Source organism: Vitis riparia, chromosome 13 (assembly GCF_004353265.1).
Source record: "Vitis riparia cultivar Riparia Gloire de Montpellier isolate 1030 chromosome 13, EGFV_Vit.rip_1.0, whole genome shotgun sequence".
Classification (NCBI taxonomy): Eukaryota; Viridiplantae; Streptophyta; class Magnoliopsida; order Vitales; family Vitaceae; genus Vitis; species Vitis riparia.
The window spans coordinates 2,612,383-2,899,666 of NC_048443.1; the positions used below are offsets into that span (position 1 = coordinate 2,612,383).

A 287,284-nucleotide genomic window follows, 5' to 3' on the forward strand; every position below is an offset into this window, starting at 1 on the left:
ACACTCATCTACTATAGATGGACCCTTATTTTTCTTATGTGAGTTTCTCAGCATAATTTTACTCTTATAAATTATTTGAAATTTTTTTAAAGAATTATTCTCAATATCTATTTTAAACAAACCCTTACTTTCAATTTTTCTTTCTTCAACCACTCGATTATCATCTTAATAATGGGGTTGGGCCAGACTGACATTTTGGAGCCTCGGTTGGGCCTGATTATCAGATGAGCCCATAAAATCAAGTCCAGCTCAATCCTATAGATTCGGCCCAATGCCTACCATTCCAACAAAAAATGCCAATTCTTTTAACTTCCATTTCTCCTTGAAATAATTTTCTCGTATCATCTCTTATAGTGGTTAAGGTAGTGTTTGATAAAACTTAGTACTTATTATTTAATGACTTAAGTTAACTTTAAATTAAATTATATTTAGGTAACGTTTGTTTTTTGGGCTTAATTCTAAATAGAACTTATATTTAACTTAATACTAAATAATGCTTAACAGTATTAAGTATTAAATTGTTTATTTTTTTAATATTTTATTTCTATTAAGTATTAAGGTGTTTGTTTTTTTTTATATACTAAAAACCAATATCTTAATATTTTATTATTTTCTTGTAAAAATAACATTTTCTTTTAAAACAAATTATAAATACTTGAAATATATTAAGGACATTTATATAAAAAATAGGTTACTTTTCCAACAAAAACATGGCAAGGGCTAAATCCACAATTGAGTATGATGAATGAAAGTGGAGTGTCTTTCTAACTATGTAATCTCAGATGGAGAGTGATGGAGGAGGAGAATGAAGAAATTACCGCTTTGGGGATGAGGTGAGGGTTGAGGATCGCCAGTTGTAGAGAGCTATAAGGGATGGGTAAGGTAGGGTTGGGCGTCGGGTTGCAATTGTATTTGGGAAAGGTTTAAAAAAACTAGCTTTTTCTATTTAGAAAAAGCCATATATTTTGGTTTTTTCTATTTAGCAAAAAAATTTAAAAATTCGATAATAAGTCATCAAAAATTAAAAAAACAAACAACCTTAATTCTGAAAACAAACTTCTTTCAGCAAAAAGCCAAAAAAACAAACGTCACCTTAATTTGTTAACTTAAAACTTATTACTTAATTCTTACTTTAAGTATTAAGATTGTTTAAATTTTTTTTTTAAATTTATCATCAAATTGACATATTTATTCTCATAAATTATACTTAAGATAAAGAAGGTTGAGTAACAAAGGAAGTCATGGAATAACAAAAAACTCGTTAAGGTAATTAAGACAAATATGGATAAAAAAGTAAAATGAATATGTGAACTTAAAAATAAATTAATTATTTTTATTTATTACTTAAAGATATTTTTTTACTTTAAATCATATTATTAAATTATTTTATAAGTTAAATTATTAAGTCATTTTAAGTTATTAAGTTAGTTTATCAAACACCTGCTAATTTTAATTCTTAATAAAATAGTTTTAATTAGTAATTATTTTAATAAATATAGTTATTATGATGGTTTTTTCAAGGGAAGGAATGAAGTTGCAACTACTTTGACTTTGTAAAGACTTGGAGTTGTAATATATTTATATTTTAAGAAAGATTTTTATAATTAATTAATTAATTAAATTATTTTCTAATTAAATAAAGTAAATTAAGGATAGTATTGACCTTTTCATAAGTTGAATGAAGGATAATCTAGTCATTTTAGTTATTATAAAACTATTCCTCATTAATAGTTTTTAGTAAATCCACATCCCACCGAATTTAACTTTATTTTTGTAATTAAAATTTTGGCAACAATTTTGAAAATTTTGATAGTTTAGTCATCCACTTTTCATTTTTAAAAAAAAAAATCATGATAAAAATAATAAGTATCAAAATAATTTTGATTTTCAATATTTTTAAATAAATTTTTAAGGGGAAATCAAGAGTTTGATTGATTATGTGATTAAAAAATAGTTTTTTATTTTTAAAAACAAAAAAAAAATGTTTTTAAAATTTTAAAATGTTAGTTATTATTTTTTTGTTTCCATTTTTTTTTAAAAAAATGAAACAAAGAATAGAGTTTGTCTTCGATTTAAAAATAGTTTTCAATTTTTAAAAATAAAAAATTGTTTTCAAAAATTTATGACAATTTAACTACTATTTTTTTGAAATAATTTTTAAAAATAAAGTGAAATAGAAAACAATTTTTAAAAAATAAGTAAGAATTATTTTAAAAATCTGTTTTTAAAAATTATTTATCATTCTTTAGTTTAAAAACAATTTTAAAAAAATAAACATAAGAAAATATGATCAAATATCCCTAATACTCACCCTCACCCTACGTTCCATTCTCAATATATTTTTTTTAAATATTATAATTTATTTTATTAAAAAGTAAATTTCTTATTTTATAAGTGTTAAAAAGGAACATAAAAAATTAAATTAAATTATTTTTTAAAATTAATTATATATGGATGGGAGAAAACAATTCTTGAAGTTATTCTCAACGGGTTTTTAAAAAAACAAATTTCAAAACAGCTTCTAACCCATTTATTTTAATTCCAAATCGACACTTTATTTGATTCATTGAAAGTTTGAAACTCACAAAAAAAAAAAGAAAAAAATAAAAGAAGAAGGGGGCAATTAAAAGTATTTTAATCAAAATCACTTTTGCGTCTGCCAAACAGGCCTTAAGCTTGAAGGACAAAAGACAGCTCCAAGACCAACTAATGGCGGTTACATTCAACGTCACTAAATGAGCCAATAAGAAATAACTACATTCTGTCGGCAGCCCAACCACCTCAGAACTCTCCACATCATCATCTGACCCCACTTAGCTAGGTCCCGCATGACATGGCATAATCCACAAATTACCCATGCACCTCACTCACACCCAATCCCGGCCGCCTCACTCTCATCATCTTCACTCTGTAGGGAGCAAGAGAAAAAGTACTGCTTTTTTTGCGGTTTTTGAGAACAGCGTTTTTGATTTGATTCAATGTTGGTCCAGGACCGTAAAATCATTAAACCCTCAAAAACCCAGTCCACTAAACCCCAAGAACACTTCAATTTCTCCACATGGGTCTCCTCCAATTTCCCCAAAATCATCGTCATTTCCCTCCTAATCGTCACCGTGGCCGTCGTGTTCTTCGTGCGCAACGATGCCGTTGCGATCCTCTACAGCGGCAAATCGAGGTCCAAAAGCCTCAAACCCATCCAATTCCCTAAAATCAGCTTCAGTTCGATCCCACCCAACTCCGATAAGTCCTCACCCTTTGCTACGTTTCGCTCCGAGCGGTGGATCGTCGTTTCAGTGTCGAATTATCCGTCCGATTCGCTTCGGAGTCTGGTCAAAATCAAGGGATGGCAGGTGCTGGCCGTTGGGAATTCGAGGACGCCGGCGAATTGGGAGCTCAAGGGTGCGATTTTCTTGTCATTGGAGCAGCAAGCAAAATTGGAGTTTAGGATTTTGGAGTACCTTCCGTATGATTCTTACGTTAGGAAGAGCGTTGGGTATCTTTTTGCAATCCAACATGGGGCGAAAATGATATTTGATGCTGAAGATAGAGGGGAAGTGATTGATTGGGAAGTGGGAAAACGTTTTGATTTGGATTTATTCGGGGTTGATGCAATGCAGGAGAGAATTTTACAGTATAATCGCGAGAACCCGAATAGAACGGTTGTGAATCCGTATATTCATTTTGGGCAGAGGTCAGTTTGGCCTAGAGGGTTGCCATTAGAGAAGGTGGGTGAGATTGTGCATGAAGAGTACTATAATGAGGTATTTGGTGGGATGCAATTCATTCAACAGGGCATATCTAATGGCCTTCCTGATGTGGATTCGGTCTTTTATTTAACTCGGAAGTTGGATTCGGAAGCGTTTGATATGAGTTTTGATGAGCATGCCTTGAAGGTGGCTTTACCACAGGGTGTAATGGTGCCATTGAATTCCTTTAATACATTGTTTCATTCCAATGCATTTTGGGGTTTGATGCTTCCGGTTTCTGTTAGTTCAATGGCTTCTGATGTCTTGAGGGGTTACTGGGCACAGAGGCTGTTGTGGGAGGTTGGTGGTTTTGTTGTGGTTTACCCTCCCACAATTTATCGGAAGGATGAGATTGAAGCATATCCATTTTCAGAGGAGAAGGATCTTCATGTAAACGTTGGTCGTCTTATTAAGTACTTAGTTTCTTGGAGATCGGGAAAGCATAGGTTGTTTGAGAAAATTATGGAATTAAGTTATTCATTGGCAAAAGAAGGCTTCTGGACTGAGAGGGATGTGAAATTCACTGGTGCTTGGCTTCAGGATTTGCTTGCAGTTGGGTACCAGCAGCCGAGGCTGATGGCACTAGAGTTGGATCGACCAAGGGCAAGCAGTGGTGATGCTGATAGGAAGGAATTTATTCCTCGTAAACTGCCTTCTGTTCATCTTGCAGTTGAGGAATCAGGGGCTGTGAATTATGAGATTGGGAATCTGATTAGGTGGAGGAAGAGTTTTAGCAATGTTGTGATGATCCTGTTTGTTAGTGGGCCAGTGGAACGCACTGCTCTGGAATGGAGATTGCTTTATGGCCGGATATTCAAAACTGTGGTTATTCTTTCAGCAAAGTCTGATGTAGATCTAGCGGTTGAGGAGGCCCATCCGGATCAAGTATACAAGTAAGTTGCTAAGATCATAATATATCTTTATCACCTATCTTATCCTGCCTAACACATACAATGCTATTCAAATTGGTTCTCCATCAAGCATAGAAATAATGAAAATATGGATTAATGAACTTTATTTTAGTAAATGCTAGTTTAAAAGATGAATTTATCTGCTACTATATGTCAACAAGCAAGATGATGACATTTCTTTTGTACACGATCCTTTATATGTCTGAGTTTTTTAATTTATTTAAGCTTTTTGTCCTATGAGGTAGCAGATGTGGGACTGAAGCTCTAATATCATATCTCTTGTTGTACAAACAGTTAATTGAGATAAAGATGTTCTAAATTTCTAATATAAAATATTTAGGGAAGAATCACCACAAGTATTTCTCTTAGTAATTGAACCTGATGCTTTGAAATAAAATTGTTTCTTGGGGCAACAAGCTACATGGAGTTCTTGGAAAATTCTTTTTCATGGAAAGTGGGTCCAAGGGCATGGGGTTACATTGCAATTCAAACAAAAAAGAGAGGAGCCGGAGTAGTGGATGGGAGATGGTTTGCAAGTGACGTTGTAGGCTGTTTTTGGGGCTGCTGTTGGCTGGCTTAGAGGGGTTGTTGTTGGTTGCTGCTGTAGGTTGTGTTTGTTATGCTGGGGGTTTCTTGTTTTTCTAGGCTTTGGAGTGACGTTATTTGATTCGAGTGTTGGTTTGTTTTTTCTCTTCCCTATTGCTTGTTTTCAGTTGCATCTTGCATACTCCGTGTGTACTTTGTGCGCTTTTTCCAAGCACTTTTAATTTACTTTGCATTGTTTACCTATCAAAAAAAAAAAACAAAAAACAAAAGGCATGGGGCTACATGAATGCTATCAAAACGCGAGGATTTTTTAGGATAAAGCAAGGAATTCAGAATATCTTTGGGACTCTATTGTTTTCCTTGCTTCTCTTTGGGCTTTCTGTTCCAAGGTTTTTAAGGAGACTCCCCTTAATGTGCTACAACTTGATTGATTAGCGGTGTGTACTCCATAAGGAATGGTCCTTTATAGAGTGTTTGCTTGTTTTACAGTGTAATTTCCTATAGTTTAGTTTTCTTTGGCGGGAGGATTTCTCATCTTTCTATTTGTACTTCTTTTTATCTATCAATATATATTTGTGTTGTTTCCAATCAAAAATAAAATAAAATTTTATCAATGGAAAGTGGGTATGTGAATGCTGTTATTGGAGTTGATGCTCACTATAATACGGCTAACCATGTTTCATGAAGCCAAATATGCCTTTAAGCAATGATATATTATTGCATCCAAAACAAGGATGTTGAGGTAGATGGGTGGCAACACAAGAAAGGATACAATTAGAGAACCATGCATTTGTAAGACGGTAAAAGTAGAATCACATGGAGACAAGATGAAGGCGTTTGAGATATGTGTGCCAAAGATCAATGACTTGATTCAGACTCAAAACTCTTTTAAGGAAGATGATTGTGTAGTTGACACTAAATGGTTTTTGTTAGGCTATGGTAACCCTAGTTTTAAATCAGGTCTAGCTAATATATTGATATTGATTTTAATGTGGGAAAGGAATATCAAGGAAAAGATAAATGTGTTGTATCTGTTGTATCACACACAAGAAGAAATTCCATTAGGATATACACATGGTTCTTGCAATAGTCTGAATTTGTCCAACAATGATATATGATTAAGACCATGCAAAGTGATACCAATCTATTGTTGAGTGTTTTCTCATGTAGACAACAGCTTCACAAATAGAGTGCATGTAATCTTGATATTTATCACCATTGACAGTACAGAATATTTAGATGGGACTCAGAATAACTACCTAGGCTGCATGGTGTATCGACCAGTTGATCCATGGGCCCTTGACCGTGTATCACAATTAGGATATTTTAGTTTGGCATGGGGAGTGAATATTTTGTTTTGTTGCTAATGATGTAGAGGCTTTAGATAGTCAGTTTCAGATGGCAGTCAGAGGTGAGTGATTTTTGGAACTTGAGTTTGTGAGAGAGTTTCAGGAATGGGACTTCTAGGGAACAATCCTTGAGGTGCAAATTAGCTAGTTGGCAGAGTGTGGACTGAGACAGAAGGATTGTTAGTTTTCAGTTAGATATCATTTCCAGATTTTATAGCCTAGTCGTTTCTCTGGTATCAGAGTTGTGGAACAATGTTGCCAATCCTGGGTGGCATTCTTTGTCTAGGCTGCAGCATGGATAAAATTCTGACCCTGGACCATCTAAAATCTAGAGGCTGGAGCATGCAAAATGGGTGGAGTAGGCCATTTTGCTCCAGATGCACTAAAATAAGCTCCTCATAGCCATCCTCCACACTTTCCTCTGGCACTTGTCCAAATCCCAAGCTGCTGGGTAGTAAGAATGTCTAAGGTGTTTAGTGCTGGCTTTTGCCTTTTTTTTTTTTTTTTTTTTGTTTCCCCACATCCAAGTATACTCACTGACATCTTTGATGTTTTCTTTTATAAATAATTTTGTATTAACTATTGAAAAAAGAATTAAGTAGTGGCAGTACTAGTAGTGATGGTTGTGGTGAAGGATGTTGACAACCCTTTCAGTTGTAAAAGGATGTTGATTCCAAAGAAGATGACAAGGATTCTTTGAGGATGACGGATAAAATGAGAATCACTTGGATTATAAAGGATTTCTCTATGAAAACTTAGGTACTTTCCTAGATTTATGTATGAACCTGCAACGGGAGACCATCTTATATTTGGAAAGTGAATAACAAGGTCTTCATGTGCTCTTTACTAGTAAAATACCAAGTAGCATGATACTCAGGATTTTCATATATGACAAAACAAAACCATAAAAATAAAAAATAAATAAAAAAATGCTTTGGGAGCTTCAAGATTCTAGATACCTGATCGCAGTGCCACATCATGTTCTCGAATAAAAAATTGAAAAGGGAAACAGGCAAGGAATTCATGTACAATCAGGGGATGATGCTTGGGAACTATGTTCTAGAAAATTCAATGGCATATTTCACTGAATTAAGATCCAGTACAGATTATTTGAAGTGACTTTCTTATATGAAATCAAGGATTTGGATGTTGTTTTCTTCAGCTAGATTTAATAATAGTTGCTAAGTATTGTTTATTCTTTTTTGTTTATAACTAGAACAATTGGTTGTTGTTTTAATTTGTAATGACAGGTAAGCTTTCTTGTGTGATAATGATGTGGATCTGCAACAATCCTTGTAAAAGATTTCATAGTTATTAACAACTTAATGAATAATGTACAGATATCTGCCCAAGATTTTTGAAAGATTTAGTAGTGCAGAAGGGTTCCTGTTCCTCCAGGACAATACCATCCTCAATTACTGGAATTTGATGCAAGGAGACAAAACGAAGCTGTGGATCACTGACAAGGTAATGTATACCTTAAACATAATATTCTCAGTACTTCCCAGCACAGTCTGATCTCTCTTGCCCTAACTTCATCTGATGCAGGTGCCTCAGTCTTGGACTACCATCTCACTCATTGGGAACAACTCAGTATGGTTTTCAAAACAAGCAAAAATGGTAAAGAAAGTTGTGAACACAATGCCTGTTCATCTTCAGGTCGGTTACAAGGAAAGTAGTACGAGCGAGCCAAGTCTCACCATCTGCAGTTCTGAGGTGTTTTACATTCCTCAGAGCTTTGTAGGTGACTTTGTGGACCTAGTAGGTCTAGTTGGAAACGCGAAAATCCATCATAAGGTTGCTTTGCCAATGTTCTTCATGGCAATGGATTCGCCTCTTAACTTTGACTCCTTGCTTAATACAATGATTTATAACACAGAAGCTTTATCAAGTAATCCTTCAGACTACTATTCTGCTAAAGTAGCTGCAGTGCACCCATGGAGCATTTCCAGTGAGCCAGACTTCATCAAACTGATAAGACTCATGGCAGCAGGTGACCCTCTCCTAATGGAGCTGTTCTAAAGGCTGTTGGAGCAGTTGAGACTCAAGAACTTGTAAGAGTAAGAATCCATGCCACTTTGTTCCATTACACAGATAAGCTATTATTTTTGGGGGCCTGAAATGAGAAGGTATCCAATTTTTTTTTTTCTTTTTTGTAAATTTATCTTGTTCTTTTTTATTTTTAGATTTATTTTGTATGATTCATTCATCAGTGTAGAACCAAGCTGTTAAATAACCTTTTGGCTGGAACTTTTGTCCACATACTGAGATTTGTCTGTAAAGTTGGTGTAATTGGGAAGCAATTAAACCATGGTGGTTCATTTTGTTCAGTATTTCGAACTGTTCAGACAAGGATGTTGGTGATTGTAACCATGATATATCACTTTTTTTTTTACCACAGTTGTAAGTCCAGCTTCCTTCCATTAAGGTGGCAAGTAGTAGGCCACACCATCTTGAGGTGAAAAACTATAAGATTCGCTCATATGTTAAAATATTCACAATCCATGTTAGACTTGTTCCCATGAATACAACCTATTTATTACATATGTAAAGTTATTACCTTAAGGCTTGTTTTAACTTGTTTTGTTAAATAAATAGGTATAAAGCCGATAATGGGTTAAATGGATTGACACAAACATGATTAAAATTTCATCATGTTTTTTCTCAAGTTTGCAAGTTGGTGTCAAAAATTGTCGACCTATCTTCTATGGCATCAAATCTACTAAATACTCAAATGTGACCACTACACTGAAAATGCTCAGGTTAGACATCCATAATTTCAGCAGAGCCTTCCTCCAACTTTCTTGGCTCTGAACAGGGCGTTTATGATTCTCCATTTTCCAATATTTTCTCATGTACCCAAACATATAGTTCAACTGAGGCCTGAATTTGCCTCTCAGAATAATTTTATTACATGAAATCTGCAACAAGTTTGACAACATTACATCTACTCAAATCATTCTCAGTTGAAGTATTTCTCATACAATGCCCTGGAAATTGCAAGGGTATCCCCTTTGGCCCTCACAGGATAGAGCTCTTTACCTGCCTGCCATTTGTTAGAATATGAAATCCATTCTCTTCTCCATTCCTCCAACTTGAAGTTCTTATTCTCTGTCAAGGCTTTTGCCAGATAACTGAAATACATTGAAGCTCGTGGCAGATAGTAGTTTTCTATTAATCCGCTCCAGAACTTGTTAGCTGATCATAGAAAAGAATGTTGCATTACACCAAAAAACGATATCAAGTAAATATTATACAGCAACTGAGTAAGAAATACCATTACCATAATCATGAAGTTTGCTTTGATTGGTTTTTGTGACATAAAACCACATTGTCAATTGAGTTCTTGCATTCCACTCATACTGAAGGAGAAGCAAAAAAAAGAAGATATTACTTCATCTGTCATAAAAAATCCCTGCTCTAAATCTTTGAAACATCACTGACTGATGATGGGAGTAAAAATTCACCATTGATTTCCCGGTTAATTCACTAGGAACCCTTTAAGTCATCTCAAATCAATCCCGTTTCTCAATGAAATTCACTGATTTTGCAGTTCTAGAGATATGATTTAAGTAGAAGGATCCACAAGGAATATGAGATAAAATCTTGGTGTTCCCAGCCAAATCGAGTTCTACATTCTCAAGCTAAGTAAAATGCAAATGGATGGAAGTTTTTGTTCTCACCTGCTCCATTTCCCTAGGATTTACTGCCAGCTTTTTTGCACTTTCTAGCCAAGTTCCAAGTAGAAAATTATCATCAGAAGCAAGAAGGGTATCAATATCCTTGACAAGTTGAACAAACTTTTGGCTGTGAAGATGAAAGTTTTTCACGTCTTTCTGTCGAAAAGCAATCACTGCATCTAAATATACTTGGTTTCCTAGCTTTGACAGTACCTGCCGAGTTAAGTCAACTAAGTCATACCTGTCAAAATTACATCCAGAAATTAGAAATGTTTTGCAGGGTCATCTTTTTGTTGTTTCTTTTCCATGTACAATCAACACATTACAAGTTGAGCCTTAAATGAATTTCTTTACAGTTATATTTGATGAATTCCATGGTTCTCCAACAAGGAAATTCAACTCAACTTCAGTGGTCAAGAGTCAAACCGAGGTCATTGGAGTCAACACTCAGAAGAGTCATACCACTTTTCTCTAGGATGGAAAACCACAAAGAAAAAATAAAAAATAAAAGAAGAAAAGAAAATCAAATAGCATAAAAACTCCAACAGATCATTTCTTGGCATATATAATATAATGGCACCATGTTCATTCTCTAGATAGAACAGCATGACTCAAATTTCCAGCGACATGGATTTCACAAATGAGAATACTAGAAGCAAATGAATCCTTAGATGAAATGCACATGATGTGTCTTGATGGAAATCCAAAAAAACCAAATACACGGAACAATAAAATGAGACGGATATTATTCACCACAAAAGGGAAGGAAGTTGATCCATATGTAGCAATTGGTTATGTGCAGATTAAAGCAGCATAGTGGAGTACCAAGTTTCTTAACTCATTTTTAATCTTGTCCAATTTATCAGATTCAATTTCTTTCCATCCAACCAAATTTTTATGGAAGTCAAGAGTCTCGTCTAACGTCAAGGCCTTTGCTTGTTTTGTGACACATAAGAAGGTAAATACCAATGACATCCTACAACTGAGAATGCTACAACTGAGAAGACCATTCAATGCCCTTAGTCCCGATCGGTGCATCTTATGTAGGGGGAGTGGAGAGACGATTGATTATCTCTTTCTACACTGTCCAATTACTTTGGGGTTATGGCATAAGCTATTCTCACAAGTTGGGATGGTGTGGGTTCAGCCAAGAAGTGTTTGTAATATGATGGTTATCTCTACTAAAGGCAAGACCCTTTCAAAGATTGTTTGTCTCACTTTGATGTAGATGGTGTGGAGAGAGAAAAATGCTAGGATTTTTTAGGATACTTCGAAGACGCCTTAGATGATATGGGAATTCCTTTGAATATCATTAGCTTACCTAGCTTTCGGTAAGTACACATTAGGGTTGGGCCTACATTGCTAGGAGCCTAGATGAGCTTTTGGAGATGTATACTTGAATAGTCTTTTTTGTTCCTTTTGTACAAATCTCCTAGTAAAGCAGAGGTTCTTTTTTGGGTCTTTTGATTGTGTTTGTATTTTATGGGGAGGATTTCTCATCCTTATCATGATTTATTTACAGTAATTAATACATCTTCAATTTTTGATAAAAAAAAAAATATATCATGCCCTTAAGTTAGCATGTTCTCTTTCAATGTCTTATAAGATAGGGAGGACTTGAGTAAATCTGATGAAGCTTCCTATTTCTATTAAATACACATAATATCGGTTTTCTTGTCTCCTTCCAATTTGTGTGTGGAATACTGATGAAACTCTAGTAACAAAAACATAATTTAGATTCAAAAGTATTTTATGAATTATTGCTTGGGGTTGGGGTGGGGGGTTGGTGGAGAAGAAGAAAAAGAAGAAAGAAAAAACCATCTCCAGTTAGGTTTATGGAAATGGTGAACTAAACAATGCTGATCAAAGACCGGTGGAAGTCATTTGCATGCCTATTGAAAAGGAAAAAAAATGGTCTCTAATTAGTTTTGTGAGAAAAATTGATCTGGTAGTGAAGTCATCAGCACAGCTAGACTACTTATCAAACTAGCTAAATTGGGCAGTGCGTTGAACATCTTGGCAAAGCCATGACTAAAACAAGTACTTCAACAAAAGAGCAACTGCAATTTGTTGAATGAAAAATGTTGTCACAGGTCACATGCTTCAAAGATTAAGTTGGAATGCATTATTGCCCAAAAAAGATGAACTAAAAGAAAGAAAAAGACGACTACAATTTTACAAATATTCAGTTAGAAATTTTACCTATATGTGGAGCTTTTGGAAAGCTCATTTCCAGCATCAAGAAATAGGCGTAAAGCATTGACCACTTCATGAGTAGAATACCATAAATGTGACTGAGGCAAATCAGAACTTGTCCCTTGGAATAAATTTTTTCTTCTTCCAGTTTGTGTAAGGATCTTCTGTATTATATGCTGTTCTTTGGATATATCAGATCTTGGGTTAAGGGATGGGTCCCAATCTGGAAAATTAACCATGAAATCTGTGTTATGATCCTGCAACAATTAACAAATCATATTTTAGTGTTTACGCAAAATGCTTACATCAACCAGGTGATGCTTTATAGTTATCAATACATAAATAGGACAAGTTGGAAAATATGCATTATTGCAGTTAAACTATATTTAGTAAAGCAAATTATAATTTTACATTCTCAGAGTCTACTTCAAACGAACATGGTAAGAAATGATCAAGGACTTTGAACTAGCTCAAAGGCTATTTCACATCTTTTTTCCAAATTAAACATTAAAAAAATTAAAAAATCATTTGGTCCTTTACGGGTTCCTTGAAAATTCATATCCATAAGTATTAGTTTAATCTAAATACACCAGATAAACAGCCATAAGGAGTATTCCCCGACTGAGGAGAAATTCTCAAACACATGAAAACTTTGGGATCCTCTCATCCTTCTTTACAAGCAAAGGACTAAAAATTTGTAGGAAGAGATGATGAAGAATCACCCACAAATTGAGTGCCTTTTTGGTGCTCAATTCATTAAACTGAACTTGTGAGAATGAGAGATTTTTTAGATCGTCTTTCCTTGCTACTGGGATATACTAATATTCTTAAGAATAGGGTGAATCTACACAGTCAAGGCATGACAACAATACCATGGATATATAAATCATTCAATAGAATATGACTATGATTTTTTGCAAGATAATCTTCCAAAAGGGAAACAAAAAAATTGTGTCTATAACATGGCCAATTGATTTATCTCAGAAACATACAGCAATTCCATCTGTACAGTTGTAAATTGTGTGGTAAAGAATTTCCCATGCTGCTTCAACATGATGAACTGCTTTACCATAGCGTCTATAGGAGTAGGTTTTCAGCCATTCCTACAAAAGAAATAAAGTTAAGATCACGATTATAAAACACCAAATGTTAGCAATTATCAACAAAAATTCAGACCACTGTTCTGCAAGGCTTGATATCAATCATGTCATGCACTTGGAAATTTAAAATTCTAATATTTAAAATCAAGCATACAACTCATAAAGGATGGGGGCAGGGGGGAAGAGACCATAATTACAAATAACAATTCTAAAACAGATTGTATAGCATGCCAAAAGATCCTTGTTGTGTTCACAGGACACATACATTCACAGAATCACAATCAAGTAAAATAAATCCACCTTGGGAGAATAAATGAAAGTGGCATTTTTTTGGCCTATGCTTATACAAAAGCAGCATTCAGTATTAATATTGCCACCAAACTTCAGTCTATCAATTCCAGAATGAAAAAATAAACATGGATCAATTATTGGAGGGCTTTCTAGTTCTCATAAGGTTAGAAAATAAAAGTATAATTAAAGAATTAGGTTATTGAAGTTATGGAAGCTCTAGAGAACATGAAAATGGAGAAAGTGGGATTTTGAATTTAGAAAAGCTCTACGGAAGATGAAGATAGGAAAGGCCATAGGAGACAGGGTGATGAAGATGGACAGAGACTTCACAAAATTCATGCAGGGCCCACTAGTGACCAAGGGGTCCACCATGAGTTTCGCATGATAGGGTATCATTTCTTGTAGAGTATGGTTGAACCTCCATGGTTCTAGCCTCAGATATTGAAAAAAATCTGAAAATTTGATCTTAGAGGGTGTTTCGGAAATTTAAGATCATGAGGCTTTTTGGTATTCGGCTGCAAGAGAAAGAGCTAGGGGAAAATTGATTTTTCCCACTAAACCAAAGGATACATGATAGTCAATCCTATAGGTCTCTGTAGGAAGCCTTTAGACACTAATCACACCTTATCTGTTTCATCTAGTTTGTACTCCTGAGCAAAAACACCCACTTGCATTCAGCAAGTTTCTTCCACTAACCCTAAGTAGATAGCTAATCCTATGGGTCTCTGTAGGAAGCCTTTAGATGCTAATCACACCTTATCTGTTTCATTTAGTTTGTACTCCTAAGCAAAAACACCCTCTTGCATCCAACAAGTTTCTTCCACTAACCCTAAGTAGATCAAAGAGCAATCTGGAATTTCAAACTGGAAAATAGAAAAATTAACTCTTATGCATTGTCTTCTAATATCCTTGGACATGATATTCTTCCACTTTGGCTCTAACAATGCATCTTTCAATTTTCAAGGCATAAACAATCACTAGATGGGGCTGCAAATGCACAATAGGAAGTCAGAGAAGCTGATTAAAAAGTAAATAAAGACAAGACTTTTGAGAACATAAGAGATCTCCTAGAAAATTATCAACCATCAATACAGTAGAAACAACATTAGATTATTGTGTTAATCACCTCAGTGATATGTGGTTTGGGCATGAACCTATCTGACTGTGACTATTTATTTATTTTTATTAGAACATGACTAAAATATGGATCCTTTTAGACACAAATACCCCTATCTTAGAGTAAAAGACTGGTGAGCAAAAGGGAAAAAAAGAAAATTTTCCAATCATTATTGACTCAAGTAACTTCTTCAAGTATAGAATAACACCTCTTTTTTTTTTTTTAGTATTCAATAGCGATTAGGGAAGTTAAATAACCATGCAATTAGGGAGTTAAATTACCACAAGTTGAACCTTTTCACTGCGAAATGCCATTTCAGACATCAGCTCATAAACAACTGGGTTTTGCTCAATTCCTTCCATGCACATGCCAACACCAACCTATGGGAAACATCAATAATTAGTGAGCCATGTCAATAACCTCCTCAAGAACATAGGAGGTCAAATGATATACTGGAATATAAACATCCAAAAGTTTAGTAAATCTCTAATTTATGAAGATGACAAATCACACAGGAAAAGGAAACCAGTGCAGGTTCAAATGGAAGCTTTCATACAGCTATGTAATAATCTCTGTTTTGTCTATACAGAATGGCTACAAAATATAGCATCTGTTATCTATTTGGTTCCTAGTCATTATCTATTCATGGTCACTGATTAATACCTTGAACTACTGGCTACCAAGTTTAACAAACAGTTTGATGAAGCCAACATGTCTCAAATCCTGTTATGTTGTCTGCTTCTACTTTGATAATTAAATCTTATAATGTGCTCACTCAAATTAAATCTTATAATTAAATCTCATCCTTGTTTTATGCTCATACACATTTTTTTATCTGCATCATGGAACCTTCTACATCTAACAAAAATGTAATTGGGCTTGAATACATTGTTGGCTCAAAACCTAATGACTTAAGTTTTTAGGTCAACTGGTAGCTTAATATGGAATCATGCATGTGTCCGTATTAGGCTATTATCCTTAATTTATTTTTATTATTTAGGAGAATCCTGGCAGACTTTTTTGGGGGAATTGTTCACCGGGGTACACCAAAGCATCCATAATGCAAGTCAAGCATGAGAAAACCACCTAGAACTTACAGATGAAAAGGTACCAGGAATATCCAATGCTAGTCAAGCATGGGAAGAACTCCCCAGAACTTATTCAAGGAAAATCTTTCCAGATTCCAAACAGAAAACCATTGGTATGAGATGTTTTCAAACTAAAAGGTATTTAGTAGCCATGAAAGGATTGTGTGCTCCTGTAGACTAATAGTTGGATGGTATGAGGAATACATGATCCAAATTTTATTTAGCTTTTACTAATAAAAAATAGAGAAATAAATTACCCTTAAAATGGATAAAAAAATTTTACAACACTTCACTAACAAGGAAACATTATGCTTGGACATCTGTTCCTTAATTAAGAAATCCATGAGCTGAAGATCACTAAACAGATTATAAATTTAATAATCAAATCTGCTAGTTTTCAGCCTGGGCAGCACATCCTTTAGAATATAATGATGATTTTAGTAAACACAGTAGAGCAAGAGAACTCATAAATGCATTGCTCTTCCAGCTCTATAGTCATGTCATAAAGTGTAAAGAAGAATTCTCTCTGCAGTTTAGGCTTACAGGTTATGTGCTTCAACCTTTGTGCTGCTTTCAAGATTATAATTACAGCCAAGATGCTAGGTTGGGACTAAAATGTAACAATTATTGCATACCATGGTTGAATTTTTACTGATGCGAGCATCAACTGGACCAGAAGAAACTGCATCCAATATGCCATACATTTCAATATTTCCACCAAAGTTATGCAACATACACCTGATTTGTAACAAAAATTGACATGGTAAGCATATTTGTTACAGATATAAACCCCAGACTAAAAAAGAAAAGAAGATAAATAATGCAAGATTAAGAGAAAATTTCTCTTGAACATGAAAACTCTATCTCAAGGTATGGAATAGTAGCTACTTCTTTGAAAGAGCTGGTTACCAGATATAGGGAGTGCCATAAAATTGAGAGGATGTTCTCCAGATTGGTTTGGCATCAGCAAATAGATCGAGAACTACCATTTTCCCAAATGGAACAGAATGTAGAAGTGCCTGTCAGATATCACCTAATTAACAATTAATCAATAGAATTGAAGAAAACAAGCTGCAGCATATATGATGATTCAAAAGTGTTAGTAACTAGAGTGATGCAAAGTTGAAGGGTGTAAGTCCTGAATTAAAGAAGTTCCAGCCAAAGACTATGGCAAAAACCAAACAAAAATATCATCATGCATCTGATATTGCAAGTATTCATATATCTAACCATCATTTCGAAAGTTAGTCTGATAAAATTTTCTTTTATTTCATGTACATGCTTACTTTCATTTGTGGTGGTTTCCAGAACCCTGAGTCAGAATAGAAGAGCCACCCCTGCACATTGACAGAACTGTCAACTAGAGATCATTTCATATATCATAGAGCAAGGAAGAAAAGGCTACAGTCTGCACAAAAACTTCTGATTAGGAAGATTTATGACATGGCAACCATGCTCATGCAGGTAATATCTTAAACAAGTGCAACCAATCATGAGAAAATGATATGATAACAATATTTAAGAATAATATACATTAGAGAAAATAATATGCAAGATAAATATCAATATGCTAATTAAGAATACATGGTCATCATGGACCATCCCTGACTGACTGTTGCTACAACCTATATTGATCTGCAACCTGAAAAGCAATAGTGAAATCACTTCATTAAGAAGGGAAACTTATGCCTGCTTTGGTTTTTAGTCAATCAAGATTCTATTTCCGCATAGGTTTCAGGAATGTTTCCTTGGGTTATGTCTTCCTTCAAACTATTCAGAGTTTTAGTGGATTAAAATGCCATATCCGGATAAAAAAAACATCTATTCTTGGGCACATGGGCATAGTTTGGCTGGAAGCCAGGATGTAAGAAAAACCATGAAGTGATGATGTAAAGATATTCCTATGAAAAAATAAGGAAATTTTTTTTTGCATATAATAAAGTTCAAAAACACATCCAAAAGTGTATCAATATGAAGACAAATCCTATTGATTCCCAGAATAAGTGTCAGCCAATAAGCAACCCTGAATACCTCGTTGAAGCTTATCATTGCAAAGCATGGTACACTATGAAATTATTGTGGTTCTTCCAAGGCCCTAATAATTTGCAGAATAATGAATGGATATGAGTACTGTTGTGTCGAATAAAAGCATGATTAAATCATTAAACTTACTTTGTGGAGATTTGAAGAGTTAAAGATTGGCTAAAAAGGACAAAATACTAGATTTCATAGAACATTTAATCAAAGTGCAAGACATGGGATGTTAACATTGAGACATCACCAGGAAAAGGGGGCCTTTTGGAGACATGAGAAACATACTTGCATTAACCACACAGAATCTTTATCGCCTTGGGACATTGCTTTATAGATGGCAGCTCCAAGAGATGAGATATATGCTGGATCATTTGTAGGTGGGGAGTTTTCATTGAAAGTATCACTGCATTAGCAAGCAGTGCAAGAACATGAGAGGAATAAATAAAAACAATTAAATAAAATGGAAAAAAAAAAAAACATCTTTTCATGAAGTTTAAAACAAAAATGCAAAAGGAAAGCAAAATTTCAAAAAGTTGATAAAGCAAAAGGAAGAATCAAGGACCATAAATCAGCACAGGAACAGTGAAAATATCAGAGGAGACCAATAGAAATGATGAAGATCTAATATAACAGTGAAAGAGGGATTAAAAAAAAATCTTGAGATGCAAAAAATATTGGACCAAAACCCAGAATATTAGTAATTTCTGACATCAATTTTATAAATCAATGAGATCTTATCACAAGTCTAACATATCATTGGAAATACAACATATTCAAATCCCATAAAAGATTATGAAATATACAAGGTTAATAATTTTATATTGGTTTAAAGGTATTCTTTCATTGGCTTCAAAAGAATATCATATTATAAAAAAGAACAGGGTGAGAATACAAATCAAAAGTCAAAGGCAAGCCTCTCTTAAGGACATGTTTAAGAATCTCTCTTGGGAGGACCATCTACTATACCTGTTCAATCCTGGCTCTCAAGAGTCAAGAAAATAAGATGGTCTAAGAAAGAACTGATAATATCTCCGCTGATGAGCTTCTTTAAGGGCCTGAAGATTTTCAGAGGCCCTAATGGATCCTCACACTCAAAATAGGAAAATGTAGCAGATACACACCAAGAGTGGACAGACAAATGAAATGGAAATGGACCACTTGCTTTCCATGATTTTGTGGTGCAGATTCAAATGTCCTAAATGTTTTACACAGGACGGGAGGAATTAAGGGACCAACAGATCACCAAAAAGCCCCATAATAGATCTAGGCTCTAATCTTTCTTTTTTTTTCTTTGCCAATTAAAGAATCTTGTCATTCCTATTCTTTAAACAGCTGAAGATTTTTAAATATTGGATGTTTAAAGGAAAATGAGATCCAGTTTGTCATTGGAAAATATTGTTTCAGTGCACATTTTAGAAGTGCCATAGTGAACATAAATGTCCAAGCTTGTAAATGACATGTGAATCATAAAAATAAATTTGTTCCATATACCATTTGGTTATATCAACAATCAGGGCATTTGCATATCATCTGACTTAAACAGACTCACTATAAAATGTTTGTTTCTTTCATCGTCCTAAGATTGGTAATAATATCTATTGCTGGGTGGGGGCTAAACGTTAGCAGCAATAAAGCTCAATAGCAAGTGAGTGAGCACAAAACATGGAAGATATGATTCAACTCAACCACACAAAGCATTCATCCCAACTCATTGGGAGAAGGATTTTTCAAGCTCAAAATACTTAACCTTGTGTTCCTTTTTTTTTTTCCTTCTCTTTTGCTGTTTTATCTTGTTCAATATAACGTGTTGGTAATTTTGAATCCAAGAAAAGTTTTAAGTAATTTGAATTGAGTCCCATGTTCCAATTTTTACACTCCAAAATAAGTTAAAAGGAAAAGTGAAAGAAATTACCAGTTGTAGATGTCCGTTACATCCCCATACTCTGTAATAAGCATACAAAAGTTAAACCAACAAAGCCTATCAACAAATAACAAGAGGCACTGAGACAAATCTTTATAGGAAAAGTTCTTGTTCAACTGATCAATCATAAACAACATTAAATATAAATTTAACTTCAGATTTTAATGCACTAGATGCATATTTGATAAGCAAGTTATAGTGTTTACAGTCTGAAACTCTTTCCACTTTCCACTTCTAAGTTTGTTGAACCTCTAAGATGTCAATATAGGACACTAAGAGCTGTGTGATTGCATGTGCTTTGTTTGTAGTGAAAAAATTGAATTGGCTTGCCAAGAAGTAATAGTCCACCTAGCTTTAGGTCCACATTGAAAACAAAAATATTGACTTAATGCCTATGTACCAAACTCATGAATGAAATGACAATTTTTTTTTTTATATAACCGAGGAACCTTCCATGGCCAAGCCCTTGGGACTCTCCATGGGGACCCAAACCTCGAGGTGTTGACTGCCCCGCAACAACTAGCACCGAGTAAATTCAGGGTATCATCAGTGGCAAGATTCGAACCCAGGACCATGTGCCACTTATTAGGACTGCACTTCCTAGTATTTGCCCTGACCAACTGGGCTACCCTAACGGTTATGAATTAAAACATAGCATATATGAAGTGAATATTAGGACCATTCTCATCAAATTCGAAAAATTCTTTCAATTTCATTGGTTTTATTCTCATGAAGTGTTAAACCTTTCAATTTTGTAAGGAATATAATTTAAGCATGGAAAGTGTCCCTCGAATGTTGTTGCCAATATTTTAGCTTTCCCACAAACAATCAGTTCAACATATTGTGGATATCAATATCCCAAATAAACCTTTGTGTTGGCAATTCATATCCCAAATTATGTGATACTAAATATATAGAGGCAACACATAGCTTTACAAATCTCTTCAAGAATAAAAAAGATAAATCAGGTGAATTTCTAATGTTTCTTCCTTATTGAGTGAGAAGAAACAAGGAGAGTTGAGGATGGCACAATTGTTAAATAAAAGTAGATGCAAATACAGGAAGAAGAGTTACCATTGAAAGGCATGTAGAGAGAGAGAGAGAGAAAGAAAGGGAAAGAGAGAGAGAGAGTTGAGTCCTTCAGAAAAATTTAGAAAACTCGCACCTAACATCTATTTTTGTATTGGATGAATTTAGAAAAGATTCAATTTCATAACTAAAGAACTTATTTCTTTACAACCAATAGGATATAGAAAGTTCCAAGAAAAATATAGAGCATGAATTTGGGCATATATTATATGTACATCTGCATTGCTCTTCAATTAGGAAGAACTAAGTTCATTTGAAGTACTTGATGCATAAGTTGTGCACCTTCAATTTGTTGCCTGATAAAAGCCTTCCCAATTTGAATAAATAAAGGATCAGAAGCATCAAGAAGGTAAGTGCAGCACCAACGAGTATTATTATCAACAGTGTTCCTGATATAAAAAGTAGAAAACTTCAACTTAAGGATAATGCATGGAAACAGAACTTTCAAGCAAGCATATTTGTGATCAACTGGGGAAACCAACAACTTTAAATATCATTTGTGATTAATGACACTACAAACCTAAAAAAAACCATAAAATAAAGAAATTTTAATAAAACCTAGAAGAATATTGATATGAGGCATTGAATGCAAAACATATGTAAATCTTTCCCAAGTATAGCAATGCTTTTTGATTAGCAAGTTGAGTATGATTGACATTAGGCCTATTAGTTGTGGTGATTTACATGGTGTGATTTCAAAGAGTTAATATCTTATTCCTGTTAGCCTGGTAATGTTGTTGACCTGCTACCTAACAAGTTAAGTTTTTTGGTTATGTAGTGGCTTGATATGGCACTAGAGGTCCTGAGCTTGAGTTTCCTTGTTTGTATATTTCCTCATATGTTTATAATTTAAGCTTTTGATTCAATTCTTCATCAATAAATATTATTATACTATTCATGGCCTGACAAAATGGTATGGCCCCATGCTAAACCCCCCACCCGGAAGGTAACTTATATCGCCACAACCCCAAATACTCCATTCTTTTCTTCTTCAAAAATGTGACTTGTATGTTTTTTATACATGTGCAAGATTTGTGAGTTAGTTTGAATACAATTTACGTAAATGACTGGTACGTTCACAGCCCACCTCATGTCATACAAGTGTATGTAATGTGAGACAAATTTGGGAGCTTGTGAAGTGACCTGGTGCTTGACTAGGAACCCATATTTTCTTTAACTGTTATCTTTCAGTTTATGATTCTTCTTTAGGCCAAGGTTAAGAATTTTTCCACATGCTTGAGGACAGAAATTATTATTAGCTTGAATATAACAGTAGTAATTTAAAAAGGAATCCTTGATCATAGTCACAACTTCAAAATTCATGATATTGATGATTAAGAACAGCAAATTACCATTCCCCAAGTCTAGTTATATTTGCTGAAGGAAATATCTTTTTGAGTGCTTCTGGAACGTTTCCAGAGAATGACGGCAGAACTGAAATAAAGAAAAGCATTACATGTGATCAGAAATTCAATCCTGTCACTTTAAACAACCTTTATATCATACTTGTGTATATAAGACATTTATAATAATATCTCATTGAATATGTGGCTCAACACCAATGGATATGGAACCCATAAAAGACAAAGGTAAAGCCCAACTATACCTGGAGTCATGCCCAGCTCTAGCATTCGACATAGTATCTGTTTTTGCAAAACCAGTTGCTCATCCAACCAATTTTGTGATAAAGGCCCACCCCACCTGTGAGAAGATGAGTATTAGATTCTAAGATACAAAAGCAAGTAATTAGGACAACAAGAAAAATTGTGTATAGCTTGTCCAGGAAAAATCATTCATTTGAACCGCATCATTGGAAAATTAGAACACCTAATGTTTTCAGTGAATATGCTTATGATCAAATTTAACTTATTACAAATTGGCAAAATATGAGTTCTTCTAAGACAAACTTGCCCTGCACAGAAGGTTATTCATGACGAACATAAACACCACTTATTCATTAATGAATTGTTCAAAAACCCTGTGACTTCTGAAGCTGGTATAGTTTGCTTTTCATGTAATTACAGTGAACCGTAAGTCTTCCATTTAAGATAGACAATGACATTCTCTTCTAAAATATAAATATCATTTTTAGGTATCAATGAGGCAGGTGTTGCTTCCACAGTCATTCAGTACAGCTCATTGGCCACTGTCATGTGAAATCCCATGAAATCAACCAGATTAGCTCTAGCATAATAGCATTGGCCCTATGCTATCAACAAATGACCTCATTTCTATTTTATATGATATATATTTGTTTTGTTCTAGGTAACGTTCCTTCTTAAATGAAAAACTTGAGATCCATAACAATAGTAGAATCAATTCATTTCCATGCAGGAGTACGCAACATATTACTAGTTAGAGTCTTTAATCAATGCACTCAAGCTGCAATTAGCTAGCTACAACAGAGAAAACCAAAAGAACAATCAGAGGTATCGAATTCAAGGTTTTTATAAAGAAAATGACTTTCTTTGCTTTCCTCTATCAATACAAAACTTTCTTTAGAACTTTGTCAATATTCCGAAGTAAGGCTAAATTTCAAAACTATAGCAACCCTTTTATTAAGCATGATCCTACAAGACAAAAAATATGCAATACAATTAGAAGAAAAGATATATATAAGAAATTAGAATATAATAAAGAATTGATAACTTTATGACCAACTTCACAATTGATGATTAAAGTGAGACAAAGATATGAATCACCTTTACCTACCCATGCAAATTTCCCATACGAGCCCAAGCAAGGAAAGCAGGTCCACCAAAGAAACCATTCAAATCTTTCTTACTAATGTTAAAATCCTATTTTGAAAAGAAAAAAAAAAAAACCAGGAAAACAAATGAAAAACAGTGAATATGTCAGACAACTACATCATAATTAAAGCTGCAATATTTGACATAATCAATAATTTAGACTTGATATGTATTAGTTATAAATGGAGTTGCAAACCCTATATCTAGAAAAAAAAAGGCTACAATGCTTTATATCAACATAGAGTATATGGAATATTTTCTATAAGCTTATATTTTTAACAGAAGTTGCTGTTGAATCTTACGAGTGTTCATGTGCCAGGATGTAAATCTTATACATTTTCATTCTCAAAAGAAACTGAGACATACAGTACAGAATCATTATAGACCCTTGCACCTAGTAGTAATTTCTGTAATAGTCACCCAAACAAGAGTGTTTGAAGGCCAATAGGATTGTTTTCACATATTGTGATGAAGCATTGAATGTAAGAACCCAAAAAGGAAAAAAATGTGATCAATTTAAGTTACCTAGTCAAGAAGAAACCACACAAAGACTTATTCCACCACATTAAGTTAAATCCCAACCCCTCTCCTAGTAACTAGCAACACAATACAACCACAGGGGGGATACTCAGGAGAATAGTGCTTAACCCCATTATAAAAGCAGTGGAGCCATTTCATACTGTGTTGACAGCAAAAACTAGTTTCTGCCAGTTATTTGACTGCTAGAATGCAACTGCAGCATATGATATAACTTATAATGTTGACATTTTATTTATCAAAACTAATCTTAAAACTCAGAGACAATTGAACAGATTAGAGAAGCTTAAGTTCTGGCCCCCAGAACCATTGAAGAGAATTTTATATTACTAAGTTCTGAATAAGGATCCATCTAAGAGTTTTACCCTGCAAGACAAGGATTATGTTTAACACAAGATGGAGATACATGCATCTATTATCTGATTGAGCTACTGCACAAAAGAGTTCAGATCTACATTATATGTACATCCAAGTGGGAACATTATGAGAACAAGTTGACAATCCTTGAGAATTGGAATACCCCATGCCCCCACAAGCAAGCTTTACTAAATATATGAACTCCATCTATAGGCTGAAACATACTGGATGATAGATAAATATCAGCCCATAACCTGGTAGATGTATCAACATATAAATGTAGCAATAAATTGTTCACCATGAAAACTTTTTGCCAAATGGCTTCTTGCCCATTAAATGCCAAAGGCAAGTTAACTCCTTGTAGAGCCATCCAGTCTATCTCTTTCTCCCATCTTTCCCAATCCCACCAAACATAAGAATCTGCAAAGAAGAATGTTAAAATTATATGAAGTTATTACAACAGTATCAGTGGCATTATCAAATGCATGTATAAAAGATCAAAAGATATTTTACATAGGTTTCATCCTTGCAATAACCTACAACCACAAGTATAAAAATAAATAAATAAACAATTAAAATAATACTAGTATCAGTATTGTATTATATTTTATCCAGTTATTTTATGAGCCATCTGTCATTATACTCTCATGCATTAACTGAAGAACAGACTTATGATAAGCTCAAATGCCTGAATGTGATTAAAATGATCATGACGCTAAGCAATTAAGGAAGACACTCTGAACAGGAAAAGGACTTGGTAAAATTATTCAAAGTAATCTTGGAAAGATATCAGTATGGGAAGCAAAATTTTAGACTGAACCAGTCCGGATGAAAACTCATTTTCAATAGTTAACCATTTTTTTGTTATATGGAATTGACCAACCTCTTTCCTACACCAATACATCTACAAGAGAAAAAACATTGGGAAGGTGGAGTTTCCAAAATATATGTGTATATATATATATATATAGAGAGAGAGAGAGAGAGAGAGAGAGAGAGAGAGAGAGAGAGATTACAGGGTTTGTACTTTGGAAATAACCAAGGATCATGGGATTTCAAAATTCTAGAGCTCTCTCCTTCTAAGTATTATGTGAAATAAGTCCCACTTTTCAGTATCACAATGATGATAGTTTTTTAATGCATTCCCTCTTTAAAACTATTGCTAATTTTATCTAAATACCAGTTTTTTGTCCTGTTCTGAAGAGAGACTGGAATTTTGTACAACTTGTGTAGTTATTAAGCTATTATGCTATTCCCTTTTGGGACTTCATTTTCAACAAAGTGGGCGCAAGCATTCCTTTTCCAAACCAGAAGGCCTCATGGTGTCCAAAACTTGGTTATGCTGTCATATCAAAAGGCAGAAAAACCCTCCAGTGAAGCATATGACCACCAATGATCAGATTGGAATTGTAAATGTAAATTAACTAATATTATTATTGCCTTTAATGTAAGGCAGGATCGAACATATGTTGAATCCACAATGACATTGATGAGATAACATCTAGCTAAGACAACAGTGGCAATTCAGAAGTGAAAATAAGGTAAAAATCCATTACTTACAACTGGATGTAACAACATTTTGGTAATAATTCCATGGGACTGGACGTTGAATCAGAACCCCTTCATCTTTGACAAGAGGCAATGATCCTGGCTTGGGGATAGAAGCTATCTGAATGCTGCCTGTCTTGTCCCAAGAAACATGAGCACCACACCAATATTTTATGTACCAATGAAGGCCAGATGCAATTTCAACTGCTGTGGTGCCTTTAATCCTGAAAGAAAAATATAACACCCAAGACATTGACAAAAGGGTGAAATAACCAAGAGAGCAGTTTCCATCACCTAGGTCTATCTCTTAAAACCTGAACCATAAAAAATTCAAACAATGTTGTTTATTATCCACAACAACTGTTTGAAGAAGAAGAATGACAACAAATGCTTAGCTCCGCTATATCAGTAAAAAATTCATAGTTTTGCTCCACTATATCAGTAAAAATTTGAAAGTACAACTTTCACTCTTTCCAAGACAATGAAAGACTCATCCTGTTACACTAGTTGTGGAGACGGATTTAAGTTTAATTAATGACCCATTTTTTATGAGGTTATATTACATCAATGGAGTCACAAAAATTTTATGGAATGTTCAAACGCTTGCTGAGAAGTCTAATATATTTTTCTATAAGAGAAGAGAAAGGAAATAGTGTCATGGGAACGGCCTACAAATTTAAGGCTCCATTGCCTTAAATCTATTGTACAAGCACAAATTTCAAAAGATGAAAATTGGCAAGAAAATGGCATTTAAAATCCTAGAATAGAAAAAGAGGAATACATTTCAAAGAGATATATTTATGTAACCTGCTCAAAAAGTTTGTGATATATTCGAACGTGGATAAAGTGCCATTTGAGGCATCAGCAAGAATCAAGTTCTACATACATTATCTCAGGCCCATTCTTGCTCGACACGTTGTAATTGCTTATCCAGAAACAACTCTTTCCTCCACAAACATCCTGATAATTGAAACTGACAACTGTCAACAAAACTAACATGGAAATAGCAAACACAAGAACATCATCAATCAAGAAGATAATAAGCAAATGAAAATTATGATAGTACTTCCAACCAAGAAACTTGTTATACATTAGAATGCACAACAGTCTAAATGATCCTGCCCCTATTGACTGCATCTAACAAAATTGCACATCTAAAATGACTTGTTTAAGCCTTCCATGGCAACCTTTCAGTTTATTATCCCGTGCAAATAAAGGTTTCGTGTCAGAAGTACATTTTACGATATTTCTTTACTTAATTTGTAAAGATATATAATTAATCCTTTACTCCTAGACTTTTTTTTGACAAGTGCAATGATTAATGGTATCAAGAGTGACAATGGTTGGATGACAAAATAAGTCTACGATTCTCCTGACTTTATAATGAAAAATTCAAGATTCAATTTTTTCTCTTCTTTCCACCTTTCTTGGCAGCCAAACAGAGTTTAAAAGACAAACCAGTAATCCAAGGACGCAGAGATAAATAAAGCAACAACTCAAATGCATAGTTAAATAATGAAATAACATGATGAAAATACTATTTAGCTTACTCAATTTAGACGAACTATTCATTTTTAAAAACTGAAAACACCATGAGATGTTGGAATTTTTATGTGTGGACTTACATAATCAATTTAATAATGTCATAAATCAGTGTTATTTATTTTTGCATTGTGGTCCATAATGGGACTGGACACATATTGTTGCTTGATTTTTTATGGGCTCACCCTAATTCACTTGACTGGCCCATTAAGTCAAGTGGTGGTCCAAATAATGTGTGTGATATATATATGAATATATTTATTTATATATATATATATATATAAAAGAAAAGGAAGGGCACTTCTTCAATTGGTAAGCTCCCTGCTCTTTCCTCCTTTGGCTCAAAGAGAGCACGCACTCTCGTTTTGGACTGAATCTGGGAGACAAGGGAAGAGCTCATTGATCGTTCATCCTCGGAGCATCACGCACCCGGAAAGCAGATTATTGGACATCAAAGGGAGCAGAAATGGCTTCTCAAAGCACGAACCAAGGTAACGGGTTGAATTTTGCTATTATATGCATGCTTAATTGTCAACATGTGATCCTATGCTGTATAAATTTTCTTCAATTGGTATCAGAGCTTGCATGGATGACATTTGAGCTGCAATTTTGGGTTAATTTTTGGGTTTCCCGTTTCCTGTTGTGGAAGCCATTTTTTTGGAATTTTATTTCTCGTTTGATGTTGATTCTCTGTTTTCAAGCCCGATTGTTGTTGGAAACTTGTAGAGAATATTGTTTGGAGCAAAACCCATCATTTTATTTGATTTTTGGAGCTTGTTTGGTGGGATTTCGAGAATTAGGGTTTGCTTTGGTTCTTCCTATTATGCGTTTTTTGTGCAAATTTTGGGATTAGATTGAAGGTTTGATGTTTGAGGATGGAAATCTAAGCGTTTTTTGTTGGAAAATGCCCAAAATTTTGGCCGAAAAAGGAAAATTTTTTTTTCTCCTGCACCAGCCCGTGTTCAGCTGGAGAAGGAGATGAATAGTGATGTGATGACGTCATCATGACGTCATAAAAAAAAAAAAAAAAAAAAAAAAAAAAAAAAAACCAAATTTTTTTTTTTTTTTTGTTTGTTGCCTTGGTATTCTTGGATTGATTGAGCATATGCTAGAATTATTATACATTTGTTAAATTTGACTTTATTGGGACAATTATTATTATTATTGTTCTTTATGGTATAATTTTTCCTTATATCAATGATGTTGTCCAAGGTCAATTTTGTTAACTATTTAAATTTATTGTGGCAATTTATAACACTTGTGTGATTGCCTATCGCAATTCCAAGTGTGTCAAATTGCGCAAATTAAATATTTTAGTTTATCATGACAATAGTGAACATATGTGTGGTTGCCTATCGTGATCCTATATGTGTCAAATTGTCTTTGTTAAGATATTTTATCTCCCTCTTTTGATTGTTTTATTATTGTGATAACCAAGGTCCATACGGGTATTGTGATTGTCCTATCGATGATTATAATATTTGGTAGGATGCTTGGATTGGTGAAGGAAATTAATTTTATATTATGAACCGTACTAATTTTCTTTGCCCTTTCGGTAATAAAATTAGTGCATCTTGGTTGTGATATTTAATTGGTTGTCCTTACCGCCGTGGAATTTTCAAAATTCCAAGCTGTTGCTAAATTGAGAAATTATGGAAACTAGCAAATGCATGATATTGTAATAACATGCATACTGTTGAATTTTGCTATTTTCCAGCTACTAGCAATCCTGGTATTACTCTGAAATTGTCTGCCATCAAACTTCTTACTGGAATAATTTTGAGGAATGTTTTGAGTCTTTCAATGTGCATATGACTATCCACATTTTGGACTGGGCTTTGAGAGTTGATAAGCCAAGTAAATTTTGAGTTCTTCCATATTGTGGCACAAACGCCTAGGTCATATTTCTAGGCAAAGATTAGAGAGATTGGTTAGAGATGGTGAGTATTATGAGAGATATGATGAGACTGGACGGAATTCTGGACCATTCGCTAAGTTTCTGTTGGAATGCGGCATTGATGCTAGATATACAATGTCTGACACTCCTCAACAGAATGGGGTTGCAGAAAGGAGGAATCGCACATTGTTGGATATGGTGAGGTGCATGCTGTCTAATTCCTCCTTACCAGAATTTTTGTGGGGTGAAGCCTTAAGGACTGCGGCATATATTTTGAATCAAGTGCCCAGTAAGTCTGTGTCTAAGACACCTTATGAGCTATGGTCAGGAAAGAAACCTAGCCTTCACCATTTCCATGTTTGGGGATGTAAGGCTGAGGTTAGGCCCTATAACCCATAGTCAAAGAAACTTGATCCTAAAACCATTAGTGGTTTCTTTGTTGGTTATTGCATTGGATCAAGGGGTTCTAGATTTTATTGTCCATCTCATACCACCAGGATCATTGAATCAGACAGGGTTGTATATTATGAAGATGTGAGCTCTGTTGATGAAAGATCTAGTGGTATCTGAAGTTTGATAGTATTATCACCCAAAATGGTTTTAAATAGAATACAGTTGACAGATGCATATATTTGAGGGTCAGTGGGAGTAGTTACATATTTCTTGTTTTATATGTTGATAATATACTACTCGCATCAAATGATTCTGACTTGTTGTTTGAGACAAAACACATGCTGTCAACCCATTTTGACATGAAGGATCTTGGTGAGGCTTCTTATGTCTTGGGCATAAAGATTCTTCGTGATAGGGATAATGGAGTGCTTAAATTGTCTCAAAGAACCTATATTGAGAAAATATTGAAGAGGTTCAATATGCACAACTGTAGTTCTACTAGAGCGCCAATTGTGAAGGGTGATAACTTTTCAAAGGCTCATTGTCCTCAAAATGATGATGAGAGAGAGGAAATGAGAACTATTCCTTATTCATCTTTGGTTGGCAGCCTTATGTATGCTCAAGTATGTACACGCCCTGATATTGCTTTTGTTGTGGGCATGTTGGGAAGGTACTTGAGCAATCCTGGGAGTCAACATTGGAAAGCAGCTAAGAAGGTCCTTAGGTATTTGCAAGGAACTAAGGACTTAATGTTGACATATCAGTGCACCAACATACTTGATGTAGTTGGATTTTGTGATGCTGATTTTGCTGGCTGCATAGATGATAAGAAGTCCACAACGGGCTATATTTTGTGATGGCAAGAGGAGCTGTATCTTGGAAAAGTGTCAAGCAGACACTTACAGCATCCTCAACTATGGAGGCAGAGTATGTGGCATGTTATGAGGCTTGTTGTCATGCTATGTGGATGCGGAATTTTATTCAGCTTTCGGAGTTGTTGACTCCATTTCTAGACCGCTGAAATTATTTTGTGATAATTCCGCAGCTGTTGCTTTCTCCAAGAACACTAGGAGTATTTCTCGCTCCAAACATATTGATGTAAAGTTCTATTTTGTTAAGGAGAAAGTGGCAGAGTCTCTTATTGATATTGAATACATGTCAACAAAAGGTATGTTGGCGGATCCACTAACAAAAGGCTTACCCATAGTTGTGTTTCATGAACATGTATCTCAAATGGGGTTGTTGGAAGCCTAGGTTGTATTAAGTTAGTGGGAGCCATTTTTTGGTATTATAATACTATGTTATTATTGGAAGGATTGCTACTATTGTATATTTCCCTGTGAATCAAGCAATGAAGCATGTATGATTGCTTTTGATTATTTATTTTGATGAGATTCTATGGGACATTGATTTGTGATTATGTGTATGTTGTAATGTTTGATTATGTAGTCCAAGTGGGAGATTGTTGGAATTTTTATGTGTGGACTTACATAATCAATTTAATAATGTCATAAATCAGTGTTATTTATTTTTGCATTGTGGTCCATAATGGGACTGGACACATATTGTTGCTTGATTTTTTATGGGCTCACCCTAATTCACTTGACTGGCCCATTAAGTCAAGTGGTGGTCCAAATAATGTGTGTGATATATATATGAATATATTTATTTATATATATATATATATATAAAGAAAAGGAAGGGCACTTCTTCAATTGGTAAGCTCCCTGCTCTTTCCTCCTTTGGCTCAAAGAGAGCACGCACTCTCGTTTGGACTGAATCTGGGAGACAAGGGAAGAGCTCATTGATCGTTCATCCTCGGAGCATCACGCACCCGGAAAGCAGGATTATTGGACATCAAAGGGAGCAGAAATGGCTTCTCAAAGCACGAACCAAGGTAACGGGTTGAATTTTGCTATTATATGCATGCTTAATTGTCAACATGTGATCCTATGCTGTATAAATTTTCTTCATGAGAACGTAAGATTTAGAGCCCCATATTCTTTTCTTTTCCACACCCTTGTCAGCGAGGAAAAGGAAAAACCCAGTAACAAACCACCAAATTGAAGTAAGCCGGTTGTGAACACAAAACAAACTCAAACCCAAATTTTGAATATGAAAACTAGTTGAAGATTAAAAGACACCCAGCGGAGCAAACCAACAGTAAAGACGGAACAATCTTACACCAGAATTGAACACAAAAATACATTTATATTGAAATGGAGAGGCCCCAGTAAAGATACCCAAATGAAGCAAACCAATGGGAAAATGCAAATATGGAAATACAATGTAGATTATCTTGAATTGAAAAAATCATAGTGATTGAAAGACACCCAAATGAATTAAACCACACAAAACCAAACCTTGACATGAAAATGTATTGGAGGCTATCTCGAATTTGAAGAAACACGATAATCAAAAGGCACCCAAATGGAGCAAACCCAGAATCGAAAATGAAAAAACACCTTGGAGACTATCTCAAATTGGAAGCTGTCCAAATGGGTAGGCAGCAATCTCTGTAGTACAGCCTTGGCAGCAGACTCTTGTACAGAAGGGGCTGCTCTTTTGGTGGCCAGGCGTGAGAGCAAAGCCTCTATTGCTTCAGAGTGTGATGAAGAAAACAGAGGCAGAAATGGCAGTAGCATGAGAACCCAAAGCAGGAACTTCGACATGGTTTGGAAGCGATTGTAGTTGAGAGAAGAGATAGTGGAGTGCCAAAGTGTAAGGTGATTGATGATGAAAATTGAAAAACAAGCCAAGAAAAAGCAATCGAATTGTGAAGAGGAGCGATGTCAACGAGCCGACGTTTTGGTCGTATGTGGGGGTCGATTGTGGCTGCATGGAGTCTATGTGGGACTTATCCAACATGGTATTTTTCTTTTTCCATTTTTCTTTTTTATTTTGATTAGGATATTTTCAAACTTTAAAGAGTGTAGAGGTAAGGGAGATAGAAATACAAAGAGTTTTGGTTTTAATATTTTTTTATAAATGGTTGAAATAATCGTTATTAACTATAATTTTAAATTTAAGTTTAAAACTTGGTAACTACGATTTTGAATTTGATTTTAAAGTCGTAAACATTAACTACGGTTTTAAACTTAAATTAAAAAATATAATTATTGATTACGATTTTGAATTTTACCTAAAATTCATATGTTTATATATATATATATATATATGAAATTATATTATTTCATTTAAAATATTTTAGTTTTAGATTATTATATATTTAAATGCAAATATGATATACTTTAAACTTAAATTTATATATATATGTCACCAGTTATGATTTTAAATTTAAATTTAAAGTTATACTTGGTAATAACGGTTTTGATCATTTAAAATTTAAAAGAAAAATCAAAATTATAGTCACCTCTTGCAATTTGATGGATTTGATGGCGTGGACGCTTATGTAGCAAAAGTGACTAAAGTATGAATTATTTTGCTATTCAATCTAGTTTTTATAATTTTTTTTTAAAATAATATTATTAGTCAAAACTCCTTCTTTTTTATGCCTTTAGTGAATAAAAGTCAATTAAATTATAAAAATAATTATAAATTGTCCAATGCTTAATTGACTATTTTGAAATAAATGTGTTGAGATTTATCGGATAAGTAATATTTTATTCATTTTAATCCAATGAAATTAATCTCTTTCTAAATAAGCCTTCACCCTTCAACCATGAAAGAGAATTCTCAAATTTGAGAAATCTCTAATATTTAACATGAGGTAGGTCCATCTATTGCCAAGGTGCATAAAGCTTAGTTAGGTTCTTAGAACCTTGTTATTATAGCTTTAAAACATCTTAGTATCATGGCATTAGACATCAAGATAAACATTAGAAATTAGGGTTTGTAACTTTATCCTAAGAAAGCATGGGCTCGATACAATAATACTTTAATTCTTTAATTAAGTATGTGTGTGTGTTTTTTTTTTTTTCAATCCTATGGAAAGAAACTACGAAGTATTTGATTAAAAGATGAATTACGATAATTTTTAAAACAAAACTTTATAACGTCTTTAGGAAAATCTAGCCTCAAAATGAAAGACTCTAAATCACAAATAATTTCAATTGCATAAATTAATTGAGTTAAAACTTTAACTTGTGACAATTGTGTAATTATGTCATGTGTTCAATTAATTTCAATTTATCTAATAGTTTGTATGACAATAAATAAATACAATGAAAAAATGTTTAAAAAAAATAATATATATATATATCTATATATATATATATATATATATATATATATTGTAATCTTTTAGAGTCCGTTTAGCAGTAATTCTAGGGAGTGCTTTTAATTTTTTTAATATTATAAAATTTTTATTTTTCAAGTATTAAAAAAGGTTGAAAAAAGTTTTCTTATAATTACTATCAAATATAGTCTTACAATATGTATGATTCTCGGAAAGTACTAAAAAAGGAAAAAATATTAATTTTTTTTTATATTTGATTTTAGGAAGATTTGAACGAAAGTAAAATATAATTAAAAGCAATAAAAAATTATATATATTTTTAATTATTTAATCTTTATATAGAAAAGTTAAATAAGTGAAATAAATTTGATATAAGATATAAAAATAATTTATTAACTTTATTTTTTTATTTTCTTTTATTCTATTTTTTCTCTTTATTTTATTTCATTTGTATTTTCACTCAAACTTTTTGGGAATCAAATAATATATAAAACTTTAAATCTATTTTATTTTGTATTCCTTCGATTTTTTTTTTCTACTTTTCTTATCTGTTCTTTTATTTTTTTTTATATTTTCCTTCAAACTTTTCGAGAATCAAACATAACCAAAAAGTTATGGAAAATAAGGGCTGTAAGTATTAAGTATAAAATTATTGACTTGTAAAGATGATGAAATTAGAGATTTATTATCTTTTTGTAAATCTGCTACAAATGAGGGGTTATGAAATTCCACATTTTTTTTTGAAAGAAATTTAAAACTTAAAAATTCTCCAACAAAATCCATGCAAATTTTTTTCTCCAATGAATTCTTTCAATCCACACACCAAACTTTGATTTCAAATCTCACTTGGTGGACTATTTTGGGCCTCCAACCCAAGCCCATCTTGTGTTGATGCAGATGTAGATGGGCTCATATTGGGCCCTAGGCCGATCCAAAATCCAATGGTCCAAACCGAGACCGACAAACTCATAGACCTGCCGATGAACCTATCCGCATCATAGCAGAACCCAAAACCCTAACAACCCTATAACCCCCACCGTTCATCTCCCAAACGGTACCGTTTTCAGTCGCAGAAGCTGCAGAAAGCAAACCCTAGGTGAACGAGCAACAATGGAGATGGAGATCGAAGAGCAAGGGGAGACAGGCAAGAACGTGATGTGCCAATTGACGGACCCAGAAGATAATCATTTGGGACCTCCCATGTATCTTCCTCAGAACGCTGCTCCCAAAGAGCTGCAGCAAATCGTAAACAAGCTTCTCAACAATGTGAGTTTTCACGAATTTGGTCTTTAGATTAGTCAACACATTCTATAATTTTCCTCAGGTGGTCACATTTGAACATACACTTCACACATGTTTGATTTCCTTTTTTTTTTTGGACTGTATTTATTTGAATTTTTAGCTGGATTGCTACAATTCTGGAATGAGACATTTTTCTTTCTGAAATTCCTGATCAAATTTGTGGTGGAGCGTTGGCTGAATTCCTGAATTTTTGAGTCGACTTATTTATTTATTTATTTTTTGGCCTGGACTTATTCTCAATTGGTTTCGTTTATGGATAATTGAAACCTAATATGGATGTCTGATTGCGACTGCTGATAGGCAAATAACTTGCAAATTTTGTATTCAATCTAGGTAGTTTTACAAAGTTTTTGAGCTGAATACAGGAAAAAATTCTTATTTTTTTTTGTATCAAAATTTACCAGATTTTATGGTTATTTTCACATGTGATTCGCAATTCAATTCATCTGGGGTTTCTTTTTTAGTGTACTGTTATCCAATAATTAAAATTATGCTTGGAAGATGTTCAAGAAGTTGTTAATTTGGAAAAATGGTTTAGGAACCATACCTGTGGAAAATATATAGTTGGTTGTGTTTGCTATTTTATGAACTAGTTGGGTGTTGAACTCTGCATTTTTTGGGGTTTTCAGGAGGAGAAGCTTCCTTATGCTTTCTACATATCAGATCAGGAACTTGTCGTGCAGCTTGGAACTTATTTGCAAAAAAACAAAGGTTTTAAGTCTTCGGCATTAATTGCTCTTACAGTAATTCTCTGTGGTGGAGCATTTTGTTTGATACAAATTTGGCTTCTTGAACTTATTTTTATTTATTTTGGGCAAACAAATTTCAGTTTCTGTGGAGAAGGTGCTGCCCATAGTTTATCAACCACAAGCAGTTTTCCGAATTCGTCCAATTAATCGTTGTTCTTCAACAATTGCTGGTATGAGATTTAGGTTTCTTCCTGTCACGACATTGATGTTTCAAAATTTTTTATTTGCTAAATTATATTATGTATGAAAATTTTATGACAAAGGAGTTGCTTCTTATTGAGAATTGCTTTTTTTGTTTTTGTTTCTTTTCCTTTGTTTAGCTTGCTGCTTCTTGTATTTTTGTACTGAGGTTGCACTCACTTCTTGTATTTTTGTACTGAGGTTGCACCCTGTCTTTTATTTGCTTATCACAAAATAACCACCCCCCCACCCAAAAAAAAAAACAAAATTGTTGCCGATATGGAGTGGTTTGACGTGGGTTCCATTTCCACCTAAGGACCGATGAAGACAATATTATATCACTTCCTCCCCTTTTTTTCTATCCTCCACTTTTTAATGAATACTTTGTTTTTTTAAAATTCCTTTTTATTTTTTTATTTTTTTTATAAGTAAAAGATTGTATTAAAAAAGCATAAAGTACACAAGAGTACATTGGGAATATACAATGAGTGAGGAAAACATAACAAAAAAGGGGTGTAAACAAGAAACAACTCTCACCCTCAAGAAGGACCCAACCAATCTACACAATCAATTAAGGACAAAGAATTCCCATGAATGTACACTCAAATCCACAAAGCAAGATTGTAAAGGAATGAACTTTTAAGACTTTGATCTAACATCTCCTCATCTTCAAACAGTTTTCATTTCTTTCCTTCCATATAGTCCAAAAAATATATAAAGGGGCAGCACTCCAAGCCTTCCTACGCCTTCTTCTCACAGAAGAACCTAGACCCATGGGATACCAAATAGAGAGAACACCAGCAGCCATGAGATCCTTGCCCTAGCACAATGAAGAAGAATGTGATAAATGGATTTTGACTCCTCTTTGCAAAGAGCACACCTATTGACTAACGACCAACCTCTTCTTTGGAGCTGGTCCAAATTCCTTTTTATGTTTTTATCGGGGATAATTTTATGATTGCTTTCGCTAGGTCTCTCCTTGAATGCAATGTCTTTACCAACATAACGCTATTATTATTATTGATTGTTTCTATAAATTTGTCATGTGTATTTGTCACTACAGGTCACACTGAAGCTGTACTCTCAGTTGCCTTTAGTCCTGATGGACGACAATTAGCAAGTGGTTCAGGTGACACGACAGTTCGGTTGTGGGATCTAAATACTCAAACACCAATGTATACTTGTACAGGTTGGAAAATCCAAGATTTGTGTCTAATTTACAATCTGTTTGCTTACAATGTTTAGGTTTTTTACAAAAATTTTGATAGTATACGGTATACCAAAATAATAAGCTATTCCTGTGTACATAGGGTGTGCCCCCTTTGTTTGTTGCTCTTAAGTGGATGTTCCGTTTGTTATCAAAAAGAAAAAAACATGCTATTCCCTGTTATTAAAGATCATGGGGCATTTGAGATGCTCATGTAGTACACCCATGCTTGTCCAGATGAGAGAAGTAACTGTCTTTTTTTTTAAGGTTGCTATAGGGGGATGAGGATTATACAAAGAGCGCGTTCAGAATGAACTTTTATTTAATGATAATGTGAAGCATGTTGGTTGGTAACTTTTGTATATTGCAATTGTGCTAATATTTTATTTTCCAACTTATTTAGGGCATAAGAATTGGGTTCTTTGTATTGCATGGTCACCTGACGGCAAGCATCTTGTTAGTGGGAGCAAGGCTGGAGAACTTCAATGCTGGGATCCACAGACGGGGAAGCCATTAGGCAATCCACTTATTGTTGAGTCTTTAAATTTGAATCCCCTATCTTATTTAGTGATATTCCTAGTTGATATGTGAATGCTACTTTGATTTTCTTTTGAACCACTTACAAAGTTTAATCCAACTTCTGGAGTCTCATTGTGGTTGTTGAGTGGGCTTCACAGCATTTTGTCTCAGAACTGAAATCCGCTTGATGGTCACCGACTCACCATCTTGTTTTTCTGTGTCTTCATGTCACCCATGTGCTTGAACGGTGCATTGGATTTGTATTCAACCTTTATGTTAGTAATTTTGCAAGTGCTTGAAATTTTTAACATTGATTTTTATTTAGAACTCCCTATAACCTGTAGTTTCCTCAAATACATTAATTGGTAATCATCCCTGCTACTTTCTTTTCTGTAAGTAACAAGGAGAAGATTATCTCATCTAGAATCAATTGTTTATAGCCAATAAATTGGAGATGTAACTGTGTACCACTACCCAAGAGTGTGTTGGACATATGAATGACCAATGATTAAATTTATTGTGTGCAGTATAAGACTCTGCATGACGCTTGTATTACGTTCATGTCGTTCGATCTTCACATGTAATGATCTTGATTTTCTTTTATGGTATTTTGGATGCAAAATCTTGATTCTTAAAAGACCCTCTGTTTTTTTAGTGATGAAACTAATGGAATGAATTTTCAAGTCTATCATGTGAACCATCCTAAGGAATTTATTGGATACTAATATTTGAATTTACTCCATGTCAGGGCCACAAGAAATGGATTACTGGAATATCTTGGGAACCAGTCCACCTCAGAGCTCCATGTCATCGGTTTGTAAGTTCTAGTAAAGATGGTGATGCACGCATATGGGATGTCTCACTTAGAAAATGTGTAATTTGTCTTAGTGGCCACACTCTTGCAGTAACATGTGTAAAGTGGGGTGGAGATGGAGTGATATACACAGGGTATATAGTCTTTTATCTGAAGTTACTAACGAAATAATTTGTCATCAAATCCTATAGTTTTGTGTAAAAATCTAGTATATTCACATATCCGTTGCTCACATCTTCTGCTCAACTATTGCAGCTCCCAGGATTGTACCATCAAAGTCTGGGAAACTTCACAAGGGAAGCTAATTCGGGAATTGAAGGTAAATGCAAATTTTTTTTGGTAGTTATGGTTTTCTGAAGTCTAGTTTCTTCTTTTCCTCTCCACATCAAGGGGAAAAGGTTGTCAGCTTATACAATAATTTGCATTTTTATTATTCTCATTAGCTTTTTCCTATTATAAATATTGTTGTCATTATTTTTGAGAAGTCTATTAACTTGTGTATCTTTAGATTCTAGTTTTGACGAATGCATTGTATAAAATTGTTGGGTATTGCATCATTATAATTATTCCTTGTTTTCCTGTTCTCTCTCTCCCACACACCCACACACACACACACAATATATATATATATATATCCAAGGTGACAAAATGATTTCTAGTGGCAGTTTAATGCTTTATTTTAATTGATGTTAGGGCCATGGGCATTGGGTTAATTCCCTTGCATTGAGCACTGAATATGTTCTTCGCACTGGAGCTTTTGATCATACTGGCAAACAATATACATCTGCAGAGGAAATGAAGGAGGTAATCTTTTGTTGGTCAAATTTAAATTTAAACCCATCCTTCTTTTTATATCCTTCTTAGGATTTTGCACTTACCATTTTTGTTTCCTTGTTTTTATTGTGTTCCTTCTTGTTCTTTCACAGAAATGCATAAACAAAATCAACAACTTTGTCCATGCATTAACGTAACCATTTTGTTTGGAAGTACGAGCCCTATTGCAGCATTTCAATATATCTAATTATGTCACCAATTAAAATCATGTGTTTGGAATCTCTGTAATTTTCTCAATTTGTATTATTTCCTTTTCAAAATCATGCCCATTTTTTCCAGACTCTTTAGCTAGTCTCCATGGAAGCATTCTGTGGTTGTTACAGACATGGTATCAGCGTATCAATCAATGCTTTTCCTTTTTTTTTTTTTAAAAAAAAAGGGAAAAACAAAAACCATCAATCAATGCTTTTTGATGAAAACTATCAATCAACGCTTTTTGATGTTTTTTCTTCGATTGCATTTTAGAGTAATCCTGGACCCTTTAATGTGAAACATGTCTGATTTTGTCTTTTCTTTCCATACACGCATCATCTTTTCAGAGCATTGGGCTTGGATGAACCCAAAAGCTCAGCTACAAAATGAAACTGGAATATGAGTCATGGTTTCTGTTCATAGTTGATAAAAAATGTTGAATAAGATCAAGAAAGTTGTTAAATTGGAAGATGACTTTCTTACTGTCACAAAAAATATTTTTGATAGGATTCAGAAAAAAATATGTTGATTCAGAAAAAATATACTAACCCACGGGGCTATGATTCTGTATATGGTTGTTTCATGTTTTTAAGATCTGTAATTTTGGAGCCTTGTTCAAAAGGCATATGCCTAAGATTGAGTTCATGGTCCAGAAATTGGGAAAAGGATTTAGGGTAGGCACATAGAGGGCTCATGCCCCACCCTAACTATCTGTATTCGGGCTTCTTGGTTGTTTTTGGCTTTGCTATTCTTTTTCTTGTGGTTGTTACTTTGCTTAAAGGACTTTTGATTCATGATTCAATGGATTGTTTACTTTCTGATATAAATAAATAAATAAACTGAAAAAGAAAAAGATGAATCTACGTCTCCCAAAGACCCCTTGACCAAGAAAAGGAAAACATTTGATGAAAAAATATTTTAACTCTAAAACAGAAAGTTCTAATCTTTGTATTGTTCTTTAGAGGATGTGTCAATCGAACCGATTCAAACTACAAGTTTTGCTGAATTTTTTGCATTAAACTACTGAGGATTTTCAATCAGTAGCATTAGCACCATTGTAACTAGTCTTGGTGTATGATATATCCTATTTTCCATGCTCAAGGTAAGCCTATAATTGTAGCATATGTACCTCAAAAAAGGTCAAGTTACTAAAATGAATATCTCCAACTCTCTCTCTCTCTCTCTCTCTCTCTCTCTCTCCCACCCGCGCACACACACATACACACATGCAAGCATGGTTTGTGCAATTTTTCCCCTCCAAAGTCTGGCCAACTCTTCCTTCATCCTTTTCTAAACAGCTGCTCATATTTCTTCCTTCTTATTACTACATCAGGTGGCTTTGGAAAGGTACAAGAAAATGAAAGGCAATGCGCCAGAAAGACTGGTTTCAGGATCTGATGATTTCACCATGTTTCTTTGGGAACCTGCTGACAGCAAACATCCCAAAACTCGTATGACAGGTCATCAGCAGGTACAAACTTATATTTCTTACAGTTACAAAGGTTGGCTAAGGCGTTTTTCATGTCATTGTTTCTGTAGGTTGTTGCTTAATGCTGATATTGTAACCTATGTTGGAAAATAATCTCAAATTTAATTGTTTCTGTTGTGATGTTGTTTATTAGGAAATAATTAGACAAATAATCCTATTAACTTATGCATATGCCTTGAATGATGACTACGTAGTTGTGGTCACAAGTGGGAAAAAAACTATCTACTCCAGGGGGCAGTTTAAGGTGTTTCAGTTGGTGTAGGTTTGGGGTGTTCTCTGGTTTTGGGAGTACCAGCCAGGGATAGTCCAGCTTTTGAGGGGGTGTAGGAGGTTGGTATTTGCTTTTTCCTTCTCTCTCTTGCTTGCCTTTTGTATACTTCGTGTGTACTTTGATGCACCATTTTCCAAGCGCTTTTTATATATTCTCTAAATTTACCTATCAGAAAAAAAAAATAAATTAAACTCAAGAACCTAGGGGGTAGAAAATCCCCTACAAAAGGAATCAACTGTTTTGCTCCCCATCTTGCTGAAATATCATCTACCTGGTTAGCTGCCCAAGGAATCCAACAGAATGAACACCCTAACTCTAGAGTAATGTCAAAAATTTGGTGTAGCCATCCATCAAACTGCCACGAGCTTCTCTCCTCATTTACCCAATATATCACTACTGTAGAATCTCCTTCTACTAGAAGACTAGATAAACCCTCGGGTTTAGCAAGCTTTAGCCCTTTCAGCAACACTGAAATCTCCACCTCAATGGCTAGACCCACTCTAGCATTCTTAGGGAATGCTTTCACTAATGACCTATTATGATCTGTAAGTGTTCCTCCAATTCTCAATTGTCCTGGGTTGCCCAAAGAGCATCCATCAAAATTTAACTTGACATTGCCTGTTGGAGTAGGCATCCATGGGCTGTTTTTTATCAGTGAAGTTCTCTATGCATGGTAAAGAGACCCTAAATTTTGAACCTATCCAATTGCATCGATTTCTTTCTTCAAACTCTAAGTTGAGCCTTCAATGTTTTGCTTGCTGTCAGCTTGTGAACCATGTTTACTTTTCCCCTGATGGACAATGGGTAGCAAGTGCTTCGTTTGACAAGTCTGTCAAGTTATGGAATGGTACAACAGGGAAATTTGTTGCCGCTTTTCGAGGTCATGTTGGCCCTGTTTATCAGATAAGGTTTGAATTGCTCTATTATTTTTGTTTAAGCCAATCCTTTCTTTTGTACAGACAATCATCTTGTTTCATGTTGCCCTACAGTTGGTCCGCTGATAGTAGGCTTCTTTTGAGTGGAAGCAAGGACTCCACACTGAAGGTAAATTGTAGAAACTATTATCTTCCTTTTATGATATTGATGGGCTTATCATATGGTTGAATCATTCTGTTTCTTTTTTATAACTTGTCAAGGCACTAAAAAATAAAAGAACCAAGGTAGAGATAGGAAAAATAATTCTTCCTGAGTTGAGTTATACCCTTTCTGTATGAAGTTTTTGGTAAACTATAGTTAGATATCGTCATGACACCTTTTTTTCCCCTCAAGTTTAAACAGTAATTTGGGTGTAATATGTAATATGAAAATCTACTAAAATAAAAAATCCTATAAAGGCCCACTTTGGATATTTCTTATGGATCCTGCCTTGCACTCTGGACCACCACAGACACTCCCATCACACTAAGCCTTGTAGTTGTGTTAAATTGTTGCAAATCTGTCAGAAACCAATTACTAATATTAATGACGGGCATGTATACAAATTTGGGGCTAGAATTTTCAGAGCTGGTGGGAAATTCTGGGCCCAGTTGGAAATGTGAGTGCTACTGTTTTGCCAGGTGGCTGTCCTTTTTCACAGCAACAGCATATCAATTAATTCAATTAATATTGTTTACCATATAGGTTTGGGATATCAGGACACACAAGTTAAAACAAGATCTTCCAGGCCATGAAGATGAGGTATGTTCTTATTCCAAATCTAGTTAATATTCTTCTTTTGACATTGACCTGTTTTAATTAATGTTTTCCTTCTTTTCCTATTCTGGAAAGGTTTTTGCTGTTGATTGGAGTCCAGATGGTGAGAAGGTAGCCTCTGGCGGTCGGGACAGGGTGCTCAAGTTATGGATGGGTTGATGGCTGAAGGAGGAGATGTATGAAATGAAGATTGACATGATTCTTCCACAACATGGACCTGGCAGGCACTCAGCTTCTGCCTACAGTTACAGTCTACCTTAGGTGTAACTTAAAGGTTGTGCACCAAGTGCTGATGTTTTGAGGGATCAAGGGTGGTTTGTGGAGCAGTCCCGTTTTCAGAGTATTTCCGGTATTCTATCAATTGGTTCAGGTGTTCTGCAACTTTGGGACACCTATAGTATCTAGATAAGCCTGGAAAAAGTGTCATGGCTTTGAATGTTTGTCTCTTTAATAGTAGCAGTGTGCATTGATCCACAGAGTTTGCAGCATGACAGTTGAATGAAATTATGAAATGTAGCACTCATGGGCATATGTATCATATGAAAATTTTTAAATAGAGCACAACTTGTTTGACTTTACATGGTTTGCTTGCTTCAGTTGTGGACCTTTAGGTAAATATCACACTAGTATCCTTCGATGGTTGGAATATCCTTGCACGTATGTTAGCAATTTCTATTCTTCAGCTCTGTTTTCTTTGTTTCTTTCTTGGTCAAGCCAAACAATTTGGTGATTCTTCTCTACTTCTTCGTCCCAGCAGGATGCAGTATATCATGCATTTTTTGTATTGGGTTGGACCCTCTCCTTCCACCCTATGGAAAAATGATATCAAGATAAGTGTTGTTTCTTCTTTTGCATTAGACAACATTCATTTAGTCTAAAACTTGAAGGTGGATTGCTAGAATCTGAGCTCTTGGAAAGACTTAAGAGAAGTACACTTAGAAATCTGGAAAAAGTCCAGAGACCTGTTGCCACTTGTGAATCACTCTAATCAGAACCAATTCCAGATAATCCTACAATTCTGGAGAAAACCCTCTGATTTGCTCTGTTCCCACTTGCCAAGAACAACTCTTCTAAAATTTTTTCTTTATTGGGTTGTAATGATTTTATTATTTAGATTTAATTGTATTCATCAGGTTTGCAGATCATGAAAACGGTCTCCTAGCTATGAATAGTTTCCTCTTTGATCATGTAAAGTTGGGAAGCAGTTATGGATGGTTGTAATAGCACAATATATTGATCCACACAGTTTGTGGCATGACAGTTTAATGAAATTACAAAAGTGTAGCACTCATGGGTATATCAAATGAACCTTTTTCAAACGAGCTGCTTGTTTGAATTTACAAGGGTGTGGTGTCACACCGGTATCCTCTGATGAATCTTGGGTTCTTTTTCTCTGTTTCTTCCTCTTTTAGTTGAGCCAAACAACTTGCCTTAATGACTTCTTCATGTTACCAAAAAGAAGCATCTTGCGTTCTCCATCTCTTCCTCCCCTTGTCAAAACACAGCAATCTGATGCACCTTTGCATTGGGTTGCATCCTTTCCTTTCCCTCACCTTCCTCCGTGAGGAAAAATCGTGTCATTGCTTAGTTTTGACTACTTTGTTTCTTTTGATCATTGTGGAAGAGCATCATTGCAAGATGTACAAGAAACGTGTTGTGGTGCATTATTCCATTCTCTACCACCCAAAATCTGTTTTCCACAATCATAAATACCAAAGTGTTTAAGCATTAGGTAACGCATCTCTTGATAATGATGTGAGAGATAGAGACAAGCAACATACCTGTATTCACAAGAAGTGATGTTCTACTTTTTCATTCGACAACATTCATTTAGTTTGAACTCCAGCTTTGGGCAACTCAGAATCTCCACCTTCATTAGGATTGCAGGAAGCTGGATTCTTGGAAAGACATGGAAATAGGGCATTTAGAAATCTGAAAGAATCCCAGAGGCCCGTTGCTACTTTTGAATCATTCCAATTAGTAATAACTCCAAAGATACATACAAATCTGTCCGTGCGAAATAGATGTTTCCTGGGCATGCAACCATCCCTCTAATAGACTCAGTGTTGTGCACCCTCTTGATGGTTTCTTATATATTGCACCATATGATTTGTAGATATCCAACTGGCCAATTTCACTACACTTGAATGAACTATAGAAGCTATGCTGAAAGTGAAGTTGGACAACCCATCATAGAAAGAATCCTGTAAGAATACACCAAAAAGAAAATCTTATTAACATAAACGAATTCATCCAGTTGAATGATGAAGTTGCCTGAAAAATTGAATTGGGAATTTGGGAGAGAGAAATACTGATGCTTACATTGGACTGTGGGAGGGACCAACAAGTGGAACAAGCATTGAATCGTAAATGTAAAGCCATAAAACTTATAACTGCTGTTAAAAGCTGCCCCCTAGTGAAGTTTTTTAACAATAAAGGTTAAGTGCAAAATTCACCAAATTCCACTTGCAGGAAATTTCAATGGTATGAAACTAGGATATGGTGAAATCTCCTCGCTTCTGCTATTGTAGTGAACCATTATAGATCAAACATGAATCACGCCATCTGTTTTCACACAGGATATGCGAGCTATCTTTGGGTCATCTCTCATAATTGGATTTAGGAGTTGTGTCTCCCATATGTAGTTTCACTTGCCAAATACAAATGGAGCTTAGTGTGGAGACTGAGCAACATACATGATTCAAGGGATGCGCAGTTGTTCTTGTGAATCACCCAATCTTCATCTAATATAGACACAGATTTTAGCAACTTGTAATCTCCACATTTTAGAGCATTGGAGGAAGCTAGCCTATTCAACAAACATGACAACACATTTAGAAAAATGCAAGAATTCCAGAGATATGTTGTGTGCTATCATGAAAATCATTCCAATCAATAAGGAATCAAAGTGCTATAATTTTAAGCTGTGCAATAACAAACCTATCTTGGGGAAGTAAATTGACTTGAGCACCAACTCAATTGTGAGTTCTTTGGGAGACTTGAGACACCAACTCAATCAAAGCTGCTAGTTGTTTCTGTGGCAGCTTGTCTTCCAACACTGATACCGGAGAAAATGCTTTTGAAAACCCTTAATCTTCAAATTACAAAGGATAATTAGATTATGTTGTTATCCGATCTCCAATCTCCTTGACACAAACAGATGATTTCCTTGCAACCAACAATGTCTAATTCTATCACTCGTACTCTAGCATGTGATTTGGGAAGAGAATTAAGCTTTGGAATATTGCCAATAAACAAGGAATTGAGAAAGGCCAAGTGGGCAACCACCACAACTAGTTCACAAACAAATGGCAACAGTGGAAGGGGAACCTCACACAAAAACAAAACATGTTTTCCACATTCATAAATACCAAGGTGTTTAAGCATCAGGTAAGGCATTTCTTGACAATAATATGAGAGATAGAGACAAGTAGCATACCAGTATTCAATAGAAGTAGTGTTCCTCTTTTGCATTTGACAACATTCATCTACTCTACACTCCAAATTTTGGCAATTAAGGATCTCCACCTTCATTAGGAATATGTAGGAAACTGGCCCCTTGGAAACACATGAGAGGAGGACATTTAGAAATCTGAAAGAATTCTAGAGAATTGCTATTGCTTGAATTGTGAATCATTCCAATCAATAACAACCGCAGAGTCCTATATACAATTTTAAACTGTCAGCCTTCTTACATTGGATGAAAAACTTGTCCCTAGACTTGGGCATGCAACCATCAATTATTGGCTCTCTAAGAAGCATGAAGCTAGTAGATTCTCATTCATTACAACATATAAATTCCAGATATCCAATTGGAATGTCACTACACCTGAGCAAAGTAGGAAACATGGTGAATAAGAAGTTAGAGAACCTGTCGCAAAAATAATCCTGCAATAATACACCAAATAGAACATCTTGTTAACATAAATGAATTCATTTAGTTAAAGTATTGTGTGAAAATTTAAATTGGGAGATAGAAAAACATTGATGCTTACATGGGACTATGGGAGGGACCAACAAGGGGAACAAACTTTGAATAGAAAATGTCAAGCCATAAAGCTTGTAACTGCTGTCAGAAGCTGCACCCTAGTCAGGTTTTCAACAAAAAGGTTCAGTGTAGGGATTCTCTAGTAGCTCAACTTGTAGAAAATTTCAATAGTATGACAATTTATAATCATAACAAGAAGATAAAATGTAAGAATTATGTGTTGGGAATAGATGAAACTTACTGAATATATGGATAGAACAGGGTGAACTCTACCTGCTTCCATTTTTGGAATCCCAACTATTATGGATCAAAGATGAATCTCTCCATCTATTTCCAAATAGGAGATGTGAGCAATCTTGAACTGATGTCTCATCATTGGATTTAGAAGTTGTGTCTCTGATGCATAGCCCCGAAACCATGGCAGGGTTCTCCTTCAGTTGCCAAACAACACTGGAGCTTAGGTGAGGTCTTGGTGATGTAGGGAAGTCATGGATTTTGGAATCTTTACATGAAAATATACATGAGATACATAGGAAGAAGGGGTAGGCCTTGGTCATCTAAGAAGAAACACATCTTAAAGCATACTATCAATCATGAGTTGTTTCAAAGTCAGGAGTCTATGAAGGCCTCACTCAGATGAGGGATGTCTTTGACATTTCTCACTCTTCAATTTCAGTAAGGTACATCATCAACTAGAACTTTAGGAATGTGAGTCATCGTGGGACAACTTGTTCACATTCTTTATTCTTTTCTCACCAAAGAGGATTAAAAGATATGCAGTTGCAAGGGCAAGAGATGTAGCCAGTAGTGAGAGCATCAAACAATTCTTCTCTAATGCAGACCACAAATTTTAGCTAACTCATGATTTCCACGATTTAGAGCACTGAAAGACACTAGTCTATTGGAAAGATGTGACATGACATTTAGAAATATGCAAGAATTCCAGAGATCACTCCAATCATTAAGGAACCCAAAGCCCTATAATTTGAACAGGGCATCTAGTTGGCAAGGACAACACACCTATCTTGGGAAAAAGACCATGTCTTGGGCACCAATTCAATTATCAACTCTCTATGAAATTTGAGATACAAGGTACCAATGTTAGTTGCTTTCATGGCAACTCTTCTTCTTTTACTGGTATTGGGGCAAAGCCTTTTGAAAACCCTCAATCTACAAATTACAAAGGACATGAGATCATGTTGTAATCTCATCTCCAATCTCCTGTAGCAAACAGATTATTTCTTTTAACTAACAATTTAATGCTTTCACTTCTATCATACCATAAGCAATTTGGGAAAACAAGTAAGCTTTATAATATTAGGAATATGTAAGGAATGGATAAAGGCCATGAATCTACTTAAAATAATAAAAATAAAATAAAATAGAAACACATATTTTTTCATCCATGTATACTGCAACTAGCATCCAAAAAACATTAGGTATTGCAATAACCAAATATTGCTCAGGTATTAAAGTTTAAGTTCAAAGTTACTAGGTGGTTACACAGATTTTTTCACCCAAGAATACTGTAACTAGCTTCCAAAAAACATTAGTATTGCAATAACCAAATGTTCCTCAGCTATTAAAGTTAAAGTTTGAAGTTACTAGGAGGTTTTTCTCACCCATGAATCTGTACAAAATCAAACGAAAATAAGAAAACACATCATATAACTCACAATTGTGTTAAGTATGAGTTCATTTCATGGCCATGCACAATTGCATTAAGTATTTGCAAGCTAAATAAGGTTGTGTGCAATTCAAAGAATACCATACATCTCACAATAGAATGTTCACTGCTCACCATAGAATGAGAAGTCAGTTGTCTTTCCTCCAGTCATAAGAGTTTGTGCTCTTTGAGCCTCTGACTGGTGCAACTCAAGATAGCAGGACATGCCAAAAAGTGTTTTTCATTTCAAACATTGTTCAAATCTGCAGTATAAATCTAGATAAGGAAATTTTCTATAAATATAACACGTTGCAAACAAATTAACAGTATGCTGGTTTAAAAATGAAGAGAATTTCAAAGGAAACAAAATAGAAAAGTTTTTAGTGTTTATCACTCACCTAAAAGCTTGTATGTTGGATAAAATTCACGCTAATGAATGCTGACAATTGTCTGCAATAAATTTTTTGTAATGATTCATAAACAATAAAAAACAAAATTATAAATTTTTTTAGCAATGTTCCATAAAAAAACACATTGCATATTGATTGAGAAATTAATATGAAATCCATATGTTGTCTTGAGTTCTCCACGCATCAAAACAGATGCAAGTTGCTATTCAAGATCATTACAATCACAACGCAAGAGACTTCTTAGCATAGAACGCATACTTGATTTTAAACAAGGTTCTTAACTTTCCAAGAGACATAAGAACATGCTGTGTTGTAGACATTGTAAAATAAATATGGAGGTTAGACATATTTTCCCTCAAAAAGAAAAAAAAAAAAAAGTATAAACAGGAATAATAAGTAAAAGAGGTGTTACTTGCATTCAGTTCAAACTTGTAATCTCCAACGTGAACTCCAAATCCCATTTTGTCAAACACAATAAGAGCATTGAACATACAACAAATTGAATAATTCCGTTTGACATTGTGAAAACCTGAATAAAATGACTCAGGATCATAAATAACTATACAGTAATTTTTTTTTTTCATTATTCATTCTAAAAGGAAAATCTGTTATTTCGTTGATTACGGAAAATAGATATTTTGACATAAAGTGCACTTATTCATGAAAACTTTGTGCATTTTATACTGAAATTAGAAAATTGTATTAAAATCCGATTAGAAGAGTACCACTAAAGATGCTTACATTGAAATCGTGACATCCATGCCAATTTGTAACTGTTGTCAAATGGGACCCTCCTTTGTCATTTTTTTCCTATGCCTGCATGTCAAATCTCCAACTAAAACTGCTCAGAGGGCACCTACAAGAAAATTACCAAGATTTCATCAAAGGTAGAACTTGAGATGCTTACATTGAACCATGAGAGAGATTGACAAAACTTGCTTCCTAGTCAAACTTTCTAACACAACTCCATGGAGACTTTCGCAAATAGCTAAGCCACTAGTAGAAAACAACATCAATATGAGAAATTGACATGGTACTGTGCAGATAAAAGGGTAAGAAATGTCTATTGAGAATAAGAGTTACCTTATTAGATGTAAGGATAGGATAAGGTTGAATTGCCTCTACACCCATTTTTGCAATTTGAACTTATTATGGTTCAAAAATGACTTCATGATCTATTCTCACATTAGGCTAAGCAAGCAATCCGGGGCCAATCTCCATTATTCTCCATCAAACATCTTTGATTTAGAAGTGGACACTCAATAAAACTCAGCAGATAGCCTTTCACTTGGCAATGGGGACTAGAACAGGGCACTCCTCAATCTCTACAAGTTGAACAGAGATGAAGTTTTGAAGACCAAGGGAGGTGGCTAAGGATTCCAGATTTGAGAGTCTTTTTATTGAAAGATCAATGAGAGTTGTAGCAAGAAATACTGTCGAAAGGAAACTGCATTTAACAATGCACAATATAAAATGAATGAATAGAGCTTTGTGAAAGGCAAATCTTTGGAGGGTCCACAAAGACAGGGTGTCTTAATACCCTTGCAATTGTATTTGTGAAATTGCTTTCTGAAAGAAGTCCAGAACCTGGACCATGTGAAGAGATGTGAAACTCTGAATCTGTTGAAAAGATGTGAGACTCTGAATCTGATGAGGTAGGGACTTGAGATCCACATTTTCTTATGTGAGGAATTCTAAGGTTGTAGAGGCACACTGGTAGTTTCCAGATTCAGATGCTTCTCAGATGGTCAAATATTCGTATAATGTACATCTTATTTGACATTGTCACTCCAACAAGATGTGCAACCCATTTGAGCATACTACATGCACAACAAAAAAATCCATAAAAAAAAAATCTGAAGTTAATGTTTAAGAAGATAAGATGTATATATGGTGAATGAACATGCTTGATTCTAGCAAAAAAAAAAAAAGACCCCAAAACTTAAGAATATCATCATCATAAGTACCTAATTTATATTATTAAAAACTTCGAAAGGATTTGATGGCTAGACAATAAAATAATTTAAAAAAAATGAGTTAAAATCAGCTGAGCTAAGAAAGATTAAATCAACATAAGTATCAATCATTAAGGGATCGCAAAATAAATGAATAACCAAAAACAAAAACATCATAATTTACAAATCAAGATTAGTATCAAACTAAAGTCAATTATGCTTACGAGTACACAATTGATATGCAATTTACGAGAGCCATGACGCACTTAGAAAAGATTCTTTTTCAAATAGAACCAACCATGAAAGGCTTCAAATGACATTTTCTCTATAATTTCTGTTCTTAATTGGCCCCATTTGCTTGTACCAAAATATTATTAATTTGCTTTAAAGTAAATGGGTGACTCATATCTCTAAAAGGATGTAAAAGATGGAAATCCCTTGATCTCTAACGATTCAAGAAGACAATTCCTATGGCTATTGTTGTCATCATGCATCATTCCACTAGCTATAGACTACAGAATTGAACAATTATGAATATGTAGATGCTTAAATATGGTATGTAGTTCATCTAGTGGAAAAACAAATGAGACTTACATTAAAATTCAATAGAACAATGGAAAAACAATGATACTTACACGTAGCTGAAGATAATTTTGCCCAGAAGCCATTTGTCATCCATCTATAAAGGGAGCTAATCCTCTCTTCTCCTTTTTACATTCTAAGCACTAAAAATGCACCTACATATAAAAGGAAAGACCAAAAGGAACTTAATAACAGAGGTAAACACATAGATGTCAAGGATAAGATTGCATCATAAATTGAATTTGCACCTGGCAAGGGAGAAGTAGTGATCCTCATTTCTGATTGCAGTGGATTAAAGAGAAAATGCCAAGTTAGGAGCCATGTGAAGAGCTGCTTTCTAGTTGAAAATTTTAATAAAAAAATAAGTCCAATTAGAACATTGCAGTAGTAGGTAAGAGAAATTGAAAGTGGTGTTGGGGAGAGAAAGAAGAAGAATGGCGTGTTGGGAATGAGATGTAATACCTTATTTATTGCTCAAAAGATGTGTTTCTATTCAATATTCACATAGGGGATGTGGGCAATCTTGGGCCAATCATCTCCTCCCTCCTTCGAGTACCTTTGTTTTAGATATGGGCACTGGAACATATACAGTTGTGAAAGGGTGTCAGGCAACAGTCCTTCCCTTGGCAAAATTGACCGGAGCTTAGGGCAATTGTTGATCGATAGCTGTTCAAGAGAGGTGAGGGTTTGGAGAGACAGGGAGGATAGGGATTCCAGATTCTGGAATTGTGAAATGGAAAGGGAGGTGAGAGTTGTAGGAAGAAGAATCAAGCGGGGGTCATTCGAAAAGGAAGTCGCATCTGGAAACATGCATCCTATCCAGAGGACTTTAAGAGAGGTGAGTCCGGAAAGGCCCCATTGGGATAGGGGGGTCTTGATATTCTCACAATTACAGATGAAAAGCTTTGTAAGACGAGTGAGGTTTTTTATTCGAGGAAGCAACAATTCCAGATTTTTAAAATCTCCAATCCTTAGATCTCTAAGGGTGTTGAGGCAATCTGGCAGGGCTTTGAGATTAGGACACCTCAAGATGCGTAAAGATTGAAGTGAATTATTGGTAGGGTGAAACATCTCCTCTGAAATTGACTCTAGTTGTTCACAATCCAGAATCCAAAGTTCCTCAAGGGTGGAAGGAAACTTCCCTCTTGGGAAGGATGTGAGAGATGAACATGAAGAGATACACAGGAATTGAAGAGCAGCAGCATTGGTGGAATCGTGATGCATTATTCCATCTGGTAGAGACTCTAGCCCTTCACACTCCATTATGTAGAGATTCTTGAGAGTGGTAGGTAACCCACCTTTCGGAAAACCAATTAGAGACGGACACCCCTTTATAAATAAGAATTCAAGGGCACACGTGTCCATGGTGTTGGTGGTGGCGATGGAATTGCAGTGCATCATTCCTTCTGGAAGAGACTTTAGATTTTCACACTCGGTTATGCTTAGGTTGTTTAGGGTGGTGGGTAATTGCCCATTTGGAAAGTTAATGAGAGATGAACACCGCGTTATGTTCAAGGATTCAAGGACACATGAGTTACTGCTGGCGTTACTATTTTGCATCATCCCATCAGGTAGACACTTGAGACCTTCACAATTTTTAAAAGTAAGACTTCTCAGCTTTGGTGGGAAACCTACATCAGGAAATGACAACAGCTTTGGACAGTCCGCGATTTCCAACTTTTCAAGGCATTTTAGACTCTGCCATCCATTTGGAAAGTTAATGAGAGATGAACACCGCCTTATGTACAAGGATTCAAGGACACATGAGTTACTGCTGGCGTTACTATTTTGCATCATCCCATCAGGTAGACACTTGAGACCTTCACAATTTTCAAAAGTAAGACTTCTCAGCTTTGGTGGGAAACCTACATCAGGAAATGACAACAGCTTTGGACAGTCCGCGATTTCCAACTTTTCAAGGCATTTTAGACTCTGCCATCCATTTGGAAGCCTCTCTAGCTTGTTACATCTATTTATTTTTAAAGACTGAAGATTGCATCCCAAGGATACAAGTTGATGGCAGTGAAGGCTTTCGGATTCAAACCCATCCTCCCACAAACATGTGAGCTCTTTGCATTCTGAAAATTCCAAAGCCTGAAGCCCTGACAATGACCGCACGAATCCTTGTTGCAATTTGATAAGCCCTAAAATCCCAGAAACTGTTAACTTGGTGAGTGAGGTCACTAAGGTGAGCTCAGTTCCATTTCTCAAGACCGCCTCATTACATTTCTTGACTTTTAATTCCTTGAGAGATGGTAGCCTTAAAAGTGTAGACTCCAGTTTTGGGCAGTTGTCAACATAGAGCTTTGTCAGCAAAGGTAGGTTAGTGGGTATTTTCTTAATCAATTTAGGGCAATTATCAATTGCAAGCTTACGGAGGCAAGGGAATAAGGATTCTGTGGAGGAAGACCAGTCCTCCCAATACTCCCATTCTGACATATCTTCGAAGCTTAGATACTCTAGTGATGGGAACAACTTATCTGCAGAAAGACATGTCCCTCCATAAAACTCTGAACCCACATTTTTTACTCCATCCATTCCTTCAATCGTCAACTGTTTAAGCGATGGTAACTGCCCCAAGCATGGTAAAGATGTGCACTTTTTGCAATCTATGAGACTTAGATCCGCCATTTTAGAGAATGAGCCATTCCTTATCCAATCTGGGAATTCTGGACCACCATATGAATAAATGTTGAGTTCATTCAGATTCGATTGAGGTTCTAAATGGTGAAGGACATTCATTTGATCCATTCCATTCCTTGAACCATCCGAGCCAAAACTCCACGCTAGTGTCAATCTTTCAAGGTTATCTTTTAATTTTAGACGGGCAACCCTTACATCTTGAACATTCACCACATTTTCCAAGTTTGAAATACGGAGTTCACCTCTAAGATTTGACATTTCTCTCAACTCTTTGATATTCAAACCATTGTTTTTGCCCACCACGAAATCAGACAATACCTGCAAATCTTTTAATTGACCAATTTGTGAAGGCATTTCTTGTAAATTTCCGTCTCCACTAACATCAAGATGTCGAAGGTTAATTAGGTGCCCAATGCTAATAGGCAACCTGGTAAGCCTATCACAGTTTGATAATATCAATGTCTGTAGATTGTAAAGACCGCCAATTGAATCAGGTAAATATTCAATATCGGTATTAGACAAATTAAGATACCTTAGAAGTTTCAAATTGCCAAATTCATTTGGTATCTCATTTATCTCATAACCACTCAAGGAGAGCACCCTTAGGTATCCTAAACTTGGTATCAATTCCTTAAGCACCTTATAACTTATGCGGTTAAAATATCTTTGTGCTGAAATAGCTATGAATGTACGCAAGCGCTCCTTCTTATAAAATCTTTCAAACTTTTTGAAGATATCATGCCTATGACGAACAAATGATGAATGACGAGTACTTTCAGGAATGAGACATTGCAAATTATTCTTAAACTCATCATCCAAATGCAAGCATGTATCTCCAGCAACATATTTAGCTAGATCGTTAAGAAGGTCATGCATCACAAACAGTGATCCATTACTACTTGACGATTGGAAAAATGACCTTGAAAATAGCTCACAAAAATACTTATCACCAAGATCTTCTTTTCTCCTAGTATCTTTTGATTGTTGAATTAGCCCCTCCGCCATCCATAAGGGGATTAGCTCTTCCTTCATAAACTCATAGTCTTGGGGAAATATCGCGCAATAAGCAAAACACCTCTTTAAATGTGAAGGGAGATGAACGTAACTCAATCTCAATGCAGGGATGATGGGGTTGTCAGGTAAATCCCATATTTTGCTATCTAATACTCTTTCCCATTCACGTTCTCTTCGTTCAGCACGCAGAAGGCCACCAAGTGCTTTTGCCGCCAAGGGCAAACCTCCACACTTCTCTACAATTTTCTTGCCAATTGATTCCAAATTCGGGTGCTCGTGGATATTTATATGTTGGAAAGCATGTATTTGAAATACCGACCAACAGTCATCATCAGATAAGGGTTTGAGGACATGTAAGTTCTTGGGTCCCCCCACCCATTCTGCAACATCTCGATTGCGAGTGGTGACCAAGATTTTGCTTCCCGATGCTGCCTCCAAGAAAGGGGAGCGTAGGTCGTCCCATTTAGCACGCATGTCTCCCCACAAATCGTCCAAAACTATCAAAAATCTTTTTCCCCTCAATGCATCCTTCAACTGGCGTTGAAGTTCATGAAAGTCCTCTGAATTACTGCGTTGAGAAGGAAGAGAGTTGAGAAGTTTCTTTGTTACTCCCACTATATCAAAATCAATTGATACAGAAACCCAGGCTTTCAGAGCAAAATGATTGGCTATGGGCTCTGCAGTATCATCGTACACCAGTTTTGCCAGAGTAGTCTTGCCCATGCCACCCATGGCCACGATGGAAACTACAGAAACATTGGTTGCAGCGGGTTCATCCTTAAGCAGCATCTCAATTATGATCTGTTTATCATCATCCCTGCCCTTAACCCAAGGTACGTATACCTCACAGGTAGTGACTGGCCGCCTTTCCCAACTGGATTGGGTTATTATTTCCACCTTGTCCAAACACTTCAAACCAAGCCCTGTCTTTTGAGCTGAAATTTCTTCTAATCGGCCAGTGATCTCCGTTATCTTGGACCCCATCTTAAAATTACGCACAGCCTTAACGGGAGTGAAAGTAGTGCAACAAGTAGGGATGAACTTGCGTACCTTGCTTGTGCTGGCTTCACCATCAGCTTCCGCCATCACCTTTCTTCGCAAAGCTTCGTACGCAAACTCGTCCAAGACATCCTCCATGTCATAAGCCAAATCCCGGAGACGTGCCAGCCATGCTTCCACGGAGGGATCGTTGATCTGCTTGTCCTCAGCTACATTGAGCAGTTGAAGCATCTCCGACAGCATTTCCTCCCATTTCTTGAGCTCCCGGTGGACTTGCTCTTGGCGGGCATACTTCAACAGATCAGAGGGGTACTTCAGTTTGCTAAGCAAGAGTTGAAAGAAAGAGGAAAGAAGAGCCTCTCCAACAGCTTCCATGGTGATCAGTTTGCAGAGAGAGTGAGAGAGAGGGGTAGAACGCAAAGCAGTGTGGAAACAAATTGATGAAGCAGAAAGAAGTGGAGAGTAGACTTTCCACAATATCATTGGTGTGAAATGGGATGCAACAATTATTGAATTTTGTCCAATTGTGTGAGTGGGCTCTCATCATCCTCAGCCTAACCCATCTTCATTACTTAAAACAAATTTTTATTCCGTTCACAACTTGTATCAGAGTAATTTTTTAGAAGTTATAGCCATCCAATACTATTTAAAATTTTCTATTATTTTTATTAAAATAAATGCAATTTATGAGTAAATAAATTACTTTTCATAAATTTTATATTCCAACTTGATAAACAGTAAATTTGTAACTTCATTTTAAATATGTTTAAAGAGGGGGGAAATGGAAAAGGAAATTAAATTATTTTTACTTAATTTTATATATAAATGAGGCGGAGTGAGACAATACTTAGAGTCAGTGTAGTAAAGATTCTAAAAAATGCTTTTAGCCTAAAAAATATTTTTTTAAAAAAAATAGATGTTTTACAAATTTAAAAAAGATTTTTAAAAATCTAAAAATCATGTATAGTGTTTTTTTTTTAAATACTGATAAATAATTCTTATAAAAACTATTTTGGAAGAAAACATTTCTACTAAAAATATTTTGAATAGAAATATTATCAATCGCACTTTTAATCTCATTTAACCAAACATTGAATTTAGAGTGCTCTCTACAGGTGGTTGGGGTTAGACAATCCCTCTTTTTTTGAATTTTTGGGTGTTTTTATTAGAAACTAGTCTCCCTTTTGTAGGTCTTGTTTCTCCTTTTTACATTGAGTTTTATTTGTATACCGCTTGTATACACAGGGTACGTCTCCTAATTTTAGGCGTTTATTAATCCAATATGCCTTTGTTTATAAAAAAAAAAAAAATGAATTATCAAATCCAACCTTAAATTCTCCTAAACCCATTCCCATTTGTAATCTCTAGTTTTGAAAAAATAAAAATAAAAACATAATATAAAGTGTTGGAGGAATATCAACTATAAAACGGGGGTTAAAATTTTTTTGTAATAGTTAGAAGTGTTTTTCCTACAAATAATTATATGTATTTTGAAAAATTTTAAAAATTTAGAGAATCACTTTAAACTCAAATTTGATATACACTTTATTTAAAACTATTTTTAATATATATATATATATATATATATATATATATATATATTTCTTATGATAAAAAATATTTTAAAAACATTTCTTTTGGTTTGTATCTAAAGGTTAACCTACATTTAAAAAGAAAAATCTCAGGATAAAAAATTTAAAAAAAAATCTTTTAATTTTTTGTACTTTATTACTACATCCTTTTTTTTTATGCTTTAAATAATTTTTACTAAATAAAATTACAATTATATTGGTGGAATTGGAGGGCTAATTAACTTTGCTTTGAGTGAGAAAGATAGAGATAAGGCAAGTATAGTTTGACCTATGACTTGAATTCAATATAATTTTTAGGGATTTGAATATGTTTAAATCAATTTTGCATCAATTTACTACATATCCCTTTTTAATAAATAGATTAGTTTTACATCAACCTACCTCAACTCACATTTAATTACTTATTTAATAATGGTTACAAATTAACCTAGTTATAACTTTAACCTATTTAATTCATATTTTACACATTAATTTTTTTTTAATAAATATATCATAATTGAATCATAAACATATCCGATTAAGACAATAACCATATTATGTCATTTAACATTTAATTCGATTTAATTACTAAATAATATTTAATTATTAAATAAGTTAAATAAATTATAATGTATTATCTGATTAATAATTATATCGTGTTTGAATTTATGTTTTTAATCTTAACCATTATTCATGTCACGCTTGGATTGAGATATTTAGTTGAGTATTTAACATTTGATACGATACAAAAACAATTCACCAATATAAATTGTCATTTTTATTTCTACTAACACGTGACATGTTGTTTATTACAATTAAGAAGATCGAGAAAAATGATAAAAAAAAAAAAAATTTAAATGCATGATTAAAGTTATTTATAACTTTTAAAATTTTTCTAAATGCAAACTAACAAGACATTAAAAATCTTCAATGGTTTTGTCCGCATTTTATCATCATTCTATCTAATATTGTACAAGTGAGTTTTTTCATGCTCATAAGACACTATTTGTTTTAATTTTCAAGTTGCAATGACACGGTCTAAAGGCTAGGTTGTCCTTTCAATCACTTTACAACAAATTTAAAGCTACTTTAGACCAAATCTAAAGATGCTTTTTGAATATCTATTTAAGAAAAAAGAAAAAAAAAAAAGAAAGAAAAAGATGGGAGAGGATGGTTGCTCTCTATTCAAAATTATTGTTGATTTTATATTATAATATTAAATTATTTTATTAAAGATACTTAAGAACTTAAATTTAGTAATTAAATTTGATTTATCAACCTCCTCTAAGGTATTACTTAATTTTTAACATTTATTTGATTCACATTTAATAAAGAAACAAGTCAAAATGTGTTAGCTCAAAGTTTCAATATAAGCAAGAGTTGAAGAAGAGCGTAAGTGAGAGAGAGAGAGAGAGAGAGAGAATGAATTATTGCTGTGAGATGGCATGCTAGCAATTATTGAATTTTGACCAATTATGTTAATGGGGTCATATCCTCATCCCAAGTTCCCAACCCGTCCTCATTACTTAAATTTTTATTCTGTCCCAAACCTATCTTATAATCATCCTATCTTATTTAATATATTCTGTTATTTTTATTATTTTTAAATTCTAATTTTATTAAAATGAATATAATTTATAAATAAATAAACTATTTTCATAAATTTTATATTCTATCTTCATAAAAAGTAAATTTGTAGCTTTATTTAAAATATGATTAAAGAAGGGAAATCCAAAGGAAAATTAAATTATTTTTACTTAACTTTATATATAAATAAGATAGAGTGAGATAATAGTTCAAGTCTATTTGATACTTAGACACTTATTCTAAGAAGGGCTTTTAGCCTACAAAATATATATTTAAAAAAATAGATATTTAGTAAAATTTAGAAAATACTTTTAAAAATATGAAAAATCAATGTAATATTAAAAAATCGATTATAATATTTTCTAGAAAAACACTTGAATGAAAATATTACCAAACTCTTAATCTCATTTAACCCAATCTTGGATTTAAAAAATGAATTATCAAATTCAATCTTAATTGATTTAAACTCTGCTAAACCCATTCATATTTGTAATATCTAGTTTTAGAAAAATAAAAATGAAAACATAATATCAAGACTTGGAGGAATATCAACTATAAAAAGGGGGTTAAATTTTTTTTCTTAATGGTTAGAAGTGTTTTTCTTCAAATAATCATGTATTTTGAAATTTTTTAAAAATTTAGATAATCACTTTCAACTCACATTTGATAGACACTTTATTTAAAACCACTTTTTTTTAAATATATTTCTTATAATCAAAAACATTTTTAAAACACTTTCTTTGGTTTGTATCTAAATGCTAACCTACATTTAAAAAAATGTCAAGATAAAAAATTAAAAGAAAAATCTTTTAATTTCTTGTACTTTATTATTACATCTTTTTTGATTGATGCTTTAAATAATTTGATTAAATAAAATTATAATTATATTGATGGAAGGCTAATTAACTTTGCTCTTTTAAGTGAGAAAGATAGAGATAAGATTGAGGTGCGTCCACATCTAATATATATATATATATATATATTAAATAAAGAGTAGGAGAGGAATTGACAAAGGCTTTTGCTTTATTCCAAAAAGTAAAAACAAAGCCCAGTGGCATAAAGTGATAGAACTAGTCCTATGCAAGGCCCTACTTGAATATTTCTATGATTTTTTTTTTTAAAACTATTCTAATGCAAGGACTTTAAGTTGGAAATTATTTAAAAAAAATATATGATTTTAAAAATTATTTTCAAATCTACATAATTGCTATATCTTTTTTACTTGATTTTAGTTCAATTTCATAAAAATGAAATCATGTACTAAAGGTTTGGTTTTTGCCTAAAAATCCAAATCCAACCTACTTAATTGAGTGTGTGCGATCAGTTTGCAGAGAGAGAGAGAATTATTGCTGTGAGCTGGCATGCAACAACTTAAAGTGTAGCAATTTTTTAATTTTGACCGAGAGAGAGAGAGAGAGAGAGAGAGAGAGAGAGAGTTATTGCTGTGAGCTGGCATGCAACAACTTAAAGTGTAGCAATTTTTTAATTTTGACCGAGAGAGAGAGAGAGAGAGAGAGAGAGAGAGAGAGAGTTATTGCTGTGAGATGGCATGCAGCAACTTTAAAGTGTAGCAATTATTCAAGAGAGAGAGAGAGAGCTCTTGCTGTGAGATGGGCCAGATGGCATGCAACCACTTTAAAGTGTAGCAATTATTCAATTTTGACAGAGAGAGAAGGAGGGAGAGAGAACAACTTTACAGTGTAGCAATTGTTCAAGAAAAGTGAGCGAAAGAAGAGAGGTAGAGAGAGAGGGAGAGAGTTATTGCTGTGAGATGACCGAGACAGAGAGAGAAAATTATTGCTGTGGGATGGCACGCAACATCTTCAAAGTGTAGCAGTTGTTCAATTTTGACCAATTATGTGAATGGGCTCATATCCTCATCCCGTGTTCCCAACCCATCTTGATTAAACAAATTTTTGTTCTGTCCCAAACCTGCATTAGAGTATAATGGGGTCATGGAATATTTTTTTAGAAGTTATAGTCATCCTATCTTATTTAATATATTCTGTTATTTTTATTATTTTTTTTATTTTTATTATAAAAATATGATTTATAAATAAATAAACTATTCTTCATAAATTTTATATTCTATCTTGATAAAAAGTAAATTTGTAGCTCTATTTAAAATATGATTAAAGGAGGGAAATGGAAAAGGAAATTAAATTATTTTTACTTAATTTTATATATAAATAAGATAGAGTGGTATAATACTTTGAGTCTATTTGACACTACTTCTAAAAGGTTTTAGCTTTTTTTTTTTTTTTAATTTTTTAAATTAGGTATTTAGCAAAATTTAGAAAGCAATTTAAAAAATATGAAAAATCACTATAGTATTAGAAAATCAGTTATAGTATTTTTTAGAAAAACACTTTAATGAAAATACTACCAAAAACGCACTCTTAATCTCATTTAACCCAATCTTGGATTTAAAAAATGAATTATCAAATTCAATCTTAATTGATTTAAACTCTGCTAAACCCATTCCCATTTGTAATCTCTAGTTTTGGAAAAATAAAAATAAAAACAAAGTATAAAGACTTGGAGGAATATCAACTATAAAAAGGGGGTTAATTTTTTTTTTTTTAATAGTTAGAAGTGTTTTTCTACAAATAATTATGTATTTTGAAATTTTTTTAAAATGTAGATTATCACTGTGAGCTCATATTTGATGCACATTTTATTTAAAACCACATTTTTTTTCAATATATTACTTATGATCAAAAACATTTTTAAAACACTTCTTTTGGTTTGTATCTAAATGCTAACCTACATTCTTTTGTTGGATGCTTTAAATAATTTTGATTAAATAATATTATAATTATATTGGTGGAGGGGCTAATTAACTTTGCTTTAAGTGAGAAAGATTGAGATAAGATTAAGGTGGTCCACCACTAAAAATAAATAAAATTAAATAAATAGTAGGAGAGGAATTGATAGAGATGAAATTAAATAAAGATAGAGCCATGTAGTGGGTCGGAAAAAAAAAAAGTGAAAATTAAGGTGGAGTTTTTGAGGTTTGAGGTGATGTTAGAACACCTTTTAAGTAATCACTTTGAGTATAAGATAGTTTTTCCAAAGTTGGAACCATGTAGTGGGTCTGAAAAGAAAAATGTGGAATTAAGGTGGAATTTTTTAGGTTTGAAGTGATGTTACAACACATTCCAAGCAATTACCTTGAATATAAGATGATTTTTCTAAAGTTGAAGTTATGCAGTGGGTCTGAAAAGAAAAATGTGAAAATTAATTAAGATGGAATTTTTGAGGTTTAAGGTGATGTTATGATAGCTTCTAAGTAATTATCTTAAATATATAAAATCGGGTTAAAAAAATAGAACCAAAAAAAAAAATGACAATTAAGTACAAATAAATAGGAATTAAGTACAAATAAATGAAATCTAGATCAAATAACAAACAAGTGAAACTATTTTTATCATATGATTGTGTCTTATTTGCCACCACTTTTTTGTATGACATTGAAAAATTACTTTTCTAATACCATAATATCCACCTAATTTATAATTTTTGAAGTGGCCAATGTCATTCCATGAGTGCAACCGATAGCCTTCTTTAATGAAAAATCCTTAATTAATCCTAATATAATTTGCTTATTTATAGTCCATTGTTATTCACTATAAAGAGTTAAAAAGCAATTTTGAGTACGATTAGTAGTGATTCTAAAATATATTTCTATTTATTTTAATAGTTGGAAGATAAAATTTTCAAATGCAAGAAAGACTAAGAACTCATTTATTAATGATTTTAGAGAGTGTTTTTAACATTTTTAATATTTAAATTTTTTTATCATTTAAGTGTTATAAAAATTAGAAATATTGTTTAAAATAACTATTAAAAATGTATTTGATGGTAATTCTAGAAAATACTTTAGTTTTTTTAACAATTAAAAAATTTTATTTTTTAAATATTAAAAATATTAAAAATACCACTCAAAATCACTATTAAATATACTTTTTTGTATATAAAAGTTTAACTAATGAATAGTGAATGGGACCTTGGATTCCCATGATGTCTTTAGCAATACAATTTAAGAGTGGTAGGTTCCACAAAATGGGAAAATATGGAAAAAGGACATAAAATTGGGTCCGGGCAAGTGGAGCCCTTGTAAACAATTATCTGTGCAACCTGAGAAACAATTATTGAGATTCTTTTACAAAATACAACAAATTTTTAAATTAATTTTTTTAAAACAATATTATTTTAAATATGTTTTCAAATCTATTCTACTTTGTAGCATATAAAAATCCAAATCCAAATTTCGTATCTATATTTTATTGGCATGGATTATACAACATCAAAAAACAATTTAGAGATAAAAAATTGATATTATAAATAGTAAATCCTAAATACCACATTAATTCCAATAATGTTTTCTACCAATGTAACGTCTCAATGGTTGTTAGGGTGAAAAGGAATATGACTTTGGATTTCAAATAATTTTTAGTCAATTTTAATGCCATAGTGGTGGGTCTAGAAGAAAATAAAAAAAAATGGAAATTAAAAAGTAATATAGACACCATTTTTGACCTTGCCTTGATTCCAAATTTTGAGTCAATTTCAAGGCCTAGTAATTTTAGATACAGGATTTATATTGTTTATAAATTCTCATCCCAACCACCAACTTTAATGTGTAACAATTATTGTATTTTGGACAATTATGTTAATTTCGTCCCAACCACCGACTTTAAAGTTTAGCAATTATTGTACTTTGGACAGCTATGTTGGTGGGACCATGTCAACCTTATCCCAATTCCCAACCACCAATTTTAAAGTGAAACAATTATTGTATTTTGGACAATTATGTTAATTTCGTCATGTTATTTTCATCCCAACCACCCACTTTAAAGTTTAGCAATTATTGTACTTTGGACAGCTATGTTGATGGGACCATGTCAACCTCATCCCAACCCATCTTAATTACTTAACTCTTAAGTTTAGCAATTAAAGTTTAGAAAATTATTTAAAATTTTCTATTGGTTTTTTATTTTATTTTATTCTAAACCTTAATTTTATTAAAATCCATATAATTTATGACTAAATAAATTGGTTTTCATAAATTTTATATTTTTATTTGATAAAAAGTAAATTTGTAATTTTATTTTAAACATATTCAAAAAAGGGAAATGAGAAAAAAAATAAAAAATAAGGGATCGTGTTACCATGATTTTTGAAACTTATTTTTAAAAATTATTTTTTAATCTTTAACTTTAAATAAATTTTAAAAAATATGATAAAACAAATTCATATTTTCTTTTTATTTTTAAAAATCGATGAAAACAACTGGTTTAAAAAAGAATTCTTAAATCCATCACTAGTTTTTTTTAAAACCTCTCCTAAACCCATCCTTAGTGGTCATCTCTAATTTTGACCATAAAAAAAATTAAATATATAATTTTACTTTGAATTAACACTTAATAGACCTTTTTTTTTTTTTTAAGAATCATCTTCTTTTTTTAATTATATGTCTTATATAAATATTTTCTAACCACTTTTTTTGTTTTCCGCTTCTTTACAAAAATGTTTTTTCTTAACTAACCATTGATGAAAGCGGTATCGGCTAAAAACATATTTATGAGAATTAATACCATAAGTTATGATATTTGTCAAGTTTTTCTTTGCTTTTTATAACACAATCTTCATAATTATGTGATTCATATTTCTAAAGCGGACTAACAATCGCATCACGTGTAATCTAATAAGAAAAAAAAGAAAAAAAAAAGAAGAAAAATTTATGTATCTTTCTAATAAAAACTGAAATAGTATGTAAAATAGTTATAATTTGACATTTTTTTTCTTTATAAATTAAAGAAAAAACACAAAATAATTGTTTTTATATGAAATAATAAAAATTACAAATTTTTATAAAAGTATAAAATTAGGTTTGAATTAAATATGGACCATCTAAACCTTGGTCTAAATCCAACTAGAATTTATAAAATTAGCTGAAGGAACTTCAATCGCTTGGATATGTGCATTGGCAGCATCTCTAACATCGACCCCTCTGTAACATCAAATAAGCCCAACTGTTTGAGTCAAAAAGATTTATGGACAAGGGTCGCAAGGATATGTAAAGAAGGAGAAGGACTACTTTGAATGGGCATTACATTCAACATTCCAAGTTCCAGGTTCTAGGCTCAAGCACAAATACATGCTAACAATCTTGTTGAAAGGAGCCCTTACGGACTGTTCTGAGAATGCAACTGATTGAAGACTTATAATGCTGTAGGGCAGTGAATGAAATTCAATCACGATATTATATGGAAAAATCTCGCCCAACAACAAATTTATTAATATATTCATGACTACCCTTTAATTGTTGTATCGAAAACAAGCTGCCACCAAAACGATCTTGAAATATTACGTGCCACTGTTGAGAAATTTGGTCTGCAATGAACACATTAGGAGAAAATGTAGTAGCAATTGGAAAGATTTGAACCAAAACACTCCCCTACACATGGAGTGCTATGCAATTGTTTACTTTGAAATTGGAAAAAATATTTAGTCCAATGAAAAGTTACCTCTATTTTGATCATGGAGGTTTAGACCACAGAAACAACCAACACAAGCTAGTTATATTACAAATAAAGTGGTCCTACAGACTAAAAGAGTATAACTTCATGGAGATTTTATATTAGAGTAACTGAACAACACAAGCTAAATCCTTGACACAAAAAAATGCATTCACAAATTATAAAAGTAAAATCTTCTGAGGATTGAGTGGCTGAAGCTCATCTTCCCCACTACTTTTGAGGCAGAAGTCCTAGAATTTGAACCTTTGAAAGATCTGAACTGACAGACTTAGAAGGTGCCAAAGGGAGCTAACTATGCTTAACAGGCTTCTGCTTCAAGTCAGCAAGAAAAAGCTCTCTGAGTGAGATAAATCATATAGCCAAGATCGTGCTTAGTGAATGGACATTCAGATTTTGCTATCTCTGCTAAGAGGAGGTCCTATCCCTTCATTTGAGGCCAAGATGCAGATTCAGTTTCCATGATAATTTACAATTTTGTAGAATGATTTTGTGTAATAGAAAAACACTGGATGATAGTCGGTTTTGGTGGATTTCTAGATGAAGACATGATTGGTTGCAACTCTGTGGTCCTATAACTCCGAAATGAATGTTCAAACAAAAGCCAATAACAAAAACTTGGATAACATATCTACATATTAAATTTACAACAAAGCAAAAGAAGTGATGTAGGATGAACCTGTGGATTAGAGAGAGTGTGACAAAATGGAGATGCTGTGTGGAAAACACCTTCACATCCATCGACCATAGAATCAAAAGATCCTTCTTCCGGGAAGTCAGCTTTAAACAAATGAACCCTTTCTTTAGCTCCATCAAGTGCAAGTAAGCGTTCTGTCTTTGTTGGATCATCTGAGGCATTGATCAATAGAACAAATAAATCGTACAGAAAATCAATGAGAAAAAAAGGCCTGTTAATCATGCAGAAAAAGGGCGTGTAAAGAACTATTTCATGAAAGAGCGCTGAAGCAAAGTTTGTGACTTGTATACATGATTCCTAAAAGCCATTGATCAAGCTGGGTAAACTAACAGGTTCAAAAACCAAAATGAACCCAAGCTCTCATTCATAGTCATTACAAACCAGTATCAAAACTACTAAAATCGTAAAATTGTCATGTTGTTGTGAGTCCCACATCAAAAAATATGCCTTCAAGGTCCTTCCCTTGAGAATTCTCCAAAAATTTAGCCAAATCACTATGTCACATGCATTTTCAATTTGGTGGCTGCAATTAAATCCTAAAAATCATAAAAACAATGAATTGTTGACAGATCAAAATCAGGACTAATCATTTAAATTTGAATCATGGGTCATTCATGATTTGGTCAAAAGACTTAAAACACAGAAACCGTCTCATTTACATCGCTTCAGCTTTACTTTCTTGGCATCAAAACATTATCCATTAAAGTTGGGATTATACAGTGAAGTTTACAATTATAAAAGTAATTAACACTTGGGTTCTGTATGTGATTAAAATTTTGAATCAAGGTTTTCATCATGTGGTAAAAAAACTCCAAGCACAAAAACCCCCTCCTTTACTTCGCCTTTTCCTTCATATTCTTAGATCAAAATAGGAATTGCACTGTGAAAAATTGAAATTCGAACTAAATTAACAATAGTTAATGCCTTTTTACTATGGTTGGGTGCTGAAATGGCGACAAAAAGAAAAGAAGCTAAATATTGAATCTTGGGTTATTCATTATTCGGGTCAGACGACTCAAAAACATGGAAACTAACCCCCTCTTTACCGCAATTTTCCAGGTTTTCTGGGCGGCCAAACAGTGGGTATTTGATATAGATAGACAAGACAGAAACATGGGAATTATAGGAGAGATTGAATACAAACCTGGGTCGCGAACTGAAGCATTGACGGTGTAGCCACGTTGGAGCCGGAGCTTGACTAGCCAAGTAACTATGTACCCAGAAGCCCCTGTAACGCACATGAAATTAATATTGGAGTCTAGTTAACATACTAATCATATTTATTCTTACACTCCTTGAGAGGGTCACATTAAGTAATATTTAACTTAAAAAAATCAACCCGTCCTGAAGCCAAAGCCCAAAGCGAGGTATGGGAAACCCAGCCCGGCCTGGCGTCGCTCAAATTCTTCTCTCTTAAGTCCAAAAGATACCTGTCTGAAGCCTGAAATTTCAGGTTGGGCCGGGCGGGCGGGTGGATGTCAAATATGATAAATTTCTCCATGAATTACAGTGGAATCTGAGAAAGGTGGTGTGTGAGTGACTACAATTTGATAGACTACAAAGAGAGTGACTGAGTGAGAGATGAGCGGGCAAGGCAAGGTGGTTTGCGTGACTGGAGCTTCTGGGTACATAGCCTCATGGCTGGTGAAGCTCCTGCTCCAACGCGGTTACATCGTCAAAGCCACAGTTCGAGACCCAAGTCAGTTCTTTTCCCAATTACAGAACTTCATACTTACAACGCTGCTCATTCTCAAACCCCACTTGCTGTTATCCCCAATTTTCTTTTTTCTTTATCGTTTCAGTGGTTTTCAAGCATAATGTTAGTTTTATGCACGTGGGTGGGCCGTTATTTAGCAGTTTGAAGCGTAGATTGAGTGGTATTTTGATGGGTCTTTGTCCTTTTTCAGAAGTTTAATCTATGATTGAGATTCAATGTTCACTACTCAGTTCTTTGTGGTGTCCTATTTTTCTTGGAATGATGCTCTCTAAATGGTTGTGCAGGACAAATTGATAAAGTTTATGCTGTTAAAAATGATTTCAGACTCTTTCAGAATCAATTCATCTCAGATTCGCCATGTGTTCCTTCTTAATTACTACTATTATTGTAAAAAATTTTGCATTTAAATTTAAGGCTTCTTTGATCAAATGATATTACAAGACATTAAGGAGGTCTCAAAAACAAAAGGAAAGAAAAGGATTTTCCTTTAGCCATACCAAATTGTTTTTGAGCCAAAAACTCTGAATATTAGGCTTTGTTCTTTTTGGAAGCCTATTCTTGAAAGTGTTTTCATACAAACGAACCAAACTAGCCATATATTCTGATTACTGTTTTGCTTCCCTAGGAAAAGATCAACAAATTTTTGTACAATTGTTCTGACTTTATCACAAGGTTTTTTTGTTCTACAGACAAGACAAGAAGACAGTTTAGGCCTTCATTATGTTTCTCTACTTTTCTTCGGTTTCCTCCTGAATAAATGGTCTAAAAGCTCATAATTGCAGTTGAGAAAATTGCTTCATCCATTTTACTTCAATCCTCGTTCTTCTAAGAAGAGCATAATTGAACTTCTTAATACTCTAGGCATGCTTCCATTTGGGCGTTTTTTCTATTCCATAATATATATTCTTATCAAGATAAAGTTTTTTGTAAGCTTTCTTCTTCATATTTCCATTTAACATGCAAATGCTGCTTATATATGCCACAAATGATCCAAAGAAGACAGAACACTTGCTTGCACTTGAAGGTGCTAAAGAAAGGCTTCATTTGTTCAAAGCAAACTTACTTCAAGAATGATCCTTTGATTCTGTGGTTGATGGATGTGATGGAGTATTTCATACAGCATCTCCAGTGGTGCTGATTGTTGATGATCCCCAGGTTTATCCTACATTGTTTCCATCCATTTGATGTAAAATATATTATCGTCTATATTCTTTTCCAATCAATTACTGATCTTGAAATTACTAACTAATCATAAATCATTACTTTGCATGATTCTTTTTTCTGTATGTGGTCTTTTAAACTGATCCAATGGTAGTGAATGCCGATTTCATTAAACCAATACAATGGAGGAAAATATTTAGGATCCATATAATGTGACTTATGTTGCTTCTGTACATAATTATTAGCTTTTTATCAGCTTAGCTTCATTGGACTACTTATGTGGAGACTTGTTTTATCTGTTTCTCCGTGTTTCAGGCACAACTAATTGACCCAGCACTGAAAGGAACAATGAATGTTCTAAGATCTTGTGCCAAAGTTCCATCTGTCAAAAGAGTGGTTGTAACATCATCTATGGCTTCAGTCCCATTCAATGGGAAACCTCTAGCTCCTGATGTGCTAGTTGATGAGAGTTGGTTTTCAGATCCAGTTTTCTGTGAGAAATCAAAGGTGCTTAAATGAGATGATTTTCCATCATATGCTATCTCTTTGCCATGTTCTTGTTTGTGGCTTTACAAAATGTTTCCTTTTTATTTCACTAATACAGTGTTGGTAGATGTCTGATCTATATGGTCCCATTCCTCAAACAAGAAATTGAATGAGAACTCTAATTTGGATATTGTATGAATGGGATGGATGTTAATCTCTGATTGTCTTACTGTCCAGTAACACGATGGGCACAGAAACAAGGGTTGACAAAACATAGGTCCATTTTTTCTAGGGATATAGGGATGGAAACTGTTGTGGCATATCTAATTAGTTTTAATGTGTGTATCTCTGCACAGCCTCCTATTGATTTTGCTCAGTGTTTATAAGTTCATTGCATGTTCTCTATGTTCCATTATCTACTGGAAATGCTTCTCACTATATGTTTTCAAACATATTGGTTTCTACTAGCTATGGTATATGCCTTCAAAGACACTAGCTGAGGAAGCTGCTTGGAAGTTTGCAAAAGAGAATGGGATTGACATGGTTACAATACATCCAGGGTGGGTGATTGGTTCTCTCTTACAGTCTACTCTTAATCTAAGTGTGGAGGAAGTTCTGAAGCTACTAAAAGGTAATCTTCAGCAATTGATGAGAATCTCCTTTTTATGTTTATCTTTCTACTTCAATATCAATACATGCTTCACTTCAATATTGAGTCAACTCTATCCAACAGCCTTCCAAATGGAAACCCAGAAAATTAAATCGAAACTGATGTTAGGGCAGTTTAATGCTTTATTTTAATTGATGTTAGGGCCATGGGCATTGGGTTAATTCCCTTGCATTGAGCACTGAATATGTTCTTCGCACTGGAGCTTTTGATCATACTGGCAAACAATATACATCTGCAGAGGAAATGAAGGAGGTAATCTTTTGTTGGTCAAATTTAAATTTAAACCCATCCTTCTTTTTATATCCTTCTTAGGATTTTGCACTTACCATTTTTGTTTCCTTGTTTTTATTGTGTTCCTTCTTGTTCTTTCACAGAAATGCATAAACAAAATCAACAACTTTGTCCATGCATTAACGTAACCATTTTGTTTGGAAGTACGAGCCCTATTGCAGCATTTCAATATATCTAATTATGTCACCAATTAAAATCATGTGTTTGGAATCTCTGTAATTTTCTCAATTTGTATTATTTCCTTTTCAAAATCATGCCCATTTTTTCCAGACTCTTTAGCTAGTCTCCATGGAAGCATTCTGTGGTTGTTACAGACATGGTATCAGCGTATCAATCAATGCTTTTCCTTTTTTTTTTTTTAAAAAAAAGGGAAAAACAAAAACCATCAATCAATGCTTTTTGATGAAAACTATCAATCAACGCTTTTTGATGTTTTTTCTTCGATTGCATTTTAGAGTAATCCTGGACCCTTTAATGTGAAACATGTCTGATTTTGTCTTTTCTTTCCATACACGCATCATCTTTTCAGAGCATTGGGCTTGGATGAACCCAAAAGCTCAGCTACAAAATGAAACTGGAATATGAGTCATGGTTTCTGTTCATAGTTGATAAAAAATGTTGAATAAGATCAAGAAAGTTGTTAAATTGGAAGATGACTTTCTTACTGTCACAAAAAATATTTTTGATAGGATTCAGAAAAAAATATGTTGATTCAGAAAAAATATACTAACCCACGGGGCTATGATTCTGTATATGGTTGTTTCATGTTTTTAAGATCTGTAATTTTGGAGCCTTGTTCAAAAGGCATATGCCTAAGATTGAGTTCATGGTCCAGAAATTGGGAAAAGGATTTAGGGTAGGCACATAGAGGGCTCATGCCCCACCCTAACTATCTGTATTCGGGCTTCTTGGTTGTTTTTGGCTTTGCTATTCTTTTTCTTGTGGTTGTTACTTTGCTTAAAGGACTTTTGATTCATGATTCAATGGATTGTTTACTTTCTGATATAAATAAATAAATAAACTGAAAAAGAAAAAGATGAATCTACGTCTCCCAAAGACCCCTTGACCAAGAAAAGGAAAACATTTGATGAAAAAATATTTTAACTCTAAAACAGAAAGTTCTAATCTTTGTATTGTTCTTTAGAGGATGTGTCAATCGAACCGATTCAAACTACAAGTTTTGCTGAATTTTTTGCATTAAACTACTGAGGATTTTCAATCAGTAGCATTAGCACCATTGTAACTAGTCTTGGTGTATGATATATCCTATTTTCCATGCTCAAGGTAAGCCTATAATTGTAGCATATGTACCTCAAAAAAGGTCAAGTTACTAAAATGAATATCTCCAACTCTCTCTCTCTCTCTCTCTCTCTCTCTCTCTCCCACCCGCGCACACACACATACACACATGCAAGCATGGTTTGTGCAATTTTTCCCCTCCAAAGTCTGGCCAACTCTTCCTTCATCCTTTTCTAAACAGCTGCTCATATTTCTTCCTTCTTATTACTACATCAGGTGGCTTTGGAAAGGTACAAGAAAATGAAAGGCAATGCGCCAGAAAGACTGGTTTCAGGATCTGATGATTTCACCATGTTTCTTTGGGAACCTGCTGACAGCAAACATCCCAAAACTCGTATGACAGGTCATCAGCAGGTACAAACTTATATTTCTTACAGTTACAAAGGTTGGCTAAGGCGTTTTTCATGTCATTGTTTCTGTAGGTTGTTGCTTAATGCTGATATTGTAACCTATGTTGGAAAATAATCTCAAATTTAATTGTTTCTGTTGTGATGTTGTTTATTAGGAAATAATTAGACAAATAATCCTATTAACTTATGCATATGCCTTGAATGATGACTACGTAGTTGTGGTCACAAGTGGGAAAAAAACTATCTACTCCAGGGGGCAGTTTAAGGTGTTTCAGTTGGTGTAGGTTTGGGGTGTTCTCTGGTTTTGGGAGTACCAGCCAGGGATAGTCCAGCTTTTGAGGGGGTGTAGGAGGTTGGTATTTGCTTTTTCCTTCTCTCTCTTGCTTGCCTTTTGTATACTTCGTGTGTACTTTGATGCACCATTTTCCAAGCGCTTTTTATATATTCTCTAAATTTACCTATCAGAAAAAAAAAATAAATTAAACTCAAGAACCTAGGGGGTAGAAAATCCCCTACAAAAGGAATCAACTGTTTTGCTCCCCATCTTGCTGAAATATCATCTACCTGGTTAGCTGCCCAAGGAATCCAACAGAATGAACACCCTAACTCTAGAGTAATGTCAAAAATTTGGTGTAGCCATCCATCAAACTGCCACGAGCTTCTCTCCTCATTTACCCAATATATCACTACTGTAGAATCTCCTTCTACTAGAAGACTAGATAAACCCTCGGGTTTAGCAAGCTTTAGCCCTTTCAGCAACACTGAAATCTCCACCTCAATGGCTAGACCCACTCTAGCATTCTTAGGGAATGCTTTCACTAATGACCTATTATGATCTGTAAGTGTTCCTCCAATTCTCAATTGTCCTGGGTTGCCCAAAGAGCATCCATCAAAATTTAACTTGACATTGCCCGTTGGAGTAGGCATCCATGGGCTGTTTTTTATCAGTGAAGTTCTCTATGCATGGTAAAGAGACCCTAAATTTTGAACCTATCCAATTGCATCGATTTCTTTCTTCAAACTCTAGGTTGAGCCTTCAATGTTTTGCTTGCTGTCAGCTTGTGAACCATGTTTACTTTTCCCCTGATGGACAATGGGTAGCAAGTGCTTCGTTTGACAAGTCTGTCAAGTTATGGAATGGTACAACAGGGAAATTTGTTGCCGCTTTTCGAGGTCATGTTGGCCCTGTTTATCAGATAAGGTTTGAATTGCTCTATTATTTTTGTTTAAGCCAATCCTTTCTTTTGTACAGACAATCATCTTGTTTCATGTTGCCCTACAGTTGGTCCGCTGATAGTAGGCTTCTTTTGAGTGGAAGCAAGGACTCCACACTGAAGGTAAATTGTAGAAACTATTATCTTCCTTTTATGATATTGATGGGCTTATCATATGGTTGAATCATTCTGTTTCTTTTTTATAACTTGTCAAGGCACTAAAAAATAAAAGAACCAAGGTAGAGATAGGAAAAATAATTCTTCCTGAGTTGAGTTATACCCTTTCTGTATGAAGTTTTTGGTAAACTATAGTTAGATATCGTCATGACACCTTTTTTTCCCCTCAAGTTTAAACAGTAATTTGGGTGTAATATGTAATATGAAAATCTACTAAAATAAAAAATCCTATAAAGGCCCACTTTGGATATTTCTTATGGATCCTGCCTTGCACTCTGGACCACCACAGACACTCCCATCACACTAAGCCTTGTAGTTGTGTTAAATTGTTGCAAATCTGTCAGAAACCAATTACTAATATTAATGACGGGCATGTATACAAATTTGGGGCTAGAATTTTCAGAGCTGGTGGGAAATTCTGGGCCCAGTTGGAAATGTGAGTGCTACTGTTTTGCCAGGTGGCTGTCCTTTTTCACAGCAACAGCATATCAATTAATTCAATTAATATTGTTTACCATATAGGTTTGGGATATCAGGACACACAAGTTAAAACAAGATCTTCCAGGCCATGAAGATGAGGTATGTTCTTATTCCAAATCTAGTTAATATTCTTCTTTTGACATTGACCTGTTTTAATTAATGTTTTCCTTCTTTTCCTATTCTGGAAAGGTTTTTGCTGTTGATTGGAGTCCAGATGGTGAGAAGGTAGCCTCTGGCGGTCGGGACAGGGTGCTCAAGTTATGGATGGGTTGATGGCTGAAGGAGGAGATGTATGAAATGAAGATTGACATGATTCTTCCACAACATGGACCTGGCAGGCACTCAGCTTCTGCCTACAGTCACAGTCTACCTTAGGTGTAACTTAAAGGTTGTGCACCAAGTGCTGATGTTTTGAGGGATCAAGGGTGGTTTGTGGAGCAGTCCCGTTTTCAGAGTATTTCCGGTATTCTATCAATTGGTTCAGGTGTTCTGCAACTTTGGGACACCTATAGTATCTAGATAAGCCTGGAAAAAGTGTCATGGCTTTGAATGTTTGTCTCTTTAATAGTAGCAGTGTGCATTGATCCACAGAGTTTGCAGCATGACAGTTGAATGAAATTATGAAATGTAGCACTCATGGGCATATGTATCATATGAAAATTTTTAAATAGAGCACAACTTGTTTGACTTTACATGGTTTGCTTGCTTCAGTTGTGGACCTTTAGGTAAATATCACACTAGTATCCTTCGATGGTTGGAATATCCTTGCACGTATGTTAGCAATTTCTATTCTTCAGCTCTGTTTTCTTTGTTTCTTTCTTGGTCAAGCCAAACAATTTGGTGATTCTTCTCTACTTCTTCGTCCCAGCAGGATGCAGTATATCATGCATTTTTTGTATTGGGTTGGACCCTCTCCTTCCACCCTATGGAAAAATGATATCAAGATAAGTGTTGTTTCTTCTTTTGCATTAGACAACATTCATTTAGTCTAAAACTTGAAGGTGGATTGCTAGAATCTGAGCTCTTGGAAAGACTTAAGAGAAGTACACTTAGAAATCTGGAAAAAGTCCAGAGACCTGTTGCCACTTGTGAATCACTCTAATCAGAACCAATTCCAGATAATCCTACAATTCTGGAGAAAACCCTCTGATTTGCTCTGTTCCCACTTGCCAAGAACAACTCTTCAAAAATTTTTTCTTTATTGGGTTGTAATGATTTTATTATTTAGATTTAATTGTATTCATCAGGTTTGCAGATCATGAAAACGGTCTCCTAGCTATGAATAGTTTCCTCTTTGATCATGTAAAGTTGGGAAGCAGTTATGGATGGTTGTAATAGCACAATATATTGATCCACACGGTTTGTGGCATGACAGTTTAATGAAATTACAAAAGTGTAGCACTCATGGGTATATCAAATGAACCTTTTTCAAACGAGCTGCTTGTTTAAATTTACAAGGGTGTGGTGTCACACCAGTATCCTCCGATGGGTCTTGGGTTCTTTTTCTCTGTTTCTTCCTCTTTTGGTTGAGCCAAACAACTTGCCTTAATGACTTCTTCATGTTACCAAAAAGAAGCATCTTGCGTTCTCCATCTCTTCCTCCCCTTGTCAAAACACAGCAATCTGATGCACCTTTGCATTGGGTTGCATCCTTTCCTTTCCCTCACCTTCCTCCGTGAGGAAAAATCGTGTCATTGCCTAGTTTTGACTACTTTGTTTCTTTTGATCATTGTGGAAGAGCATCATTGCAAGATGTACAAGAAACGTGTTGTGGTGCATTATTCCATTCTCTACCACCCAAAATCTGTTTTCCACAATCATAAATACCAAAGTGTTTAAGCATTAGGTAACGCATCTCTTGATAATGATGTGAGAGATAGAGACAAGCAACATACCTGTATTCACAAGAAGTGATGTTCTACTTTTTCATTCGACAACATTCATTTAGTTTGAACTCCAGCTTTGGGCAACTCAGAATCTCCACCTTCATTAGGATTGCAGGAAGCTGGCTTCTTGGAAAGACATGGAAATAGGGCATTTAGAAATCTGAAAGAATCCCAGAGGCCCGTTGCTACTTTTGAATCATTCCAATTAGTAATAACTCCAAAGATACATACAAATCTGTCCGTGCGAAATAGATGTTTCCTGGGCATGCAACCATCCCTCTAATAGACTCAGTGTTGTGCACCCTCTTGATGGTTTCTTATATATTGCACCATATGATTTGTAGATATCCAACTGGCCAATTTCACTACACTTGAATGAACTATAGAAGCTATGCTGAAAGTGAAGTTGGACAACCCATCATAGAAAGAATCCTGTAAGAATACACCAAAAAGAAAATCTTATTAACATAAACGAATTCATCCAGTTGAATGATGAAGTTGCCTGAAAAATTGAATTGGGAGCATAGTTTTAAAAGGCTCAAGGCGCACCAGGGCGCAAAGTAGTCCTGGAGCCTGAGGCGCAAGGCGCATCTAAGGCGCGGGCTTTAGTGAAGTGAGGCGCACCCTAATTTACATATATATTTTTATATAATATAATCAAATTTAACAATCATTTATTTGTCCTAAACACATAAATCATCAAATATCATCCAAAACTTCAATTTAATAAACAAAAAGCATAAAAATAAAGAACTCCTAGCATAAAAACAAATCCAAATCCATATTGCTAATTGCCTAATACATATCCAAATCCAAAGTTTCCAAACCTAAAGGTCCAAAACATGAAATTTGTCCACAATTTGAAAACATCATTAAAAAAACCCTATTTTTCTTCTTCTTTTTCTTCTTCTTCTTCACTTCTCCAGCACGGAAGAGGCTAGGGCACGAATGGGAGTGGTCTCGGGTTGAGAAAGACTAGAAAAGGGGGTTGATGATTGGAAATTTATTTTTTGGGAGGGGGAAGGGGGGAGGGGGGAGGGAGAAGGAGAGTTGGCGTACGTGGGGTGGGCGATCGGTTGGGGGGAGCGTTCGTGGGGTTGGCGGGGGGGGGTGGCGCGGAGCTGGCGCGCAGCATGAGGGAGAGAAATACTGATGCTTACATTGGACTGTGGGAGGGACCAACAAGTGGAACAAGCATTGAATCGTAAATGTAAAGCCATAAAGCTTATAACTGCTGTTAAAAGCTGCCCCTTAGTGAAGTTTTTTAACAATAAAGGTTAAGTGCAAAATTCACCAAATAGCTCCACTTGTAGGAAATTTCAATGGTATGAAACTAGGATATGGTGAAATCTCCTCGCTTCTGCTATTGTAGTGAACCATTATAGATCAAACATGAATCGCGCCATCTGTTTTCACACAGGATATGCGAGCTATCTTTGGGTCATCTCTCATAATTGGATTTAGGAGTTCTGTCTCCCATATGTAGTTTCACTTGCCAAATACAAATGGAGCTTAGTGCGGAGACTGAGCAACATACATGATTCAAGGGATGCACAGTTGTTCTTGTGAATCACCCAATCTTCATCTAATATAGACACAGATTTTAGCAACTTGTAATCTCCACATTTTAAAGCATTGGAGGAAGCTAGCCTATTCAACAAACATGACAACACATTTAGAAAAATGCAAGAATTCCAGAGACATGTTGTGTGCTATCATGAAAATCATTCCAATCAATAAGGAATCAAAGTGCTATAATTTTAAGCTGTGCAATAACAAACCTATCTTGGGGAAGTAAATTGACTTGAGCACCAACTCAATTGTGAGTTCTTTGGGAGACTTGAGACACCAACTCAATCAAAGCTGCTAGTTGTTTCTGTGGCAGCTTGTCTTCCAACACTGATACCGGAGAAAATGCTTTTGAAAACCCTTAATCTTCAAATTACAAAGGGAAATTAGATTATGTTGTTATCCGATCTCCAATCTCCTTGACACAAACAGATGATTTCCTTGCAACCAACAATGTCTAATTCTATCACTCGTACTCTAGCATGTGATTTGGGAAGAGAATTAAGCTTTGGAATATTGCCAATAAACAAGGAATTGAGAAAGGCCAAGTGGGCAACCACCACAACTAGTTCACAAACAAATGGCAACAGTGGAAGGGGAACATCACACAAAAACAAAACATGTTTTCCACATTCATAAATACCAAGGTGTTTAAGCATCAGGTAAGGCATTTCTTGACAATAATATGAGAGATAGAGACAAGTAGCATACCAGTATTCAATAGAAGTAGTGTTCCTCTTTTGCATTTGACAACATTCATCTACTCTACACTCCAAATTTTGGCAATTAAGGATCTCCACCTTCATTAGGAATATGTAGGAAACTGGCCCCTTGGAAACACATGAGAGGAGGACATTTAGAAATCTGAAAGAATTCTAGAGAATTGCTATTGCTTGAATTGTGAATCATTCCAATCAATAACAACCGCAGAGTCCTATATACAATTTTAAACTGTCAGCCTTCTTACATTGGATGAAAAACTTGTCCCTAGACTTGGGCATGCAACCATCAATTATTGGCTCTCTAAGAAGCACGAAGCTAGTAGATTCTCATTCATTACAACATATAAATTCCAGATATCCAATTGGAATGTCACTACACCTGAGCAAAGTAGGAAACATGGTGAATAAGAAGTTAGAGAACCTGTCGCAAAAATAATCCTGCAATATTACACCAAATAGAACATCTTGTTAACATAAATGAATTCATTTAGTTAAAGTATTGTGTGAAAATTTAAATTGGGAGATAGAAAAACATTGATGCTTACATGGGACTATGGGAGGGACCAACAAGGGGAACAAACTTTGAATAGAAAATGTCAAGCCTTAAAGCTTGTAACTGCTGTCAGAAGCTGCACCCTAGTCAGGTTTTCAACAAAAAGGTTCAGTGTAGGGATTCTCTAGTAGCTCAACTTGTAGAAAATTTCAATAGTATGACAATTTATAATCATAACAAGAAGATAAAATGTAAGAATTATGTGTTGGGAATAGATGAAACTTACTGAATATATGGATAGAACAGGGTGAACTCTACCTGCTTCCATTTTTGGAATCCCAACTATTATGGATCAAAGATGAATCTCTCCATCTATTTCCAAATAGGAGATGTGAGCAATCTTGAACTGATGTCTCATCATTGGATTTAGAAGTTGTGTCTCTGATGCATAGCCCTGAAACCATGGCAGGGTTCTCCTTCAGTTGCCAAACAACACTGGAGCTTAGGTGAGGTCTTGGTGATGTAGGGAAGTCATGGATTTTGGAATCTTTACATGAAAATATACATGAGATACATAGGAAGATGGGGTAGGCCTTGGTCATCTAAGAAGAAACACATCTTAAAGCATACTATCAATCACGAGTTGTTTCAAAGTCAGGAGTCTATGAAGGCCTCACTCAGATGAGGGATGTCTTTGACATTTCTCACTCTTCAATTTCAGTAAGGTACATCATCAACTAGAACTTTAGGAATGTGAGTCATCGTGGGACAACTTGTTCACATTCTTTATTCTTTTCTCACCAAAGAGGATTAAAAGATATGCAGTTGCAAGGGCAAGAGATGTAGCCAGTAGTGAGAGCATCAAACAATTCTTCTCTAATGCAGACCACAAATTTTAGCTAACTCATGATTTCCACGATTTAGAGCACTGAAAGACACTAGTCTATTGGAAAGATGTGACATGACATTTAGAAATATGCAAGAATTCCAGAGATCATTCCAATCATTAAGGAACCCAAAGCCCTATAATTTGAACAGGGCATCTAGTTGGCAAGGACAACACACCTATCTTGGGAAAAAGACCATGTCTTGGGCACCAATTCAATTATCAACTCTCTAAGAAATTTGAGATACAAGGTACCAATGTTAGTTGCTTTCATGGCAACTCTTCTTCTTTTACTGGTATTGGGGCAAGGCCTTTTGAAAACCCTCAATCTACAAATTACAAAGGACATGAGATCATGTTGTAATCTCATCTCCAATCTCCTGTAGCAAACAGATTATTTCTTTTAACTAACAATTTAATGCTTTCACTTCTATCATACCATAAGCAATTTGGGAAAACAAGTAAGCTTTATACTATTAGGAATATGTAAGGAATGGATAAAGGCCATGAATCTACTTAAAATAATAAAAAAATAAAATAGAAACACATATTTTTTCATCCATGTATACTGCAACTAGCATCAAAAAAACATTAGGTATTGCAATAACCAAATATTGCTCAGGTATTAAAGTTTAAGTTCAAAGTTACTAGGTGGTTACACAGATTTTTTCACCCAAGAATACTGTAACTAGCTTCCAAAAAACATTAGTATTGCAATAACCATATGTTCCTCAGCTATTAAAGTTAAAGTTTGAAGTTACTAGGAGGTTTTTCTCACCCATGAATCTGTACAAAATCAAACGAAAATAAGAAAACATATCATATAACTCACAATTGTGTTAAGTATGAGTTCATTTCATGGCCATGCACAATTGCATTAAGTATTTGCAAGCTAAATAAGGTTGAGTGCAATTCAAAGAATACCATACATCTCACAATAGAATGTTCACTGCTCACCATAGAATGAGAAGTCAGTTGTCTTTCCTCCAGTCATAAGAGTTTGTGCTCTTTGAGCCTCTGACTTGTGCAACTCAAGATAGCAGGACATGCCAAAAAGTGTTTTTCATTTCAAACATTGTTCAAATCTGCAGTATAAATCTAGATAAGGAAATTGTCTATAAACATAACACGTTGCAAACAAATTAACAGTATGCTGGTTTAAAAATGAAGAGAATTTCAAAGGAAACAAAATAGAAAATTTTTTAGTGTTTATCACTCGCCTAAAAGCTTGTATGTTGGAAAAAATTCACGCTAATGAATGCTGACAATTGTCTGCAATAAATTTTTTGTAATGATTCATAAACAATAAAAAACAAAATTATAAATTTTTTTAGCAATGTTCCATAAAAAAACACATTGCACATTGATTGAGAAATTAATATGAAATCCATATGTTGTCTTGAGTTCTCCACGCATCAAAACAGATGCAAGTTGCTATTCAAGATCATTACAATCACAACGCAAGAGACTTCTTAGCATAGAACGTATACTTGATTTTAAACAAGGTTCTTAACTTTCCAAGGGACATAAGAACATGCTGTGTTGTAGACACTGTAAAATAAATATGGAGGTTAGACATATTTTCCCTCAAAGAGAAAAAAAAAAAAGTAAAAACAGAAATAATAAGTAAAAGAGGTGTTACTTGCATTCAGTTCAAACTTGTAATCTCCAACGTGAACTCCAAATCCCATTTTGTCAACACAATAAGAGCATTGAACATACAACAAATTGAATAATTCCGTTTGACATTGTGAAAACCTGAAAAAATGACTCAGGATCATAAATAACTATACAGTAAATTTTTTTTATATTATTCATTCTAAAAGGAAAATCTGTTATTTCGTTGATTACGGAAAATAGATTTTGACATAAAGTGCACTTATTCATGAAAACTTTGTGCATTTTATACTGAAATTAGAAAATTGTATTAAAATCCGATTAGAAGAGTACCACTAAAGATGCTTACATTGAAATCGCGACATCCATGCCAATTTGTAACTGTTGTCAAATGGGACCCTCCTTTGTCATTTTTTTTCCTATGCCTGCATGTCAAATCTCCAACTAAAACTGCTCAGAGAGCACCTACAAGAAAATTACCAAGATTTCATCAAAGGTAGAACTTGAGATGCTTACATTGAACCATGAGAGAGATTGACAAAACTTGCTTCCTAGTCAAACTTTCTAACACAACTCCATGGAGACTTTCGCAAATAGCTAAGCCACTAGTAGAAAACAACATCAATATGAGAAATTGACATGGTACTGTGCAGATAAAAGGGTAAGAAATGTCGATTGAGAATAAGAGTTACCTTATTAAATGTAAGGATAGGATAAGGTTGAATTGCCTCTACACCCATTTTTGCAATTTGAACTTATTATGGTTCAAAAATGACTTCATGATCTATTCTCACATTAGGCTAAGCAAGCAATCCGGGGCCAATCTCCATTATTCTCCATCAAACATCTTTGATTTAGAAGTGGACACTCAATAAAACTCAGCAGATAGCCTTTCACTTGGCAATGGGGACTAGAACAGGGCACTCCTCAATCTCTACAAGTTGAACAGAGATGAAGTTTTGAAGACCAAGGGAGGTGGCTAAGGATTCCAGATTTGAGTCTTTTTATTGAAAGATCAATGAGATTTGTAGCAAGAAATACTGTCGAAAGGAAACTGCATTTAACAATGCACAATATAAAATGAATGAATCGAGTTTTGTGAAAGGCGAATCTTTGGAGGGTCCACAAAGACAAGGTGTCTTAATACCCTTGCAATTGTATTTGTGAAATTGCTTTCTGAAAGAAGTCCAGAACCTGGACCATGTGAAGAGATGTGAAACTCTGAATCTGTTGAAAAGATGTGAGACTCTGAATCTGATGAGGTAGGGACTTGAGATCCACATTTTCTTATGTGAGGAATTCTAAGGTTGTAGAGGCACACTGGTAGTTTCCAGATTCAGATGCTTCTCAGATGGTCAAATATTCGTATAATGTACATCTTATTTGACATTGTCACTCCAACAAGATGTGCAACCCATTTGAGCATACTACATGCACAACAAAAAAATCCACAAAAAAAAAAATCTGAAGTTAATGTTTAAGAAGATAAGATTTATATATGGTGAATGAACATGCTTGATTCTAGCAAAAAAAAAAAAAAGACCCCAAAACTTAAGAATATCATCATCATAAGTACCTAATTTATATTATTAAAAACTTCGAAAGGATTTGATGGCTAGACAATAAAATAATTTAAAAAAGAGTTAAAGTCAGCTGAGCTAAGAAAGATTAAATCAACATAAGTATCAATCATTAAGGAATCGCAAAATAAATGAATAACCAAAACAAAAACATCATAATTTACAAATCAAGATTAGTATCAAACTAAAGTCAATTATGCTTACGAGTTCACAATTGATATGCAATTTACGAGAGCCATGACGCACCTAGAAAAGATTTTTTTTTCAAATAGAACCAACCATGAAAGGCTTCAAATGACATTTTCTCTATAATTTTGGTTCTTAATTGGCCCCATTTGCTTGTACCAAAATATTATTAATATGCTTTAAAGGAAGTGGGTGACTCATATCTCTGAAAGGATGTGAAAGATGGAAATCCCTTGATCTCTAACGATTCAAGAAGACAATTCCTATGGCTATTGTTGTCATCATGCATCATTCCACTAGCTATAGACAACAGAATCGAACAATTATGAATATGCAGATGCTTAAATATGGTATGTAGTTCATCTAGTGGAAAAACAATGATACTTACACGTAGCTGAAGATAATTTTGCCAAGAAGCCGTTTGTCATTCATCTATTAAGGGAGCTAATCCTCTCTTCTCCTTTTTACATTTTAAGCGCTAAAAATGCACCTACATATAAAAGGAAAGACCAAAAGAAACTTAATAACAGAGGTAAACACATAGATCTCAAGGATAAGATTGCATCATAAATTGAATTTGCACCTGGCAAGGGAGAAGTAGTGATGCTCATTTCTGATTGCGACGGATTAAAGAGAAAATGCCAAGTTAGGAGCCATGTGAAAAGCTGCTTTCTATTTGAAAATTTTAACAAAAAATCAAGTTCCAATTAGAAAATTCCAGTAGTAGGTGAGAGAAATTGAAAGTGATGTTGAGGAGAGAAAGAGGAAGAATGATGTTTTCGGAATGAGAAGTAATACCTTATTTATTGCTCAGAGATGAATTAGTCTTATATCTGCACATAAGGGATGTGGGCAATCTTGGACCAATCAACTCCTTTCTCCTTCGAGTACCTTTGTTGTAGATGTGGGCACCCCGACATATACAGTTGTGAAAGGGTGTCAGGCATCAGTCCTTCCCTTGGCAAAATTGACCGGAGCTTCGGGCAATTGTCGATCTCTAACCGTTCAAGAGAGGTGAGGGTTTGGAGAGACAGGGAGGTTAGTGATTCCAGATTCTGGAATTGTGAAATGGAAAGGGAGGTGAGAGTTGTAGGAAGAAGAATCAAGCGGGGGTCATTCGAAAAGGAAGTTGCATCTGGAAACATGCCTCCTATGGCAAGGTCTTTAAGAGAGGTGAGTCCGGAAAGGCCCCATTGGGATAGGGGGGTCTTGATATTCTCACAATAACAGATGGAAAGCTCTGTAAGACGAGTGAGGTTTTTTATTCGAGGAAGCAACAATTCCAGATTTTTAAAATCTTCAATCCTTAGATCTGTAAGGGTGTTGAGGCAATCTGGCAGGGCTTTGAGATTAGGATACCCCCGGATGTGTAAAGATTGAAGTGAATTATTGGTAGGGTGAAACATCTCCTCTGAAAGTGACTCTAGTTGTTCACAATCCTTAATCCGAAGTTGCTCAAGGGTGGAAGGAAACTTCCCTCTTGGAAGGATGTGAGAGATGAACATGAAGAGATTTTCAGGATTTGAAGAGCAGCAGCATTGGTGGAATCGTGGTGCATTAGTCCCTCTGGTAGAGACTCTAGCCTTTCACACTTCATTATTTTGAGTTCCTTGAGAGTGGTAGGTAACCCACCTTTCGGAAAACCAATCAGAGACGGACACCCCTTTATAAATAAGAATTCAAGGGCACACGTGTCCATGGTGTTGGTGGTGGCGATGGAATTGCAGTGCATCATTCCTTCTGGAAGAGACTTTAGATTTTCACACTCCCGTATGCTTAGTTTCTTTAGGGTGGTGGGTAATTGCCCTTTTGGAAAGCTAATGAGAGATGAACACTGCATTATCTCTAAGGATTCAAGGACACATGAGTTACTGCTGGCGTTACTATTTCGCATCATCCCATCAGGTAGACACTTGAGACCTTCACAATTTTCAAAAGTAAGACTTCTCAGCTTTGGTGGGAAACCTACATCGGGAAATGACACCAGCTTTGGACAGTCCATGATTTCCAACGCTTCAAGGCATGTTAGACTCTGCCATCCATTTGGAAGCCTCTCTAGTTTATCACATTATTTATTTTAAAGACCGAAGATTGCATCCCAAGGATACAAGTTGATGGCAGTGAAGGCTTTCCGATTCAAACCCATCCTCCCACAAACATGTAAGCTCTTCGCATTTTGAAAATTCCAAAGCCTGAAGCCCTGACAATGACCGCACGAATCCTTGTTGCAATTTGATAAGCCCTAAAATCCCAGAAACTGTTAACTCGGTGAGTGAGGTCACTGAGGTGAGCTCAGTTCCGTTTCTCAAGACCGCCTCATTACATTCCTTGACTTTCAATTCCTTGAGAGATGGTAGCCTTAAAAGTGTAGACTCCAGTTTTGGACAGTTGTCAACATAGAGCTCTGTCAGCAAAGGTAGGTTAGTGGGTATTTTCTTAATCAATTTAGGGCAATTATCAATTGTAAGCTCACGGAGGCAAGGGAATGAGGAATCTATCGAGGAGGACCAGTCCTCCCAATACTCCCATTCTGACATATTTCCAAACCGTAGAGACTCTAGTGATGGGAAAAGCTTATCTGCAGAAAGACACGTCTCTCCATAAAACTCTGAACCCACATTTTTTACTCCATCCATTCCTTGAATCCTCAACCGTTTAAGCGATGGTAACCGCCCCAAGCACGGTAAAGATGTGCACTTTTTGCAATCTTTGAGACTTAGAACCGCCATTTTAGAGAATGAGCCATTCCTTATCCAATCTGGGAATTCTGGACCACCATATGAATAAATGTTGAGTTCATTCAGATTCGATTGAGGTTCTAAATGGTGAAGGACATTCATTTGATCCATTCCATTCCTTGAACCATCCGAGTCAAAACTCCACGCTAGTGTCAATCTTTCAAGGTTATCTTTTAATTTTAGACGGGCAACCCTTACATCTTGAACATTCACCACATTTTCCAATTTTGAAATACAGAGTTCACCTCTAAGATTTGACATTTCTCTCAACTCTTTGATATTCAAACCATTGTTTTTGCCCACCATGAAATTAGACAATACCTGCAAATCTTTTAATTTGCCAATTTGTGAAGGCATTTTTTGTAATTTGTAGTTGCCACTAACATCAAGATGTCGAAGGTTAATTAGGTGCCCAATGCTAATAGGCAACCTGGTAAGCCTCCAACAGTCTGATAATATCAATGTCTGTAGATTGTAAAGACCGCCAATTGAATCAGGTAAATATTCAATTTGGGTTTCAGATAAATTAAGATACCTTAAAAGTTTCAAATTGCCAAATTCATTTGGTATCTCATTTATCTTATAACCACTCAAGGAGAGCACCCTTAGGTATCCTAATCTTGGTATCAAATCTTGAAGCACCTTATTACTAATCCATTCACAAGTAAATCTTTGTCTTGGTACAGTTATGAACGTGCGCAAGTGCTCCTTCTTATGAAACCTTTCAAACTTTTTAAAGATATCATAACTACCACGGAAGAAAGATGAATGGCGAGTACTTTCAGGAATGAGACATTGCAAATTATTCTTAAACTCATCATCCAAATGCAAGCATGTATCTCCAGCAACATATTTAGCTAGATCGTTAAGAAGGTCATGCATCACGAACAGTGATCCATTACTACTTGACGATTGGAAAAATGACCTTGAAAATAGCTCACAAAAATACTTATCACCAAAATCTTCTTTTCTCCTAGTATCTTTTGATTGTTGAATTAGCCCCTCCGCCATCCATAAGGGGATTAGCTCTTCCTTCGTAAACTCATAGTCTTGGGGAAATATCGCGCAATAAGCAAAACACCTCTTTAAATGTGAAGGGAGATGAATGTAACTCAATCTCAATGCAGGGATGATGGTGTTGTCAGGTAAATCCCATATTTTGCTATCTAATACTCTTTCCCATTCACGTTCTCTTCGTTCAGCACGCAGAAGGCCACCAAGTGCTTTTGCCGCCAAGGGCAAACCTCCACACTTCTCTACAATTTTCCTGCCAATTGATTCCAAATTCGGGTGCTCGTGGATATTTATATGTTGGAAAGCATGTGTTTGAAATACCGACCAACAGTCATCATCAGATAAGGGTTTGAGGACATGTAAGTTGTTGGGTCCCCCCACCCATTCTGCAACATCTCGATCGCGAGTGGTGACCAAGATTTTGCTTCCTGATGCTGCCTCCAAGAAAGGGGAGCGTAGGTCGTCCCATTTATCACGCATGTCTCCCCACAAATCGTCCAAAACTATCAAAAATCTTTTTCCCCTCAATGCCTCCTTCAACTGACGTTGAATTTCATGAAAGTCCTCTGAATTACTGCTTTGAGAAGGAAGAGAGTTGAGAAGTTTCTTTGTTACTCCCACTTTATCAAAATCAATTGATACAGAAACCCAGGCTTTCAGAGCAAAACGATTGGCTATGGGCTCTGCAGTATCATCGTACACCAGTTTTGCCAGAGTAGTCTTGCCCATCCCACCCATGGCCACGATGGAAACTACAGAAACATTGGTTGCAGCGGGTTCATCCTTAAGCAGCATCTCAATTATGATCTGTTTATCTGCATCCCTGCCCTTTACCCAAGGTATGTATACCTCACAGGTAGTGACTGGCGCCTTTCCCAACTGGATTGGGTTATTATTTCCACCTTGTCCAAACACTTCAAACCAAGCCCTGCCTTTTGAGCTGAAATATCTTCTAAACGGCGAGTGATCTCCGTTATCTTGGACCCCATCTTAACATTACGCATAGCCCTGACGGGAGTGAAAGTAGTACAACAAGTAGGGATGAGCTTGCGTACCTTGCTTGTGCTGGCTTCACCATCAGCTTCTGCCATCACCTTTCTTCGCAAAGCCTCGTAGCCAAACTCGTCCAAGATGTCCTCCATGTCATAAGCCAAATCCCGGAGATGTTCGAGCCATGCTTTCACGGAGGGATCGTTGATCTGCTTGTGCTCAGCGACATCGAGCAGTCCAAGCATCTCCGTCAGTGTTTCCTCCCATTTCTTGAGCTCCCTGTGGACTTGCTCTTGGCGGGCATACTTCAACAAATCAGAGGGGAACTTCAGTTTGCTAACCAAGAGTTGAACGAAAGAGGAAAGAAGAGCCTCTCCAACAGCTTCCATGGTGATCGGTGTGCAGAGAGAGTGAGAGAGAGAGGGATAGAAAGCAAAGCAGTGTGGAAACAAATTAATGAAGCAGAAAGAAGGGGAGGTGGAAAGTAGAGGGTAGGACTTCCCACTAAATTATTGCTGTGAGATGGCATGCAACAACTTTCTACAGTAGAATTTTGGCCAATTATGTTAATGGGGTCATACCCTCATCCCAACTTCCCAACCCATCTTGATTACTTAAACAAATTTTCATTCCGTCCCAAACCTGTATTAGAGTATAATGGGGTCAGGGAATTTGTTTTTAGAAGTTATAGCCATCCTATCTTATTTAATATTTTCTGTTATTTTTATTAAAATAAATGCAACCTATGAAATTCTATCTTGATAAAAAGTAAATTTGTAACTTTATTTTAAATATGTTTAAAAAGGGAAATGAAAAAGGAAACCGAATTATTTTTATTTACTTTTATGTATAAATCTAGATTATTAAATAAAGATGTAAAAAAATTGATCCAAGCCATAAAAAACTACATTAAATTTTAATTTTTTAGGGCAGGAACTAAATCTATAATTTTTTATATAAGATTTTTTATTTTAATTTTTTAATAATTTTTTATTTTTAAAAATAAAAAATACATCCAAACATATACTTTATATTCTTGATATTAACTTCTATTCATTTAAATGAAATAACGAGAGATTTACATTTAAGATAGAAAAAAAAAGAAAATAAAAAACAGATGTTAGGATAAAAAGTTAAAAAAAATAATAATAATTTCTTATACTTCATTATTACATCTTTTTTGTTAAATAAATTTTATTAAATAAAATTATAATTATATTGGTGGAAGGCTAATTAACTTTGCTTTAAGTGAGAAAGATAGAGATAAGATGGAGGTGGGTCTGATGAAAAAAAGAAAAGAAAAAAGATTAAAATAAGAAGAAAGAGATAAGATTGAGGTGGGTCCCTTGTTAAGAAAAAAAAAAAGAAAAGGTGGGGAATGAAATAAAAGTAGGAGACAAAGTGACAAAAGCTTTTGCTTTCTTCCAAAAAGGAAAAACAAAGGCTAATGGCATTAAGTGATAAAACTCTATACAAGACCCCAGTTGAATATTTATATGATTTGTTTGTTAAACTAGTCTTATGTAAGGACTTTAAGTTAAAAATGATTTTCAAAAAAAATATTATTTTAGAAATTAACTTCTAATCTGCATAATTGCTACATCTTTTCGACGTGATTTTAGTTTAATTTCACTAAAATGAAATCATTTGTTTGAGCCCAAAAATTAAAATCGAATTCATTTATCTATATACTTTATTGGTATGGAATGAATGAGAAGAGTTATAAAGTAAAAGAAAATTTGATCATATGAGTGATTTTCCAAAGTTGGAGCCAATTCAATGGCTAGTGGGTATAAAAGAAAAAGGAAAGATATGGACATTAAAGCTCATGACAAAATAATTTGATCAATGTTTTAAATTTAAAAAGGTTAGAACCGTTTCACAATTGATTTTGGGAAGTTGGAAATGCATCCAAATGCCTAAAAATGTTTCTATAACAAAAACTAAACATTTGATAAATATATTTATATATATAAAATAGAATTGCTATAAATTAGAAGTGTTTTTATCAAAATAATTTTTGAACCAACCTTAATATCGGTATTAGTTTTAACATATAATATCTTTTATATTAGTTGCTTATAAAATCAACCATTCATATGATAATTATTTTGGATTGGTATAAGTAGTCCTCACTCCAACTCTACCCCGTTTATTTAAAATAATTATCATTCTCATCTTATTAAAAAAATTAAATGGGGTGGGAAGGTATGGGTCACCCGCCATACCTTGTTTAATTTTTTAACATTATTTAAAAAAAAATTTAATTACATTAAAATAAATATATTTTATAAATAACTCAAATTTTATAATTTTTTATAAAATATTTTATTAAAATAGGAAAATAAAAATTAAATTAAATTAATTTTTTAATTTTAATTTATATATAATTGGAGCGGGGCATGGCAAGGCGAAGCAGGATAGGACAAGACATTACTCGAACCTACTCGGAACCCATTTGAGTTTTTTTTAAAAAAAAAAAATTTTAAACTCATTCTTAACTTGCTTATTTTTAAATTTCAAACTCATCCGATTAGGGATGGTATCCGAAAAAATATGCCATGTTGTCATCCCTATCCACAAATCATAAATATATCATAAGAAAGACAATAATAAAGTTAGTGTCTATTTAGATAAACTTGTTATTTTCTATTTTTAAAATAAGTAAATAGAAATAACTTTTATATAAGATATAAGAATTCTTAGTGACTTATATTTATATATATATATATATATATATATATATATAAAATAATAGTTCTAAAAATCATTTAAAAATTTAAGGTATTAAAAGAAAATTACAAAGTCAAATTTTTTTTTAAAAAAAATTAAAGTGATTTTTAAAGAAATAACATAAATTTAAATTTTTTGTACAACATGTTCTACTTTTGTATAGAAATTTCTAATTTTAAAAACAAAAAAATAAGAAATATATGGAATGAAGACTTTACCTTCTTATTTTTTAGTGGTTCACCCCTTGGCCCCTTAAATGAGAAGATTATGAAATTTTTTCAATGTTTCGTATCCTTAGATAAGAAACTTATGAAAAGGATAAAAGTACTAAAGATGGAAAGTAAGACTTTTGACAAAATTATTAGTGTGAGACGGTATACACCAACTTTAATTTGGAGAATTATGTTAATGGGAAGATGTAATCCTCATTCCAATCACTAACTTTAAATTATAGTATTTATCATATTTTATATAATCATAATCATATTCATCCGTCATATTATCCTCATCTCAACTCATATTGATTATTTAAGTTATAAGTTATAGTCACCATGTATTATTTAAAATTTTATACCATTTTATATTATTTTTAAACGTAAATTTTATTTATAATAAGGAGAGAAACAGAGGAAGAGAGGAATAGAGGAGAGGGAATATGCCACACTCAGCTTCTCATTAAAATAGCAGATATAAATACAAAAGATTGTAACAAATTGGAAATATATCCCTAAAGATAAGTGTACAATTGTAACTTGAAATACAAATTAAAAAATTAAACAATTTAAAACAGTTACAACAATTTATGAGAAGGAATCGAGAGCATCTCTAATATTATTCACATAAATATAACTTATGAGTAAAAAAAATTAGTTTTTGTAAATTTTATATTTAGTATTGATAAAATTTATATTTTCAATTTTATTTTAAATGGGAAAACGAAAAAAGAAACTAAATTATTTTTATTTAATTTTATAAATAAATGTGGTGGAGTGGGACAACCATTGCAATCAGCTTGTGTTTGATGAAAAATTCTTAATTAATCCAAGCCTAATTAGATTATCTATAGTCTATTGTTATCGATCATAGAGAGTTAACAAACAATTTCATAGATAAAAAAAATTAATTTAATAGACACTGAATACGACTTTGGATTCCAATAATATTTTTAATAATATAACTTCTTAGTGGTAGGTTCCACAAATTGGAAAATTGTGGAAAAGAACATAAAATTGAGTCCCAACAATTGGAGCCCTTGTAAGCAAGCAATTATTAGTGCAACATGAGAAACAAATATTGGGACTTTTTACGAAATACAACAAATTTTAAATTTAATTTTTATTTTCTTTAATTTATTGTAATTTGATATGACACAAATATGATCGACCAACATGAATTATCACCCCTATTTTTACTAAGAAACTGAGAATTAAAAAATCATGCATTTGAAAAACATTATTGTAACTGTTGGTAAAAAATTTCCATGCTCATTATATTTGTTTTAATTTTCAAATTGCAATTATATCGTCTAAAGATAGGTTGTCCTTTTAATCACTTTAGACCAAATTTAAAGATACTTTAGACCAAATCTAAAGGTGCTTTTTGAATATCTCTTTTAAAAAGAAAAAGAGAGAGAATGGTTGTTCTATATGATCTATCAACAAATAAATAAAAAAGAAAAATATATTTGAAGGAAAATAAAAAAAAAAAAAAAAATTGAGATGACTAGGAGGGTAATTTGGGTAAAACCTAATATGATTTAGCAACGTCCTCTAAGGTCTTAATTACTCAATTTTTAATATTTATTTGATACACATTTAATAAGAAACAAGTCCAAATGTGTTAAAGCGGAAAGAAGAGCCTCTCCAGCTGCTTCCATGGCGATGCTGGCATGCAACAACTTTAAAGTGTAGCAAGAGAGAGAGAGAGAGAGAGAGAGAGAGAGAGTTATTTTAAAGTGTAGCAATTATTCAAGAGAGAGAGAGAGAATTCTTGCTGTGAGATGGCATGCAACCACTTTTAATGTGTAGCAATTATTCAAATTTTTGACAGAGAGAGAGAGGGAGGGGGAGAGAGAGAACAACTTTACAGTACTGTAGCAATTATTCAAGAAAAGAGAGCTAGAGAAGAGAGGTAGAGAGAGAGGGAGAGAGTTATCGCTGCGAGATGACCGAGACAGAGAGAGAAAATTATTGCTGTGGGATGGCACGCAACATCTTCAAAGTGTAGCAGTTGTTCAATTTTGACCAATTATGTTAATGTGCTCATATCCTCCTCCCATGTTCCCAACCCATCTTGATTAAACAAATTTTTGTTCTGTCCCAAACCTGCATTACAGTATAATGGGATCATGGAATTTTTTTAGAAGTTATAGTCACCCTATCTTATTTAATATATTCTGTTATTTTTATTATCATAAATATAATTTATAAATAAATAAACTATTCTTCATAAATTTTATATTCTATCTTGATAAAAAGTAAATTTCTAGCTTTATTTAAAATATGATTAAAGAAGGGAAATGGAAAAGGAAATTAAATTATTTTTACTTAATTTTATATATAAATAAGATAGTGTGATATAATACTTTTTAGTCTATTTGACACTACTTCTAAGATACAGTTTTAGCCTAAAAAATATATATATTTTTTTAAAATTAGGTATTTAGTAAAATTTAGAAAACACTTTAAAAAATATGAAAAAACATTGTAGTATTAGAAAATCAGTTATAGTATTTTTTTTTAGAAAAACACTTGAATGAAAATACTACAAAAAATGCACTCTTAATCTCATTTAACCCAATCTTGAATTTAAAAAATGAATTATCAAATCCAATCTTAATTGATTTAAACTCTGCTAAACTCATTCCCATTTGTAATCTCTAGTTTTGGAAAAATAAAAATAAAAACATAGTATAAAGACTTGGAGGAATATCAACTATAAAAAGGGGGTTAATTTTTTTTTTTTTTTAATAGCTAGAAGTGTTTTTCTACAAATAATTACGTATTTTGAAAAAAATTTTAAAGTGTAGATTATCACTGTGAGCTCATATTTGATGCACACTTTATTTAAAACCACATTTTTTTTCAATATATTACTTATGATCAAAAACATTTTTAAAACACTTCTTTTGGTTTGTATCTAAATGCTAACCTACATTCTTTTGTTTGATGCTTTAAATAATTTTGATTAAATAAAATTATAATTATATTGGTGGAGGGGCTAATTAACTTTGCTTTAAGTGAGAAAGATTGAGATAAGATTAAGGTGGTCCACCACTAAAAATAAATAAAATTAAATAAATAGTAGGAGAGGAATTGATAGAGATAAAATTAAATAAAGATAGAGCCATGTGGTGGGTCGGAAAAAAAAAAAAAGTGAAAATTAAGGTGGAGTTTTTGAGGTTTGAGGTGATGTTAGAACACCTTTTAAGTAATCACTTTGAGTATAAGATAGTTTTTCCAAAGTTGGAACCATGTAGTGGGTCTGAAAAGAAAAATGTGGAAATTAAGGTGGAATTTTTTAGGTTTGAAGTGATGTTATAACACATTTCAAGCAATTACCTTGAATATAAGATGATTTTTCTAAAGTTTAAGTTATGTAGTGGGTCCCAAAAGAAAAATGTGAAAATTAATTAAGATGGAATTTTTGAGGTTTAAGGTGATGTTATATAGCTTCTAAGTAATTACCTTAAATATGTAAAATGGGGTTAAAAAAATAGAACCAAAACAAAAAAAATGACATTTAAGTACAAATAAATAGGAATTAAGTACAAATAAATAAAATCTAGATCAAATAACAAGCAAATGAAACTATTTTTATCATATGATGGTGTCTTATTTGCCACCACTTTTTTGTATGACATCAAAAAATTACTTTTCTAATACCATATAATATCCACCTAATTTATAATTTTGAAGTGGCCAATGTCATTCCATGAGTGCAACTGATAGCCTTCTTTGATGAAAAATCCTTAATTAATCCTAATATAATTTGCTTATTTATAGTCCATTGTTATTCATTATGAAGAGTTAAAAAGCAATTTTGAGTGTTTTTAGTAATGATTCTAAAAAATATTTTTAATTTTTTTAATATTTGAAAGGTAAAATTTTTAAATGCGAGAAAGACTAAAAACTCATTTAGTAATGATTTTAGGAAGCGTTTTTAACATTTCTAATACTTAAAAAATTTTATTATTTAAGTATTAGAAAAATTAGAAATATTTTTTAAAATTACTATTAAAAATGTATTTGATAGTGATTTAAAAAAATATTTTTAATATTTTTAATAATTAAAAATTTTTATTTTTCAAGTATTAGAAATATTAGAAACACTTCTCAAAATCACTACCAAATATATTTTAAAAACACTTTTAAGAATCACTACCAAATATGCTTTTCAAATATAAAAGTTTAATCTAATGAATAGTGAATGGGACCTTGGATTCCCATGATGTCTTTAGCAATACAATTTAAGTGGTAGGTTCACAAAATGGAAAATATGGCAAAAGGACATAAAATTGGTTCCGGGCAAGTGGAGCCCTTTGTAAACAATTATCAGTGCAACCTGAGAAACAATTATTGAGATTCTTTTACAAAATACAACAAATTTTTAAATTAATTTTTTTAAAAAATATTATTTTAAATATGTTTTCAAATCTATTCTACTTTGTAGCATATAAAAATCCAAATCCAAATTTTGTATCTATATTTTATTGGCATGGATTATACAACATCAAAAGACAATTTTAGAGATAAAAAATTGATATTATAAATAGTAAATACTAAATACCACTTTAATTCCAATAATGTTTTCTACCAATGTAACGTCTCAATGGTTGTTAGGGTGAAAAGGAATATGACTTTGGATTTCAAATAATTTTTAGCCAATTTTAATACCATAGTGGTGGGTCTAGAAGAAAATAAAAAAAAAATGGAAATTAAAAAGTAATATAGACACCATTTTTGACCTTACCTTGATTCCAAATTTTGAGTCAATTTCAAGGCCCTAGTAATTTTAGATGCAGGATTTATATTGTTTATAAATTCTCATCCCAACCACCCACTTCAAAGTTTAGCAATTATTGTACTTTGGACAGCTATATTGATGGGACCATGTCAACCTCATCCCAACCCATCTTAATTACTTAACTCTTAAGTTTAGCAATCAAAGTTTAGAAAATTATTTAAAATTTTCTATTGGTTTTTATTTTATTTTATTCTAAACCTTAATTTTATTAAAATCGATATAATTTATGACTAAATAAATTGGTTTTCATAAATTTTATATTTTTATTTGATAAAAAGTAAATTTGTAATTTTATTTTAAACATATTCAAAAAAGGGAAATGAGAAAATAAAAAATAAAAATAAGGGATCGTGTTACCATGATTTTTGAAACTTATTTTTAAAAACTATTTTTTAATCTTTAACTTTAAATAAATTTTAAAAAATATGATAAAACAAATTCATATTTTCTTTTTATTTTTAAAAATCGATGAAAATAACTGGTTTAAAAAAGAATTCTTAAATCCATCACTAGTTTTTATTAAAACCTCTCCTAAACCCATCCTTAGTGGTCATCTCTAATTTTGACCATAAAAAAAATTAAATATATAATTTTACTTTGAATTAGCACTTAATAGACCTTTTTTTTTTTTGAAGAATCATCTTCTTTTTTAAATTATGTCTTATATAAATATTTTCAAACCACTTTTTTTGTTTTCCGCTTCTTTACAAAAATGTTTTTTCTTAACTAACTATTGATGAAAGCGTTATCGGCTAAAAACATATTTATGAGAATTAATACCATAAGTTATGATATTTGTCAAGTTTTTCTTTGCTTTTTATAACATAATCTTCATAATTATGTGATTCATATTTCTAAAGTGGACTAACAATCGCATCACGTGTAATCTAATAAGAAAAAAAAGAAAAAAAAGAAGAAAAATTTATGTATCTTTCTAATAAAAACTGAAATAGTATGTAAAATAATTATAATTTGACATTTTTTTTCTTTATAAATTAAAGAAAAAACACAAAATAATTGTTTTTATATGAAATAATAAAAATTACAAATTTTTATAAAAGTATAAAATTAGGTTTGAATTAAATTTGGACCATCTAAACCTTGGTCTAAATCCAACTAGAATTTATAAAATTAGCTGAAGGAACTTCAATCGCTTGGATATGTGCATTGGCAGCATCTCTAACATCGACCCCTCTGTAACATCAAATAGGCCCAACTGTTTGAGTCAAAAAGATTTATGCACCAGGGTCACAAGGATATGTAAAGAAGGAGAAGGATTACTTTGAATGGGCATTAGGAGAAAATGTAGTAGCAATTGGAAAGATTTGAACCAAAACACTCCCCTACTCATGGAGTGCTATGCAATTGTTTACTTTGAAATTGGAAAAAATATTTAGTCCAATGAAAAGTTACCTCTACTTTGATCATGGAGGTTTAGACCACAGAAACAACCAACACAAGCTAGCTATATTACAAATAAACTGGTCCTACAAACTTAAAGAGTATAACTTCATGGAGATTTTATAGTAGAGCAACTGAACAACACAAGCTAAATCCTTGACACAAAAAAATGCATTCACAAATTATAAAAGTAAAATCTTTTGAGGATTGAGTGGCTGAAGCTCATCTTCCCCACTACTTTTGAGGCAGAAGTCCTAGAATTTGAACCTTTGAAAGATCTGAACTGACAGACTTAGAAGGTGCCAAAGGGAGCTAACTATGCTTAACAGGCTTCTGCTTCAAGTCAGCAAGAAAAAGCTCTCTGAGTGAGATAAATCATATAGCCAAGATCGTGCTTAGTGAATGGACATTCAGATTTTGCTATCTCTGCTAAGAGGAGGTCCTATCCCTTCATTTGAAGCCAAGATGCAGATTCAGTTTCCATGATAATTTACAATTTTGTAGAATGATTTTGTGTAATAGAAAAACACTGGATGATAGTCGGTTTTGGTGGATTTCTAGATGAAGACATGATGGGTTGCAACTCTGTGGTCCCATAACTCCGAAATGAATGTTCAAACAAAAGCCAATAACAAAAACTTGGATAACATATCTACATATTAAATTTACAACAAAGCAAAAGAAGTGATGTAGGATGAACCTGTGGATTAGAGAGAGAGTGACAAAATGGAGATGCTGTGTGGAAAACACCTTCACATCCATCGACCATAGAATCAAAAGATCCTTCTTCCGGGAAGTCAGCTTTAAACAAATGAACCCTTTCTTTAGCTCCATCAAGTGCAAGTAAGCGTTCTGTCTTTGTTGGATCATCTGAGGCATTGATCAATAGAACAAATAAATCGTACAGAAAATCAATGAGAAAAAAGGGCCTGTTAATCATGCAGAAAAAGGGCGTGTAAAGAACTATTTCATGAAAGAGCGCTGAAGCAAAGCTTGTGACTTGTATACATGATTCCTAAAAGCCATTGATCAAGCTGGGTAAACTAACAGGTTCAAAAACCAAAATGAGCCCAAGCTTTCATTCATAGTCATTACAAATCAGTATCAAAACTACTAAAATCGTAAAATTGTCATGTTGTTGTGAGTCCCACATCAAAAAATATGCCTTCAAGGTCCTTCCCTTGAGAATTCTCCAAAAATTTAGCCAAATCACTATGTCACATGCATTTTCAATTTGGTGGCTGCAATTAAATCCTAAAAATCATAAAAACAATGAATTGTTGACAGATCAAAATCAGGACTAATCATTTAAATTTGAATCATGGGTCATTCATGATTTGGTCAAAAGACTTAAAACACAGAAACCGTCTCATTTACATCGCTTCAGCTTTACTTTCTTGGCATCAAAACATTATCCATTAAAATTGGGATTATACAGAGAAGTTTACAATTATAAAAGTAATTAACACTTGGGTTCTGTCTGTGATTAAAATTTTGAATCAAGGTTTTCATCATGTGGTAAAAAAACTCCAAGCACAAAAACCCCCTCCTTTACTTCGCCTTTTCCTTCATATTCTTAGATCAAAATAGGAATTGCACTGTGAAAAATTGAAATTCGAACCAAATTAACAATAGTTAATGCCTTTTTACTATGGTTGGGTGCTGAAATGGCGACAAAAAGAAAAGAAGCTAAATATTGAATCTTGGGTTATTCATTATTCGGGTCAGAAGACTCAAAAACATGGAAACTAACCCCCTCTTTACCGCAATTTTCCAGGTTTTCTGGGCGGCCAAACAGAGGGTATTTGATATAGATAGACAAGACAGAAACATGGGAATTGTAGGAGAGATTGAATACAAACCTGGGTCGCGAACTGAAGCATTGACGGTGTAGCCACGTTGGAGCCGGAGCTTGACTAGCCAAGAAACTATGTACCCAGAAGCCCCTGTAACGCACATGAAATTAATATTGGAGTCTAGTTAACATACTAATCATATTTATTCTTACACTCCTTGAGAGGGTCACATTAAGTAATATTTAACTTAAAAAAATCAACCCGTCCTGAAGCCAAAGCCCCAAAGCGAGGTATGGGAAACCTAGCCCGGCCTGGCGTCTCTCAAACTCTTCTCTCTTAAGTCCAAAAGATACCTGTCTGAAGCCCGAAATTTCAGGTTGGGCCGGGCGGGCGGGTGGATGTCAAATATGATATATTTCTCCATGAATTACAGTGGAATCTGAGAAAGGTGGTGTGTGAGTGACTACAATTTGATAGACTACAAAGAGAGTGACTGAGTGAGAGATGAGCGGGCAAGGCAAGGTGGTTTGCGTGACTGGAGCTTCTGGGTACATAGCCTCATGGCTGGTGAAGCTCCTGCTCCAACGCCGTTACATCGTCAAAGCCACAGTTCGAGACCCAAGTCAGTTCTTTTCCCAATTACAAAACTTCATACTTACAACGCTGCTCATTCTCAAACCCCACTTGCTGTTATCCCCAATTTTCTTTTTTCTTTATCGTTTCAGTGGTTTTCAAGCATAATGTTAGTTTTATGCATGTGGGTGGGCCGTTATTTAGCAGTTTGAAGCGTAGATTGAGTGGTATTTTGATGGGTCTTTGTCCTTTTTCCTTTTTCAGAAGTTTAATCTATGATTGAGATTCAATGTTCACTACTCAGTTCTTTGTGTTGTCCTATTTTTCATGGAATGTTGCTCTCTATATGGTTGTGCAGGACAAATTGATAAAGTTTATGCTGTTAAAAATGATTTCAGACTCTTTCAGAATCAATTCATCTCAGATTCGCCATGTGTTCCTTCTTAATTACTACTATTATTGTAAAAAATTTTGCATTTAAATTTAAGGCTTCTTTGATCAAATGATATTACAAGACACTAAGGAGGTCTCAAAAACAAAAGGAAAGAAAAGGATTTTCCTTTGGCCATATCAAATTGTTTTTGAGCCAAAAACTCTGAATATGAGGCTTTGTTCTTTTTGGAAGCCTATTCTTGAAAGTGTTTTCATACAAACGAACCAAACTAGCCATATATTCTGATTACTGTTTTGCTTCCCTAGGAAAAGATCAACAAATTTTTGTACAATTGTTCTGACTTTATCACAAGCTTTTTTTGTTCTACAGACAAGACAAGAAGACAGTTTAGGCCTTCATTATGTTTCTTTACTTTTCTTCGGTTTCCTCCTGAATAAATGGTCCAAAAGCTCATAATTGCAGTTGAGAAAATTGCTTCATCCATTTTACTTCAATCCTCGTTCTTCTAAGAAGAGCATAATTGAACTTCTTAATACTCTAGGCATGCTTCCATTTGGGCGTTTTTTCTATTCCATAATATATATTCTTATCAAGATAAAGTTTTTTGTAAGCTTTCTTCTTCATATTTCCATTTAACATGCAAGTGCTGCTTATATATGCCACAGATGATCCAAAGAAGACAGAACACTTGCTTGCACTTGAAGGTGCTAAAGAAAGGCTTCATTTGTTCAAAGCAAACTTACTTCAAGAATGATCCTTTGATTCTGTGGTTGATGGATGTGATGGAGTATTTCATACAGCATCTCCAGTGGTACTGATTGTTGATGACCCCCAGGTTTATCCTACATTGTTACCATCCATATGATGTAAAATATATTATCGTCTATATTCTTTTCCAATCAATTACTGATCTTGAAATTACTAACTAATCATAAATCATTACTTTGCATGATTCTTTTTTCTGTATGTGGTCTTGTAAACTGATCCAATGGTAGTGAATGCCGATTTCGTTAAACCAATACAATGGAGGAAAATATTTAGGATCCATATAATGTGACTTATGTTGCTTCTGTACATAATTATTAGCTTTTTATCAGCTTAGCTTCATTGGACTACTTATGTGGAGACTTGTTTTATCTGTTTCTCCGTGTTTCAGGCACAACTAATTGACCCAGCACTGAAAGGAACAATGAATGTTCTAAGATCTTGTGCCAAAGTTCCATCTGTCAAAAGAGTGGTTGTAACATCATCTATGGCTTCAGTCCCATTCAATGGGAAACCTCTAGCTCCTGATGTGCTAGTTGATGAGAGTTGGTTTTCAGATCCAGTTTTCTGTGAGAAATCAAAGGTGCTTATATGAGATGATTTTCCATCATATGCTATCTCTTTGCCATGTTCTTGTTTGTGGCTTTACAAAATGTTTCCTTTTTATGGCTTTCACTTCTTTGACCCTGCAGAAGTAGCTGCCAATTAGTTATGCCTTCTTGTTTTTACACTTCTCCTACTAGCCAGCTTAGGGTTAAATAACACGATGGGAATGGGAGGGGTAAATAACTCTCCCTGTATTTGCTAAGCCTCCCATTAGACTAAATAATCCTTCCATGCATGTCTATTATTTCACTAAGACAGTGTTGGTAGATGTCTGATCTATTTGGTCCCATTCCTCAAACAAGAAATTGAATGAGAACTCTAATTTGGATATTGTATGAATGGGATGGATGTTAATCTCTGATTGTCTTACTGTCCAGTAACACGATGGGCACAGAAACAAGGGTTGACAAAACGTAGGTCCACTTTTTCTAGGGATATAGGGATGGAAACTGTTGTGGCATATCTAATTAGTTTTAATGTGTGTATCTCTGCACAGCCTCCTATTGATTTTGGTCAGTGTTTATAAGTTCATTGCATGTTCTCTATGTTCCATTATCTACACTACTTATGTGGAAATGCTTCTCACTATATGTTTTCAAACATATTGGTTTCTACTAGCTATGGTATATGCCTTCAAAGACACTAGCTGAGGAAGCTGCTTGGAAGTTTGCAAAAGAGAATGGGATTGACATGGTTACAATACATCCAGGGTGGGTGATTGGTTCTCTCTTACAGTCTACTCTTAATCTAAGTGTGGAGGAAGTTCTGAAGCTACTAAAAGGTAATCTTCAGCAATTGATGAGAATCTCCTTTTTATGTTTATCTTTCTACTTCAATATCAATACATGCTTCACTTCAATATTGAGTCAACTCTATCCAACAGCCTTCCAAATGGAAACCCAGAAAATTAAATCGAAACTTATCAATAAACTGTCACAATACTTCCACAGTTCCGCATGAAAGGACTACATATGCATTTTAATATATGCTGCCTGATTTTCTAACATTAAAAAATTGTTCTCTCCTCTGGCCATTATGATTATGTCATTGAGATACTTACTTAGGGAATTTGCGTTTGAGATTAGGCATAGATATATTTTATTTTGGCTTCCTAAGCCCATCTGGTTTGAAGGACCCCTGCACTGTGAAAGGACTCAAAACATGTGTATGTAATTACTATCCTAAACTTAAGGTATATTTGAATGCAAATTCAAGCTAAGGGCAAGAACTTCTCAAATAACCCATTAATGCTTCTGATCCACTCCAATATAAATGATTACTGTGGATCAACAAACTTAATTAACATAAAGTGGGGATTCCCTGCATCCAACCCCCTTGCAAACGAGTTGCTCATGTTCACTTGATCAGTATTTTTAAAAACTTCTAGTAACTTTTTTTTTTTTTTGAGTATTTTAAAGGTCTTAAGATTTTTTAAACATTTAGAATCATTTCTTGTGGCTTTATGGGGAAATGTAATGTTACTTTATTCACAACTCTTATAATAATCAGTACTACTTTAACTGTATAGCCAAAATTATTTCTTTCCTTCCTAGCCAACTGCTATTGGGTTATGGCCTCTGCTGCCTCCAACTGACATCCCCTGTCTCTTGCTTGAATTATTAGGGGGTTGCCATTAGGTTGAGATTTGATTAAAAAAAAAACCTGTGCCTTGATGGTTGCACTTTGATTCATGGATCCAGCCCGACGTAATTGGGATAATGCTTGCTGGTAGTTGTTTTGTTCAATGCTTGCAAAACTGCAGTAGTTTGTCATGCTGCTTTGGAACTATTTGATCTTTCCTATGAAATAAGAAAGGCATTTTGTACAGAATAGTGTTGTCTTTTGTAATTTCCAACATTACATAACGCTATAAATAGAAGTGTTTTGCTAATCACGATTGCATCACCTTCTAAGCCCTTCTTTTTAAGGCAAACAGTCAAGGTCAAGATGTGTGCTTCAAAAATTTCTATCTGTATACTTTTGAGATTGTGCCAAAAACTGGTGGTGGATTCTCTTTCTGTGAATCAGTTGATAATGACTATAAATAAATGAATGGAAAAACTTCAGATTATCACTGAGCAGATTGCACATAAACTTAAATAGGCAACAAAAACTGATACTTTGAGTACACTTGTGTGATACTTGTGTTGTAAGTGTCTGAAATGTGTTTGTTGCAGGAGATACATTTCCCAATAAAACTCATCAATGGGTTGATGTTAGAGATGTTGCCATGGCACATATTCAAGCATATGAGCTTCCAGCAGCTAGTGGCAGATACTGTTTAGTAGGGAGCGTTTTGCACTGTTCTGAGACAATGAAGATTTTGTACAAGCTCTACCCTGCTTTAAACCTACCTGAGAAGCAAGGTTTTATTATTTGCAGGGGTGTTATTTCATTACTGCCCTTTGAGATCAATATTGCAGCTTACGCATGTTACTTCTTTTTGTTTATTTTTTTATTTTATTTTTTGACTTTTTGATAGGCTAATAAATGTTACTTCAGGTCCAGCTCCTGAGAGTTTTATTTTCTTCAGTATCAACCATTTCATTGAGTGATTAAGAAATTCTGAGATGAACTGAGGGATGTGTTTTTGTTTGATTTGTGGCAGATGTGCAGACAACAAAACTTATGAACCAAACTATATGGTGTCGCAGGAGAAAACTAAAAGTTTGGGCATCAACTTCACTCTGGAGGTGAGCCTGAAGGACACTGTGGAAAGCTTGAGGCAGAAGAACTTTGTCAGTTTCTGACATGCGGTATAGCCATGCAAATTAGTGTGTTGGAGACATATATCTTCTTATATGTTCATTGTAACCTATTCTAAGGACTTGCCTAGATGAACCCAGATGAACTTATGTTTGCGGGGGTCTAGTTTCAACTTATGTTTGTGGACTATGCAAAGCCCAGATGAACCCAGAAATTGATTGATCATGATTTTAGCAGTTGATTGGCATTGAAAGATGATAGAAGCAGAAAAGGAGACTAGTTATGGATTTTTCTTCAATATGAGTTTATACCAGAATTCACAGATACTGAATTTATGTTCTAATGTTGTGGTAGAATATAAAAATAAATGATGTCGATAGAGGTGGAAGGCTGAGAACTTGAGGTCAAGTTTAATATGAAGTTTATTTGTTCAAAGTCCAACTCAACCCAAATATATTTCTCTAAACCCACAATGTAACTTTTCTGTTTTCCTGCAATCGCACCTTGAAATTTGTTTTCTTTCTCTTTTTTATGTGTGTGACTGTGTGTCCAGAGAGGAAGAAGATGAAGGGAAGGAGAAGGAAAGAGAGAAAAAAAAAAACAAAAAACAACTAGGGTTAAAGTTTTGAATGAATGAGTGTGAAAAGATTGAAGAGAAAAGTATTGTGGTTATTTCATACGTAAAAATTATTTTTAAAAGTAGAAAAATTCTAGGTCCAAATATAATTCCCATTTTTACGTTGTGGAATGAAAATCAAGTGAAAGAGCAAGGGGATCAGGAAGGTGACAGTGACCAAGCCGCCATGGAGGTTGAAACGCTGACGTATTCTCATACGCCTGCAGTTTACTTATGAAGCCGCCAAGGAGGTTGAAACGCTGACGTATTCTCATACGCCTGCAGTTTACTTTTGAGCTCTAATACATGTCACTCCCTCTCTATATTAATCTCTATATATAAATTAAGCACCAAGTTTAAAAGTGTGTAACATAGATTTGAAGGTGAAAGTGAGGAATCAAGAGAGATGACTACTGGAGAAGGAAAGGTGGTCTGCGTGACTGGAGCTTCTGGGTTCATAGCTTCTTGGCTGGTGAAGCTCTTGCTCCAACGCGATTACACTGTCAAAGCAACAGTTCGCGACCCAAGTCGGTTCTCTATCTCAACTCTCAACCTTCAAGGGCATTTTGACTTATATATGCTTCCATTTAACTCACTAGTTGTGCTTACATATATATGTATATATGCTACAGATGATCCAAAGAAGACACAACACTTGCTTTCACTTGATGGAGCTAAGGAAAGGCTTCAGTTATTCAAAGCAGACTTATTGGAAGAAGGGTCTTTTGATTCTGTAGTTGATGGATGTGATGGAGTTTTTCATACTGCATCCCCATTTGCAATGGATGTCGTTAACCCCCAGGTTCATCCTACACCACTTCCATTTCTATACTTAAAATGGAGCTAACTTCTATTTCTCTTTTCTTTTCTTGCGTTCAGGCAGAATTGATTGACCCTGCATTGAAGGGAACCATCAATGTCCTAAGGTCCTGCGCAAAATTTCCATCTGTGAAAAGAGTGGTCGTAACATCGTCTATGGCTTCGGTTGTATTCACTGGAAAACCTCTCACTTCTGAGGTGCTAATTGATGAGAGTTGGTTTTCAGATCCAGTGTTATGCAAGGAATCGAAGGTTTGCATCTGAGCTTATTTCTTGTCACATACCATCTCTTTTGCACGTTTTATAAAATATTTTACCAGTTTTTCCGCTGGAAGTACGAGAAATATGAGAGGGTATCTATCAAATCATCGATTAGTTTTGTTTCTTCACCTCATATTTCATTCTAACTCCTATATTAGCTAGAATTTGATTCAAACATGTGCTCTGTGTGCACAAGCCTTCGAATGTGTCGGCAAGTTTTTGTATTGATTGGTTGTTGCACTGCATTCTGAAACCATTTCTAACCGGATGTTATTATTCGAGTTTTTGATAGCTATGGTACGTGCTTTCAAAGACCTTAGCTGAGGAGGCTGCTTGGAAGTTTTCAAAAGAGAATGGGATTGACATGGTCACGATAAATCCAGCATGGGTGATTGGTCCTCTCATACAGCCTACTCTTAATTTAAGTGCAGAGCTGGTTCTGAACCTCATAAATGGTACTCTTCAGCAACTGATGAAAATGTGTTTTATGTTCTGTTTCTTGTTTCTCTACTTGAATATAAGTACATGCTTAGTGTCAATATTGGATCAACTCCATCCGAGAGTCCTCAAAATTTAAACATGGAGTTCTAAGTCCAAATAAGTGGTCATCTAGATACTAAATTGGAAATATTTCATGTGTTATCTGATAAGATAGTTTTTTTGTTTAGCCTCATAAGCCAATAAGACTGAAAATGAGTGTAGAATTCCGCGATAGCGTATGGCTGAGGGAAAGAACATCTACATACACTCATCAATCCCTCTGAGCAAACCCAAAATAAATGGCTGATTATCAAATTCTTAGATCAGCTGGATCCAAACCCATTAATCTTGGCAATAATTCTTAGAGGACTAACATCAGTTTAAGGGTTGTTCATTAATGATCTAGAACCTTCATGTCTACACTTCAATCCATACCAATGGTGTTATCCACTAATGAATCACTTGACAGCGTCCGAGAAAAATGAATGAAAAAACATTAGAATATCAACAAGCAGATTGCATACTTCATATCAAGCTACTGAATTCTTCTGATGCAAGCTTTTGAAATGTTGCAGGAGCTCAAACATTTCCCAATAGATCATACCGGTTGGTTGATGTTAGAGATGTTACCAATGGCACACATTCAAGCATATGAGATCCCAGAAGCTAGTGGAAGATACTGCTTAGTAGAGAGTGATTTACACTGTTCCGAGACACTGAAGATTTTGCACAAGCTCTACCCTGATTTACCCCTACCTGAAAAGTAAGTTTCCATTTGTTATTGCTAGTACTCGTTAGTGTCATCATTAGAAGCAAGTGAGATCAATACGATATTACTTCTTATTGTTCCATTGGATTCATTGAAGAGTACTTGCCATCTTGTTTCCCCTTAAATAATTATGTCTTGGTATCATGTATAAATTAAGACCTAAAACCCAAGTTGACTTGTTTGAGATATCAGCACTTGTTTCTCTGACTGAGCAAAAAGTTCTGAGATGGATTCATATGTTTCATTTTGGCAGATGCGCTGATGACAAACCTTATGCACCATCCTTCTGCGTATCCCAGGAGAAAGCAAAGAGCTTAGAATTCACTTCACTCCTCTGAGGTGAGCCTGAAGGATACAGTTGAAAGCTTGAAGGAGAAGAACTTTGTCAGTTTCTGACTCATGGAATTTACTGCTAGCCATGCAAATAAATCATAAACTAATGGTGTTTTCCTGCTAATTCTATATTATGAACCCATGATTTGCTGGCTTTTGGGCTTTTATCTTGTAATATTTGATTTTAAGCATTTCTTATACTAGAAATTGGTATCTGATCACAAGTTCCCAATTCAAGTTTTCTATTGTACTAGAATGAAGTAAAACTCAATCACACTTAGGAGGGGGAATTAGTCCAAGTGATTATGAGGGTCCAAGAATGGAATCAGTTGATGGAAGTGGTAGAATATGTTGAACAAATTATATATACTATGGTAAGACACAAAACCGAAAATTTTCTCATATTAATAATTAAAAGACACAGGAAAAGCAAAGAGTTTAGGCATTCACTTCACTCCTCTGGAGTGAGCCTGAAGAATACAGTTGAAAGCTTGAAGGAGAAGAACTTTGTCAGCTTCTGACTCATGGAATTTACTGCTAGCCATGCAAATAAATCATAAACTAATGGTGCTTTTGTGCTAATTTTATCATTATGAACCTCATTGCACCTATGGTTTGCAGATTTTGGGCCTTTATGTTTCAACATTTGACTGTAAGCACTTCTTATGCTAGAAATTGGTAGCTGGATCACCTATAGGTTTCCCAGTTCAAGTTTCCTATTTGTACTAGAATAAGGTTGAAGGGGAATTAAAGTGGATTAGAAGGTCCAAGAATGGAATCAGTTGATGGAAGTGATAGAATATACTGAACAAAATTATACTATAGTAAGACACAAACCTAAAATTGCGTCATATAATAATTAAAGACACAGAAACAATAGGCTTCGTTTTTGAGCATCAACCCCATTATTTCATTGGCTATGTTGCTGCAGAACTGGGTATAAGGAAGCATATTCCAATCATCCAAGGACACTGGGTGTGACTTCACCAACAAAGCTCACAGCTGATACAAGCAAACCATGTAAACTTAAACCTGTTACTTCATTGAATGAGTGCTAAGCTTCAGTATGATGTAAGCTGCTCTATAACAATGTAATGTCTGTGCTGTTGTCATCCTATTGCCCCCACTCTTAGGATCTGAAATAATTTATACAACAATGGGTTAGATTAATTTTCCATCAAAGTGCTAATGATCTGAAAGTTTCAGTTATCAGGGTTCAAGAATTTTTTTTCAGTTTCATTTCTATTATTTGTTGCCTAAAGCAGTGGTGAGACGAGAAAATCTTAAGATTGACTGAACAGTTCTCAACCACTGGGCTCTACTCACTCAACAAAGCCAGGATCATAAGATTCATAACTAGTCAGGTTGGCTGCATGCCCCCTGTTTCACCATCCAGCTCTATCTAAGCACATATTTCATGTTTGAAGCACAAGAAGCTGAACCTCCATTAGTTTTTGGAATGTTTGAATCATTCATTTCTGTGGAGTTTTCTTTTATCGGTGTCAGCCCACCATGCCAAGAGAAATCAACAACTTAGCAAGTTGAAAGCTATTTGAAAATTTGTTCAACACCTGTACCAGGTGTACAAAGCTGCCTGGGAAGTGAGACTCGGTATGAAAAAAGCCAACGTTCTTGATTATGTCATATGTAACAGCACAGTGGGCTCTTCCTTTGAAATCGTAAGCAGTGAGGTGGCATGGTCCATAAACTTGATTCTGTGATCGACCAGTTGGTTGTCTTTTTATCTCTCCACTGAATTTAGGATTTAACATTAGCTCTTAGTTCTTATTGAGTTTTGAGATGAACCCACATGTCTTTGTTCTTTGATACATGCTGTCAGAGCAGATAAGTAAGCTTCAGAATATTAGTTTACAAACCAATGGGAGCAATGGAATTGGAACAGGACACAAACTTCAAAACATTAAAAATCCTTGATGCAGATAAGGGCATTTATATATACACATATGGATTAGAAAATAAAATCCATCCTTTAGCAACCTAAAAACTCCAAAGAAATTTCAGATATGCAAATTTTGATCAATTAAAGTCAAAAGCATTTTATGTTCAGAGCAGGTGGGAAATTCTGGTCCCAGCAGGGAATGCGAGTTCTACTGTTTGCCAAGCTGACTTTCCTTATTCATGATTACAGCAGCAGCATAGCAGTGAATTCGATTTGATATTGTTTATCTTATAGGTTTGAGATATCCGGACACAAAAGTTAAAACAAGATCTCCAGGCCATGAAGATGAGTATTTTCTCCTCCAAGGAATTCTAGTCGATATTCTTGTTCTGAATCATACCTGCTTTAATTAATGTTTTCCTCTTTTCCTATTCGGGACAGTTTTTCTGTTGATTGGAATATGGGTTATGCTAAGAGAAGCAGATGTATGAAATGAAGATTGACATGTTCTTTCACAACATGATGAACCTGGAATGCACTCAACTTCTGCCTACAGTTATCTACCATAGGTGTAACTTAAAGTTGTGCACAAAGTGCTGATTTATGAGGATCGAGGGGTTTATGGAGCATCCCCATTTCAGAGTATTGCAGGGATTCTATCAATTGACTCAAGTGTTCTGCAACATTGGGACACCTATAGCATCTAGATATCCTGCAATTCTGGACAAAACCCTTCTGATTTGCTCTATCCCCACTTGTCCAGAAAAGTAGAAACCTTATTCAGCTGTAATAATTTTATTATTTAGATTGAATCATATTCATTAGGTTTGTAATCGGGAAAAAGTGTCATGGCTTTGAATGTTTGTCTCCTTGATAATAGCCCATTGTATTGATCCTCAGAGTTTGCAGCATGACATGGGTATATTATATGAAATTTTTTAAATAGAACAACTTGTTTGACTTTACATACTTTGCTTGCTTCAGTTGTGGACCTTGTAGCTAATATCACACCAGCATCCTTTGATGGTTGGGATATCCTTGCACAGATGTTATCATTTTTTTTTTCTTCAGCTCCGTTTTCTTTGGTTCTTCCTTTCTCGGTCAAGCTAAACAATTTGGCTATTCTTCTTTTCTTCTTCAAGCCATCAGGGGGCACAGCCTCTCATGCATCTTTGTTGTGCTGAATTATCCCGATCTCTACTAGCCAAAACATGTTCTTTCACAACCGTAAATATCAAGGTGTTTAAGCAGCCGGTAAGGCATCTCTTGACAATGATGTGAGAGGTAGAGACAAGAAACATACTTGTATTAAAGAGAAATGTAGTTTCTTCTTTTGCATTAGACAACATTCATTTAGTCTAAACTTGAAGGTGGATTGCTAGAATCTGAGCTCTTGGAAAGACATAAGAGAAGTACATTTTGAAATCTGAAAGAAGTCCAGACCTGTTGCTACTTGTGAATCACTCTAATCAGAAACAATTCCAGATAATCCTGCAATTCTGGCCCTTTGATTTTGCTCTGTCCCCACTTGCTAAGAACAGTTGTATGGCATAAAATGCTATAATTTTGTCAATAGCCTTAATAAAAATTACATTTTTTAGAAATAATATTTTTTAATTTACTATAAATTTATTAAAAAATAATAATCTCGTGCTGTGATGTGGTGTTGTATTACACTCAAATTAAGAAATCACGATCTCAGCTGGATTATTAGCCAGCTCATGCATTGACGAACCTCATTAAAATATATTTTTGGCCTGCATGAGACTGCCAGGCTGGCCCATTCTCGCATTGTCAGTTTATTTTTGTCCTAACTACTAACCAAGTATTTAATAATTTTATTAGATAATTATATTTATTTTATATATAAAATAAATTATTAGTGATATTTAAATTGATAAGAATTGAGCCGGCCATGATTATAAAAACAAAAAGATAGACAAGCTAATTTCATCGACTAATTTATTCTCTCAAATTTAATATATTACAAATACATTATCTTATGCTATGTTTGGTTCCCGGAAAATTTGAGGGAAAATGCGAGGGAAAGAAAATACAAAGGAAAAGTAGAAGGAAAGAAAAAGTGAAGGAAAATAAAAAAATAGATTAAAAGTTGATAAATTATTTTTTTTGTTACTCCAAACTCATTTTATTTATTTTAATTCATCAATATAAAGATTAAATAATTTAAAAATACATAAGTTTTTAATTAGTTTTAATTATATTTGATTTTCTTTGATATTTTTCATAGGACAACCAAACATGAGAAAATCATTTTCCTTAACATTTTTTTTCTTTCCTTTGTACTTTCCGGGAACCAAACATAGCCCAGCTAATGTTTTAAATTAATGTTGGTATTGACAAGAACCTTGTCAATCATAATTATAAAAAAAAGAATGGTGACAAACTAATATTATTAACTCGAACTTAATAAATTGCAAGTAGGCTAATCTCTTACCTAACCTTTTAAATTAATTTTGAGATCAATAAGAATCATATAGGCCATAATCATAAAATGAGGAAAAACCCAAGCTAAAGGAATATAATCACAACTACTTTGATACGAAGATGTTGATTACCTTTAAAATCTTCACAAGGTTAAATCTCAAACATGATATGTATGGTAATATTGTGATATCATGAATATAAAATAAATGATGGTAGTCATTTTTTTCAATCATTAAAAAAATATTTTGTAATATAATATATTCGAGAATCATATGGATTATTTTCCATTAAAATAATTTGATAATGTTATATGTTTATATATAAAGATAATGTTGCATGCATTACACACATTAAATGAAGATAAATTAAGGGTGATGGAAGTAAAAATATATCAAGAAAGTTCTTTTACATTCATGAATTCCAAAAGAGTAGTAAAATCAATGTTTAGAAAGTAAAATCAAATGATAATATAGCTGACTTATTTACAAAACATTGTCACCTTCAATACTCAAGAACCTCATAGATAATATTGGAATACGATGACTCAAAAATCTTCACGTGGGATTACTAGGGAAAGTATAATCATGTTAAAATGAGGAGAGTGGATAAATAAGGATATTATTACACTATACTATTTTTCCTTTCATCCAAGTTTTGTTTTGCTCGATTTTACTTGTTTTTAATGAGATAGTCACAATAGTCCAAAAGTATTAAAAGAATAATGTATTTTTTTTCACTAGGGTTTTTATCGCTGAATTTTTTTTAGTAAAGTTTTAATGAGACATATTATAAGAATAACTGTCCTCCTAATATCATTTTTTATGGTAGTTTGTGGATGACAAAATTATCATCATGCTTACACTATTACTATATTGGTATTAGCCTTAGTTTATAAATAAGGGTTTATGCAATAATAAAGAGACCAAAATAATTAAGTTATTCTTTCACTTTAATTTCTCTTCTTTTTTATTTTTATGTGTATTTTATAACAAATAATTCCTTTTTTCACTATAACCCTTAATTATCAAATTTATAATTTTTGTTTTCTTTAACAATTATGTTTTAATTGTGAGAATATATATTTTCTTTATTTGAATAGCAGACAACTTGATTTATCATTATATGAGACCTGTGTTACACAAATTTTTTAAAATATTATTAAAATATGATAGCTTCTAAAATTTTATAGTGCATATAAATATATACAAATAAGTTTAAAAAAAATTGTTTTTCACAATTAAATTCCTAGAGAGAACCCCATTCTTAAAAACAAGGGAGAACTATTTTCAAGGATTATTAAAAAATATATATATATATTTTCATAAACATTTCCAAACAAGCACAAACTTTCCTGATACAGCAAGCAAACCAATTGTTTCACAAAATTTGACTTAAAGATTCCTCTCTAATCAAACTTCGCAGGCATAGCATGGCTTTCACTTCATCGTCAATCAACATGATCATTTGAAGATGCAGCGAGGTAGCAAGGTGTCTCTACTTCAGCCTAATCACCAATCTATATAAAGTAAAAGGGAAAATCTCTCCTTCCTTCGACCTTCTTCCTTGTCCCATTCACGAGAATGGTATCCTGCTTACAGAAGTCACTTGCTTTTGTCCATACAACATTTCAGTTGAATTACCAGAGATCTGTCTATTTCTTACCTAAAGGGAAGCTTTAAGAAAATACAATTTGTGGAGTTTTAATATTTATAAAAATCAAATAAAAAAAGGAAGAAAAATGATTATAATTAAAAGAGTCTGTGTAGATTGAATAAATTTTCAGTATTTTTTACTTCAACACGACATGAACCCAAAATAATATAACCCATTATAATTAAGTGTGAGCCCCACCACTCTGAATGAGCAGAGTCCACTGTCCTTGATAATTGGGGAAGCCTTGATAGAGCAAACCAATTTTTTTTTATTCTCTTGTTTCCACTTGGTATCCTCCCTCTCTCTTTCCCTACCGACGAACCATGGAACTTGTTGCAGAGGCTGTTCTTTCTGTCTCCCTTGAAGCTTTGTTTAGCCAACTGGGCTCCCCTGATCTTCTCAAGTTTGCACGCCAAGAGAAAATCCACGCCGAGCTCGAAATATGGGAGAAAAAATTATTGGAGATTCATGAAGTGCTGAATGACGCGGAGGAGAAGCAGATCACGAAGAAGTCGGTGAAAACGTGGCTGGGCGATCTGAGGGATTTGGCTTATGACATGGAGGACATCTTGGAGGAGTTTGCCTACGAAGCTTTAAGAAGAAAAATGATGGCGGAAGCTGATGGTGAAGGCCGCACAAGCAAGGTACGCAAGTTCATCCCTACCTGTTGTACTAGTTTCACTCCAATTGAGGCTATGCGTAATGTTAAGATGGGGTCCAAGATTAAGGAGATGGCTACCCGATTGGAAGCTATTTATGCCCAAAAGGCTGAGCTTGGTTTGGACAAGGTGGCTACTATAACCCAGTCTGCTTGGGAAAGGCCACTCACTACATCTCTGGTATACGAACCTTGGGTTTATGGCAGGGATGCTGATAAACAGATTATAATCGATATGCTGCTTAGGGATGAGCCCATTGAAACCAATGTTTCTGTAGTTTCCATCGTGGCCATGGGTTGTATGGGCAAGACCACACTAGCAAGGTTGGTGTACGATGATGTTAAGACAGCCAAGCATTTTGATCTAAAGGCCTGGGTTTGTGTATCAGATCAGTTTGATGCAGTGAGAATAACCAAGACAATTCTCAACTCCGTCGATTCTCAGAGCAGTACCGATTCACAGGACTTCAATCAAATTCAAGACAAATTGAGGGAGAAATTGAAGGGAAAAAAATTTCTGCTGGTTCTAGATGATATGTGGAATGACGACTATGGTGATTGGTGTTGCTTGCAGTCTCCCTTTTTGTTGGGTTCACGAGGCAGCAAAATCATAGTCACGACACGGAGTAAGAAGGTCGCAAATATGATGGAAGGAGATAAGAACTTGCACGAGCTACAAAATTTATCAGATGATGAGTGTTGGTCGGTGTTCAAGAAACATGCATTTGGAAATAGCAGCATTGATGAGCATTCCAATTTGGCATTGATCGGCAAGGAAATTGTGAGAAAGTGTGGAGGTTTGCCTTTGGCAGCAACAGCACTCGGTGGTCTTCTACGCCATGAACAGAGAGAAGATAAGTGGAATGTTATTTTGACTAGCAAAATATGGGATTTACGATGCGGTATTCTTCCTGCATTGAGATTAAGTTATAATCACCTCCCTTCTCCTCTGAAGAGATGTTTCAGTTATTGTGCAATATTTTCGAAAGACTATGAATTTGATAAGAGAGAATTGATTCGCTTATGGATGGCAGAGAGTCTAATTCAACGATCAGAATGTTATGGGCAACAAATCGAAATTGAAGATTTAGGCGATGACTACTTCCAGGAATTGTTGTCTCGATCATTTTTTCAACCATCAAGTAGCAATAAATCCCAATTCGTAATGCATGATCTCGTTAACGATTTAGCAAAATTTGTTGGTGGAGAAATATGTTTTTCTTTGGAAGAGAATTTGGAAGGTAATCAGCAGCAAACTATTTCTAAAAAGGCTCATCATTCATCATTCCTTCGTGGCCAATACGATGTCTTCAAAAAGTTTGAAGCCTTTTATGGGATGGAGTATTTGCGTACATTTATTGCATTACCAATTCATGTATCAAGCCCTTATAATTGGTTAAGCAACAAGGTACTTGAGGAATTGATGCCCAAGCTAAGACGCCTAAGGGTGCTTTCATTGAGTGGTTACTGGATAAGTGAGATACCAAGTTCAGTTGGTGATTTGAAACATCTTAGGTATCTTAATTTATCCGGAACGAGAGTTAAGTGGTTACCTGATTCAATAGGTAACTTCTATAACTTAGAAACATTAATATTATCATATTGTTCGAAGCTTATTAGGTTGCCTTTGAGCATTGAGAACCTAAATAATCTTCGACACCTTGATGTGACTAATACAAATCTAGAAGAAATGCTTCCACAAATTTGCAAATTAAAAAGCTTGCAAGTATTGTCTAATTTTATTGTGAGTAAAGACAATGGTTTGAACATAAAGGAGTTAAGGAATATGTCCCATCTTCAAGGGCGACTTTGCATTTCAAACTTGGAAAATGTAGCAAATGTTCAAGATGGAAGGGTTGCTAGTCTAAACAAGAAGGAGAAGCTTGAAGAATTGACGATAGTATGGAGTGCTAGGTTGGATGATTCACACAATGCAAGGAATCAAATAGATGTACTTGACTCTTTACAACCACACTTCAATTTGAACAAACTGAAAATTAAGAATTATGGTGGTCCAGAATTTCCCCGTTGGATAGGAGATGTTTCATTCTCTAAGATGGTGAATGTATATCTAGTGAATTGCAGAAATTGCACATCTTTACCGTGTTTGGGGTGGTTACCCATGCTCAAACACGTAAGGATTGAAGGGTTGAATGAAGTTAAAATTGTGGGTAGAGAGTTTTATGGAGAGACTTGTCTTCCCAATAAGCCTTTCCCGTCCTTAGAGTCTCTATCTTTTTCGGATATGTCACAATGGGAAGATTGGGAGAGTCCAACTTTATCAGAGCCATATCCTTGTCTCCTTCACCTTAAAATCGTAAATTGCCCCAAATTAATCAAGAAGTTACCCACTAACCTACCGTCCCTTGTACATCTCTCAATTTGGAGATGCCCACAGTTGGTGTCTCCAGTTGAAAGGCTTCCATCTCTTTCTAAGTTACAAGTAGAAGATTGCAATGAGGCGGTACTAAGGAGTGGATTGGAATTGCCTTCACTCACCGAGTTAGGAATGGATAGAATGGTAGGGCTCACCAGATTACATGAAGGTTGTATGCGATTGTTGTCGGGGCTTCAAGTTTTAGACATTTGTGGTTGTGATGAATTGACGTGTTTGTGGGAAAATGGATTTGATGGTATTCAGCAGTTGCAAACTAGCAGTTGTCCCGAGCTTGTATCCTTGGGAGAAAAGGAAAAGCACGAGCTGCCTAGCAAGCTTCAATCTTTGAAAATTAGGCGGTGTAATAACCTAGAGAAGCTTCCAAATGGATTGCACAGGCTAACATGTCTTGGAGAGTTGGAAATCTATGATTGTCCAAAGCTGGTGTCATTTCCAGAGTTGGGGTTCCCGCCCATGCTTAGACGTCTTGTTATTGATAGTTGTGAAGGTCTACGATGTCTACCTGATTGGATGATGGTGATGAAGGATGGTAGTAATAACGGTAGCGACGTGTGTCTCCTTGAATACTTGAGAATAGATACGTGTCCATCTCTCATTGGTTTTCTAGAAGGTGAGTTACCTACCACGCTCAAGGAATTCATCATATATGACTGTGAAAAGCTAGACTCTCTACCGGGGGGAATGATGCACCATGATTCCAACACCACCACCACCACCACCACCACCACCACCAGTGATGGTCTTCATGTCTTGAACATTGAGAAATGCCCATCTCTCACATTCTTCCCCACAGGCAAGTTTCCCTCCACCCTTAAGAAACTTGCGATTTGGGATTGTGCACAACTGGAGTCGATTTCAGAGGAGATGTTTCACTCCAGTAATAGTTCACTTGAATATTTGAGTATCTCGTCGTATCCCTGTCTCAAAATTGTATCAGATTGCCTCTACAAGCTCAGAGAACTGAAGATTAATAATTGTGAGAATGTGGAGCTTCAACCTTATCATCTGCAAAACCTCACTGCTCTTACATCACTTTCTATCTCTAATTGTGAGAATATCAAGACGCCCCTATCCCGATGGGGCCTTGCCACACTTACCTCTCTTAAAAAACTCATCATTGGTGGCATATTTCCACAAGTTGCCTCCTTTTCAGATGATCAAAGACTATCGATTCTTCCTACAACCCTCACCTTTTTTTCCATTAAAGATTTCCCAAATCTGAAATCTCTGTCCTCCCTGGCTCTCCAAACCCTCACCTCACTTGAGGAGCTATGGATCCAACGTTGCCCTAAGCTTCAGTCGCTTTGCCCAAGGGAAGGGCTGCCTGACACGCTTTCACAACTACGTATCAGAGACTGCCTACTCCTAAAACAAAGGTGCTCAAAGGGTAAAGGACAAGATTGGCCCAACATCGCCCACATTCCCTGTGTGGAAATAGATCGTGAATACCTCTTTTAGCAATAATAAGTTGAGGGATTGCAGAACACAGAAGTAAACACCATTCAACACTCTCCCATCTTTACATTAAACAAGGTACGGCTGTTCTTTCTCTTTCACTCCTCAATACCGCGTCCAATTTCTCATATACGTTAGAGCAGTTTCCCCTATTGATTACTTGTAAGTTTCTTACTGGACTTTTTGTTAAAAATTGGCCTAGGAAGTGGCTTTTGAAATGGCTTGTAGCTTGATTTTCTCTTCAATTTGCCACAATTCTAGGTCTGCATCACTGCCTCTGCCTCTCCAATTCTATTTATGAAATCTTGCCATAATCATCATGGGGTACTCACTTTTCTTTTTTCCATTGTTCTTTTTAGTTCTCAGTGACCATTGAAGTTGAAGAGGTGATATGTGATCCTTACAACAATAAAAAGGATAAGAGAGGATCCATTTATTCCATTCAAGGGCAAGTGGAATATTTATCAATAGCCACTGGTTAGCAATGTCTTCTTCTGATTTTTATTCCATCAGTTGTACTATTCAATTGCATTTTTTAAGTATAATTTTCTGATTTCCAAAGTAGAGTTCAGGCTGACATACAGAGGAGGCTATACTAGAAGCAAATGTAGTTTATTAAAGTTCAATCATTGTGGTAATTAGATGGCTTTATCAATTCCCCTGTGCAGCCATGATTTTTTTAGTTCAACTTATATGTCATCATTGCTACTATCCAGTGTCTTGTCATCTTGTTATTAAATTTTTACATTTATGATGCAGGTTCTCAAAGAGGATGGCTCTCCTTAATACCAAAGACTTCAAAGTATGGAGTGAATGCGGTGTTGTTCCCTGTTGCTTTTTTTATTTATTGTTTTTGAGTATCAACAGGGGACAAAGAAAAACCCAGCAAGACTATAGTGAGTGACTGTCATCTATATATTTTGTTTATTTAATTTTCTATTTTAATGACTAATTTTCTTGAATTTTTTTCTTGTCTACTGGATGCTCATTCCCGACATGCAATTCTTCCTCTTTGTCTCCTTAATACCACTTTCTATTTTCCATACATATGTTATTGCAATTTGTTGCCATTTAACTTGGCTACCTTTGAACAATAATAATAAGTGTTGCAGTGTTATGTACAAAATTGTTTAATTGATGATGCAAGTGTCAGAAGTATTGGTCCAAAGTATCATAGGAGGTACACGTGGTCCTTTTATCATGCTGAATGATTGGAATTTCCCTCCCATATTAAAGGCTCATTAGCACTTTATTACCATTTTTTAGTCAACAAAAAGAGGAGAAAGTACAATCTAGCAAAATTGTGGTGCGTGACTTTCATTTATATAGTTGATTCTATACAATTTTGTGTTATGAGGACTATCTTTGTAAAATTTTCTTCCTTTTATGACTTGGTGATAGATTCTTCAGTGCTTTACAAAGGTCCTCTAAATCAAAATTTTATATGCATCTTTAATAAATAAGAGCCTCTTTTCTTGCCCTCCTGAGGAAGCAGCTCATAATGCTGCATGATCTTATATATCCTTTGAAAGTTGAGAACCATTCAATGCATGAAACTACAAGAACTGGTTTTCAATTTATCCCAAGTGGTCTTTGTCTTTTCTCTGTGACTGATAGCCTAGAACTATTCAATGGAATTATGACATAGCAACAACAACAGCTTGTATCTATTCTAATATATCCCACTTGGTTTCCAAAATGTGAGCTACTATCATATTTACATATGCCTAGTTGTACAGATTTGAGCAAAAACAAAATGGTTTTGCTTCTAGTTTCTCAAAATTTTAATTTGATGAAACAATATCTCTTCTTTTGGAGTTTGTAGGTTTAAAAGGTGCATGTCCCAAGTGCCAGAGTATAAGTATTTTTCTTCTTGTTGAAGGGAATTCGGGTTTTATATTTGAAGGCTCCATGTGTATAGAATTCCTGTTGGCACTTGTTTTTGTTTTTGTTTTTGATGTTGAGAGTGTAGAAAGAGGATAAACAACATCATAGCAAGATCATGGTATGTTGCAATTTTTGTTTTACATTTTTATTGGTTTTCTTAGATTCCTATATTTGCTGACTTTTTTTTTTTTTCTAAATTTTCTATGTTTATGACTTGAGGTGTTCCCTAAGCACTTGCTATAGAGAGGATTTTGGCACCAAAATTATCCTTGGACACTGCTTAGTTCGCCTGTCTACTGCCTGTCTCCAGTAGGCATGAACCTATTTTTTGTGCTATCTTGGAGAAGCTGCCAGTAAAAATAAGTAGTCATACATCTCTTGGAGAGTTGAGAATCACACATTTCTTTGTGTTCTTTCTAAGGAGTAGTTTGTCATCCATGCTATGAAGTCTTGTGCTTGGTTGTTATGGTGGCTTGAAATTGCTCTTTGATGGAACTTTGACATATATAAACAACTTGTATTTGTTTTACACTTGCTTGTCTTTGTGCATTATTTTTGCAGAAAGGATTTTTATGAGCACTACTATTTTTTTTTCATCTCCTTTTACATTGATGCACGTCATATTACTCCTTTTAGATGGATGCACAATGCTGATCCACTTTTTCCTCTTTCAGATGTCTTTCTAACCATTGTTAGGATTCATTAAAATGACCTTTATCAAACTTGTAGATTTTTTCAGGTCAGTTACAACTTATACAAACTTTATGTAACTCAAAATGCTTTATTTTTAAACTAATATATTTCTACTAGCAACTTATGTGTTTTTCACTACATTTCTTTTTCCAACAACGAGGAAGGGAAGCATTTTTCTTGGTGGCATACCATGATTAATAGAGCATAAGCTCTTGCAGATTGAAAGAGAGACAATTAACACATCATTCAACAGTGATCGGTAAGCACTCTTATATGTTTACAGCTTCTTCATTTGTATGGTTTGCCTTTTATGGCATTTACTCTCTTATTAATCACATAAAAAATGTCTAATTTACCTTTCAAATATAAAATGCAGTTATACAGGAAGGCCATAAATTGAATATGATAAGATGGAAAATGTGTTTCAGGACAATTTTGTGTTCCATTATAAGGTTTAGTACTTGTCTTTAGTTCTACAATAACAACCTTCTGTTGACTTTGGATTTGGAATTCAACTCTAATTAGAGTTTACTTATTTTTAATACGTTTTTCAGCAATCCGGTTACTGAGATTTTGCCAACAAAAAACCAGAGGTTTGTTAACTCTCCTTCAATCAGAGACCGGTTCTCTTGCATAAATTTCAAGCAAATTTATAACCGTCTCCTTTGACAGTCTTTTATATTGGAATTCAACATATTGGTGTCTTTGAATTATTCAAATATTGGAAGCCAATTAAGGAGTCATGCAATGGCTATTGTGAAACTTGATATACATACAAATAAGACCCATTATGTTATTTTTCTTGCTAAAGAATCAAAACAGATGCTTTTTATTTTGAATGTTTCAGACTTCATGTCTTCCGGTTCGCTTATATACTATCGTCAGTTGTTGAACTGGGAATGTTGTCAAGAACTTTACTTGACCAACATGCCTTTTTCAGTTCCGTAGAGATTGGTAATAATCCAATGATCAATTGTTTTCTCAAAGTGGCTTATGCGAGCATTAGCAGATGCGAAATTATCAATGACTGTTCATTGTAAAGAAATCTTGTTACTGTGGCAGAAGAATAGACTGCAACACAGTCTCAAAATTTTGGGACATCGGCATCAACACCTTTCTGGGACTCAGATTTCAAAATGGAATGATGCAAGGCATCGACACATTCTTAGAATTCTTTAAGATTTCTAAATGTGATCTGACTGTCTTAATGAGAGGCCAACTTTCTTCAATGTTGCTAAAAATGGCAGTCTGTATATACAAGATGGGCATCATCCCATGGACAAGAAATGCATGTTACTATATCTTCACCTCTCAGTCTTACATCCTATTGCCTGAAGTTGCATTATTTGTCACAATTAACACTTTTTTTTTTTTTCATTGTGACAAAACAGGTTTTGCCATATGGGGAGACAATATACAACTGTTGCGCCTCTTGAATTACCCTCCTCAAGCAACTAGCCTCGCCTTAAGCATTTGGAATTATCTAGCTGATCACCGAACAACCCTCAACCAACCTTGGGGACTTTATATGAAGTGGACTCGATGCAAGTGATTCAAAGTCACCCCTACCTACTCCATCTCCGTGTCTATGGAAAACGAGGTCCACCAGATGTTATGGCCATTATCTCATAGCAGTGGATGTTTTGAACCAGAGTTTAAAACCAAGTCATTGACAAAGGCCATAGTGATATCATTGATTTTATTCTAAACTCATCAAAAACAATATGAGATTCACTGTGATTTCGAGTTATGCAAGATGCATATGAGCTCAATTGTTTCGAAACTTAATTCATGAATACTATGCTGACATTCAGTTGATGAATATCATGTACCAGAAGGAGGATTCCATCCGCAACTTCAATTCATGCTCAATTGTTTTATTAACTACAGTTGCTTTAAATGAACATGTCAAAGTACAAATGCTAAACTAGCTCAGTTCCAGTCACAGTACTATTCTGTATCCTATATGGTCTTAGAACCCGCGGGTCTTTCTTTTTCTCTCTATTTGGAGTTTAGCGGCATAAGAAAAGCAAGAGCATAGTGCAAAGAGGATAAAAAGTATTAGAAATTATTAATTTTGAATTACTATTATTTCTTTTTAACAAAATAAATTAAATAATATTAATATTTATATTCTTATAATATTTATAAAAAATATAATTTGTGATTTTAATATATTATTAATATTCATGTTTTTATTAAAATTATTTATTTTTAAATTTATTTGTAATTAAAAAATTATTTTATTTTTAATAAGACATGAATTAAATTTAGTTTATATTTTATAATTTACTTTTTTTACAAAATCAAAATAAAAAATTATTTTAAAAACAACTTATCTAAAAACATTTGTGATCTTAGAAAAACACGTCTCATTATCATTATCTTCCCTATTTATGTTTACAAGAAAAGTTCATTTGCCTAGAAAATCCACTACTAAGACCTTGCATAGACATAAATGATAGATTTTTTGAAATTCAAAGTATTATTCCTTATTTAGCATAATGAGTTATACATTTTTTTGTCTTTGAGTTTGCTTTTTAACTCTTCACAATCCATCGAAATGGATTTGGATTTTTAAGCTCAAATTGAATCTTCAATATATAATTTTATATATTTTTGTGTGATTGAGCTCAAATCAAGTAGAGCCGACCTAACAATTATCATAGATTTAGTATAATTTTTCAAGTCATATTTTTTAAAAGTATTTAATAAATTTATTCTATTTTGTAAAAGAGCCCCATCAATTGCCAATTATTTGGGCCATCTCTTGCCGGTAATTGCATACAAGGGCTCCACTCGCCAACCCCTAGTGCCTCATCCTTTTTTTTTTTTTCTTTTTCCTATGAAAGAATTGTATAGCATGATGGTCGTAATCAAGGAGTGCAACTTGGACCGATTGACCTAATATAATTCAAACCAAACTTGATGTTTGGGTAGGTTTGGAAAAACATTTTAAATGCTCATATTGAATTTGGGTTAAGTTTTTTCATTTCGAGTTCAATTTGAGTTGGGTTTGGGTCAAGGTTCGAGCAACCCGAGCCTAACTCGAATATGATTTAATGTTTGTATAATATTTATAAGGTTTATATCTTATATAATAATATTTATTATTTTTTTAGATCTTTTTTCAAATATCAAATTATAATTATATCATATACTTTTTTTTTATATAAAAAAAGATATATATAAGTTTATTTTTACTTTTTTATTGTCATTTTAAAATTTTATCTTATTTACTACTTAAATTTTAGTATAATACTACCTAAATTTTAGTATAAATATATAGAATTTAAAGAAAAAAAATCACTATGGATGAATTTTGAATCATCCAACCTAATCCACTTGACCAACCCAAGTCTAATCAAATCAACCTGAGTTTAACTCGACTAGGACGAGTTCAACTTGAGGTTAAAAAAATGAGGTTGGCCTAGACTTGTGTTAAGTAATTCGGGTTAGAGTTCGAATCGGATTGAGTTTGGGTTAATTGTTTCTTAATTCGAGTTAGGTTGGTTAGCCATCAACTCGATCAACTCGTCTAAGTTACAACCCTAATTACAATTTATTTTGGCATGTACCAAAGATGGAAAGAGATTATTAAGAATTTCACTTCTTCTTTTTTTTAATATTATGGAAAATATGAGAAAAAAAAAAAGGGTTTTCCTTCCATTTTTCTTAAAATAAAATATAAAACAAAAGTCCAAAAATCTTTTTTCCTCAATTTTTTTATTTGGCATGTGCCACAACTGTGTTATCAATTAAGTGATATCACATATATGTGCTCAAATTAATTTCATTTATTTATATTAGAGTATGATTTTTTTTGTATCTTTGTATCTTGATCCAATTTATTTGTAACTTTGTTAAATAACCTAATTTCATCACATATATTCAATGATGCAGATGTTAATTTCGAAACTCAATATCTTTGTATTTTCCTTCTACAGCCCAACCTCCACTTTCTATGTCATTGTCCTTTCTCAAAAACCATTTCAACCACGTCACTTTCTCTTGAAAAAAAAGTTAATCAACCCTTAATCGAATGATTATAATTTTTCATAATAATTAAAAATATTATTAGGAACACTTAATAAAAATATTTTAAAATATAAGAAGTGAAAATATTAGGTCTAATTTGTTTCTCTGTTTTAAATTTAAATATATCTTTATTTAATTTTAAATAGAATTTAGTTCGTTTAGCAATGTTTTCAAAAAACATTTTTAACCTAAAAAGTGTTTTTGATGAAAAATAAAGTGTTTGATAAAATTTATAAAATACTTTTAAAATTTTAAAAAATCACTATATTAAAAAATCACCTCAAATATTTTTTAAATATGTGAATGTCCTAAAAATACTTTCAAAAAAATCACGTACACTGAAAACACTTTTAAGTAAAAGTAGAAATATATTCACACACGTCTTTGACCCTTTTTGGATTTGCATCACGTTTTCCTATGTCTTCATGTCAACCATGAGCTTTAATGGTGCATTGGATTTGCATTCAACCTTTATGTTAGTAATTTTGCAAGTGCAATTTTTAACATTGATTTTTATTTAGAACCCCCTACAACCTGTAAGAAACAAATACGCTTTATTGGTGATCATCCCTGCTACTTTCTTTTCTGTAAGCAACAAGGAGAAGATTGTCTCATCTAGAATCAATTGTTTATGGCCAATGAATCGGAGATGTAACTGGGTATCACTACCCAAGAGTGTGTTGGACATATGAATGACCACCGATTAATTTTATCGTGTGCAGTATAAGACCCTGCATGAGGCTTGTATTGCATTCATGTCGTTCCATCTTCACATGTGATGATCTCGATTTTCTTTTATGGTATTTTGGATGCAAAATCTTGATTCTTAAACCCTTTGTTTTCTTTTTTAGTATAACGAATTTCAAGTCTATCATGTGAACCTTCCTAAGGAATTTATTGGATACTAATATTTGAATTTACTCCATGTTAGGGCCATAAGAAATGGATTACTGGAATATCTTGGGAACCAGTCCACCTCACAGCTCCATGTCGTCGGTTTGTAAGTTCTAGCAAAGATGATGATGCACGCATATGGGATGTCTCACTTAGAAAATGTGTAATTTGTCTTAGTGGCCACACTCTTGCAGTAACATGTGTAAAGTGGGGTGGAGATGGAGTGATATACACAGGGTATATAGTGTTTTATCTGAAGTTACTAACGAAATAATTTGTCATCAACACTGAGTCTTTTATCTTCACATATCCGTTGCTCACATCTTCTGCTCAACAGTTGCAGCTCCCAGGATTGTACCATCAAAGTCTGGGAAACCTCACAAGGGAAGCTAATTCGGGAAAAAAATGATGGCTAGTGGCAGTTTGATGCTTTATTTTAATTGATGTTAGGGCCATGGGCATTGGGTTAATTCCCTTGCATTGAGCACTGAATATGTTCTTCGCACTGGAGCTTTTGATCATACAGGCAAACAATATACATCTCCAGAGGAAATGAAGGAGGTAATCTTTTGTTGGTCGAATTTAAATTTAAACCCAACCTTCTTTTTATATCCTTCTTAGGATTTTGCAGTTACCATTTTTGTTTCCTTGTTTTTATTGTGTTCCTTCTTGTTCTTTCACAGAAAAGCATAAACAAAATCAATAACTTTGTCCATGCATTAACGTAATAAACATATCTAATTTTCTCAATTTGTATTATTTCCTTTTCAAAATCATGCCCATTTTTTCCAGACATGGTATCTGCATATCAATCAATGCTTTTCCTTTTTTTAAAAAAAAACAAAAACTATCAATCAACGCTTTTTGATGTTTTTTCTTCAATTGCATTTTAGAGTAATACTGGACCCTTGAATGTGAAACATGTCTGATTTTGTCTTTTCTTTCCAGACACGCATCATCTTTTCAGAGCACTGGGCTTGGATGAACCCAAAAGCTCAGCTACAAAATGAAACTGGAATATTAGTCATATATGTTTTTAAGATCTGTAATTTTGGAGCCATGTTCAAAAGGCATGTGCCTAAGATTGAGGTCATGGTCCAGAAATTGGGAAAAGGATTTAGGGTAGGCACATAGAGGGCTCATGCCCCACCCAAACTATCTGTATTAGGGCTTATTGGTTGTTTTTGGCTTTGCTATTCTTTTTCTTGTGGTTGTTACTTCGCTTAAAGGACTTTTGATTCATGATTCAATGGATTATTTACTTTCTGATATAAATAAATAAATAAAGTGAAAAAGAAAAAGATGAATCTACGTCTCCCAAAGACCCCTTGACCAAGAAAAGGAAAACATTTGATGAAAAAATATTTTAACTCTTAAACAGCAAGTTCTAATCTTTGTATTGTTTTTTAGAGGATGTGTCAATTGAACCGATTCAAACTACAAGTTTTGCTGAATTTTTTTTGCATTAAACTACTGAGGATGTTCAATCAGTAGCATTAGCACCATTGTAACTAGTCTTGGTGTATGATATATCCCATTTTCCATGCTCAAGGTAAGCCTATAATTGTAGCATATGCACCTCAAATAAGGTCAAGTTACTAAACTGAATATCTCCAACTCTCTCTCTCTCACCCGCACGCACACACATGCACACAGGCAAGCACGGTTTGTGCAAATCTTCCCCTCCAAAGTCTGGCCAGCTCTTTCTTCATCCTTTTCTAAACAGCTGCTCATATTTCTTCCTTCTTATTACTACATCAGGTGGCTTTGGAAAGGTACAAGAAAATGAAAGGCAATGCGCCAGAAAGACTGGTTTCAGGATCTGATGATTTCACCATGTTTCTTTGGGAGCCTGCTGACAGCAAACATCCCAAAACTCGTATGACAGGTCATCAGCAGGTACAAACTTATATTTCTTACAGTTAAAAAGGTTGGCTAAGGCGTTTTTCATGTCATTGTTTCCGTAGGTTGTTGCTTAATGCTGATATTGTAACCTATGTTGGAAAATAATCTCAAATTTAATTGCTTCTGTTGTGATGTTGTTTATTAGGAAATAATTAGACAAATAATCCTATTAACTTATGCATATGCCTTGAATGATGACTAAGTAGTTGTGGTCACAAGTGGGAAAAAAACTATCTACTCCAGGGGGCAGTTTAAGGTGTTTCAGTTGGTGTAGGTTTGGGGTGTTCTCTGGTTTTGGGAGTACCAGCCAGGGATAGTCCAGCTTTTGAGGGGGTGTAGGAGGTTGGTATTTGCTTTTTCCTTCTCTCTCTTGCTTGCGTTTTGTATACTTCGTGTGTACTTTGATGCACCATTTTCCAAACGCTTTTTATATATTCTCTAAATTTACCTACCAAAAAAAAAAAAAAAAATTTGAACTCAAGAACTTAGGGGGGTAGAAAATCCCCTACAAAAGGAATCAACTGTTTCTCCCCATCTTGCTGAAATATCGTTTACCTGGTTAGCTGCCCAAGGAATCCAACAGAATGAACACCCAAACTCTAGAGAAATGTCAAAAATATTGATCACAGGCATGTATACAAATATGGGGCTAGAATTTTCAGAGCCGGTGGGAAATTCTTGGCCCAGATGGAAATGTGAGTGCTACTGTTTTGCCAAGGTGGCTGTCCTTTTTCACAGCAACAGCATATCAATTAATTCGATTAATATTGTTTACCATATAGGTTTGGGATATCAGGACGCACAAGTTAAAACAAGATCTTCCAGGCCATGAAGATGAGTTATGTTCTTACTCCAAGTCTGGTTAATATTCTTCTTTTGACATTGACCTGTTTTAATTAATGTTTTCCTCCTTTTCCTATTCTGGAAAAGTTTTAGCTGTTGATTGGAGTCCAGATGGTGAGAAGGTAGCCTCTGGCCGTTGGGACAGGGTGCTCAAGTTATGGATGGGTTGATGGCTGAAGGAGATGTATGAAATGAAGATTGACATGATTCTTCCACAACATGATGGACCTGGCAGGCACTCAGCTTCTGCCTACAGTTACAGTCTACCTTAGGTGTAACTTAAAGGTTGTGCACCAAGTGCTGATGTTTTGAGGGATTAAGGGTGGTTTGTGGAGCAGTCCCCTTTTCAGAGTATTTCCGGTATTCTATCAATTGGTTCAGGTGTTCTGCAACTTTGGGACACCTATAGTATCTAGATAAGCCTGCATGCTGGAGAAAACCCTTCTGATATGCTCTGTACCCACTCATCGAAAATAGTAGAAAACTTTATTCAGCTGTATTATTTTTATTACTTAGATTGAATCTTATTCATTAGGTTTGCAGATCAGGAAAAAAGTGCCATGGCTTTGAATGTTTCTCTTTAATAGTAGCAGTGTGCATTGATCCAAAGAGTTTGCAGCATGACAGTTGAATGAAATTATGAAATGTAGCACTCATGGGCATATATATCATATGAAAATTTTTAAATAGAGCACAACTTGTTTGACTTTACATGGTTTGCTTGCTTCAGCTGTGGACCTTTAGGTAAATATCACACCAGTATCCTTCGATGGTTGGAATATCCGAGCACATATTTTACCAATTTCTTTTCTTCAGCTCTGTTTTCTTTGTTTCTTTCTTGGTCAAGCCAAACAATGTGGTGATTCTTGTTTTCTTCGTCCCATCAGGATGCAGCATCTCATTCATTTTTTTGTATTGGGTTGGACCCTCTCCTTCCACCCTACAATTCTAATCAGAAACAATTCCAGATAATCCTACAATTCTGGAGAAAACCCTCTGATTTGCTCTGTTCCCACTTGCCAAGAACAACTCTTCTAAAATGTTTTTCTTTATTGGGTTGTAATGATTTTATTATTTAGATTTAATTGTATTCATCACGTTTGCAGATCATGAAAATGGTCTCCTAGCTATGAATAGTTTCCTCTTTGATCATGTAAAGTTGGGAAGCAGTTATGGATGACTGTAATAGCACAATACATTGATCCACACAGTTTGTGGCATGACAGTTTAATGAATTACAAAAGTGTAGCACTCATGGATATATCATGTGAACCTTTTTCAAAGGAGTTGCTTGTTTAAATTTACAAGGGTGTAACGTCACACTAGTATCCTCTGATGAACCTTGGGTTCTTTTTCTCTGTTTCTTCCTCTCTTGGTCGAGCCAAACAACTTGCCTTCACGACTTCTTCATGTTACCGAAAAGAAGCAACTTATGTTCTCCATCTCTTCATCACCTTTCAAGACACAGCAATCTGATGCATCTTTGCATTGGATTGCTTCCTCTCCTTTCCTTCTCCTTCCTCCTTGAGGAAAAATCATGTCATTGCTTAGTTTTGATGACTCTGTTTCTTTTGATCATTGTGGAAGAGCATCATTGTAAGATGTACAAGAAACGTGTTGTGGTGCATTATTCCCTTCTCTACCACCCAAAATCTATTTTCCACAATCATAAATACCAAAGTGTTTAAGCATTAGGTAACGCACCTCTTGATAATGAAGTGAGAGATAGAGATCAGCAACATACCGGTATTCACAAGAAGTGATGTTCTACTTTTTCTTTTGACAACATTCATTTAGGCAACTCAGAATCTCCACCTTCATTAGGATTGCAGGAAGCTGGCTTCTTGGAAAGACATGAAAATGGGGCATTTAGGAATCTGAAAGAATCCTAGAGGCCCGTTGCTACTTTTGAATCATTCCAATCAATAACAACTCGAAATATATATATAAATCTGTCCCTGGGAACAAGTTGTTTCCAGGGCATGCAACCATCTCTCTAATAGACTCAGGGTTGTGCGCCCTCTTGGTGGTTTCTTATATATTGCACTATATGATTTGTAGATATCCAATTGCCAATTTCACCACACCTGAATGAACTAGAAGCTATGTTGAAAGTGAAGTTAAATAACCCATCATAGAAGGAATCCTGTAGCAATTCACCAAAAAGAAAATCTTATTAACATAAATGAACTCATCCAGTTAAAGGATAAAGTTGTGTGAAACATTGAGTTGGGAGAGACAGAAATACTGATGCTTACATGCGACTGTGGGAGGGATCAACAAGAGAAACACACATTGAATAGTAAATGTGAAGTCATAAAGCTTGTAACTGCTGTCAAAATCTACTCTCAAGTGAAGTTTTTTAACAAAAAGGAAAGTGCAAAATTCACCAAATAGCTCCACTTGTAGGAAATTTCAATGGTATGAAACTAGGATTTGGTGAATCTCCTCGCTTCTGCTATTGTAGTGAACCATTATAGACCAAAGATGAATCTCACCATCTGTTTTCACATAGGAGGTGTGGGCTATCTTTGGGTCATCTCTCATCATTGGATTTAGGGGTTCTATCTCTCATATATAATTTCACTTGCCAAATACAAATGGAGCTTAATTGATGTCTCCATGATGTGGAGACTGAGCAACATACATGATCCAAGGGATGTGTAATTGTTCTTGTGAATCACCCAATCTTCATCTAATATAGACGCACAAATTTTAGCAACTTGTAATCTCCACATTTTAGAGCACCGGAGGAAGCTAGCCTATTCAACAAACATGAACACATTTAGAAAAATGCAAGAATTCTAGAGACATGCTGTGTGCTATCATGAATCATTCCAATCAGTAAGGAATCATAATGCTATAATTTTAAACGTGCAATAACATACCTATCTTGGGGAAGTAGACTGTCTTGAGCACCAACTCAATTGCGAGTTCTTTGGGAGACTTGAGACACCAACTCAATCAAAGCTGCTAGTTGTTTCGGTGGCAGCTCATCTTCCTCCACTGATACTGGAGAAAATGCTTTTGAAAACCCTTTAAATCTTCAAAGTACAAAGAGAAATTAGATTATGTGGTTATCCGATCTCCATTCCCCTTGACACAAACAAATGATTTCCTTGCAACCAACAACGTCTAATTCTATCACTTGTACTCTAACATGTGATTTCGGAAGAGAATTAAGCTTTGGAATATTGCCAGTAAACAAAGAAATGAAAAAGGCCAAGTGGGCAGCCACCAAAACTAGTTCACAAACAAATGTCAGCATTGGAAGTGGAACATGACACAAAAACAAAACATGTTTTCCATATTCATAAATACCAAGATGTTTAAGCATCAGGTAAGGCATCTATTGACAATAATATGAGAAATAGAGACAAGCAACATACCAGTATTCAAGAGAAGTAGTATTCTTCTTTTTCATTTGACAACATTCATATATTCTACACCCCAAATTTGGCAACTTAGGATCTCCACCTTCATTAGGAATATTGCAGGAAACCGGCCTCTTGGACACACATGAGAGGGTATTTAGAATTCTGAAAGAATTCTAGAGACTTGTTATTGCATGAATTGTGAATCATTCCAATAAGTAACAACAGCAGAGCCCTATGTACAATTTTGAACAGTCAGCCTTCTTGCATTGGATGAAAAACTTGTCCCTAGAAAAAAGATGTGTCTTGGGCATTCAACCATCAATTATTAACTCACAAGGAGGCTTGAAGTTGTGCACCCTCTTGGTAGCTTCTCATTCATTACAACATATAAATTCCAGATATCTAATTGGCATGTCAGTACACCTGAACAAAGTAGAAAACATGGTGAATAGGAAATTAGACAACCCGTCACAAAAAGAATCCTGCAATAATACACCAAATAGAACATCTTGTTAACATAAATGAATTCATTCAGTTATAGTATTGTGTGAAAATTTAAATTGGGAGAGAGAAAAACATTGATGTTTACATGGGACTATGGGAGAGACCAACAACGAGAACAAACATTGAATAGCAAATGTGAAGCCTTAAAGCTTGTAATTACTGTCAGAAACTGCTCCCTAGTTAAGCTTTCAACAAAAAGGTTCAGTGTAGGGATTCTCTTGTAGCTCAACTTGTAGAAATTTTCAACAGTATGACAATTTATACTCATAATAAGAAGATAAAATGTAAGAATTATGTGTTGGGAACTTGTAGAAATTTTCAACAGTATGACAATTTATACTCATAATAAGAAGATAAAATGTAAGAATTATGTGTTGGGAATAGATGAAACTTACTGAATATATGGATAGAATTGGGTGAACTCCATGTGCTTCCATTTTTGGAATCCAAACTATTATGGATCAAAGATGAATCTCTCCATCTATTTCCAAATAGGAGATGTGGGCAATCTTGAACTGATGTCTCATCATTGGATTTAGAAGTTGTGTCTGATGTATCGCTCTAAAACAATCACAGGGTTCTCCTTTAGTTGCCAAATACCACTGGAGCTTAGGTAAGGTCTTGGTGATGTAGGGAAGTCATGGATTCTGGAATCTTTACATGAAAATATACATGAGATACATATGAAAGTATCTTAAAGTATACTATCAATCATGAGTTGTTTCAGAGTCATGAGGCTGTGAAGGCCTTACTCAGATAAGGGACGTCTTTGACATTTCTCACTGTTCAATATGAGTAAGGCACATTATCAACTCGAGCTTTAGGAATGTGAGTCATCATGGGACAACTTGTTCCTATTCTTTATTCTTTTCTCACCAAAGAGGATTAAAAGATATGCAGCTGCAAGGGCAAGAGATGCAGCCAGTAGTGAGAGCATAAAAAAAAATTCTTCTCTAATATAGACCACAAATTTTAGCAACTCGTGATCTCCACAATTTAGAGCAGTGAAGGACACTGGCCTATTGGAAAAATGTGACATGACATTTGGAAATATGCAATAATTCCGAAGATCATTCCAATCATTAAGGAATCCAAAGCCCTATAATTTGAATAGGGCATATATTTGGCATGAATAACACACCTATCTTGGGAAAAAGACCAGGTCTTGGCACCAATTCGATTATCAACTCTCTATGAAACTTTGAGATACAAGGTACCAATGTTAGTAGCTTTCGTGGCAGCTCTTCGTCTTTTAATGGTATTGGGGCAAAGCCTTTTGAAAACCCTCAATCTACAAATTACCAAGGACATGAGATCATGTTGTAATCTTATCTCCAATCTCTTACTGCAAACAGATTATTTCTTTCAATTAACAATTTAATGCTTTCACTTCTATCATGCCATTAGCAATTTGGGAAAACAGGTAAGCTTTATAATATTAGGAATATGCAAGGAATTGATAAAGGCCATGAATCTACTTAAAATAAAAAATAAAAAAATAAAAACACAGATTTTTTTCATCCATGAATATTGTAACCAGCTTCCAAAAAGCATTAGGCATTGCAATAACCAAATGTTCCTCAGGTATTAAAGTTTAAGTTCAAAGTTACTAGGAGGTTACACAGATTTTTTCACCTATGAATATTGTAACCTGCTTTCTTAAAAACATTAGTATTGCAACAACCAAATATTCCTAAGATATTAATGTTAAAGTTCAAAGTTACTAGGAGGTTTTTTCACCCATGAATCTGTATAAAATCAAAAGAAACTCACAATTCTGTTGAGTATGAGTTCATTTCATGGCCATGCACAATTGCATTAAGTATTTGCAAGCTAAATGAAGTTGTGTGTAATTCAAAGAATACCATACAACTCATAATAGAATGCTCACTGCTCACCATAGAATGAGAAGTCAATTGTCTTTCCTCCAGTCATAAGAGTTTGTGCTCTTTGAGCCTCTGACTTGTGCAACTCAAGATAGTAGGACATGCCAAAAAGTGTCATTCCCTTCAAACATTGTTCAAATCTGCATAATAAATCTAGATAAGGAAATTTTCTATAAATATAGTAGTATGCTGGTTTAAAAATGAAGAGAATTTCAAACAAAATAAAATAGAAAAAATTTTCCGTGTTTATCACTCACCTAAAAGCTTGTACATTGGATAAAATTCATGCTAATGATTCCTGACAATTGTTTGCAATAAAATTTAGAAATGATTCATAAACGAAAAAAAAAATTACAAATTTTTTTAGCAATGTTCCATAAAAAAACACAGTGCATATTGATTGAGAAATTAATATGAAATCCAATAATCTGAAAGGCACTAAAAACCAGATGTTTTCTTGAGTTCTCTATGCATCAAAATAGATGCAAGTGGCTATTCGAGACCAACATAATAATAGAGCGCGAGACTTCTTAGCATGGAACACATACCGAATTTTAAACAAGGTTCTTAACTTTCCAAGAGACATAAGAACATGTTGTGTTGTAGAAGCTGTAAAATAAATAAATGGAAGTTAGACACATATATTTGCTACTTAGGTTTTTTTTTAATCATCTGTTATCCCTCAAAAAGTAAAAAATAAGTATAAACAGGAATAAAAAGTAAAAGAGGTATTACTTGCATTTAGTTCAAACTAGTAATCTCCAATGTGAAATCCAAATCCCATTTTGTCAACACAATAAGAGCATTAAACATACAACAAATTGAATCATTCTTTTTGACAATGTGAAAACCTGAATAAAATGACTTGGGATCATAAATAACTACACGACAAAACAAATTTCATTATTCATTATAAAAGGAAAATATGTCGTTTTTTTTATTACAGAAGATAGATATTTTGACATAAAGTGCACTTATTCATGAAAACTTTGTGTATTATATGTTGAAATTAGAAAATTGTATTCAAATCCAGTTAGAAGAGTACCACTAAAGATGCTTACATTGAAATGAAGGCATCCATGCTAATTTGTAATTGATGTCAGATAAGACCTTTCCTTGTCATTTTTTATCCCATTCCTGCATGTCAAATTTCCAACTAAAACTGCTTTGAGAGCACCTAAAAGAAAATTACCAAGATTTCATTAGAGGTAGAACTTGAGATGCTTACATTGAACCATGAGAGAGATTGACAAAACCTGCTTCCTAGTCAAACTTTCAACATAACTCCATGGAGATTTTCATAAATAGCTGAACCACTAGTAGAAATCAAAATCAATATGAGAAATTGACATGGTATTGTGTAGATAAAAGGGTAAGAAATGTGTGTTAAGAATAAGAGTTACCTTTTTGAATGTAAGGATATGATAGGGTTGAATTGCCTCAACACCCATTTTTGCAATTTGAACTTAATATGGTTCAAAAATGAGCTTATGATCTATCCTCACATTAGGGGAAGATGACAATCTGGGGCCAATCTCCATCATTCTTCTTCAAACATCTTTGATTTAGAAGTACACACTCAACAAAATTCAGCAGATAGCCTTTCACTTGGCAAGGAGGACTAGAACAGGGCACTCTTTATTCTCTACAAGTTGAAGAGAGATGAATTTTTGAAGGCCAAGGAAGGGGCCTAAGGATTCCAAATTCTAAAATCTTTTTATTGAAAGATCAATGAGAGTTGTAGCAAGAAATGTTGTCAAAAGGAAACTACATTTAAATATGCACAATATAAAATGAATTAACTGAGTTTTGGGAGTGGCGTACCTTTGGAGGGTCCACAAAGATAGGGTGTCTTGATACCCTTGCAATTGTATTTGTGACATTGCTTTCTGAAAGAAGTCTAGAACTTGGACAATGTGAAGAATTCTGAGATTATGTGAAGAGATGTGAAACTCTGAATCTGTTGAAAATATGTGAGACTCTGAATCTGATGAGGTAGGGACTTGAGATCCACATTTTCTTATGTGAGGAATTCTAAGGTTGTAAAGGCACACTGGTAGTTTCCAGATTCAGATACTTCTCAGATGTTCAAATATTTGTATAATGTACATCTTAGTTGACATTGTCGCTCCAACAGGATGTGCAACCCATTTGAGCATACTACATGCATAACACAAAATTCCATAAAAACAAAAATCAGAAGTTAATGTCTAAGAAGATAAGATTTATATATAGCGAATGAACATGCTTGATTTTAGCAAAAAAGGAATGACCCCAAAACTTAAGAATATCATCATCATAAGTACCTAATTTATATCATTAAAAACTCCAAAAAGATTTGATGGCTAGACAATAAAATAATTTTAAAAAATGAGTTAAAATTAGCTGAGCTAAGAAAGATTAAATCAACGTAAGTATCAATCATTAAGGAATCGCAAAATAAATGAATAACCAAAAACAAAAATATTCAAGATTAGTATCAAACTAAAGTCAATTATGCTTACGAGTTCACAATTGATATGCAAATTACAAGAGCCATGATGCACCTAGAAAATATTATTTTTCAAATAGAACTAACCATGAAAGGCTTCAAATCACATTTTCTCTATAATTTCTGTTCTTAATTGGCCCCATTTTCTTGTACCAAAATATTATTAATTTGCTTTGAAGGAAGTGGGTGACTCATATATCTGAAAGGATGTGAAAGATGGAAATCTCTTGATCTCTAACAATTCAAGAAGACAATTCCTATGGCTATTGTTGTCATCATGCATCATTCCACTAGCTATAGACTACAGAATTGAACAATTATGAATATGTAGATGCTTAAATATGGTAAGTAGTTCATTTAGTGGAAAAATGAATGAGACTTACATTAAAATTTAATAGAACAATGGAAAAATAATGATACTTACATGTAGCTGAAGATAATCTTGCCAAGAAGCTGTTTGTCATCCATCTATAAAGGGAATTCATCTTCTCTCTCCTTTTTACATTCTAAGCACTAAAAATGCACCTACATATAAAAGGAAAGACCAAAAGAAACTTAATAACAGAGGTAAACACATACATCTCGAGGATAAGATTGCATCATAGATTGAATTTGGACTTGGCAAGGTAGAAGTAGTGATTCTCATTTTTAATTGTGACAGATTAAAGAGAAAATAGCAAGCTATGAGCCATGTGAAAAGCTGCTTTCTATTTGAAAATTTTAACAAAAAATCAAGTCCAATTAGAAATTTCCAGTAGTAGGTGAGAGAAATTGAAAGTGATGTTGAGGAGAGAAAGAGGAAGAATGATGTTTTCGGAATGAGAAGTAATACCTTATTTATTGCTCAGAGATGATTTAGTCTTATATCCACACAAGGGATGTGGGCAATCTTGGGCCAATCAACTCCTTTCTCCTTCGAGTACCTTTGTTGTAGATGTGGGCACCGCCACATATGCAGTTCTGAAAGGGTGTCAGGCAACAGTCCTTCCCTTGGCAAAATTGACCGGAGCTTCGGGCAATTGTCGATCTCTAGCCGTTCAAGAGAGGTGAGGGTTTGGAGAGACAGGGAGGTTAGTGATTCCAGATTCTGGAATCGTGAAATGGAAAGGGAGGTGAGAGTTGTAGGAAGAAGAATCAAGCGGGGGTCATTCGAAAAGGAAGTTGCATCTGGAAACATGCCTTCTATGGAAAGGTCTTTAAGAGAGGTGAGTCCGGAAAGGCCCCATTGGGATAGGGGGGTCTTGATATTCTCACAATTACGGATGGAAAGCTCTGTAAGACGAGTGAGGTTTTTTATTCGAGGAAGCAACAATTCCAGATTTTTAAAATCTTCAATCCTTAGATATGTAAGGGTGTTGAGGCAATCTGGCAGGGCTTTGAGATTAGGATACCCCCGTATGTGTAAAGATTGAAGTGAATTATTGGTAGGGTGAAGCATCTCCTCTGAAAGTGACTCTAGTTGTTCACAATCCTGAATCCAAAGTTGCTCAAGGGTGGAAGGAAACTTCCCTCTTGGGAAGGATGTGAGAGATGAACATGAAGAGATTCTCAGGATGTGAAGAGCAGCAGCATTGGTGGAATCGTGGTGCGTTATTCCCTCTGGTAGAGACTCTAGCCTTTCACACGTCATTATGTAGAGTTCCTTGAGAGTGGTAGGTAACCTACCTTTCGGAAAACCAATTAGAGACGGACACCCCTCTATAGATAAGAATTCAAGGGCACACGTGTCCATGGTGTTGGTGGTGGCGATGGAATTGCAGTGCATCATTCCTTCTGGAAGAGACTTTAGATTTTCACACCTCTGTATGGTTAGTTTCTTTAGGGTGGTGGGTAATTGCCCTTTTGGAAAGCTAACGAGAGATGAACACTGCTTTATCTCCAAGGATTCAAGGACACATGAGTTACAGCTGGTGTTACTATTTCGCATCATCCCATCAGGTAGACACTTGAGACCTTCACAATTTTCAAAAGTAAGACTTCTCAGCTTTGGTGGGAAACCTACGTCAGGAAATGACACCAGCTTTGGACAGTCCATGATTTCCAACTCTTCAAGGCATGTTAGACTCTGCCATCCATTTGGAAGCCTCTCTAGTTTATCACATTTATTTATTTTTAAAGACCGAAGATTGCATCCCAAGGATACAAGTTGATGGCAGTGAAGGCTTTCCGATTCAAACCCATCCTCCCACAAACATGTAAGCTCTTCGCATCTTGAAAATTTCAAAGCCTGAAGCCCTGACAATGACCGCACGAATCCTTGTTGCAATTTGATAAGCCCTAAAATCCCAGAAACTGTTAACTCGGTGAGTGAGGTCACTGAGGTGAGCTCAGTTCCATTTCTCAAGACCGCCTCATTACATTTCGTGACTTCTATTTCCTTGAGAGATGGTAGCCTTAAAAGTGTAGACTCCAGTTTTGGACAGTTGTCAACATAGAGCCGTGTCAGCAAAGGTACGTAAGTGGGTATTTTCTTAATCAATTTACGGCAATTATAAATTGTAAGCGTACGGAGGCAAGGGAATGAGGAATCTATCGAGGAAGACCAGTCCTCCCAATACTCCCATTCTGACATATTTACAAACCATAGAGACTCTAGTGATGGGAAAAGCTTTTCTGCAGAAAGACACGTCTCTCCATAAAACTCTGAACCCACATTTTTTACTCCATCCATTCCTTGAATCCACAACCGTTTAAGCGATGGTAACTGCCCCAAGCATGGTAAAGATGTGCACTTTTTGCAATCTTTGAGACTTAGAACCGCCATTTTAGAGAATGAGCCATTCCTTATCCAATCTGGGAATTCTGGACCACCATATGAATAAATGTTGAGTTCATTCAGATTCGATTGAGGTTCTAAATGGTGAAGGACATTCATTTGATCCATTCCATTCCTTGAACCATCCGAGTCAAAACTCCACGCTAGTGTCAATCTTTCAAGGTTATCTTTTAATTTTAGCCGGGCAACCCTTACATCTTGAACATTCAGCACATTTTCCAATTCTGAAATATGGAGTTCACCTCTAAGATTTGACATTTCTCTCAACTCTTTGATATTCAAACCCTTGTTTTTGCCCACCATGAAATTAGACAATACCTGCAAATCTTTTAATTGACCAATTTGTGAAGGCATTTCTCGTAAGTTGCGGTCACCACTAACATCAAGATGTCGAAGGTTAATCAGGTGCCCAATGCTAATAGGCAACCTGGTAAGCCTATCACAGTTTGATAATATCAATGTCTGAAGATTGTAAAAACCGCCAATTAAATCAGGTAAATATTTAATATCGGTTTTAGATAAATTAAGATACCTTAGAAGTTTCAAATTGCCAAATTCATTTGGTATCTCATTTATCTGAGAACCACTCAAGGAGAGCACCCTTAGGTATCCTAATCTTGGTATCAAATCTTGAAGCACCTTATTAGTGATGCATCCACCATAAACAAATCTTTGTCTTGGTATAGCTATGAATGTGCGCAAGTGCTCCTTCTTATGAAACCTTTCAAACTTTTCAAACTTTTTAAGGGTATCATTAAAATTAAAATCACAAATGAAAGATGAATGGCGAGTACTTTCAGGATTGAGACGTTGCAAATTATTCTTAAGCTCATCATCCAAATGCAAGCATGTATATCCAGCAACATATTTAGCTAGATCGTTAAGAAGGTCATGCATCACAAACAGTGATCCATTACTACTTGACGATTGGAAAAATGACCTTGAAAATAGCTCACAAAAATACTTATCACCAAGATCTTCTTTTCTCCTAGTATCTTTTGATTCTTCAATTAGCCCCTCCGCCATCCATAAGGGGATTAGCTCTTCCTTCATAAACTCATAGTCTTGGGGAAATATCGCGCAATAAGCAAAACACCTCTTTAAAGGTGAAGGGAGATGAATGTAACTCAATCTCAATGCAGGGATGATGCGCTTGTCACGTAAATCCCATATTTTGCTATCTAATACTCTTTCCCATTCACGTTCTCTTCGTTCAGCACGCAGAAGGCCACCAAGTGCTTTTGCCGCCAAGGGCAAACCTCCACACTTCTCTACAATTTTCCTGCCAATTGATTCCAAATTCGGGTGCTCGTGGATATTTATATGTTCGAAAGCATGTATTTGAAATACCGACCAACAGTCATCATCAGATAAGGGTTTGAGGACATGTAAGTTGTTGGGGCCCCCCACCCATTCTGCAACATCTCGATCGCGAGTGGTGACCAAGATTTTGCTTCCTGATGCTGCCTCCAAGAAAGGGGAGCGTAGGTCGTCCCATTTATCACGCATGTCTCCCCACAAATCGTCCAAAACTATCAGAAATCTTTTTCCCCTCAATGCCTCCTTCAACTGGCGTTGAATTTCATGAAAGTCCTCTGAATTACTGCTTTGAGAAATAAGAGAGTTGAGAAGTTTCTTTGTTACTCCCACTATATCAAAATCAATTGATACAGAAACCCAGGCTTTCAGAGCAAAATGATTGGCTATGGGCTCTGCAGTATCATAGTACACCAGTTTTGCCAGAGTAGTCTTGCCCATGCCACCCATGGCCACGATGGAAACTACAGAAACATTGGTTGCAGCGGGTTCATCCTTAAGCAGCATCTCAATTATGATCTGTTTATCTGCATCCCTGCCCTTTACCCAAGGTACGTATACCTCACAGCTAGTGACTCGCTGCCTTTCCCAACTGGATTGGGTTATTATTTCCACCTTGTCCAAACACTTGAAACCAAGCCCTGCCTTTTGAGCTGAAATATCTTCTAATCGGCGAGTGATCTCCGTTATCTTGGACCCCATCTTAACATTACGCATGGTGGCCTTAACGGGAGTGAAAGTAGTACAACAAGTAGGGATGAGCTTGCGTACCTTGCTTGTGCTGGCTTCACCATCAGCTTCCGCCATCACCTTTCTTCGCAAAGCCTCGTAGCCAAACTCGTCCAAGATGTCCTCCATGTCATAAGCCAAATCCCGGAGACGTTCGAGCCATGCTTTCACGGACGGATCGTTGATCTGCTTGTGCTCAGCGACATCGAGCAGTCCAAGCATCTCCGTCAGTGTTTCCTCCCATTTCTTGAGCTCCCAGTGGACTTGCTCTTGGCGGGCATACTTCAACAAATCAGAGGGGAACTTCAGTTTGCTAACCAAGAGTTGAACGAAAGAGGAAAGAAGAGCCTCTCCAACAGCTTCCATGGTGATCGGTGTGCAGAGAGAGTGAGAGAGAGAGGGATAGAAAGCAAAGGTGGAAACAAATTAATGAAGCAGAAAGAAGGGGAGGTGGAAAGTAGAGGGTAGGACTTCCCACTAAATTATTGCTGTGAGATGGCATGCAACAACTTTCTACAGTGTAGAATTTTGGCCAATTATGTTAATGGGGTCATACCCTCATCCCAACTTCCCAACCCACCTTGATTACTTAAACAAATTTTCATTCCGTCCCAAACCTGTATTAGAGTATAATGGGGTCAGGGAATTTGTTTTTAGAAGTTATAGCCATCCTATCTTATTTAATATTTTCTGTTATTTTTATTAAAATAAATGCAACTTATGAAATTCTATCTTGATAAAAAGTAAATTTGTAACTTTATTTTAAATATGTTTAAAAAGGGAAATGAAAAAGGAAACCGAATTATTTTTATTTAATTTTATGTATAAATCTAGATTATTAAATAAAGATGTAAAAAAATTGATCCAAGCCATAAAAAACTACATTAAATTTTAATTTTTTAGGGCAGGAACTAAATCTATATTTTTTTTTATATAAGATTTTTTATTTTTATTTTTTAATAATTTTTTATTTTTAAAAATAAAAAATATATCCAAACATATACTTTATATTCTTGATATTAACTTCTATTCATTTAAATGAAATAAAGAGAGATTTACATTTAAGATAAAAAAAAAAAAAAGATAAAAATCAGATGTCAGGATAAAAAGTTAAAAAAATAATAATAATTACATCTTTGTCGTTAAATAAATTTTATTAAATAAAATTATAATTATATCGGTGGAAGTCTAATTAACTTTGCTTTAAGTGAGAAAGATAGAGATGAGATGGAGGTGGGTCTGATGGAAAAAAGAAAAGAAAGAATATTAAAATAAGAAGAAAGAGATAAGACTAAGGTGGGTCCATTGTTAAGAAAAAAAGGGTGGGGAATGAAATAAAAGTAGGAGACAAAGTGACAAAAGCTTTTGCTTTCTTCCAAAAAGTAAAAACAAAGGCTAATGGCATCAAGTGACAAAACTCTATACAAGACCCTACTTGAATATTTCTATGATTTGTTTGTTAAACTAGTCTTATGTAAGGACTTTAAGTTAAAAATGATTTTCAAAAAAAATATTATTTTAGAAATTAACTTCTAATCTACATAATTGCTACATCTTTTCGACTTGATTTTAGTTTAATTTCACTAAAATGAAATCATTTATTTGAGCCCAAAAATTCAAATCCAATTCACTTATCTATATACTTTATTGGTATGGAATGAACGAGAAGAGTTATAAAGTAAAAGAAAATTTGATCATATGAGTGATTTTCCAAAGCTGGAGCCAATTCAATGCCTAGTGGGTATAAAAGAAAAAGGAAAGATGTTTTAAATTTAAAAAGGTTAGAACTGTTTCACAATGATTTTGGGAAGTTGGAAATGCTTCCAAATGCCTAAAAATGTTTCTATAACAAAAACTAAACATTTGATAAATATATTTATATATATATAATAGAAATGCTATAAATTAGAAGTGTTTTTATCAAAATAATTTTTGAACCAACCTTAATATCGGTATTAGTTTTAACATATAATATCTTTTATATTAGTTGATATAGTTGCTTATAAAATCAACCATGATAATTATTTTGGATTGGGATAAGTCGCCCCCACTCCAACTCTACCCCGTTTATTTAAAATAATTCTTATTCTCATCCTATTAAAAAAATAAAATGGGGTGGGAATGTATGGGCCACCCGCCTTATCTTGTTTATTTTTTTAACATTATTTTTTAAAAAATTAATTACATTAAAATAAATATATTTTATAAATAATTCAAAATTTATAATTTTTTATAAAATATTTTATTAAAAATAAAAAAATAAAAATCAAATTAAATTAATTTTTAATTTTTAATTTATATATAATTGGGACAGGGTAGGGTAAAGCAAGACAGGACAAGACATTACTCGAACCTACCTCGAACCCATTTCGAGTTTTTTTTTTTTTTAAATCTTAAACTCATTCTTAACTTGCTTATTTTTTAATTTCAAACTCACCCAATTAGGGGTGGTATCCGAAAAAATATGCCACATTGTCATCCTTATCCACAAATCATAAATATATCATAAGAAAGACAATAATAAAGTTAGTGCCTATTTGGATAAACTTGCTGTTTTCTATTTTTAAAATAAGTAAATAGAAATAACTTTTATATAAGATATAAGAATTTTTAGTGACTTTTATATATATATATATATATATATATATAAAATAATAGTTCTAAAAATCATTTAAAAATTTAAGGTATTAAAAAAAATTACTAAGTTAAATTAAAAAAAATAAAATTTAAAGTGATTTTTAAAGAAATAACATAAATTTAATTTTTTTTGTATAACATGTTCTACTTTTGTATAGAAATTTCTAATTTTAAAAACAAAAAATAATAAATATATCAAATGGACACTTTACCTTCTTATTTTTTTAGTGGTTTACCCCTTGGCCCCTTAGATGAGAAGATTATGAAATTTTTCAATGTTTCGTATCCTTAAATAAGAAACTTATGAAAAGGATAAAAGTACTAAAGATGCAAAGTAAGACTTTTGAGAAAATTATTAGTGCGAGATGGTATGCACCAACTTTAATTTGGAAAATTATGTTAATGAGAAGATGTAATCCTCATACGAATCACTAACTTTAAATTATAGTATTTATCATATTTTGTATAATCATGTTTATCGGTTATATCATCCTCATCTCAATTTATATTGATTATTTAAGTTGTAAGTTATAGTCCGCATGTCTTATTTAAAATTTTATATAATTTTTAAACATAAATCTTATTCACATAAATATAATTTATGAGTAAAAAAATTAGTTTTTGTAAATTTTATATTTAGTATTGATAAAAATTATATTTTCAATTTTATTTTAAATGGGAAATCGAAATAAAGAAACTAAATTATTTTTATTTAATTTTATAAATAAATGTGGTGGAGTGGGACAACCATTGCAATCAACTCGTGTTTGATGAAAAATCTATTGTTATCGATCATAGAGAGTTGACAAAGAACTTCATAGATAAAAAAAAAAAAAAAAAATTAATTTAATAGACACTGAATAAGACTTCGGATTCCAATAATATTTTTAATAATATAACTTCTTAGTGGTAGGTTCCACAAATGGCAAAATGTGAAAAAGAATATAAAATTGGGTCCCAGCAATTGGAGCCCTTGTAAGCAATTATTAGTGCAACATGAGAAACAACTATTGGGACTTTTTACAAAATACAATCAAATTTTAAAATTAATTTTTAATTTATTGTAATTTGACACAACACAAATATGATTCACTAACATGAATTATCACCCTATTTCTACTAAGAAACTTAGAAGAAATTTTTAAATTTTCAAATACATGATTAAAGTTAATTATAACTTTTAGAAATTTTCTATTTCATATTCTCTCCAAACTAATAAGGTATAAAAAATCTTCGATTGAAAAACATTATTGTAACGGTTGGTAAAAAATTTTCATGCTCATTATATTTGTTTTAATTTTCAAATTGCAATTATATTGTCTAAAGATAGGTTGTCCTTTCAATCACTTTAGACCAAATTTAAAGATACTTTAGACCAAATCTAAAGGTGCTTTTTGAATATCTCTTTTAAAAAGAAAAAGAGAGAGAATGGTTGTTCTATATGATCCATCAACAAATAAATAAAAAAGAAAAATATATTTGAAGGAAAAATAAAATAAAATTGAGATGACTAGGAGGGTAATTTGGGTAAAACCTAATATGATTTAGCAACGTCCTCTAAGGTCTTAATTACTCAATTTTTAATATTTATTTGATACACATTTAATAAGAAACAAGTCAAAATGTGTTAAAGCGGAAAGAAGAGCCTCTCCAGCTGCTTCCATGGCGATGCTGGCATGCAACAACTTTAAAGTGTAGCAATTTTTGAATTTTGACCCAGAGAGAGAGAGAGAGAGAGAGAGAGAGAGAGAGTTCTTGCTGTGAGATGGCATGCAACCACTTTTAAAGTGTAGCAATTATTCAATTTTGACAGAGAGAGAGAGGGAGGGAGAGAGAGAGAGAACAACTTTACAGTACTGTAGCAATTATTCAAGAAAAGAGAGCTAAAGAAGAGAGGTAGAGAGAGAGGGGGAGAGAGTTATCGCTGCGAGATGACCGAGACAGAGAGAGAAAATTATTGCTGTGGGATGGCACGCAACATCTTCAAAGTGTCGCAATTGTTCAATTTTGACCAATTATGTTAATGGGCTCATATCCTCCTCCCATGTTCCCAACCCATCTTGATTAAACAAATTTTTGTTTTGTCCCAAACCTGCATTAGAGTATAATGGGGTCATGGAATATTTTTTTTAGAAGTGATAGTCATCCTATCTTATTTAATATATTCTGTTATTTTTATTATTTTTAATTTTTATTTTTATTATAATAAATATAATTTATAAATAAATAAACTATTCTTCATAAATTTTATATTCTATCTTGATAAAAAGTAAATTTCTAGCTTTATTTAAAATATGATTAAAGTAGGGAAATGGAAAAGGAAATTAAATTATTTTTACTTAATTTTATATATAAATAAGATAGAGTGGTATAATACTTTGAATCTATTTGACACTACTTCTAAAAAGTGCTTTTAGCCTATATATTTTTTTTTAAATTAGATATTTAGCAAAATTTAGAAAGCAATTTAAAAAATATGAAAAATTACTATAGTATTAGAAAATCAGTTATAGTATTTTTTAGAAAAACACTTTAATGAAATACTACAAAAAACGCACTCTTAATCTCATTTAACCCAATCTTAGATTTAAAAAATGAATTATCAAATTCAATCTTAATTGATTTAAACTCTGCTAAACTCATTCTCATTTGTACTCTCTAGTTTTGGAAAAATAAAAATAAAAACATCGAAGACTTGGAGGAATATCAACTATAAAAAGGGGGTTAATTTTTTTTTTTTAATAGTTAGAAGTGTTTTTCTACAAATAATTATGTATTTTGAAATTTTTTTAAAATGTAGATTATCACTGTGAGCTCATATTTGATGCACATTTTATTTAAAACCACATTTTTTTCAATATATTACTTATGATCAAAAACATTTTTAAAACACTTCTTTTGGTTTGTATCTAAATGCTAACCTATATTCTTTTGTTTGATGCTTTAAATAATTTTGATTAAATAAAATTATAATTATATTGGTGGAGGGGCTAATTAACTTTGCTTTAAGTGAGAAAGATTGAGATAAGATTAAGGTGGTCCACCACTAAAAATAAATAAAATTAAATAAATAGTAGGAGAGGAATTGATAGAGATAAAATTAAATAAAATTAAATAAAGATAGAGCCATGTAGTGGGTCGGAAAAAAAAAGAGTGAAAATTAAGGTGGAGTTTTTGAGGTTTGAGGTGATGTTAGAACACCTTTTAAGTAATCACTTTGAGTATAAGATAGTTTTTCCAAAGTTGGAACCATGTAGTGGGTCTGAAAAGAAAAATGTGGAAATTAAGATGGAATTTTTTAGGTTTGAAGTGATGTTACAACACATTCCAAGCAATTACCTTGAATATAAGATGATTTTTCTAAAGTTTAAGTTATGTAGTGGGTCCCAAAAGAAAAATGTGAAAATTAATTAAGATGGAATTTTTGAGGTTTAAGGTGATGTTATGATAGCTTCTAAGTAATTATCTTAAATATGTAAAATCGGGTTAAAAAAATAGAACCAAAACAAAAAAAATGATATTTAAGTACAAATAAATAAGAATTAAGTACAAATAAATAAAATCTAGATCAAATAACAAGCAAGTGAAACTATTTTTATCATATGATCGTGTCTTATTTGCCACCACTTTTTTGTATGACATCGAAAAATTACTTTTCTAATACCATAATATCCACCTAATTTATAATTTTTGAAGTGGCCAATGTCATTCCATGAGTGCAACCGATAGCCTTCTTTAATGAAAAATCCTTAATTAATCCTAATATAATTTGCTTATTTATAGTCCATTGTTATTCACTATAAAGAGTTAAAAAGCAATTTTGAGTGCATTTAGTAATGATTCTAAAAAATATTTCTAATTTTTGTAATATTTGAAAGATAAAATTTTCAAATGCGAAAAATACTAAAAACCCATTTAGCAATGATTTTAGGAAGCGCTTTTAACATTTCTAATACTTAAAATTTTTTTATCATTTAAGTGTTAGAAAAATTAAAAATATTTTTAAAAATCACTATTAAAAGTGCGTTTAATAGTGATTCTAAAAAGTGTTTTGAGTTTTTTTAACAATTAAAATTTTTTATTTTTCAAGCATTAGAAATATTAAAAATACTTCTCAAAATCACTACCAAATACATTTTTAAGAATCACTGCAAAGTATACTTTTCGTATATAAAAGTTTAATCTAATGAATTGTGAATGGGACCTTGGATTCCCATGATGTCTTTAGCAATACAATTTAAGAGTGGTAGGTTCCACAAAATGGAAAATATGGAAAAAGGACATAAAATTGGTTCCGGGCAAGTGGAGCCCTTGTAAACAATTATCAGTGCAACCTGAGAAACAATTATTGAGATTCTTTTACAAAATACAACAAATTTTTAAATTAATTTTTTTTAAAAATATTATTTAAAAAATATTTTCAAATCTCTTCTAATTTGTAGCATATAAAAATCCAAATCCAAATTTCGTATCTATATTTTATTGGCATGGATTATATAACATCAAAAGACAATTTTAGAGATAAAAAATTGATATTATAAATAGTAAATCCTAAATACCACTTTAATTCCAATAATGTTTTCTACCAATGTAACGTCTTAATGGTCGTTAGGGTGAAAAGGAATATGACTTTGGATTTCAAATAATTTTTCGCCAATTTTAATGCCATAGTGGTGGGTCTAGAAGAAAATAAAAAAAAAATGGAAATTAAAAAGTAATATAGACACCATTTTTGACCTTGCCTTGATTCCAAATTTTGAGTCAATTTCAAGGCCCTAGTAATTTTAGATACAGGATTTATATTGTTTATAAATTCTCATCCCAACCACCAACTTTAATGTGTAACAATTATTGTATCTTGGACAATTATGTTAATTTCGTCCCAACTACCGACTTTAAAGTTTAGCAATTATTGTACTTTGGACAGCTATGTTGGTGGGACCATGTCAACCTTATCCCAATTCCCAACCACCAATTTTAAAGTGAAACAATTATTGTATTTTGGACAATTATGTTAGTTTCGTCATGTTATTTTCATCCCAACCACCCACTTTAAAGTTTAGCAATTATTGTACTTTGGACAGCTATGTCGATGGGACCATGTCAACCTCATCCCAACCCATCTTAATTACTTAACTCTTAAGTTTTGCAATTAAAGTTTAGAAAATTATTTAAAATTTTCTATTGCTTTTTATTTTATTTTATTCTAAACCTTAATTTTATTAAAATCGATATAATTAATGACTAAATAAATTGGTTTTCATAAAATTTATATATTTTTATTTGATAAAAAGTAAATTTCTAATTTTATTTTAAACATATTCAAAAAAGGGAAATGAGAAAAAAAAAAAAAAAAAAAAGGGATCGTCATGATTTTTGAAATTTATTTTTAAAAACTATTTTTTAATCTTTAACTTTAAATAAAATTTTAAAAATATGATAATTTATATTTTCTTTTCATTTTTAAAAATCGATAAAAACAAAAAAGAATTCTTAAATCCATCACTAGTTTTTTTAAAAAATATGATAATTTATATTACGTGCCACTGTTGAGAAATTTGGTCTGCAATGAACACATTAGGAGAAAATGAAGTAGCAATTGGAAAGATTTGAACCAAAACACTCCCCCTACACATGGAGCGCTATGCAATTGTTTACTTTGAAATTGGAAAAAATATTTAGTCCAATGAAAAGTTACCTCTACTTTGATCATGGAGGTTTAGACCACAGAAACAACCAACACAAGCTAGCTATATTACAAATAAAGTGGTCCTACAAACTAAAAGAGTATAACTTCATGGAGATTTTATATTAGAGCAACTGAACAACACAAGCTAAATCCTTGACACAAAAAAATGCATTCACAAATTATAAAAGTAAAATCTTTTGAGGATTGAGTGGCTGAAGCTCATCTTCCCCACTACTTTTGAGGCAGAAGTCCTAGAATTTGAACCTTTGAAAGATCTGAACTGACAGACTTAGAAGGTGCCAAAGGGAGCTAACTATGCTTAACAGGCTTCTGCTTCAAGTCAGCAAGAAAAAGCTCTCTGAGTGAGATAAATCATATAGCCAAGATCGTGCTTAGTGAATGGACATTCAGATTTTGCTATCTCTGCTAAGAGGAGGTCCTATCCCTTCATTTGAAGCCAAGATGCAGATTCAGTTTCCATGATAATTTACAATTTTGTAGAATGATTTTGTGTAATAGAAAAACACTGGATGATAGTCGGTTTTGGTGGATTTCTAGATGAAGACATGATGCGTTGCAACTCTGTGGTCCCATAACTCCGAAATGAATGTTCAAACAAAAGCCAATAACAAAAACTTGGATAACATATCTACATATTAAATTTACAACAAAGCAAAAGAAGTGATGTAGGATGAACCTGTGGATTAGAGAGAGTGTGACAAAATGGAGATGCTGTGTGGAAAACACCTTCACATCCATCGACCATAGAATCAAAAGATCCTTCTTCAGGGAAGTCAGCTTTAAACAAATGAAGCCTTTCTTTAGCCCCATCAAGTGCTAGTAAGCGTTCTGTCTTTGTTGGATCATCTGAGGCATTGATCAATAGAACAAATAAATTGTACAGAAAATCAATGAGAAAAAGGGCCTGTTAATCATGCAGAAAGTTTAATGGTGCATGTTTCCAAGAAATATAATGAGAAAAAGGGCGTGTAAAGAACTATTTCATGAAAGAGCGCTGAAGCAAAGTTTATGACTTGTATACATGATTCATAAAAGCCATTGATCAAAAGCCAAAATGAACCCAAGCTCTCATTCATAGTCATTACAAACCAGTATCAAAACTACTAAAATCGTAAAATTGTCATGTTGTTGTGAGTCCCACATCAAAAAATATGCCTTCAAGGTCCTTCCCTTGAGAATTCTCCAAAAAATTTAGCCAAATCACTATGTCACATGCATTTTCAATTTGGTGGCTGCAATTAAATCCTAAAAATCATAAAAACAATGAATTGTTGACAGATCAAAATCAAGACTAATCATTTAAATTTGAATCATGGGTCATTCATGATTTGGTCAAAAGACTTAAAACACAGAAACCGTCTCATTTACATCGCTTCAGCTTTACTTTCTTGGCATCAAAGCATTATCCATTAAAGTTGGGATTATACAGAGAAGTTTACAATTATAAAAGTAATTAACACTTGGGTTCTGTATGTGATTAAAATTTTGAATCAAGGTTTTCATCATGTGGTAAAAAAACTCCAAGCACAAAATCCCCCTCCTTTACTTCGCCTTTTCCTTCATATTCTTAGATCAAAATAGGAATTGCACTGTGAAAAATTGAAATTCGAACTAAATTAACAATAGTTAATGCCTTTTTACTATGGTTGGGTGCTGAAATGGCGACAAAAAGAAAAGAAGCTAAATATTGAATCTTGGGTTATTCATTATTCGGGTCAGAAGACTCAAAAACATGGAAACTAACCCCCTCTTTACCGCAATTTTCCAGGTTTTCTGGGCGGCCAAACAGAGGGTATTTGATATAGATAGACAAGACAGAAACATGGGAATTATAGGAGAGATTGAATACAAACCTGGGTCGCGAACTGAAGCATTGACGGTGTAGCCACGTTGGAGCCGGAGCTTGACTAGCCAAGAAACTATGTACCCAGAAGCCCCTGTAACGCACATGAAATTAATATTGGAGTCTAGTTAACATACTAATCATATTTATTCTTACACTCCTTGAGAGGGTCACATTAAGTAATATTTAACTTAAAAAATCAACCCGTCCTGAAGCCAAAGCCCAAAGCGAGGTATGGGAAACCAAGCCCGGCCTGGCGTCTCTCAAATTCTTCTCTCTTAAGTCCAAAAGATACCTGTCTGAAGCCCGAAATTTCAGGTTGGGCCGGGCGGGCGGGTGGATGTCAAATATGATATATTTCTCCATGAATTACAGTGGAATCTGAGAAAGGTGGTGTGTGAGTGACTACAATTTGATAGACTACAAAGAGAGTGACTGAGTGAGAGATGAGCGGGCAAGGCAAGGTGGCTTGCGTGACTGGAGCTTCTGGGTACATAGCCTCATGGCTGGTGAAGCTCCTGCTCCAACGCGGTTACATCGTCAAAGCCACAGTTCGAGACCCAAGTCAGTTCTTTTCCCAATTACAAAACTTCATACTTACAACGCTGCTCATTCTCAAACCCCACTTGCTATTATCCCCAATTTTCTTCTTTCTTTATTGTTTCAGTGGTTTTCAGCATAATGTTAGTTTTATGCATGTGGGTGGGCCGTTATTTAGCAGTTTGAAGCTTAGATTGAGTGGTATTTTGATGGGTCTTTGTCCTTTTTCCTTTTTCAGAAGTTTAATCTATGATTGAGATTCAATGTTCACTACTCAGTTCTTTGTGTTGTCCTATTTTTCTTGGAATGATGCTCTCTATATGGTTGTGCAGGACAAATTGATAAAGTTTATGCTGTTAAAAATGATTTCAGACTCTTTCAGAATCAATTCATCTCAGATTCGCCATGTGTTCCTTCTTAATTACTACTATTATTGTAAAAAATTTTGCATTTAAATTTAAGGCTTCTTTGATCAAATGATATTACAAGACACTAAGGAGGTCTCAAAAACAAAAGGAAAGAAAAGGATTTTCCTTTAGCCATACCAAATTGTTTTTGAGCCAAAAACTCTGAATATGAGGCTTTGTTCTTTTTGGAAGCCTATTCTTGAAAGTGTTTTCATACAAACGAACCAAACTAGCCATATATTCTGATTACTGTTTTGCTTCCCTAGGAAAAGATCAACAAATTTTTGTACAATTGTTCTGACTTTATCACAAGCTTTTTTTGTTCTACAGACAAGACAAGAAGACAGTTTAGGCCTTCATTATGTTTCTTTACTTTTCTTCGGTTTCCTCCTGAATAAATGGTCCAAAAGCTCATAATTGCAGTTGAGAAAATTGCTTCATCCATTTTACTTCAATCCTCATTCTTCTAAGAAGAGCATAATTGAACTTCTTAATACTCTAGGCATGCTTCCATTTGGGCGTTTTTTCTATTACATAATATATATTCTTATCAAGATAAAGTTTTTTGTAAGCTTTCTTCTTCATATTTCCATTTAACATGCAAGTGCTGCTTATATATGCCACAGATGATCCAAAGAAGACAGAACACTTGCTTGCACTTGAAGGTGCTAAAGAAAGGCTTCATTTGTTCAAAGCAAACTTACTTTAAGAATGATCCTTTGATTCTGTGGTTGATGGATGTGATGGAGTATTTCATACAGCATCTCCAGTGGTACTGATTGTTGATGACCCCCAGGTTTATCCTACATTGTTTCCATCCATATGATGTAAAATATATTATCGTCTATATTCTTTTCCAATCAATTACTGATCTTGAAATTACTAACTAATCATAAATCATTACTTTGCATGATTCTTTTTTCTGTATGTGGTCTTGTAAACTGATCCAATGGTAGTGAATGCCGATTTCATTAAACCAATACAATGGAGGAAAATATTTAGGATCCATATAATGTGACTTATGTTGCTTCTGTACATAATTATTAGCTTTTTACCAGCTTAGCTTCATTGGACTACTTATGTGGAGACTTGTTTTATCTGTTTCTCCGTGTTTCAGGCACAACTAATTGACCCAGCACTGAAAGGAACAATGAATGTTCTAAGATCTTGTGCCAAAGTTCCATCTGTCAAAAGAGTGGTTGTAACATCATCTATGGCTTCAGTCCCATTCAATGGGAAACCTCTAGCTCCTGATGTGCTAGTTGATGAGAGTTGGTTTTCAGATCCAGTTTTCTGTGAGAAATCAAAGGTGCTTATATGAGATGATTTATCATCACATATTTCCATGTTCTTGTTCGTGGCTTTACAAAATGTTTCCTTTTTATGGCTTTCACTTCTTTGACCCTGCAGAAGTAGCTGCCAATTAGTTATGCCTTCTTGTTTTTACACTTCTCCTACTAGCCAGCTTAGGGTTAAATAACACGATGGGAATGGGAGGGGTAAATAACTCTCCCTGTATTTTGCTAAGCCTCCCATTAGACTAAATAACCCTTCCATGTATGTCTATTATTTCACTAATACAGTGTTGGTAGATGTCTGATCTATATGGTCCCATTCCTCAAACAAGAAATTGAATGAGAACTCTAATTTGGATATTGTATGAATGGGATGGATGTTAATCTCTGATTGTCTTACTGTCCAGTAAACATGATGGGCACAGAAACAAGGGTTGACAAAACGTAGGTCCATTTTTTCTAGGGATATAGGGATGGAAACTGTTGTGGCATATCTAATTAGTTTTAATGTGTGTATCTCTGCACAGCTTCCTATTGATTTTGCTCAGTGTTTATAAGTTCATTGCATGTTCTCTATGTTCCATTATCTACTGGAAATGCTTCTCACTATATGTTTTCAAACATATTGGTTTCTACTAGCTATGGTATATGCCTTCAAAGACACTAGCTGAGGAAGCTGCTTGGAAGTTTGCAAAAGAGAATGGGATTGACATGGTTACAATACATCCAGGGTGGGTGATTGGTTCTCTCTTACAGTCTACTCTTAATCTAAGTGTGGAGGAAGTTCTGAAGCTACTAAAAGGTAATCTTCAGCAATTGATGAGAATCTCCTTTTTATGTTTATCTTTCTACTTCAATATCAATACATGCTTCACTTCAATATTGAGTCAACTCTATCCAACAGCCTTCCAAATGGAAACCCAGAAAATTAAATCGAAACGTATCAATAAACTGTCACAATACTTCCACAGTTCCGCATGAAAGGACTACATATGCATTTTAATATATGCTGCCTGATTTTCTAACATTAAAAAATTGTTCTCTCCTCTGGTCATTATGATTATGTCATTGAGATACTCACTTAGGGAATTTGCGTTTGAGATTAGGCATAGATATATTTTATTTTGGCTTCCTAAGCCCATCTGGTTTGAAGGACCCCTGCACTGTGAAAGGACTCAAAACATGTGTATGTAATTACTATCCTAAACTTAAGGTATATTTGAATGCAAATTCAAGCTAAGGGCAAGAACTTCTCAAATAACCCATTAATGCTTCTGATCCACCCCAATATAAATGATTACTGTGGATCAACAAACTTAATTAACATAAAGTGGGGATTCCCTGCATCCAACCCCCTTGCAAACAAGTTGCTCATGTTCACTTGATCAGTATTTTTAAAAACTTCTAGTAACTTTTTTTTTTTTTCTGAGTATTTTAAAGGTCTTAAGATTTTTTAAACATTTAGAATCATTTCTTGTGGCTTTATGGGGAAATGTAATGTTACTTTATTCACAACTCTTATAATAATCAGTACTACTTTAACTGTATAGCCAAAATTATTTCTTTCCTTCCTAGCCAACTGCTATTGGCTTATGGCCTCTGCTGCCTCCGACTGACATCCCCTGTCTCTTGCTTGAATTATTAGGGGGTTGCCATTAGGTTGAGATTTGATAAAAAAAAAAACCTGTGCCTTGATGGTTGCACTTTGATTCATGGATCCAGCCTGACGTAATTGGGATAATGCTTGCCGGTAGTTGTTTTGTTCAATGCTTGCAAAACTGCAGTAGTTTGTCATGCTGCTTTGGAACTATTTGATCTTTCCTATGAAATAAGAAAGGCATTTTGTACAGAATAGTGTTGTCTTTTGTAATTTCCAACATTAAATAACACTATAAATAGAAGTGTTTTGCTAATCACGATTGCATCACCTTCTAAGCCCTTCTTTTTAAGGCAAACAGTCAAGGTCAAGATGTGTGCTTCAAAAATTTCTATCCGTATACTTTTGAGATTGTGCCAAAAACTGGTGGTGGATTCTCTTTCTGTGAATCAGTTGATAATGACTATAAATAAATGAATGGAAAAACTTAAGATTATCACCGAGCAGATTGCACATAAACTTAAATAGGCAACAAAAACTGATACTTTGAGTACACTTGTGTTGCAAGTGTCTGAAATGTGTTTGTTGCAGGAGATACATTTCCCAATAAAACTCATCAATGGGTTGATGTTAGAGATGTTGCCATGGCACATATTCAAGCATATGAGCTTCCAGCAGCTAGTGGCAGATACTGTTTAGTAGGGAGCGTTTTGCACTGTTCTGAGACAATGAAGATTTTGTACAAGCTCTACCCTGCTTTAAACCTACCTGAGAAGCAAGGTTTTATTGTTTGCAGGGGTGTTATTTCATTACTGCCCTTTGAGATCAATATTGCAGCTTACACATGTTACTTCTTTTTGTTTATTTTTTATTTTATTATTATTTTTTTATTTTTTGATAGGCTAATAAATGTTACTTCAGGTCCAGCTCCTGAGAGTTTTCTTTTCTTCAGTATCAACCATTTCATTGATTAAGAAATTCTGAGATGAACTGAGGGATGTGTTTTTGTTTGATTTGTGGCAGATGTGCAGACAACAAAACTTATGAACCGAACTATATGGTGTCCCAGGAGAAAACTAAAAGTTTGGGCATCAACTTCACTCTGGAGGTGAGCCTGAAGGACACTGTGGAAAGCTTGAGGCAGAAGAACTTTGTCGATTTCTGACATGCGGTATGGCCATGCAAATTAGTGTGTTGGAGACATATATCTTCTTATATGTTCATTGTAACCTATTCCAAGGACATGCCTAGATGAACCGTCTAGTTTCAACTTATGTTTGTGGACTATGCAAAGCCCAGATGAACCCAGAAATTGATTGATCATGATTTTAGCAGTTGATTGGCATTGAAAGATGATAGAAGCAGAAAAGGAGACTGGTTATGGATTTTTCTTCAATATGAGTTTATACCAGAATTCACAGATACTGAATTTATGTTCTAATGTTGTGGTAGAATATAAAATAAATGATGTCGATAGAGGTGGAAGGCTGAGGACTTGAGGTCAAGTTTAATATGAAGTTTGTTTGTTCAAAGTCCAACTCAACCCAAATATATTTCTCTAAATCCACAATGAAATCGGGTTAAGCTTGAATTCACAGGTACTGTAACTTTTCTGATTTCCTGCAATCGGCACCTTGAAATTTGTTTTCTCTCTTTTGTATGTGTGTGTTTAGAGAGGAAGAAGATGAAGGAAAGAAAATAAAAAAAAATAAAAAGCAAATAGGGTTAAAGTTTTGAATGAAAGAGTGTGAAAAGATTGAAGAGAAAAGTATTGTGGTTATTTCATATGTAAAAATTATTTTTAAAAGTAGAAAAATTCCCATTTTTACGTGGTGGAATGAAAATCAAGGGAAAGAGCAAGGGGATCAGGAAGGTGACAGTGACCAAGCCGCCATGGAGGTTGAAACGCTGACGTATTCTCATACGCCTGCAGTTTACTTTTGAAGCCACCAAGGAGGTTTAAACGCTGACGTATTCTCATACGCCTGCAGTTTACTTTTGAGCTCTAATACATGTCATTCCCTCTCTATATTAATCTCTATATATAAATTAAGCACCAAGTTTAAAAGTGTGTAACATAGATTTGAAGGTGAAAGTGAGGAATCAAGAGAGATGACTAGTGGAGAAGGAAAGGTGGTCTGCGTGACTGGAGCTTCTGGGTTCATAGCTTCTTGGTTGGTGAAGCTCTTGCTCCAACGCGATTACACTGTCAAAGCAACAGTTCGTGACCCAAGTCGGTTCTCTATCTCAACTCTCAACCTTCAAGGGCATTTTGACCTATATATGCTTCCATTTAACTCGCTAGTTGTGCTTACATATATATGTATATATGCTACAGATGATCCAAAGAAGACACAACACTTGCTTTCACTTGATGGAGCTAAGGAAAGGCTTCATTTATTCAAAGCAGACTTATTGGAAGAAGGGTCTTTTGATTCTGTAGTTGATGGATGTGATGGAGTTTTTCATACTGCATCCCCATTTGCAATGGATGTCGTTAACCCCCAGGTTCATCCTAAACCACTTCCATTTCTATACTTAAAATGGAGCTAACTTCTATTTCTCTTTTCTTTTCTTGCGTTCAGGCAGAATTGATTGACCCTGCATTGAAGGGAACCATCAATGTCCTAAGGTCCTGCGCAAAATTTCCATCTGTGAAAAGAGTGGTCGTAACATCGTCTATGGCTTCGGTTGTATTCACTGGAAAACCTCTCACTTCTGAGGTGCTAATCGACGAGAGTTGGTTTTCAGATCCAGTGTTATGCAAGGAATCGAAGGTTTGCATCTGAGCTTATTTCTTATCACATACCATCTCTTTTGCATGTTTTATAAAATATTTTACCAGTTTTTCCACTGGAAGTACTAGAAATATGAGAGGGTATCTATCAAATCATCAATTTGTTTTGTTTTTTCACCTCATATTTCATTCTAACTCTAATATGTGCTTTGTGTGCACAAGCCTTCGAATGTGTTGGCAAGTTCTTGTATTGATTAGTCGTTGCACTGCATTCTGAAACCATTTCTAACTGAATGTTATTATTGGAGTTTTTGATAGCTATGGTACGTGCTTTCAAAGACCTTAGCTGAGGAGGCTGCTTGGAAGTTTTCAAAAGAGAATGGGATTGACATGGTCACGATAAATCCAGCATGGGTGATTGGTCCTCTCATACAGCCTACTCTTAATTTAAGTGCAGAGCTGGTTCTGAACCTCATAAATGGTACTCTTCAGCAACTGATGAAAATGTGTTTTATGTTCTGTTTCTTGTTTCTCTACTTGAATATAAGTACATGCTTAGTGTCAATATTGGATCAACTCCATCCGAGAGTCCTCAAAATTTAAACATGGAGTTCTAAGTCCAAATAAGTGGTCATCTAGATACTAAATTGGAAAATATTTCATGTGTTATCTGATAAGATAGTTTTTTTGTTTAGCCTCATAAGCCAATAAGGACTGAAAATGACTGTAGAATTCCGCGATAGCGTATGGCTGAGGGAAAGAACATCTACATACACTCATCAATCCCTCTGAGCAAACCCAAAATAAATGGCTGATTATCAAATTCTTAGATCAGCTGGATCCAAACCCATTAATCTTGGCAATAATTCTTAGAGGACTAACAACAGTTTAAGGGTTGTTCGTTAATGATCTAGAACCTTCATGGTCTACACTTCAATCCATACCAATGGTGTTATCCACTAATGAATCACTTGACAGCGTCCGAGAAAAATGAATGAAAAAACATTAGAATATCAACAAGCAGATTGCATACTTCATATCAAGCTACTGAATTCTTCTGATGCAAGCTTTTGAAATGTTGCAGGAGCTCAAACATTTCCCAATAGATCATACCGGTTGGTTGATGTTAGAGATGTTGCCAATGCACACATTCAAGCATATGAGATCCCAGAAGCTAGTGGAAGATACTGCTTGGTAGAGAGTGATTTACACTGTTCCGAGACACTGAAGATTTTGCACAAGCTCTACCCTGATTTACCCCTACCTGAAAAGTAAGTTTCCATTTGTTATTGCTAGTACTCGTTAGTGTCATCATTAGAAGCAAGTGAGATCAATACGATATTACTTCTTATTGTTCCATTGGATTCATTGAAGAGTACTTGCCATCTTGTTTCCCTTTAAATAATTATGTCTTGGTATCATGTATAAATTAAGACCTAAAACCCAAGTTGACTTGTTTGAGATATCAGCACTTGTTTCTCTGGCTGAGCAAAAAGTTCTGAGATGGATTCATGTGTTTCATTTTTGGCAGATGCGCTGATGACAAACCTTATGCACCATCCTTCCGCGTATCCCAGGAGAAAGCAAAGAGCTTAGGAATTCACTTCACTCCTCTGGAGGTGAGCCTGAAGGATACAGTTGAAAGCTTGAAGGAGAAGAACTTTGTCAGTTTCTGACTCATGGAATTTACTGCTAGCCATGCAAATAAATCATAAACTAATGGTGTTTTCCTGCTAATTCTATAGTTATGAACCCATGATTTGCTGGCTTTTGGGGCTTTTATCTTGTAATATTTGATTTTAAGCATTTCTTATACTAGAAATTGGTATCTGGATCACAAGTTTCCCAATTCAAGTTTTCTATTTGTACTAGAATGAAGTAAAACTCAATCACACTTAGGGAGGGGGAATTAGTCCAAGTGGATTATGAGGGTCCAAGAATGGAATCAGTTGATGGAAGTGGTAGAATATGTTGAACAAAATTATATATACTACGGTAAGACACAAAACCGAAAATTTCTTCATATTAATAATTAAAAGACACAGGAGAAAGCAAAGACTTTAGGCATTCACTTCACTCCTCTGGAGGTGAGCCTGAAGAATACAGTTGAAAGCTTGAAGGAGAAGAACTTTGTCAGCTTCTGACTCATGGAATTTACTGCTAGCCATGCAAATAAATCATAAACTAATGGTGCTTTTGTGCTAATTTTATCATTATGAACCTCATTGCACCTATGATTTGCAGGATTTTGGGGCCTTTATGTTTCAACATTTGACTGTAAGCACTTCTTATGCTAGAAATTGGTATCTGGATCACCTATAGGTTTCCCAGTTCAAGTTTCCTATTTGTACTAGAATAAGGTTGAAGGGGGAATTAAAGTGGATTAGAAGGGTCCAAGAATGGAATCAGTTGATGGAAGTGGTAGAATATACTGAACAAAATTATACTATAGTAAGACACGAAACCTAAAATTTCATCATATTAATAATTAAAGGACACAGGAAACAATAGGCTTGTGTTTTTGAGCATCAACCCCATTATTTCTCTGGCTATGTTGCTGCAGAACTGGGTATAAGGAGGCATATTCCAATCATCCAAGGACACTGGGTGTGACTTCACCAACAAAGCTCATAGCTGATACAAGCAAACCATGTAAACTTAAACATGTTACTTCATTGAATGAGTGCTAGGCTTCAGTATGATGTAAGCTGTTCTATAACAATGGCATGTCTGTGCTGTTGTCAACCTATTGCCCCCACTCTTAGGATCTGAAATAATTTATACAATAATGGGTTAGATTAATTTTCCATCAAAGTGCTAATGATCTGAAAGTGTTTCAGTTATCAGGGTTCAAGAATTTTTTGCAGTTTCATTTCTATTATTTGTTGCCTAAAGTTGTGGTGAGACATGAAAATCTTAAGATTGACTGAACAGTTCTCAACCACTGGGCTCTACTCACTCAACAAAACCAGGATCATAAGATTCATAACCAGTCAGGTTGGCTGCATGCCCCCTGTTTCACCATCCAGCTCTATCTATGCACATATTTCATGTTTGAAGCACAAGAAGCTGAACCTCCATTTGTTTTTGGAATGTTTGAATCATTCATTTCCGTGGAGTTTTCTTTTATCGGTATCAGCCCACCATGCCAAGAGACAACTTAGCAAGCTGAAAGCTGTTTGAAAATTTGTTCGACACCTGTACCAGGTGGTACAAAGCTGCCTGGGAAGTGAGACTCGGTATGAGAAAAGCCAATGTTCTTGATTATGTCATATGAAACAGAACAGTAAGCTCTTCCTTTGAAATCATAAGCAGTGAGGTGGCATGGTCCATGAACTTGATTCTGTGATCGACCAGTTGGTTGTCTTTTTAACTCTCCACTGCATTTAGGATTTACCATTAGCTCTTTGTTCTTATTGAGTTTTGAGATGAGCCCACATGTCTTTGTTCTTTGATACATGCTGTCAGAGCAGATGAGTAAGCTTCAGAATATTAGTTTACAAACCAATGGGAGCAATGGAATTGGAACAGGACACAAACTTCAAAACATTAAAAATCCTTGATGCAGATAAGGGCATTTATATGTACACATATGGATCAGAAAATAAAATCCATCCTTTAGCAACCTAAAAACTCCAAAGAAATTTCAGATATGCAAAATTTTGATCAATTAAAGTCAAAAGCATTTCATGTTCAGAGCAGGTGGGAAATTCTGGTCCCAGTATTGCCAAGCTGGCTTTCCTTATTCATGATTACAGCAGCAGCATAGCAGTGAATTCGATTCAATATTGTTTATCTTATAGGTTTGAGGTATCCGGACACAAAAGTTAAAACAAGATCTTCCAGGCCATGAAGATGAGGTATTTTCCTCCTCCAAGGAAGTACTAGTCGATATTCTTGTTCTGAATCATACCTGCTTTAATTAATGTTTTCCTTCTTTTCCTATTCTGGAAAGGTTTTTGCTGTTGATTGGAATCCAGTGGTAGGGACAGGGTACTCAAGTTATGGATGGGTTGATGGCTGAAGGAGAAGCAGATGTATGAAATGAAGATTGACATGGTTCTTTCACAACATGATGGACCTGGGAGGCACTCAACTTCTGCCTACAGTTAAGAGTCTACCATAGGTGTAACTTAAAGTTGTGCACAAAGTGCTGATGTTATGAGGGATCGAGGGGGGTTTATGGAGCAGTCCCCATTTCAGACTATTGCAGGGATTCTATCAATTGGTTCAAGTGTTCTGCAACATTGGGACACCTATAGCATCTAGATAATCCTGCAATTCTGGAGAAAACCCTTCTGATTTGCTCTATACCCACTCGTCGAGAAAAGTAGAAACCTTATTCAGTTGTAATAATTTTATTATTTAGATTGAATCATATTCATTAGGTTTGTAGATCAGGAAAAAGTGTCATGGCTTTGAATGTTTCTCTTTGATAATAGCCCATTGTATTGATTCTCAGAGTTTGCAGCATGACAGTCGAATGAAATTACTGAAATGTAGCAGTCATGGGTATACTATATGAAAATTTTTAAATAGAGCGACTTGTTTGACTTTACATAGTTTGCTTGCTTCAGTTGTGGACCTTGTAGCTAATATCACACCAGCATCCTTTGATGGTTGGAATATCCTTGCACAGATGTTATCATTTTTTTTTTCTTCAGCTCTGTTTTCTTTGGTTCTTCCTTTCTCGGTCAAGCCAAACAATTTGGTGATTCTTCTTTTCTTCGTCAACCCATCAGGAGGCAGCATCTCATGCATCCTAGTATTGGGTTCCTCCCTCTCCTTCCACTCTACGGAAAAACGATATCATTGCTTAGTTTGGGCTTCTCTGTTTCTTTTGATCGTTTTGAAAAGCATCATGGGAAGATATACAAAAAATGTGTTGTGCTGAATTATCCCCATCTCTACTAGCCAAAACATGTTCATTCACAATCGTAAATATCAAGGTACTTAAGCAGCCGGTAAGGCATCTCTTGACAATGATGTGAGAGGTAGAGACAAGAAACATACCTGGATTCAAGAGAAGTGTTGTTTCTTCTTTTACATTAGACAACATTTATTTGGTCTAAACTTGAAGGTGGATTGTTAGAATCTGAGCTCTTGGAAAGACATAACAGAAGTACATTTAGAAATCTAAAAGAAGTCTAGAGACCTGTTGCTACTTGTGAATCATGAATATAAAATAAACTATGGTAGTCATTTTTTCCAATCATTAAAAAAATACTTGAATTAATAAAGCAATCGTAATATAATATATTCAAGAATTATGTGGACTATTTTCCATTAAAATAATTTGACAATGTTATATATTTATGTATAAAGATAATGTTACATGCATTACACATAAAATGAAGATAAATTAAGGGTGATGCAAGTAAACATATATCGATAAAGTTCTTTTACATTCATGAATTCCAAGAGTAATAAAATCAATGTTTAGAAAGTAAAATCAAACAATAATTTAGCTGACTTATTTACAAAAACATTGTCACATTCAATACTCAAGAAACTCAGATAATATTGGAATACGACGACTCAAAGATCTTCACGCTCAATTACTAGGGAAAGTATAATCATGTTAAAATGAGGAGAGTAGATAAATAAGGATATTACTACACTATACTATTTTTCCTTTCATCCAAGTTTTTTCAACTCAATTTTACTAATAAAGTCTTTAACGAGATAGTCGTAATAGTCCAAAAGCATTAAAAGAATAATGTTTTTTTGTTTTCACTAGGATTTTTACCACATGATTTTTTTAGTAAGATTTTAATGAGACATATTATAAGAATAATTGGCATCCTAATATAATTATTTATGGTAGTTTGTGGACGGCAAAATTATCATCATGCTTGCACTATTACTATGTTGGTATTAGCTTTAGTTTATAAATAAGGGTTTATGTGATAATAAAGAGACCAAAATAATTAAGTTATTCTTTCACTTTAAGTTCTCTTCTTTTTTAATTTTTATGCATTTTTATTAAAAAAATTCCTTTTTTCACTTTAACGCTTAATTATCACATTTATAATTTTTGTTTTATTTAACAATTATGTTTTAATTGTCAAGAATATACATTTTCTTTATTTGAGAATGGAAGACAACTTGATTTATTGTTACACAAGTTTTTTTGAAATATTATTAAAATATGATAGCTTCTAAAATTTTATGGTGTATATAAATATATACAAATAAGTTTAAAAAAATTGTTTTTGACAATTAAATTCCTAGAGAAAACCCACAAGGGAGAACTATTTTGAAGGATTATTTAAAAAAAAAAAAAACTATTTTCATAAACATTGCCAAACAAGCACAAACTTTCTTGATCATTTAGAGTAATCTTGAATTCAATAAAATCTATCTACCCACAATCGAAATGAGGGAAACAAAATGTTAATTAGCTTGCAAATTTTTACAGTTGTGGAAAAAAAAAATCTTTGGGTGGCTAATCTTTATTGAAAAATTAAGTACCAGACAAAAGTTCATCAATATAAAAAATTGAATTATATGAAGTAGACATTTTGTCTTTATTTTCAATATATAATGTAAAATAAATATTTGAAAATGCCTATGGACAATTGTTCCATAACTTTGAAAAATTCAATCACAAGAATTATTTAATGTACCTATTTGTCAGAGATATGAGGAGGTTTGGACAATAGTACTACAACCTAAGATATTCAAATGAGGTAATATTGTGCTTCATCTTTGTCAATTTCTACAACCAAAACCTATTTTGCTAATAATTAATACGAAGGTATTCAACTATGGAATATTTATCGAAGTTTTAAGGTCGTGCTTCAACTCTAGACCGACATCCCTTGCATCTTGAATTTTTACCATATTTTCCAATTTTGATATGTAAAGTTTTGGAGAATATGACAAGTCTTTTAACTCTTTCATTTTCAAACCATTGTTTTTGCTTATAATGAAATTAGATGATAGTTGCAAATCTTTTAGTTTGTCAATTTCTAAAGACATTTCTTCTAATAGACTTGTAACAATAATATCAAGATATCAAAGGTTAATTAGATTCCCAAAGTTAATAGTGTTGAGCTTTGTGGAGCCTAGTTTTGTGTTGATCCAGTTTGACGATTTGACTTGAATAATATTACGTGGTTTTTTAATGGGAGATTTACTGAGTCTTAGTCCATAGAGCGAAGGCTTGGGCCGATTAGCCCATTGTGGAGAGCCACCTTTTGTAATTAGGGTTTTTTAATGTGGTGTGGTTGCCGTGTTATATATAAAGAGAAATATTGTAGCCCTGATTAGAGATGTACTCTATATTCTTCCCTGATAATAGTGAAATTCCTGCAACTCCGTGGACATAGGCAAATTGCCGAACCACGTAAATACTGTCTTGTGCGTGTAATTGTTTTCTCTTTGGCGTGTGTTTTCTCTATTTTTTTCGTTTCTCACAAGTTGGGAATTTGGATTGATTCCCTTCAAACTGGTATCAGAGCCTAGGGTTAGGTTTGAATGGGAGCAATGGTAGAGGAAGTAGGAAAGGTGTCTGGAATAGAAAAGTTTGATGGCACAGACTTTGCGTATTGGAGAATGCAGATTGAAGATTATCTATATGAGAGGAAATTGCATTTGCCTCTTTTGGGGACAAAACCTGAGAGTATGAAGGCTGAGGAATGGACGCTTCTTAACAAACAGGTTCTAGGAGTTATTAGGTTAACTCTGTCTAAGTCTGTGGCACACAATGTTGTAAAGGAGAAGATCACAGCAAATCTGATGAAGGCTTTGTCTGGTATGTATGAAAAGCTATCCACAAACAATAAGGTGCATTTGATGAAGAAATTGTTCAATTTGAAGATGGCAAAGAATGTATTAGTAGCACAACATCTGAATGAATTTAATGCAATCACAAATCAATTGTCGTCTATAGAAATTGATTTTGATGATGAGATTCGTGCTCTGATCGTCTTGGCTTTTTTGCCAAATAGTTGAGAAGCAATGAAGATGGTAGTAAGCAATTCTACGGGAAAGGAAAAGTTCAAGTACAATGATATACAAGATTTAATTCTAGCTGAGGAGATTCGCCGAAGAAATGCAGGCGAAACCTCAGGATCTGGTTCTGCCTTAAACCTTGAGAGAAGAGGCAGAGGTAATGACAAAAATTCAAACCGGGGTAGATCAAAATCCATAAATTCTAATTGAAACAGAAGCAAATCTAGATCAGGCCAACAAGTACAATGCTGGAACTGTGGGAAAACAGGTCACTTTAGAAGGCAATGCAAAAGTCCTAAGAAGAAGAATGAAGATGATTATGCTAATGCTGTAACAGAAGAAGTACATGATGCATTACTTCTTGCAGTAGACAGTCCACTTGATGATTAGGTTTTGGATTCAGGAGTTTTGTTTCATACCACTCCACACCGAGAAATCATACAGAATTATGTTACAGGTCATTTTGGTAAGGTGTATTTGGCTGATGGTTCAGCCTTGGATGTTGTGGGTCTAGGAGACGTTCGGATATCGTTGTCCAATGGGTTTGTTTGTTTACTGGAGAAGGTTCGACATATTCCTGACTTGAAGAGGAATCTGATTTCTGTTGGACAACTTAATGATGAAGGACATGCAATACTATTTGTTGGTGGTACTTGGAAGGTTACAAAGGAAGCTAGGGTATTGGCTTGTGGAAAGAAGATTGGTACTCTGTATATGACCTCATGTCCAAGAGACACAATTGCAGTTGTTGATGCAAGTACTGATACAAGTCTATAGCACCGCAGACTTGGTCACATGAGTGAGAAAGGGATGAAGATGTTGTTGTCAAAAGGAAAACTACCAGAATTGAAGTCCATTGATTTTGACATGTGTGAAAGTTGCATCTTAGGAAAGCAAAAAAAAAGAGCTTCTTGAAAACTAGCAGGACACCGAAGGCTAAAAAATTGGAACTAGTATAGACTAATTTGTGGGGGCCTTCTTTGGTTGCATTCCTTGGAGGTTCAAGGTACTACATCACTTTTATTGATGACTCAAGCAGAAAGGTATGGATTTATTTTCTAAAAAAGAAATATGATGTATTTGAAACTTTTAAGAAGTAGAAGGCCATGGTTGAGACAGAAACAGGTTTGAAAGTAAAATATTTGAGTGCATAGATGGAGGGTTCAGTGAGTATTGTGTTGCTTAGGGAATTAGGATGGAGAAGACCATTCCTAGGACACCACAACAGAATGGTGTGGCTGAGCGCATGAACAGAACTCTCAATGAGCGTGCTAGAAGTATGAGGTTGCATGCTGGACTACCAAAAACTTTTTGAGCTGATGTTGTTAGCACTGCAGCTTACCTAATAAACCAAGGACCATCAATTCCCATGGAGTTCACACTTCCTGAGGAGGTTTGGAGTGGTAAAGAGGTAAATTTTTCACATTTAAAAGTTTTTAGTTGTGTTTCTTATGTTCATATTGATTCTGATGCTCATATTAAACTTGATGCAAAGTTTAAGATATGTTTTTTCATTGGCTATGGTGATGAGAAATTTGGCTATAGGTTTTGGGATGAACAAAACAGGAAAATCATCAGAAATAGAAATGTGATATTTAATGATCAGGTTATGTACAAGGATAGGTCAACTGTAGTGTCGGATGTTATAGAGATAGATCAAAAGAAATCTGAGTTTGTCAACTTAGATGAATTGACTGAAAGTACTGTCCAAAAAGGGAGCGAAGAAGATAAGGAGAATGTAAATTCACAGGTAGATCTGAGTACACCTGTAGATGAAGTTCGCAGATCTTCTAGGAACATTAGACCTCCACAGCGTTATTCACCTGTTTTAAATTATCTCTTGTTGACTGATGGTGGTGAGCCAGAGTGTTATGATGAAGCCTTGCAAGATGAGAAGTCAAGTAAGTGGGAGTTAGCCATGAAGGATGAGATGGATTCCTTGTTGGGGAATTAGACATGGGAACTAACTGAATTGCTAGTAGGAAAGAAGGCTTTGCACAATAAGTGAGTATATAGAATAAAGAATGAGCATGATGGTAGCAAACGTTACAAGGACAGATTAGTTGTTAAAGGGTTCCAGCAGAAGGAGGGCATTGACTACACAAAGATATTTTCTCCAGTTGTGAAGATGTCAACAATCTGACTTGTACTGGGAATGATGGCTGTAGAAAACTTACATCTTGAGCAGTTAGATGTGAAGACAACATTCCTTCATGGTGACTTGGAGGAAGACCTTTACATGATTCAGCCAGAAGGGTTCATTGTTCAGGGACAAGAGAATCTAGTCTGCAAACTGAGAAAGAGCTTGTATGACCTTAAACAAGCTCCTAGACAATGGTACAAAAAGTTTGACAGTTTTATGCATAGAATTGGGTTTAAGAGATGTGAAGTTGATCACTGTTGCTATGTTAAGTCTTTTAACAATTCTTACATCATATTACTATTGTATGTAGATGATATGCTTATTGCATGGTCTGACATTGAGAAGATTAATAATCTGAAGAAGCAATTGTCTAAACAGTTTGCAATGAAGGATTTGGGAGCTGCAAAGCAAATCCTTGGTATGAAAATCATTAGAGACAAGGCTAATGGTACATTGAAGCTTTCACAATCAGAGTATGTGAAGAAAATTCTTAGCAGGTTCAACATGAATGAAGCTAAACCAGTGAGCACACTCTTGGGTAATCATTTCAAACTAAGCAAAGAACAGTCACCGAAGACAGAAGAAGAAAGGGACCATATGAGCAAAGTGCCCTATGCCTCAACTATTGGCAGCTTGATGTATGCTATAGTGTGTACAAGACCAGACATTGTACATGCAGTGGGAGTTGTGAGCAGATTCATGAATAGGCCTGGAAAGCAGGATTGAGAGGCAATCAAGTGGATTCTAAGATATCTAAAGGGTTTATTAGATACATGTTTTTGCTTCACAGGTGCAAGTTTGAAACTGTAGGGTTATGTAGATGCTGATTTTGCTGGTGATATTAATAGTAGAAAGAGTACTACTGGGTTTGTTTTTACTCTAGGTGGTATAGCTATATCATGGGCTTCAAATCTACAGAAGATTGTTAATTTGTCTACTACAGAAGTTGAGTATGTTGCAGCAACTGAAACTGGAAATGAGATGATTTGGCTACATGGTTTCCTAGATGAATTGGGCAAGAAGCAAGAGATGGGCATTCTACACAGTGACAGTTAGAGTGCAATTTTTCTTGCCAAATTTTTAATTAGTTTTATTTATATTTAAGTCCAATTAGCAATGAATTCAATGCAAGAAGAAGAAAAAAAAAAGCTCATCATTATTATTTTGAAGTGGATTAAGATTTTAAATTTTTGCAAGTGGATTTGCTTGACTAACCTTTTAAATTAATCAAATTTAATAAGTTGAAAATAGATTACCTTACTTAATCTTTTATTAAATTAATCTTGACGTTGGAGAAGACAACAGTGCAAGTTGGGGATGGGTCGCACTCATTCCACTCCTATTTCATTTATTTAAAATAATTCTTATCCTGGTCCCATTAAAAAAACTAGATGGGATGAGATAGGGTGGGGCGGGTATACCGATTTCTTATACCTTGGCTTTAACTTTTAAAAAAATAATAATAATTTTTTTTAAATTTAAATTATATCAAAATAAATATATTTTATAAATAATTAAAATATTATAATTTTGCTATAACTTATTTTATTAAAAATAGGAAAATAAAAGTTAAATTAAATTAATATTTTAAATTAATTTTATCTATAATCAAGGTAGTGTAAGTAGGACTAGGTAATACCCAAACCCATCCCAAATTTGCTTTAGGTTTTTTTTTTAAAAAAAATCTCAAATCTACTCCTAATTCGTTTATTTAAATTTCAAATCTGTCGTGTTAGAGACAAGTAAAAAAAAAAAAAAAAAAACCATCTTATTGTCATCCCAAATTGACAAAAAGCTTGTCGACCATAATTATAAAAAACAAAAAAGTCAAGCTAATTTTATAAGCTAGTTTTACTAAATCGAGTTTAATGAATTCTAAGTGGATGCCCTTACCTAATCTTTTAATTTAATCTTCATATTTATAAGAACCAAACTGGCCATAATTATAAAATAAAAAAGATGACAGGCTAATTTCTATTGTCTAATATTATTAACTCAAATTTAATAAATTGCAAGTAAGTTGTGTTAAGTCTTATCTAACATTTGAATTAATCTTGATATAACCAACAACTTTGCCAACCATAGGTCCATAATTATAAAGAGAATCTTAAGCTTGAAAAATGCATCGGTCATAAAATATTGAAAATAAAAATAATATGCTTTGAAAGTACAAAAATAAATAAATAATGACATGCACATGGGCCAGTCTGGCAGTCTGAAACTCCATAATCTTCATATTGCATGTGCATGCACGTTCCCATCATTTAATAAATTGACTTCACTCAGTTGTACGAAATCCATTAAAATATATGGAAGCTGCTGCAAAATTAATTTGTAGTAGAGATTTTGATTTGTTTATTAGAATGTGATGGAACCCGAGAGGAGACAGGGTGTGGTGCACATGGCCTACTCAGCATGCTCTCAAACATCATCTTCCTCTTTCTCTAAGCTTTCTAATATTTAAGCCTCCACCCAGCATCCCACACTTCTTTCTGCTTTCTAAAATTTGTTTTCACAGTGCTGTGGTTTCTAGCTCTCTCTCTCTCTGCAAACTGATCACCATGGAAGTTGTTGGAGAGGTTGTTCTTTCTGTGTCCCTTGAAATCTTGTTCAACAAGCTGGCCTCCTCTGATTTGTGGAAGTACGCGCGCCAAGAGCAAGTCCACACTGAGCTCAAGAAATGGAAGACGAAACTGTTGGAGATTCGTGAAGTGCTCGACGATGCTGAGGACAAGCAGATCACCAAGCAGTCCGTGAAAGCATGGCTGGGTGATCTCAGGGATTTGGCTTATGACATGGAGGACATCTTCGACGAGTTCTCCTACGAAGCTTTGCGAAGAAAGCTGATAGCTGAAGTTGATGGTGAGGCTAGCACAAGCAAGGTACGCAAGTTTATCCCTACTTGTTGTACTACTTTCACTCCTATTGGTTGTATGCGTAATGTTAAGATGGGGTCCAAGATAAAGGACATCACTACCCGATTGGAAGCTATTTATGCCCAAAAGGCTGAGCTTGGTTTAGACAAGGTGGCTGCTATAACCCAGTCTACTTGGGAAAGGCCACTCACTACATCTCTAGTATACGAACCTTGGGTTTATGGCAGGGATGCTGATAAACAGATTATAATCGATATGCTGCTTAGGGATGAGCCCATTGAAACCAATGTTTCTGTAATTTCCATCGTGGCCATGGGTGGTATGGGCAAGACCACACTAGCAAGGTTGGTGTACGATGATGCTGAGACAGCCAAGCATTTTGATCTAAAGGCCTGGGTTTGTGTATCAGATCAGTTTGATGCAGTGAGAATAACCAAGACAGTCCTCAACTCGGTCAGTACTTCTCAGAGCAATACTGATTCACTAGACTTCCATCAAATTCAAGATAAATTGGGGGAGGAATTGAAGGGAAAAAAATTTCTTCTGGTTCTCGATGATATGTGGAATGACAACTATGATGATTGGCGTTGCTTACAGTCTCCCTTTTTGTCGGGTTCAAGAGGCAGCAAAATCATAGTCACGACACGGAGTAAGAACGTCGCAAATATAATGGAAGGAGATAAGAACTTGCACGAGCTACAAAATTTATCAGATGATGAGTGTTGGTCGGTGTTCAAGAAACATGCATTTGGAAATAGCAGCATTGATGAGCATTCAAATTTGGCATTGATCGGCAAGGAAATTGTGAAAAAGTGTGGAGGCTTGCCTTTGGCGGCAACAGCACTCGGTGGTCTTCTACGCCATGAACAGAGAGAAGATAAGTGGAATGTTATTTTGACTAGCAAAATATGGGATTTACCGAGTGATAAATGCGGCATTCTTCCTGCATTGCGATTAAGTTATAATCACCTCCCTTCTCCTCTCAAGAGATGTTTCAGTTATTGTGCAATATTTCCAAAAGACTATGAATTTGATAAGAGAGAACTGATTCGCTTATGGATGGCAGAGAGTCTAATTCAACGCTCAGAATGTTATGGACAACAAATCGAAATTGAAGATTTAGGCGATGACTACTTCCAGGAATTGCTGTCTCGATCATTTTTTCAACCATCAAGTAGCAATAAATCCAAATTCGTGATGCATGATCTCGTTAACGATTTAGCAAAATTTGTTGGTGGAGAAATATGTTTTTCTTTGGAAGAGAATTTGGAAGGTAATCAGCAGCAAACTATTTCTAAAATGGCTCGTCATTCATCATTCATTCGTGGCCGATACGATGTCTTCAAAAAGTTTGAAGCCTTTTATGGGATGGAAAATTTGCGTACATTTATTGCATTACCAATCGATGTATTATGGGATTATAATTGGTTAAGTAACAAGGTACTTGAGGAATTGATGCCCAAGCTACGACGCCTAAGGGTGCTTTCATTGAGTGGTTATCGGATAAGTGAGATACCAAGTTCAGTTGGTGATTTGAAACACCTTAGGTATCTTAATTTATCCAACACAGAAGTCAAACGATTACCTGATTCACTAGGTAACCTCCATAACTTAGAGACATTAATATTATCAAATTGTTGGAAGCTTATTAGGTTGCCTTTGAGCATTGCAAACCTAAATAATCTTCGACACCTTGATGTGACCAATACAAATCTAGAGGAAATGTCTCCACAAATTTGCAAATTAAAAAGCTTGCAAGTATTGTCTAATTTTATTGTGGGTAAAGGCAATGGTTTGAACGTAAAGGAGTTAAGGAATATGCCCCATCTTCAAGGGAGACTTTGCATTTCAAAGTTGGAAAATGTAGCAAATGTTCAAGATGCAAGAGATGCTAGTCTAAACAAGAAGCAGAAGCTTGAAAAATTGACGATAGAGTGGAGTGATGGGTTGGATGATTCACACAATGCAAGGAATCAAATAGATGTACTTGACTCTTTACAGCCACACTTCAATTTGAACAAACTAAAAATTGAGTATTATGGTGGTCCAGAATTTCCCCGTTGGATAGGAGATGTTTCATTCTCTATGATGGTGAAAGTAAATCTGGTGAATTGCAGAAATTGCACATCTTTACCGTGTTTGGGGTGGTTACCCATGCTCAAACACGTAAGGATTGAAGGGTTGAATGAAGTTAAAATTGTGGGTAGAGAGTTTTATGGAGAGACTTGTCTTCCCAATAAGCCTTTCCCGTCCTTAGAGTTTCTATCTTTTTCGGGTATGTCACAATGGGAAGATTGGGAGAGTCCAACTTTATCAGAGCCATATCCTTGTCTCCTTCACCTTAAAATCGTAAATTGCCCCAAATTAATCAAGAAGTTACCCACTAACCTACCGTCCCTTGTACATCTCTCCATTGATACATGCCCACAGTTGGTGTCTCCACTTGAAAGGCTTCCATCTCTTTCTGAATTAAGCGTACAACATTGCAATGAGGCGGTACTAAGGAGTGGATTGGAATTACCTTCACTCACCGAGTTAAGAATTGAAAGAATTGTAGGGCTCACCAGATTACATGAAGGGTGTATGCAATTGTTGTCGGGGCTTCAAGTTTTACACATTGATGAATGTGATGAATTGACGTGTTTGTGGGAAAATGGATTTGATATTCAGCAGTTGCAAACTAGCAGTTCTCCCGAGCTTGTATCCTTGGGAGAGAAGGAAAAGCACGAGCTGCCTAGCAAGCTTCAATCTTTGACAATTAGGCGGTGTATTAACCTAGAGAAGCTTCCAAATGGACTGCACAGGCTAACATGTCTTGGAGAGTTGGAAATCTATGATTGTCCAAAGCTGGTGTCATTTCCAGAGTTGGGGTTCCCGCCCATGCTTAGGCGTCTTGCTATTGCCAGATGTGAAGGTCTACGATGTCTACCTGATTGGATGATGGTGATGAAGGATGGTAGTAATAACGGTAGCGACGTGTGTCTCCTTGAATACTTGCTGATAGATACGTGTCCATCTCTCATTGGTTTTCCAGAAGGTGAGTTACCCACCACGCTCAAGCAACTCAGGATATGGAACTGTGAAAAGCTAGAGTCTCTACCGGGGGGAATGATGCACCATGATTCCAACACCACCACCGCCACCAGTGGTGGTCTTCATGTCTTGGACATTTGGAAATGTCCATCTCTCACATTCTTCCCCACAGGCAAGTTTTCCTCCACCCTTAAGAATCTTGAGATTTGGGATTGTGCACAACTGGAGTCGATTTCAGAGGAGATGTTTCACTCCAGTAATAGTTTACTTGAATATTTGAGTATCGGGTCGTATCCCTGTCTCAAAATTGTACCAGATTGCCTCAACAAACTCAGAGAACTGAAGATTAGTAATTGTGAGAATGTGGAGCTGCTACCTCATCTACTGCAAAACCTCACTGCTCTTACATCACTTGTTATCTACCGTTGTGAGAATATCAAGACGCCCCTATCCCGATGGGGCCTTGCCACACTTACCTCTCTTAAAAAACTCACCATTGGTGGCATATTTCCACGAGTTGCCTCCTTTTCAGATGGTCAAAGACCACCGATTCTTCCTACAACCCTCACCTGTCTTTTCATTCAAGATTTCCAGAATCTGAAATCTCTATCCTCCCTGGCTCTCCAAACCCTCACCTCACTTGAAGAGTTATGGATCCAATGTTGCCCTAAGCTTCAGTCGTTTTGCCCAAGGGAAGGGCTGCCTGACACGCTTTCACGACTATATATCAGAGACTGCCCGCTCCTAAAACAAAGGTGCTCGAAGGGGAAAGGGCAAGATTGGCCCAACATCGCCCACATTCCCTGTGTGGAAATAGATGATAAAAACGTCTTTGAGCAATAATAAGTTGAGGGACTACAAAACATAGAAGCAAACACCATTCAACCCTCTCCCATCTTTACATTAAACAAGGTACGCCTGTTCTTTCTCTTTCACTTCTCAATACCACGTCCAATTTCTCATATACGTTATAGCAGTTTCCCCTATTGATTACTTGTAAGCTTCTTACTGGACTTTTTTATTAAAACTTTACCTAGGAAGTGGCTTTTGAAATGTGGCTTGTAGCTTGGTTTTCTCTTCAATTTGCCACAATTCTAGGTATGCATCACTGCCTCTGCCTATCCAATTCTATTTATGAAATCTTTCCATAATCTTCATGGGGTACTCACTTTTCTTTTTTCCATTGTTCTTTTTAGTTCTCAGTGACCATTGAAGTTGAAGAGGTAATATGTGATACTTACAACAATAAAAAGGATAAGAGAGGATCCATTTATTCCATTCAAGGGCAAGTGGAATATTTAGCAATAGCCACTGGTTAGTAATGTCTTCTTCTGATTTTTATTCCATCAGTTGTACTATTCAATTGCATTTTTTAAGGATAATTTCCTGATTTCCAGAATAGAGTTCAGGCTGACATACAGAGGAGGCTATACTAGAAGCAAATGCAGTTTATTAAAGTTCAATTGCTATGGTAATTAGATGGCTTTATCAATTCCCCTGTACAGCCATGATTTTTTTAGTTCAACTTATTAGATGTCATCATAGCTACTATCCAGTGTCTTGTCATCTGGTTATTAAATTTTTACATTAATGATGCAGGTTCTCAAAGAGGATGGAACTCTAGGTATTATATCAAAGACTTCGAAGTATGGAGTGAATGCAGCTAGTTCCAGTTGTCCCCTGTTGCTCTTTTTTATTTTTTTTGAGTGTCAACAGGGGACAAAGAATAACCCAGCAAGACTATAGTGAGTCACCGTCATCTATATATTTTGTTTATTTATTTTTCTATTTTGATGAGTAATTTTCTTGAATTTTCTTCTTGTCCACTGGATGCTCATTCCCAACATGCAATTCTTCCTCTTTCTCTCCTCAATATCACTTTCTATTTCCCATACATATATTTTTGCAATTTGTTGCCATTTAACTCGGCTACCTCTGAACGGTAATAATAAGTCTTACAGTTTTATGTACCAAATTGTTTACATTGATGATGCAGGTGTCAAAAGGATGGGTCCAAAGTATCACAGGAGGTCATGTGGTCTTTTCATTGTGCTGACTGATTGGAATGTTCATCCTATATCAAAGGCTCATTGGCACTTTATTACCATTTTTTAGTACAACAAAAAGAGGATAAAATACAATCTAGCAAAATTGTGGTGCGTGACTTTCATTTATATAGTTGATTCTATATATTATTGTGTTCCAAGGACTATCTTTGTAAAATTTTCTTCCTTTTATGACTTGTGATAGATTCTTCAGTGCTTTACAGAGGTCCTCTGAATCAAGATTTTCATTGCATCTTTAATAAATAAAAACCTCTTTTCTTGCCCTCCTGGGGAAGCCGCTCATAAGGTTGTATGATCTTTTATTTCCTTTGAAAGTTGGGAACCATTCAGTGCATGAAACTTGTCTTTCACAAGAACTGGTTTTCAATTTATCCCAAGTGGTCTTTTCTCTGTGACTGCGATAGCCCAGAACTACCTAATGGAATTATTACATAGCAACAACAGCAGCTTGTATCTATTCTAATATATCCCACTTGGTTTCCAAAATGTGAGCTACTGTCATATTTACATATGCCTAGTTGTACAAATTTGAGCAGAAACAAAATGGTTTTGCTTTAGTTTCTCCAATTTTTAATTTGATGAAACCATATCTCTTCTTTTGGAGTTTGCAGGTTTAAAAGGTGCATGTCCCAGGTGTCAGAGTATAAGTATTTTTCTTCTTGTTGAAGGGGATTCGGGTTTTATATTTGGAGGCTCCATGTCTATAGTGACTGTGGCAAATTCCTATTGCCACTTGTTGTTTTTGTTTCTATTGTTGATGTTAAGAGTGTAGAAAGAGGATAAACAACAGCTTAGCAAGATCATGGTAAGTTACAATTTTTATTTTACATTTTAATTGGTTTTTTTAGATTCCTATATTTGCTAACTTTTTTTCTAAATTTTTTATGTTTATGACTTGAGGTGTTCCCTAAGCACTAGCTTACACAGAGGATTTTGGCACCAATCCTTGGACACTGCTTAGTTCACCTGTCTTCAGTAGACATGAAGCTATTTTTTGTGCTATCTTGGAGAAGCTGCCAGTAAGACTGAATAGTCACACATCTGTTGGAGAGTCGAGAATCACACATTTCTTTAGGTTCCTTCTGAGGATCGGTTTGTCATCCATGTTATAAAGTCTTGTGCTCAGTTGTTGTGATGGTTTGAAATTGCTCTCTGATGGAACTATGACCTATATAAAGAACAGTTTGTATTTGTTTTACATTGATGAATTGCTCGTCTTTATGCATTATTTTGCAGAAAGGATTTTTATGAGCACTACTATTTTCTTTTCATCTCATTTTATATTGATGCATTTCATGTTACTCCTTTTAGGTGGATGCGCAATGCTGATCCAGCTTTCCTCCTTTTGGATGTCTTTTTAACCAGTGTTAGGATTCATTAAAATGAGCTTTCTCATACAGATTTTTTTCAGGTCAGTTACAACTTGTACAAACCTTATGTAACTTGAAATGCTTTATTTTTAAACTAGTATATTTCTATTGGCAACTTACATGTTTTTCACTACATTTTTTTCCAACAACGAGGAAATGAGGCATTATTCTTGGTATCATACTGTGATTCACTGAGTATAAACTCTTGCAGATTGAAAGAGAGACAATTAAATATCATTCAACAGTGATCAGTAAGCACTCTTATATGTTTACAACTTCTTCATTTGTATGGTTTGCCTTTTATGCCATTTACTCTCTTATTACTCACATAAAAAATGTCTGATTTACCTTTCAAATATAAAATGCAGTTATGCAAGAAGGCCATAAATTGAATCTGATAAGATGGAAAATGTGTTTCTGGACAATTTTGTGTTCTTGCATTATAAGGTTTAGTAATTGTGTTTAGTTCTACAATAAACAACCTTCTATTGACTTTGGATTTGGAATTTAACTCTAATGAGCGTTTACTTATTTTTACTACGTTTTTCAGGAATCCAGTTAATGAGATTTTGCTGACAAAAAACCAGAGGTTTGTTAACTCTCGTACAAATTTATATCCCCCTTCTTTGACAGTCTTTTATATCGGAATTAAACATAATGGTGCCTTTGAATTATCTGAATATTGGAAGCCAATTAAGGAGTCATGCAATGGCGTGTTGTTAAACTTGATATACATACAAATAAGATCCATTATGTTATTTTTCTTGCTAAATAATCAAAACAGATGCTTTTGATTTTGAATGTTTCAGACTTTGTGTCTTCTGTTTCACGTATGATACTATCGTTGATTGGTGAACTGGGAATGTCGTCAAGAACTTTGGAGCTTGACCATCTGGCCTTTTTCAATTCCTTAGAGATTGGTAATAATCCAAGGATCAATTGTTTTCTCAATGTGGCTTATGCTAGCATTAGCAGATGTGAAATTATCAAGACTGTTCATTGTAAAGAAATCTTGTTACTGTGGCAGGAGAATAGATTGCAACACGGTCTCAAAATTTCAGAACAACGGCATTAACACCTTTCTGGGACTCAGATTTCTACATGGAATGATGCAAGGCATCGACACATTCTCAAAATTCTTTGAGATTTCTAAATGTGATCTTAGTGTCTTAATGAGAGGCCAACTTTCTTCAATGTTGCTAAAAATTGCAGTCTATATATTGGATGGGCATCATTCCATGGGCAAGAAATGTATGTTGCTCTATCTTCACCTCTCACTGTCTCACATCCTATTGCCTGAAGCTCCATTACCTGCCATAATTAAACACCTTTTTATCGTTGTGACAGAATAGGTTTTGCCATATGGGGAGACGATTTACAACTGTTGTGCCTCTTGATTTACCCTCAAGCATCTAGCCTCGTGTCAAGTATTTGGAATTATCTAGCTGATCACCAGACAACCTTCAACTGACCTCAGGGACTTCGTACGAAGTAGACTCAATGCAAGTGATTCAGAGTCACCCCCACCTAATCCATCTCCGTGTGTCTGGGAAAACGAGGTCCATCAGATGTTATGGCCATTATCTCATGGCAGTGGATGTTTTGAACCAGAGTCTAAAACGAAGTCATCACTGGATGTTTTGAACCATAGTTTAAAACCAGGTCATTAACAAAGGCCATAGTGATGTCATTGATTTTATTCTAAACCCATCAAAAACAACATGAGATTCACTTTGATTTCCAGTTATGCAAGATCTATATGACCTCAATTGTTTTGAAACTTGATTCATGAATACCATGCTGACATTCAGTTCATGAGTATCATGTACCAGAAGAAGGCACCAAGTAATTTATGTCATCCACTTTCAGGATTCCATCGGCAACTCCAGTTCATGCTCAATTGTTTTATTAACTACAGTTGCTTGAAATGAACATGTCAAAGTACAAGTGCTAAACTAGTTCATTTCCAATCAATTGGGAAAAAAAGGATAAATAATTCTGAACAAGGAAACCAAGTGCTTGGTTTCTGTTTTAACTAGGAGAACAATTGAATCATATTTAGGCTTTAGCACAAGTTTAAAGAATATTTCTAGTCCAGGAGAATGGTCACTTGGCCGAGATCATAGACCAAAACTACAACATTTTAAGACTTCCACAGAAGCAAATTGTTTCCGGATACAGTTATCAAAAGATGAAGTTCAGAAAAGCCAATGAAGGCTAATGTTGCCGAGCCATATGAAAAGTGGGAACTGAGCCAAAGCAATAAGGAGCAAGAGATAGTGATGCTTGCTGGAAACATAACTCCTCACCTCTGCAAAGAAAAATATATAAAAGTGCTTTCACATTAAAAATAAAAATAAGAAGTTAAGAAAAATATATAAATACATATATTATTAAAATCTATCCTCCAAACACATATCAATAGCATAGAAAAAGCACACAAAATATATAAAAATAAATAAAAAACGACTCCCTCCCCTAGTAAGGATCCAACCAATCAATAAAGTTATACAATGGCGTTCGCTTTCAATTCAAAACTTTTATGTTTTGTTTGATTTTAGGAAAATGCTAAGGAAAAAAAAATATTAAGAAAAATTATTTTCTTCTATTTAATTTTAATATAGAAAATACGAAAGAAAATCAAGTATTACTTAAATAAGTTAAAAGTTGTCGTATTTTAAATTTAGTTAATCTTTATATAATAGAAGACAATAAGTTAAATGAATTTAAAAAACATATAAAATAATTATTGACTTTGAATTTATTTTTTTATTTTCTTTTGTTTTTTCTTTCCTCTTAAATTTCAGGAAACCAAACATACTCTTAGGTTATATTTGTTCCAAAAAGTAATAAAGAAATAAATAATGAGGAAAGTGATTTTTTCATATTATGTTATAATATGAAAAATATAAAAAAAAATCAAATATAATTAAAATTAGTTAAAAATCTATATATTTTTAAATTATTTTATCTTTATATAAAAATTTAAAATAAGTTTGAAGTAACAAATTAAATTAATTTATTAACTTTAATTTTATTTTTTCATTCACTATTTCAAAGAAAAAAGAGATGGAAAGTAAATAAAATAAAATAATTTTTTTTTACTTATTTTCATTTATTATATAAGGATTAACAATTTAAAAATATATAAATTTTATACAAATTTTAAATATATTTGATTTTTTTATTATAAAACTAAATACAAGAAATTTATTTTTTTAATATTTTTTATTTACTTAATATTTATTTATTTTTTCTTAATAACTTTAAGGAACTAAACATAACCTTAAACTTCTCATACTTAGATTATTCGGCTCCTATGGACCTTCAACATTATCCTCCAAGCAATCCATCCTACTGAGAATAAATCCTCCTAAAATTTAATTTTTTGCTCTATAATCATCAAAATTAATCTTAAGAAACTCTGACCCAAGAAATATATATATATATATTATTTAAAAAAAAAGGAATATTTATTAACCAAATCAACGGTTAAAAAATTAATTTGTGAAATTTATAATTGATATTTTATTTTTTTTATATACGAGCATAATAAATAAGAAAGTATTTAAAATGATTTTCGGACTCAGAATTGTGAGCTACGCGATTAAATCAGACCGTTAATTTACCCGCGTGATGAGCAACCGTGGCCTCGACACACAAAACATTGACCTCAAATGTCACCATGTCAGCCCTCAGACTCCTCACAGGCTCACACCACACTTTCTTCATTTTGTTTTGTCCTCTTCTCTCTCAGTTCTGTCTGCGATGGCCCTCTTCGCTGCAATGTCCTACACTCCACTGTCGCTCTCCCTGTCTCGTCTTCGTCCTCCCACAAATCACAGGCGATTTTCGCCTTGTCTCGCTTCCGTGAGCTCATCATCTCATGAATCATCACCCCCGCCGCCGCCACCATCTCCTCCTACTGAAACCATCTTGTCTTCGAACCCACCATCAAAGCCCCTTGTTAAGTCCTCTAGACCCCTCAATTCCACCTTCAACTATGCCCTCCCTGACCCCAAGGCCAGCCCAGTTGTTCGGTTTGTTCGTTCCTCTGAGTCATCCATTGAAAGGGTAATCAAGGACTATTCTTTTTAGCTAGTTTGTTGCAGTTGTGGATTTTTTTTTTTTTTTTTATTGCGTTTATAGAAATTTGATAGTTTGAAGAGCTCTTATTGCTTTGTTTTTTCAAGAATTGGTTTGATTTTTCTTCGGTTTTAGCTTCGTTGATTATCTGAAAGTGAGCGTTTGGTCATTGCTGTTTATGTTCCATTTTCTCGTAGTAAGATTCGAGGGTTAAGCATTTATGATGTTTTTAGTTATGGGTTTGCTTCTTGTTATGTAATCCATTCTTTAGAATCTATGAATTGAGATACAGGTGACCCTCCTAAATCAAATTAAAGTTTTTTGTCATCATCACTTCCTAGCAGTTCAGCCAAATGAACTAAAATTTTGGGATATTTGGAATGATTGCTGTGGAAAATTCAGAAAGATTCAGCGACTTAGGACCAAACAATGGATTCAAATCAACAAAACTTCATATTTTGAATTCTTGGGATAGGCTACTCAATCATTTGGGCTATCCAAACCTGCTGTAGAGCGAGCATCTAGAAAAGTTTAGATTCAGGTGGAAAGATTTTTCCTTGAATTAACGACTGCTCCTTTCCATGTAGATGTTGTCTTTAGGACAAAAGGGCCCATTCAGATGGTGTCTGTAGGGCAAAACACTCGGCTCAAAATTCATCAACATAATAATTAAGAGAATCTCACTACACATATCATGAACCTTTCTCCCCATCCAATGCGGGATTGATATTAGACGGTATTTACAAATCTTTTAGTTTGTCAATTTCTAAAGACATTTCTTCTAATAGACTTGTAACAATAATATCAAGATATTAAAGGTTAATTAGATTCCCGAAGTTAATAGGTATCTTGGTAAGATGTTTATAACTTAATAGTATCAACATTTGAAGATTATAATAAATGATCATCTCTTGAATCAAATGTTTTAAACCATAGAATGAATTTGGTGTCTCGCTTATTCCATAACCACTCAACGAGAACACCCTTAGGTGTCCTAATTTCGAAATCAATTCTTTGTTGTTGGTAAATTTACAGTTAGATATCATCCTATGACAACTTTTTTTCCTAGTTTAAACAGTAAGTTGGGATCGTGTATGCACTCTTGACCACCACAGACATTCTCTATCGCACCAAGCCTTGTAGTTGTGCTACATCCTTGCAAATCTATCACAAGTCAATTACTAATACTAAAGACAGTCATCTCTCGACAAATGTTCAAATTTTATTTCATTCTTTTAAACCATCACTTTAATTTATCATGGATTAAATTAGTAATGAAATTTGGAAAGTTTCAATATAACGAAATTCAAACTCAATAAGAATTTGAAAAGACTTGGATGGTCTTTTTTACAATTTAAATTAGGTGTAGATTAAACAATCCACCTCGAATTGAACTCAAGTTGAGTGAGGCCAAATAACTCCAACCTAATTTAAGTATTTATTAATTTTAATTAGATAATTATATTTTATTTTATATATATATAATAAATAATTAAAAATTTTATTATATTATTTATTGAGTGGTATTTAAATTTTAATTAGGTTTATTTATATTTAAGTCCAATTAGCAATAAATTCAATGCAAGAAGAAAAAAAATGGCTCATCATTATTATTTTGAAGTGGATTTCGATTTTAAATTTTTGCAAGTGGATTTGCTTGACTAACCTTTTAAATTAATTGAATTTAATAAGTTGAAACTAGATTCCCTTACCTAATCTTTTATTAAATTAATCTTGACGTTGGAGAAGACAACAGGGCAAGTTGGGGATGGGTTGTACTCATTCCACTCCTATTTCATTTATTCAAAATAATTTTTATACTCGTCCTATTAAAAAAAATTAGATGGGATGAGGTAGGGCAGAACGGGTATACAAATTTCCTATACCTTGGCTTTAACTTTAAAAAAAATTATAATAATAATTCTTTTAAAAAAAATTTAAATTATATCAAAATAAACATATTTTATAAATAATTAAAATATTATAATTTTTTATAACTTATTTTATTAAAAATAGGAAAATAAAAGTTAAATTAAATTAATTTTATGTATAATCAAGGTAGGGTAGGACTAGGTAATACTCAAACCCATCCCAAACTTGCCTTAGGTTTTAAAAAAAAAATTCTCAAATCCACTCCTAATTGATTTATTTAAATTTCAAATTTGTTTTATTAGAGACAGGTAAAAAAAAATCTATCTTATTGTCATCCCAAATTGAGAAAAAGCTTGTAGACCATAATTATAAAAAACAAAAAAGTCAAACTAATTTTATAAGCTAGTTTTACGAAATCGAGTTTAATGAATTAGAAGTGGGTGTCCTTACCTAATCTTTTAATTTAATCTTCATATTTATAAGAACCAAGCCGACCATAATTATAAAATCAAAAAGCCGACCATAATTATAAAATCAAAAAGATGACAGGCTAATTCTATTGTCTAATTTTATCAAGTCAAATTTAATAAATTGCAAGCAAATTGTGTTAAGTCTTATCTAACATTTAAATTAATCTTGATACAACCAACAACCATAGGTCCATAATTATAAAGAGAATCTTAAGCTTGAAAAATGCGCCAGTCATAAAATATTGAAAATAAAAATAATATGCTTTGAACGTACAAAAATAAATAAATAATGGCATGCACATGGGCCAGCCTGGAAGTCCCACGCTGACTCCAATGATCCAGCTAAGATTTTGATTTCTTAATATTTTTTTTAATTAAAAGGAAGAGAAAATTTACTACAGCAAAGTTTATTTTTTATTTCTTTTCTTTCCTTCAAATTTTTGGAAACCAAATATAATCTAAAGAAAAGTAACAAAAATTTTTTTTGTTTAATTCACGTTATATAAATTGAATTTATAATGTCTTTACAAAAAAAATATATATATTTTTAAAAATAATTTATTTAAACAAAATTTTTATTTTTTATTTTTAAAAACAGGTTTAAAAAATAATTTGTCAAACATCTTTATTTTTATAAAACACTAAAAATAATTTTTAAAAACAAGCATAGAAAACATGATCAAAGTTTTTGTTTAAAAGTCATTTAGGTAGGAGGGGTATTCAAAGAAAATGGAATTTGAAAAATGGTGAATAATAAAACAAATTAATTGCTCCTTCCATCTCACTTGCATTTTACATCAAGATTACAATATTATTGCCCTGGGAATCTTAAGCTTGGAAAATGTGCCTTGGGAAATTTTGAAAAAAAAAAAAAAAACAGATTTTTAAAGTAGAAAAATAAATAAATATGTAAATACAACAATGGCATGCACATGGGCAGCCTGGCAGTCTGAAACTCCATAATGTTCATATTGCATGTGCATGCACGTTCCCATCATTTAATAAATTAAATCCATTAAAATATATGGAAGCTGCTGCAAAATTAATTTGTAGTAGAGATTTTGATTTGTTTATTAGAATGTGATGGAACCCTAGAGGAGATAGGGTGTGTTGCACATGGCCTCCTCAGCATGCTCTCAAACATCATCTTCCTCTTTCTCTAAGCTTTCTGTTGTTGTTCATGTCACTTTAATTAGACCGAGTTTACAGATACTTTAGGCCATATTTATGAATCCTTTTTGAATTTCTATCTAACTTTTGGTTGTTCTCCATAATCCATTAATAAATAAATAAATAAAAAAATTATTGAGATCATTAGCAAACAATTTTGGTAAAACTTGATATTTATCGATGACTTTAAGTTAAATTAATTGTATTTAAGTCATGGAGTCTTAATTGTTAAGATGATTTCTCAAAATCATTTTTAACTTTATTATTTTATCAAACATGCTTAATATATTTAATAACTTAAATTAAGTCATTAAATTGATTTATCATCACCCTCTAAAGTCTTTTCATTTTTGTACGTTTATTTGATACATATTTAATCATAAACAATTAAAAAAAGTGCTATCTCAAAATTTCTAATTCAAACTCCTCCAAGATCATTCATAACTAAAATTCATTAATCAATTTACATTACAAGCTTTTAAAGAAACTTATTTTGGAACATAAAATTAATGAAGTTGGTACATATTTTAAGCTTTTAATTAAAATAAAAAGCTCATAACAAAATAATTTGATGAATGGTTTAGTATTCGAAAATATTATGAGTCATTTGGTCATGATTTTAGAAAAGTTAGAAATGTTCGATAATGCTTAAAAACATCTTTGTTACAAAAATTAAGTATTTGATAAATTGAAAATTCATTTTCTAGGTAATTGGTGGTGCCTTTGAAATATTTATTTTGTTATACAAAATTATTAGCCTGAGATGCTATGCACCTTTATAAAAAGTATATATAAAAAAAATATAGTTTTCATATCTTCTTTTTAAACCATTAGCCCTTTAAATAAAATTAATCAAAGAGACATAGAAGTCCTTCTTGAGATTATAAAAGAACTTTTGACTTCTTAAAAATCAATCCAAATAAGACTGATAAATTGTAGACTATTGCAATATAGTATTACACAATATAAATATTATTTTCACTTCTATATTTTCCATGGAATTATTTATTTATTTGAATCAAGATTTTTCCTTTGTTATTTTTTTATGCCTTGAAAAAATAAAAAGTTCTTTTAAATCTTAGGCATGGTAATACTTAAGTATTTAATAATTTTAATTAGATAATTAAAGTTTATTTTATATATATAATAATTAATTAAATTTTATACTATTTTATTTAATTAGTGATGTTTAAATTTTAATTAGTTTTGAAAACTTAATTAATACTTACATAATTATATTTATTTATGTTTAAATCTAATTATCAATAATTTCAATGCAACCAAAAAAAGATAGCTTATATTTATTATTTTAAAGTGGATTTTGATTGTAAATTATTGCAAGTGTATTTGCTTGACTAACCTTTTGAATGAGTCAAATTTAACAAGTTGCAAATAGGTTCCCTTACATAATCTTTTAAATTAATCTTGATGTTGATGAGAACCTTCCTGATCATAATCATAAAAAGAGAAATAAGTGAAGCTACTTTTGCTTAATCGAGTTTAATAAATTGCAAGTGGGTGCCGTTACCTAATCTTTTAATTTAATCTTCATATTGATAAGAACCAAGTCGGCCACAATTATAAAAACAAAAAGACGACGAGTTAATTCTATTGATTAATTTTATTAACTCAAATTTAATAATTGCAAGTAAGTTCTCTTAAGCCTTACCTAATAGTTAAGTTAATCTTGATATAGATAAGAACCTCACCAACTATCATTATAAAAAGAGAAAGATAACAAACTAATTTAATTGACTAATTTTAGTGACTCGGGCATAATAAATTGTAAGTAGGTTAATCTCTTGCCTAATTTTTTAAATTTAATTTTTAGATCAATAAGAATCATATAGGCCATAATTATAAAAAAAAAAAAAAAAAAGGTAAACTCAAGCTAAAGTAACTATATATCACTCAAGTTGATGATTTAACAGACTTATTCACAAAAGCATTGTCAACTTCAACACTCAAGAAGCTTATAGATAATATTGGAATATGACAATTGAAAGATCTGCATGCTAAGTTAATATGAAAAGTATAATCATGTTGGGAGTAGATAAATAAGAATGTTTGCAACACCCTATGCCCCGAGGCTAGGGGCAACATTGTCAATTTCACATATCCATATAAATAATAAAATCACAATTACATACGAGACAATCAATTTTATGCAGAAAATCATCGTATTAACTATAGAGATAAAAAACTATGGGGTTTGATTAGTGAATTCTTTGTTAAGAGTTTATGAATGATAGAGGAAGTTGAGATCGATTCTATTAAAGCATCCAACCCAAAAACACATTTAGGTAATATATATAGGCCTAAGAGCCTAGATGGTTGGAAATGGAATTTAAAATATATATATATATCAACTTTCCAAAAATTAATTAAAAATAATAATTTTTGTTTAAAAAATAAAATATTAATTTTCTATAAATTAATTAAGAAATTTAAAAAAAATAAAATCTCAAAGTTGTCAAAAATTAATTAAGACATTTTAACTTAATTTTAAAACTTCGAATCCAACTCTACTTTAATAAAAAAAGCTTACCTTTAACAAATCTTTTTAAATTTAATTTAATAATATCATCAAATCAATCTTTAATGGACGATAAATCACTATCTAAAAATGTTTCTATACTAAAATAGAAAAGATTTCTCATCGGAAGTAAAATCAAATCCACAACATTTAACAATTATCATAGACTTCAATATACTTTTTGAAGTCATTTTTAAAACTATTTTATAAATCTATTCTATTAAGTAAAAGAGCCCCAATAATTGCCACCTATACGAGCCATCTCTTACCAATAATTGCATACAAGGTCCACTTACAGACATGAGACACCCAATGGCCAATGTGCCAGCACCCCATGTTTTTTCGTTCTTTTTTTCCCGTGAAAGAAATGTATAGAATTATGGTTATATTTTATTCTATGGCATGTACCAAAGGATGGAACGAGATTATTAAAAAATTGACTTTCTTTTAATATTATAGAAATTGTTGGAGCAAAATTTTTTATTTGGCACGTCTCAAATGGTATCACATATGCTCTCATTTATTTGTATTTTTATATATTGATCTAATTTATTTATATTTTTATTCAATAACCTAAATTTCATCACTTGATATCTTTGTATTTTCATTTTATCTTTAGAGGCTACAATATTTTCAATAACTCAGACTTTCAATTTCTATTTCATTGTCTTTTCTTAAGGACCATTTCAATAATATCTCTTTCTCTTGAAAAGAAAGTTAATCAATCATCCAAAAAATAATTATAATTTTTTATAAAAAATAAAAATATTATTAAGAACGCTTAATTAAAAAATATTTTAAAATATAAGAAGTGAAAAAGTTATATTCATTTCGCTTCTCTATCTTAAATTTAAATAGATATCTATTGAATTTTAAATAGAACATAATCTATTCAATCATTTATTTTTATTAATATTTAAACATTCTTAAACATTAAATTATTTGATCTTATTAATGTGTCAAACAATTTTTTTTCTATCCTTAAAAGCACATGGCCTGCTTGGAAGTGGAGTCCTTAACCTAATTATTTGTTTACATCTTTGTAAGTTCCTCCCATGTATTTGTAACTTAATCCTATATGAACTCCTAGAAAATAAATAAGGAAATTGTAAAACTTATTCTATATGTTATGACTTAATGTTATCAAAAACTTCAACTTCAAATTAATTTTTCAATGCATGATTCTATTTTTGTGAAATTGAACTAAAGCCAACATTAGCAATTTCTGAATATTTAAAAATAATTTTTGAATTCATATTTTTTTAAAATTTAATAACATTAGCTTGCAATTTTTCAATGCATGATTCTTTGATTATTTATTGGGTTATGCTAAAAAATCTGAGGCACGGTACCTCCCTCGGCACCATAGAATTTTCCTTATTTTGATTGTTGCAGAGTAATATTTTCGTACAGGGGCCCTGCTTTCCGTCACTTCATGTTTGGTTTTCTGAAGTTTTCCTTAACTCTCTGACCCACCACCCAGTGCGGTGTGGAAAATTGCAGGGTGGTCCAAGACTTGAATTATCAAATCATGTCCAATGGATCCACTTGCCAGCTTGCCAGCTGTTGCCTTCAACTCCTTTTCTCTTACCTTCAGTCTTTGATAATTGGCTAAGCCTTGACACAGCAAGCAAACCAATTGTTTCACAAAATTTGATTTAAAGATTCCTCTCTAATCAAACTTCGCAGGCAAAGCATGGCTTTCAATTCATTGTTAATCAACATGATCATTTGAAGATGCAGCGAGGTAGCAAGGTGTCTCTACTTCAGCCTAATCACCAATCTATATAAAATAAAGGGAAAACTTGTTTACTCTCCCTCCTTCAACCTTCTTCCTTGTCCCATTCACAAGAATGGTATTCTGCTTACAGAAGTCACTTGCTTTTGTCAATGCAACATTTCAGTTGAATTACCAGAGATCTGTCTATTTGTTACCTAGAGGGAAGTTTTAAGAAAGTCACTCATGTCTCTTTGTCAGAAAATTGTGGAAGGGTTTTAACAATATGACTTTTTATTTATTTATTTAATAGTAAAATAAACTTTGAATGTAGAGGGCCCTGCTTTCTGTCACTTCATGTGAGTATGTCACCCACCCCTAAAACCAGTGCAGTGGGAAATTGGAGAGTGGTCCAAGACTTGAATAATTATCTCTCCAATGGCTCCACTTAGCATCAGTTGCCTTGGATTCCTTCTTTTCCCTTAGTTTCTTCTTCTTTACGTGTGAGCCCCACCACTCTGAAGGAGCAGAGTCCACTGTCTTTGATAATTGGGGCAGCCTTGATAGAGCAAACCAATTGTTTCTAATTCTCTTGTTTCCACTTGGTATCCTCCCTCTCTCTTTCCCTACCAACGAACCATGGAAGTTGTTGCAGAGGCTGTTCTTTCTGTCTCCCTTCAAGCTTTGTTTAGCCAACTGGGCTCCCCTGATCTCCTCAAGTTTGCACGCCAAGAGAAAATTCGCGCCGAGCTCGAAAAATGGGAGAAAAAATTATTGGAGATTCATGAAGTGTTGAATGACGCGGAGGAGAAGCAGATCACGAAGAAGTCGGTGAAAACGTGGCTGGGCGATCTGAGGGATTTGGCTTATGACATGGAGGACATCTTGGACGAGTTTGCCTACGAAGCTTTAAGAAGAAAGGTGATGGCGGAAGCTGATGGTGAAGGCAGCACAAGCAAGGTACGCAAGTTCATCCCTACCTGTTGTACTAGTTTCACTCCTATTGGTTGTATGCGTAATGTTAAGATGGGGTGCAAGATAAAGGACATCGCTGCCCGATTAGAAGCTATTTATGCCCAAAAGGCTGGGCTTGGTTTGGACAAGGTGGCTGCTATAACCCAGTCTACTTGGGAAAGGCCACTCACTACATCTCGTGTATACGAACCTTGGGTTTATGGCAGGGATGCTGATAAACAGATTATAATTCATATGCTGCTTAGGGATGAGCCCATTGAAACCAATTTTTCTGTAGTTTCCATCGTGGCCATGGGTGGTATGGGCAAGACCACACTAGCAAGGTTGGTGTACGATGATGCTGAGACAGCCAAGCATTTTGATCTAAAGGCCTGGGTTTGTGTATCAGATCAGTTTGATGCAGTGAGAATAACCAAGACAGTCCTCAATTCGGTCAGTACTTCTCAGAGCAATACTGATTCACTAGACTTCCATCAAATTCAAGATAAATTGGGGGAGGAATTGAAGGGAAAAAAATTTCTTCTGGTTCTCGATGATATGTGGAATGACAACTATGATGCTTGGCGTTGCTTACGGTCTCCCTTTTTCTCGGGTTCACGAGGCAGCAAAATCATAGTCACGACTCGGATTAAGAACGTCGCAAAGATAATGGAAGGAGATAAGAACTTGCACGAGCTACAAAATTTATCAGATCCTGCGTGTTGGTCGGTGTTCAAGAAACATGCATTTGGAAATAGCAGAGCATTCCAATTTGGCATTGATCGGCAAGGAAATTGTGAAAAAGTGTGGAGGCTTGCCTTTGGCAGCAACAGCACTCGGTGGTCTTCTACGCCATGAACAGAGAGAACATAAGTGGAATGTTATTTTGACTAGCAAAATATGGGATTTACCGAGTGATAAATGCGATATTCTTCCTGCATTGAGATTAAGTTATAATCACCTCCCTTCCCCTCTGAAGAGATGTTTCAGTTATTGTGCAATATTTCCGAAAGACTATGAATTTGATAAGAGAGAATTGATTCGCTTATGGATGGCAGAGAGTCTAATTCAACGCTCAGAATGTTATGGGCAACAAATCGAAATTAAAGATTTAGGCGATGACTACTTCCAGGAATTGCTGTCTCGATCATTTTTTCAACCATCAAGTAGCAATAAATCCCAATTTGTAATGCATGATCTCGTTAACGATTTAGCAAAATTTGTTGGTGGAGAAATATGTTTTTCTTTGGAAGAGAAATTGGAAGGTAATCAGCAGCAAACTATTTCTAAAAAGGCTCGTCATTCATCATTCATTCGTGGCGATTACGATGTCTTCAAAAAGTTTGAAGCCCTTTATGGGATGGAGTATATGCGTACATTTATCGCATTACCAATTGATGTATCATGGTATAGTTGTTTGAGTAACAAGGTACTTGAGGGATTGATGCCCAAGCTACGGCGGCTAAGGGTGCTTTCATTGAGTGGTTATTGGATAAGTGAGATACCAAGTTCAGTTGGTGATTTGAAACACCTTCGGTATCTTAATTTCTCTGAAACAGAAGTCAAACGATTACCTGATTCACTAGGTAACCTCTATAACTTAGAGACATTAATATTATCAAATTGTTGGAAGCTTATTAGGTTGCCTTTGAACATTGAGAACCTAAGTAATCTTCGACACCTTGATGTGACCAATACAAATCTAGAAGAAATGCCTCCACAAATTTGCAAATTAACAGGCTTGCAAGTATTGTCTAATTTTATTGTGGGTAAAGACAATGGTTTGAACATAAAGGAGTTAAGGAATATGGCCCATCTTCAAGGGGGACTTTGCATTTCAAAGTTGGAAAATGTAGCAAACGTTCAAGATGCAAGGGATGCTAGTCTAAACAAGAAGCAGAAGCTTGAAGAATTGACGATAGAGTGGAGTGCTGGGTTGGATGATCCACACAATGCAAGCAATCAAATAGATGTACTTAACTCTTTACAGCCACACTTCAATTTGAACAAACTAAAAATTGAGTGTTATGGTGGTCCAGAATTTCCCCCTTGGATAGGAGATGTTTCATTCTCTAAGATGGTGGATGTAAATCTGGTGAATTGCAGAAATTGCACATCTTTACCGTGTTTGGGGTGGTTACCCATGCTCAAACACGTAAGGATTAAAGGGTTGAATGAAGTTAAAATTGTGGGTAGAGAGTTTTATGGAGAGACTTGTCTTCCCAATAAGCCTTTCCCGTCCTTAGAGTCTCTATCTTTTTCGGATATGTCGCAATGGGAAGATTGGGAGAGTCCATCTTTATCAGAGCCATATCCTTGTCTCCTTCACCTTAAAATCGTAAATTGCCCCAAATTAATCAAGAAGTTACCCACTAACCTACCGTCCCTTGTACATCTCTCAATTTGGAGATGCCCACAGTTGGTGTCTCCAGTTGAAAGGCTTCCATCTCTTTCTAAATTACAAGTAGAAGATTGCAATGAGGCGGTACTAAGGAGTGGATTGGAATTGCCTTCACTCACCGAGTTAGGAATGGATAGAATGGTAGGGCTCACCAGATTACATGAAGGTTGTATGCGATTGTTGTCGGGGCTTCAAGTTTTAGACATTTGTGGTTGTGATGAATTGACGTGTTTGTGGGAAAATAGATTGGATGGTATTCAGCAGTTGCAAACTAGCAGTTCTCCCGAGCTTGTATCCTTGGGAGAGAAGGAAAAGCACGAGATGCCTAGCAAGCTTCAATCTTTGAAAATTAGGCGGTGTAATAACCTAGAGAAGCTTCCAAATGGATTGCACAGGCTAACATGTCTTGGAGAGTTGGAAATCTATAATTGTCCAAAGCTGGTGTCATTTCCAGAGTTGGGGTTCCCGCCCATGCTTAGACGTCTTGTTATTGATAGATGTGAAGGTCTACGATGTCTACCTGATTGGATGATGGTGATGAAGGATGGTAGCGACGTGTGTCTCCTTGAATACTTGGAGATAGCTTCGTGTCCATCTCTCATTGGTTTTCCAGAAGGTGAGTTACCCACCACGCTCAAGGAACTCAGCATACGGAGGTGTGAAAAGCTAGACTCTCTACCGGGGGGAATGATGCACCATGATTCCAACACCACCACCGCCACCAGTGGTGCTCTTCATGTCTTGGACATTTGGGATTGTCCATCTCTCACATTCTTCCCCACAGGCAAGTTTCCCTCCACCCTTAAGAAACTTGAGATTAGGGATTGTGCACAACTGGAGTCGATTTCAGAGGAGATGTTTCACTCCAATAATAGTTCACTTGAATATTTGAGTATCTTTTCGTATCCCTGTCTTTCACTCCTCAATACCGCGTTCAATCTCTCATATACATTATAGCAATTTCCCCAATTGATTACTTGTACGTTTCTTACTAGACTTTTTGTTAAAAATTTGCCTAGGAAGTGGCTTTTGAAATGGCTTGTAGCTTGGTTTTCTCTTCAATTTGACACAATTCTAGGTATGCATCACTGCCTCTGCCTCTCCAATTCTATTTACTAAATCTTGTCCATAATCTCCATGGGGTACACACTTTTCCTTTTTCCTTTGTTCTTTTTAGTTCTCAGTGACCATTGAAGTTGAAGAGGTGATATGTGATACTTACAACGATAAAAAGGATAAGAGAGGATCCATTTATGCCATTCAAGGGCAGGTGGAATATTTAGCAATAGCCACTGGTTAGCAATGTCTTCTGATTTTTATTCCATCAGTTGTACTATTCAATTGCATTTTTTAAGTATAATTTTCTGATTTCCAGAATAGAGTTCAGGCTGACATACAGAAGAGGCAAATGCAGTTTATTAAAGTTCAATTGCTATGGTAATTAGATGGCTTTATCAATTCCCCTGTGTAGCCATGATTATTTTAGTTCAACTTATTAGATGTCATCATAGCTACTATCCAGTGTCTTGTCATCTGGTTATTAAATTTTTACATTTATGATGCAGGTTCTCAAAGAGGATGGAACTCTAGGTATTATATCAAAGACTTTAAAGTATGGAGTGAATGCAGCTAGTTCCAGTTGTCCCCCTGTTGCTCTTTTTTTATTTTTTTTGAGTGTCAACAGGGGACAAAGAATAACCCAGCAAGACTACAGTGAGTCACCGTCATCTATATATTTTGTTTATTTATTTATCTATTTTGATGAGTAATTTTCTTGAATTTTCTTCTTGTCCACTGGATGCTCATTCCCAACATGCAATTCTTCCTCTTTCTCTCCTCAATATCACTTTCTATTTCCCATACATATATTTGTGCAATTTGTTGCCATTTAACTCGGCTACCTCTGAACGGTAATAATAAGTCTTGCAGTTTTATGTACCAAATTGTGTACATTGATGATGCAGGTGTCAAAAGGATGGGTCCAAAGTATCACAGGAGGTCATGTGGTCTTGTCATTGTGCTGACTGATTGGAATGTTCATCCTATATCAAAGGCTCATTGGCACTTTCTTACTATTTTTTAGTACGACAAAAAGAGGATAAAATACAATCTAGCAAAATTGTGGTGCGTGACTTTCATTTATATAGTTGATTCAATATATTAATGTGTTCTAAGGACTATCTTTGTAAAATTTTCTTCCTTTTATGACTTGTGATAGATTCTTCAGTGCTTTACAGAGGTCCTCTGAATCAAGATTTCATTTGCATCTTTAATAAATAAGAACCTCTTTTCTTGCCCTCTTGGGGAAGCCGCTCATAAGGTTGTATGATCTTTTATTTCCTTTGAAAGTTGGGAACCATTCAGTGCATGAAACTTGTCTTTCACAAGAACTGGTTTTCAATTTATCCCAAGTGGTCTCTTCTCTGTGACTGCGATAGCCCAGAACTACCTAATGGAATTATCACATAGCAACAACAGCAGCTTGTATCTATTCTAATATATCCCACTTGGTTTCCAAAATGTGAGCTACTGTCATATTTACATATGCCTAGTTGTACAAATTTGAGCAGAAACAAAATGGTTTTGCTTTAGTTTCTTAAATTTTTAATTTGATGAAACCATATCTCTTCTTTTGGAGTTTGCAGGCTTAAAAGGTGCATGTCCCAGGTGTCAGAGTATAAGTATTTTTCTTCTTGTGGAAGGGAATTCAGGTTTTATATTTGGAGGCTCCATGTCTATAGTGACTGTGGCAAATTCCAATTGGCACTTCTTGTTTTTGTTTCTATTGATGTTAAGAGTGTAGAAAGAGGATAAACAACAGCTTAGCAAGATCATGGTATGTTACAATTTTTATTTTACATTTTTATTGGTTTTTTTAGATTCCTATATTTGCTAACTTTTTTTCTAAATTTTCTATGTTTATGACTTGAGGTGTTCCCTAAGCACTACAGAGAGGATTTTGGCACCAATCCTTGGACACTGCTTAGTTCACCTGTCTTCAGTAGACATGAAGCTATTTTTTGTGCTATCTTGGAGAAGCTGCCAGTAAGACTGAATAGTCACACATCTCTTGGAGAGTCGAGAATCACACATTTCTTTAGGTTCCTTCTGAGGATCGGTTTGTCATCCATGTTATAAAGTCTTGAGCTCAGTTGTTCTGATGGTTTGAAATTGCTCTCTGATGGAAGTATCACCTATATAAAGAACAGTTTGTATTTGTTTTACATTGATGAATTGCTTGTCTTTATGCATTATTTTGCAGAAAGGATTTTTATGAGCACTACTATTTTCTTTTCATCTCATTTTATATTGATGCATTTCATGTTACTCCTTTTAGGTGGATGCGCAATGCTGATCCAGCTTTTCTCCTTTTGGATGTCTTTTTAACCATTGTTAGGATTCATTAAAATGAGCTTTATCATACAGATTTTTTTCAGGTCAGTTACAACTTGTACAAACCTTATGTTACTTGAAATGCTTTATTTTTAAACTAGTATATTTCCATTGGCAACTTACATGTTTTTCACTACATTTTTTTCCAACAACGAGGAAATGAGGCATTATTCCTGGTAGCATACTGTGATTCACTGAGTATAAACTCTTGCAGGTTGAAAGAGACACAATTAAGTATCATTCAACAGTGATCAGTAAGCACTCTTATATGTTTACAGCTTCTTCATTTGTATGGTTTGCCTTTTATGGCATTTACTCTCTTATACTCACATAAAAAATGTCTGATTTTCCTTTCAAATATAAAATGCAGTTATGCAAGAAGGCCATAAATTGAATCTGATAAGATGGAAAATGTGTTTCAGGACAATTTTATGTTCGTGCATTATAAGGGTTAGTAATTGTGTTTAGCTCTACAATAAACAACCTTCTATTGACTTTGGATTTGGAATTTAGCTCTGATGAGTGTTTACTTATTTTTACTACGTTTTTCAGGAATCCAGTTAATGAGATTTTGCCGACAAAAAACCAGAGGTTTGTTAACTCTCCTACAAATTTATATCCCCCTTCTTTGACAGCCTTTTATATCAGAATTAATAAACATAATGGTGTCTTCGAATTATTTGAATATTGGAAGCCAATTAAGGAGTCATGCATTGGCGTGTTGTTAAACAGATATACATACAAATAAGATCCATTCTGTTATTTTTCTTGCTAAATAATCAAAACAGATGCTTTTGATTTTGAATGTTTCAGACTCTGTGTCTTCTGTTTCACTTATGATACTATCGTTGATTGGTGAACTGGGAATGTCATCAAGAACTTTGGAGCTTGACCATCTAGCCTTTTTCAATTCCTTAGAGATTGGTAATAATCCAAGGATCAATTGTTTTCTCAATGTGGCTTATGCTAGCATTAGCAGATGTGAAATTATCATGACTGGTCATTGTAAAGAAATCTTGTTACTGTGGCAGGAGAATAGATTGCAACACGGTCTCAAAATTTCGGAACATCGGCATCAACACCTTTCTGGGCCTCAGATTTCTAAATGGAATGATGCAAGGCATCCACACATTCTCATAATTCTTTGAGATTTCTAAATGTGATCTTAGTGTCTTAATGAGAGGCCAACTTTCTTCAATGTTGCTAAAAATTGCAGTCTGTATATATTGGATGGGCATCATTCCATGGGCAAGAAATGTATGTTGCTCTATCTTCACTTCTCACTGTCTCACATCCTATTGCCTTAAGCTCCATTATCTGCCATAATTAAACACCTTTTTATCATTGTGACAGAATAGGTTTTGCCATATGGGGAGACGATTTACAACTGCTGTGCCTCTTGATTTACCCTCAAGCATCTAGCCTCGCGTCAAGTATTTGGAATTATCTAGCTGATCACCAGACTACCTTCAACTGACCTCAGGGACTTCGTACGAAGTAGACTCAATGCAAGTGATTCAGAGTCACCCCTACCTAATCCATCTCCGTGTATCTGAGAAAACGAGGTCCATCAGATGTTATGGCCATTATCTCATGGCAGTGGATGTTTTGAACCAGAGTCTAAAACGAAGTCATCACTGGATGTTAAGGTCATTATCCCATTGCAGGGAATGTTTTGAACCAGAGTTTAAAACCAAGTCATTGACAAAGGCCACAGTGATGTCATTGATTTTATTCTAAACCCATCAAAAACAACATGAGATTCACTTTGATTTCCAGTTATGCAAGATCTATTTGAGCTCAATTGTTTTGAAACTTGATTCATGAATACCATGCTGACATTCAGTTCAGGAGTATCATGTACCAGAAGCAGGCACCAAGTAATTTATGTCATCCACCTTCAGGATTCCATAGGCAACTCCAGTTCATGCTCAATTGTTTTATTAACTACAGTTGCTTGAAATGAACATGTCAAAGTACAAGTGCTAAACTAGTTAATTTCCAATCAATTGGGAAAAAAAGGATAAATAATTCTGAACAAGGAAGCCAAGTGCTTGGTTCTGTTTTAACTAGGAGAACAATTGAATCATATTTAAGCTTTAGCATAAGTTTAAAGAATATTTCTAGTCTAGGAGAATGTTCACTTGGCCTAGATCTTAGACCAAAACTACAACATTTTAAGACTTCCACAGAAGCAAATTGTTACCAGATACAGTTATCAAAAGATGAAGTTCAGAAAAGCCAATGAAGGCTAATGTTGCCAAGCCATATGAAAAGTGGGAACTGAGCCAAAGCAATAAGGAGCAAGAGATAGTGATGCTTGCTGGAAACGTAACTCCTCACCTCTGCAAAGAGGACTCTCTTCATTGTCTTTACCAAGAATATTCCCATGCCTAGCCATGCCCAGGGCATCAAGAAACAATATGAGTAGCTCCACATGATCCCTCCTAAGGATAGCCAAGCACGTCCCTGTGAAAGTGTACCCTGCTATGCCACAATGTCCAGAAAGGGTGCCTCCCCACTACCCAATGAAAGCAATGATACTTTCAGCAGTGAGACTTGCAAAAACCAGCCAACCAATCCCTTGATGAACAGCCAGTTTAGAGCTTCAGGGCTAAACCTGGCAGAAAATGAAATAAGTTACAAAAAATTTGTGAGCACATAAGAGGGGGATGACCATAATGCCAAAATCAAATTTGTGGGTTTCAATTCAACAGCAATATGCCATGCAAGTTTGAGATGTAAAATCGACCTGCCACAAATAAAAGAAGGGTTGTTTATGGAGACATAACCATTGGTTGAAAAGGATAGAGAAGCTGTCTAGAGACATGAGATGCTCCTTCTGTTGAAAGTCTAGAGTAACCAATCAGGAAGCTGATAGGTTCACCAATAGATCATATCTCCCCTTGAAGCCAAATGCCTTTCATCTTGTCTTCACCTTCACCCTTGTTCTGTGTTTCAGTGGTGGACTTGGATATTTGTGCTGTGGGCCTTGGGTTGGTGTCTATTTTTTGTTGTTGTCATTCTTTCTTTTACCTTCCTCTGATAACATCTTCTAATTGGGAGGATCTCCCATCTATAATCTGTAGCCTTTTCTCTACTTATAAATACTATCATTGTTTCTTCTGAGAACAGAGCCCAAACCATTCTTTTCAATTCTATCATTTGTCTTACAACTAATAATATGGGCATGCTAAATCTAAAAGTGCTTTCACATTAAAAATAAAAATAAGAAATTAAGAAAAATATATAAATATATATTATTAAAATCTATCCTCCAAATACATATCACGGGTATAGAAAAAGTATACAAGATATATACAATGGCTATCGAAAGATGGCCAAAAAATGGAAGGAAAAACAGAAAATGACTCCCTCCCTTGATTTAAGGATCCAACCAATTAATAAAGTCATACAATGATATTCGTTTTCAATTCAAAACCTTTATGTTATGTTTGGCTTTAGGAAAATGCTAAGGGAAGAAAAAAATGTTAAAAAAAAAATAGTTTTCTTCTATTTAATTTTAATATAAAAAATATGAAAGAAAATAAAATATTACTTAAATTAGTTAGAAATTTATGTATTTTAAAATCATTTAATATTTATATAATGGAGAAAAATAAGTTAAATGAATTTGAAGAAACATATAAAATAATTATTGATTTTGAATTTTTTTTTTCTTTTATTTTTTCTTTCCTTAACATATTTTCTCTTAAATTTTCAGAAACCAAACAAGTCAGATTATATTTATTCTAAAAAGTAATAAAGAAAAAAATAACAAGGAAAGTGAAAATATAAATAAATAAAAAATCAAATATAATTAAAATTAGTTAAAATCTATATATTTTTAAATTATTTTATCTTTATATAAAAAAATTTTAAATAAGTTTGAAGTAGCAACTTAAATTAAATTTATTTACTTTAATTTTGTTTTCATTCATTATTTCAAAGAAAAAAGAGAAGAAAAGTAAAATAAAATAAAAAATAAGTTTAAAATCAATAAATTATTTTTACATGTTTATTTAAACTTATTTTATTTATTTTCATTTATTATATAAAGATTAACAATTTAAAAATATATAAATTTTTACAAATTTTAATTATATTTGATTTTTTTATTTTTTATTATAAAATTAAATACAAAAAATTTATTTTTTTTAGGGAACTAAACATAACCTTAAACTTCTCATAATTAGATTATTCGGCTCCAATGGACCTTCAACATTATCCTCCAAGTAATCCATCTTATTGAAAATAAATCCTCCTAAAATTTAATTTTTTGCACTATAATCATCAAAATTAATCTTAAGAAAATATGACAGAAGAAATATAAATATATGGAAATAATTATATATATATATATATATTAACCAAATCAACGGTTAAAAAAATTAATTTGTGAAATTTATAATTGATATATTTTGTTTTTTATATACGAGCATAATAAATAAGAAAGTATTTAAAATGATTTTCGGACTCAGAATTGTGAGCTATGCGATTAAACCAGACCGTTAATTTACCCGCGTGATGAGCAACCGTGGGCTCCACACACAAAACATTGACCTCATATGTCACTATGTCAGTCCTCAGACTCCTCACAGGCTCACACCACGCTTTCTTCATTTTGTTTTGTCCTTTTCTCTCTCAGTTCCCTCTGCGATGGCCCTCTTCGCTGCAATGTCCTACACTCCACTGTCGCTCTCCCTGTCTCGTCTTCGTCCTCCCACAAATCACAGGCGATTTTCGCCTTGTCTCGCTTCCGTGAGCTCATCATCTCATGAATCATCACCGCCGCCCGCCGCCACCATCTCCTCCTACTGAAACCATCTTGTCTTCGAACCCACCATCAAAGCCCCTTGTTGAGTCCTCTAGACCCCTCAATTCCACCTTCAACTATGCCCTCCCTGACCCCAAGGCCAGCCCAGTTGTTCGGTTTGTTCGTTCCTCTGAGTCATCCATTGAAAGGGTAATTTCAAGGACTATTCTTTTCAGCTAGTTTGTTGCAGTTGTGGAATTTTTTTTATTTATTTATTGCGTTTATAGAAATTTGATAGTTTGAAGAGCTCTTATTGCTTTGTTTTTTCAAGAATTGGTTTGATTTTTCTTCGGTTTTAGCTTCGTTTATTATCTGAAAGTGAGCGTTTGGTCATTGCTGTTTATGTTCCATTTTCTCGTAGTAAGATTCGAGGGTTAAGCATTTCTAATGTTTTCAGTTATGGGTTTGCTTCTTGTTAAGTAATCCATTCTTTAGAATCTATGAATTGAGATACAGGTGACCCTCCTAAATCAAATTAAAGTTTTTGTCATCATCACTCCCTAGCAGTTCAGCCAAATGAACTAAAATTTTGGGATATTTGGACTAATTACTGTGGAAAATTCAGAAAGATTCAGCGACTTAGGACCAAATAATGGATTCAAATCAACAAAACTTCATATTTTGACTTCTTGGGATAGGCTACTCAATCATTTGGGCTATCCAAACCTGCTGTGGAGCGAGCATCTGGAAAAGTTTAGATTCAGGTGGAAAGATTTTTCCTTGAATTAACGACTGTTCCTTTCCATGTAGATGTTGTCTTTAGGACAAAAGGGCCCATTCGGATGGTGTCTCTAGGGCAAAACACTCGGCTCAAAATTCATCAGCATAATAATTAAGAGAATCTCACTACATATATCATGAACCTTTCTCCCTATCCAATGCGGGATTGATATTGGATGTCACAACCACCCCTCATGCAAACATGCCCTTATCAATTATCATTGCCCATGGTATTGCAGAGGAGTATCGGGAACTTTAATCCCGAGCCCATGTGGGATTGATGTGAGATTTTACAATCACCATGTGTAAACACAATAGAGACATTCCTTGTTGGGCCATATAAACAGTCGGAATCAACTATGCTATGATTTGTAATGACATGTTGCCTCATATAGGTATTACCCGCTTTGGTCCTATGCAAGTACGATATCCTCATCATGTTTGATATATGCTTTGAGCCCCATTCAAGCATGACGTCCTTATCACTTCTGATGGGATTGTGGGTCAAAACCCTTGCAGGGCTAGATAGATCCCCACTCTGGGTGGGAATTAGAAATTGACTCGAATATCATTTGTAATGACACATTCCTTTGTGTTGACATTATTCACTTCGGGCCCATTCTTGCATGATTTTTATGCTTACCACATCGGACCCACTTAAGGTGAGAGTTAGGAATTGATTATATTATGTGGAAGTCATGGGGTGAAATTTGGGAATTGGCTTTGATAACCTTTGTAATGACTTGTTCCCCTAGGTTGATATTATCCACTTTGGGTTATGGCCTGCATGACTTTTATATTTTGGGCTCATGGATCACACAACTTTAAAAGTCATCACCCCTTGGCAGGCTTCTTATCAAGTTCCATAGCATTGCAAGGTAGTTAAAAAACACTCACTTAGACTTTCAATGGGTTCCTACCATTCGTAATGGCCTACCCTCTTTCATGTAGAAATTATCCATAGTGAACTAAGACTCAAAAGGCTTTAAAATGTGTCAATGTAGTTAAGAGGAGTCCACTATATCCATATTGTCAGTAACTTTTCCTACCCGATATGGGAACTCATTAATAACTAATCCCAAGTTTGCTTCTAAAGTCATGGCTGGTGAATTTGTCACAATGGCATAGTTTTTTTTTAGTTTATTGTCTGGTTCTTGTCCAATATATTGTGAATCTGTAGCATTTGAGAGTACATAGAAAAAGAGAGGATAGTTAGAATCTGTCAACTATACTTGAGTTCCACATGCCATTTCTAAAGGGAAATGTGCCCCTTTTCTTTGCTTGTGGAATTTTTTTTCTTGCTTTTAATAGCCTTATTGGTGACCATCTATTTATTATTGTTTTGATGTTAGCTCTTCCTTTTCTTTTCTTGTTTTTACAGGCAGAATGTTTCACAATCATAACTTGCTAGATCTAAATGTAATATTCTATATTTCTTGCTTGCTAATTTAGCATATGACTACAAAAACCTAGGGCTTCAAAGTTGTTTGAGGCTTCAAATGGAATTTTTTTTTTCTCTTTTTTTCTCAGAAATGACTGCTCTCACTCACTGAGTTCATGAGTAACTCTAATATAACTATAATGTCCTTATGAGTATTGTTGCACTTTAGAATTAAATTGTTTGTGGTTATTGGTTTATAAAGCTCAGATCAATGCTTTGACATTTTCTGTTTTTCTTTTTTTGATTCTTTTACGCAGTTTCTATTCCAGTAAAAGCATGTACTGTTTTTTCATTATTGGCAGGTAATTTTTGACTTCCGCTTCTTGGCACTTCTTGCTGTTGGGGGCTCATTGGCCGGTTCATTGCTGTGCTTTCTGAATGTAAGTTTCCACTTACCTTGCATCTGTTCTGTTTTTTTTTTTTTTCTAATCTATTAGAAGGAAGAAAAGGATATGGGTTTTGTTTGGATATTTTGTCTTTGCCTTGTAAGCTATTTATGAATGTTTATTTGCTATTAAACTTTTTGTTACATGATGCTGATGGTGGTAGAAGTAGAGTATTTTATTATGACAAGACTGGCTGTTGTCTGGATGTATGCTCAATAAAGGAGTGTTCTTCCATTTAGGATTGGCTGTAAAGTCTCGCCTTAGATGTCAATTCTCCTTTTATTAATCTATCTGTTTTTTATGAATACTTTTTAAATGTTAAACTGAAAAAACATGAAAATTGAGATCAATGAAGTACTTGTCAACGTATCAGTTCATGCAGCTAGCAGATGCCAAGTTATTTCCAGACATTGTATTAAGTAATCTCTTCTGTCATTTGTTTTAAAAAAACGTCATTGACCTGTTTCTGAATTATAAGTCGGACTGCTGCTATTGTTTGTGGTTTCTGTTGGCAAGTGTGTTTCTGGTTTCTGTGGGCAAGTCGTTTGTCCTAGTGTACTTTGCATGCACTTTTTGACTGTCTTTTTCTTTTCCAGTTAATGCAATTGAATTTACCAATCAAAAAGGGTCAAGCAAAGTATCATGCTTGGTGGAGTTGAACTGAGTTGCCTTATCTATGACATTCTCCTCAATTTGAATGGTCATTCATGTTTAATTTATGCACTAATGTTTGGAACTCCCTGCTTGTTCTAGTTTTCACAAATGGGTATTTGCTAAAGTTAAACATGTTTATTACACAAGCTTATTTTGTTTTCAAGAGGGGTTATATTGGCAATACGAGTGTGTTATGCTAAAAATGTGCAACTGCAGCACTGTACTAGATCATTTTCTGGAAATAATCTAAATCTACTGTATGTTGATATGTTTACAGAGAATGTATATATGTCTGGTTCATGGGTTTAATCCTACTACACTGATTTCCTTTTATTGATAGGGTTGTGTTTACATTGTTGATGCATACAAAGTTTATTGGACAAGCTGTGTCAAAGGTATTCACACAGGAAAGATGGTACTCCGACTAGTTGAAGCTATTGGTAAGCTCATCAAAAAATTTTCTTTCAACTGGTTAAAGAAATATTTTATTAAATTGTCCTGGATTTTCTTGAAAAGCACCTGTAAGAATCATATTTTATCAAAATTTCACCCTTAGATGACCGTGTCAGCATTCAACTGGGAGGAATAACTGCAAGAATGAATTAGACACCACTATATTCTATGAGAATCATAATGATTAGGTCCACCAGTTAACATTCATACACTCTTCCTGTAAGACTGCTATTTTACTTTCCCATGTTAATTCTGGGCATGTTTGTCTTAGAGCATCTGCCTAATGTAGTGGAAAAGTTTTCATATTCCTCTGATAAAACAAGATTAGAGAAAAACTACTGTTTTATGCATCTTTAGGCAACAATCCATGTGGCTTTCCATATACGAAGTCATCTCTTTTCTTAAGTTTTGACATGGGAGGACTCCTCTACTGGCAATTTAAACCTTCATGGGACAAGGTTAAAAGCTCCATATTGATTGTTCCAACATTGTAACTTTCCAAGAGAATGATATTGAAATATCTACTCAATGCAGATGTCTATCTTGCTGGGACCGTCATGTTAATATTTGGCATGGGCTTGTATGGATTGTTCATAAGCAATGTGCCTCCTGATGTTCCTCCCAGTGTGGATCGTGCTCTCAAAGGATCTTCCTTATTCGGGATGTTTGCTTTGAAGGTAATAATAATTTCATTTAATGCTATACTTTTTGCATTCTCAGAAAATTAAATTATACATCATTTCTTGATTATAAGTTTCATGTACACAACCAAATTAGCATTATATAAACCCAAGCCCACAGTGCACTGATAATGAAACTATCAAACCTGTCCCAATAGGATGAGGCAGCTCACCCAACTAACCCAGCTCTCCTACAGTTTTGTTTGGAATGTCGATTCTAAAAATCCATCTCAAAAAGCATGAACAGAAAATCCTGATTGTTTGGGGTTGGCTGCTTGAATCCTTCTTCACCATTCGGCCATATGAAGGGCCATGACCTCCATTATCTTAACAACTATCATATCTTTCTGACTGCCCCCATCCATTCTCTTTATCATCTACCTCTTATCCTTCAAGCTCGTTCAACTTTAGTGAAAGGTCAGTCTTCCATACTGGTGCATTTACTGGTCTCCATTGCACATGTTTGAAATATGGTAAACATTTCTTCCGTCAGTGGGCCATTCATTGATCATTAACTGTTAAATTTGTAGTTTTCACAAGAGTTTCGAAGAACCATTCTTGCCTTTTCTCATCTTACCTTGGGTTTAAATAAAAGCTATGCCTTGTTTAACTGAATGCTCCTGCAAACTGTGTATAAGCCATCACCTCTTACAATCCATCAATTTTCTCCCTTCCAACTTTTATGCTGAAATATTGGACCCCATTATAAATATTTCTACTGTGCCTAAGCAACGATTAGATGGGCGAATAGAACAATTTCGTACAAGGCTATCAAATCTCTGTATTAAAAACGTTCTCTATACTATATTACTATGTTTCTTATCTGTTCTTTTCCGACTATGCTCTGTAAGTTTACTGACAACGACCCATTTTTTTCTATTGGTTTGCAGGAGAGGCCAAAATGGATGAAAATCAGCTCACTCGATGAATTAAAAACAAAAGTAGGACACGTTATAGTGATGATTCTTCTGGTAAAAATGTTTGAGAGGAGCAAAATGGTGACAATAGCCACTGGCATGGATCTACTGAGTTATTCTGTATGCATTTTCCTATCGTCGGCTTCCTTGTACATTCTCAATAATCTGCACAAGGCTGAATAGAAAACCAGTTACCGCCAACAAAACGTATTACTGCAAACAATGTGATACTGGATTACTGATTCATTGTTGTAGATATTTGTATAATAAAAAGTCGTTTATTCTCCTAGATTGTTCAGTTGGATTATCTTGTTAGATTACAATTGGCCAAAAATCAAATGCACATTTGTGTAAGCAAAAAGCTGGGTGTTATTGCGTTTGCCGGGAGTCGAACCCGGGTCTATTGCTTGGAAGGCAATTATCCTAACCGTTGGACTACAAACGCTTGATGTTTTGTAGCATCCATGAATTGAATGATATCACTTGGAACTGAAGTTTTGCGATTGATTTATATTGAAGTAAAGCCTCACAAGAATATGTTGTTAGAATGGTCATGAAATCAGTTGATTGGATGATGAGTTATACTATGTTTGGTTTTAGTTTTACTGAGAAGATAAAAAAGAAAATAAAATATTATTAAGTAAAAAATTAATTTATTTTCAGATTATTTGATTTTTATATATATAAAAAAAAGTAAAATGAATTTGAAATAACATATAAAAATAATTTATGAATTTTAAATATATTTTTTATTTTTCTTTATTTTATTTTCTTATATTTTTCAAAAATCAAACATAGTCTTAAGCTTTAAAGTAATTTTCAAATATTAATATTTGTGTGTTTTAGTATGTAATTTATAGTTTTCTTTTTAAAAAATAGTTTTAATATATGTAAATTATTTGTTTTATCTTTTTTTTTTTTTTTGTAAGATTGTTTTCCATCTTTGTATAAATATTGACAATTTTTTATTTTATTTAAACTTTTTTCTTTAATTTTATTTTATATTCCCATAGTATCCAACTATTGATATTATATGAATTTATGATATTTTCATCCTTAACACGATACATATAAAAGCTCTCGTCTCTGGAAGTCTCGAATTTTATGTCCCTCGATTTTAATCATAATCTCTCTCTTATTATTTTTCTAGATTGAGCTTAACGCCATTTATCAAAAGTATATATACAAGTAACATTAAAATCAATCAGTCAAAGAATTCATTAAGGAATTACAATATCATAGGTCATGTGACATCCAACTAATAAAATCAATTAACACATAAAAATACACTATGATATAACATGATTAAAACGATCATGATTACGTATATGGATGAGAGATGATCATTTCATATTATCTTTTCTCGTATCTCTATGTATTCAATATAAACTTCATTTGATCACCTCTACAATATAACCTTTTGTCTCTGAACAAGTATAGCAACTTTATTTATAAAATAAAAACTGATTTTTATAGAAAATTAACAATATATATGAAATATTTTCCTGTAGAATATTCAACTGCAGAAAGAAGTATGAATCAAACAGGCATTTGATACACTTTCTGACATGCATGTGGAATGGGTCACTGGGAATAGGAAGGTTACTACTTCATGATAGTTCACTTAACAAAAATTTTCTTTTAATCAATCTTTTCATCTTTACATTTTGTCTGTCAATGAAAGAACATCTACATCATATACAGTTTGAGATAGTCTACAACACTTGTCTGTCTCAATTTTGATAGTGCAATGGAGTTGATTTGTCTAACCCTCTCCCTTGAAAGCTTCATTAGTCTGCCTATCTCCTCAAAGGACAGAGGGGTCTCTCCATTGAGTCCAAAGTACAGTCTCAGAATGTATGCTTCTCTTTCACAGAGTGTGTTCAGAGCTCTTTCCACCTCCTGCTTCATCAGCTGTCTCTTCACCATATTTTCTGGAGTTGTTTCATCTGGACCTGGTATGATTTCCTGCAGCATATTGCAGATTCAACAAAACCATGATCTGTTAACAGAACCAAATTACTGATACCCCAACCTTTTTGTAACCTGCTCCCAATCATGTACATATTGTTCACTCTGTGTACAAAAGATCCTCTGGTTTTAAAATGCGTTTACAAGGTTATAAGAAGTCCATACAAATATAGCTCCAAGAACTTTCTATGCTATACATGTATGAGTTTCTCTTAACCTTGTAGATGTGTTTAAAGATGTGAGAGCCCTTTAAGGTTAGAGCAGACAATGTCTACACCATTGAGGGCAGATTGTAATACTTTCAGTTTAGTTCATTCTGCTGCTGCCCTGAATGAGATGAGAAAGGATTGGAAGTTCAAGAAAATAACCTGTAGTGTCATGCAACCTTGGCTAGTTACTGCTTGATCCACTGAAATTGGGGTTCTGCTCCTTTCAGAAACAAGTCTCACAGTTGAAACATTCACATCAATGAATTCTGCAATCTCATCATAGTGGCAATCGCCTTAATCTTCTGCTCAACACAGTCCTGGCCTCTGCAATCTTTGCCACCATCTCACATATGCTCCCCTACACATGACAAGCTAACCAAACATTCACTAATTACCGGTTTACCTCCCAAAACACTTCTTACACTAAATCCATTCTTTTAACTTGGAGAAGGCAGACAAAAAGATGGGGAAGAGGGCAGGAGCAAAGGAAAAAAGGGACAAATTTTCATATGAATTTCAGCATGAAGTGAATGAATCAACAAGAAAGTCTAATTGATTTCATCCATATGAAAAATCATTACATATTTTGATGCATATAGGTATATGTTCTAGCTGCATAAAACAGAAGGGAAAAAAGCAGAAGATGAACCATGGAGAGGCTGGAATAATTTTCCATGGTGCATGAAGTTAATGTATTGCTAGACGAAAGTTAGTGAGAACCTAACATATGAAAATCCCAAAATACAGAATGAAATTTATACTCCTGACTACCAATCTGGTCTATTTCTGCTCAAAAATGTCAAAAGAAAGCCCTAGAGCTGAAAATGAGATACCAACTCCGTTTCCTCCACCTGTTTAAGTTGTACATGTTGAGCTACTCCAGGAAAATTGAAACTCTAGCTCGAATATTAGAAATATTTCTAGGTGTGACATCCCCTAAAAGGGGAGAGGCCTTTAAGTAGAAAGGCACTAGCACAATTTGAGAACAAAGTACTTAGTACAGTGTCTTACCGGTAATCTGATAATTCTAGACTTATTTGCTATGGCTCTGACTATAGCTTGTCTGATCCACCAATACACATATGTTGAAAGCTTATACCCTCTATCAGGATCAAATCTCTCAGCCCCACGTAAAAGCCCAATGCTACCTTCCTGCAACAATGAAAGATTGTCAACTTTTGACATAGATTGGGAAGCAAGATGAAAAGGAAATATGTGTAGTTACCTGAATGAGGTCTTGCAAGCTTAATCCTTTGCCCTGATAACGGGCCGCGATAGAGACAACAAGTCTCCTGTAACTTTGATTGATCCTTTCTCGTGATTCCCTCCCATTGCATAACATCTTGTCCAAACTACTCCTCTTGATCCCTACAGCCTTGGCCCATTGATTTGAGGTGGGTTCATGCTCTCTAGTTTCTGCAATTCTCCTTCTAGCTGCCTCCAGCCCTGCTCCTTCCTGTTCATTTGCATAAACCCCACAATAAAACAAAATATAGACTTGGAATAGAGCAAGACAAGAACAACTTGCTTTCAAAAACAGAACAAAACTAAGGTGGTGTTTGTTTTTTTACTTAATTCTAAATAGAACCTTAATGCTTAGTAGTATTAAATATTATGTTGTTTGTTTTTATAGTATTTTATTTCTATTAAGTATTAAAAAGTTAAAAAAATCAATATGTTATTTTTTCTATTTAGAAAAAGTCATATATTTTGACTTTTTCTATTTAGTAAAAAGTTTATAATAAATCATGAAAAAGTAGAAAAACAAACAACCTAAATTTTAAAACTAAATTGCTTTCGGCAAAAAGCCAAAAAAACAAACACCACCTAAGTTGGATGGATTGACGAGGGCATTGCCCATAGATTGAGATTAGGAAGCATGAAACAAATGGTTGTTTCAAGAGTGTCATGTCCTCTTCTCCCTATGGCATTGCAAAATCTGTTCATAACTGAGAAAAGCTTGAATAAGAACAGGGAAATGGATGAACTGACAAAGAAAGTTGCAGAACAGAAACAGAGGTGAATGTGGCACTGATGCTAATCCGGCGATTATCAACATGAAAATTAGCACAGCAGATCCCAGATGGTTCAAATTGAAGGAAATCAAACATTACAGACATAGCAAATCGTCCCTTTCCAATTCTGATTTTTAACAATCTTGGTCTCGAATTCATCATCTCAATGTTCCCCCATTTGTTATATCCATGTGTAGAGGAGCTCAAAATATCATGCAAATCAATATCATACCCAAAAGTTCAACTCATCAGGCTTTGTGTAAACAGTATTTATTAACAATTTAGATTAGTGTTGTTCTTAGATGCCAATAGGAATAGAAACTCCATCATATTACAGAGTGGATATAATACCTTGAGGCACAGACAAAACTCAGCCTCTTCTCTGGGTGTCAAGACCCCAGACCTTGCTGCTCCAAATGAGACCTCATGCACCTCCTCCCCATCCCACTTCTCCACCATTCCCAAAGCCTCCACCCCTCTCCTCCTCTTCCTCCTCCTCCTCCTCACCCTCACGACTCTGCACCCACCTCCCTCCTCCTCCCCAGCCTCACCCGCCGCCCACACTGCAGCTCTAGCAGCCTCCACCGCCGCACTTGCCAGCAACACTGCCTCCGCCGCAGCTGCAGCCACCACTGCATCATCATCAGAAACCAACCCAAAGATGGAAGATGGAGACGGAGGGAGGAGAAGTGGAGGGTGGTTGAGAGTTTTGAGGGATGGGGTTGTTTGGAAAGAGGATAGAGCTGGGGAGTACTGGCTTGGAGATGAGCATATGGCAATGGCAGTGGCAATTGCCATGGGAGAATATGGGTAGGATTTTTCTTCTCTTTTTTGTTTTGTGCCCATGCAGTAGGAGATACATTTTCTCTCTTTATTGGTTGCAGAGATATTTTTGTTTTTTGGGTTATTATTTATTTATTTATCAGGTATACGGGAATGGAGAAGATAAGGGGAGTTGAAGGCTTTGTTTGTCACTTGGCTCACTTGTGGATGTCATTTGCAGAAGAAATGGATAGGAGTACCTATCTTGATTTCCAGTGTATATTGTTTAATTAGTTCTATTAGCATAGTAAAAGGTTTAATAATGAAGCAGAAAGAATATTATAAAGAAACTTATTATATAATTTTAAATTTATATAAGAAAAACTATTATATGTTTAATAATAATATTAAAACTTTTTTCTAGTTTAGAACAAGTAAAATAAAAAAATAAAAAAATCACAAATGAATTTGATATAGAACTAAAAATAGTGTGTCCTAGTTGGTAATTGTTTTAAAAAACAGTTTTGAAAAACAACTTTTTAAAATGGTTTTTGAAAACTGTTTTATAATACTTTGTAAAACAAAAGTCAGGTTCCAACAAAAGTCTGTTTGGGAACTTGAAAAGTTTTTAATATATTTTTAAATATATTTTACAAATAAATTTTATATTTAGTGCTTTATTTTTAATCATTTTACATGTTTATATAATTATTTTTTAAAATAACCCTAAAACATTGAAAATATCTTAAAGAAGTTATTTGAAAACACTCTAACCCTGTTTGGTAATCGTTTTTTAAAGCAATTCTAAAAAATAATTTTTGAAAATTGTTCTGTAATGTTTTGTAGAACAAAAGTTTGTTTGAGAGTTTAAAATGTTTTTAACTTGTTTTTAATATTTTTAAATATGTTTTAAAAATATTTTTTATGTCTAGAGATTTATTTTTTATCATTATATATATTTGTATAATTATTTTTTAAAATAGTTTTTAAAAATAAGTAAAAAAAAATGAAAATAATTAAAATATGGTCTCGAAGAACATCATATTTTCTATTCTTAAAAATAGAAAACAAAAATGATTTTCTGGTTGACAAACATTTTTTTCAATTTTTTTACTCTATAAAATAAAAAATTGTTTTTAAAAACAATTATCAAATATGCCCCTATTTTCTTTTTAAAGAGGAAACAGAAAATAGTTTTATAATTTTCCAATGTAGTTTTCTAATTTTTTTCTAAAGAATAAAAAACCGTGTTTTTAAAATAGTAGTTGAACAAACTCGTAATAAATTGAATTTTTATTTTTTGTCATATGAGATATTTTTGTAACAAAGTGAGTATACTCTTTTTATTTGACCCTTTTTAAGGAGGAGTTTTTACCCGGTTTCCTTTTTTATTTTTATTTTTTTTTAAATATTTGATTTAAATTTTTTGTTGAGATCCATTAAGGTTGGATGTAAATACATCCATCCATTATTGGTTTCACACCACAATACATCCATAGAAATGCTAATTTCATGAAATTTGAAGTTAATAATGACTTAATGTATTTATACTAAGTCGTCTTAAAGAGGTGCATGATAAATTAACCCTTTAATTAAAACAAATTTAAAAAGGGTTATTTATTTACTTATTTTTTAAAACCCTTTTATCTTTCTTAAGACAATTATTGTTAAGAACTTGTTCATGAGTGATCAAGGATTTATAAAAAAAATTAATATTTGAAAGTGTTTGCCTTATACACAAAATTACAAAAATTATAACGTCAGTGTGGCAAGGGAGATAAACATGATTGCTTCTTGTTAGCCCAAGGGCTCTCTAAATCAGGTTTTGATGATAACAAACCATGGTTAAGTTACTAATTAGTTTGAATTATAAATAATTTAAAGTATTAATTTGGAAATTCATCAAAAGACCTAATGGATGCAAGATCAAGATTTTTGGAAGCCCTTTAATCATAGGAAACAAAAATAAGATGAATGCATGGGTGTACTTAGGTTTTACATATTATTTCATGCATCTTTGAAAAACTCGATTTATTATTTAAAGTTACAGTTTCATCGAAACCTGAGTTTTATCAAATGTACCTTAGGCAAAACGTTTCAAAATTGACATATTAATTTACCTAAAGACCTTGCCTAAGTGTTAGAAGAGAAAATAACATAAAAAAATAGGTTTTTGGGCCCAAAATGGTGAACCGGTCGAGGCATTGGCCAACCGGCTAGGGTACCAGTCGACTAGTTCCCTTTGCCCGATTAAGGTTTGGTCGAGGAGTGCAGAAACACTTTCTTTCTTCCAGTAGCCTTCCCTTCTCGGTCGAGGTAATTCTTTTCTTGGTCAACCTCCGATCGAGGTTCGATTAACTTCTATCGAGATCTGGTCGAAGCAACGGTAACCTGCCAAAACATTAAATGCTCCAACGGCTAGTGAACCGATCTACCCCCAACTCGACCGGTTGAGGTTGCTTTTTTATTTTCTTGGCTTTCAAGGTTAGAAACCTATAAATAGAGAGTTCCACTTCATTTATGAGCAAGATAAAACTTACATTTATTTGTCTACCAACTTGTCATTGCCTTAAAAGCTCTCATTTCTTTCTTGGTGCATTAAATCTTCACTTGCATATCTTTTAGTGCACCTTTGTGAGTCATCCTCGCTTTGATTTTTATTTGAGCTATTATTAAGTTAGGTTGAGAGAAGTTCATTCTTGTTAATTGAGTGTTAAAGTCTTCAAGTGAGTTGAATCTTGAAGAGATTGTGTAAGAGTCCATTGGAGCCGGAATCCAAATGTAAAGGTGATTAGAAGTTTGGTTAAAACTTCAAGTTAGTGGAACTCTCACTCGGTTAGGAGCTTGAGGAGAGTGGACGTTAGCAAGGAAGTTCCAAACCACTTTAAAATTTGAGTTTGATTTCTCTAATTCTATCTCTTTATATTTGCTTCTCTTGTACTTGAATTTGTTGTGTTTAAAAATATATATTTTTTAAAACCCAATTCACCTCCCACTCCTCCCGTATTTTTAAAAAATAAACATATCTTTATAAGGATTTATAATCTATACTATACTACTTATAAAAGTACGAGTAGTTTTACATTTTTTGTTTCCCAAAACTACCCTTATCAATTTTTTTTTTTCAAAAATACCCCTCAACCCATCATTTATGCCAGGTGTTTGTAAAATAAAAAATACCCCTCAACCCATCATTTATGCCAGATGTTTGTACAAGCAAACCCAAGCCTTAAATTAAAAAAAATTAAAATTTAACCCAACTAATTGACCATTTTTTAGCCACAACCCTTGTTTTACGCTGGTTGTGAATAATTAAAAAAAAAATCAACTTACCAATTTACCATATCTTACATATAATCAAGATTGTACGACGTTGGACCCATTCAATTGGTCATTTGTTTCTATTGCACCATGACAAGGTCTTCATGGAGAGCTGGTACTATATAATTAGCTTTATTCTTTTTCCTTCTTCTGGAGTTTCTTTTCCATAGACAAATGGGTTTTTTTTTTTTTTTTTGTGAATAGTAGTTAGATTTTTAAGGGGAAAATGAGGTTTTAATTGTCATGGGAAACCATTCAATTGGTCCTCTGTTTCTGTTGCACCATGATAAGGCCTTCATGGAGAGTTGGTACTATACAGTTAACTTTGTTCTTTTTCCTTATTCCGAAGTTTCTTTTCCATAGACAAATGGGGTTTTCTTTTTATATGTATATTTTTATTTTTTGGGAATAGTAGTGGGATTTTTAAGGGGAAAATGGGGTTTTGATTGTCTCAGGAAACAAACATAAGGGGGATCGAAAAATTTAGGACTAAGATGATGAATTCATTGTATGGTTGTATTTATTCCTTGATCAATTGGGTTGTTCTCGGGTTCCACTTGAATGATGCTATATTGTAAGGAGGAATCCCCTTCAATCAGGCGTACGGATTGACAATGTTTGAATACCCAGGAACATATCAAATATTCAACGGGGAGTTCAATGAGGCAATGTCAAATTATACTACGTTAATAATGAAGAGGATACTCTAGATTTACAAAATCTTTGAAGGCCTCAAAGTGTATAGAGAGAAGTCTGGTTATAGTAGAAGATCATCGCAAAGTGTTTTTCCAATTTCGAATTTCGAATTTAGATCAATGACAGTTAGGGTTTGTTTAGAACTCTCCCACAAATCAAGTTTTTTTTTTTTAATAACAAATTTGAAGTATTTTAAATCATATTTGAATGTGTTTTTAAAAAATAAATAAAATGTATTTAATACTTATATCTATTATTAATTTTTTCTTTTTATCCGAACCCATCTTTCATTTCTTTAATGAAATAAATTATTTAAAAAAAAAAATCATACTTTTTATCTTTTATACTTGTAATAGTGATTTTCATTCATTTTGAGATATTTAAATCTTTTAATATTTTATATTTAATTAAATAATAGTGAATTAATAATAACACTTGTTACATCATAGATAATTATTAAATGAACATTATTTTAAAAATATTAATATTTTGAAATAGAATTTACAAAAATGATGAAAATTTTCTATTGAGATTTTAATTCTTTTGATTTTTTTTTAAATATTTTTAGAACAGAACTTATTTTTCCTTTATATATTTTTGGATTGATTGAATATATATATATATATATATATATATATATATATATATATATATATATATATATATATATATATATATATATATATATATATATATATATATATATATCAAACTTATTTTTCTTATATTTTTTCCAGAATAATTTGATATATTATATATTTTTCTTTGATATGAAGTTATTTAATTTAATCTGGATTATATTTTCTATCTTTAGAAACAAAAAATGATAATTGGTTTTACAAAATATATAATGGATTTTAAAAACGAATTAAAAAAATAATTTTTAACAAGATAATATAAGTCAATAACTTTTCGATAAGAATTTTTAAATTTAATATAATTTTTTTACTTTACTTTTTTGAAAAGAAAATGTATGAGAACCAATCATTAATTTTTTATTTACTCTTCACTTTTTTTCTTTCCAAAAATGTCTTAAAGTTATAAATTTCATTCTCTTTAAAACCACATTATTAATATAATTAATGTGTGGACCTCGTATTTCGGCTTATGCGTTTTCCACTCGATGGCGAGCTTGATTTTTGTTTAAAATGATTTTATTTATTAAAAAAAATATGACTTGGAGTTGCCACTTATTTTTGTTTTATTTTTAAAAGGGTAAACAAAATAAGAAAAAAATCCTAAGTGTGACTCCTTATTTTGGAAAATGTGGTATGTGAAAAACTGGATCGGGCTCGGGGGTCAGGTTACTTATCGGGAAGGTATGGTAAAGACCGTAGTACCCTTCTAAGTGCCTAAAGTCGGGTCTCTACTAATAAAATGAAGCTGGTGTGGCAATCAATAGGAAAATCAATGGATACTCAAATCAATCATGCACATATGAGAATCAAAACACTCAATAAAGAACGATCGAAGTGGGAGCGGGGCATACCTTGGCATCAAACGATCAATGTGCTATCAAGAGAGCGAGATAGTGCACAATTAAGAAATAATCCCATGTATGTCATAGAGCAGAATAGATCAATAATGTATGACCATCGAATCAATCAATCATAAAATCACATATGTCGGGCTCCCACCAAAACCCATTTATTTTGTATGAATTAATATCATAGATTCCATTATTCTGGAATTATGAAAAATTCATTCATGCTTATTAAAATCAAGAGGAGCAGAAGATTGTTTGAAAGCCAGAGTGGAATTAAAACTATTTGAGAGAAAATCGGATTTTTGAAATTTATTTGAAAGATTGGAGTCTCGAATGTTATTCAAAAATTGGAGTTTTAGAGTTTATTTAAAGATCAGACTTTTAGAAATTAAATGTGGGAAAGAAAATTTTAGAAATTAAACTTGAACGAGATTGGAATTTTGAAAATGATTTGAAAGCTCAGGATTTTAAATGAATAGATAAGTGGATGAGTGAATAAGTAAACGAATGGAATAGTAACGATGGTGAAATAATAAAGATCAGGTAAATAATTGCGAGAGATGGAATTTTTAGAAATTGGAGATTAAATTTATAGATTGAAAATTTAAGAAATTTATTTAGAGATGAGATCCTTGGTATATGAATAACTGAATAAATAAATGGATGAGATAACATTAATAACGAGAATAATCATTAGACAGCGATATATGAACGATGGAGCTTTTGAGATTGGAAATTAGATTTGGAAGTCGGGTTCCGAAGAATTAAACTCTGACGATTAGAATAAATAAATAAATAAATATGGAATAATAATGCTAATTAACGAAAATAATGTTTAAACGAATAAAAAATGAGTAGTGGGATTTTTGAGATTGAAACTTAAATTAGGATGTTGGATTTTTGAAGGATTAGACTTTAAATAAATAGATAAATATGAGATAATAATTCCAATTGATGAAAATAAGATTTAAACGAATTATAGAATTTTTAGGATTGAAAAATTAAATTAAAATATGGGATTTTTGAAGGATTAGACTTTAAATGAATAGATAAGTATGAGATGATAATTCCAATTGATGAAAATAAGATTTAAACGAATTATAGAATTTTTAGGATTGAAAAATTAAATTAAAACATGGGATTTTTGAAGGATTAGACTTTAAATGAATAGATAAGTATGAGATAATAATTCCAATTGATGAAAATAAGATTTTAAACGAATTGTAGAATTTTTAGGATTGAAAAATTAAATTAAAACGTGGGATTTTTGAAGGATTAGACTTTAAATGAATAGATAAATATGAGACGATAATTCCAATTGATGAAAATAAGATTTAAACGAATTTTTAGGATTGAAAAATTAAATTAAAACATGGGATTTTTGAAGGATTAGACTTTAAATGAATAGATAAGTATGAGATAATAATTCCAATTGATGAAAATAAGATTTTAAACGAATTGTAGAAATTTTAGGATTGAAAATTAAATTAGAACGTGGGATTTGTGAAGGATTAGACTTTAAATGAATAGATAAGTATGGGATGATAATTCCAATTGATGAAAATAAGATTTAAACGAATTATAGAATTTTTAGGATTGAAAAATTAAATTAAAACATGGGATTTTTTAAGGATTAGACTTTAAATGAATAGATAAGTATAAGATAATAATTCCAATTGATGAAAATAAGATTTTAAACGAATTGTAGAATTTTTAGGATTGAAAAATTAAATTAAAACGTGAGATTTTTGAAAAGGATATTCAACCTTAATAATTTGTCTTTTAATTGTCTTCAAGTTGAGCTAACTAAATTGGTGAAAATAAAACAAGATAAAATAAAAATAAAAATGAATGAATAAGTTAATAATTTACTAAGATTAGATATTTAAAACTTGTTTAGAAATGAAGTAGCCAAATGGGCTAACTCAACATGAACTTGGGCCATGAGGGTGGCTAGCATAGGGAGCATGAGGCCCTCCACCAACATGCTTGGACCTGGGCTCTTACTCAAGCCCAAAGTCCATACCATGGGCAAGCCCAAGGCATCCATCTTCATCACCAACTTGGGCCTGGTGCTCCAACTTAAGCCCAAATCCAATAGCATCATGGGCAAGCCCAAAACCCAAACTCCATCACAAACTTGGGCATGGTGCCCCAACTTAAGCCCAAATCCATTTCCATCATGGGCAAGCCCAATGCACCCATTCCCCTCACAGCCCACTTATTTGAGATGACATGGCTCTCCATCAACATGCTTAGGTTGGGCTTCTTCTCAAGCCCAATACTTCATCTCCTTCACAGCTTGCCTCTGCGCCTGGGTATCATCCTCAGAGGAAGCTTCCACCGCCGGCGGCACCATGGAGAGAGGAGCAGTGGCGGCAATCCTACGGCATCTAGAAGATGTTGCTGCCATGGTGGCTGGTGCAAATGAGCAGGCGCCTTGTCGACGCGATGCATGCAGCGAAAAGGTAAGGGGTGGGGCGACTTGCATGCATGGATCCCATGCGTGTAGGCGGGTGGCTATGGGGGTTCCTGTGGAGATGAGCTAAGCGCGGGCATGGTGGGCAGCCAAGTATACCAGGTTCCACGCATGTGGGTGAGGAATGGGTATGGCGGTTAGAGAGAGAAAAGGTGATGGGGAAGATGGGATGGGTATGATGGAATAGTTGTGGTGTAGAGAGAGGAAGGTGGGGGAGGATGTGTGAGGGTGACGACCATGCATGGAATGTGGAATGGTGATGAAATGGAGCGGGTATATTGGTACGTGACAATGTGGGTATTGGGGGTGGATGATGAGCATGGTAATGGCCATGAGGAGGAGGTTGAATCTGAAGACATCTCACAACAATGAAGATAGAGCAAGACTCCTGCGTGACATATGGGGAGGCTAAAACAGAGCTTCATTGCTCTCAAAACAACCCAAAAATATGAAAGAGATAGCAGCATTCAAACCATAACTATGAACCATGAAACTGAACATATGATCGGATGATTTACTCGAAGCTATTAAGAGAAAAATAAGGAGATTATATACATCAAGTGAGTCCAAAGAATCATGGTAAATATCGTACCTCTCCCTTCTCCTCATTCGGGCTTCCCCTTTCTCTTTGGATCCCCCTCCACCTCTCTCAAACATCTGCTCCCTTTCTCCTTCCTTTCTTTTTTTTTTTTTTTTTTTTTTTTCTCCCTAAATCTCAGTTTTCTTTCCTTCCTTGGCAAGCCACTACTTGCCCTGCTGTTCACCCATTAGCAAGCATGGCCAGCCATCACCCCCCCTGCTGCTACACGTCCCATGCAGCTAGGATCCATGCCCAGAGAGGGGGTTCCCCCACACTTCAAAAAGAATGCAATGAAAAATGAAAAAAGAAACATCAACTCTCCCTGGGTCCTCACCCCAACAAGGGTCTACATAATGTTGTCAAAATTTATCATTAAAAGTTTAAAAACTCTTCAAATTTCTCATTATTATAAATTTTATTCTCTTTAAAGTTTTTGAGATTTTTTGTTTTAATCCACAAATTTCTTGATCAAATTAATTCATTTCTGTTCTTATTTTTACTAAAAAGCTCTTATATAAAAGGGAAAAAAAATATCTAAACTACATATAAAATAATTAACACAACTTTTTTTTATAAATTTAATGTAAAAGAAATAAATAATATATTTAAATTAAAATTGGTAAATGTTATGGCCAATAACCAAGGTGGTATTTATTTTTTTAATTTAAGAAAATTGGTTAAAAAATAATTTTATTATCATAAAATTTTGTGCCAAAGAGTGTAATCTTATTTATATCTCATCCTAATTATTATTATTTTTTTAAAATTTGGTTTCATGTTTAATTCAATTATTTGATTTTGAATCTCTACTTGATTTTTATATAAGTCTTGAACGTGCTATATGTATATATATTTATATTTATTTATTATTCTAAAAAAAAGTCATGTTTTATGGGAACTTTTCCCGAGTAAGAGCCCAACCCCTTTGGAAAGTTACGACAATTAAGATGTAAACCGGCCCAGTCATAGGCTGCTAGAGCTGCAGTGTGGGCGGCGGGTGAGGCTGGGGAGGAGGAGGGAGGTGGGTGCAGAGTCGTGAGGGTGAGGAGGAGGAGTAGGAAAGAGGAGGAGAGGGGTGGAGGCTTTGGGAATGGTGGAGAAGTGGGATGGGGAGGAGGTGCATGAGGTCTCTCATTTGGAGCAGCAAGGTCCGGGGTCTTGACACCCAGAGTTTTGAATTAGCTTTTAGGACTGTGATGGTAATTTTAAAAATGGTTTGTAATACATGGTAACAAAATGAAAAGATTAAATTATTTTAAAAATATTAAATTATCATTTAAATTGATTATTAATATTGATAAGGGTACTTCAAGAAATAAAAAAAAACAACTAGTATTTTCCAATAAAAAGTCCAACAAAAAAATAAATATGTGAAATTATTATTTCAAGATTTACATAAAAATCAAATAGAGATTCAAAATCAAATAATTGAATTAATCGTGGAACCAAATTTTAAAAATAATTGCCATTAGATATAAATAAGATTATGCTTTTTGGCACAAAATTTTATGATAATAAAATTAATTTTTAACCAATTTTCTTAAATTTAAAAAATAAATACCACCTTGGTCCTTGGTCATAACATTTACCAATTTTAATTTAAACACATTATTTATTTCTTTTATACTAAATTTATAATTTTTTTTTGTAAAAATCTAAAAAAATTAATTTAATCAATTAATGTTAAATATGTCTTATTGAAGATGAAAATAATAAAAAGTGGATTTCTTGTCTATATTTTTTAAAAATTAAATATTTTGAATTTATAAAAATTATTTCAATCATAAAAAAATCATCTAGGAATCATCTTTAAAAAAATAAACATGATTTTATTTTATCAAATATATTTGAAATAAAACAGTTATAAAAATAAAGGATTTTTAATTGAATGAACATATTTGAACATAAATATATTTTTCCTCTACATTTATTCATTAATTTAAATTTTTATATTAATATTCATTTCCTAAACCTAAATATTCATTATTAATTTTTTTTCCTTTCATTATCTATTCAAATGCAAATATTCACCACATATATCTTGAACCCAAAACCTTTAAACAACATTGAAATAATTATTAAGAACACTCTATTGACTCATATCTAAAAACCATCTCATTTCGAGTGAAACAGTTGATAACAGAGGTAATGCGGGCATTGGCGGGTGGGGCTAAGCCCAAACGGTTCACCGATCGGGCCATACACGCACATTTATTTACAGGGGTCTCCAAGTGGGGCTCCGATTCGCAACAGTTTAACACAGCAACCTTTCCGGGTTGGCGCCATTTCACCTTCTCTCTCGAGTCCACTCAGTGACTTCCATCATCTCTCTGTCTCCATCTCTCACTCTAAGCCCTAGCTCTCTCTCCCTCACAAACCGGTGATTCAAGGTTTCTTGGAGCTTCAATTCTGCATTTCGACACTCGGAACGCCGCAACAATAGAATCTACAATGGCGGAGCGTCGCTCTAAACGCCCCAAAATCACCAGGTCTGTAAGCATGTCTGACCGACTATAGAACTGGTTTTCTTTCTTTCAATGACTTCTTTTCGCATTTTTATTATTTATTTTTATTTATTGGGTTTTAGTGGGTTTTGCTCTTCAAATAGCATTAAATTTAGGGTTTTATTATCTGTTTGCTTCTTTTCAGCAACCAAATCGAGTGTTACTGCACAGAGTGCTAATGTTTTTTTTTTTTTTTCAAATTATTTCTTTTAGAGGGGAAGATGATTATTTACCTGGGAATATAACTGAGATTGAGCTCCATAATTTTATGACATTCAATGATCTGAAATGCAAACCGGGTTCACGTTTAAATCTTGTAATTGGACCCAACGGATCAGGGAAAAGCTCTCTCGTGTGTGCCATTGCCCTAGGTCTTGGCGGTGATCCTCAGGTTGGTGAAGTTTTGATTCTTATTGTTAGCTTTTTCAAACTAAAATTAAAAGTGTACTTTTGTAAAGCTGCTTGGAAGGGCTTCTAGTATTGGTGCATATGTGAAGCGTGGGGAGGAGTCGGGATACATCAAGATTTCCTTGAGAGGGGACACTGAAGAGGAGCAGATTACCATTATGCGCAAAATAGATACACGTAACAAGTCTGAGTGGTTGTTCAATGGTAAGATATTTGACCTTTATACATATGTGCATGTGGAAAAATTTATGAGTTCAGATTTAACCCATGATATAGACTCATGTGTCAAGATTATTTCATTTAGTTGTTAGAATTATTTTTAAAATGTTCACCTTGACCTACTCCCTGTATACTTTGGGTTGCCTTTCAAGCTCCCTTTTTAATATATTTGTGCTTTTGCCTTCAAAAAAAAAAAATGTTCACCTTGACCTTTTTTAATTTGATTTTTTTTTCTTTTCTACAAAGGCAATCATTTCTAGATTATACTTGGTAGCCTCCTCCATACTATTTGTTGGATTGTTCTACTATTCTAAAGTAGCTTTCTCTCGATCAAACAAATTTTAAACTAAAAGCTACGATAGTAGAGTGGCTCTAGGTGTTGTCCACTGGGATGATGGATGTGTTTGGGAATCAAGAGAGAAAATAATGTGAATTGAGGTGGTGATGATAAAAAGTGAGGTAGTAAAAAAATCATACGAATTTACCAAACAAATTTTAAATGAAGAGGTTATTTATTTATTTATTGATAAGAAGCAACAATGTAATTTATTAAAATAATGAAAAGGTAAAATTGGCCAAAATTGGAATAAAATTTACCAAATGGAAAAGCTTTAGCATTCTGGATTAAGTAGAAATCAATCTCTATGGTGAAGAGGTTATTAGGATCTATTATTCATCAACTTAGGTTGAAGACCTTAAAATCTCACCTAAATTGATTGATTTAGCTTTAAATCTAGAACAATTAAATTCTCAAATTAATAATCCTAATTGCATTGACTGATAATTCACAATTAAGCTAAGTTCATTTCTAATCACCTTCCAATAGATCATGTAATGAAAATACAAGATGCTACAAAATCTAATAATTTTTTTTTGATAAGTAAAGAGAAGTATATATATTAAAAAGAGGCGCCAAAATGGTGACTCAAGGTATACAAGATAAATACACCCACCCCCATTCAGCTGAAACAAAAAAAACTGTCAAAATGGAGGTACAAAAATATTCCCACCCTCAACGAGAGTCCGACCAATCGATGAAACCAACTAGCGTCAAAGAACCATCCTTTATGAACAATTTAGTCTTTGACCAAAGAAAACAAACAAAAGAACTTTTTAGTCTTTGGATGAAAAGTATGTCCTCTTCAAAAGCAATTCTATTCCTTGCATTCCAAATCATCCAAAAGATGCATAAGGGGCCTACTCTCTATACTTCCTTTCTCTTCTTTCCCACAAATGACCCATCCCAACCCAAAAGTGTTGCCCTAACTGAAGATGGCAACACCCAATGCACCCTAAAAATAGTGAAAAACATCTCTCATGAAGCCCTAGTCTTAACACATTGGAGGAGGATGTGATCTATCAATTCTTCATGCATTTGGTAAATATAACATCTATTTGCTTGGGGCCATTCTCTTTTTTGAATTTGATCCAAAGTAAGAGCTTTTCCCCACGTTGCTTCCCACTACACACAAGACTTCCAAATGATATTCGTTGGGAAGGAAGTCGGAAAACCCAACTGTAAGGCTTTGTAGAAAGACTTAAAGGAAAACTTCCTGTTTTTTGTCTCTGTCCAAAGCACCCTACCCTCCTCATCCCTTTGCACTCTCTTCCCATTTAAACACAACAAAAATCGGTCCACCTCATCCACCTCCCAATTATTGAATGATCTAGAGAAGAGGGGGCAAACTCCACACATCTTTCACCCAAGCGTCCTTGGAAACGGTGAGAGCAAATAATACGGGAAAAGAATCACATAAAGGTAAACCTCACACCACTTATCCTTTTAGAATTTCACCCTTCGTCCATTACCCACCACAAAAGAAAGTCTGGTACTGACAATGTGCCACTCCTTCCTAATTGCTTTCCACAACCCTACACCATACCCGTCCTTGACTTCCCTAGAACACCATCCCCCTCGTTCCTCCCCATGCTTTCCCTTGGTCACTTGATTCCAAAAGGCTCCTCTCTTATTGGCAAACCGACAACTCAATTTACAAAGAAGAGCCTTACTGAGAGTAGAAAAACAATTAACCCCAAACCTCCTTTTCTTTTGTCTAAGCAGACTGTCTCCCACCTTACAAGATGAGGTTTCCGCTCAATAGCCCCACCTCCCCACAAAAAATGCCTTTAAACTTGCTTTAACCTCAATCTGACTAGCCTAGGTATAGAAAGCACGAACATGAAATAAATGGGCAGGCTACCCAAAGTACTCCGTATCATGGTGATCCTTCCTTCTTTAGAGATGTATTGTCTGTTCCACATAGCCAATCTCTTTTGAAACCTCTCCTCCACTCCATCCCAAGCAGTCACAAACTTAAGAGAAGCACCCAACGACAACCCCAAGTAAGAGGAAGGGAGACTCCCGACCTTATAACCAAGCTTTGTAGCCAAGTCTTCCACATATTCCACACATCCCATTGAGATTAACTCAATTTTATCTATATCAATTCTCAACCCTGAAATGGCCTCAAACCACATAAGGATCCAACATAAATACGTCATCTGATCCTGAGAAGCCTGAAAGAATAGAAGTGTATCATCTACGAACAATAAGTGAGAAATTTGAACCTCTTCACCACCTCTACCTCTCACCTGACAAGTCGACAAAAAAACCCCATCCACAGCTCCCTTTAGGCACAACTCCCTTTAGGAGGCAACTGAGTGCTTCTATAGCAATCACAAATAAATAGGGTGAGAGGAGATCTCCCTGCCTTAGTCCCTTAGATCTTTGGAAAAAACATGAGGGGGTTCCATTAACCAAAACAGAGAACCTAGCTATGAAAATATGCCACTTCATCCACCCTAGCCATTTCTTCTTAAAACCCATCATAGTATCATATCCATAACCGAAAACAAGAAGGACCAGGCCACATGATCATACGCTTTCTCTATATCAAGTTTGCACATAACCTCACAATCATGGCTCTTCAAAATCAATTTTGAAGCATGAATCAATTAAGATTTCATTGTATTTTATTATATTTTTAAACAAGAATAAGAGTTACAAGATAGTTAAATTATGATAAAAGTTCTTAAAATTTCCAAAGAGTCTGTCTTAAAAGATCTCAACCCCTATTTATAGGCTAATTACATGAATGACACTTGGCATCATATTATTAGGCTTCTAGAATCTTCTAATTTCACAATATGAGATTGGAGCCAAAAATCAGCAATTTTGCATGGTCATGTAAAATTGAAATAGGTGACAAGTTTGGCATGGCTTGTGTGAAATTTCATATAGTCATGTGAAATCAATTCTTCCAAACTTCTCTACATTATACACTTTTTAACCCTTTGATCCAGTTGGCATGTATGTGTGAAATCTTGCATAGTCATATGAAATCAACTTCAATAGATTTATGACGAATCTTGGTTCTAGTTCATTTGGCATGCTTGTGCTAAATTTCTCATGTTCATGCGAAATTTCCATCCCTCTCATTTTTAAGCTCTCTTCCACAATTTTTCGCACTTCTTCCTTCCATATCAAGTTAGCCACCTCCAAACAATTCCAAATGCAACTCCAAACCAATTTACATTAATGGAAACATGAATCAAACTCAATTTGGACATCTTTCTTCATGAGATCAACATTGTTTATTCCCAATGATCTTTTCAATTTCAATAAGTGAAATCACCCATTTGCGATGCATATTTGAATCATCATCACCTTTTGCTCTCTTTAAATAGATTCATATCTTTGATCACACAATTTATCATTAATTACATATTGAAATCACTCCACAACTCTAAAATATTGTTAATAACCTTTGCAAGAGCAATAACATGTCAATTGAGTATTTTAGGCCTAATTACTACTCAAAAGATGTGAAATTCATTGGAATTACTGTTTAAAATATGCTCTTTTTGAGTAGTAATCACATGCCCATAAACCACACAATCTTGATGACGGTGGGCTTCAATCCTAGCCTCCTATATCTCCATTGGGAATCCACTGGCAAAACTTTATATCTCCATTGGGAATCTATTGGCAAACTTTCACCATTAAATGAAAATTGATTTATCCTAGGTTGGATTCAGAAAGAGATTGAAAAAAAATCCATCCATAATTTTTGTCTTAGGTTGTTTGAACATTATAGCTCTCTTTAATAAAGCAAGCTATTGTTTCACTTGTAGGTAGCTAGGTAGGTGGGTCCAAGGAGGCAATATATGTTCTTGGATAAGAACTAGGATTTGTGAAGTTATTGAATATTTACTCTCTCTCTCTCTCTCTCTCTCTTTTGTAATAATCTTAAGCCAAATAATGATTTGATTGGCTAGGCTGTATTAGATGTTTTATAGTTACCCTTTCAAGTGAAAATTTGTTTTAGTTTAGCATTTTTGAAATGATTTTTTTTTTTTTCCTTTTTGACAGGTAAAAAAGGGACAATGAAGGTTGACTTAGTTATAAATTATAATCAATCATCCCCTTAATGAAAAGGGATTGGAATGCTCCACATAACCCACTCTTCTTTTCAAACTCCTTATGCAAATCTAGCTCTACCACTTAATACGATAGTTATTATTGCCATGTGAAGAATCATGTTGGCTTAAATGCCTGGGGACTTAATGTATTATAAATTTCACTTCAAAAGTTTTGGAGAAGGATCTTCTAAAGGTTTTTTTTTTTTGTTACTTTTACCATTGTTTCTTTATTTTGATCCCAAGTAGCTGGTGTAAGCTTCTGCATTTTCCTTGGTGTCAAAAGTAATTAAGAAAATGTATCTTTCCAAATAAAATCCTTCTTATTTGGAGTGGTTGTGTCTATATGGTTCTAAAATTTGTTACTCTTTTGTACATCAATTGTTGTCTTAAGAACTTATAGCTTCTTAATTTTGTAACTATTTGAGTCGCTTCTTTAGCGCCTCTTTTGAATACACATATTACTTACTGATCAAAAAAAAAAAAAAAAGCTTAATTAATTTGACATTTGTTTTTAAGTTTTTTATCTCATAATTCAAGGCTTATCTGATATGAATTATGGCTTATATTACAAAATCTCTATCTCTTTGTCTTTGTCTCTCTCTCAATCGTCTACATGATGCTGTTGAACTTAAAGAAATCGTTTGTGCTAGCTAAGAAGAGGAATATAACTGTTATTTGCATTTATCTTTTGGTTTCAGGCAAAGTGGTGGCAAAAAAAGATGTAATTGAAATCGTTCGAAGGTTCAATATCCAAGTCAACAATTTGACTCAAGTGAGTTCCTACTTATGCTCAAAACATCCTTGGATTGTTGTTGATGGGGTTCTTTTTCGTCTTATCTATCATCTAGCATGCTCAAATTTTTCTTCATGATACTATAAGTGAATCTATTGCAACCAGTATGAGTTTTTGTGTATCTGACTTATGAGTTTGAATCAGGGCCTTCATCTTGGGCTACCTTCTTGTCTTTTTTCCTTTTCCTTTCATTCTTATTTTTCGTTTTGGGGTTGGTGGTGGTTAGTTCTTGCCACAAGACAGGGTCTCTGAATTTGCTAAGTTAACTCCTGTGCAACTTCTAGAAGAAACAGAAAAGGCTGTTGGTGATCCTCAACTACCAGTCCAACATTGTGCTCTTGTTCTTAAAAGTAGAGAACTGAAGAAACTTGAAAAAGTAAGTTTCTAAATTCATCATTTCCCCTATAAACAATATCAATGTTTCTTTCATGACTTGTTCTATTCTATGATACATACCATTCTTTTTAATGCTTTGCTCTTTTTGGTTTAGGCTGTAGAGCAGAATGGGGAAATGTTGAATTGTTTGAAGACACTTAATTCTGAACGAGAAAAAGATGTTGAGCGTGTCCGTCAAAGACAAGAACTTCTAGCAAAGGTTTTTCTTTAGTTTTGTGTTTCCAACAGAATTGTTTTTATTTTGTCTCTGTTTTTTGGGTATCTTTAATTTCATTCATGAATGATGATGCTGATTCCTTTTCACATTTGTTTTTAGGTTGAATCCATGAAAAAGAAACTGCCATGGTTGAAGTACGATATGCAGAAGGTCCGATATATGGAAGCTAAAGAGCAGGAGAATGATGCAAAAAAGAAGTTGGATGAAGCTGCTAAGACTTTGAATGATATCAGAGAACCTATAGAGTATGGTGACTTCATTTGACACATTTCCTTTTTTTTTTTTTTTTTTTTATTCTGAAAACTTTTCTTTTGATTATAACAAAAATATAAAGATGTTGCTGGAACATTTAATTATTGTGAGCTGGAGATGGAAGTTGTTTCCTCAATCATTTTGGCTCCTTCTAATTGGTCGGATGAAAATACTTATCAAAAAAAAAAAAGTTGGATGAAAATGCTTCAGTGAAGGAGTGAATTTGGAACAGTATAGCAATATTTAATCTTTCTCTTAAGCTTTTGAGGGCAGCGGAAAGGAGGTTTCCCTTTTAGGAAGATTTGTTTTTTAGTATGCTCCCTCTCAAAGGAAATCTTGACCATTGACAATTTAGCATGAAATGCTACTTATTGATTTTTATGTGATATTTCTTGGATACTTTCTGCATTTTGTTTCTCACTTGGTTTTAGCTGTTAAGAGTAATACTAATATATGATCATCGTTTCTTTTAAGTATATTGGTTGAGGATTGGTAGGAACCTAGAACTTCTTAAATAATAATATTTATTACGGGACTTATTGGAATTTGCAATTTAAGTTTATTGGAACTCTCCTGTATCTGTTCTTATATCAATATATTCTCCTTCGTTTCTGATCAAAAAAAAAAAAAAAAAGTTTATTGGAACTTCTGAAATAATAATATTTATTTTGGGGATTTTATGATAAAACAAACATCATATTTTGTCAAGTAGGCTTCATTGATGCCTTAGAATTGAATGTTGATGTCTGTGATGTATCGATGAATAATCTTGTTTACCTCTATGGTTTTGGGAATCTCATTTTCTTATTGGGCTCAGTTTTTCCTATTAGCCTCTGCTTACATCTATAATACTTTTTTTTTTAAATTTTAGGCTCATACAATTGCTTATATACAGAATATGAAATTTCAGAATCTAAAAAATATATTTCATGAAAATAATATTTCCCAATAAGTGTGGGAGAAAACTAAATTATGAAAAATGTGGAGTTGGAATATGCTTGCTTGAAATTTTTTAATTCTAAACTGATCTTAACTTCAATTGTGCTCTTGAATTTCTTTTCTTTTTAAATATAAGTTCTTGATTACATGGTGTAGAAAATGGAACTTGTTTAAAGTGTAATGCTTTGGTAAGGTGACTTTTTTGATAGGTGCTTTAGTATGGTGAACCTGAGCCTAAGTACGTGGGCTTGGTTCGGATGTGTGTCTAGGTATTTGATCCTTTATATCTCAAATTTTAGGATATAGAGACTCAGTTGAAAAAGATCTTGAATGGACTTGAATATTATATTATAAAAAAATCAATGAGAAATCAACAAGTAAAAAATAACTTACCCTTGATTAAAAAAAAAGAACCGTTTCTTTTCTCTTTTATCCATATTTGTTTTTAGAAAAAAAGATCAAAATAACTATATTGACAGGCAAAATAGGAGTATCCAACAAGGATCCTACACCCATTCTTTGTCATGTTGTGTTGACAAGGTTCCATTGGACAAAGTTGAAAAGTTTGAGTATCACAACACTGAGCACTGTTAAGTACATATTTTGCATTTTTATCTATACTATTAACAAGGTCAACATCCCATTCATTCTTTCTTCCATCTTTTACCGAACTCAAATACCTAATAGGTCCTACTATTAATCACACAAGTGATAAAACATACAGATAATGAAGTAAAATCACTTAAAGAGATAAGTCACTGTCATAAAATATGAAACAATTTTTCTCCCTCTGTCACTTTTGCCAACTTTCCAAGTACTCACATGCTCTCCCTCTCTCATATATTTTAAGATATCATATGATGTGAATGCTCAGAATCTATCTAATATATATTGGGAATTGGGATATTATATGGTTTAGTGCATGCATGGACATTCCATGCTCACCACATCTAGTTCTTAGCTTAAGTAGGAATCTTTTGAATCTTTTGTTTATGTTATGTCATTTAGTTATCACTTTTACATGTACATTTTCAGAAGATCATTATTGTAAACTTTTTTTTTTTTTTTTAATCAGAAACAAACACATTTTCATTAAAAATGAAGGTATGGTCTCATCCTTGCCTACAATTTTTCAGTGGCTGCAAAAATTGAGAGATTGCAAAGAGATTTTTTATGGTCAGGGGTTGGGGAAGGTAAAAGAGATCATCTTATTAGTTGGGATGTAGTGTGTAATCCGAAGGCAAAAGGGGGATTGGGATATGGGAAGATTTCTATAAGGAATCTCGCTCTCTTAGGGAAATGGTTGTGGAGGTACCCTAGGGAGGGTTCAGCTTTGTGCATCAGGTTATTTTAAGCATTTATGGATCACACTCCAATGGTTGGGATGCCAACATTATAGTCAAATGGTCACATCATTGTCCTTGGAAGGCTATTGCACAAGTCTTTTAGAGTTTTTCAAGTTTACTCGGTTTGTGGTAGGAGATGGGGAAAGAATTCGGTTATGGGAAGACTTTTGGTGGGGGGACCAACCTTTGGGATCCCAATATCCGAGACTATTTAGAGTAGTCACGGATAAAAATATTCCTATTTCTTCAACTCTTGGTTCTACTCGTCCCTTCTCTTGGAACTTTGATTTCCGCCGTAACCTTTCTGATTCTGAGATAGAAGATTTAGAAGGCCTCATGCGGTCACTTGATTGTTTGCATTTATCACATTCGGTTTCAGATTCGAGATCCTGGTCTTTATCTTCTTCAGGGCTTTTTACAGTCAAATATTTCTTTCTTGCCTTATCTCAATTTTCTGGTTTTCCTCCAGTTTTCCCTACTACGTTCGTTTGGAATTCTCAAGTCCCTTTCAAAATCAAGTCCTTTGTCTGGTTAGTGGCACACAAGAAGGTAAATACTAATGACTTGCTACAATTGAGAAGACCCTACAAAGCTATTAGTCCTGATATTTGTAAGCTATGCATGAAGCACGGAGAATCAACAGATCATCTTTTCCTACATTGCTTTTTGACGATGAGGTTGTGGCATATATTATTTTAGTTAGCCAAGACGGATTAGGTTCCCCCGAGGAGCATTTCCGACATGCTGTCCATCAATTATAATGGTTTTGGTTTATCTAAGAGAGGGATAGTTTTGTGACAAGCTGAGTGCATTGCTTTAATTTGGGTTGTGTGGCGGGAAAGAAATGCAAGAATTTTTTAGGATAAAGTAAGGAATTCGGAGAATCTTTGGGATTCTATTCATTTCCTTGCTTCTCTTTGGGCTTTTTGTTCCAAGGTTTTTAAGGGGACTCCCCTTAATGTGTTACAACTTGATTGGCTAGCAGTGTGTAATTCGAATGGGTTGGTCTAATCTAGAGAGTTTGTATGTTTTTACTTAGTATTATCTAGTATTTGTATTATTGTAGTTTAGTTTTTCCTTGGTGGGAGGATTCCTCATCCTTCTCTTGTTCTTCTTTTTTCTATCAATATATCCCTCTGTTGTTTCCTATCAAAAAAATGAATAGAAGTAGACTAGATTTCACATCATTTCGTAGAACTACACTTGTCCTCAAAGATCATTGCATTTCTTTCCCTCCAAACTATTCAAATCAATGAAAGACAAGCAATTTGCCATAGCACTTTGCTTTTGGAAGTGATTCTCAAACCCCTAAAAGAAATTGTCAACATGTGACTAACATTTTTAGTAGGAACCCGAGCTAAACTAGCTAGTTTAAGTAGTTTGCACCATAACTCCAAAGTCATTGGGCAATGTAAAAAAAGATAATCTATTTATTCTCCACTACCCATACATAGAGCGCAAAACATTCGGGCTAAATGCTTTGAATGGCCTTCTCACCTAAAGCAAGTTGTTGGTGTTAACCTTTTCGTTGGTCACTAACCAAGTAAACGTCTTGACCTTTGATGGATCTTTTGATTTCCAAATGAAAAGTGCAAGGGGGAAGAGGACTTGAGAAGATTAATTAGATAAAGCTAAGAAGAAATATTTATTGTAAACTTTAAGATTAGGTGACAAGGAAGCTGGCGCTACTTTCCTTGATTAGAGAAATTAATGAAGGTTTTTTCCCCTATAATATCAAAAACAAAATATTTATTTAGTACAAGCAAAAGATGTTTTAAGTACAAGCAAAGAATGAGAAATCCTTCTAAAATACAAAAGATGATTCAAAAGAGGAAAAACCTAACAAGAGTAACAAGATAGCTATGCTGATGAATTATGGAACAATAACATGGACAAAATATGTAACAATGTACTTAATATTTCAATATAATTAAATCGTTGTTTCTAATAAAAAAAAGGAAAAAAAAAAAAGAACAGAAAAAAATTAACAATGTACAACTCGAGGGGGTAAAAAATCCCTTACAAAATAAAACATCTGTTTGGCTCCACATTTGGCTAATCAATTTTCTAGCTCATTAGCAAAATGTGGGGACCAAGGGAAGGAACAATCCAAGCTGCTAGCTAGACTTAGGTCTAGTTGAGCCATAGTTCATTTTTCCAAGGACTTTTTGACTTAGATACTGATGAGATCACTATAGAAAAATGTCCCTTCAACAACAAAGTGGAAAGATCCAAAGCCTTGGCCAGCGATAAGCCCTTTCTCTCCCTTACCCACTCTTTCACTCTTCAGTGTTTTCCTTTATGGTTGTTCTAAGCTGTATGTTCAATCATTACTTGGTTGGCTGCAGGAAACAGAAGCAAGAGAAAGCAGCACTAGATGCTAAATGCAAAAAAGTTAGTGGGCTCATGAATGGCAATTCTAAGAGGCGCATGGAACTTCTAGAGAAGGAAAATCGTTTGGTATTTTGAGCTTCTTACTTTTATTGCTTCTGTTTTGTGCTTCTTTGACAACTTGTTGCGAGATTCATTTATTCATTATTATTTCTGATAGATATTTGTACTCTTATAGGGAGTGCAAGTACGAGGAAAATACAATGAAATGGAAGAGTTGAGGAGGCAAGAAGAATCACGTCAACAAAGAATTTCAAAAGCTAAGGAAGATCTTGTTGCTGCTGAACTAGAACTTGCTAGCCTGCCTCCCTATGAACATCCTAAAGATGAAATTGTAAGTTGCATTCTCTAGTCCTGATTGCTACATTTTTCTTCTTATAAAAAACGCCAATTTCATTGCATTAAAATGGTGAGTACAGAGAAAGATGATAATTCCTTCCAAGAGGTACAATATTCTCTCTACAAAGTCCGATTAAAAAGGTGGATAAGCATATACTAGTTCAAAAAAGGAAATCTAGCTACAATTCACCAAGGTGTAAAATCTCCTACAAAAGAACCTATATGTCTAGCCACAAAAGACGCGGCTAACGTATACTAGTTCTGATTGCAATATTTGTTTAGCTGCCTGATGGATGCAGGTCAAGTTAGTATTTGATACTAGGGATACTGCAACCAGAAAAACTATGGTGAATAACTAACTCATTGCCTTAGCCAATAGTCTCATTGGTGACCTTTTTAAGATGGCCCATGCATCAGTGAAGATGCATTTTCCTTTAAATGGTTCTTATCAAATGTATGCAAATATGATAGCTTCTTCAGATAAAAAAATATATATGATAGGTTCTACTAAATTGGTGAATTTTTATTTATAGGGGGGCTGCAAGATGCCTACCACCTTTGGACATCTATGTTCTTTTTGGATGTGGCAAGATGGGTTGCCGGTATTGGTGTAGTGAATACATGAGTATGGAATTGAAGGTTTTTCACAAGACGCAATCAAATCACTTGGCTGAAACTGCCTTTTGTCTTGGTATATATGGAAATAGGAACTGGTGCAATTTGGAGGAGACTTGCTATTTTTAATTAGAAACAAACAATTCATTTAGCTGAATTACACAAGAATATACAAAAGAAGGATGTGTACTCTTCTCGAAAGCAAGATTTGACCGAAAAAAAGAAAAAGCAAAAAAAAGAGGGGCTAGAATCAGTAACTGAAAAAAATACTTGCAAGATAAAAGAAAGTCTAGAGCGCAAATAAGGACCAATGTGCAAGGAGGAAAAAAAAAATCAATAGAAGTCTTTAATTGGAAGGTCCTACGCTGAACTAGCAAATTGGCTACCTAATTGGTTGATCAAGTAAGCTAGTTGAAAGGACATTGAACTTCTATCAATGTTAAAGATTTGGTTGAACAACAATCATACTTTCGGTGTATGTGTGATCAGAAATCTTTCTGTTTTCAATGCTACTATTCTAGACAAGTGGAGTTGGAGATTTGCCTCTCAAAGATATTCTTGATGGAAATGGGTTATAATAGGGAGGTTTGGGAAGAAGTGGTTATGGGTTTGATTTGGTGCTTTGGTGTGCTAAGGGAGTAGGATTGTGGAAGACAATTAGGAACAAATGAGGGATTTTTAAAAGTAGAGTTCACTTTACTATGGGGAATGGGAGAAGAGTCAAGTTTCCGTTGGGTGGTGTGGTGATTCATCTTTGAGGGACTTTTTTCCTGCCTTATTTGCCATAACCAATTCAAAGGCTTGTGCATAGTAGATTGGGGAAGGGGAGGGGAAGGGGAGGGGGTCACAGGTCAAGGAGAGGAGCCATTGGAGCCCATGATTTTCAAGACAATTTCATGATTGGGAGTTAGATATGGGGGAGGCCTTTCTGCAATTAGCGAGATGGGGACTAGGGGATGGAATGGCCTAGTTGGATTCTAAGAGTGAATAGTTCTCATTTTAAAGCTTTCCACTCCTTTTTGGCATCCAAGGGGAAAAAGGAGGGTAGGGCGGGGGAAGGAGGGGCATAGAGCCATTTCCAATTAATGTTGTTTGGAATTCATGGGCTCTAACATAGTGGGTTTTTTTTATTTTTTATTTTATTTTAACATGGGAGGCAATGTGGGAATGGTATTGACCTTGTATTAGATGAAAAGAAGAGGCTTGTCTTTGAGGGAACATGAAAGGGAAGAAGAATTTGTTGATTACATTTTCTTACATTGTGCCTTAGCAAGAATGTTGTGGCAACTAATCTTTTCCATGTTGGGATAGCTTGGGTGATTTGTTCTTGAACAAGACCGATGCTATTAAGTTGGAATTAGTTCTTTGTTGGGAAGAGGCGGAATAGAGTGAAAATGACTTCTCCATTGTGTTTATTTTGGTCTATTTGGAGGGAGAGCAATCAAATGACATTCAAAAACTTGGAGCAATCAAAGCAAGCACTGGAATCCTTTCTTATGTCTAATGTTGTGGAATGTCTTATTCTTTATTTTGAGGCATCTATTTTTTTTTAATTTTTTTTTCATTAAAAACAAAACATATTCACTGTGCAAATGCAGGATGAGAAATCCTTCCCAAAATTACAAATCTAATAGATAACAGAGGTGGAGAAACCTACTCCAATAGATAGAGGAGATATCCATGTTTATGATGGATTTGGTTGATTGGTTGGGTTTGAAGTAGAAGAGGGAACATTCCAATTTTTTTTTTTGTTTTTTGTTCTTTATGCTCAACACCAAAGAGTTCTAAAGACCTCACTTTTCAATGATGTCCAAGAGATAACAATAGTAGAATCCATTTCCACTATGTGATGGGACAACCTTAAAGTTCTAGCCAAAAGCAACCTCGTCGAAAGAGGTTGAATCTTTGCCTCTACAGCAAATACCATAGTAGCAGGTCTAGAGAAGGTTCTTAATATGCCACCAACATTCTCCCTAATCACACCTTGACCTTAACAGATCAAAATTACTTAAATAAATACTATAAAAGTTTAGCTTGAGTATGCCAATTGGAAGAGGTTTTTGATTGAGCTTGAAGCTTCGACATACTCCTAGACAAACATACAAGGCTCTAATCTAGCAACATTAAGTCTAATGTGGTTACACTAGACTGTTCTAAGATTGAAGCCCAAAGGGATGGAGTAAAATGCTCCACCTACCAATTTTGGTCATTGCTAAGTTGTGGTAGACATGAGAGTTGGGATGAGTAGGATGGAAGGCGTGGGTGGTGGTGTATTGCAGTGGAGTGGTTGCTTTACTTTTGCTCTTATTAGATATACAAGTGTTTCCATGGGTTGCACTACCCTTTTTTTAGGGCATCTAAATTGATTTTAGTATGCCAAAGAAGGTGGACTTTTCATTTAAGTTTTTCTACTTATTGGCAAGTAGGAGAATGAAGCCTTTCCCTTATAGTACAGTTTGGGACTCTTGGGCTCCTGTAAAAGCTACCTTTTTTGCTTGGGAAGCAACTTAGGCTAAGATATTGACTTAGGATCAACTCAGAAAGAGGGGTTGGAGGATGCCTAATAGATGCTATTTGTGCAAGGCAGAAGAAGAAATGGGGGATCATATCCTCCTTCATTGTTTGAAAGTGTGTATATTTTGTGGTAGTTGATTTTTGCTCTATTCAATGTATAATGGGTGATGCACTCTTCAGTGAAAGGGATGCTCTTGAGTTGGGAGGCTTCTTTGTGGACATAAAAAAAGAAAAAGGTTTGGAAAGTTGCTCCTTTATGCCTCTTTTGGTCCATATGGAGGGAGAAAAATAGGAGAGCTTTTAAGAATTGTGCAAGCTTGGACCAAACAATTAAAAGTTTTTTTTTGTATCTTTTTTGGGATTGGGTTAGATTGTACATTGGGGATGGTTCTATGATGTTGATCGATTTTGTGGACTGGTTAGGCTCTTTGTAGGGTGCGGTTGCTTGTTTTTGTGTATTCGCACTTTCTGGTTTTTGTTGCTTTGTATACGTTGTGTATGCCTTTTAATTTTAATACAATCTTCATTACCTATTAAAAAAAAAAAAAGAAGTTTTGCTATAATAGTCATTCCTTGCTATTGATGTAGAAACTTGAATTCAAGAAACAACTACTAAACTGGACTAGAATAAATTACCTTAGGGTTAGTGGGATTCTTGGACTAGTAAGTTTTATATGATTTGGTCTATGGAGATGAGTTAGGAAGGGTATAATGACTTTTATAGATTGATATTTTTGATGCAGGGGATGTGCTGGACAATGTTTTTGTTAGACATGTGTGACACAGAAATAACTTTAGAAAATAATCCCAAATTTGTTTTGGATCAAAGTTGTTAGAGATTGTGGTGGCAAATTATTTGTGTTGGCTTGGAGAGGAGAGATTTTTCTTGCTATTTTCATCATTCAGGACTAGGAGTCATTACAATTAAACATGTATCCTTTGATGTCTTTGGTGTTTGATGTTGAGGTTAGTTAGAGAACTTATTCAAATGGCATGGCTGCTTTGTGGTGAAGGAGGTCAGTTTGGAGTGGAACCCTACAAAGTGTCTTTTGGAGTTCTCATGGAAGAAACAAAAATGTGAATGAGGGGTGAAAGTTTATAGATCTTGATTATGATACACCTAGAGGGGGTGAATAGGTGTTTATTGATTTAAGCCCAAAATTATTTTATGTTTTACCTTTTCCTTTGATATAGGGAAGTGGAAAAGAATAAACAATGTACAATACACAAAGGTTTTTAAGTGGAAAACCATCTACACAATCTCTTAGAGACAATGCGAATGCAACAACCATGGAGTTAAAGACCTCAAATCACAAATCTACTATCAAAAGAATAATGCATGGTTTTACTTGGCGGATGCTATCTCTAAGTCACTCCCTCGTACCTATTTTTTTTCTTTGATCAATAAACAGAAAACTGTATAGCAAAGAGGCGCTAAAGAAGCGACTCACATAATTACAGTATAGATAAACTCACCCCCTTACAAAAGGACCCAAACAACAAGGAAAACACAAAAAACCTTCTCCCTTATCGCAAACACACCCAATCTATAAAATCTATTAAGGTCGAAGGACTATCTTTTATCTACAATTTGGTTTCCGACCAAAGTAAATACACAAAAGAAACTTTTAGTTTTTGAATGGACAACACACCGTCCTCAAAAGCAATTGTATTCTTAGCCTTCCAAATGACCCAAAACAAGCATAACGGTCCCAATTGCCATGCCACCTTCCTCTTCTTGCCCACAAAAGAGCCCCTCCATCCTAAAAGGGTTTCCTTTACCGAATAAGGAAAGACCCAAGAAACCCCACACTTCCCTTGTTCTTTCACAATGAAAGAGGAGGTGGTTTATCGACTCCTCACACATTTGGCACAAAAAGCACCTATTTGCCAAAACCCAACCCCTCTTTTGTAAACGGTCCAAGGTTAGAACTCTTCCCCACGAAGCCTCTCACGCAAAGAAACTTAACTTGGGCTACACACAAGAATTCCAAATAATCTTCGAAGGGAATGAAGCAAGAGACAACGGCTGCAAGGCCCTATACAAAGATTTTACCGAAAAAACCCCATCCTTTGAGTCCATCCACCTCACCTTATCCTCCTCATCCACCTTAACCATCTTCCCATCCAAGCAACAAAGCAATCTTCCCACTTCTTCCATCTCCCAATCATTAAAAGGCCTATTGAAATGAGGAGTCCAACTTCCCCTCCTTTCTCCCTCGGCTGTCCAAACTTCATTTATCCAAGCCTCTTTAGACGTTGCTAGAGCAAATAATGAAGGAAAAATCTCGCATAAAGGGGTGTTTCCACACCACTTATCTTTCCAAAAACTCACATTCTTACCATTCCCCACCACAAAGCCAAAAAGAGGGGTTACTAGCTGTCCCATCTTACTTATAGCTTTCCACAACCCAACTCCATAGGCCTCCCTAGCCTCACAAGATCTCCACCCTCCTCTTTCCTCCCCGTATTTTCTTTTAATCACTTGGTTCCAAAGGGCCTTTTTTTCGTTTGCAAAGCGCCAAACCCACTTGCCAAGGAGAGCCCTAATGAAAGAACCAAGACTCTTAACCCCCAACCCTCCTTTACTTTTGTCTACACACACAATTGACCACCTTACTAAGTGCAGTTTTTGCTCAAGAGCCCCACCACCCCACAGAAAATCCCTTTGAATTTGTTTCAATCTCATCCTGACCACCCTAGGCAGTTGGAAAATAGACATAAAATAGATCGGTAAATTGGACAAGGTACTTCGAATTAAGGTAATCCTCCCCCCTTTTGAGATGTACTGCCACTTCCACATAGCCAATCTCTTTCGGAATCTTTCTTCTATTCCATCCCAAACACCAACAGATTTAAAAGGAGCACCCAAAGGCATTCCTAAGTAGGTGGAGGGAAAATTACCCACTTTATAACCGAACTCATCAGCCAACTTTTCCACATTCTCAACTCTACCAACTGGAATCAGTTCACTTTTTTCCAAATTCGCTCTTAACCCTGACATTGCCTCAAACCACATTAACAACCAGTACAAATATGTCAACTGCTCCTTTTTAGCCTCACAGAATATCATTGTGTCATCAGCAAACAATAAATGAGAGATCTAGACCCCTTCACCCCTTCTTCCCCGAACCGAACAAGGTATTAAATAACCTTCAACAACTACTCTTTTCAGCAAACAACTAAAAGCCTCCATCATGACTACGAATAAATAAGGCGAGAAGGGGTCTCTTTGCCTTAAGGCCCTTGAGCACTGGAAAAAACCAGCAAGACTTCCATTCACCAAGATTGAAAATCTAACAGTGGATAAACACCACTTTATCCACCTGTACCACCTTTCCCCAAACCCCATCTTCTCCAACACCGCTAAAGAAACGACCAGTCCACGTGATCATAGACTTTCTCAATGTCTAATTTGCAAAGAATTACCCCTCTATTACTTTTCAAAATGGAATCTATTGCCTCATTAGCAATCAGCACTGCATCCATAATCTGCCGCCCCTCCACAAAAGCATTTTGAGACGTTGAGATCACCTTGGCTAACACTCCTTTCATTCTGTTGGCCAACACCTTAGCTAACCACTTGTACAACCCTCCCACCAAGCTAATTAGCCTAAAATCCTTCAATTCCTCAGCCCCCCCTTTCTTAGGAATCAACACACTCCCTAGTACCTATATTGAACTTCATATTTATGATGCATCACCATGCATGCTCCCGGTAGATTCTATTTTAGCGTATGAGGGGATGCAAATCTCCCTCTCAACCTAAGAGAATACGAAGACGAGCTTCTTGAGAGCTTGAGATGCAAGGAAGGCTAATTCAGTTTTTCCTATATTTGCATCACAAAACAAAAGCTTTTTGGTATGGTATTTGTAGGATAAAAATACTTAGTGGACCGAATCTCAAATTTCCAAATTAGCATCCGATTAAAATTATAGAAACATAAAATTGCGTAGATCTAGAATTCTGCCATGAGTGCTTGACGCCCTTAGTATTGCTCAATTTAAAAACCTATAGTGCATCTCATGCCTTAATTAATTTCAATTAGCCTTTCCCGGACCTTTCTACATTTGTGTCGTCCCAATTGATCATGCAACAATCAATGGAGAGTAAGACACACAATCTAGAAAAGTCCTAAGTTAGGATGAATGGAACAAAATTGCCAATGTTAAATTGCATAGCCTGATGTACTAATAGAGGGGATTGAGCTTCTGTTGTTGAAATTAAACATGTATCCTTTTTCATTGTATATCGGCTTCTTCTTCATGGTCGCTATTATTCTCCTTATTTTGGGTATTTGGGGTCCTTACTAGATAATGAGAGGCATATTATTGTGTTGGCTAGAATTTACCAGGGAAGGAGTGAGAAGGAGGTTTTGAAAATAGCACCTCTATGCCTGCTTTGGATGATTTCAAAAGTCAAGAATGGGAAATCTTTTGATAGATTGGATCTGGTTGTGAAAATCAATTTCTCAAATATGTTTTTGTGGTCTAAAGGGGCAGTGATAGATACAAATTTCACCATGCTAGATTCTGCACATGCTTTTTTCTTTCTTTCTATGAGCTTTGGTGTGGCTTCTACCTCCATCCGTATGTTGTGCCTTCCTTTTCTGCTAGGCGCTTCTCTTGTAATAATTTATTTCCCATTAAAAAGAAAAAGCAAGAAAAAGAAACTAAACATGTGTTGAATTCTATATATTTGTGGGTTGAGGGAATTATGTATCTTTTCTCGATTTTGTAGATGAGTGAACTATAGTTTATACTAGGTTTTGTGATATTCTGGAGGTTTCTTCTTTATATCCTTGATGTGCTTTTGGTTTGTGCTTATTTTTCTTGTCTTTCTTTTTGGTTTTTTGTGCAGTTCAGTGATTTTTTTCATGTATGCCCAGAAATTGCGTATATAACCCTGGACATCTATTTAACAAAGGATTTTCTGATGAATGACTGACAATCTAAATTGTCCCAACATGGTTCATGCTTTGACTCCTGTTACTGAATCAACTCTTCTTACCAGGAAAGATTAGGATCTCAAATTCTTGAGCTAGAATTCTCTGCAAGTCAAAAAAGGCTCGTAAAGTCAGAAAAGGAAAAACTCTTAGGTCAGAAGAAAGGAGCCCTGAGGCAGTGTGTAGATAGGTAAATTAATCTTTAGGCAAATTATTATGTTGATAACCCTTCTAGTGTATGTTCAATTAACTTATTACACCCCTCTTGCAGGTTGAAGGATATGGAAAATAAAAATAATAAACTGTTACAGGCATTGCAAAATTCCGGAGCTGAAAAGATATTTGAAGCTTATCACTGGTTGCAGGAACATCGCCATGAGTTGAATAAGGACGTGTATGGTCCTGTGTTGCTTGAGGTGCATATCTAACAAGTCAGATACTTATGTTTCAATAATGAAATAAAGATATCCACTTTGTTCTTTTAATCATATCCTTGGGGTTTCAAATCTAGGTTAATGTGTCACATCGGATTCATGCAGACTATTTGGAAGGTCATATCCCTTATTATATTTGGAAGGTATTCTTAAGTATTATTGTTCTCTGCAGCTTTTGTTGGTACTTTGGTGTCCACGATCAAAATTTCAGGTCCTGAAATCTCCTTTATTTAATTCATCATTTGTTTCTGTGGTCTGTGTTAGGCTTTTTCCTTCTACCTGGATTACTAGTTTGTACTCAGCTTGGTAAATTTCTTGTGGTTTTCTTGATATTGCATAATGAATTTCTTGGGAGCTTCTTGGTTTCCTTAGAAGGAATTGTATATGCAACTGACTTGTGATGGAAACAGGCATGAAAATTGAATAGCATCATTAACTCACCACAGTTTCATCTGAAATGAATAGGAGATGCATTGGGAGATGGATTAAGAAAGTAAAGAAATGAAGGTTAATGCATGAAAATGCTAGTCTTTCTGGAAAATGCATGTTTTAGGTGATCGAGTGTCAGATGTATTCAAGTACTGGACTGCACTGATTGAGGACAGTTCCCTTTAGCAGCCAGGACTGAAATTGTAGTTTGTCAGTGGTAGGGTATCAGACTTTGGCTAGTTTTGGCCAAATCTTGGTTAAAGTCTCCCTCAATATTGGCTGTATACATTTGGGAAACCATTTGTCCTGTAAAATGCTGATTAAGGAGGTGTTTGAAGTTCAAACTCATTTTTGCTTTTTCTTTCTTTTTTTTTCTTTAGAGATATCTCTCTATCATGATGTGATGATGCTTGCAGTGACATTTGTGGGTACTTCTATTTCCATCATTTGCAAGAACATATTTGTTTGATATATAATATTTGTTCCAAATTGTGTATCATGGTCTATCTTCACATTTTTGTGCTAGGGCACATCGATAAACCATTACTAATAACCGGTCTTGATACTTATAATCCAGATGCATGATACATGGACTTGTCAAAACATGAAATGCTTGTGTTGGTATGATTGCTTATTTTGCATTGGATATGAATAATTATTTTTTTTGCTTTCTTTTTTAGATAATTGCTTTGTTTTTCATATAATTGCTCTTTTTTTCCTAATAATTGGATTTTTGCTTTCTTGTTTTAGATAATTGCTTCATTTTTTAAATACTTGCTTTTTTTAAAAAAAAAAATTTACATAGGACAGATGGAAGTCAAATGTCCTACATTGGCTAATTATCAACGTTGGTTAGGCCTTATATGTGGGGCTACCTCTATTCTCCATTAGCTTAGACTTTTTGGAATGTATATGGTCCTGCATCATTTGGTCTCAGAGCAAGGTTTGGCTTGGCTTGGCTTGTGCTTGCTGATATGGGTTTTAGCAATTGAGTGGGGGGTGTTTGACATAGGCTGGACGAAAGTCCAATGTCCCATGTTGGCTGATTATTGACATTGGTTGGGCCTTATATGTAGGGCTACCTCTACTCCTTATTAGCTTAAGCTTTTGGGAGTGTATGTGGTCCCACATCATTTTTCCTTTCATATGGTTGCTTTTCTCTTTTTCGGTTAACTGTTGTTTCAATATATAAAATTTATGGTTATCAACGAATAAATTAATAGTTTTTAGGAATTTTTTTTTACGTGTCTTGTAGTTGTGCCGAAGAAAAAGAAAGGCTATAAAAGAAGAAGAGATGTAAATAAGTGTGGTGTGGTTGAAGGAGGGAGGAGAACAAAGAGTTTATTAGAAGCCGGGTTTTCATGAGCATATTTAGGGATGTGAGAGATAAATTAGAGATAAGGAGAAATTTATTGGGAAAAAAAGTAATTTGTATTGGAAATCAAATGATATTCCTTGGTGTAGTTATTTTTTTATGTACTTATAATTTTATATCTGATTAACTTTTTGCAAGATACATACACTTACGTATATGTCTCCAATTGAAATTATATAAAGTTTTATTAATTTCAAAATAATAAGATTTAAAAATATTAGTATTAGAAATCTGGTTCAATTCAAATTGCATCGCCTTTTATCAAACTTAAAATAATAAAATTTAGTTTTCACTTTGAAATGATATAGCAAAACAAAATTAAAAATGAATTCATCTTAATTTTAATAACAAAATAATAATCCTATAATTTTGAGAGTATAGTTTGACATGTAATATTATATCGTTTGTGCACATCAAATGAATGTATATAAATTTACAAACCATTTATTTTAACTAGCAATAATCTTATTCAAATATATATTTAAATAGAACAATATATAAAATAAGTACCACTAATAGTAATTTAATTAAATTTACCACAATAATACATTTAATTAAAAATAAAATAATAAAAAATGTTGAAGTAAAAAATTTCAATTATATATATATATATGTGTGTGTGTGTGTGTGTGAGTGTGAGGGGTGGGGTGGGGTGGTACCTAACCTTATTTTTTTGATGGGCATATGGGGTCCTTAACCTTATGGTTATCATATGGGGTCCCTAACCTTATGGTTATCTTAGTATGCTTCTTGCTTAATACTAATTTAGGTTTTATTATGTCTTATTCATGCACCCACACCCATTATTGGATCCCTTTATAGTCGAATCCTTATATTGTAAGATTTTGGGATGTGGGGGATCAAACACCTAGACGTGTTCCAAGACCTCTACCTAAGCCTGTGTGACATAGATCATGATTTTGAGTGTATCCAAATAATGAGTTATGGAGAATACTAGCTCGGAAGATGGAATCTGAATGTGTCTCGATCACTACCTTATAACTTAAAGAACACAATTTAGCTGAAATTAGTGATGGTAGTGGTATAGCTACAATTGGGGTATAGGCAACAAGGGATGAGAAATGGTGGCCTCACTTGGGCCTTTGCATGGTAAGGCCCTGCCCTTGCTTGCCTCACTTCTTTGTTTTAAGTTTATATTTTATCTAAATATAAGGATATGTTATATATTATCTTTTAGTTATTTTTTATTGTGTATTCTAATAAAACATGTGCTATTAGGTCTATCACCATGCCCATGGTAACACTTTTGGGGCCACAAGAAACCTTTATGTATGGAATGGAGGAGAGAGAAAGACCTAGAGAGAGAGTGTGTGAGAGAGATGGAGAAGAGAGCTGGTTCCAAGGTGCGAACGGGGACTCAGCGGGTTATCTCCAGTCAGGGGGTCGGAAAAGGAGTTTTGGGATAGAGTCGAAGACTTTTGAGGTCGAGACAGAGAAGAAGAAGGGCAGGACGCAAATCTTTATAGTGGAAAGAAAGGGAGGTGTCTCTTCTTGGATTAAGTTGGGGCCGTCAAGTTTAAGGCCGCTCATTGAAGGCCTGGTCTTTTGTTCAAAGGACATGAGGATTGGCCATTGGGAGAAACGCTGGCAAGAGAATGGGAGATATTTCTCTTTAGTGCGCGGCGAAAACAAAGGGGGATGTTTCCTTCGCCTAGGGGTTATAGATCGGGAAAAGAAGAGGTTTAGTATCTTGAAAAGAAGAGGTTTAGTATCTTTGTACCCAGAGGCAGAGGAGCAAAAGGGGGTTGGACCCTCATGGTGGAGGCGTTGCGAGAGATGGAGTCTATTTCAAGCAGGCAAGTGAGACAAAAGGACAAGGACAAATTTTGGATACCCATGCTGGGAAAATCCTTTGCGGAGGTGGTCAAACAGAACCGCAGCACCGGAGAAGAGGTGGCTAGGGTGAAAGTGGATAACAGAGCTTTATGTGTGAACTTGGAGAAGCTGACCCATTGCCTTGTCGGTTGCTGGAACCCAATGCTAGGAGGGGGGGAAGATTTAAGAAGCCGGGGGACCCAAATGGCAAAATTGTGGGGGCTAAAGGGCAATTTAGGCTTGGCCAAACTGGAAGACGGCAAGGCATTACTGGAATTTGAGATGATAACAGAAGCTGAGAAAGCCCTAGATGATGGGGAAATATCGGTCGGTGGCTTCGTCATGAGACTGGAGAAATGGAGCCAAAGGATGGGATGTTTGATGGAGGAAGAGAAAGAAAGAGAGGCCTGGGTAAGGATTGTGGGTCTTCCCATTTCTTTATGGAATCGGGACACTCTGAGCAAGATAGGAGAGGGGTACGGGGGTTTTTTGGACATAGATGTTAAAACGGAGAGGATGGAAGAGTTACAGTGGGCTAGAATTCGGGTAAGGATAAAAGAGGGGAAAATCCCTAATATGGTGGAAATATGGGTCGAGAATATATGCTATTCCCTTACCCTGTGGTGGGAGACTAGGCCGACGCTGCGAGTGATGCAGACCGTCGAGAAAGGAAAACCCCTTGTAACAGATGGAGAGGTAGAGGGTGAGTTCCAGCCACGCGAGGGCAAGCGCGTGAGGGAGGCCGAAGAGGGCTCGAGGCTCGAGGAGCAGACGCAGTCTGCGGATGGGACGCGAAGGTTGACTTCTGGGTCGGGGCGACCCATGGAGTGCTATCGTGGGCTTGGTGGGCCGCAGTTAAGGCCCCAGGGAGTGTGGATTATGCAGAGCGGGCCTTTAGAGATGGGCTTCTTGGTGAAGCCTCGTGGGTCTGAGGGCATTAACCCATCCTCCTCCTCTGTGGACTCTTTTGGGCCAAAGGAGAAGGGGGACTTCAGACGGACCAAGGCCTGGAAGCCCACGGTGGATGCAGGACTGGTAGCCGATGGTCAAAGCCCCGTGAGGGAGCCTAGTGACCAATTTGTTGAGGCCCAAAGTTGCGGCCCAAGCCACTCGGGAAGCCCACTCTCTGAATTTTCTCTGTTTTGGGAGAAGGATGGGTTGCGCAGGCTGAGCGAGGCAGAGATCCTCCACATAGAGCGAACGAAGACTGATCTCGCCCTTGTAGAGGAAGCGACGAGGTATGATATTGTCCCATTTCAGTCCGATTGGTTGATCCCTGAGCCTCTTTCTTCCCCTTCTCCTTTTTTCGGTCGGACTCTAGTGGGGGAGTATTGCGACCTTTCTGGGCCTGAAGAGAAGCATGACGAGGGTGAAAATCCGCTTCAAATGCTCATGGGCATGGAACCCCCCTTGAGTGAGATTATCGAATGCTGGGATTTGGTGGAGGTCAACAAAAGTAGAACTGATGATAATGGAAAGGAATTGGGCTCTGATCAAATAGTGCCACGAGTAAATAAGGCAGGGGGGAGCTTAGCTGGGAGAAGAGCGATTTGGCCAAGTTTAGTAATTTCTTGGGGTTTTCGACAGAAGGTCTGGAGAAGGACATTATGGAATTCCTGGTTAAAATTCGTAAGAGAAGGGAAAGAGTTCATAGCAAGACCATTCTGGAGAAATCCAAATTTGAGAGAGAATTGAAAAGATTAGAGTGTTCCATTAACTATGAAGGGGGGAAGAAGCAAAATGATGGTGGGCAAGTAAGGGGGTGCCAAATTACGGAATTTAAATGAAGCTAAGAATCCTAAGTTGGAATGTTCGTGGAGCCAATGACAGCTCCAAAAGAAGGGTTATTAAGGCAGTGATCAGAAGTCAGAGGGTGGATCTTTTTTGTCTTCAGGAGACCAAAATACAGACTTTGTCGGAGGGTTTGGTGAGAAGTTTGGGTTCTGGTAGGTGGTCTAATTGGGCGGCTTTAGACGCCTTGGGCTCTGCGGGAGGGATTCTGGTGTGTTGGGATAAAAGGTCTCTGGAGGTGATGGAGACGGAGGTGGGGAAATTTTCAGTCACCTGTAGATTAGGAATGTGGAAGATGGGATGACCTGGATATTTACTGGTGTGTATGGGCCTTTCTCCAAAGAAGACAGAGATTGCTTGTGGGAAGAGCTAGGGGCGATTAGAGGCTTGTGGGAAGATCCATGGTGTTTAGGGGGGACTTCAATGTCATCTTGTCCCAGCGAGAAAGGAGTAGACAGGGAAGGTTGTCTGGTGCCATGAGAAGTTTTGCCCAAACTGTTGATGATTTAGAACTCATTGATCTTCCTATGCAAGGGGGTATTGCCACTTAGAGTGGGGGCAGGAATAACCAATCCTGGGCTAGACTAGATAGGTTTCTTGTGACTCAGCAGTGGCTAGATATGTTCAGTGGGGTAGCCCAATGCAGAATGCATAGACCCACTTCCGATCACTTTCCTATCTTGCTGATGGGTGGGGGGATAAGGAGGGGCCCCACTCCGTTTAGATTCGAGAATATGTGGCTGAAAGTGGACGGCTTTAATGGTCTTCTCCGGGTGTGGTGGCAAGGGATTGAGGTGAGAGGAAGGGTCAGCTTCAGATTGGCCTATAAGATGAAGGTTTTGAAACATAATATTAAAGTTTGGAATAGGGAGGTGTTTGGAAGGTTGGAAGTCAACAAAAGTTCTGCCCTTCAGCATCTGGAGTACTGGGATGGAGTGGAGAGTGAGAGGAGCCTGTCTATAGTTGAAACTGAGCAGAAAAAAGAAGCTAAGGATGCCTTCTATAAATGGGTGCTAATGGAAGAAGTTCATTGGAGGCAGAAGTCTAGGGAGCTGTGGCTCAAGGAAGGGGATAGGAATACCGGTTATTTTCACCGTATGGCTAATGCCCACCGCAAGAATAACTCCCTGGACAGGATTATGATTAATGGGGAGCTGCTGACCGAGGATCAAGAGGTGAGGGATGGGATAGTGAATGCATTCCAGAAATTACTCTCAGAAGAGCCGGGGTGGAGAGCGGATATTGAGGGGCTGCAGCTCAATCAACTTAATTCCCGAGAAGCTGAAGACTTGGAGATGCCTTTCTCTGAGGAGGAAATCCATTTTGCATTGATGGAGATGAGGGGAGACAAATGTCACGGACTTAGTCGTTCCCTAAGCTCGTGCGGCACTTAGACAAGCCAAGATGCTTGATCTTGCTAAGTCAGCCTTGCTCCCCAATGCTTAGCTTGCTAGGATAAGACACTCGCGACTCAAAAGCTTACGAAGCTTGGTAGGCAACTCCTTAAAGAATGGAAGCTCTTATTAGCTTAAGAAAGCCTTTACAAGTGCTTGGATGCTCACTTGCTTGGTTAGGAAGTGATTTGGGTGGTGCCTTGGCCAAATGAGGCCCTCACCTATTTATAGGCACCAAGGGAACTCTCTGGAACCTTGGAGGGTTCCTTACAAATCAAGAATAGTCTAGAACATCCTACCCTATTCTATGTACAACCCTATGTACAAGAATATACAAGAGATTCCTAGAAGTCTCTAGAAAGCCTTGGACTCCTCCCATGCCTTCCTCCATAGTGTAGAGATGTGTGGACATCTCTAGGCATTTCTAGAACCTTCCACACTCTTCCCACCAATGGCTTAGTGTAGATGGCTCCAGGAGTCTCCAGAAGCTTCCCTCCTCCTATATAAGCCCATGGGGAGGGTCATTTGAAGCATCCTGTGACACAAAGCTCCAGGCCTGGATGGCTTCACAGTGGCCTTTTGGCAAGATTGCTGGGATTTTGTGAAGGAGGAGGTGGTGGATCTGTTTAAGGAATTCTTTGAGCATGGGTCCTTTGCCAAGTCTCTCAACACCACCTTTTTGGTCCTTATTCCTAAGAAAGGAGGAGCTGAAGACTTGGGGGACTTTAGGCCAATCAGTTTGCTTGGGGGTTTGTATAAACTTTTAGCCAAAGTCCTAGCAAATAGGCTAAAGAAAGTGCTGGATAGGGTGGTCTCAGTTGACCAAAATGCCTTTGTGAGAGGGAGACAGATTTTGGATGCTTCTCTAGTAGCTAATGAGGTGATTGATTATTGGTATAAAAGAAAAGAGAAAGGGTTGATATGCAAGTTGGACATCGAAAAAGCCTATGATAGCATCAACTGGAAGTTTCTTATGAAGGTTCTTCGGAAGATGGGCTTTGGGTCTCGTTGGATGGACTGGATGTGGTGGTGTATTTCTACTGCCAAATTCTCTATATTAATCAACGGGGTTCCAGCTGGTTTCTTTTCGAATTCAAAGGGGTTGCGGCAAGGAGACCCCCTCTCTCCATACCTTTTTGTCTTGGGTATGGAAGTGCTTAGCACCCTTATTAGACGGGCTGGTGAGGGGGGCTTTATTTCAGGCTGTAGGCTGCGGGGGAGAGGGGGGGAAGAGCTGACTGTTTCTCATCTCCTCTTTGCTGATGACACACTCATTTTCTACAAAGCTAGAAGAGAGCAACTTACCAATCTAAGCTGGATTTTGGCGTGGTTTGAGGCGGCCTCCGGCCTCAGAATTAATCTGGCTAAGAGTGTTCTAATTCCGGTGGGGGAAGTGGATGAGCTGGAGGAGTTGGCGGCTGAGCTAGGTTGCAGATTAGGGGCTTTACCCACTGTTTATTTGGGGCTGCCCCTTAGAGCCCATCATAAAACCTCTTCTTCCTGGGATGGGGTGGAAGAGAGAATGAGAAGAAGACTAGCCCAGTGGAAAAGGCAATATATTTCGAAGGGGGGAAGAATTACTCTTATTAAGAGCACTTTGGCCAGCATACCCATCTACCTCCTTTCCCTTATACGCATTCCTAAGGCTGTGGCAAAAAGGATTGAAAAAATTCAAAGAGATTTCTTGTGGGGGGGAGGGAAGCTTGGAGAGGAAAGTTCACTTGATTAATTGGAAGGTGGTCTGCAGCCCTAAGGAGGAGGGTGGATTAGGCATCCGAAAGATAGACTTGTTGAACAAAGCCTTGCTGGGCAAATGGGTTTGGAGATATGCCTATGAGAAGGATAATCTTTGGAAAACGGCGATAGGGGTGAAATATGGTCAAGAGGGATGTGGGTGGAGGACTAAGGAAGTTTGTGGGCCTTATGGGGTGGGTTTGTGGAAGGAGATCATGAAGGAGGCGGATTGGTGTTGGGAGAGCATGGATTTTAAGGTTGGGAAGGGGAATAGAGTTTTGTTTTGGACGGATAAGTGGTGTGGCAATGAGGCGCTTTCTCAAACTTTTCCTCAGTTGTTTACCTTGGCGGGTCATAAGAATGCCAAAGTTTGTGAAGTGTGGGATTCTAGTTTGGGTCAAGGAGGTTGAAATCTCAGTTTGGCTAGAGATTTCAATGACTGGGAGATGGATCAGATAGGAGATATGCTGAATCTTCTGAAGGACTTCAGGATTTCTCCTGAAGAGGACTCTGTGAGATGGAAGCGGGAAGGCAATGGAGTTTTTGGGGCCAAGGGGGCCTACAAAAGGTTGAGTGGCTCCTCAGCCGGTGTTTTTCCGAATAGACGCATTTGGATGGATAAAGTTCCAACAAAAGTGTCTTTTTTTGCTTGGGAGGCCTCGTGGGGGAAGATCCTCACTTTGGATAAGCTTCAAAGAAGGGGGTGGCAACTCCTTAATTGGTGCTATTTATGCAGTTGCGAAGAGGAAAATGCGAATCATATTCTCTTACATTGTACAGTGGTTAAAACTATTTGGGAGATTACCCTTGCCATTTTCGGAGTTCAATGGGTGTTCCTAGAGTCGGTTATAGAGGTGTTACTTAGCTGGAGGGGTTCTTTTGTGGGGAAAAAAAGAAAAAAGATATGGAATTCCATTCCGTTGTGCATTTTTTGGACGGTTTGGAAGGAAAGGAATAGGCTAGCTTTCAGGGGAGGGTCATTAGATATTTAGAAATTCAAAATTTTTTTTGTATGTAACTTGTGGAGTTGGGCTAGGGTGTACATTGGTGAGGAAACCTACTCTCTTTTAGGCTTTTTGGAGTGGCTTGGGATCACTTGAGGGTGGGTGAGGCTTTTCCCCTTTCTTGTTTTTTTCAGCCTCGTTTTGGGCTGTTCAGTATACCCCCTGTATACATGCGGCTTCTTAGCCTTTTCTAATATATTTGATTGTTTATCTATCAAAAAAAAAAAAAAAAAAAACCTTTATGTATGGATAAATCATATTGTATAGTGCTAAGGCTGATATTGGGAATTTAAGAGCGAGCCTAGTTTGAATGTGAGAAAAAGAAGAAATGGGAAGAAAATGAGGGATGGTATTGAGAACAATCTCGAAACAAAATTAACAATAGGAGAAGTATGATCTAAAACACTATAAGTTGTTTAATGTAATATGTATTTCATTCATTAAATAATAATAAGAGTACAATCGGGCCTTTATAGGATAATCAGTCCCACTATTTTTGGTACAACTGAAACTATCTCCTAGAAATAAGGATACATATATTTTCTTAACAACCAGATAATAAAGAGATATTTACTGTTGAATATATACATTTTCTAAATATTCCTACACTTCCCCTCAAGCTGGATTGTACAGATTGTACATCCCTAGCTTGTCTATTATTTTTTCAAACAGTGGCTTGCTTAGGCCTTTTGTCAAAACATCAGCAACCTGTTCGGTTGTAGGAACATAAGTCATGCAAATAGCTCCTTCATCAATTTTTTCCTCGATAAAATGATGATCAACTTCAACATGCTTAGTTCCATCATGATGAACTGGATTATGTGAAATATTTATTGTTGCTATATTGTCACAGCAAGCTTTCATTGGCTTCTTTACCATAACTTTTAACTCTCCAAGTATCATTTTCGACTACAAAATTTCACATATTCCATGTGGGACTGCTCTTAGTCTTGCTTTGATATTACTCCTAGCAACTACAGTTTGCTTCTTACTCCTCCATGTTACAAGGTTTCCTCAAATTAGTGAGCAACAACCTGAAGTAGACCTCCGATTATCCACTGAACCTTCCCAGTCTGCATCGGTATAGACTTCAATGCTTCCTTCTGCTGTTTTCCTAAAGAGTAAGCCTTTTCTAGGAGTTCCTTTTAGACATCTCAAGATTCTGTGAACTGCTTCCATATGCTCACTTGATGGTGCATGCATGAATTGGCTAACACTACTTACTGCAAAGGCAATATCCGACTTGGTATGGGATAATTAAATGAGTTTTCCCACCAATCTCTGGTATCTTCCATTATCCATGGGTCCTTGAGCTAATTTGGTGCTCAACTTGATACTGGAATCCATTGATGTATCAGTTGATTTGCAATCAAGCATACCTGCTTCCTGTAAGAGATCTAAAATATACTTCCTTTGAGATACTGAGATTCCCTCACGGTTCTGTGTAACTTCCATTCCGAGAAAATACCATAAGCTTCCCAGATCCTTCATCTCGAAGTCCAAAGTTAGCTTTTCCTTCAATCATTCTCTTTCTCCCTCATCATTACCAGTCAAGATGATATCGTCCACATAAACTATGAGAATGGTTACCTTCTCATTCTATGCTTATAAAATATGGTATGGTTTAAGTGAGCTTAAGTGTATCCTTGATGACGTAGAGACTTTGAAAAACTATTGAACCATGCACGAAGAGATTGTTTCAGGCCATAGAGTGACTTAGTCTACAAAATTTTCCAGCTCTACTTTCCTTGATGAATCCAGGTTGCAGGTCCATATAGACCACTTCCTCTAAATCGCTATTGAGGAATGCGTTTTTCACATCCATTTGTTGGAGAGGCCAATCTAAATTTGCTGCGAGTGAGAGAAGAACTCTGATAGTATTTAATTTGGCAACAAGAGAAAATGTTTCTTGATAATCAATCCCCTGGGTCTAAGGATACCCCTTCACTACGAGCCTTGCTTTGTATCGTTCAATTGATCCATCGGTTTTGTATTTGGCAGTGAATACCTATTTGCATTCTACTGGTATTTTCTCTTCAGGCTTTTGAACTATGTCCCATGTTCTATTTTTTTCTAGAGCTTCCATTTCCTCCATGTTAGGTGCTTTTAATATATTCTATATTTGCCTATCAAAAGAAGGGAAAAAATCTATTTCATGGTCCTTTGCATGGAAGCCTAGGTCACTAACCATAAAGTTGACATGCTGGCCAAGAGAGGAGTCTTCTTGTTTGTTGAGTCTTTTTCCCTTTCTTTTTCTTTATTTTTATCAGAAATACATGAGATCATTTATATTAATTAAAAAGATTAAGAAGGATGAGACATTCTTTCACAATATAAAATTTGTTCAAAACAAGAAAAGACATCCTCTTTCTTTGAGTTTATTGGGAACCTTATCTCACTTGAGTTTATTGTGCTCATGTTGTCTAGGTGTATGGTATGTTGTCTAGGTGTATGGTATCTTGTTCTCTGGAGCTGCGTTTTTTATTATTCCTTTTCCCTTTGTTCCGATCATCCTTCTTTTTACAGTTTTCTAGATAATAAGGTTTCTATAAAAAAAGGCATCTGGATGGTAAATTTATCCTCATGGATAAAGTAAGGATAGAAATACCCTTTTTAGAAACGCTATGTATATCGTCTATCAAAAAGAAATGCTATGTGATCAAAATGTCCTATGCTAGACCTCATGAGTACCCCAGACATTCAGGCGAGAGCATGAACAAATGAACACTAAAGCATTTTTCTGAAGGCTTCACCTGGTTTCAAGGGCTGTAAGCTTAAACTGAAGTCAACTATGAAGCCACATATTAGCTTGTTACACTAATAATTCTATCCTAAATTTTGGGATATAAGGGCGTGAAAAGGGTGAAGCAGAAGTTATTTAAAAAGTTGTTTGTAGGTCATTTGCTAAAGCATTTAGAAAGGAAAAAATCTGCATATTTTCTGGAATCTGAAGTTTACACTGGTGTAGATGATCAAATCTCAAATAAAGGTTTTTGTTTCTTTGGTCTTTGATCAAATTGTGCTAAAATTTCTTGTTAAAACTGAAATTCTGTGTCATATTTTTGGTATCTCACTGAATTTTTTTCTTGAATTGCAGTCCTTCATAACTCAGGATCCTGATGACCGGGATTTCTTAGTAAAAAACTTGAGGTCATTTGATGTTCCTGTCTTAAATTATGTGCGGAATGAAGATCGTCATAAAGAACCCTTTCAAATATCTGAGGAGGTGTTATCCTTGAGGCCGTAATTGAAATGTTCTATTGAACTATAATCAGTATTTTATCTTGTTTTTTTATTTTATTTGTTTGGCAGATGCGCAAACTTGGCATCTCCTCCCGGCTTGACCAAGTGTTTGATTCTCCTGATGCTGTCAAGGAGGTTTTGACTAGCCAATTTGCTCTGGAACATTCGGTATGATCACTAAGGTTCTTTATTAATGTATCTTTGATGAATTATTTAGCATGGAAGCTTTCCAATTGGGCAGGGTGTCGGTCACAACTCATGACACTCCTCCAACATACACAGACATGGGTTGGAAATCCCTACAACAATCCTAGTTATAAATTAATATTTTGCCCTCACACATGACTGACATAGTTTCAATATGCAGTGACACTGCTGTTCTGTTTAATAAAGAAAAAGAATATAGTTCTAAAGATAAATTATTATAAGAAAGGGGCTTTGGTATAGGCTAATAGGATATACTGCAAAGCTTCACCATTCAATATATATGTATGTATAATAAAATTTTATATAATTAGTTGTCAAAAGGGGGTGCTGCCCATCTACATCAGGTGTGTATGAAGAGCAAGAAGACAGGAGGAAGAAAGAAGGGGAAAAAAGGAAAAAAGGAAAAAAGAAAAGAAAAGAAATGAAATACTCTTCACTCCTTCAGGACCACTGAAAACATCAATGAAATCTATAAGAGACTTCCATTTCATACTGATCTTCCAGAGCATTCCAAAAAAAAAATTCTCGAAAACAATTTTCAGCTGCAACTTTGACCAATCCAAGCCATCAAAGATTCTTCTGTTGCTTCTCTTCCAAATACACCAACTTAAATATTATGTGGCTGTAAGCCATACTTTCCTTTTCCCCTTTCTCAGCATCCCTGCACAGTTCAATATGTGTGTGTATGTATACTTAAAGCGAATGTGTATTCTTATTCTGCATTATTTATGACCTTTTTTAAGATTTGTCATTTCAATGTATCTGTGGTTATTGTGTCTGCGTCTATGCTACATAGATTTCTATATCTGGGTATTCTGTAGGATCAAAGCCCAGGATGTTAGGAAGTTGGACAATGTGGTTTCAACCATATCTGGCTTGTGCAACTTGATAACTTTCTAACTCTTGTGTACTGTTTTTAGTATATTGGATCCAGGGAAACTGATCAGAAGGCTGATGAGGTTTCGAAATTAGGAATTTTGGATTTTTGGACTCCAGAAAATCACTACAGATGGTCTGTTTCTAGATATGGTGGTCATGTTTCAGCAATTGTTGAACCGGTGGCTCGCTCACGTCTTCTTGTCTGTAGTATGTTTCTACATACCTTTCTTTATGTTGTATGATAGAAAAAAAAAAAAAAAACATTGTGATCACTCTAAGTAGCCATTTTCCAGGTACGGATACTGGGGAAATTGAAAGGCTGAGGTCCAAGAAAAAGGAGCTTGAAGAAATCATTGATGATTTAGAGGAAAATTTCAAATCACTTCAGATAGAACAAAGACTTTTAGAGGATGAAGCAGCTAAACTTCATAAGCAGCGGGTATTTTGAAATGGATACAAAAAATGTCCTTTTAATTGTTTGAATAATGAGACATGAGTATTATTTCTGATTGTTTGTATGTGTACCTATGTGCACACCACAGGTCAACTCAATTTAACAGAGCTTTAAACTGCAACTACTTTGCTTGGCTACCTGAAACCATCTTATCAGTCAATCACTCATGAAATATTTATTTATATTATGTTCTTTAGGAGGAGATTATCAACACTGTACAACTTGAGAAGAGAAAGCGTCGTGAAATGGAAAACCGAGTTAGTAAGTATAAATTTCTTGCGTCTTTTTTGAAAGCCTTTTATTCATTCTGTGTTTTGTAAGTAATGCATTGTCTGGAATGATACCAGGTCAAAGAAAACGGAAATTAGAGTCTATGGAGAAGGAGGATGACTTGGATACAGTTATGGCAAAGCTCATAGACCAAGCTGCAAAATTTAACATTCAACGGTACCAATGTGTAATTGAAATTAAGGTGAAATTGCTTTAAAACCTAGGTTTCATGCTTCTTTTCTGTAATTTTAGTGTCCTGCACATGTTTATATATGGCAGTTTTTGTTAAGAATTAACTTCAAACTGATATTTGGCATTGCAATACTTGTTCTTTTGAACAATTTAGTTGCTTCTTTTTCTTTACCTTTTCATTATTGTTGACAGAATTTACTCATTGAGTCAGTTTCCTACAAACGAACTTTCGCCGAAAAGCATATGACCTCCATTGAATTTGATGCAAAGGTATATGCTCAGTTTTATTTGTCAGTGCTGGTTAGAGAAATGCTATTTAAGCTTCATTACACGTCATTTATCTTGATCATGATTTTATTTGTAAATTTTGAGGATCAATTCACTTACAGGATGTGATTCCCTAGTTTTCTCCTAATGTCCCTTGATTACAAACTCTCAGGAAAAAATTTGGATGATGGCTTTTTAGATATTGTTGTATCCACAAGTTTTGCTCTCTATCATCCTCTCTCTAATAGGTTTCCATGACTTTTTTGGATTTCTGCAAGTTCTGTCTCTTTTTCATCCAAGTTCTTTTTCTTATTGTTTCAATATATATTCTAAGATGTGTTTTCACTGTGGCCCATCTTTTTATTGGCACTTTAATATGATAAACTGTTATTAGCCTAACACAGGTGGATGGAACTCTTACTCTTGACATTTTCTGTAAACAGTTTATGGGAGACTAAGACCTTGAAAATTTCCAAACAAAGATAAAATTTATGGATGCATCAGTGAATATACCATTATAATTTGTAGCATCTCTCTTGCGTATTATCTACAAGCCTTTTTCTTTTCAGAAATGATGTATGTTTTATAAACTTGAATATGATTAACTTGTGTGGCAACACCTCAGTGAACAATTTACAATAACTTATTATCTTTACCACAAAATATATAAATGATATTGTCACCTTGTTCAATTACAATTCATAGAGATACAACAAATGACTTCTATTTGCTAGATTTAGTTCGAAGCATAATGCAATTTTCAAGGAAGAGAAGAAGACCAAAACATAGCTTTGAACCTTTAGCCTCTAATCGTACTGTCAATCTATTACTTGTGTACATACATTAGGTTTTCTTACGTTGTCCTTCTAAATTTCCAGTTTGTAAGGATTTGGCATACATGAGATAACCTATCTTATTTTCTATTTCAGATTTAATTTTTGATTTCTTTTGTTGACAATGTCTTAGATTAGAGAATTGGAAGTTGGTATCAAGCAGCAAGAAAGGTTTGCTATGCAAGCATCCTTGCACTTTGAGAATTGTAAGTAATTTAAGCTTTTTGGTAGGAATTTGTTAAAGATTCTTTCCTCTTGTTTCTTATTTGATCTTATTTTTTATATTGCTTTTATGAACTTTGAGGTTTGATATCTTTCAGAAATAATTTATGATATCATTTTTTGGCTTGTAAAAGTTGTTATGTTCAAGGATGAAATTATCAGAAACTGACAAAATATTGGTGACTAGATTTTAGTGAAATTTAAGGAAATATGTGATAATATGCTAGAATCGCTAACATATGTGATAATTTGCAGATCAGGATTTCCGTCGTTATCATTTAAGTGTAGGGGTCTAACCCATTGGAACAACTAACCCTCCTCTTCTTCTCCTTCCTTGGCTGAAATTTCCAAGAAGTCAAGGACATCTGTCTCTGCAACTGTTATTCTCAACCTTGTTATAACAAAAAACTAATTATTGAATCTTGGGGTAGGCAAGATGATTCCGTTGCATGGTGTGGATTAAATAATGTGATAAATGATAACCAACATATCTAAAATCTCTCTCAGCATCATCCATTTAAAACCTGCTAATGAGAATGTGTTGCCACATATGCCCTTGAGGCTTGGCTCCAGTGGTAAAGGGATGGGGTGGGTTTGTGGGAGGTTCTAGGTCCAAGTCCCAATGGGGACAAAAATTTACCTATAAGAAAAAAGAATGTACTGCCACATGTCATAAGCAAAAGGAAAATCGAGAAACAGGTGGTTGGCAGATTCCTTGTTCCACCTTCATGGAATGCATCTACCAAGGCTGATGGCTCTATGAGGCATCCTAATTTGAAGCAGATTGTTAGTGTGCCCCTTTGTATGAGCTACTAGCCATGCAAAGGCTTTGACTTTAACCCCTCTAATTTAACCTTACCCTTTTAATGCTATCAACTTCTAAAACATTGCACCCCAAAGTTGTGTTGCTCCTTTTTTTTCTTTTATTATTTAACCTCCAAACCATCTGCATTTATATTAAAAAGATAAATGCAAGGACAAGCAATCCTTCGAGGATGTACAAAGCATTCTTTCTTTCATTTTCATCCTTCATGCTTTAATTTATAGGTCGAATTTCCTTAGCCTCTTCCCCTATTGGATAATTAGGCTTAGATTATGAATAATCACTCTTGGGAGACACTTGAACGTCTATCTTACTGAATTACTCCATTTTTACTCTTGTAGTAAAATTGCATTTCTTAAATTCAATATTTGTCCCACATATCTTTAGACCTGTTAAATTCTAATGCCACTCTCCAAATTTTCACTGTTTATCCTATTGAAGTTTCATTCTTTGGAATAGTTTGGACAAGCAAATTATTTCTCCTCATTTATCCTTGATAGGATTTATACTGAAGGGATTTTTTAGCTTTTTTTTTTTTTTCTCTCTCTCTCTGTTTTGTTCCTTTCTATTTGGCTTACATTTGGTGGAAGGGGTTCTCATCCTTCTCCCTTTGTAACTTTCCTCTATTTATACTACTTCTTTCATTTCTTATTAAGCAAAAAGGTGTACTAAAGACCTTGTTGTGTGTATATATACTTAAATGTAAGTATAAGAAATGGGACAATGGCAATGTAGCTGATACTTGGTTTATTTAAAATATAAGAAGTTAAACATAAGGGTTTCAAGAAACATCTGCCAGTTGCTAGAGAAAGCTACATTCAATGCCTGCAACTCTTTGGGTCTGTTTGTGTCAAAGTAGAACTTCAATCTTTCTTTCTATTGGACCATCATGGATGTTTGACGGTTCTCTTAGTGTCAGCAGAATTATTAATAGCCTCTTGTAATGTGCAACAACACAGAGTGACAAACGAATTTTGTTGTCAACAAAGAGGAGAGCTATGGTGTAGGAGTTTCTGTAATGCATTCAACTGGTGGCTCTAAGGAAGATTTGTTTCAACAAGTTGGTAAGGAGGTTAGTGAAGAACCATACATTCTCAGTGACACAGTATTGTAGTTTATTGAGCTCAAGGACTTTTGGTCTTTTTTTCCCCTTCTGAGGAAGTTCAGGTGCCTTAAAAAGATGATTCGAAATCAGTCGGTTGTAGTGGAGAGAAAGGTTTTCCAGGTGAAGTCTGAAGATTGCAATGGAGGAACGTGGATTTCAATAACAGAGAGAAGTCGAGGTTTTGTGGTTTCTTTAGGTTTTGGAGAGGAGGAGACGGGTTGGTTAGTGGAGCAGTTAGAGAAAGCTGTGGATTGGGATGCTTCCAGGGGTTTCATTCGAAAAATGAGGGGCAAGACAAGGACTTATCTGATGGAGATATGTTTTAATAGCAGAGGGAGATATATGAAAATCACAGAATATGTTGCAAAGAGAAAACCTTTGGTTTTAGTTGTTCCAAGAGGTGTTAATGGCTGTGGGTGGGAAAATCTTAGGAAGGTGATTGTGTTAGTCCAAGAGTTCTCTGTTCAAGCTGAAAGAGATTTGAAGGAGAAGCAAAAAAAGCCTCAAGAGAACAAAGGAATGTACAGAGGTGAGAGGTCCTATGCTGATGTGGTTGCAGAGAAAGGAACTAGGAATGGTGCAGAGATGCCAGTTGGAAAATGGGCAAGAGCTGTAGTTTGTGAAAGCAAAGGAAAAATACGAGACTGGTGTGAGGTTGGAAAAGCTATAGCGAGAAGGGTGGGGATGAAAGGAATGGTGTCTGTAACACCCATTTCTGCTTACAAAGGGTGTTTTTTTGTGGAATCTGCAAGGAAAGCTTAGTGGATTCAAGATCAAGGGAGCTTCACAGCGAGAGGAGAGGTTATTGCTCTGAGGAGATGGTCGCCAAAAGAGAACTCAGTCGTTAATGGAAAATTTAGACGGGGGTGGTTGGAACTAAGAGGTCTCCCTTTCCACCCGTGGGATGAGGTGCAGTTGAGACACATTTGCAGCAGTGGGAAGGGTAACGAAGGTGGCGAGGAAATCTTTGAAGCTTGTTGATTTGACGAAGGTAACATTGTGGGTGGAGATGTTTCCAAATGTCGTGCTTCCAGCGCTATTAGAGGTAGAAGATGGAGATTGGACATACATGGTTGCAGTTACAGTCACCGGAGAAGACGACGGAGAAGATGACGGAGAAGACTCTATCAGGTCTGAGTCGAATCGCAGCAAGGACGAGCTGAGGTTAGCTGGGGGTTGCGTCTTTCAGAAGCCACAGAACGTTGAGGGGCTACGAGCTATTGACAGGACCAATGAGTGCCATAGCTGGATGTCTCGTCATCGTTCCCATTTTAGGTCTTCAGATTCAAAATCGGCTAAGGGGGAGAAAGGAAAGGGAAGGTGGACGTTGGGCCCAATGGCGGGAAGTAACATCGGGCCAACACCAGACGCCTTTGAAGCCCGTTCTGATCGGGCCCAATTTGGGGCGAAAGATTTTGGGCCCCTAGCGGGTCCAGCCCAGAAAGGATCCCCTAATGGCGGCCCAGATGTATCTTCGTCTTCAAAGCTCCGGAGACTAGGGTTCATTGCAAGGAATAAAATGCCGAAAGGTCTTCTTCAAGTGTCGTCAAAGCCGAAAGGATCCTCAGTCGCTGGAAGGCGCAGAGCAAGAAGTGGGCAGCCGAGATTTGAGGAGGCGTCTTCTACCCCGAAGCGAAACGGTGGCTCACTGGAGACAAATCGAGACGCTTCTCGGGGCAAATCTCACTCCAGAAAGAGCGATCTCTCCACTGGTTTTGAAACATCCAAAGTTTCTACCGGCGAGACAGAGGGAGAAGAGGGGATTTTGCAATGCGATTTGTTCAATGAGGTGCGTACTCCTTTCTCAGCTGTATCTGAGCGAGATCTTCCTCTGTCTGGGGCTTTTGAGCCAAATTTTATTCCCGAAACCTCTATCTCTTTGGTTCACCCTTCTCGTTGTCAGTCTTTTTCTTCGATTCCGTTGGAGTCAAGCTACGCCGTTCAGCGTGGTTCCGTTTTTATCTCTCCTGTGGTGAATTACAACCATCGTGGTGGTACGTCCTGTTCGGAAGGTGTGGTGGTTCCCCTAGAAACCTCTAACCGAAAATTTAAAGACCGGCCTCTCCTTAGGGAAACTCTTAGTAACCCTGAGGTGCGTGGTGTCTCAGGTGAGGCTTCGTTCCCAGTGCTAGAACCTTCCACCCTCCCGTTGGAAGGTTTTCAGGTTGAGGGGCTTACGCCTCGGAAGATGGTCAAGGTTCAGTCGGTTCTGGAGAGTTTGAGGGTTAGAATTGTCAGGGATAATGGAAAAGGTGTGGAAGGAGAGAACAAGAGTGCTCTCTCTGTGGACAAGGTTTATTCCAGAAGAAAGAAGAAAAATGACTCTGGAACTCAAGGAGAGGATTAGTTTTGGGTGTGGATTGTGTCGGGTTGTTTTTGTTTTCATGAAGATCTTAAGTTGGAATACAAGAGGTTTAGGATCTAGGAAGAAAAGGAGGACTGTGAGAAGGTTTTTAAGTACTCAAAACCCAGATGTGGTGATGCTTCAGGAAACAAAGCGTGAAATTTGGGATAGGAGGTTTGTGAGTAGTGTTTGGAAAGGTAAAAGTCTGGATTGGGTTGCTCTTCCTGCTTGTGGGGCGTCGGGGGGGATTGTGATCTTGTGGGATTCAATCAAGTTCAAGTGTTCAGAGAAGGTGTTAGGATCTTTCTCTGTTACTGTAAAATTGAACTCTGATGAGGAAGGGTTTTTTTGGTTAACCTCAGTGTATGGCCCGAATAAGGCAGTGTGGAGGAAGGACTTTTGGCTGGAGCTTCAAGACCTGCATGGTCTGACTTTCCCAAGGTGGTGCGTAGGAGGGGATTTTAATGTGATCAGGAGGATATCTGAGAAGATGGGTGACTCTAGGTTAACAGTCAACATGAGGTGTTTTGACGAGTTTATAAGGGAAAGTGGTTTGTTGGATCCCCCTCTTAGGAATGCGGCTTTTACATGGTCAAACATGCAAGTCGATCCTATTTGCAAGAGGTTAGATAGGTTTTTGTTCTCTTCTGAGTGGGATTCTTTTTTCTCTCAAAGTATTCAAGAGGCCCTTCCTAGATGGACCTCAGACCATACCCCAATTTGTTTGGAAACCAATCCTTTAAAATGGGGGCCGACTCCTTTTAGGTTTGAGAATATGTGGTTGCTCCATCCTGAGTTTAAAGAGAAGTTTAGACATTGGTGGCAAGAGTGTACGGTTGAAGGTTGGGAAGGTCACAAGTTTATGAGGAAACTAAAGTTTATTAAATCAAAGTTGAAAGAGTGGAATATAGTGGTCCTTGGAGATTTAAGAGAGAGGAAAAACCACATTCTTACGGACTTAGGCAGAATTGATCGAATTGAACAAGAAGGGAATTTAAATCTTGATTTGGTTTCGGAAAGGACCTTAAGAAGGAAGGAGCTAGAGGATTTGTTATTGAAGGAAGAGGTACAATGGAGACAAAAATCTAGGGTTAAGTGGATTAAAGAAGGGGATTGCAACTCAAAGTTTTTTCACAGAGTGGCCACTGGAAGAAGAAACAGGAAGTTCATAAAGTCTCTGATTTCTGAGAGGGGGGAGACTTTAAATAACATTGAGATTATTTATGAGGAGATTGTAAATTTCTTTGGGAATCTCTATTCCAAACCCGAAGGTGACCCTTGGAAGATTGAAGGGATTGATTGGGCCCCTATTGCTGAAGAGAGTGCAATTTGGTTGGATAGACCGTTTTTTGAAGAGGAGGTTCGAATGGCAGTTTTCCAATTGAATAAGGAAAAGGCCCCTGGCCCTGATGGTTTTACTATAGCAGTTTATCAAGAGTGTTGGGATGTGATAAAAGAGGATCTTATGAGGGTGTTTTTTGAGTTACACACTAAGGGGGTAATAAATCAAAGTACAAATGCGACATTCATTGCTATGGTGCCTAAGAAAAGCCAAACTTTTAAAATCTCAGATTATAGACCTATTAGTTTGGTTACAAGTTTATATAAGATAATTGCTAAGGTCTTATTAGGGCGTTTACGCAAAGTTCTACATGAAACAATCTTTGGCTCTTAAGGAGCCTTTGTGGAAGGGAGACAAATTTTGGATGCTGTATTGATAGCCAATGAAGTGGTGGATGAGAAAAGAAGGTCAGGGGAGGAAGGGGTAGTCTTCAAAATTGATTTTGAGAAGGCCTATGATCATGTGGATTGGGGCTTTTTAGATCATGTGCTTCAAAGGAAGGGGTTCAGCCAGAAATGGAGATCTTGGATGAGGGGTTGTTTATCTTCTTCTAGTTTTGCTATCCTAGTTAATGGGAATGCAAAGGGTTGGGTTAAGGCCTCTAGAGGTTTGAGACAGGGAGATCCTCTTTCTCTTTCCTTTTTACTCTAGTAGCAGATGTTCTAAGTAGGTTGATGATTAGAGCTGAGGAAACTGGGATAACTGAGGGTTTCTTGTGGGGAGGGATAGGACTAGAGTGTCCTTGTTACAGTTTGCTGATGATACCATATTTTTCTCTAAAGCCTCTTTGGACCTTCTTCAAAACCTTAAGATTATCCTTTTGGTTTTTGGGCAAGTATCTGGTTTAAAAATCAACTTAGAAAAAGCACCATTTCAGGTATTAACACTAGGCAGGAGGTGTTGTCTAGTTTGGCTTTGGTTTTGGAGTGCAGAGTGTCAGAGTGGCCTTTGTCTTATTTAGGCCTTCCTTTGGGAGGAAATCCAAAGACAATAGGCTTTTGGGATCCAGTGGTTGAGAGAATTTCGAGGAGGCTGGATGGGTGGAAAAAGGCCTATTTGTCTTTGGGAGGGAGGATTACTTTAATTCAGTCTTGTCTGTCTCACATCCCTAGCTACTTCCTCTCCCTCTTTAAAATCCCTATATCTATAGCTTCAAAGATTGAGAAGATGCAAAGGGATTTTCTTTGGTCTGGGGTCGGGGAAGGGAAGAAAGATCACCTAATCAGATGGGAGGTTGTTAGTAGACCAAAGGAGATGGGAGGTTTGGGCTTTGGGAAGACTTCTATGAGAAATTTTGCCCTCTTAGGGAAATGACTTTGGAGGTTCCCTAGAGAAAGGACGGTCTTTGGCATAAGGTTATTGCGAGTATATATGGGACACATCCTAATGGATGGGACGCCAACATGGTGGTTAGATGGTCTCACAGATGTCCTTGGAAGGCTATTGCTCAAGTTTTCCAGGAGTTCTCCCCTTTTGTCCGCCTAGTGGTGGGCAATGGGGAGAGAATTCGGTTTTGGGAAGATCTTTGGTGGGGAAACCAAACTTTGTGTTCTCAATTTGCTGATCTCTACAGAGTTATTTCTGTGAAAAATCTCACTGTCTCAAATGTCCTTGGCAATTCCTTACCATTGTCTTGGAATTTTAACTTTCGCCGCAATCTAACGGATTCAGAAATTGATCTCCTTCAGAGATTAATGTCCTCCCTTAATTCTGTGCTTCTTTCCCCTTCTTCATCAGACTCAAGAGCGTGGTCTTTGTCTTCGTCAGGCTCGTTTTCAGTGAAATCTTTTTTCTATGCCTTGTCAAAAGTTTCAAATCCTTTAATGTTCCTTCCGGCCAAGTTTTTATGGAGCTCAAAAGTCCCTTCAAAGGTTAAGGCCCTCGCTTGGTTAGTAGCACATGGGAAGGTAAACACTAATGACAAGTTGCAATTGAGAAGACCCTACAAAGCCCTCTGTCCTCAATGGTGCATTCTTTGCAAAGGAAATGGAGAGTCGATTGACCACCTTTTCTTCATTGTCCCGTTACCATTGGACTTTGGCACAGGTTGTTCAATCTAGTAGGTTTGATTTGGGTCCCTCCAAGGAGCCTTGAGGACATGTTGGTTATTTCTTTTAAAGGCTTGGGGAACTCATTAAGAGGCAAGACACTTTGGCAAATTGCTTGCCTTACTTTGATTTGGATGGTGTGGCAAGAAAGAAACAATAGGATCTTTGAGGATAAAGGGAGAATGGAAGAGATGGTTTGGGATTTGATCCGGTTTTATTCTTCTCTATGGGCTTCTTGTACTGAAGCTTTTAGAGAGTTCCTCTAAGCATTCTACAACTCAATTGGATTGGGGCTTGCGTTTCAAGAGTTTGAAGATTGATGGGGTTTCTTTTGTTTTTAGTGTTTTTGTTGGGTGTTTTTCCTTGGTATTTGTGTAGGAAGGACCTCTCATCCTTCCCTTGGTTTTTTCTCTTTCTATTGTCTCTTTTTTCTCCCCTGTATTTGTTCTTTTATTAATATAATCTTCTTCGTTTCTGATAAAAAAAAAAAAAGAAATGGGACAATGGCTTTGCCTGATTGGAGAGGCATAACAGTTTCTCATTCGTGGTTAGGTCGTTTCTTGGTTTCTAAAGATTAAGAAAGTCATTTCAGTGGTCTTTTGCAAGGTATCCTACCAAAACTAGTGTCAGATCATTCACTTATTTTGCTTGATGGTGGTGGGATAAGGAAGGGCAAATCACCTTTCAAATTTCAAAATGTGTGGTTAAAAGTGGATGACTTTAAAAACTTGCTAAGGAGTTGGTGGACAAGCCACAATTCTTGCAAGACTTACAACTATATTCTAACAAGCAAAATCAAGGCTTTGAAAACAGATTTAAAGGTGTGAAATCTAAGGTGTTCGACAATGTCTCTACTAGGAAGGAGATAGCCTTGAACAAGATGGATGTTTAGGATACTAAGGAAAAGGAAGGAGATCTTAGTGTGGATGAAACTAAAGTTAGTAAGGTTGCAAGGGACGAGTTTCAATAGTGGGCTTTGTTGGCAAAGGCTTCTTGAAGATAGAAGTCTAGGGAAATTTGGTTGAGGGAAGGGGATAAGAACACTAAATTCTTCCATAAAATGGAAAATGCCCATAGAAGAAGTTCTTTGTTAGGATTAAGGTAAATGGAGGATGGTTTTCTAAGGAGAAGGAAGAGGTATCTCAATCATTTCACAACCCTTTATATGACCCTGGGGATGGGAGACTAAGTATCAGTGGTTTGTCATTGGGGAGGTTGAGTAGAGATGTGAGTGTGGCTTTGGAGGTCCCATTTTAGAAGGAGGTTTTGCCAACTCTTCAATCCATGAGTGAGGATAGGGTGCCAGGGCCCGGTGGTTTCTCTATAGCTTTTTGGTGGCATATTTTGGGATTTTGTAATGCAAGAAGTGGTTGGTTTCTTCAGGGAGTTTCATGAGTATGGGTCTTTAGAAAGAAGCTTAAATGTCACTGTTCTAGTGTTAATTCTTAAGAGAAAAGATGGGCAAAGGACTTTTAGTTTGTTGGGTGGTTTATACAAGTGGCTAGCTATGGTCTTGGGAAATAGGTTGAAGAAAGGGATGGGATCAATTGTTTCTATCTCTCAAAATGCTTTTGTTGAAAGATGACAAATTTTTGATGTGGTGCTAATAGCTAATGAAGCAATAGACTCAAGACTAAAGAATGGTCTGATTGGGCTATGCCCATGTTTAATTGGGCTTATTTCCTAGAAATCCTTGACAAAATTTTGACAAAAAGTAGATTGGTTAGATCAATTAGTGTATTTCTACAACGAGCTTTTCGGTGTTTGTGAACGGTACTTCCACTAGGTTCTTTCGAAGTTCTAGGGGTCTGAGGCAAGGGGATCCTCTTTCCCTTTATCTCTTTGTATTAGCTATGGAAGGGTTTAGTGGTTTGCTAAAGAAGGCTAAGGGGAGAGGTTTCATTTCAGGGTTTAAGTGTCAAGGGAGGGGATGGAGAAGAGGTGATGTAGGAAAATCCTGACATGGTTGCCTATAATCAAATAGATGGACTAAGGTTTTTATCTTTTAGGGTTTAAGGAGATAAACAAGGGATAAAGCTTATGACAACAAAATAAAATAAAATAAAATATAGAAAAAGAAGATAAAGAGAAAAAGCGATAGAAACCTTGGAGTTGCACTAGGGCTTGTAGGAGTCTCACAATCGAAAATTGCAAAGTATGCAAGAAAGCATAATATTATTTGTCATCGATGAATACTTTGGTTTACATTAATTAGCCTTATTTATAGGCTTCTCTAAGAAATCCAAATTCAACTAGAGTTCTAATAACTTATTATGACTCTAACTCTAATTCTCCTATAATCTAATTAGCTACTTTTAATTTGACTCTAATAAATACTAATCCTAATTTAATTTCAATTATTGCTTATTCCCTTGATGTATATCTTGAAGGTTCTCATAGGGAGATGTCTCACCTTTTATTCACAAATAACACTATTTATTGTGAAAGGAACCATGATTAAGTAGTTTACTTTAGTTTGATCTTCTTGTGGTTTGAAGAATTATCAGGTTTAAGCAAAAGAGTGAGTTAATTCTGGTGGGCAGTATTTCTAATGTGGATGATCTAGTGATTGAAATGGGTTACAGGAAGGGGATGCTTCCTACTATGTATTTGGGGCTCTCTTTAGGGGTGTCCGATAAATTGACCATGTGTTTGAATTTAATGGAAGATAGAGTCCACAAGAGGTTGGCGAGGTAGAAAAGATAGTATCTCTTTAAAGGTGAGAGGCTTAGTGTTATCAAAAACACCCTTTCAAGCCTGCCCATTTGTCAAATGTAACTATTTTCCATGCCGAAAAAAGTAAGCTTAAGGCTTGAGAAGTTTCAAAGGGACCTCTTGTGGGGTAAGGGTTCTTTGGAGAAAAAGTTGTATCTAGGGAGATGAGATATTGCTAGCAAGGAGAAATTTGATGGAGGTCTTGGTATTAGAAAGCTTTTCATTCTCAATAAGGCACTAATGGGATAGTGGTTGTAGAGGTTTACATCCAAAAATGAATCTCTTTGGAAAAGGGTTATTGTTGCCAAGTATGGGGAGGGGGTTGAGTTGTGGAAGGCCATTAGGAGTTGGGACATTATTTGTAGAAGAACCTTTTAATGGAAACCATGGTAGAAGTGTGAAGATGTGGAATGATATATGTTGTAGTGATTTAACTCTTAAGAGAATCTTTTCCCGCATTATATTCCATATCCTTGACAAAGGAAGCTTGGGTGGCGAAAGTTTGAGGCTCCCATGAAGAGGGAGGGATTTGGAATCCCTATTTCTCAAGGAATCCAAATGATTGAGAGTTTGAAAGGGTCCAGGAGTTTATCTCAAGACTCCAAGGAAAGGCATTGAGAAGGAATGAAGATGATAGGTTAGATTAGTTGGATGCTAAGAAGCGGAAGCTTCTAATCAAATCCTTCTACCCTTTTAAAAGGTAGCAAAGAGATGTTACTTTCCCCTTAAAGGCTATTTGGAACCCATTGCCCCCAATGAAAGTAAGATTTTTTGTGTGGGAAGCTTGTTGGGGAAAGGTTTTTAGGATCGACTGCAGAGAAGACATGGTTCAAAGTTGTGGTATTGGTCATTGAATCGGAGGGTACCGAGGCACATTGGTCTCGATGTCTCAGCTCGATATTGGACGAAACGCAAATGAGATAGATTAAAAATTCAAAAAATTATAAAAATATTATGAAAATTATTTTAAAAATTAAATATAATTAAATAAACTTAAAAACGTATTAATATAATAATAAATGAAATGGTTTCAATATATTATTAATAATAAATTAGCATAGAAAATAATATACCAAATATAACATGATTACCATATAAAATAATACATTAACCAAATTTAAGCAATTCATATCATAGCTTACCATATAAAATAATAATCTTCAAATTCCTATTTATAACACACACAAGCATTTGAATTAATAAATAATTTTTATATAAAATAACATATTTACTCCCTTTTATCTTCAAATTCCCAATCCCACGCCACAAAGAGCACCCCGTTTGGAAAAGGTAGTCCTTTGTAGCAAATGACCACACCGCCTCTGCAGTGCTTGCCCACACTGTGCGGCGCACCACCAACACTACGAAGTTAGAGCAAAGAGATGTTTTTTTTCTTCTTCATCATCACAATGACATTTCACACGGGAATGATGCCTTTTCTTTGGTAATGAGCTTTAAAACTCTTCGAAAATCTCTGATGTTTTCAGAGATTTCTCAATTTTGGCTGCTCTTTCTTGGTTAGCCAAAGAGATTTTCGTGGGTAAAAAACTGGAAGATGGTTTGGAGGGTTTTCCCTTAGTGTGTTTTTTAGACATCATGGAGGGAAAGGAAATGAAGATCTTTTGAAAGCAAAGGAATGTTTGTTCATTCACTTGTTTTCTCCTTTCTTTGTTATTTTTTCTATGGGTGAGGGTGTGCATAAATAGAGGGTCCCTAACCATGGTAGATTTTATGGGTTGGTTAGTTTTGTTTTGATGGGGCGGTTGTCTTTTGTTTCCCTTTTTGTTGTTTTCCTGGCTCCGTTTGTATATAACTTGTGTGCTTTGGTGCGCCTTTAGTTAGTGCATTTAATATATTTGTTTTGCTTACCTATCAAAAAATGCTGACTATTTTTTGTTTTGTTCTTGATCAGGTAAGAAGGAAGTGGAGGATCATCGACAGCAACTGGCAGCTGCCAAGAGGCATGCAGAATCAATTGCCGTGATCACTCCAGTACTTGAGAAAGCATTCCTTGAGGTTGTTTAAATATTTATGTACAAAAACAAATGATTTGGAGTATCACCTGAAAGTTAGGACTCGAGGAAATATATTATATTTCATACAAGTGCAGTGTTGGAACTAACCAATTTGTGGCATAGGATTTGACAAACCTAGAAGTTTAGGATTCCTAGACATGACAGTACATTTGAATTTCTTTTTGATTGATAATCAAAATATTTGTTACAAATAAAGGCAAGACATGATATTGGACATTATAATTATAATACAACATGATGAAAATAATCATAACATAGACTATAATATCACTTGCTATGAATAGTATTGTATATTGATGAGAAAAGGCTGTTTGGGTTGAGGCTTGTTAACCATGGCACTGTAGCAGAGTAATTGCAACTGTGAAGGAGGATGTACTGGGGTTTCTTAGAGTCCTTCTCATAAGACAGGTGTGCTTGAAAAGAGCCCAAATGCTATGTTTATTGCATTGGCTTGAGATAAGGGGGGTTCAGAAGATATGAGACATTTAGACTGACCAGTTGGGAATGTAAAATCCTGGCTTTGAGATTTGAGAGAGTGATTAGAAGGATCTTTCAGATTCTCAGAATCCTTTCATGGGAGGCAGATGAATATTGAGCTATTGACTAGATTTTTTGGTAGAAGATTTGGATTGACTTGTAAACTGGATATATAGAAAGCCTATGATCATATGAACTAGGATTCCTGGTGTATCCTCTGAGGATGGGACTTGGTGTTAATTGGATTAAGGGGATTGGGGCTTGTATTTCTTAGTGAGATTCTCAGTTCTGATGAATGGTCTCTTGCAAAAATTTTGGAGATTGGTCTTTAAGGTTTCAGTGCAGGTTTGCAGAGGCTTTGAGGAGGATAATATTAGGGGCTGCTGGGGAGGGTTTCCTGTATGGTTTCAGTGTGGGTTTGAGATATGGTGCAGGTCTTGTAATCTTTTACTGTTTCACAGCCTATATGCGGAAGACACTTTGTTGCTCTGTTCTGTGATGCCTAATGGCTCTTTTAAAAGGGTATGCTCCTAATCTCATTTGGATACAAAGAGATATTGATGATTATCCCAAGGAGGCTTAATACTCAGCTAATAGATCTGGAGAGCCAGCCATGATCACTGAACTTGCTAAACCAGCATATGATAATATTAATAATAGGTATGCTTCAGGAAAATGAGATTTGCAGAGGACAATACTTTTGAGTCTGTTTCTTGTTTTAAATGAATTTAGTCATGATTGGGCTTTCATTACAACTGGGCAAGTTGAGGACTTCAACTATTTGGTCATGATGTTGAGGGGCGAGTGTGGTAAGCATCCAGAAACTTATTTAGGCCTTTTGTTGAACACTAGATACAGGGCTGAAGCAGTTTGGAATCAAGTGATTGAGAGGTTTGAGAAAAGATGTAACTGTTGGCAGAGGCATTATTCACCCAAAGGAGTCATATGAACCATCTGGGAGAGTACTTTGTTGAATCACCAAGTGTCAAATGGGTCTCTGTTTGTGCTCCTAATGTTGGTTAGAAATCAACTGGGAAAGTTCAGAAGGGACTTATTGTTAGTTGGTGTAGAGAGTGCAAGGAAAGTGTACTTGATAACATGGAGGACAGGCTGCTTTCCTTGGTAGAAAGAAAGGTTAGGAGTGAGAAACTTATTTTTTCTCCACAACACTCTGCAAAGTAAATAAATATGGAGATGTGCAAGGGAAAGGGAGAGATTGTCTAGAAAGGGGGTGGCAGGCAATTTTGGGGGTGGAGGGTGATCGGTGCTCTATGGTAAAGAGTTCCTGTGGGTAGGTGTAAGGGGGTGATGGAACGATCTCCTCACATTTGCTCAATTCTTGACTGGTGATGGGTGGACATGGTGAGGGATAATTTTTTGTATATTCTTGTCCAATCTTGTAGTTGGGCAGGATTTTGTTGTTGTCGTTTCATGGGTGGCTGAAAAGGAAAGAGGTTCATGAAGGTTTGATGGATGGCTACACCAAATATTTGATATTGTTACAGAGTTGGGATGCTCCATTTGTGGGTTTCCTTGCTTAGTCAATCAAGTGGCAGACTTTTTAGTTGAAAGAGAACAATGCATTTGGTGCCTTTTGTTGGAGTTGTAATTAGTGTTTGTTTATGTTTTACACTTGAAAATTTTTGGAACATATATATTTTTTTTTCTTTGGTTGGGGGGGGGGAGTGGGTTAGCTTGTATGGCTCCTTGATAAGGAGTTCCAATTCCTTAGTCCTCATTGGTGCATATTATGCCTGGGAAGTGGAGAATCGTTGACCATATCTTTCTACATTGCCTATTAACAATGGGGCTTTGGCACAAACCATCCAGTCTAGACAAGATGGATTGGGTACCGGCCAGGAGTATATGTGAAATGCTGACCATCTCCTTTAGAGGTTTGGGGAGTTTTGAGTTTTGTTAGAGGCAAGACCCTTTGGAAAATAGCTTGTCTCATTATGTCTTGGATTGTGCAATGAGAGAGGTGCTAGGATCTTTGAGGAAAAGTGAAGAATGGTAGAGTTGTTGTGGGATCTAGTTCACTTCTATTCCTCCTTAGGGGCCTCTTGTACGGCTGCTTTTAAAGGTGTTTCATTCAATGTTATTCAACTTAGTTGGCAGTGGACTGGACCTTTGTGTATGGTTCTCCTTATATAGTGGTGGAGGAGTTTAGTCATACTCTTATAAGTTTCTTGTATTTTGTGGGGAGGACCCTTCTTCTCATGTTCCTTTTGTTGTTTTGATCAGATTTGTGTGTTGTGGTAGGATGTCTCGTCCTGCTTGATCTTTTTAATTAATAAAAAAGATCTAATGTGTTCTTGATTAAAAAAAAAAAAAAGGAAGAAGAAAGACTTTTATAGACATCCTTTGAATAATTGCATGAGAAGAGGGAAGTCTAATTATAATGCCAAGCCTTAGTTTGGCACATGGATGATCTAAGTCCCTCTTAGGAGTTTAGCGTGTTTTTGATTAAAAAAAAAAAAAAGAAGAAGAAGAAGAAGAAAGACTTTTGTAGACATCCTTTGAATACTTACAGGAGAAGAGGGAAGTTTGATTACAATGCCAAGCCTTAGTTTGGCATATAGATGATTTAAGTCCCTCTTAGGAGTTTACCTTCTTAATCTAGGTGAAATTGAGTCTTAGTATATGTTTGTTTAGGTAAAGGTTGCTGGTTTTTCTTTTGTTGAGGAATTATATTATTTCTAATGGGGTAGTGTAAAAATTTTCAGATTGGTAGAATGGGATGGACTAGCAGCCGATGATTCTATTTAAAGTCTTCATATTTTATTAGGATTGGTTTAGTAGTTTACTTCTTTGTCAAATTCTTATTTCTTTACATTTTAAATTGGGGTCTCTATTCCTATTAGAAAAGGAAGTCCTAGACTGGGCTTGAAACCTTCCACATCCCTACCTTAAACCCCCCATCTCTTGCAATCTTTCAAAGTTATTGTTAGACTTTAATAAAGTTTTGAGCCCCCATCCTTATGCTCAAAGTTTTGAGCATCTAATTACTTTTCTCTTGAGAGTTTGATACCTTCTTCCAAAGTAAGATTACTTGTGAAACCTAGGTTTGAATAGCTAAGGTTTGGTTCTTTCTTTCTCCTGCTAACTACAAGCATTCTTCATTCATTCACGACAATCCACAACTGCTGATAATTCTTAACATGCTAGAAATCTAGAACAAAACTATGGCAACTAGATGCAGTTGGAGTTTTAGGGGGAACTTGATAAACTGGTAACACAATGCTTGTCTTTGTATGATTATGGGATGGAGGGGTAGATGCTCAGGAAACTTAGGTATGATTTTCTAGAGTTTATTTATTTTTCCTAACTTTCTTAACCCAATAAAAACACAATTTTTGTAACCAATTCCACCATTGATTCTTAACCGCAATCACCTTTGAACCATTCACCTTAACCTACAATTATAAAAAATTCCCAAGTGTTGGAAATCCAACCATCCAATATCAAAATGGTTAGATTCTAGAGTGATTCTTTGTATTGGGATAGATTTTTCAATACATATTCCCTGGAATTATTAGTATTCATAAGGATGCACTAGGGTGTGATTTTTTGTCCTCTGCTTTTGTTTGGAACTTTTAGGGTTGGGAACTAGATGTGGTGGTAGAGTTTATGGTTGCTCTGTGAGATGAAGGGGAGCAAGGTACAGAAAACATGGTTGGAAGCTCAACTGGGAAGGGGGATTTTCTATCAACTTGCTTTTTCAGGCCTTGGTAATAGGAAGATCGAAAGGTTTCAGCTTCTGAGATGTGGATGGCAAATGTTCTCTTCTGAGATTTGCAGAAAATTCAAAAGGCATGAGTCAGCCAACATATTCAATCGGTGATTGATGGCCAGAGAGCTTTAATGTGATGTGGTTGCCTCCAGAATTGATAAAGGAGACCCTGAATGGTTGCTTGGGAGGTTTGTGAAGAAGATAAGAAGAAAGAGGAGAACAGCTTCCTAATGCTTGCCTTTGGTGCTATTGAAAAGCATAACCAAGGGATTTTCAAAGCGGAAGACTAATTGGTTCTAACTTGAAAAAAATAATCTAGTCTACTCATTATTCCTTTGTACCTCTATCTCATGATGCATCCTTTCATGGATTTAATTGATTACTGAATTCTTGTTCTGTGATGGGCAGTTTGACCTTGTTTTTTTTTTTTTTTTTTTCTCATCTTTTCTAGTTAATTAGCTGATCTTTTCTGTTGCATTCTTGGTAGTACCTACACATACACCATCTCTACCAATTGTGATCTTATCATTGGGTGGGGGAGATTTATAACTGTACCTGTGTCACACCTCAACTTATATTTATGCATGCAGATATGTTGTTTTTATTGCAGAGCCTTGATTAATCCCTTGATGTGAACCAAACTGATTCATTGCCTTTGAGGGCTTTGGTAGTTGGTGGAAAGAGAAGTTAGCGTTTTAAGAAAAAAATATGGGAAGCAGGAGAAATAGTGAGATAGAGTTCATATTTTCACCTCTTTGTTTTGGTGACAGCAAACTTTACTGGTATCCTTGAATTTTCTAGCAGGGACCGGAGGGTGGTTTAGTGGCCCAGAAATGTGATCCAATTGTTTATTGTTGTGCCTCTTCCTCCAGTGGGAGGTTAAAGTTGAAAGTTAGAATGCTTGTTGGGGACCCAAAGTCAAATGGGTATTGATGGAATTATCAAAGACTACACGAATGCTGTTTTGAGCGTTTTTAGCACTGGGCAGAATTGGGATCTATATAAGTGAAATTCTTAACCTTGGTTGAAGGCCTTAAAGAGGGTTTATTTTTTGGCGATTATAATGTGAAGGATGGAGATTCTTCAGAGGTCCTTTCTTGGGTCTCCAAGGGGAATGGAGGTACTTGGTAAGATGATCATTAGATGCAGAGAACTTCTCACATTTTCAAAGACATGGAAACCTCCTTCCTCTGGAGACCTAGATCAGGTACAGGAGGCATATTCCTTGACCAAGAGGATGGCTGCATCAAATTGGTCTTTTATGTGGAATTTTAGCCCCATGGCATTTGTGCAGGAGTAATCTTTGTTTTTCCTGCTTTTGTTTTGTCCTCTTTGTTCTATGAGAAGGATCTCCCAATAATAATATTTTGTATCTCTTTCCAGCAATAATATCTTCTTTCCTTGAAAGAAAAAAAATCATCAGCAAGCTTGTTGAACTAGAAGGTACTTTTGCAAGTGTATTTGAAGCCTCAATATCTCGAGAATTATAGAATTGGCATTTATACTTAATTTTATCCTATTATGCTGTATCTGTTCAAGCTGCCCGTGGTATCTGTTTTGTTCATTCTTCTAGAAGTACTTGAATTTGGATTTTGTGATGGAACTTCTTTACCTTGATGCTGATTGAGAGTTAATCAAAGGGAATGATTTAGTTCCTTTTATATGCACCATCTTATTTATTTCTTTTTTTTTTATAAGTGGTTTAACCATATGCTGCATTTTTCTCGAATTAAATATCCATATTTACATTGTCTTTCATCTATTTTTAACACATTTGGTCTCATCTGAACCCATTTATCCACAATTAATTTTGAACTACATTTTTTCAATCATTTCCACTTTCTTTCCTTTATATTTTAGAATAATTTGATGTTCTCATGTCTATTTGTAGATGCCAGCTACAATAGAGGATTTGGAGGCTGCTATTCAAGATACTATCTCTCAAGCCAATTCTATTCTTTTTCTAAACCACAACATTTTGGAAGAATATGAAGAGTGTCAACAAAAGGTAGTTGGTTGACATCTTTCTTTCTTTCCTGCTTGTTAGATGATGGTTCATCCATAATTGCATTTAACTTACAGATAGAAGCCATTTCTACAAAACTGGAAGCAGATGAAAAGGAACTGAGGATGTATTTGGCAGAAATAGATGCCCTGAAGGTGAGAAATGTTTAGCTCACTTCTTACATTACTAAATGTCTATACTGTTGCTTCTCTCCCTAATTCCTTATCCCGTACTTAAAGGTCCTTCTATAGTTGAACTGAATATGAGTAGGGAAGCTGATTGTTGGCCTCTCTGAGAAATGTTTACTCGTTTATTACTTTACTGTTGTCTCTCTCCCTACATCCCCTACTTTAAGGGCCCTGTAGTGCAACTGAATATGAGTAGGGAAGCTGATTATTACCCTCTCTCTCTCCCTCCCTCCCCCCTGTAAGTTGTTGATGTGATATTGCTATTAACACATAATTTGTGTAGGTTCTCTGGCTAAATATTATAAAGGATAAGTTGATATTAGCTCTGGTGAATGATGGATTTGATGCTCATTATCTCAGATGAAGATTTTTTGTTTATATTAACTTTTCTCTCTTTGGTAGTTGTTGTGCATCACATGAATGTCTTTAGTTACATTAGTGTAATTGTTTTGAATGATAGATGTCTAATCAGTTGAAATTATACATGACAATATGTTCTGCTATTAAAATATGTGCAGGACAATTGGCTTACCACATTGAGAAACCTTGTTGCTCAAATAAATGAGACCTTTAGTCGAAACTTCCAAGACATGGCTGTTGCTGGAGAAGTTTCATTGGGTATTCATTATAGTTCCTTCAATAAAATTTATTTTTTGAGAAGACTGCTTGCTTATTCTTTTGATTTGATGTTTCTTTTTTTTTCTCAGATGAGCATGATATCGATTTTGATCAATTTGGGATACTTATAAAAGTCAAGTTCAGGTAACTGCAGCTCTGAACCTCTTTCAGTTTTAGTAAATATGCTCTGATATGGGTGTGAAGCATACATATCTTATTAAAAAGAATTTTCCGTCTTGATTTCTGGAAACCTCCATCTACCAGGTAGAAGAAAAGAAATGAACTGAAACTCGCAAGAAATGGTTAATTTCAGTTAATTTCGAGAAAAATCCACAATAAATTGGTCTAGCTGAGAAAACTGAATGCTTGTGTAAGAACGAGTTCAATCTAAATAAAATCTTGCTCTTTCAAAGGAATATTGGCCTCACCATCTATAGCCTAACACAAGTAAACGTTTAATTTCCATACATCTACCTCCTCCAGTTATCTATTTGGCTTCCTGGGAACCCATTCTGTACTTGGAAGTCCTGGACTCCTGTGTACCTGTTATATCCCAGATCAGTAAAGAAATATGTTTATGTTTGCTAAAATGTACTGTTATTTGGATGTGCTTGCTATCTTTTATGTATTCTACACCAGCATGATAGAATAGGACAATGGGAATTACCAAAGAAAATGCCTCAAGGAGAAGTGGAATGCCTTCTTATATTAGTTAACCTTTGCCTATGAATACCCTTTATTATTCAGGATTTGCGTAAAACAGCACAAAATTCCTGTGCCTGTGGGTATTCTATTGCTTCTCTAGGATGGTATGTATGACCCACAATGCAAATGGTTTCTGCATTTTCTTACAGTGACTATCGTTTTCTCCTTTTATAATTACCCCTTAAACTTCATTATATATGTAGTAAACCTTGAATTTAGCTGTTTTATATTTGCCTTGACGGTTTGATACGGAGAATGGGGTTTACTTTTAGGAGGAGCAGTTGTTTTTAAGTTGATCATTGCACATATTTGCTTTGCAAAATTTCATTTTTGTACCAAATTGGTGGATCATCAGTTCAAGGGGAGTGTTGTAGAATATGGGATGTTTGAGGGGCAGTTTGATAGATTTAGTTGTAATCTAGTAATGATCTTTTTTTAGTGTGATATGTGAACTTATAAGTCACATAATATACCTTTGGAGGGTCAACTGAATTAATAAGTGATATATCAATGTGGAGTTACTTTTGTGGGTTAGCTAGACAAACTCAAGAAACAACTGGATTTCTTCCTCTTACTCTTTTCCATTTTTCTTTCTTTTCTTCCGCACAATTGTGTTTCATATCATTTGTGTAATCATTCTTTACTTAGTTGGGTGTTGAATTTTAAAGAATTGGTAGTTTCTAGGAACTTATCAAGAAAATTGGATTTGGTTCAACAATTTATAGTTGGTAATGAGGATCAGCTTTTAGAGTATGAATTGTATATTTAAATACTCACTTCAACTTCACAAGATCTTGTCTTATTGAAGAAACAGATTCTAGCCAGTTGAAAGGATGCATGCTTGATCATTGTGATTCCTTTAGTTGCAAATAATCCAAAGCAATTGAACCGTGCTAACTAGTGATCGCACTCAGCCTTTAATGTACTTAAATGCTCCTGCATAAATTAGGAAATAAAGGCTACCTTGTAGAGTTAGGCAATCACTAGAAACAAAACTTTAAGATGGCTTCAGAAGTTCTAACTTCATATGAAGTATAAACAGGCCTCATTCTGGATATAATGATATTTCTGATGTTTATCTATTGCGAACAACTTTTCTACCATGATGGACTTATTTTGACTTGTTTTGGTTGGTTAAGCTGGAATCTTCCCAAAATTAGTATTATACAACTGTGCATGAAATCACCATCCAAGGTATATTAATCTATCACCGTGCAATTAATTACAATGCTTCCTTGGAAATGAGGTAGCTTTTGGCCTTTGTTTATAGGTCAAAAGTGGGCTGTAAGTTTTGTAGTCTATCAAATTAAGAATCCTAAAACTCTTTGGTTGTATTAAGATGCTTTTGGTTCATTTGCAATATTCTTATTCATTTTGTCAAATTTTCCTTCCTTCAACTAATACTATGGCAGTTTGTTCATTTTCTTATTTGGTGTCTCATTGTGATCATCAGGCAAGCAGGAGAACTTCAAGTTCTTAGCGCCCACCATCAATCTGGAGGGGTACCATGATGAACCAACTTTTTACATTCAAGATCTTTTATGACTATTTTGTCTTACTGCCTTGAAATTTCCATTTTGTAGGAGCGCTCAGTTGCAACTATTCTGTATCTTGTTTCTCTACAAGATCTCACAAACTGCCCTTTTAGGGTGGTTGATGAGATAAATCAAGGTGAGTTAAAATATAATGGTGTTATTGCTTCGTCATCGCAAAATATATACTGCCTTTCAAGATGACTTTTATTTTGTTTTCCCCCCTAGGAATGGACCCAATAAATGAAAGAAAGATGTTCCAGCAACTAGTGAGAGCTGCAAGCCAACCTAATACACCACAGTAAGAACTAAATTAGAATGTCTTGATAATTCCCATCTTTTTATGTTGTTTGACACATGGTTTGCAGTAGTTCTTTTTCTGTTTTCTCTTAATATCACAAGTTTTATTATTCTTTACTGTCTAGACAGCGTAGAGGTACTTTATTAATGTGTAACCCATGTTGTCTTTATTTCAGTCCAAGCATTCCTGGCTCATAGATTCAAAAGCTCCAAATCACTTGACTAGTTATACTATTTGCTCAGAAAAATATGTAGTTAAGACTTAAGATTGCTGAGAACTGCTTTTACTGCCCTTTATGCTGTTTTCAAGTAAAGATGCTGCTTCAGTTACTGCATTGCCACTATAAGTCTTTCTTGCACTTTTCAAATATAAAAAAATTTCATGTGTGACTCATGTTAATTTTATTGTAATATTTGATCCTTATTATGTTTTCTAAGGCTTATAACTTGTTGGCAAATGATGAAACTGAATTGTTTGCTTCATGAAGCAAAAAAGTGGTGTTATTTTTCCAAATCATGAATTATTGTTTATCCCTTTTAATCAAAAAACCTTTTTTTTTCCTTGTATTTAATATACATATATACATATGTATATGTGTGTGTGCCACATTTGTGCTTGCACCCATTTGTGTTTGTGTGTGCCTGTCTATGTGTATTTGTCTCTCTTTGTGTGTATGCACGCTTGTCTATCTAGGTGTCTGTCTCTCTATTTTGTTTCGCTTTTTCTGCCTTTCTATCCCTTTGTCTGTCTATCTGCGTGTTTATGTGTGTACATATGCACATGTGTACTTGTAAGCAATGTGCATGCTTGGAGGTGTATGTGTGCACATGCATGTAAGGGTGAATTGGTATGTGTCTGCCTGTCTGTGCGTCTATATATGTATGCATGTATGCACATGCATGTGTGAGGTTGGGTGGGTGTGGGTGTGATTGTTTCACATATGGTGGCATGTATTTGTATGATGTATGTATATGATCGTTGTGATGCCTAGGTTCAAGTCTCAGTGGAGAAAAAAAAGAAAAAGAAAAAGGGAAAAAATGTTTACTTACAAGAAAACAAAATTGATTGCTCATTGCATGGTTGTGACATTGCCTAACTTTTTTATTGTCCATATAATTGTTGCCTACTCATGGAATAGTTGATAAAGGTAGCCGTCTCCCATGTGTATGGAGTACTTGTGTTTGTAGTATTTGCATATGCCACTCATAGATGCATCTCTTTGACTCTTTGAGGGTTAGGATCTTTCATGAAATTTATTATATATTGTTTTATGCTACACTTTTGCAGCGTCTATGCTTTTAATAATATTTGTCTACCTATATCTTCTATTTTGCAAGTTGTAAATGTATTTTACAGTACAAGTTAAGATACTCATGCAGACTGACAACTATGTTATGCAGATGTTTCTTACTTACACCTAAGTTGCTACCGGATCTAGAATACAGTGAGGCTTGTAGCATTCTGAATATAATGAATGGACCATGGATTGAGCAGCCTTCAAAAGGTATAATGCTACTCAAGCCAAAACTAGTTTATATTTTTTTTTACTTTGTTTACTGTCCTTACCATTTGCAATATCCTTAATGTACCAATTCAGTGTGGAGCAATGGAGATTGCTGGGGAACTGTCGTTGGTTTATTAGGAAAAAGCCAATGCTAAAAGAACAATCACAGATGATGATTTCTCCTCCTTCAGGAATTATGCAAAAGAGCAAGTTCACAAATCCAGGGCAATCCATCAAAAGCAAGCTGTTTGTTGTAGAGTTTTACCTCTTCCGCCCTTTGTAAGAAGGATTTTTTTCTTATAGATGAAGTTATGATTATTAGGGCAGGGCTCATTTCTTGCTCAAAGCCTTATTTATGAAGACAGACCAATCTCTGCCAGTGTCACCTGAAGGATCTAGTCAAGCATGCTAAATTGATGATTGATGAACCAACCTGCTCTTCACAACTTTGTATGCCCAGATGTTGATACTAGTCTGTTATTTAGTGAAGTATCATCCTTCACTCCTTGTATAAGCCTTTTTGTAATAGTAAATTAACCTATTTCTGTGAAACAAAACTAATCATTCAGGCAAGGAGTTGTGTTTTCTGGTGTCCTAAGATGTTGAATCTTAAGTTAAATCTTTTGAGGGTATTCATTGAGGTATCTCTTCCTGTCCAGGCAAAGGGAAAGCAGTAATAAGATTCAAGCCAGATTTCTCAGGTGTCACTATTGTAAGGTTCCATGGAAGGGTGTTTTGCAGTCTACTCAGTAGACCCTTAAAGCTGATCCAGAATTGTTAAACAAGGCTATAAACTCATGGGAACGTGGGTTGCTAGAGGAAAAGAAAGGACATAGGGGAACATCAATAAGAAAATGGATCAATTTGAACCCATGATGGCACAACTAATAAACATACAAACAAAATCCCAGAGCGTTGAGAGACAACTTCCCAGTAAAAATTTTGATAATATTGGTAACTGTGTTGATAAAAGATTTTGCTCAACTGCTGTGAAAGAAGATACAACGACCCTGCAACAGTTTGTTTTGAGCAGGAGACACCCATCAAGGCCAGCTCTTCTCATCCTAGTTTCTGTTTTTCTTAGCTTCTTCTAAATATTAAACAGCTCCAATGGAGACACCCTTGCAGCTAATTAAGCAGTAGAAGATGTAATTTACAACTTTGATAAATTCTTCAGACACTCGACGGAGATTTGTAATCAAGCATCTCCCTTATATTTAATCGAATAGAAGGCCCCATGGAAGAGCATATGTGTGCGCTTCTCCAGTATACTCCCTTTGCCCCCGATGGCTTGTTAGTTTCTACTGATTTCTGCCAGAACAAGAAAGTAAATTGATTAAGATTTCAAGTCGAGTGGGCTGAATTTCAGAAACTGCTGAAAAAAGATAAGGGTAGCACATACTACTGCAGCAATCAAGTTTGCAAGAAGATCTTCTTCAGAAAAATCAGCCTTCCCAAAAGGTAAGTGAACAATTCCAGTTTTATCTGCTCTGTACTCGACCTTTCCCTTCTTGAATTCTGCTATAGCCTGGGACAGATGATAGTGTGAGTCATTCCATTTAGGTAAAATCTTATGTTTGCAAGCTAGAAAGGAATCCATAATGTCAAAGATCTTAATCAACTTCTTAAGTCTATATATGCATAGGAGTAGGTTTTGATCATACCTGAGGTATATTAGTTGTAACAGTACCAGCTTTTGGATTTGGCATGAGTCCTCGTGGTCCCAGAAGTTTTCCTAAGCTTGCAACCTGATACAAGTGGGGAGGAAATGTAAATTATGTCTAGTCATGAATATGATCTCTAACCAAAACAAAAAAAACCACAGCAAACACAGATACATGCACCCATGCAGATACACCAGGAGTGATCGATTTAATGGGCTGGTTTACTGAGATGCAAAAGGTTGAAAACATGGAATATGGAAAAACAAATCTGGTTGACCTCTAGACATTGGTGGACATACTACAGCAGCACTTGATATGATCAATTAGAACATGATAATCAGAGCAACACCTTAGGCATCATATCTGGAGAAGCAATCAACTTGTCAAAATCCATGAATCCTCCCTTTATCTGTTCTATCAAGTCCTCTCCTCCAACCAAATCTGCTCCAGCATTTTTTGCTTCATCAAACTTTTCACCTGTAGAAATTTAGCTTTACACAAGTGAGCCCAAGGAACAAATAATAATAAAGTTATGCTATTATGATAGAAGCCAAGAAAATCCAACAGCATTTCATCTTCGCGGAGTATAAGATCAAATAATTCAAATGAATCTACAAGAACGCATGACATAGGAAGATTAAATTACTAACATGCCTTTCTGGGCAGATATTGAGATATAACAATAAGCATTCAGTGATTCATGGATACTGTACTCAAATGCCTATGAACCACTGTCTTTTTTGAGAGGACACAATCTCAAAAGATTTCTTTCCTTGCAAATGAGCCACAGCATATCCTTAAAAATCATCCTCCAGACATCTCATCACTCTTGGACCAGGCCCCGATGACTAAGAGAGGAACTGAAGAAATCCTCTTTAACAAAAGGAGGAAGAAACCAAGTCAAGCTCACCCAAGGGATGCTTGCTAGGCTGTCCTCGGAACACAAGGAACCAACAGTTAGGAATGGACCAATTCCTGGGAATGAGGTGGTCCACCATTATATTCTTCTCTATGGAGCAACCGACCAAGTAATGGAGGAGGCTTTAGAGAAATGCTTATGTTCCGAACTGCCATCATATGGAGGTCCCCTCAATGCAATCTAGAAATGTGATTACCACAAGCTTAACAGAAAGAGAATGCCATGAAGAGGCAATGCCCACAAAAGCGTATTCTTTCACCTACAACCCTGCTGCAAGAATAGCATAGATCACAAAACCAAGCAAGGTAATTTACAGTCACTACACAGGGACTTGGGAACAAACCTTCCCAAAGCCAATCACCACAACAAGAATCCAACCCAAACCTCACTGACACCTATAGACCACTATAAACTTGATTCCTCTTATGAACAGAGGCTTAACTTCATAGATGCTGTACCTCTAACCATCTCCATTGGCTAGAACCCCTTACCCACAATTTTAACCTGCCAAAAGAGAGAACCAACCATATCTAGCTGCAGTCAAGAACATTCAAAGACACAATTCCAACCATCCATAATTACTCCATGAGGTCCTGACATTTGATCTCCAATTGACCTTGAAATTGTTCCCTGGCATCCTAAAAAAGGGATATTATACACCCCCAAACCCATCCCTCAGAATCCCCAACAAGGGATTAGTCATATCAGCAAAGGTTCTACAAGGATTTACCCCGTCTCACTAAGTGATACTCAATTGCATTTTGTAACAATGGGTATTATTAAGTGGATCTATTTTTTATGGCTTTCCCTCTTTTTCTCTTAATTTCCCACTGTCTAATCCTACAAACATGGTTTACCAAAGTTACAAAGATCAAGTGTCCACATTTGCAACTATTTAAGACTGAATCCCTTGCAAAAATGGGTAAGTTTTTGCTTATCCCACCACTAGGATGTTTACATGATTAGTAATTGACAACAAAAAAATACCAAACCATCTCCTGGTGTGCTAGGGGTTCACCACCCTTTTTTGATAGACGTTTGCCAATATCCACTCATTGTTTGCTTATTAAAATACATGTGCATGTGCGCACGTACACACACACCCCCAAACTAGCATAAACAATCCTTGAGTTTGGTCAAGCAAGCAAGCAATTCTGCCCTCTGCCAACCAAGAGATAGTAGAAGGGAACAATCCCCAATAAATCTACTTACAGATCCCTTTCTAAATAAAAATTTCTCCTGCTCTAGGTTTTTAAACATTACTTCAGCAATTTGCTTATGGACAAATCGAAGTACAGTTTTACAAGTTATTTGATATCCACTACATGCATCAGTACAGAAATCTGTTCACCTTTGATAAAAATCGCAACCAAAATCTCTTGCCTGGTAATACCCCCAAATGAATTGGTATGGGACAACAAATTGAATAGACTAAGTACCTTGTGTTAGAACAGCAACTTTAACAGTCTGTCCAGTTCCCTTTGGCAAATTCACCTATTAAAAAGGAACGAAAACGAATGTGAGAAAATATTTGTAAATAAACCAGGAAAATGCATTGCTATTAATCATTAAAGGACAGAAAACTAACTGTTGCTCTCAGTTGTTGATCATTATATTTGGGGTCAATGTTGAGCCGAAAATGTGCTTCAGCTGTTTCCACAAACCTTGTACTTGCCATTTGCTTAAGCAATGATATTGCCGTCTGCAGGTCATACTCTTTCTTGTTTTCCCTCAGTTTTTGAATTTCCAAGAATCTCTTAGACCTCGTCTGACATTACCAAATAGAATGAGAAAAACTGTACGTGAATTTATGAAGTAAGTTCGAAGAAAATAATAGCAAGAGAAGGAAACTTGGAACATAAATGATGAATTTAGCAACACAAACAGACAAAACAACTAAGTAAAATCAGCCATTAAAAAAGGAAAAAAAAAAGTGAAAAAAGAAAAGAAACCCAAATGTCTGAAAAAAATTTCAAAAAAAATTCAAAGGAAAATATTAGACTAAAATGAGCATGTGAAGTTATGAAATTATAAAGAATTGGGGAATTGAATACGTGTTTAGAGTTTAGAATTTTCTCCAAAGGAACTAAAAGTTTTTCTGAAAAGAATCCCTG

General features: G+C 34.9%; 19 protein-coding genes, 2 long non-coding RNA genes, 1 other non-coding gene and 2 pseudogenes across 58 annotated transcripts in view; 14 read left to right on the forward strand and 10 right to left on the reverse strand.

Moving 5' to 3' along the window:
- Positions 1-2,901: 2,901 nt before the first annotated feature.
- LOC117929101 (probable glycosyltransferase STELLO2) lies at positions 2,902-8,946 on the forward strand. The gene is made up of 3 exons (XM_034849311.1): positions 2,902-4,639; positions 7,893-8,019; positions 8,101-8,946. The coding sequence occupies exons 1-3, from the start codon at positions 2,979-2,981 to the stop codon at positions 8,572-8,574; spliced, it is 2,262 nt and encodes a 753-aa protein (XP_034705202.1). The 5' UTR covers positions 2,902-2,978; the 3' UTR covers positions 8,575-8,946.
- A 369-nt stretch (positions 8,947-9,315) lies between these two features.
- LOC117929100 (alpha-N-acetylglucosaminidase) lies at positions 9,316-32,936 on the reverse strand. Its single transcript, XM_034849310.1, has 19 exons — positions 32,558-32,936; positions 27,147-27,220; positions 26,273-26,484; positions 25,011-25,132; positions 23,781-23,866; positions 22,675-22,769; positions 22,421-22,502; positions 21,351-21,457; positions 19,971-20,001; positions 18,344-18,461; positions 17,311-17,361; positions 16,934-17,043; positions 16,660-16,762; positions 15,218-15,316; positions 13,421-13,531; positions 12,435-12,685; positions 10,236-10,473; positions 9,836-9,914; positions 9,316-9,750 (listed from the first exon to the last, which is right to left on the reverse strand). Exons 1-19 carry the CDS (start codon positions 32,762-32,764, stop codon positions 9,515-9,517), a joined length of 2,412 nt encoding a protein of 803 aa, XP_034705201.1. The 5' UTR covers positions 32,765-32,936; the 3' UTR covers positions 9,316-9,514.
- A 2,243-nt stretch (positions 32,937-35,179) lies between these two features.
- LOC117929102 (notchless protein homolog) lies at positions 35,180-44,117 on the forward strand. The gene is made up of 13 exons (XM_034849312.1): positions 35,180-35,556; positions 36,222-36,303; positions 36,422-36,511; positions 37,585-37,710; positions 38,132-38,259; positions 38,996-39,195; positions 39,317-39,380; positions 39,755-39,865; positions 41,421-41,558; positions 42,613-42,755; positions 42,837-42,891; positions 43,468-43,524; positions 43,615-44,117. The coding sequence occupies exons 1-13, from the start codon at positions 35,401-35,403 to the stop codon at positions 43,696-43,698; spliced, it is 1,434 nt and encodes a 477-aa protein (XP_034705203.1). The 5' UTR covers positions 35,180-35,400; the 3' UTR covers positions 43,699-44,117.
- Positions 44,118-44,749: 632 nt separating this feature from the next.
- LOC117929099 (putative disease resistance RPP13-like protein 1) lies at positions 44,750-57,255 on the reverse strand. The gene is made up of 15 exons (XM_034849309.1): positions 52,603-57,255; positions 52,389-52,477; positions 52,194-52,295; positions 50,687-51,423; positions 50,345-50,459; positions 50,016-50,132; positions 49,329-49,643; positions 47,769-49,157; positions 47,535-47,625; positions 47,235-47,427; positions 46,979-47,097; positions 46,480-46,633; positions 45,862-46,348; positions 45,321-45,743; positions 44,750-45,229 (listed from the first exon to the last, which is right to left on the reverse strand). Exon 1 carries the CDS (start codon positions 57,169-57,171, stop codon positions 52,630-52,632), a length of 4,542 nt encoding a protein of 1,513 aa, XP_034705200.1. The 5' UTR covers positions 57,172-57,255; the 3' UTR covers positions 44,750-45,229; positions 45,321-45,743; positions 45,862-46,348; positions 46,480-46,633; positions 46,979-47,097; positions 47,235-47,427; positions 47,535-47,625; positions 47,769-49,157; positions 49,329-49,643; positions 50,016-50,132; positions 50,345-50,459; positions 50,687-51,423; positions 52,194-52,295; positions 52,389-52,477; positions 52,603-52,629.
- An 8,675-nt stretch (positions 57,256-65,930) lies between these two features.
- On the reverse strand, positions 65,931-68,514 carry LOC117929104 (tetraketide alpha-pyrone reductase 1-like). Of its 2 annotated transcripts, none has more exons than XM_034849313.1 (3): positions 68,338-68,514; positions 67,176-67,345; positions 65,931-66,353 (listed from the first exon to the last, which is right to left on the reverse strand). In XM_034849313.1, the coding sequence occupies exons 1-3, from the start codon at positions 68,432-68,434 to the stop codon at positions 66,327-66,329; spliced, it is 294 nt and encodes a 97-aa protein (XP_034705204.1). In that variant the 5' UTR covers positions 68,435-68,514; the 3' UTR covers positions 65,931-66,326. The 2 variants fall into 2 exon arrangements, with proteins under 2 accessions (XP_034705204.1, XP_034705205.1); XM_034849314.1 differs by lacking the exon at positions 65,931-66,353 and adding an exon at positions 66,467-66,923.
- A 156-nt stretch (positions 68,515-68,670) lies between these two features.
- On the forward strand, positions 68,671-71,475 carry LOC117929103 (annotated as a pseudogene).
- A 4,889-nt stretch (positions 71,476-76,364) lies between these two features.
- Positions 76,365-89,108, reverse strand: LOC117927837 (putative disease resistance RPP13-like protein 1). The gene is made up of 15 exons (XM_034847530.1): positions 88,632-89,108; positions 84,776-88,557; positions 84,561-84,649; positions 84,366-84,467; positions 82,904-83,638; positions 82,561-82,676; positions 82,237-82,352; positions 81,552-81,679; positions 79,761-80,162; positions 79,461-79,653; positions 79,205-79,323; positions 78,706-78,859; positions 78,085-78,574; positions 76,934-77,356; positions 76,365-76,842 (listed from the first exon to the last, which is right to left on the reverse strand). The coding sequence occupies exons 1-2, from the start codon at positions 89,106-89,108 to the stop codon at positions 86,050-86,052; spliced, it is 2,985 nt and encodes a 994-aa protein (XP_034703421.1). The 3' UTR covers positions 76,365-76,842; positions 76,934-77,356; positions 78,085-78,574; positions 78,706-78,859; positions 79,205-79,323; positions 79,461-79,653; positions 79,761-80,162; positions 81,552-81,679; positions 82,237-82,352; positions 82,561-82,676; positions 82,904-83,638; positions 84,366-84,467; positions 84,561-84,649; positions 84,776-86,049.
- Positions 89,109-97,570: 8,462 nt separating this feature from the next.
- Positions 97,571-100,112, reverse strand: LOC117927698 (tetraketide alpha-pyrone reductase 1-like). Of its 4 annotated transcripts, none has more exons than XM_034847352.1 (3): positions 99,741-99,928; positions 98,579-98,748; positions 97,571-97,671 (listed from the first exon to the last, which is right to left on the reverse strand). In XM_034847352.1, the coding sequence occupies exons 1-3, from the start codon at positions 99,835-99,837 to the stop codon at positions 97,657-97,659; spliced, it is 282 nt and encodes a 93-aa protein (XP_034703243.1). In that variant the 5' UTR covers positions 99,838-99,928; the 3' UTR covers positions 97,571-97,656. The 4 variants fall into 4 exon arrangements, 3 of the variants coding, with proteins under 3 accessions (XP_034703243.1, XP_034703244.1, XP_034703242.1); XM_034847353.1 differs by lacking the exon at positions 97,571-97,671 and adding an exon at positions 97,870-98,326 and having other exon boundaries at positions 99,741-99,927; XR_004653397.1 differs by lacking the exon at positions 97,571-97,671 and adding an exon at positions 100,028-100,112 and having other exon boundaries at positions 98,454-98,748; positions 99,741-99,824.
- LOC117927699 lies at positions 100,095-108,121 on the forward strand (annotated as a pseudogene).
- A 497-nt stretch (positions 108,122-108,618) lies between these two features.
- LOC117927700 lies at positions 108,619-109,171 on the forward strand. The gene is made up of 2 exons (XR_004653398.1): positions 108,619-108,648; positions 108,928-109,171. It is a non-coding gene; the product is annotated as an uncharacterized LOC117927700 (long non-coding RNA).
- A 5,067-nt stretch (positions 109,172-114,238) lies between these two features.
- On the forward strand, positions 114,239-119,340 carry LOC117927696 (putative disease resistance RPP13-like protein 1). Of its 4 annotated transcripts, XM_034847347.1 has the most exons (5): positions 114,239-118,586; positions 118,711-118,769; positions 118,868-118,985; positions 119,074-119,142; positions 119,268-119,337. In XM_034847347.1, the coding sequence occupies exon 1, from the start codon at positions 114,321-114,323 to the stop codon at positions 118,509-118,511; it is 4,191 nt and encodes a 1,396-aa protein (XP_034703238.1). In that variant the 5' UTR covers positions 114,239-114,320; the 3' UTR covers positions 118,512-118,586; positions 118,711-118,769; positions 118,868-118,985; positions 119,074-119,142; positions 119,268-119,337. The 4 variants fall into 4 exon arrangements, with proteins under 4 accessions (XP_034703238.1, XP_034703239.1, XP_034703240.1 ...); XM_034847348.1 differs by lacking the exon at positions 119,074-119,142 and having other exon boundaries at positions 119,268-119,340; XM_034847349.1 differs by lacking the exon at positions 118,711-118,769.
- Positions 119,341-128,540: 9,200 nt separating this feature from the next.
- Positions 128,541-129,459, forward strand: LOC117928918. Its single transcript, XR_004653674.1, has 2 exons — positions 128,541-128,620; positions 128,708-129,459. It is a non-coding gene; the product is annotated as an uncharacterized LOC117928918 (long non-coding RNA).
- A 453-nt stretch (positions 129,460-129,912) lies between these two features.
- Positions 129,913-142,279, reverse strand: LOC117927475 (putative disease resistance protein At3g14460). 28 transcript variants are annotated; one of them, XM_034846983.1, is made up of 17 exons: positions 137,859-142,279; positions 137,451-137,551; positions 135,939-136,695; positions 135,764-135,851; positions 135,597-135,672; positions 135,084-135,144; positions 134,793-134,833; positions 134,548-134,675; positions 133,791-133,994; positions 133,402-133,549; positions 133,045-133,303; positions 132,158-132,568; positions 131,657-131,812; positions 131,027-131,530; positions 130,856-130,914; positions 130,513-130,583; positions 129,913-130,421 (listed from the first exon to the last, which is right to left on the reverse strand). In XM_034846983.1, exon 1 carries the CDS (start codon positions 142,212-142,214, stop codon positions 137,871-137,873), a length of 4,344 nt encoding a protein of 1,447 aa, XP_034702874.1. In that variant the 5' UTR covers positions 142,215-142,279; the 3' UTR covers positions 129,913-130,421; positions 130,513-130,583; positions 130,856-130,914; positions 131,027-131,530; positions 131,657-131,812; positions 132,158-132,568; positions 133,045-133,303; positions 133,402-133,549; positions 133,791-133,994; positions 134,548-134,675; positions 134,793-134,833; positions 135,084-135,144; positions 135,597-135,672; positions 135,764-135,851; positions 135,939-136,695; positions 137,451-137,551; positions 137,859-137,870. The 28 variants fall into 28 exon arrangements, with proteins under 28 accessions (XP_034702874.1, XP_034702857.1, XP_034702862.1 ...); XM_034846966.1 differs by having other exon boundaries at positions 130,513-131,530; positions 135,939-136,180; positions 136,360-136,695; XM_034846971.1 differs by having other exon boundaries at positions 130,513-131,530; positions 135,939-136,225; positions 136,360-136,695.
- Positions 142,280-150,020: 7,741 nt separating this feature from the next.
- On the reverse strand, positions 150,021-152,426 carry LOC117928715 (tetraketide alpha-pyrone reductase 1-like). 3 transcript variants are annotated; one of them, XR_004653641.1, is made up of 4 exons: positions 152,334-152,426; positions 152,049-152,132; positions 150,872-151,041; positions 150,021-150,048 (listed from the first exon to the last, which is right to left on the reverse strand). XR_004653641.1 is itself a non-coding variant. In XM_034848708.1 (3 exons), exons 1-3 carry the CDS (start codon positions 152,143-152,145, stop codon positions 150,484-150,486), a joined length of 288 nt encoding a protein of 95 aa, XP_034704599.1. In that variant the 5' UTR covers positions 152,146-152,224; the 3' UTR covers positions 150,074-150,483. The 3 variants fall into 3 exon arrangements, 2 of the variants coding, with proteins under 2 accessions (XP_034704599.1, XP_034704600.1); XM_034848708.1 differs by lacking the exons at positions 150,021-150,048; positions 152,334-152,426 and adding an exon at positions 150,074-150,504 and having other exon boundaries at positions 152,049-152,224; XM_034848709.1 differs by lacking the exons at positions 150,021-150,048; positions 152,334-152,426 and adding an exon at positions 150,074-150,619 and having other exon boundaries at positions 152,049-152,223.
- On the forward strand, positions 152,400-157,228 carry LOC117928714 (cinnamoyl-CoA reductase 1-like). The gene is given in 6 exon segments (XM_034848707.1): positions 152,400-152,602; positions 153,612-153,781; positions 154,103-154,294; positions 154,920-155,082; positions 156,469-156,657; positions 156,901-157,228. Coding segments are annotated over 6 exon segments (921 nt in total). The 5' UTR covers positions 152,400-152,484; the 3' UTR covers positions 156,990-157,228.
- LOC117928713 (cinnamoyl-CoA reductase 1-like) lies at positions 156,986-160,485 on the forward strand. The gene is made up of 7 exons (XM_034848706.1): positions 156,986-157,048; positions 157,959-158,110; positions 158,216-158,385; positions 158,463-158,654; positions 158,933-159,095; positions 159,699-159,885; positions 160,146-160,485. The coding sequence occupies exons 1-7, from the start codon at positions 157,044-157,046 to the stop codon at positions 160,288-160,290; spliced, it is 1,014 nt and encodes a 337-aa protein (XP_034704597.1). The 5' UTR covers positions 156,986-157,043; the 3' UTR covers positions 160,291-160,485.
- A 10,763-nt stretch (positions 160,486-171,248) lies between these two features.
- LOC117928133 (putative disease resistance protein At3g14460) lies at positions 171,249-198,510 on the forward strand. The gene is made up of 15 exons (XM_034848001.1): positions 171,249-174,560; positions 193,815-194,051; positions 194,452-194,562; positions 194,648-194,704; positions 194,833-194,980; positions 195,232-195,391; positions 195,486-196,103; positions 196,199-196,475; positions 196,605-196,704; positions 196,875-196,914; positions 197,031-197,110; positions 197,213-197,251; positions 197,474-197,584; positions 197,692-197,917; positions 198,014-198,510. The coding sequence occupies exons 1-5, from the start codon at positions 171,278-171,280 to the stop codon at positions 194,898-194,900; spliced, it is 3,756 nt and encodes a 1,251-aa protein (XP_034703892.1). The 5' UTR covers positions 171,249-171,277; the 3' UTR covers positions 194,901-194,980; positions 195,232-195,391; positions 195,486-196,103; positions 196,199-196,475; positions 196,605-196,704; positions 196,875-196,914; positions 197,031-197,110; positions 197,213-197,251; positions 197,474-197,584; positions 197,692-197,917; positions 198,014-198,510.
- Positions 176,925-179,879, forward strand: LOC117928135. Its single transcript, XM_034848003.1, has 7 exons — positions 176,925-177,178; positions 177,303-177,496; positions 178,273-178,312; positions 178,430-178,508; positions 178,612-178,650; positions 179,089-179,312; positions 179,414-179,879. Exons 2-7 carry the CDS (start codon positions 177,494-177,496, stop codon positions 179,530-179,532), a joined length of 504 nt encoding a protein of 167 aa, XP_034703894.1. The 5' UTR covers positions 176,925-177,178; positions 177,303-177,493; the 3' UTR covers positions 179,533-179,879.
- A 2,753-nt stretch (positions 198,511-201,263) lies between the features above and the next one.
- Positions 201,264-207,014, forward strand: LOC117928134. Its single transcript, XM_034848002.1, has 5 exons — positions 201,264-201,626; positions 203,940-204,017; positions 205,018-205,117; positions 205,665-205,807; positions 206,701-207,014. Exons 1-5 carry the CDS (start codon positions 201,438-201,440, stop codon positions 206,908-206,910), a joined length of 720 nt encoding a protein of 239 aa, XP_034703893.1. The 5' UTR covers positions 201,264-201,437; the 3' UTR covers positions 206,911-207,014.
- Positions 207,015-207,100: 86 nt separating this feature from the next.
- Positions 207,101-207,172, reverse strand: TRNAG-UCC. The gene has a single exon. It is a non-coding gene; the product is annotated as a tRNA-Gly (tRNA).
- A 1,139-nt stretch (positions 207,173-208,311) lies between these two features.
- LOC117927786 (RNA polymerase sigma factor sigD, chloroplastic) lies at positions 208,312-211,789 on the reverse strand. The gene is given in 6 exon segments (XM_034847467.1): positions 208,312-208,695; positions 209,067-209,190; positions 209,192-209,265; positions 209,919-210,059; positions 210,133-210,363; positions 211,274-211,789. Coding segments are annotated over 6 exon segments (1,344 nt in total). The 5' UTR covers positions 211,769-211,789; the 3' UTR covers positions 208,312-208,416.
- Positions 211,790-222,494: 10,705 nt separating this feature from the next.
- On the forward strand, positions 222,495-283,219 carry LOC117928905 (structural maintenance of chromosomes protein 5). The gene is made up of 30 exons (XM_034849010.1): positions 222,495-222,735; positions 222,964-223,141; positions 223,209-223,362; positions 228,498-228,571; positions 228,819-228,968; positions 229,083-229,187; positions 229,305-229,450; positions 234,091-234,202; positions 234,312-234,467; positions 242,616-242,737; positions 242,819-242,963; positions 243,059-243,124; positions 255,642-255,770; positions 255,857-255,955; positions 256,915-257,080; positions 257,167-257,312; positions 257,525-257,588; positions 257,675-257,799; positions 257,982-258,059; positions 259,023-259,095; positions 271,401-271,504; positions 277,626-277,742; positions 277,817-277,894; positions 278,446-278,545; positions 278,635-278,689; positions 280,704-280,752; positions 280,834-280,921; positions 281,011-281,083; positions 282,484-282,587; positions 282,681-283,219. Exons 1-30 carry the CDS (start codon positions 222,698-222,700, stop codon positions 282,740-282,742), a joined length of 3,156 nt encoding a protein of 1,051 aa, XP_034704901.1. The 5' UTR covers positions 222,495-222,697; the 3' UTR covers positions 282,743-283,219.
- On the forward strand, positions 246,521-251,041 carry LOC117928906. Its single transcript, XM_034849011.1, has 2 exons — positions 246,521-249,765; positions 250,355-251,041. Exon 1 carries the CDS (start codon positions 246,562-246,564, stop codon positions 248,314-248,316), a length of 1,755 nt encoding a protein of 584 aa, XP_034704902.1. The 5' UTR covers positions 246,521-246,561; the 3' UTR covers positions 248,317-249,765; positions 250,355-251,041.
- Positions 283,220-283,442: 223 nt separating the features above from the next.
- Positions 283,443-287,284, reverse strand: part of LOC117928907 (50S ribosomal protein L1, chloroplastic) — a 4,902-nt gene continuing 1,060 nt past the window's right edge. The window contains exons 2-7 of the mRNA XM_034849012.1: positions 286,759-286,938; positions 286,610-286,664; positions 284,601-284,728; positions 284,252-284,335; positions 283,990-284,115; positions 283,443-283,898 (exon numbers count right to left, since the gene is read on the reverse strand). Coding sequence (XP_034704903.1) covers positions 283,761-283,898; positions 283,990-284,115; positions 284,252-284,335; positions 284,601-284,728; positions 286,610-286,664; positions 286,759-286,938 — 711 coding nt within the window. The 3' untranslated portion in view covers positions 283,443-283,760. The remainder of the gene's footprint in view (positions 283,899-283,989; positions 284,116-284,251; positions 284,336-284,600; positions 284,729-286,609; positions 286,665-286,758; positions 286,939-287,284) is intronic.

Excerpts from the sequence above, each read along its gene's own strand:
- LOC117928134 (XM_034848002.1), top strand. The coding sequence starts at position 201,438 with ATGAATCATCACCGCCGCCCGCCGCCACCATCTCCTCCTACTGAAACC. Across the intron at positions 201,627-203,939 it reads CTGAGTCATCCATTGAAAGG|GTAATTTTTGACTTCCGCTT; the intron begins GTAATTTCAAGG and ends CATTATTGGCAG. Across the intron at positions 205,808-206,700 it reads TCGGGATGTTTGCTTTGAAG|GAGAGGCCAAAATGGATGAA; the intron begins GTAATAATAATT and ends ATTGGTTTGCAG.
- LOC117927837 (XM_034847530.1), bottom strand. The coding sequence starts at position 89,108 with ATGGAAGCTGTTGGAGAGGCTCTTCTTTCCTCTTTCGTTCAACTCTTG. Across the intron at positions 88,558-88,631 it reads GTTTGAAGTGTTTGGACAAG|GGCAGGGATGCAGATAAACA; the intron begins GTGGAAATAATA and ends CCTTGGGTAAAG.
- LOC117929099 (XM_034849309.1), bottom strand. The coding sequence starts at position 57,171 with ATGGAAGCTGTTGGAGAGGCTCTTCTTTCCTCTTTCTTTCAACTCTTG.
- LOC117927696 (XM_034847348.1), top strand. The coding sequence starts at position 114,321 with ATGGAACTTGTTGCAGAGGCTGTTCTTTCTGTCTCCCTTGAAGCTTTG.
- LOC117929101 (XM_034849311.1), top strand. The coding sequence starts at position 2,979 with ATGTTGGTCCAGGACCGTAAAATCATTAAACCCTCAAAAACCCAGTCC. Across the intron at positions 4,640-7,892 it reads CATCCGGATCAAGTATACAA|ATATCTGCCCAAGATTTTTG; the intron begins GTAAGTTGCTAA and ends AATAATGTACAG. Across the intron at positions 8,020-8,100 it reads AGCTGTGGATCACTGACAAG|GTGCCTCAGTCTTGGACTAC; the intron begins GTAATGTATACC and ends CATCTGATGCAG.
- LOC117929104 (XM_034849313.1), bottom strand. The coding sequence starts at position 68,434 with ATGTGCGTTACAGGGGCTTCTGGGTACATAGTTACTTGGCTAGTCAAG. Across the intron at positions 67,346-68,337 it reads TGCTTCAGTTCGCGACCCAG|ATGATCCAACAAAGACAGAA; the intron begins GTTTGTATTCAA and ends TCAATGCCTCAG. Across the intron at positions 66,354-67,175 it reads ACACTCTCTCTAATCCACAG|ACCAAATTTCTCAACAGTGG; the intron begins GTTCATCCTACA and ends TGTTCATTGCAG.
- LOC117927698 (XM_034847351.1), bottom strand. The coding sequence starts at position 99,837 with ATGTGCGTTACAGGGGCTTCTGGGTACATAGTTTCTTGGCTAGTCAAG. Across the intron at positions 98,749-99,740 it reads TGCTTCAGTTCGCGACCCAG|ATGATCCAACAAAGACAGAA; the intron begins GTTTGTATTCAA and ends TCAATGCCTCAG.
- LOC117928133 (XM_034848001.1), top strand. The coding sequence starts at position 171,278 with ATGGAAGTTGTTGGAGAGGTTGTTCTTTCTGTGTCCCTTGAAATCTTG. Across the intron at positions 174,561-193,814 it reads GAAGGATGGTAGTAATAACG|GTAGCGACGTGTGTCTCCTT; the intron begins GTAGCGACGTGT and ends TGATGAAGGATG. Across the intron at positions 194,705-194,832 it reads ATTAAAGTTCAATTGCTATG|GTTCTCAAAGAGGATGGAAC; the intron begins GTAATTAGATGG and ends TTTATGATGCAG.
- LOC117927475 (XM_034846986.1), bottom strand. The coding sequence starts at position 142,214 with ATGGAAGCTGTTGGAGAGGCTCTTCTTTCCTCTTTCGTTCAACTCTTG.
- LOC117928713 (XM_034848706.1), top strand. Across the intron at positions 158,655-158,932 it reads TGTTATGCAAGGAATCGAAG|CTATGGTACGTGCTTTCAAA; the intron begins GTTTGCATCTGA and ends AGTTTTTGATAG. Across the intron at positions 159,096-159,698 it reads GGTTCTGAACCTCATAAATG|GAGCTCAAACATTTCCCAAT; the intron begins GTACTCTTCAGC and ends GAAATGTTGCAG.
- LOC117928135 (XM_034848003.1), top strand. Across the intron at positions 178,651-179,088 it reads TTGCTGACAAAAAACCAGAG|GAGAATAGATTGCAACACGG; the intron begins GTTTGTTAACTC and ends TTACTGTGGCAG. Across the intron at positions 179,313-179,413 it reads TCATTCCATGGGCAAGAAAT|GTTTTGCCATATGGGGAGAC; the intron begins GTATGTTGCTCT and ends GTGACAGAATAG.
- LOC117929100 (XM_034849310.1), bottom strand. The coding sequence starts at position 32,764 with ATGTCGAAGTTCCTGCTTTGGGTTCTCATGCTACTGCCATTTCTGCCT. Across the intron at positions 21,458-22,420 it reads ATAACTAGACTTGGGGAATG|GAACACTGTTGATAATAATA; the intron begins GTAATTTGCTGT and ends TTTTTATATCAG. Across the intron at positions 12,686-13,420 it reads ACTGTACAGATGGAATTGCT|GATCATAACACAGATTTCAT; the intron begins GTATGTTTCTGA and ends TAATTGTTGCAG.
- LOC117928906 (XM_034849011.1), top strand. The coding sequence starts at position 246,562 with ATGGTGGAGGCGTTGCGAGAGATGGAGTCTATTTCAAGCAGGCAAGTG.
- LOC117929102 (XM_034849312.1), top strand. The coding sequence starts at position 35,401 with ATGGAGATGGAGATCGAAGAGCAAGGGGAGACAGGCAAGAACGTGATG. Across the intron at positions 42,892-43,467 it reads GCAAGGACTCCACACTGAAG|GTTTGGGATATCAGGACACA; the intron begins GTAAATTGTAGA and ends TTTACCATATAG. Across the intron at positions 43,525-43,614 it reads TTCCAGGCCATGAAGATGAG|GTTTTTGCTGTTGATTGGAG; the intron begins GTATGTTCTTAT and ends TATTCTGGAAAG.
- LOC117928715 (XM_034848708.1), bottom strand. The coding sequence starts at position 152,145 with ATGTGCGTTACAGGGGCTTCTGGGTACATAGTTTCTTGGCTAGTCAAG. Across the intron at positions 151,042-152,048 it reads TGCTTCAGTTCGCGACCCAG|ATGATCCAACAAAGACAGAA; the intron begins GTTTGTATTCAA and ends TCAATGCCTCAG. Across the intron at positions 150,505-150,871 it reads ACACTCTCTCTAATCCACAG|AAGCCTGTTAAGCATAGTTA; the intron begins GTTCATCCTACA and ends GACTTGAAGCAG.
- LOC117928905 (XM_034849010.1), top strand. The coding sequence starts at position 222,698 with ATGGCGGAGCGTCGCTCTAAACGCCCCAAAATCACCAG. Across the intron at positions 259,096-271,400 it reads ATCCTTGCACTTTGAGAATT|GTAAGAAGGAAGTGGAGGAT; the intron begins GTAAGTAATTTA and ends GTTCTTGATCAG. Across the intron at positions 280,922-281,010 it reads GGTTGATGAGATAAATCAAG|GAATGGACCCAATAAATGAA; the intron begins GTGAGTTAAAAT and ends TTTCCCCCCTAG.